The 240,954-nt window shown below is 43.7% G+C and overlaps 5 protein-coding genes across 10 annotated transcripts; 2 read left to right on the forward strand and 3 right to left on the reverse strand.

Annotated features, from left to right (window-relative positions):
* Positions 1 to 11,515: 11,515 nt before the first annotated feature.
* LOC109872269 (SPRY domain-containing SOCS box protein 4-like) lies at positions 11,516 to 131,271 on the reverse strand. Of its 2 annotated transcripts, XM_020463448.2 has the most exons (4): positions 131,097 to 131,271; positions 96,414 to 96,500; positions 65,099 to 66,025; positions 11,516 to 12,856 (listed from the first exon to the last, which is right to left on the reverse strand). In XM_020463448.2, the coding sequence occupies exons 3-4, from the start codon at positions 65,829 to 65,831 to the stop codon at positions 12,729 to 12,731; spliced, it is 861 nt and encodes a 286-aa protein (XP_020319037.1). In that variant the 5' UTR covers positions 65,832 to 66,025; positions 96,414 to 96,500; positions 131,097 to 131,271; the 3' UTR covers positions 11,516 to 12,728. The 2 variants fall into 2 exon arrangements, with proteins under 2 accessions (XP_020319037.1, XP_031662998.1); XM_031807138.1 differs by lacking the exons at positions 96,414 to 96,500; positions 131,097 to 131,271 and adding an exon at positions 88,477 to 88,957.
* Positions 131,272 to 136,393: 5,122 nt separating this feature from the next.
* On the reverse strand, positions 136,394 to 173,055 carry slc25a36a (solute carrier family 25 member 36a). 3 transcript variants are annotated; one of them, XR_004205719.1, is made up of 7 exons: positions 172,614 to 173,027; positions 165,049 to 165,213; positions 160,107 to 160,184; positions 143,662 to 147,974; positions 141,951 to 142,017; positions 141,127 to 141,419; positions 136,394 to 140,378 (listed from the first exon to the last, which is right to left on the reverse strand). XR_004205719.1 is itself a non-coding variant. In XM_020462960.2 (7 exons), exons 1-7 carry the CDS (start codon positions 172,652 to 172,654, stop codon positions 140,185 to 140,187), a joined length of 939 nt encoding a protein of 312 aa, XP_020318549.1. In that variant the 5' UTR covers positions 172,655 to 173,055; the 3' UTR covers positions 136,394 to 140,184. The 3 variants fall into 3 exon arrangements, 2 of the variants coding, with proteins under 2 accessions (XP_020318549.1, XP_031662282.1); XM_020462960.2 differs by having other exon boundaries at positions 147,874 to 147,974; positions 172,614 to 173,055; XM_031806422.1 differs by having other exon boundaries at positions 147,874 to 147,974; positions 165,049 to 165,357; positions 172,614 to 173,030.
* Positions 173,056 to 185,962: 12,907 nt separating this feature from the next.
* On the forward strand, positions 185,963 to 192,018 carry LOC109871976 (E3 ubiquitin-protein ligase MARCH2). Of its 2 annotated transcripts, none has more exons than XM_031806800.1 (5): positions 185,963 to 186,321; positions 189,770 to 190,005; positions 190,301 to 190,496; positions 190,622 to 190,831; positions 191,280 to 192,018. In XM_031806800.1, exons 2-5 carry the CDS (start codon positions 189,827 to 189,829, stop codon positions 191,433 to 191,435), a joined length of 741 nt encoding a protein of 246 aa, XP_031662660.1. In that variant the 5' UTR covers positions 185,963 to 186,321; positions 189,770 to 189,826; the 3' UTR covers positions 191,436 to 192,018. The 2 variants fall into 2 exon arrangements, with proteins under 2 accessions (XP_031662660.1, XP_020318616.1); XM_020463027.2 differs by lacking the exon at positions 185,963 to 186,321 and adding an exon at positions 188,935 to 189,220.
* LOC109871977 (ras-related protein Rab-11B-like) lies at positions 190,857 to 204,289 on the reverse strand. Of its 2 annotated transcripts, XR_004205773.1 has the most exons (6): positions 204,049 to 204,270; positions 202,331 to 202,526; positions 193,336 to 193,529; positions 192,619 to 192,699; positions 192,280 to 192,490; positions 190,857 to 191,633 (listed from the first exon to the last, which is right to left on the reverse strand). XR_004205773.1 is itself a non-coding variant. In XM_020463030.2 (5 exons), the coding sequence occupies exons 1-5, from the start codon at positions 204,086 to 204,088 to the stop codon at positions 192,348 to 192,350; spliced, it is 654 nt and encodes a 217-aa protein (XP_020318619.1). In that variant the 5' UTR covers positions 204,089 to 204,289; the 3' UTR covers positions 192,203 to 192,347. The 2 variants fall into 2 exon arrangements, 1 of the variants encoding a protein (XP_020318619.1); XM_020463030.2 differs by lacking the exon at positions 190,857 to 191,633 and having other exon boundaries at positions 192,203 to 192,490; positions 204,049 to 204,289.
* Positions 204,290 to 208,849: 4,560 nt separating this feature from the next.
* On the forward strand, positions 208,850 to 214,113 carry LOC109872159 (mitochondrial import inner membrane translocase subunit TIM44). The gene is made up of 13 exons (XM_020463279.2): positions 208,850 to 209,160; positions 209,486 to 209,590; positions 209,727 to 209,900; positions 210,151 to 210,231; positions 210,575 to 210,724; positions 211,057 to 211,190; positions 211,334 to 211,419; positions 211,738 to 211,830; positions 212,042 to 212,166; positions 212,375 to 212,425; positions 212,638 to 212,727; positions 212,915 to 213,025; positions 213,874 to 214,113. Exons 1-13 carry the CDS (start codon positions 209,131 to 209,133, stop codon positions 213,991 to 213,993), a joined length of 1,350 nt encoding a protein of 449 aa, XP_020318868.1. The 5' UTR covers positions 208,850 to 209,130; the 3' UTR covers positions 213,994 to 214,113.
* Positions 214,114 to 240,954: the final 26,841 nt, after the last annotated feature.

The raw sequence follows: 240,954 nt of genomic DNA on the forward strand, positions 1-240,954 counted from the left end.
TATTTCACTGGTCACCCCCCAAAGCCAACTCCACTTTTGCACCCCAGTATCTCTACTTGCACATTCATCTTCTGCACATCTATCACTCCAGTGTTTTGTTGCTAAATTGTAATTATGTTGCCACTATGGTCTATTTATTGCCTTACCTCCCTAATCTTACTACATTTGCACACACTGTATATAGATTTTTCTATTGTGTTATTGACTGTACGTTTGCTTATCCCATGTGTAACTCTGTGTTGTTGATTGTGTCGCACTGCTTTGCTCTATCTTGGCCAGGTTGCAGTCATAAGTGAGTACTTGTTCTCAACTGGCCTGCCTGGTTAAATAAAGTTGAAATAAGAAATTATTAATGAATTAATATCATAGTTCTAAGAGTACTGTAGAGCTCTTTTTACTTGCACACAATATAGCAGGGTCACCCCAACCTCTCTGTGGCGTCCGCATGGTCCTAAAGCACACCGGGGCCATGTTTTGTATCACACTGCAGTTATAAAACTGGGGGGGGGGGGGGGGTCAAGTCCCTCTGTCCCAGTAAAAGTTGCACCCCTGCAATTCCCATCCTCCCCAAGGAAAGTCACAATCTCCAGAAGAGATACGCATCTTGACCCTTTTCACGCCTTGTCTGCCAAGGTCCCTCAACAGCAGCTAAATGCTGCTTCATCACCTTTTTACCACTTAAGAGAAAATAGATGCTGGATGATGTCCACAAAGCATATGGGAGGAGAGATGAAGTCTGTTTCCAAGGTTATTCTCCCGTTTTATTCTGTTGGTAACAATTTGGCTTTATAGGCTTTACAGTTATATACATCCATTAGTAATGTACGTACCCGAGAGCCTTGCAGAGATGCGAGCAACCATTGAATTAGTTCTAGGCCGACTGCCAGAGTTGATTCATATCTGTGAAAGCTAAAGCAATAGTCCATAGACATAATTCTGAATAGCCCTATTTCGATCCTTCCTATTAAAGGTCCCGCACAATCATCCTATTTCTCAAGTAAAAATAGTTATTGAATGGTCAAAACATCACCCATAATATTTGTACACTATAAAAATGCTCAGAATTTAAGAAATTATACCTTTTCCTCATCTCTAACTATTAGGAAGTCTGAGCTCTCCTTGACTGACAGCTCTTAAAAAACCCTTGTGATCATTGCCAGATAACAAGGTAAACAATGGATCACACTACAGGCAAAAGAGGACCGAGCACGCCCCCATTCTCATCGACGTGGCTGCAGTGGAGCAGCTTGAGAGCTTTAAGTTCCTTGGTGTCCACATCTCCAACAATCTAACATAGTCCAAGCACACCATGACAGTCGTGAAGCGGGAACGACAAAACCCTATTCCCTCAGGAGACTGAAAAGTTTTGACATGGTTCCTCAGATCCTCAAAAGGCATCATCGAGAGCATCCTGGTTGCATCACTGCCTGGTATGGCAACTGCTCAGCCTCTGACCGCAAGGCACTACAGAGGGTAGTGTGAACGGCCCAGTACATCACTGGGGCCAAGCTTCCTGCCATCCAGGACCTCTATACCAGGCGGTGTTAGAGGAAGGCCCTAAGAATTGGACCTAAAATTGGCCCTGCACGGCAAGCGGTACAGGAGCGCCAAGTCTAGGTCCAAGAGGCTTCAAAACAGCTTCTACCCCCAATCCATAAGACTCCTGAGCACCTATTCAAATGTCTACCCAGACTATTTGCGTTGCTCCCCCCTTTTATTCCCCTGCTACTCGCTGTTGTTACCATCTATGCATAGTCACTTTAATAACTCTACCTACATGTACATATCATCAAATCAAATGTATTTATATAGCCCTTCGTACATCAGCTGATATCTCAAAGTGCTGTACAGAAACCCAGCCTAAAACCCCAAACAGCAAGCAATGCAGGTGTAGAAGCACGGTGGCTAGGAAAAACTCCCTAGAAAGGCCAAAACCTAGGAAGAAACCTAGAGAGGAACCAGGCTATGTGGGGTGGCCAGTCCTCTTCTGGCTGTGCCGGGTGGAGATTTTAACAGAACATGGTCAAGATGTTCAAATGTTCATAAATGACCAGCATGGTCGAATAATAATAAGGCAGAACAGTTGAAACTGGAGCAGCAGCACGGCCAGGTGGACTGGGGACAGCAAGGAGTCATCATGTCAGGTAGTCCTGGGGCATGGTCCTAGGGCTCAGGTCCTCCGAGAGAGAGAAAGAAAGAGAGAAGGAGAGAATTAGAGAGTTCACACAGGACACCGAATAGGACAGGAGAAGTACTCCAGATATAACAAACTGACCCTAGCCCCCCGACACAAACTACTGCAGCATAAATACTGAAGGCTGAGACAGGAGGGGTCAGGAGACACTGTGGCCCCATCCGAGGACACCCCCGGACAGAGCCAAACAGGAAGGATATAACCCCACCCACTTTGCCAAAGCACAGCCCCCACACCACTAGAGGGATATCTTCAACCACCAACTTACCATCCTGAGACAAGGCTGAGTATAGCCCACAAAGATCTCTGCCATGGCACAACCCAATGGGGGGCGCCAACCCAGACAGGATGACCACATCAGTGAATCAACCCACTCAGGTGATGCACCCCTTCCAGGGACGGCATGAGAGAGCCCCAGTAAGCCAGTGACCCAGCCCCTGTAATAGGGTTAGAGGCAGAGAATCCCAGTGGAAAGAGGGGAACCGGCCAGGCAGAGACAGCAAGGGCGGTTCGTTGCTCCAGAGCTTTTCCGTTCACCTTCCCACTCCTGGGCCAGACTACACTCAATCATATGACCCGCTGAAGAGATGAGTCTTCAGTAAAGACTTAAAGGTTGAGACCGAGTTTGCGTCTCTGACATGGGTAGGCAGACCGTTCCATAAAAATGGAGCTCTATAGGAGAAAGCCCTGCCTCCAGCTGTTTGCTTAGAAATTCTAGGGACAATTAGGAGGCCTGCGTCTTGTGACCGTAGCGTACGTGTAGGTATGTACGGCAAGACCAAATCAGAGAGATAGGTAGGAGCAAGCCCATGTAATGCTTTGTAGGTTATCAGTAAAACCTTGAAATCAGCCGTTTGCTTTGCCAGGAGGCCAGTGTATAGAGGCTAGCAGTGGAGTAATATGATCAAATTTTTTGGTTCTAGTCAGGATTCTAGCAGCCGTATTTAGCACCAACTGAAGTTTATTTAGTGCTTTATCCGGGTAGCCGGAAAGTAGAGCATTGCAGTAGTCTAACCTAGAAGTGACAAAAGCATGGATGAATTTTTCTGCATCATTTTTGGACAGAAAGTTTCAGATTTTTGCAATGTTACGTAGATGGAAAAAATATGTCCTTGAAATGGGCTTGATATGTTCTTCAAAAGAGAGATCAGGGTCCAGAGTAACGCCGAGGTCCTTTACAGTTTTATTTGAGACGACTGTACAACCATTAAGATTAATTGTCAGATTCAACAGAAGATATCTTTGTTTCTTGGGACCTAGAACAAGCATCTCTGTTTTGTCTGAGTTTAAAAGTTATTAAAAACATATTACCTCAACTAACCCGTGCCCCCGCACATTGACGGTACACGGTCGTATATAGTCTCGCTATTGTTATTTTACTGCTTCTCTTTAGTTACTTGTTACTTTTATTTCTTATTCTTATCTGTATTTTTTGTAACTGCATTGTTGGTTCGGGGCTCGTAAGTAATCATTTCACTGTAAGGTCTACACCTGTTGTGTTCGGCACGTGTGACTAGTACATTTTTTGTATGATTTGACGTCCTTGAAGACAAGGTAAACAATTGACCACATCATTCCAAGCCTAAATATACTGCACAAAAATATAAACACAACATGTAAAATGTTGGTTCCATGTTAAATGCACTGAAATAAAAAGATCCCAGAATTGTTCCTTACGCACAAAAGGTGTATTTCTCTCATATTTTGTGTAGAAATGTGTTTACATCCCCGTTAGTGAGCATTTCTCCTTTGCCAAGATAATCCATCCACCTGGCGGTGTGTCATATCAAGAAGCTGATTAAACAGCATGATCATTACACAGGTGCACCTTGTGTCGGGACAATAAATGGCCACTCTACAATGTGCAGTTTTGTCACTCAACACAATGCCACAGATGTCTCAAGTTTTGAGGGAGTGTGCAATTGGCATGCTGACTGCAGGAATGTCCAGCAGAGCTGTTGCCATAGAATTTCATGTTCATCTCTCTACCAATGACATTTTACAGATTTTGGCAGTACATCCAATCGGCCTCACAACTACAGATCACGTGTAACCACGCCAGCCCAGGACCTCCAAATCAAGTATTTTCTCCTGGGGACAGCTGATTAAACTTTGGGTTTGCACAACCAAAGAATTTCTGCACAAACTGTCAGAAACCGTCTCAGGGAAGCTCATCTGCTCGTTGTCCTCACCAGGGTCTTGACCTGACTTGTAGTTCTGTGTTGTAACAAACTTCAGTGAGTAAATGCTCACCGGACGCTGGAGAAGTGTTCTCTTCACGGATGAATCCCGATTTCAACTGTACCGGGCAGATGGCATTGTGTGGGTGAGTGGTTTGCTGATGTCAACGTTGTGAACAAAGTGCCCCATGGTGGTAGTGGGGTTATGGTTCGGCAGGCATAAGCTACGGACAATGAACACAATTCGATTTTATTGATGGCAATTTGAATGCACAGAGATACCGTGATTCTGGGGCCCATTGTTGTGTCATTCATCTGCCGCCATCACCTCATGTTTCAGCATGATAATCATGCACGGCCCCATGTCGCAAGGATCTGCACACAATTCCTGGAAGCCGATACAGCCTGATCAACTCTATGCGAAGGAGATGTGTCGTGCTGCATGAGGCAAATGGTTGTCATACCAGGCACTGACTGGTTTTCTGATCCCCACCCTTACATTTTTTTAGGCATAAGGGAATATACATGAAAACAGCATACAATAAGCGTACTGGACACTTTATTGGTGCCTCTGCACTAGCATCACCAATGACAATATGTTCAGCATTGTATGGATCAGACATGCATTTGATCATTTAGCATTTAGCGCATAGCATTATTAGCATAGCCATTGTATGGATCAGACACGCATTTGATCATTTAGCACATAGCATAGCATTATTAGCATGGCCAATGTATTGATCAACATGAACACTCATGAGAAATAAAAGGTGGGAACAAATTTGACAGGATTTTTTTTTTTATTGGAGCCAAAAACCACATATAGGCACCTGGCCACCCTACAGTGTACAGGACCCCATTGATTCGTACAATTTGTAACACTCATCTCCCGTCCGAAGGCAAAGTAACAAAGTATAATGTCATATCACGTAAGAGTGAATTACTTAGACTTTAGGTAAAGCAGCCAACTACAGAGATTGATGGGGAGCAGGAGAGGAAGGAGACTTCAGTCACCCACTCACTTGGCTTTAGTCACCCACTTGGCTTCCCCAAGATGAAAGCAGGAGACAAATCCAGCTGTTGGCCTCCTCCTTGTCAGGCCTCTCACACTGGGCAGACAGGGGTCCTGTGATGGGCAGCTCGCACAGCTTCCCCACATACGTTGCTGGATCAAGGGTGACCTTGCTGGGGAGGAGATCCAGGAGCCTTTCTACGTAGCCTGTAATGTTTTTGAAAAGTGAAATGTTTGTTAAATGGGGGGTGAATTTAATTTCCTTTTATTTACTGTTCTGAGTTATGATGCTATCAATTTATTGATGTAGTGATCTACTCATTCTACAATGTGTTTTCTGGTGTTTTTGAAATATGCAATATTTGGTTGTGCACTTTTTGGTTAAACTTTTCAATGTTTGTATTTGGAATATGCCTGAAATGAATAATACTATATTACATTTCTATACTTCTTTTCATGGAATCTCAAAGCTCTTCAAGAGCAAAAAACAAACAAGCAATATGTCGTGATAGTGGCCTGGGAAGCTGACAGGTCCACTAATATGACAGTATGCTGGGTCTGTCTTCACAGCATATCCCGTCTTCTTTGCCTTGGGAAAACTGATTTTGTATCACAGCATTCCTGCTGGTGTGTTTGCCTGGGAAGCTGTGCAGACAGAGTAGATGTTGAATTTTCTACAGCTTGATGATAGTGGAAAGACAATGACACAAGCTACAGTGCATTCGGAAAGTATTCAGACCCCTTGACGACTTCCACATTTTGTTATGATAGACTTATTCTAAAATTAATGAAATAAAACATTTTCCTCTTCAATCTACACAAAATACCCCATAACAACAAAGCAAAAAACGGATTTTAGAAAAAAAAGTAAAACAGGAACACCCTAATTATTCAGACCCTCTGCTATGAGACTCTAAATTGAGCTCAGGCCTCCCGGGTGGCGCAGTGGTCTAGTGCACTGTGCCACCAGTGACTCTGGATTTGGGCCCAGGCTCTGTCCCAGCCGGCCGCGACCGGGAGGTCCATGGGGCGACGCACAATTGGCCAAGCGTCGTCCGGGTTTGGTCGGGTTTGGTCGGTAGGGATATCCTTGTCACATCGCACACTAGTGACTCTTGTGGCGGGCCGGGCGCAGTGCACGCTAACCAGGTCGCCAGGTGCACGGTGTTTCCTCCGACACATTGGTGCGGCTGGCTTCCGGGCTGGATGCACGCTGTGTTAAGAAGCAGTGCGGCTTGGTTGGGTTGTGTTTCAGAGGACGCATAGCATTCGACCTTCGTCTCTCCCGAACCCGTACGGGAGTTGTAGCGATGAGACAAGATAGTAATTACTAACAATTGGATACAACGAAATTGGGGAGAAAAAATAATAATAAATGCATCCAGTTTCCATTGATCATCCTTGATGTTTCTACAACTCGATTGGAGTCCACCTGTGGCAAATTCAATTGATTGGACATGATTTGAAGAGACACCCACTTGTCTATATAAGGTCCCACAGTTGACAGCCCTCTCCCTCTTCCCTCCTCTCAGAACAAAAACCAAGCCATGAGGTCTAAGGAATTGTCCATAAAGCGGCAAGACAGTATTTTGTCAAAGCACAAATCTGGGGAAGGGTACGAAAAAACGTCTGCAGCATTGAAGGTCTCCAAGAACACAGTGGCCTCCATGGAAGGAGTTTGGAACTACCAAGACTCCCCTAGACCTGGCCGCCCAGCCAAACTGAGCAATCAGAGGAGCACGGCCTTGGTCAGGGAGGTTGCCAAAGAACCCGATGGTCACTCTGACAGAGCTCCAGAGTACCTCTGTGGAGATGGGTGAACCTTCCAAAATGAGAACCATCTCTGCAGTACTCCACCAATCAGGCCTTTATGTCAGAGTGGCCAGACGTAAGCCACTCCTCAGTAAAAAGTCACACAGCCTGCTTGGAGTTTGCCAATAGGCACCTAAAGGACTCTCAGACCATGAAACAAGATTCTCTGATCAGATGAAGCCAAGACGGAACTCTTTGGCCTGAATGCCAAGCGTCACATCTGTAGGAAACCTGACACCATCCCTATGGTGAAGCATGGACCTCAGACTGGGGCGAAGGTTCACCTCCCAACAGAACAACGACCCAAAGCACGCAGCCAAGACCACGCAGGAGTGGCTTCAGGACAAGTCTCTTTATGTCCTTGAGTGGCCCAGCCAAAGTCTGGACTTGATCCCGATCGAAGATCTGTGGAGAGACCTGAAAATAGATGTGAAGCAACCCTCCCCATCCAACCTGACAGAGCTTGAGAGGATCTGCAGAGAAGAACGGGAGAAACTCCCCAAATACAGGTGTGCCAAGCTTGTAGCGTCATACCCAAGAAGACTCAAGGCTGTAATCGCTGCAAAAGGTGCTTCAACAAAGTACTGAGTAAAGGGTCTGAATACTGATATAAATGTGATACGTTTTTTTTTATATACATTTGCAAAAGTATTATTTTTAAACTGTTTTTGTAAATGATGGGGTGTGTAGATTGATGAGGGGAAAAACTATACATCTTATTTTAAAATGAATTGAAACGGGGTTTGAATAGTTTCTGAAGTCACAACAGATGAAAAGGGGTTAGTTACCAGTATCGTTCTGCTTCAGCTATCTTACGTTTTTTAAACAAAGTCGTATGATGCGCACGTGATGACGGTTTTTAAGGCGTTGTACCATTGGTGTATAAAATGTCCGAAAATACATGAAGTTTCATAATGCAGGAAGTAAGGTCTGCCTCCTAAATCCAAGTATTGTACCATCTACCGTAATTTTTCATACTTGGATCAACCTACTCTGAACTGGTTTCATCCAAATTGATGTTCAGGATCTTTAACAATACCCCTTCACAAGAAGTTCCTAGAAGTTCCTGTAAGTTCCTATACCCACTTGTGAATTCTGCGGATCCACAGGACCAGGATTAAAGAACACTGTTTTAAAGAAAGAGAAGAGTAAATGAGAATTTGGAGGTGATCAAACATATATATCCTCCACGTGTCCTTGCACTCAAACAGAATGATGTCGACAGACCTTTGATCAAACCCCATGTAGTCTTGTTTTTCAATTACATTTGAGCTGCTTCCAAAACACGAGTTGGGGAGAGAAAAAAGAAACTCGAGTCCATTTCAAGGCCGGCACGGAAGAGTAGTATCACGCTGTCTGGCATTGATTTCCAATACAGCAATCCCTTACATATCGAGATAGGGAGACTGGAGACTTGAGCGGATGTGAAACCCTGATATCACATTGTACAACAGAGATATAAGCCCCAGTCTGGCAGATGTCTGCTCCATTATCCCGACTGCCACATTTGGGATGTGCACTTAGTGCTCCCTTTGAAGATCTATCATTTTCACTTACGCACAAGCCCATGTATTAGCTTAGCATGGGTCCATGTATCCGTGCTAAGCTATGGGCTGAACCAGCTATATTTATAGTTAGCTGTCTGTTCAACGCATAAAAATGCCCTTTTCTTAAAATGTAAAATAAAACTGCAGGCTTTGAGATTCAATGGCTGAGCTTAGTGGAGCGGAAGCCAATTTGCTGGCCTCTGCCATTCTCAGGAGGGTAAATCCTCTTCAAACTTATTGAAGATGTTCCAAGGAAGTGTCCACTTAAATTCAGCACTGATCATCCACTTAATATCTCTAATAATTTCGAGGGATCTTCGAAAATTATCACTAGGGGGAAAACTCCTCCGCTTGTAACTGCAGATTTCTCTGCGTAATGGACAAGATGTGAGGCTGAGAAAGATGGCGAGTGGGAGGCATGTAGAGATGGAAAGAGAGAGCGAGGTAGGTAGAGATGGAAAGAGAGAGCGAGGTAGGTAGAGATGGAAAGAGAGAGCGAGGTAGGTAGAGATGGAAAGAGAGAGGTCGGTAGTGATGGAAAGAGAGAGGTAGGTAGTGATGGAAAGAGAGAGGTAGGTAGTGATGGAAAGAGAGAGGTAGGTAGTGATGGAAAGAGAGAGGTAGGTAGTGATGGAAAGAGAGAGGTAGGTATTGATGGAAAGAGACAGGTAGGTAGAGATGGAAAGAGAGAGAGGTAGGTAGAGATGGAAAGAGAGAGAGGTAGGTAGAGATGGAAAGAGAGAGGTAGGTAGAGATGGAAAGAGAGAGGTAGGTAGAGATGGAAAGAGAGACAGGTAGGTAGAGATGGAAAGAGAGACAGGTAGGTAGAGATGGAAAGAGAGACAGGTAGGTAGAGATGGAAAGAGAGACAGGTAGGTAGAGATGGAGAAAGGTACATTTGAAGTTGGAAGTTTACATACACTTAGGTTGGAGTCATTAAAACTCGTTCTCAACCACTCCACTAATTTATTGTTAACCAACTAAAGTTTTGGCAAGTCGGTTAATTTTTCCAACAATTGTTTACAGACAGATTATTTCACTTATAACTCACTGTGTCACAATTACAGTGGGTCAGAAGTTTACATACACTAAGTTGACTGTGCCTTTGAAGAGCTTGGAAAAGTCCAGAAAATGATGTCATGGCGTTAGAAGCTTCTGATAGGCTAATTGACATCATTTGAGTCAATTGGAGGTATACCTGTGGAACTCAGTGCCTCTTTGCTTGACATCATTGGAAAATCAAAAGAAATCAGCCAATACCGCCGGAAAAAAAAATTGTAGACCTCCACAAGTCTGGTTCATCCTTGGAAGCAATTTCCAAATGCCTGAAGGTATCACTTTCATCTGTACAAACAATAGTACGCAAGTATAAACACCATGGGACCACGCAGCCGTCATACCGCTCAGGAAGGAGACGCGTTCTGTCTCCTAGAGATGAACGTACTTTGGTGCGAGAAGTGAAAATCAATCCCAGAACAACAGCAAAGAACCTTGTGAAGATGCTGGAGGAAACAGGTACAAAAGTATCTATATCCACAGTAAAACAAGTCCTATATCAACAAAACATGAAAGGATGCTCAGCAAGGAAGAAGCCACTGCTCCAAAACCGCCATAAAAAATCCAGACTATGGTTTTCAACTGCAAATGGAGACAAAGATTTTAATTTTTGGAGAAATGTCCTCTGGTCTGATGAAACGAAAATAGAACTGTTTGGCCAGAATGACCATTGTTATGTTTGGAGGAAAAAGGGGGAGGCTTGCAAGCCGAAGAACACCATCCCATCCGTGAAGCATGGGGGTGGCAGCATCATGTTGTGGGGGTGCTTTGCTGCAGGAGGGACTGGTGCACTTCACAAAATAGATGGCATCATGAGGCAGTAAAATTATGTGGATATATTGAAGCAACATCTCAAGACATCAGTCTTAAAGCTTGGTCGCAAATGCGTCTTCCAAATGGACAATGACCCCAAGCATACTTCCAAAGATGTGGCAAAATGGCTTAAGGACAACAAAGTCAAGGTATTGGAGTGGCCATCACAAAGCCCTGACCTCAATCCCATAGAAAATGTGTGGGCAGAACTGAAGAAGCGTGTGTGAGCAAGGAAGCCTATAAACCTGACTCAGTTACAACAGCTCTGTCAGGAGGAATGGGCCAAAATTCACCCAACTTATTGTGGGAAGCTTGTGGACGGCTACCCGAAACGTTTGATCCAAGTTAAACAATTTAAAGGCAACGCTACCAAATACTAATTGAGTGTACGTAAACTTCTGACCCACTGGGAATGTGATGAAAGAAATAAAAGCTGAAATAAATCACTTTACTATTATTCTGACATTTCACATTCTCCAAATAAAGCGGTGATCCAAACTGACCTAAGACAGGGAATTGTTACTGCGATTAAATGTCAGGAATTGTGAAAAAACTGAGTTTAAATGTATTTGGCTAAGGTATATGCAAACTTCAACTATAGGTAGATAAAGAGAGAGGTAGGTAGAGAAGAGAGATCTGGGTGCAGATATAAACGGGGGTAAGGAGTTAAGTCAGCTGAGGTCGAGGGTCGATGAGGTTACACAAACTGTCACAGCTGGATTTGAGGATGACCTGGTTCCTCTGAGCGTGACTGACAGTGTAAACATACAGAGAAAAAAAACACAGCAAAAAAATCTGCCTCCCTGGAAAGGCAAGCACGCACACGCACCTTCCCCAGCCTCCCTAAACAAACACACAGCTGGCAGCCCAACCTTGTGCCACAGAGATCTCCGTCCCAGAAAACGTTTTTCATTCACTTTGCTTTTATTCACATTTCAGATCTGCTAATGACATCACTGTCCATACATTCCACTGTGTGCCCCAGTATGACCCGGGTGTCTCATCCCAGCAGGCAGATATAGATTAAAACCATCAGCGATCATAATAATAAAAGCAGCATCCTGTTAAGAAAAGCCTTAGGGTGACAGAGCTGATCATCATCTCCCATATTGGTGTAGTATATTTACCTGAACGTAACCATCATGATCAATTTTAAAAAGGAACTACCTCATGATAAATAAATAACATCATCATCATATCATCATCGTCATCAAAATTATAATCCACACTCACTATAAAATATAGGGTACAAACTTAGAAGTAACAAAAGTGACTCAAGCTTTTTGAGAAAATAAACGGATTGCTAGGTGTGTGTGTGGTCATCCATAACCATCCTTGAACCCACCCCCCTCCCCAAATGGCTGCTGTGCCATTGTTCATGTAGTTGTGTACTACAGTTTCCCCTTGCATTACTTGATGTAGATCCAGAAAAACTAGGTTTGCCTAGACTGGCATTGTCCTTTAATGGGTCCTTTAAACACAGCAGGGAAGATATTGTATGGTACCAGTGGACTCCAGGCCCATGGAACTCTAAATGGACACATTTGAGCCCTGTAGAAATGTCCTGTGTCTGTCTGCTGATTGGACTGACATGGTAGGAGACCTTGAGTATAGTGTACCCAGTAGCAGTGATCTGAGTTCAAAAGCCTCCTGGGATAGTTTGTGTGCTTTCTAGGCGCAATTCTCACTCCAACCAGCAGGTAGCCTCCTAAAACCACCACTTATTGCCATACTTAAAAGTGACTGTGGACCATACCATTCTGTCAAATAGGGTCTTCATTGGAGGAGAGCTACAGCCATCAATCATTAAAAAAGTCCAAAATGGGTCAAAACCCCGATACTCCAGTATCCATCCTCTCGTCTAAAATCTGAACTCAAGTGTCCATCCATTAATCGCAGAGCTACAGCCCACAGTGTAAACATTCTGCTTCCGTTGTCTGCCCGCATTCATTCAACCCCCCTCTCGTTCTTCCATTACACTTAGTTCATCATGGTTTCTGTCCGGATGGTCCCAGTTGGTGGTGTGCGGTACTGGTCTGGTCATTGGTACGGGTCTGGTCAGGCGGTACTGGTGTGGGCATTGGTACGGGTCTGGTCAGGCGGTACGGTTCTGGTCATTGGTACTGAAGGTAATTTTTGAGAGACTGTGGTAAGGGCAGGGTCTCTATCTCCTGGAGGCGCTCTCGACCCAACGCGACCCGGGCGGCCCGACGACACAGGTCCATCAGGGGGAGGGGCTCCGCTGTAACCAGGAAGAGAAGAGGAAAGGTTAGTTGCTGGTTTTTACAAGGTAAAAAGTTAGCAAAATACAGATGTAACTTTTCAATGTGTGTGACAAGGGAAGAGGATCTCCGACAGTGAGTGTGTGGTTGGTTTTGTGTTCCCTTGCACATGTGGATCACAACAGTGCATGCGACTGCATCTGTGTTAATGTGTACGTGTTTGAATATGCACAAAAGAGAGCGTGCTAGCGTTGTTGTAATTCCCCTCCTCTCCCACCCACTCCACAGCTGATGCTCCCCTCTAAATATTTAATATCACCTTTAGTGCTCCGTTTCACAGCCTGGTAGAGTGACACTATCGTCTCCCATCTGCCTATACCCGTTTCCCATAAAGACATGACCAACATCTACAGTAGAAACAAGTCTCTCCGACCACGTTCAAATGAAATCAAATTGTATTTGTCACATGCGCCGAATACAACAGGTGTATGTATACCTTACAGTGAAGTACTTACTTACAAGCCCTTAACCAACAATGCAGTTTTTAAAAAATACCAAAAAAAAGATTCAGAGATAAGAATAACAAATAATTAAAGAACAGCAGCAAATCACAATAGCGGGGCTTTATACAGGGGTACCGGTACAGAGTCAATGTTAGGGGGCTTTATACAGGGGTACCGGTAGAGAGTCAATGTTAGGGGGCTTTATACAGGGGTACCGGTAGAGAGTCAATGTTAGGGGGCTTTATACAGGGGTACCGGTAGAGAGTCAATGTTAGGGGGCTTTATACAGGGGTACCGGTACAGAGTCAATGTTAGGGGGCTTTATACAGGGGTACCGGTAGAGAGTCAATGTTAGGGGGCTTTATACAGGGGTACCGGTAGAGAGTCAATGGTAGGGGGCTTTATACAGGGGTACCGGTACAGAGTCAATGTTAGGGGGCTTTATACAGGGGTACCGGTACAGAGTCAATGTTAGGGGGCTTTATACAGGGGGTACCGGTAGAGAGTCAATGTTAGGGGGCTTTATACAGGGGTACCGGTACAGAGTCAATGTTAGGGGGCTTTATACAGGGGTACCGGTACAGAGTCAATGTTAGGGGGCACCGGTTAGTCCAGGTAACTGAGATAAAATGTACATGTAGGCAGAGTTATTAAGGTGACTATGCATAGATAATAACAGAGAGTAGCAGCAGCGTGAGAGGGGTGCGGGTGCAATAGTCTGGGTAGGCATTTGATTAGGTGTTCAGGAGTCTTATGGCTTGAGGGTAGAAGCTGTTTAGAAGCCTCTTAGACCTAGACTTGGCGCTCTGGTACCGCTTGCCGTGCGGTAGCAGAGAGAACAGTCTATGACTAGCGTGGCTGGAGTCTTTGACCATTTTTAAGACCTTCCTCTGACACCGCCTGGTATAGAGGTCCTGGATGGCAGGAAGCTTGGCCCCGGTGACGTACTGGGACTACCCTCTGTTGTGCTTTACGCTCGGAGGCCGAGCAGTTGCCATACCAGGCAGTGATGCAACCCGTCAGGATGCTCTCGATGGTGCAGCTGTAAAACCTTTTGAGGATCTGAGGACCCATGCCAAAAAATGCCAGTCTCCTGAGGGGGAATAGGTTTTGTTGTGCCCTCTCCATGACTGCTTGGACCATGGTTGTTTGTTGGTGATGTAGACGCCAAGGTACTTGATGCTCTCAACCTGCTCCCCTACAGCCCCGTCGATGAGAATGGGGGGCGTGCTCAGTACTCCTTTCCTGTAGTCCACAACCATCTCCTTTTTCTTGATCACGTTGAGGGAGAGATTGTTGTCCTTATACCACACAGTCAGGTCTCTGACCTCCTCCCTATAGGCTGTCTCATCGTTATCGGTGATCAGGCCTACCACTGTTGTGTCATCAGAAAACTTAATGATGGTGTTGGAGTCGTGCCTGGCAATGCAATCATGAGTGAACAGGGAGTACAGGAGGGGACTGAGCATGCACCCCTGAGGGGCTCCCGTGTTGACGATTAGCATGGAGAATGTGTTGTTACCTACCCTTACCACCTGGGAGCGGACCGTCAGGAAGTCCAGGATCCAGTTGCAGAGGGAGGTGTTTAGTCCCAGGGTCCTTAGCTTAGTGATGAGCTTTGATGGCACTACGGTGTTGAACACTGGGCTGAGGTCAATGAACAGCATTCTCACATGTGTTCCTTTTGTCCAGGTGGGAAAGGGCAGTGTGGTGTGCAATATAGATTGCATCATCTGTGGATCTGTTGGTGCGGTATGCAAATTGGAGTGGGTTTAGGGTTTCTAGGATAATGGTGTTGATGTGAGCCATGACCAGCCTTTCAAAGCATTTCATGGCTACAGACGTGAGTGCTATGGGTTGGTAGTTATTTAGGCAGGTTACCTTAGTGTTGTTGGCACAGGGACTATGGTGGTCTGCTTGAAACATGTTGGTATCACAGAAAAAGTCAGCGCATGCTCGGAGTACACGTCCTGGTAATCAGTCTGGCCCTGCGGCCTTGTGAATGTTGACCTGTTTAAAGGTCTTACTCACATCGGTTGCGTAGTGTGTGATCACACAGTCTTCTGGAACAGCTGATGCTCTCATGCATGTTTCAGGTGTTACTTGTCTCGAAGCGAGCATAGAAGTTACTTAGCTCGTCTGGTAGGCTCATGTAACTGGGCAGCTCTCGGCTGTGCATCCCTTCATAGTCTGTAATAGTTTGCAAGCCCTGCCACATCCGACGAGTGTCAGAGCCGGTATAGTACGATTCGATCTTGGTCCTGTATTGACACTTTGCCTGTTTGATGGTTTGTTGGAGGGCATAGAGGAATTTCTTATAAGCTTCCGGGTTAGAGTCCCGCTCCTTGAAAGCGGAAGCTCTACCCTTTAGCTCAGTGTGGATGTTGCCTGTAATCCATGGCTTCTGGTTGGGGTATGTACATACAGTCACTGTGGGGACGACATAGTCGATGCACTTATTGATAAAGCCCGTGACTGATGTGGTGTATTCCTCAATGTCATCGGAAGAATCCCGGAACATACTCCAGTCTGTGATAGCAAAGCAGTCCTGTAGCTTAGCATCTGCTTCATCTGACCTCTTTTATAGACCCGAGTCACTTGTGCTTCTTGCTTACATTTTTGCTTGTAAGCAGGAATCAGGAGGATAGAATTATGGTCAGATTTGCCAAATGGAGGGTGAGGAAGAGCTTTTTTTAATTAATTTTTTATTTCACCTTTATTTAACCAGGTAGGCTAGTTGAGAACACCTTTATTTAACCAGGTAGGCTAGTTGAGAACAAGTTATCATTTGCAACTGCGACCTGGCCAAGATAAAGCATAGCAGTGCAAGATAAAGCACTGCTATGCTTTATCTTGGCCAGGTCGCAGTTGCAAATGAGAACTTGTTCTCAACTAGCCTACCTGGTTAAATAAAGGTGTTCTCAACTAGCCTACCTGGTTAAATAAACACAGAGTTACACATGGAGTAAACAATTAACAAGTCAATAACACAGTAGAAAATAAGGGGAGTCTATATACATTGTGTGCAAAAGGCATGAGGAGATAGGCGAATAATTAAAATTTTGCAGATTAACACAGGAGTGATAAATGATCAGATGGTCATGTACAGGTAGAGATATTGGTGTGCAAAAGAGCAGAAAAGTAAATAAATAAAAACAGTATGGGGATGAGGTAGGTAAAAATGGGTGGGCTATTTACCGATAGACTATGTACAGCTGCAGCGATCGGTTAGCTGCTCAGATAGCAGATGTTTGAAGTTGGTGAGGGAGATAAAAGTCTTCAACTTCAGCGATTTTTGCAATTCGTTCCAGTCACAGGCAGCAGAGAACTGGAACGAAAGGCGGCCAAATGAGGTGTTGGCTTTAGGGATGATCAGTGAGATACACCTGCTGGAGCGCGTGCTACGGATGGGTGTTGCCATCGTGACCAGTGAACTGAGATAAGGCGGAGCTTTACCTAGCATGGACTTGTAGATGACCTGGAGCCATTGGGTCTGGCGACGAATATGTAGCGAGGGCCAGCCGACTAGAGCATATATGTCGCAGTGGTGGGTGGTATAAGGTGCTTTAGTGACAAAACGGATCGCACTGTGATAAACTGCATCCAGTTTGCTGAGTAGAGTGTTGGAAGCAATTTTGTAGATGACATCGCCGAAGTCGAGGATCGGTAGGATAGTCCGTTTTACTAGGGTAAGTTTGGCGGCATGAGTGAAGGAGGCTTTGTTGCGGAATGGAAAGCCGACTCTTGACTTGATTTTCGATTGGAGATGTTTGATATGAGTCTGGAAGGAGAGTTTACAGTCTAGCCAAACACCTAGGTACTTATAGATGTCCACATATTCAAGGTCGGAACCATCCAGGGTGGTGATGCTGGTCAGGCGTGCGGGTGCAGGCAGCGAACGGTTGAAAAGCATGCATTTGGTTTTACTAGCGTTTAAGAGCAGTTGGAGGCCACAGAAGGAGTGTTGTATGGCATTGAAGCTCGTTTGGAGGTTAGATAGCACAGTGTCCAAGGACGGGACGGAAGTATATAGAATGGTGTCGTCTGCGTAGAGGTGGATCAGGGAATCGCCCGCAGCAAGAGCAACATCATTGATATATACAGAGAAAAGAGTCGGCCCGAGGATTCAACCCTGTGGCACCCCCAAAGAGACTGCCTGAGGACCGGACAGCATGCCCTCCGCTTAGTACACGTCTCTGTGTATGGAGTAAAGGTGGTCTAGAAATCCCCCCCTCTGGCTGCACATTTAACATGCTGATAGAATTTAGGTAAAACTGATTTAAGTTTCCCTGCATTAAAGTCGCCGGTCACTAGGAGCGCCGCCTCGATGTGCGTTTTCCTGTTTGCTTATGACAGTATACAGCTCATTCAGTGCGGTCTTAGTGCCAGCATCGGTGTGTGGTGGTATGTAAAGACAGCTACAAAAAATACAAATGAAAACTCTCTAGGTAGATAGAGTATTTCATAATAAGCTGTAGACCACACTACCTCAGGCAGGCAAAACCTCTTGACTTCCTTAGACATCGAGCAACAGCTTTTGTTTACATATATACTTAGGCCCCGCCCCGTGTCTTACCAGAGGCTGCCGTTCTATCCTGCTGATAGAGTGTATAAACCACCAGCTGTTGTTTACATATATACATAGGCCCCGCCCCGTGTCTTACCAGAGGCTGCCGTTCTATCCTGCTGATAGAGTGTATAAACCACCAGCTGTTGTTTACATATATACATAGGCCCCGCCCCATGTCTTACCAGAGGCTGCCGTTCTATCCTGCTGATAGAGTGTATAAACCACCAGCTGTATGTTCTGAATGTCGTCGTTCAGCCACGACTTGGTGAATCATAAGATATTATAGTTTTTAATGGCCCGTTGGTAGGATATACATGCTTTCAGTTTGTCCCATTTATTTTCCAGCTATTGAACGTTAGCTAGCAAGACGGAAGGCAAAGGCAGATTAGCCACTCGTCGACTGATCCGCCATCTTAGAACTTTACTGGTGTCCTTTCACTCTTGGCTATCATTATAGGAGAAAAGTTGGGTGGCATCCCAATACTCTTCAATGTCTTTACCAGTCTTCTTTCCCTCTGGAGTCTGGAAAACTAGTATGTGAAAATAATGGATGTTATCATACCGGTAGGGTGAAGGAGGAGACAAGGGCAGGTAGCTATTACCTAATGAAAATGTATATTTGTTGACATCTTATTAGTAGAGTGGAGCCACCTTTGGAGAAACTAATTGCAAATGCCAATCTAAAAAGGACAGAGTTAATTTTCGCAGTTCTGTTTGGCTCGTCTCCTGCAGGTCTTGTTGAAAGGTAGTGGTGCTAGTGAATTATGAGACCCTTTCATATAGGGCTGCCAACTTGGACTGAAATCAAAATCAGGGAGATTGCGGGAGTCGATTAACATTGATCACATTGCATGTATTCATATTAGTCATGCATTAGAAAAATATCCCAGAATAGCTTTACTGTTTGTACTCATCCTGCTCTAGTTTAGGCTAATTATTCGGGACTCTATGCCAAACCAGAAGGGCTGGTAATGGCTACACTGCTTTTGCTGGGTATTGTATTGGGACAGCAACCTTGTAATCTAACTAACAGAAATGACATGTTTTATTTCACCCTTGCCATGAGCTTGTTAGCTCATACTGCTCTCTGATTCACCCATTAGCTCATATTCTAAACCTTTGATTGGCTTAATTGCATCACACGGCTGGGTGGATGGGAGGGGCATGTCCTTGCCCACAAAACTCTGTGACCCTCGCCATCACTGAGAGAGAGAGAGAGAGAGAGAACGAACTCATGAGGAGTCTATTGCAGTGATGCCCGCAGTAAGATTACATCCCACTGTTGCAAATATTTCCACAAATATTTGTATATATATTTTATAGCTATTTTCAAATATAATCTAATTTTGGGCTTGGTTGTGATCAATTTGCAGTGTACTAATTATTATAATTATGTTCAGCCCCCCGTGACAAAAATCATCCCGCAGCTGAATCTAGTTGCCTACCCCTGTACTAAGTGAATGCAACAAATTTCACGTCTGTCTCAGAGTTGACCAAAATGATGAATTCCCAAATTGACTCAAGTCAAGGGAAATGTCAGTTATAACATTGACGTAACCTTTCCTAACATTAGCGCCCATCACAACAGAGTGCCCATCACAACAACACACAGAGCACCCAAGACAACAGAGCGCCCATCACAACAGAGCGCTCATTGGAACTCTATTGGGGGGATGCGACACCATTCTTCCACAAGCAGTCTCCCATAAGTGTTCAATTGGTTTTAAATCTGGTGACTGAGACACACGAACACACCCTTTAACCCCTATGCTCCTTTGAGAACCCTGTTTCAAAGTTCTCACTCAATTAGTATTTGGTAGCATTGCCTTAAAATTGTTTAACTTGGGTCAAACGCTTCAGGTAGCCTTCCACAAGCTTCCCACAATAAGTTGGGTGAATTTTGGCCCATTCCTCCTCACAGAGCTGGTATAACTGAGTCAGGTTTGTAGGCCTCCTTGCTCGCACACGCTTTTTCAGTTCTGCCCACAAATTTTCTATGGGATTGAAGTCAGGGCTTTGTGATACCTTGACTGTGATGTCCTTAAGCCTTTTTGCCACAACTTTGGTAGTATGCTTGGGGTCATTGTTCATTTGCAAGACTCATTTGCGACCAAGCTTTAACTTCCTGACTGATGTCTTGAGATGTTGCTTCAATATATTCACCAAATTTTCCCTCCTCATGATGCCATCTATTTTGTGAAGTGCACCAGTCCCTCGTGCAGCAAAGCACCCCCACAACATGATGCTGCCACCCCCATGCTTCACGGTAGGGATGGTGTTCTTCGGCTTGCAAGCATCCCCCTTTTCCTCCAAACATAACAATGGTCATTATGGCCATACAGTTCTATTTTTGTTTCATCAGACCAGAGGACATTTCTCCAAAAAGTAAAATCGTTGTCCCCATGTGCAGTTGCAAACCGTAGTCTGGCTTTTTTATGGAGGTTTTGGAGCAGTGGCTTCTTCCTTGCTGAGCGGCCTTTCAGGTTAGGTCAATATAGGACTCATTTTACTGTGGATGTAGATACTTTGTACCTGTTTCCTCCAGAATCTTCACAAGGTCCTTTGCTGTTGTTCTGGGTTTGATTTGCACTTTTCGCACCAAAGTACGTCCATCTCTAGGAGACAGAACGCGTCTCCTTCCAGTATGATGGCTGCGTGGTGTTTATACTTGCGTACTATTGTTTGTACAGATGAGCGTGGTACATTCAGGCATTTGGAAATTGCTCCCAAGGATGAACCAGACTTGTGGAGGTCTACAAATGTTTTTGTGAGGGCTTGCCTGATTTCTTTAGATTTTCCCATGATGTCAAGCAAAGGGGCAATGAGTTTGAAGGTAGGCCTTGAAATACATCCACAGGTACACTTCCAATTGACTCAAATTATGTAAATTAGCCTATTAGAAGCTTCTAAAGATATGACATCATTTTCTGTAATTTTTCAAGCTGTTTAAACTGACCCACTGGAATTGTGATACAGTGAAATAATGACTTGTGTCATGCACACAGTAGATGTCCTAACCGACTTGGCAAAACTATAGTTTGTTAACAAGACATTTGTGGAGTGGTTGAAAAATGAGTTTTAATGACTCCAACCTAAGTGTATGTAAACTTCTCACTTCAACTGTACATGACCCTAAGCATGATGATGTTAACTGCTTAACTCTGGAACCACACCTGTGTGGAAGCACCTGCTTTCAATATACCTTGTATCCCTCATTTACTCAAGTGTTTCTTTGATTTTGTCTGTTAACTATCAAATAATAGAAAGCAAATGCATGACATTATAGTGGACTAGATGGGTTCAACCAACATGAATATTCTAGTGATTAGAGGACACACAATATCAATTACAATGGGTGAGTAAAGCACCACATTACACACGGTCACACGCACACCAAGGTTATTATAGTTGACCAAAACTGAAACTAAATTAAAAACTAAAATTGGTGAAAAACTATTTAGTAAGATAAACTTTGGAAAAGCAAAAATGAGGGAATGGGGGTTACCTAGTCAATTGTACAACTGAATGCATTCAACTGAAATGTGTCCACATTCCACATTTAACCCAACCCCTCTGAATCAGAGAGGTGCAGGGGGCTGTGTTAATCGACATCTGCGCCCGGAGAACAGTGGGTTAACTGCCCTGCTCAGGGTCAGAACGACAGCTTGGGGATTTGATCCAGTGGCCCAACGCTCTAACCAACAGGCTACCTGCCGCTGTAGTAAAACTGCTGTCTTTAACAGCAAAACTAACAACAACAAAATAAAAACCATCATAAATGTTGTTTAGTTTAACTTTTTTCCCCACTGTAAACTTGGGCAAAAATCTAATGGGGTTTTCAAGGTTTTTTTTCTAATGGGGTTTTCGAGCTTCTGAATCTGGAAGTGTTTCATATAGGCCTAGCTTGTGCATCACTATAACTAGCTATCAGTTGCCAAAAGGGAAGAAATCTAAGGGCGAGCGTGGAGCATGACGGTGAACCAAAGGTGTGAACAATGGCGTCATCAAACCCAACATCAGCAGTGGTTGGTCGCAAATGGCAAAGCCCCATATGGGATTCTTTTAAGTACATCGCTGAAAAGGACAAAAGCAATTGTCAGAAGATGCGTGGAACAGAGATCAATACCAAAAAACAAAAACACAACCTCAAAGTTCATCTAACAGCACCTACAAAGAATGTCAGGATGAAAGCCTGTAAAGCCTGTAAAGCCTGTAAAGCCTGTAAAGCCTGTAAAGCCTGTAAAGCCTGTAAAGCCTGTAAAAAGCCTGTAAAGCCTGTAAAGCCTGTAAAGCCTGTAAAGCCTGTAAAGCCTGTAAAGCCTGTAAAGCCTGTAAAGCCTGTAAAAAGCCTATAAAGCCTGTAAAGCCTGTAAAGCCTGTAAAGCCTGTAAAGCCTGTAAAAAGCCTATAAAAAGCCTATAAAAAACCAAGGTCCTCATTATCTTGGCTAGATTTAGACAACAGAATAACGTCGGATGCTAAAGTGGCTTTGCTGCTGCCCCCAGGTACTGAGTGTTGTGTGTCTACACGTTTTACTATACTTGTGAGTACCTCACAACAATAGTAAACCAACATTTTGCCATTCTTCTCTATTTTAGGCTTAGGGGTTAGGTTTAGGTGCAGAATTAGGGTTAGAATTAGGGATTAGGTTAAGGAGTTAAGGTTAGGTTGTTGGTCCCCAAAAAGTCATCAAGTATAGTAAGACATAGCTCTGTGTGTGTGTGTGTGTGTGTGTGTGTGTGTGTGTGTGTGTGTGTGTGTGTGTGTGTGTGTGTGTGTGTGTGTGTGTGTGTGTGTGTGTGTGTGTGTGTCTCTTGGAGAGAATTAAAGTGAGAGCAGAAAGTTGAATGTGCTTGTGAAAGCACACCAGCAGCCTTACTCAGCTAAGACAAAAAGATAGACAAAGAAACGTTTGACTCGACACTCATTGAACGCCTTTTTTAAGGAACACTGAGGCACTTTCTAAAACCTGCCTACTAAGTCTATACAGTATACCACTAGTCAAAAACACTGGCCATGAAAATATAGTGTGTGCGGGCTTCTGCTCAAGAACAGCACTTCCACTCCAGATTCAGCTGAAAAAGGTGTTTGAATGGTGTATTGGAACACAGTTTCTCGATGTTGTCCTCAGGGTAGCACTGTAGAGAGCAATCAGTTTTCAAATGGTACAGTAGACCTAACATTTGTCAAGACCCTAGACAATGGAGGCTACTCTGTAGGCTACTCTGTAGGGTATAAAGACTGGTATTTTCCTACATCTTCCAAACCTTAAAAGCATTTCAGACGCACTGCAACAGTGTGGGCAAGACCATTCTATTTTCGTTAGAGGATCTGAATAGTTCTCCATGTCCTTGGTTTGGCACTTTGATCTTATTGTCTTTCAGCTGTAATTTCTTCTGAAAATTGAACACAAATTGGACCAGTGTGAAAATCAGGATCTATACATCCTAAGATGTTCCATATTGTTCCCTTGCAAAAGTATTCAGACCGCTTAGATTTCTTCACATTTGATTGTGTTACAAAGTGGGATAGAAATGGATTTGGATGTGACTTTTTTGTCAACAATCTATACAAAATATTCTCATGTCAAAGTAGACAAAAATATTGATAAATAAAACACTCATAACTAAAATATAGTCGTTGCATAAGTATTCTGCCTCTTTTCTTTAGGCAAGCCTAAATGAGTTCAGGAGTAAAATTGGCTTGACACTCACTCTGTGTAAATAATAGGGCATGACGTGATTGTTTAAGGACTCTGTCCCCCATACATACAACATCTGTAAGGTGTTTCTTACATGTATTGACTCAGATAGCTGAATACTTATGCAACAACTATATTTTAGTTATATATACTACCTTAAGCGCCTATTGACAGTAGTAAGGCCTATCTTCTAGCTGGGAGTCTTACTCTAAAAGTCAAAACACAAAAATATATATCATTTTTCTTCCCATTTGACATAGGAGTATTGTGTGTAGATCACAAACAAATTCCATCAATAATAATCCCACTTTGTAACACAATAACAGTTGGATATATCCAAGGGGTCTGAATACCATTGCAAGGCACTGTATCCTTATCACGTACACAAGGCTTGGTGTCAGGGGTGGTCGGTGTTCCCCTTCCTCCTCTGAGGGGCCTCCATTGCTTGGTGTGTGGTTTAAGCCCTGGTCTTACCTGAAGCGATGAGGTTTAGCAAAGGACAGATTAACATGCTACAATGTCACTGTACCCTAGAACTTGGTTGACAGTCTGCTTCCTTGTCTTGTTAAGGCAGCAGTGCACAACTCTTCCATGGGCCACAGTCCTGCTGGTTTCATTTCTCCCTGGAACGTATATGACTGTTATTGTTTGGCTAGAGCGTCTACCGACTTGGTCACTCAGGTATAACAGAAAAGGATAAAAACTAGCAGACACTGCGGCCCTTGAGGACCGTCCGGAGCCGTGGACCACCATTCCACAGTCAACAATGGAGCATTGTTAAAGGAAGTCTTCAGCCAGTTATTGAGGCTAATTGTTCTCCAGAGTAAAGTCTTCCAAACTTCCAAATACTCCGGGCAGACTGTTCAGAGAGAGTGCAGACCTTTAGACAGTAGACTTCACTCCATCTGTTTGAGGGATGCACTCGTTCCTGCGTCTGACAGACTTCATCTATGACATCCACTGTCTGGCCCATTAGCTGGGGAAAAAAATATAATTTGTTCTTCTGCAGTTCTTCTGCAAAATAACTATTTGAGGGAGGGGGAAGGATTGGATTGTTTGGCTTCATCATTATAATTATTGCTTGAGCAATTCCTGGAGCCTGATTGACAAACCGAGGGACTGAACATATCAAAGTGGTCCCTTTCGGAGTGAATCCAATTAATTGGAGCTCTTTAGTGCTCTGTAACCTGGAGACTTTTCTAAAGCAGCACCCATCTCGGGAGCTTAGGGAAGACAGAGTCACCAGTAGAACTAAGAACTCTCCTTGGTGTAGCACTGGATGGTTCTAGAACTCTCCTTGGTGTAGCACTGGATGGTTCTAGAACTCTCCTTGGTGTAGCACTGGATGGTTCTAGAACTCTCCTTGGTGTAGCACTGGATGGTTCTAGAACTCTCCTTGTTGGAGCACTGGATGATTCTAGAATGCTCCTTGGTGGAGCACTGGATGGTTCTAGAACGCTCCTTGGTGGAGCACTGGATGGTTCTAGAACGCTCCTTGGTGGAGCACTGGATGGTTCTAGAACGCTCCTTGGTGGAGCACTGGATAGTTCTAGAACAATCCTTGGTGGAGCACTGGATGGTTCTAGAACGCTCCTTGGTGGAGCACTGGATGGTTCTAGAACGCTCCTTGGTGGAGCACTGGATAGTTCTAGAACAATCCTTGGTGGAGCACTGGATGGTTCTAGAACGCTCCTTGGTGGAGCACTGGATGGTTCTAGAACGCTCCTTGGTGGAGCACTGGATGGTTCTAGAACGCTCCTTGGTGGAGCACTGGATGGTTCTAGAACGCTCCTTGGTGGAGCACTGGATGTTATAGAACAGCTATGAGAGAGAAGGTTCCAGAATAATAATTTTTTAAAGGGAGATACTCTAAACTAAGAATTTGAGATCAAATCAATCAAAGTATTTCTTAAAACTCCCTGAGTTTTGTAATCTGAGTGATGAAGTCCTGAGTGATTATTAGTGTAGCTAGTCTTTGATTAATGAAAGGATGGATCATAGAATTCATCAAAAGGACAAACTCATTAGACAACTTAAGATCAAATTAAGGGGTGGGAGAACTGCACAAGTGCTGGGCGGATTCAAAGTTGTAGAAACTAACTTTCTATCTGTGCCCCCAAATGTTTGGATATACACTGAGTGTACAAAACAATAGGAACACCTTCCTAATATTGAGCTGTACCCCCCCCCCCCCCCACACACACACACACTTTGTCGGGGCATGGACACTTCAAGGTGTCCTTAGCGTTCCACAGGGATGCTGGCCCATGTTGACTCCAACAAACTCCCGCAGTTGTGTCAAATTGGCTGGACGTCCTTTGGGTGGTGGACCATTCTTGATACACAAAAAACCCAGCAGCGTTGCAGCTCTTGACACTCTCAAACCGGTGCACCTGGCACCTACTACCATACCCCGTTCAAAGGCACTTAAATCTTTTTTCTAGCCCATTGACCCTCTGATTGGCACACAAACAATCCATCTCAATTGTTTCAAGGTTTAAAAATCCTTCTTTAACCGTCTCCTCCCCTTAATCTACACTGATTAAAGTGGATTTAAGAAGTGACATCAATAAGGGATCATAGCTTTCACCTGGTCAGTCTGTCATAGAAAGAGCAGGTGTTCCTAATGTTTTGTACACTCAGTGTACTGGTAAAGGTACCAGGTTGTTAGCTGGTAGGGCTGAGCGATTAACCAACTTTTCTGTTATTTTTAAAAAATTTTCAGGGCCCAATGGGCAGTTTCTCTAGAGATAAATCAGGACAAGTCTGAACTGTACAATGTAGTAGGGGGGTTGTAGTTTCCAACAGGCCAATATTCTACAAACAATACATGACCAAAAGTATGTGGATACCTGCTTTTCGAACATCTCCTTCCAAAATCATGGGCATTAATATGGAGTTGGTCCCCCCTTTGCTGCTATAACAGCCTCCACTCTTCTGAGAAGGCTTTCCACTAGATGTTGGAACATTGCTGCAGGAACTTGCTTCCATTCAGCTACAAGAACATTTGTGAGGGCGGGAACTGATGTTGGGCGAAAAGGCCTGGCCCGCATCAATGGTGTTTGATGGGGTTGAGGTCAGGGCTCTATGCAGGCCAGTCAAGTTCTTCCACACAGATTTTGACAAGCCATTTCTGTATGGACATCGCTTTGTACACGTGGGCATTGTATTGCTGAAACAGGAAAGGGCTTTCTCCAAACTGTTGCCACAAGGTTGGAAGCACAGAATCGTCTAGAATGTAATTGTATGCTCTAGTATTAAGATTTCCCTTCACTGGAACTAAGGGGCCTAGTCCGAACCATTAAAAACAACCCCAGACCAGTATTCCTCCTCCACCAAACTTTACAGTTGGTACTATGCATTCGGGCAGGTAGCATTCTCCTGGCATTTACCAAACCCAGATTAGTCCATCGGACTGCCAGATTGTGAAACGTGATTCATCCCTCCAGAGAACGTGTTTCCACTGCTCCAGATTCCAATAACAGCAAGCTTTACACCACTCCAGCCGACGCTTGGCATTGCTCATGGCGATCTTAGGCTTATGTGCGGCTGCTCGGCCATGGAAACCCATTTCATGAAGCTCCCAACGAACAGTTCTTGTGTGGAGGTTGCTTCCAGAGGCAGTTTGGAACTCTGTAGTGAGTGTTGCAACTGAGGACAGATGATTTTTACAAGCTCAGCACTTGGTGGTCCTGTTCTGTGAGCTTGTGTGGCCTACCACTTCGCGGTTGAGCCGTTGTTGCTCCTAGACACTTCCACTTCACCATAACAACACAGAAACAGAAATTTGACGAACTGACTTATTGGAAATCACTGAGCTCTTCAGTAAGGCCATTCTATTGCCAATATTTGTCTATGGAGATTGCATGGCTGTGTGCTCGAGTTAACACACCTGTGAGCAGCTGGTGTGGCTGAAATAGCCAAATCCACAAATTTGAAGGGGAGGGGGGGGTCCATAAACCTTTGTTGTGTATATAGAGTTGTTTAGCGCAGAAAATGTGGTAATTAACTACAATGACCATAATTAATTGTGCGCCTACTGTCCGGCCTGGAAACAGAGAGAATAAAGTGGGATAGAGAAGGATGGAGAGGAATGGAGAGGAATGGAGAGGGATCGAAAGGGATGGAACTACTAAAATAGTAATTTTGTCAGACAGTATAGGCAGCAGGTCTATAGAGATGGGAGGTTTTCCACTGTGTGTATCGGGTGTTAAGTGAGTGTATCGGGTGTGTGTGCGTTGAACAAACTGGCACAAAGACAGATAGCAGCAGTCTGGTAGCAGCAGTTGTGATGTGTGTGTGTAGCATGAATGTGTGTGCGTGTGTGTGTGAGAGAGTGCATGTGTGTTAAGATGTGGAGAGTGCAGGAGGTCAGTCCAGTTTAAGTGTTCAGCAGTCTGATAGCTTGTAGATAGGCTCAGAGACAGTAACGGAGTGAACAGCTCGTGGCTGGTGTGTGTGGGGGGTCCTTTACGATGCTGCGGGACTTCCTCAGGCACCGTTTCAAGTAGATCTCCTGGATGGGTGGGAACATGGTCCCAGTGACGTAGTGGGCCGTCTTCACCACCCGCTGGAGGGCCTTGCGGTCGTGGACGGAGCAATTGCGTACCAGGCTGTGATGCAACCGGTGAGGATGCTCTCGGTGGTGCAACGGTAGTATTTGGAGAGGACCCACGAAGGCATGCCAAATTTCTTCAGCCGCCTTAGGAAGGAGAGGCGCTGTTAACAAGAGTGAAGTCCTCTTAGTCTCTTCCTCCTTTCCAAGGTCACAGAACTGCCTCACAGTCTGCTAATACTGCACCAATGGCAGTCACGGTGGCTTTTCTACATACACAGTACTGTGAAGAGGCACACACATGTTTTCCCCCGAGGCTACCATTAGTGATTAGCGTGGAAAAGCACCCAAGCGTCACGTTATTCCAAAGCATCCAACAGCATCCAATTCCATGCCTTTTGCATTCAATGCACATACAGTAAACACATATATCATGATCTACAGGGTCCTGCAGCTACAGAATGATAATACCAAATTGGCCGCATCGGGGCAATGAATGGGGCGGCAGGTAGCCTGGCGGTTAGAGCGTTAGGCCAGTAACTGATGGGTCGCTGGTTTGAATACCCGAGCTGACAAGGTGAAAAATCTGACGATATGCCCTTGAGCAAGGCACTTAACCCCATTTTGTCCCAGGGGCACCGTACTACTACGGCTGACTTTGTAAAACAACACATTTCCTATACAGTGTATGTGACAATATAAAAATGATAATGGAGTTGATCGTCCTCCTCTGGGTCTAATTTAGCTGGGTCACCTTGGAGGCAGTTGGTTATGGATTTAATGTCTCGGGAATGATTTATGAGAAGACATGTCTACAAACACACACACACACACACACACATATAGACACTTGCTGATAAACACACACAAGTGCAAATAAAACTGTAAACAGGCACACACACTACCACCCATTACCACAAGACCAAATGACTTGCTGAGTTGATATTTGACCAGCTTCCCAGTTTGGCCATTGGGATATTTACAGAGGCAAGCCGAGGCGGCTTTGAGGCGCTCTTCAAGGACAAATGAGAACTGATCCCCAGTATGGACAGAAAGTCTCTCCTCTCATCCCCAGTATAGACAGAAAGTCTCTCCCCTCATCCCCAGTATAGACAGAAAGTCTCTCCTCATCTCCAGTATAGACAGAAAGTCTCTCCCCTCATCCCCAGTATAGACAGAAAGTCTCCCCTCATCCCCAATATAGACAGAAAGTCTCTCCCCTCATCCCCAGTATAGACAGAAAGTCTCTCCTCATCCCCAGTATAGACAGAAAGTCTCTCATCCCCAGTATAGACAGAAAGTCTCCCCTCATCCCCAGTATAGACAGAAAGTCTCTCCTCATCCCCAGTATAGACAGAAAGTCTCTCCTCATCCCCAGTATAGACAGAAAGTCTCTCCCCTCATCCCCAGTATAGACAGAAAGTCTCCCCTCATCCCCAGTATAGACAGAAAGTCTCCCCTCATCCCCAGTATAGACAGAAAGTCTCTCCTCATCCCCAGTATAGACAGAAAGTCTATCCTCATCTCCAGTATAGACAGAAAGTCTCTCCCCTCATCCCCAGTATAGACAGAAAGTCTCCCCTCATCCCCAATATAGACAGAAAGTCTCTCCCCTCATCCCCAGTATAGACAGAAAGTCTCTCCTCATCCCCAGTATAGACAGAAAGTCTCTCATCCCCAGTATAGACAGAAAGTCTCCCCTCATCCCCAGTATAGACAGAAAGTCTCTCCTCATCCCCAGTATAGACAGAAAGTCTCTCCTCATCCCCAGTATAGACAGAAAGTCTCTCCCCTCATCCCCAGTATAGACAGAAAGTCTCCCCTCATCCCCAGTATAGACAGAAAGTCTCCCCTCATCCCCAGTATAGACAGAAAGTCTCTCCTCATCCCCAGTATAGACAGAAAGTCTCTCCTCATCCCCAGTATAGACAGAAAGTCTTCCCTCATCCCCAGTATAGACAGAAAGTCTCCCCTCATCCCCAGTAGACAGAAAGTCTCTCCTCATCCCCAGTATAGACAGAAAGTCTATCCTCATCCCCAGTATAGACAGAAAGTCTCCCCTCATCCCCAGTATAGAGAGAAAGTCTCTCCTCATCCCCAGTATAGACAGAAAGTCTCTCCTCATCCCCAGTATAGACAGAAAGTCTCTCCTCATCCCCAGTATAGACAGAAAGTCTCTCCTCATCCCCAGTATAGACAGAAAGTCTCCCCTCATCCCCAGTATAGACAGAAAGTCTCCCCTCATCCCCAGTATAGACAGAAAGTCTCTCCTCTCATCCCCAGTATAGACAGAAAGTCTCCCCTCATCCCCAGTATGGACAGTCTCCTCATCCCCAGTATAGACAGAAAGTCTCCTCTCATCCCCAGTATAGACAGAAAGTCTCCTCTCATCCCCAGTATAGACAGAAAGTCTCTCCCCTCATCCCCAGTATAGACAGAAAGTCTCTCCTCATCTCCAGTATAGACAGAAAGTCTCTCCCCTCATCCCCAGTATAGACAGAAAGTCTCCCCTCATCCCCAGTATAGACAGAAAGTCTCTCCCCTCATCCCCAGTATGGACAGAAAGTCTCTCCTCTCATCCCCAGTATAGACAGAAAGTCTCTCCCCTCATCCCCAGTATAGACAGAAAGTCTCTCCTCATCTCCAGTATAGACAGAAAGTCTCTCCCCTCATCCCCAGTATAGACAGAAAGTCTCCCCTCATCCCCAGTATAGACAGAAAGTCTCTCCCCTCATCCCCAGTATAGACAGAAAGTCTCTCCTCATCCCCAGTATAGACAGAAAGTATCTCATCCCCAGTATAGACAGAAAGTCTCCCCTCATCCCCAGTATAGACAGAAAGTCTCTCCTCATCCCCAGTATAGACAGAAAGTCTCTCCTCATCCCCAGTATAGACAGAAAGTCTCTCCCCTCATCCCCAGTATAGACAGAAAGTCTCCCCTCATCCCCAGTATAGACAGAAAGTCTCCCCTCATCCCCAGTATAGACAGAAAGTCTCTCCTCATCCCCAGTATAGACAGAAAGTCTCTCCGCATCCCCAGTATAGACAGAAAGTCTCCCCTCATCCCCAGTATAGACAGAAAGTCTCCCCTCATCCCCAGTAGACAGAAAGTCTCTCCTCATCCCCAGTATAGACAGAAAGTCTATCCTCATCCCCAGTATAGACAGAAAGTCTCCCCTCATCCCCAGTATAGAGAGAAAGTCTCTCCTCATCCCCAGTATAGACAGAAAGTCTCTCCTCATCCCCAGTATAGACAGAAAGTCTCTCCTCATCCCCAGTATAGACAGAAAGTCTCCCCTCATCCCCAGTATAGACAGAAAGTCTCCCCTCATCCCCAGTATAGACAGAAAGTCTCTCCTCTCATCCCCAGTATAGACAGAAAGTCTCCCCTCATCCCCAGTATGGACAGTCTCCTCATCCCCAGTATAGACAGAAAGTCTCCTCTCATCCCCAGTATAGACAGAAAGTCTCCTCTCATCCCCAGTATAGACAGAAAGTCTCCCCTCATCCCCAGTATAGACAGAAAGTCTCTCCTCATCCCCAGTATAGACAGTCTCCTCATCCCCAGTATAGACAGAAAGTCTCCTCTCATCCCCAGTATAGACAGAAAGTCTCCTTTCATCCCCAGTATAGACAGAAAGTCTCCTCTCATCCCCAGTATAGACAGAAAGTCTCCTCTCATCCCCAGTATAGACAGAAAGTCTCTCCTCATCCCCAGTATAGACAGAAAGTCTCTCCTCATCCCCAGTATAGACAGAAAGTCTCCCCTCATCCCCAGTATAGACAGAAAGTCTCCCCTCATCCCCAGTATAGACAGTCTCCTCATCCCCAGTATAGACAGTCTCCTCATCCCCAGTATAGACAGTCTCCTCATCCCCAGTATAGACATAAAGTATCTCCTCATCCCTAGTATAGACAGAAAGTCTCTCCTCATCCCCAGTATAGACAGTCTCCTCATCCCCAGTATAGACAGTCTCCTCATCCCCAGTATAGACAGTCTCCTCATCCCCAGTATAGACAGTCTCCTCATCCCCAGTATAGACAGAAAGTCTCTCCTCATCCCAGGTATAGACAGAAAGTCTCTATTCTGATCCCTGTACATCACAGTGGTAGATACTAGTTACAGTGTAGGTGAGAGAGGAATAGCTGGGGATGATTACAGATTCATCAGGACTCATGTGGTTTAACAGGACCAAGGCACTTTCCATTGGCCAGGAATACAGTAGCAATCACATGCTCATTTGCTGGCTAACATTTCCTGCAGACCCTGAGGGAAATTCACATACAGTAGCGTTATGCAAACAATTATAGAATTTTCTGGGAAAACTTGCATAGACATACAAGCATAGTTTAAACAGTGCTGGAGTCCTTCCGCAGCATGGTAAACAGTGCTGGAGTCCTTACTCAGTATGGTAAACAGTGCTGGAGTCCTTCCGCAGCATGGTAAACAGTGCTGGAGTCCTTCCGCAGCATGGTAAACAGTGATTGAGTCCTTACTCAGTATGGTAAACAGTGCTGGAGTCCTTCCGCAGCATGGTAAACAGTGATTGAGTCCTTACGCAGCATGGTAAACAGTGATTGAGTCCTTCCGCAGCATGGTAAACAGCTCTGTCACACCGACAGAGAGCTGGAGAGAGGCTGGCACACTTGCGGATGCTGTGTCACAGTGGCCTCGCTGGAAATGGATGTGTCTCGTGTGGAAGTATCCATCAACCGGGGTCCGCTATGTGTGTGTGTGTGTGTACAGTATCAATGTGTGTGTGTGTGTGTGTGTGTGTGTGTGTGTGTGTGTGTGTACAGTATCCATGTGTGTGTGTGTACAGTATCAATGTGTGTGTGTGTGTGTGTGTACAGTATCAATGTGTGTGTACAGTATCAATGTGTGTGTGTGTGTACAGTATCAATGTGTGTGCGTTTTTGTAGAGACAGATAGTCCTTTTTCCTCGACACAGTGCAATATAATGCTAATGGAGGTCTCTCCCTCTCCAACGGGAGTCACACAAACACAGACACAGCCAGTAAATAGGAAGGCATCCAATAAGGTTAAGGACATAAACAAAGGTTATGGAATTGAAGCAACTAAGGCTAACTGGAAGTATGGGACAAGGCCTTGGCATCACCATTTATGAGTAAGATTGGGCTGAAAGATTTTCACATTCAGTCAGAACTACTCATTTGATTTTGCTCATGTAAACTCATAGGCATGGCAAGGCTGGGGGCTACTCCAAGATTACATAAAGCATTTGGAATCCATGTTTGTAATTCCTTTGTGATACTATCAGAGGTTGGCAATATAAAACAGCTTTTATAGCCTACTGTTCCCCAATAATAACAAACAATAACAAATTAGGGAGAAACTGTCATAAACACAAAGAGGATACAGAAGCGCTCTCTCACACACACACACGCATAAATGTCCTCAATAAAACAATACACAGGTGATGGAACACACTGTAATGAAGACATCTCAGAACACCAGCTTCCTGCTCTACCAACAACACCAGCTTCCTGCTCTACCAACAACACCAGCTTCCTGCTCTACCAACAACACCAGCTTCCTGCTCTACCAACAACACCAGCTTCCTCCTCTACCAACAACACCAGCTTCCTCTTCTACCAACAACACCAGCTTCCTCCTCTACCAACAACACCAGCTTCCTCCTCTACCAACAACACCAGCTTCCTCCTCTACCAACAACACCAGCTTCCTCCTCTACCAACAACACCAGCTTCCTCCTCTACCAACAACACCAGCTTCCTCCTCTACCAACAACACCAGCTTCCTCCTCTACCAACAACACCAGCTTCCTCCTCTACCAACAACACCAGCTTCCTCCTTTACCAACAACACCAGCTTCCTCCTCTACCAACAACACCAGCTTCGTGCTCTTCCTGCCAGCCGTGTCATCAAACATCCAGTGCCCAGCACCCCTCAGAGACAGAGCAGGAACAGTGAGAGGGGTAATATAAACCTTTGTCACATTATTTTTAAAGCCCTCGCTGGCCATAGGTTTCCCCCCTCCCTCCCTAATTACAGCAAATCTGTTAACAGTTACAATTTCCTGTAGGAGGAGTGAAGTTGTTGGTTCTGTAAAGGTAGCCTGTCCCTGGGATGCCCTTCACCAAGCAGGACTGAAGTAGCCTGGTCCCAGACAAAGTTGTTCATGTTTTATGAGTCATATGTACGGGATACGCATGGTACCATCCAACAAAATCCTTACTAGATCCGTTTGTGCTAGTGTCTTGCCCTTGGCGTTACATTGACCATAAGAGTTGGTAAGACAGCGCAAACAGGTTTGAGACTGGGCTAAGGGCTGAAGTCGGCATATATCTTATTCCATCCGATTATTCAGCTTGTTTTTTGTTTCAGGTCTTTATTCTAGTTACTTATTCTATAATGTATTCTAGGTTGAATGCTTTAGGCTGCTAATGATGTCTGACAGGGGCTATGAAGTAGGGGGGATGGGTGAGTAACAGTGGTATTGTTCTCATCATTAGGCTTATGGGGGGAGGGGCGAGTAACAGTGGTATTGTTCTCATCATTAGGCTTATGGGGGGGAGGGGGGAGTAACAGTGGTATTGTTCTCATCATTAGGCCTATGGGGGTGAGTAACAGTGGTATTGTTTTCATCATTAGGCCTATGGGGGTGAGGGGTGAGTAACAGTGGTATTGTTCTCATCATTAGGCCTATGGGGGTGAGGGGTGAGTAACTGTCATGCCCTGGTCTTAGTATTTTGTGTTTTCTTTATTTATTTGGTCAGGCCAGGGTGTGACATGGGTTTATTTTGTGGTGTGTTTTTGTATTGGGGTTTTAGTAGGTATTGGGATTGTGGCTTAGTAGGGTTGTCTTGAAAAGTCTATGGTTGCCTGAGGCGGTTCTCAATCAGAGCCAGGTGATTATCGTTGTCTCTGATTGGGAACCATATTTAGGCAGCCATATTCTTTAAGTGTTTGGTGGGTGATTGTTCCTGTCTCTGTGTTTATTGTCACCAGATAGGCTGTATAGGTATTCACGTTCCGTTTCGTGTTTTTGTATTACCGTGTTTATTCGTTTATTAAACATGTATGAAAATTACCACGCTGCATTTGGGTCCGACTCTCTTTCACCCGAAGAAAACCGTAACAGAATCACCCACCACAACAGGACCAAGCGGCGTGGTGACAGGCAGCGGCAGGAGGAGCAGCGATCACAGGACTTCTGGACTTGGGAGGAGATATTGGAACGAAAGGGACCCTGGGCACAGCCTGGAGAATATCGCCGCCCCAAAGAAGAACTGGAGGCGGCGAAAGCGGAGAGGCGCTGGTATGAGGAGGCAGCACGGCGACGCGGATGGAAGCCCGAGAGTCAGCCCCAAAAATGTATTGGGGGGGGGGGGCTCACAGGGAGTATGGCTACGCCAGGTAGGAGACCTGCGCAAATTTCCTGTGCTTACCGGGGGGCTAGAGAGACCGGGCAGGCACCGTGTTATGCTGTGGTGTGCACGCTGTCTCCAGTGCGGGTGCATAGCCCGGTGCGGTACATACCAGCTCCTCGTATCGGCCGGGCTAGAGTGGGCATCGAGCCAGGTAAGGTTGGGCAGGCTCGGTGCTCAAGAGCTCCAGTGCGCCTGGTCCGGTCTATCCAGTGCCACCTCCACACACCAGTCCTCCGGTGGCAGCTCCCCGCACCAGGCTTCCTGTGCGTCTTCTCGGCCCAGTACCACCAGTGCCAGCACCACGCATCAGGCCTACAGTGCGCTTTGCCTGTCTAGCGCTGTCAGAGCCTTCCTCCTCTCCAGCGCTGCCGGAGTCTCCCGCCTGTTTAGCGCTGCCAGAGCCTTCCTCCTCTCCAGCGCTGCCGGAGTCTCCCGCTTGTTTAGCGCTGTCAGAGCCTTCCTCCTCTCCAGCGCTGCCGGAGTCTCCCGCCTGTTTAGCGCTGCCGGAGTCTCCCGCCTGTTTAGCGCTGTCAGAGCCTTCCTCCTCTCCAGCGCTGCCGGAGTATCCCGCCTGTTTAGCGCTGCCAGAGCCTTCCTCCTCTACAGCGCTGCCGGAGTCTCCCGCCTGTTTAGCGCTGCCGGAGTCTCCCGCCTGTTCAGCGCAGCCAGAGCTGCCAGTCTGCATGGAGCAGCCAGAGCTGCCAGTCTGCATGGAGCAGCCAGAGCTGCCAGTCTGCATGGAGCAGCCAGAGCTGCCAGTCTGCATGGAGCAGCCAGAGCTGCCAGTCTGCATGGAGCAGCCAGAGCTGCCAGTCTGCATAGAGCAGCTAGAGCCGCCAGTCTGCCAGGATCCGCCAGTCAGCCAGGATCTGCCGGAACCGCCAGTCAGCCAGGATCTGCCAGAACCACCAGCTAGCCAGGATCTGCCAGAGCCAACTACCTGCCTGAGCTTCCTCTCAGTACTGGGCTTCCTCTCAGTACTGGGCTTCCTCTCAGTACCGGGCTTCCCCTCAGTCCCGAGCTGCCCCTCAGTCCCGAGCTGCCCCTCAGTCCCGAGCTGCCCCTCAGTCCCGAGCTGCCCCTCAGTCCTGTGGGGTCCTTGGTGAGGGTTATTAGGCCAAGGTCGGCGGCGAGGGTCGCCATTCAAAGGACGCATTACAAGGGGACTAAGACTTGGTTGGAGTGGGGTCCACGTCCCGAGCCGGAGCCGCCACCGTGGACAGACGCCCACCCGGACCCTCCCCTATGGGTTTAGGTGTGCGGCCGGGAATCCGCACCTTGGGGGGGGGGGGGGGGGGGGGGGTTCTGTCACGCCCTGGTCTTAGTATTTTGTGTTTTCTTTATTTATTTGGTCAGGCCAGGGCGTGACATGGGTTTATTTTGTGGTGTGTTTTTGTATTGGGGTTTTAGTAGGTATTGGGATTGTGGCTTAGTAGGGTTGTCTTGAAAAGTCTATGGTTGCCTGAGGCGGTTCTCAATCAGAGCCAGGTGATTATCGTTGTCTCTGATTGGGAACCATATTTAGGCAGCCATATTCTTTAAGTGTTTGGTGGGTGATTGTTCCTGTCTCTGTGTTTATTGTCACCAGATAGGCTGTATAGGTATTCACGTTCCGTTTCTTGTTTTTGTATTACCGTGTTTATTCGTTTATTAAACATGTATGAAAATTACCACGCTGCATTTGGGTCCGACTCTCTTTCACCCGAAGAAAACCGTAACAGTAACAGTGGTATTGTTCTCATCATTAGGCCTATGGGGGTGAGGGGTGAGTAACAGTGGTTTGATAGGGAATTAAAGCACTTCACAAAAACAGAGGGAAGTCAGACACCCTGTGGAGAATAAAATAAAATAAATTGACCAAATTTAAGACACAGCATGCACAGGATTGATGTTTGAGTGAGAGAGTGAGGGGGACAGAGAGAGGGGGACAGAGAGACAGCACAAGAGTGAGAGAAAAATGTACGTGGGAAAGATGAAGAGGGGAGAATGGGGGAGCCAGATGTGAGAACTAACCGGATCAGAGTCCGGGTCACCTTCGTATTCAGGAGATGACAGCTTCCCTCCATCTTCCTCTTTCACGCTCTCTTGCTCATAAATGAAGTGTGTGTGCAAACAGAGTCTGTGTGTGTGTGTGTGTGTGTCCAATCCACCCCCTACCAACTTGAGTCCTCATTACCAGAGAACACACTGACTGTGCAGTTTCTGACCTAACAGGGTAGAGCGAGGGCAGGTCAGAGCAGAGTGAGACAGAAAGTGTAGAGAGACAGAAAGGGGATAAAGAGAGACCGAGAAGGTAGAGAGACAGAAGGTACAGAGAGACAGAGAAGTTAGAGAGAGACAGAGAAGTTAGAGAGAGACAGAGAAGGTAGAGAGAGACAGAGAAGGTAGAGAGAGACCGAGAAGGTAGAGAGAGACAGAGAAGTTAGAGAGAGACAGAGAAGGTAGAGAGAGACCGAGAAGGTAGAGAGACAGAAGGTACAGAGAGACCGAGAAGGTAGAGTGACAGAAGGTAGAGAGAGACCGAGAAGGAGACCGAGAAGGAGACAGAGAAGGTAGAGAGAGACAGAGAAGGCACAGAGAGACCGAGAAGGCACAGAGAGACCGAGAAGGCACAGAGAGACCGAGAAGGCACAGAGAGACCGAGAAGGCACAGAGAGACCGAGAAGGCACAGAGAGACAGAAGGTAGAGAGACAGAAGGTAGAGAGACACAGAGAAGGTAGAGAGACACAGAGAAGGTACAGAGAGACCGAGAAGGTAGAGAGACAGAAGGTAGAGAGACACAGAGAAGGTAGAGAGACACAGAGAAGGTACAGAGAGACCGAGAAGGTAGAGAGACAGAAGGTAGAGAGACAGAAGGTAGAGAGACAGAGAGTAGAGAGACAGAGAGAAGGTAGAGAGAGAAGAGAAAGAGAGAGATTAGATAAGAGGATACGAGGGGGTGAGTGGTGAGAAAGTTAGGTGAAGAGAGGTGGGACAAAACAGAGAGAGAGAGATACAACAGAAAAAGTGAGGGTTTAAAACTCTAAAAAGCTGACTTGTGTAAAACATGCTGAGAGGGAAAGCTTGTAATGTAAACACAGACTAGAAGTGTACACACTTTACTTGTCAGCTGTAAAATGAGCTGAAGACAAATGTATTTATAGTCTAAATTCGGGGAGGGTCACACCTCTCTTGTAACCATGGCTGTAAAACGTAATAGGGGGGGGGGGGGGCGGCAAGTGTACACACACAAACACACTTCTGCTGTAATGAAGGCTGTAAAATGTATGAAAAGGGTGTGTGACTGGAGTGTAAACAGAGTGGAACACGAGGCTGAAGTGTAGAGCCACCTGCACGAAGGTGAGGAGCAGGGTTGGGCAATATCAACCTTTGTCCTATTGTGATCCTGTATTCAGAAAACAATAGTGATTTGATGTTATCGCCCCCTATTGACCAACCCCCTCTTTACTTACCTACACACACACACACACACACACACACACCTTTTTTCCCCCACACCATTGGTTAAAGCATTTCACTGTAAGGTCTACACCTGTTGTATTCGGCGCACATGATAAATAAACTTTGATTTGATTTGAATCGCATGCTACAACTGGACCAATCTTGACAAAAAATTATGTTGTTGAAAGCCTGGGTAGAGGCTAAGTCAAGGTTTCCCAAGGTCTAAGGTCTTTGAAAGCCAAGTTAACAAACAGATTACTGAACATTTCGAATCTCACCGTACCTTCTCCGCTATGCAATCTGGTTTCAGAGCTGGTCATGGGTGCACCTCAGCCACGCTCAAGGTCCTAAACGATATCATAACCGCCATCTATAAGAGACATTCCTGTGGAGCCGTATTCATCGACCTGGCTAAGGCTTTCGACACTGTCAATCACAACATTCTTATTGGCAGACTCATCAGTCTTGCCCACACCTGCCCGCAGCATCACTACTCTGGACGGTTCTGACTTAGAATATGTGGACAACTACAAATACGTAGGTGTCTGGTTAGACTGTAAACTCTCCTTACAGACTCACATTAAACATCTCCAATCCAAAATTAAATCTAGAATTGGCTTCCTATTTTGCAACAAAGCATTCTTCACTCATGCTGCCAAACATACCCTCATAAAACTGACTATCCTACCGATCCTCGACTTAGGCGATGTCATTTACAAAATAGCCTCCAACACTCTACTCAACAAATTGGATGTAGTCTATCACATTGCCATCTGTTTTGTCACCAAAGCCCCATATACTACCCAGCACTGCGACCTGTATGCTCTCATCGGCTGGCCCTCGCTTCATACTCGTCGCCAAACCCACTGGCTCCAGGTCATTTACAAGTCTCTGCTAGGTAAAGCCCCGCCTTATCTCAGCTCACTGGTCACCATAGCAGCACCCAGCAGTAGCACGCTCTCCAGCAGGTATATTTCACTGGTCACACCCAAAGCCAATTCTTCCAGTTCTCTGCTGCCAATGACTGGAACGAACAGCAAAAATCTCGGAAGCTGGAGACTCTTACTTCCCTCACTAGCTTTAAGCACCAGCTGTCAGAGCAACTCACAGATCACTGCACCTGTACATAGCTCATCCCCATACTGTATTTATTTATTTATCTGGCTCCTTTGCACCCCAGCATTTCTACTTGCACATCCTACCATTCCAGTGTTCAATTGCTATATTGTAATTACTTCGCCACCATGGCCTATTTATTGCCTTACCTCTCTTATCCTACCTCAATTGCAAATGCTCTATATAGATTTTTCTACTGTATTATGGATTGTATGTTTATTCCATGTGTAACTCTGTGTTGTTGTATGTGTCGAACAGCTTTGCTTTATCTTGGCCAGGTCGCAGTTGCAAATGAGAACTTGTTCTCAACTAGCCTACCTGGTTAAATAAAGGTGTTCTCAACTAGCCTACCTGGTTAAATAAAGGTGTTCTCAACTAGCCTACCTGGTTAAATAAAGGTGTTCTCAACTAGCCTACCTGGTTAAATAAAGGTGAAATACATAAATAAAAAACATACACCTTAGCCAAATACATTTAAACTCAGTTTTTCACAATTCCTGAAACTTAATCCTAGTTAAAAATTCCCTGTCTTAGGTCAGTTTGGATCACCAATTTATCTTAAGAATGGGAAATGTCAGAATGATAGTAGAGAGAATGATTTATTTCAGCTTTAATTTCTTCATCACATTCCCAGTGGGTCAGAAGTTTACATACACTCAATTAGTATTTGGTAACGTTGCCTTTAAATTGTTTAACTTGGATCAAACGTTTCAGGTAGCCTTCCACAAGCTTCCCACAATAAGTTGGGTGAATTTTGGCCCATTCCTCCTGACAGAGCTGGTGTAACTGAGTCAGGTTTGTAGGCCACCTTGCTCGCATACACTTTTTCAGTTCTGCCCACACATTTATAGGATTGAGGTCAGGGCTTCGTGATGGCCACTCCAATACCTTGACTTTGTTGTCCTTAAGCCATTTTGCCACAATTTTGGAAGTATGCTCGTCATTGTCCATTTGGAAGACCCATTTGCGACCAAGCTTTAATTTCCTGACTGATGTCTTGAGATGTTGCTTCAATATAACCACATTATTTTCCCTCCTCCTGATGCCATCTATTTTGTGAAGTGCACCAGTCCCTCCTGCAGCAAAGCACCCCCACAACATGATACTGCCACCTCCGTGCTTCACGGTTGGGATGATGTTCTTCGGCTTGCAAGCCTCCGCCTTTTCCTCCAAACATAACGATGGTCATTATGGCCAAACAGTTCTATTGTTGTTTCATCAGACCAGAGGACATTTCTCCAAAAAGTACAATCTTTGTCCATATGTGCAGTTGCAAACCGTAGTGTCTTTTTTATGGAGGTTTTAGAGTAGTGGCTTCTTCCTTGCTGAGCAGCCTTTCCGATTATGTCGAAACAGGACTCGTTTTACTCTGGATATAGATACTTTTGTACCCGTTTCCTCCAGCATCTTCACAAGGTCCTTTGCTGCTATTCTGGGATTGATTTGCACTTTTCACACCAAAGTACGTTCATCTCTAGGAGACCGAACGTGTCTCCTTACTGAGCGGTATGATGGCTGCGTGGTCCCATGGTGTTAATACTTGCGTACTATTGCTTGTACAGCTGAACATGGTACCTTCAGGCGTTTGGAAATTGCTCCCAAGGATGAACCAGACTTGTGGAGGTCTACAATTTTTTTCTGAGGTCTTGGATGATTTATTTTGATTTTCCCATGATGTTTGAAATTTGAGTTTGAAGGTAGGCCTTGAAATACAAACACAGGTACACCTCGAATTGACTCAAATTATTAGCCAATCAGAATCTTCTAAAGCCATGACATACTTTTCTGGAATTTTCCAAGCTGTTTAAAGGCACAGTCAACTTAGTGCATGTAAACTTCTGACCCACTGGAATTGTGATACAGTGAATTATAAGTAAAATAATCTGTCTGTAAACAGTTGTTGGAAAAATTACTTACCGACTTGCCAAAACTATAGTTTGTTAACAGGAAATGTGTGGAGTGGTTGAAAAACCACAAATGATTTAATGACTCCAACCTAAGTGTATGTAAACCTCCGACTTCAACTGTGTGTGTGTAGGTAGGTAGGTAGGTAGGTAGGTAGGTAGGTAGAAGGATAGGTGGATAGGTAGGTAGATCGGTGGATAGATAGAAAAGCCAAGCCTGCAGAGGTTACTCCAAGCTAAACCGATCCAGGGCCTACAGAGGCAAAAACCTGCTGGATACTCTGCTAGCAAAGGTCACATCATGTGGGGCAAAATGGTTTATAAATCTGCACTAACATTATCTACCCCTGTGGCTATAGCGCAACCCGGCACATGCTGATTAGCATTAGCGATAAGGATGATGGGGAATGAATAAATCTGTTCCCTCAGGCTGTGTGGGCTGAAATGCGATACAACTATCTTGGAGATGATAAGGTAGATTACTCTATATCTCAACTCAAACCAGACTGAAGCAGCCCAGTTGTGTGTTCCAATCCTTGACATACCATCATTTCATCTCTCCTTTTGAAAAAGGTTTGGATCTGTGAGCTGGAGTTCCACCAACTTATTTTTCACTTCGCAGAGGTGACCCCGATTGGAAGACAAATGCCGTGACCTAGTTGTCGGCTGTAACAGTACACGGCTAGAGGCTTGGGGGGGGGGGGGGGGGGGGGGGCGACAGAGAAGCTGTCTAGTAGCACTGGCTGGGCCCTGTGGCATTTGGTTGTGGTTGTGCCCTTACCTCCTGCTCTCATCCACTCCCCTTGACACAGACATGAGGCTACTGGGTAGGTGTGTAAGCAATGTCCACCATATTTCCGTCGCCTCTTCAGTCCCGTCAAGTAAAGGGGAGTTTCTTTGGATCATCTAATAAGTAACATCATCACTACCGCCTGTGCCTCTCGGTAAGAGACCATTTCTGGCCACGTTCTGTGCAGTGACACCATATTTTGAAGGTCACCCTATTCTCTGGCTGTCCGGGCACACTACAGCGTAGTTGTCCTATAGGAATTACCATACATCACACCTGCCCAGAGTCAAATACATTCTGATAATGCTTTGAAAGGCTAAAGCCATATTCACATTACTTGGAGAGGTCAATATATTGATTAATTGTTCAGCAGTCTTACGGCTTGGGTGTAGAAGCTGTTAGACTTAACACTCCGATCCCGCTGTCCAGTAGCAGAGAGAACAGTCTGACTTGGGTGACTGGGTATTCCTCTGACACTGCCTAGTATATAGGTCCTGGATGGCAGGAAGCTTGGCCCTAGTGCTGTACGCACTACCCAACTGCCGAACAGTTGCCGTACCAGGCAGTGATGCAACCGGTCAGGATGCTCTCGATGCAGCTGTAAAATGTTTTGAGGATCTGGGGACACATGCCAAATCTTTTCAGTCTCCTGAGGGGGAAAATGTGTTGTCGTGCCCTCTTCACAACTGTCTTGGTGGGTTTGGAGGTCGACCGATTATGATTTTTGAACGCCGATTAACCGGCCAATTTTTATTTTATTTGTAATAATGACAATTACAACAATACTGAATGAACACTTATTTTAACTTAATATAATACAAACAATCTATTTAGCCTCAAGTAAATAATGAAACATGTTCAATTTGGTTTAAATAATTCAAAAACAAAGTGTTGGAGAAGAAAGTAAAAGTGCAATATGTGCCATGTAAGAAAGCTAACGTTTTCAGTTCCTTGCTCAGAACATGAGAACATATGAAAGTTGGTGGTTCCTTTTAACATGAGTCTTCAATATTCCCAGGTAAAAAAGTTTTAGGTTGTAGTTATTATAGGAATTATAGGACTATTTCCCTCTATACCATTTGTATTTCATTAACCTTTGACTATTGGATGTTCTTATAGGCACTTTAGTATTGCCAGTGTAACAGTATAGCTTCCGTCCCTCTCCTCGCTCGAACCAGCAACACAACGACAACAGCCACCATCGAAGCAGCGTTACCCATTCAGAGCAAGGGGAACAACTACTAGAAGGATCAGAGCAAGTGACGTTTGAAACGCTATTAGCGCGCGCTAAATAGCTAGCCATTTCACTTCGGTTACACCAGCCTCATCTCGGGAGTTGATAGGCTTGAAGTCATAAACAGCGCAATGCTTCTGGCAAAACGCACAAAAGTGCTGTTTGAATGAATGTTTACGCGCCTGCTTCTGCCTACCACCGCTCAGTCAGATACTTGTATACTTGTATGCTCAGTCAGATTAAATGCAATGCAGGACACGCTAGATAATATCTAGCAATATCATCAACCATGTGTAGTTAACTTGTGATTATGATTGATTGTTTTTTATTTTTTATAAGATAAGTTTAATGCTAGCTAGCAACTTACCTTGGCTTACTGCATTCGCGTAACAGGCAGTCTCCTTGTGGAGTGCAACGAGAGAGAGGCAGGTCGTTATTGCGTTGGACTCGTTAACTGTAAGGTTGCAAGATTGGATCCCCCGAGCTGATCCTGGTGGAAAATACTTATTTTCCACCATAATTTGCAAATAAATTCATTAAAAATCCTACAATGTGATTTTCTGGATTTTTTTTCTCATTTTGTCTGTCATAGTTGAAGTGTACCTATGATGAAAATTACAGGCCTCTCTCATATTTTTAAGTGGGAGAACTTGCACAATTGGTGGCTGACTAAATACTTTTTTGCCCCACTGTACATAGAGAGACAGGGGGGAGCGGTTTCATTGACTTGGATGCTTTCTCCGGTGAGATACATTCAGCCTCTTGCAAATTGAAGAAAATGTATGAAACACAGTGAGAAGAGTTTTTTTTCCTTGCCTGGATTATCTTGTCATGCATGAATACACACCGCTGACGATGCTAGCTCATGTAGCAGGAGAGGACAGAAAAGGCCATGGCGCCGCATAATGCAATCTCCTCAAATCTCCTTGGGGCGGCAGGTAGCCTAGTGGTTAGAGTGTTGGACTTGTTAGGTTATACTCTTTTTGTATAACTTGAAAGGTTGCAAGATTGAATCCCCAAATTGACATGGTAAAAATCTGTCGTTCTGCCCCTGAACAAGGCAGTTAACCCACTGTTCCTAGGCCATCACTGAAAATAAGAATTTGTTCTTAACCGACTTGCCTAGTTAAATAAAGGTTCAATTAAAAAATAAATTAAAAAGCGTCTATAAACACCTAGAGCATATAGGACATGAGTTCTTACACTGTCAGCCAGAGCATGTTGTTTCAGAACAGTCTGGATCTGGTCAAACACTTCCTGCCCGAGTCTATTCATTGAAGAGCTAAGTCAGAGTAGGTTTGGTGTTGAGTCCAGATGACTGGATAATATGAGGCAAATTTGGTCAAGAAGCATACTGGCCCATCTTCTTTATTGCCAACATGGGTTTGGCTTGATACATCACACAACAGTGTTCTTCAACCTTGATACATCACACAACAGTGTTCTTCAATCTTGATCCTGGAGACCCACAGGGTGTGCATGTTTTTGTTCAATGCGAAAACATCTGATTAAACCAATCAAGTGCTTGATGAGCAGTGAGATTAGTTTAATCACACCCTGCACACCCTCCAGGTTCAAGATGAAAGAACACAATAGCCTACCGATGGAATGGGGAGAATGTATATATTTAACAACAGAAATATAGAGTGAAATAAATGCATCAAGCCATATCCTCTGCTGGAGTGGTGAGTGTGTGCAGATGGATAGAGCGGAGGTAAAGTAGTAGAGCAACTGTGACATCAGCCCAAGTAGAAATCTATAGAGAAACTGCAACCATGGTTACCGTTTACTTTCACACCAAAATACTTGAGTGAGACTACTCAGAGAATTTATAAACTATGGTTTCCTCCACATTTTTCTTAGAAACGAAGGTCCCTAAAGCAACATTCATAGCTGTAACTAACTACCAAAACATTAAATTCAAACTCCATGGACTGATTCATTCAGTTTGTGAGTGACGGCTGTCTGTTTCCATGAGAAATCTATTATATGGCGAAACGGATTGGGGGAAATGGAACACTCGGGAAGAAAGAAATGGAGGGAAAATCATGTATGAAATCACATAGGTGTTCCATCACATACTGTCTCCCCCACTGTCTTTCAATACGTTAGAAGCTCTTTTTAATTCTCTATAAACTGCTCAAGCAGGGAAGAAGTGTTCTTGGGCACACAATGACTACTGTTAAAGGCACCAGCGCAATCAAAAACATGAATAGCCTGTATTTTATATATATTTCCACACTATGAGATTGGAATCGTACTGTGAAATTGTGAAAATTATGATAATGCCGTTTTACTTTAAGAACTATTTGAAAAGACCGCCAGAAATTTCAGCCTGACGTCACCAGGCAGTAAATTAGTTGATAGACCAATAAGAAAGAGAGTTTCAAAACTCTGCCAATAACAGCTAGTTTTCAGTTTTAATCTCCCCACCCAGACCACTCCCAGACAGTCCTAGCAAAATTCTTGCTTGAGAAAATGCTCTTAGCTTAGAAGCTATTTTTGTTTCTTTTTGACCATTTTAATTTAAAACAATCACAGTAAGGTAGTTAACTGTTACCCAGAAAGGATTTGATATGGAGATAAAAATGGCTGCATTGGGCCTTTAAGACACCATTGTCTGCCTCAGGCACTGAGCACAGTCTTGAGCTAAACATAGTAAAACGAGTGACCTCTTTCCTGTACACAAAGCAGCTAGACGTGTTCCCACAAAGCAGTGTGGTCTGGAGACTCTCTGTATAGTTGACAGGTTTCTGTGACACAACAGCCCACAGGCAGAGAGAGTGAAACTGTAGTGGCAGGTGGGATCTACTCTAGTCTTTCTGAACTAAGGCAAGCTGGTGGCACAGAGAGCACAGAATCTCCCAGTGAGGATGCCTTTATTGTCATGTATAGTCACGGTCAAGTGTGGCTTATCTGTCGTATAACAGAAGAGGAGAAGTGTTTTTATTGAGCCTCCTGGCTTTCCGTAGCAAGTCTCTCACCTGAGCCCCGCGTTGCTTCCAAAGGGGTGGGGGCTGCCCCCATCATTATAACTAAACAGCTGTGGAGCCAGATGATGCTTCCATTACATACACACACCTGCTACCTAGCTCATTGTCGGACCTCAGGAAGACTAGCTGTCGCCATTGGCGTTGGACAATTGGGGATCCAAATAAAATAGAAATAAACATTTCTACAATGAAGCAAATAAACAGTGAATGTATAATTGAATATCACAACATATGCCGTGTGTGTGTGTGTGTGTGTGTGTGTGTGTGTGTGTGTGTGTGTGTGTGTGTGTTCCGGTGTTCTGTGCATAGTGTATTTATTCAGGTCCACATGTCCCATCATCGCCTCTCTCCCTCTCTCTCTCTCTTTTTTCCTCTTTATGAATGTACCAATTGGCTTTGCTTGGATTCCATGTTGCTGCTTCAGACGTTGACTACTTAATTAACTCTGTCTGAGGATGGGCGGCAGAGAGCAAGAGAGAAATGAGTAAGGATTAGATGAGTGTGTGGGTTGAGGTGAGAATGTATCTGAGTGAAGGAAGGGAAAGAGGGAGGTGGAGGATAGATACAGAAAGGGGGAGACGCAGACCAAGACACCTTAACTTCTTCCTTAAGTATTCCATATTCATTACCTACGCTAATGCAATGTCGGAAACGCCATAGAAACCATTTGGTCTCTCCACATGTTGGCTCTCTCTTCTGGCAGTTGACGCCATTGGCTTTGCTATCCCTCCTATTTACTCTTTTTTTTCCTGAGCTAGAAGTGGAATCTCTATACAATAAGGATCCATTTATGCCCAGTTGCGGTTTAGATGATTTATAGATCACTGAACATAACAGGCAGTGTGTGTCTGTGCCCCAGACTGGCCCAAGCTGTGACCCGCCAGTCAGGCCGTAGGCGAGTTAGCATGGAGGGATGAGTACACACCAACAGTGTGCTACTAAACAGTATGTAGGTCAATGGGTTAGCGCTTAGCGCTGGGCTATGCTGGGACTAGCCTCAGGCACTAGCTCTCCCTGTAGCCAAGTTTTCTGAGAAAAAAATACAGGTTTATTTTTATTGTATTTTTCATTTTTATTGTTGGACATAAGACTGTAAAAACACCAGCAAATCAGCTCCAAGTTACTGACATTTTGGAATTCCATTCCAAAGTATTTCCACACATAATTTAAATATATGTGATCGTATAAAAATGTAGCAAGGGTTGAAATTATTATGTTTTAGTCAAATATTATATATTTTGGGGCTTCTTGCAGTCAATTTGCAGTAATTATTTTACAGCCCAAACTATCCGCTCAAGAAAAAAATCAGCCCGCGGACAAATCTAGTTGATGATCTCTGGTTTAGAGTATCAGTGTAAATGAGGGTCAGTGTAAATTGTCCGGTGCCGATTTGATTAATTGTTTAGCAGTCTTCTGGCTTAGCAGTCTTCTGGCTTAGCAGTCTTCTGGCTTAGCAGTCGTCTGGCTTAGCAGTCGTCTGGCTTAGCAGTCGTCTGGCTTAGCAGTCGTCTGGCTTAGCAGTCGTCTGGCTTAGCAGTCTTCTGGCTTAGCAGTCGTCTGGCTTAGCAGTCGTCCGGCTTTGATTAATTGTTTAGCAGTCTTCTGGCTTAGCAGTCTTCTGGCTTAGCAGTCTTCTGGCTTAGCAGTCTTCTGGCTTAGCAGTCTTCTGGCTTAGCAGTCTTCTGGCTTAGCAGTCGTCTGGCTTAGCAGTCGTCTGGCTTTGATTAATTGTTTAGCAGTCTTCTGGCTTAGCAGTCTTCTGGCTTAGCAGTCTTCTGGCTTAGCAGTCGTCCGGCTTTGATTAATTGTTTAGCAGTCTTCTGGCTTAGCAGTCTTCTGGCTTAGCAGTCTTCTGGCTTAGCAGTCTTCTGGCTTAGCAGTCTTCTGGCTTAGCAGTCTTCTGGCTTAGCAGTCGTCTGGCTTAGCAGTCGTCTGGCTTTGATTAATTGTTTAGCAGTCTTCTGGCTTAGCAGTCTTCTGGCTTAGCAGTCTTCTGGCTTAGCAGTCTTCTGGCTTAGCAGTCTTCTGGCTTAGCAGTCGTCTGGCTTTGATTAATTGTTTAGCAGTCTTCTGGCTTAGCAGTCTTCTGGCTTAGCAGTCTTCTGGCTTAGCAGGCGTCTGGCTTAGCAGTCTTCTGGCTTAGCAGTCTTCTGGCTTAGCAGTCTTCTGGCTTAGCAGTCTTCTGGCTTAGCAGTCTTCTGGCTTAGCAGTCGTCTGGCTTTGATTAATTGTTTAGCAGTCTTCTGGCTGTTGAGGAGCCTTTTGGTCCTAGAATTGGCGCTCCGGTACTGCTTGCTGTGCGGTAGCAGAGAGAACAGTTTATGATTTGGGTGACTGAAGTCTCTGACAATTTTATGGGCTTTCCTCTGACACCGCCTATTATATAGGTCCTGGATGGCAGGAAACATGGCCCCAGTGATGAACTGGGCCATTCGCACTACCCTCTGTAGCGCCTTACGGTCAGATGCCGAGCAGTAGCCATACCAGGCAGTGATGCAACCGGTCAGGATGCTCTCGATGGTGCAGCTGTAGAACCTTTTGAGGATCTGGGGACCCATGCCAAATATTTTCAGCCTCCTGAGGGGAAAAAGGTTTTGTTGTGCCCTCTTCACGACTGTCTTGGTATGTTTGGACCATGATAGTTCGTTGGTGATGTGGACACCAAGGAACTTGAAACTCTCGACACACTCCACTACAGCCCCGTCGATGTTAATGGGGGCCTGTTCGGTCCACCTTTTCCTGTAGTCCATGATCAGCTCCTTTGTCTTGCTCACATTGAGGGAGAGGTTGTTGTCCTGGCACCACACCGCCAGTTCTCTGACCTCCTCTCTATATGCCTTCTCATTGTTGTCGGTGATCAGGCCTACCACTGTCGCGTCGTCAGAAAACTTAATGTGTTGGAGTCGTGTTTGGCCATGCAGTCGTGGGTGATCAGGGAATGCAGGAGGGGACGTAGTACACACCCCTGAGGGGCTCCAGTGTTAAGGATTAGCGTGGCAGACGTGTTGTTGCCTACTCTTACCACCTGGGGCGGCCGGTCAGGAAGTCCAGGATCCAGTTGCAGAGGGAGGTATTTAGTCCCAGAGTCCTTAGCTTAGTGATGAGCTTCGTGGGCACTAGGGTGTTGAACACTGAGGTTTCATATCATATAGGATGTTTTACACTGATTCTCCTCTCTGTCTTTTGTGTGATAATTTAAATGGTGTTTGCATGTTGGCACAACCATAAATATTTAGAGTGAGAAATGTATTTCTCTCATATTTATTTTGAGAGAGAGAGAGAGAGATCCCTTATGTTTGTGTGTGTTTGGCCACAAACTATCCCATAGACTGGGGAAGGCTGCCACATCTATGCCCTCTGTCCCTCTCCAAAAAGGACTGCCAACTCCAATGTTCCACTCGGATTCACACATTCCTCTCTACCTCCTGTCTTCTCTCCCTGTCTTTTCTCCCTCCGTCTCTTTCCCACCTGCCTGCCTCGCTCTCCAAATCTCTCTCTCCCTCATTATCCCTCTTGCATTTCTTTCCCTCCCTGACGCTCCCTATTTCCATCTCCTATCAGTAGATCAGAGAAGCTGTAACTCCAACATGCTAATCAATCAATCAATGAATCAAATGTATTTCTAGAGCCCTTTTTACATCAGCAGATGTCACAAAGTGCTTATACAGAAACCCTTCCTATAACCCCAAACTGCAAGCAATGCAGATGTAAAAGCATGGTGGATAGGAAAAACTCCCTAGAAAGACAGAAACTTAGGAAGAAACCTAGAGAGGAACCAGGCTGTGAGGGGTACAATGGCCATTAAGGCCAGATCGTTCTTCAAGATGTTCAAACGTTCATAGATGACCAGCAGGGTCAAATAATATTCACAGTGGCACCTCAGGAGTAAATGTCAGTTGACTTTTCATAGTGGAGCATTCAGAGGTCAAGACAGCAGGTGTGGTAGAGAGAGTGAGAGAGATGGTCGAACAGCAGGTCCAGGATAAGTTAGCACGTCTGGTGAATAGGTCTGGGTTCCATAGCCACAGGCAAAACAGCAAAAACTGCATCAGCAGCACGACCAGGTGGATTGGGGATGGGGACAGCCAGGAGTCATCAGGCCAGGTAGTCCTGAAGAATGATCCTAAGGCTCAGGTCCTCCGGGAGGGGGGAGGGAGCGAGATCCTTCGAAGCTTCAGGGTAATAAGTGGCTCAGGGGCGAGCTGTGAGCGTGGTGGCTAGCATGGGCCTCTCCCCTCTCCAGCATTTTAAATTGCTGCTGATCCTGCATTTGTTAAATCACACAAGGGACTTTATTTTTGGCTGGCATTAAGATGGCGCTAGTGTCAAACGCACGTTAGTTTGACAGTGTAGAAACTGCCGCACTGGCATTTTCCAGCCCTAACGCCAGGTTTGACAATTTACCTGTCTTATATCAGCATGCTTGCGCTCAGATGGGAGGGGTGGAGATATTTTAGGCGTGGTTTTAATGGTAACACAGTTGGTTAGGGCATGTATTTTGACAGCAGAAACGCAGCCTATCCAGCTGTGACACACACTGCGAATATGTGCATGGAACAAGAGTAGCCTAAAGTGAATTTGTTGCCTGTATACTTATACTTATACGTATTTAGAAACATAAACTAATGTTTTTTCCACATTTCATTTTATTTGGTTAAAAACCAAGCGTAGAAGTCGAGACTGTAGTAGTCAAGACTGGTGATAAAGGGTTTGGCACCTGATTAAATCTTAATCACCAAAGCTTTATTCAAATATAAAGTTTGTAAAACAAACTGACATTCCCTTTTTATCTAAACATTTTTTAGCCACGCAGGACCCGTTTTGGATGCCTCCATGATGTAGGATACTTTCCATGCCCATCATGAAATGAGAGATGAGAACTTCTCGCTTTAATCTCCAAACAATCCAAGATGGCAGCCAATCAGTCTGTCCCTTGAGATCAGAGTTTTAAGACATACTTTTGATGTGAAGGTGGATGCTGTATATAACAACAATTTTTTTTTAACGAAATTTGCTTGTACAAAGATATCTGATTGATTTCTGATTGAGAAGCCCTACACCTTTTTGGAGTTAGAGTGCGCAGAGTCAGGAGCGCCTGTCTGCGCGCAAGGCCTGCTACGTGAGCGCAGGTGCGCACTGATGGCTAGGAGCGGAGAAGCGATTGCCAGATTGGAAAACCTGATGCGCCGTGTGAAAATCTATGTCATTCTACACAACGTCTACTGGTCGTTGCACACCTGTGCAGAAAGACCTCCTAAAACCGGCATTATGTATCTGTTAGTGTGCCTGCTCTTTACTCAATGCCATCCTGGATTAAATAGGCTGTATGATCAATGGGTGAGTGAATTATCTTCGCTTTATGCCCTACAATTTGCAAAAACTCAGACGGGACCATCATGTCAATACGGAACTTGGTCTCTCTCTGCAGCTGCATTTGTTCCACTCTCAAACAAGTGGGACTACACTTGATGGCATCCTTCCAAAATCTCAAACTCTTGAATAACTTTTTTTCTGTGTCGAAAGGCTTGTTTTATTGACAATGGTGCTGGCTCCACCAAGTCCTCAAGCATTGGACAACTGAGATGTTTGTTGATCTCTGGTAATATGGGACCAACCCCTGGTCAGGTAGACACCATACAATCTATACCGACTCCCTAGGATTTTAAAAACAGCACAGGTTTCAGCCTCTTGCATGTCAGAATGTCAGAAGTTTCCAAAAATAGACATGATTAGAATACGGGCCAAAACGACAAATGCAGATATAATGGTTTTATCAGAAACTTTGCGAAAGAACTCTGTGTTAAATAACTTGATTTCTATTGATGGATACACGGTTTTTAGAACGGATCGGATGAGTAGAGGAGGACGGGTTGCAATTTATGTGAAATCCAAGTTTAACACATCTGAAATTCTCTCAATTACCAACGCTAAACATTTTGAATTGCTTGCGGTTAAAGTGAACGTATATAAGGACTCCCACATCACTGTAGTCGGCCGCTACAGACCGCCCTCGGCCGCTACAGACCGTCCTCGGCCGCTACAGACCGGCCGCTTCAGACCGCCCTCGACCGCTACAGACCGCCCTCGGCCGCTACAGACCGCCCTCGGCCGCTACAGACCGCCCTCGGCCGCTACAGACCGCCCTCGGCCGCTACAGACCGCCCTCGGCCGCTACAGACCGCCCTCGGCCGCTACAGACCGCCCTCGGCCGCTACAGACCGCCCTCGGCTTCGGGAGACGCACTAAACTCTCTTTCTGGTGTCCTGCACAAGCTAAAAGACTCGGAATTCATTATTGTAGGAGATTTGAACTGGGACATGCTTACATCTGTATCGGAGATTTGAACTGGGACATGCTTACATCTGTATCGGACTCTTTTAAAGAACTGTGTGACTCTGAATCTCGTGCAATTAATTATTTCACCTACAAGACCGAATCCCGGAGCACCTAACAAATCAACGCTATTGGACGTTATTCTAACGAATCCCAGAGCACCTAACAAATCAACGCTATTGGACGTTATTCTAACGAATCCCCCTCACAAATAGACATCGACTGGGATATTATGTAATGATGTCAGTGATCACTGTGCAATTGCTTGTGTTAGAAATACAAAAATGAACAAAGCCAAACCCCGTTATATTTTTTAAAAGACATTTTAGACAATTTTATGAGCAAGCGTTCTTACCATAATATTGCCTTGGACTACTTTATATTAAATGTGTGTCCATTTGCAATAAGCATGCCCCTGTGAAGAAATGTAGAATGAGTAGAAGGGACAATCCCTGGTTTTCACATAACTTGGCAGAATTAATTAGAAAGAGAAATGTCTCTTGGGCTCAAGCTAGACATACACATGCTCCTGTTGACTGGGCCTCAAGATTGATCAGGAAGTCCAAATCAGATTTCTATCTAAATACAGTCACAGAGAACCTAAACAACCCTACCAAGTTCTGGAAGCTAATCAGATCAGTGTCAGGTTCTAATTTATCCTCTGGCCTTCCTGACCATTTAATGATGGATTCTAATGAAGTGAAGGATAAAGCTGATAAAGCTGATTTTTAACAAGCCCTTGATATCTGCTAGTTCAGTTTTTGATAATGGTGGGGCCCAGGCCTCTGCTAGTTCAGTTTTTGATAATGGTGGGGCCCAGGCCTCTAATGTAAGCTCTGCTAAAGTAAACTATGATATAGGCCCTCATGAACCATTTTAACTTTGAGCCTGTTTCTTATGCTGAGGTCTATAAAGAACTAAAGGCAATAGACACTAAAAAGTCTGCAGGTCCAGACAACCTGGATCCCTACCCCTTAAAATGTAGGAGCTGGTATTATTACTGAACCTGTGGCTCAGTCTCTTGACCAATTCCATACCCAGCATTTGGAAATCAGCTTATGTCCTCCCGCTGCTAAAGGGTGGAGATCCCTCAGATGCTAATAACTATGGTCCTATCTCCAAACTCCCTATCCTGGCCAAAGTCTATGAATCCCTAGTGAACTTGCAGTTAAAAAACATCTTAATTGAAAAGAATTGAGACTGTTCTGAGGGCAAAATGGGGTGCAACTCAATATTAGGAAGGTGTATGTTTGCATGAAGGTGTATGTTTGCATGAAGGTGTAGACTACCAGGAGTTTAACCATACTGTATATTGCTACCTTATCCCTGTTGTTCACCATAGCCCTCCTATATGGGTGAGTGAGGAGGAAGTACAGCACAGTATCAGCTTATTACCAACTCGCCTGCTGTGAGATAACGACCACATAGAGACAAACACCATTGTAAGTACAACCCATATTTATATTCCCATTTGTACTTTAACCATTTGTACATCGTTACAACACTGTATATATACATAATATGACATTTGGAATGTCTTTATTCTTTTGACACTTCTGTGAGTGTAATGTTTACTGTTCATTTTTATTGTTTATTTCACTTTTGCATAGTATCTACCTCACTTGCTTTGGCAATGTTAACATGTGTTTCCCATGCCAAGAAAGCCCCTTTAATTGAATGAGAGAGGGAGAGAGAGAGAAAGAGAGACTAACTTATGATGTTTGGGTACTTCATTTAAAATGCATGGATGTTAATGGGATATTTACACTAAATCCAGTAAGGATTGATCCCTTAGTAAATAAGGTCATAACTCAGGTTGCATACCAGCCATGCATCCGGAGTACCAGGAGTTCTATGTCTATGTGAAACCGTGTGAATTACAGTAGCATACTGTGATTAACTACTCTGGGGAAATGGGCCATAGCAGAAAAGATGAGAAAAGCCAAACAGCTTTTTAGAAGATACAATGGTGATCAATCTCTTATTATTTGATGTTCTATATTGTCCAACAATAACTCATAAATAATCCAATAAACTCCATTCCATTCAATGCCGCGAAAATACCTATTAACGTAAAGTCATTACTGTACTGCCAAGCACCCCTCCCTCCCACACACACACACACACACACACACACACACACACACAGAGAGAGAGCGTCAGTGTGTGTGAGAGGTGGAGGAGACCCCATCAGTAGTAACGGCTGAAACACGAGACATGTGGCAGGGTCTACAGTCAATCACGGATTACAAAAAGAAAACCAGCCCCGTCGTGGACATCGACATCTTGCTCCCAGACAAATTAAAACAACTTATTTGCTCGCTTTGAGGACAATACAGTACCACTGACACAGCCTGGTGCCAAAGTCTGTGGGCTCTCCTTCACCGTGGCCAACGGTTAACCCTCGCAAGGCTGCCCGCCCAGACGGAATCCCAAGCCACGTCCTCAGAGCAAGCGCAGACCAGCTGGCTGGTGTGTTTACGGACATATTCAATCAATCCCTATCCCAGTCTGCTGTTCCCACATGCTTCAAGATGGCCACCATTGTTCCTGTTCCCAAGAAAGCTAAGGTAACTGAACTAAATGACTATCGTCTCATAGCACTCACTTTTGTCATCATGAAGTGCTTTGAGAAACTAGTCAAGGATCATATCAACTGATACTCTAGAACCACTCCAATTTGCTTACCTCCCCAATAGGTCCACAGATGATGCAATCACCATCACACTGCCTTATCCCATCTGGACAAGAGGAATACCTATGTAAGAATGCTGTTCATTGACTACAACTCAGCATTCAACACCATAGTACCCTCCAAACTGGACATTACGCTCGAGACCCTTGGTCTCGACCCCGCCCTGTGCAACTGGGTCGCGGACTTTGAAGGGCCGCCCCCAGGTGGGTAGGAAACAACATCTCCACCCCGCTGGTGGTAAGTTCTTCGGCGCACACATCACAGACAAACTGAAATGGTCCACCCACACAGACAGCGTGGTGAAGAAGGCGCAATAGCGCCTCTTCAACCTTAGGAGGCTATAGAAATTTGGCTTGTCACCTAAAACATTCACAAACGGTTACAGATGCACAATCGAGAGCATCCTGTTAGGCTGTATCACCGCCCGGTACAGCAACTGCTCAGCCCACAACCGCAAGGCTCTCCAGAGGGTATTGCGGCCTGCACAACGCATCACCATCACTGGGGGCAAACTACCTGCCCTCCGGGACACCTCGAGCACCCGATGTCACAGGAAGGCCAAAAAGATCAAAGACATCAACCACCCGAGCCAGTGCCTGTTCACCCCGCTATCATCCAGAAGGCGAGGTCAGTACAGGAGCATCAAAGCTGGGACCAATTTGAGACTGAAAAACAGCTCTCAAGGCCATCAGACTGTTAAACAGCCATCACTAGCATAGAGTGGCTGCTGCCAACAGACTCAAATCTCTGGCCACTTTAATACATTAAATAAATGGATTTAATAAAGGTTTCACTAGACACTTTAAATAACGCCACTTTAATAATATCTACATATCCTACATTACTCATCTCATATATATATTGTGCTGCCATCCTGTTAGAAAGTAACAGATGGTTTTATTACAGTGGTTAAGATGGATTTTCATTGTGTTCCATAGTGTTTATCGCCCCCTATCGGAGCTTTCTGGTCCTTTACGGAAACAGGAAGTAGAGTAGTCGTTCTGCACGCAGAGAAGCAGCTAAAAACCAAGCTACGGTGCAGGGCTTTCAGTGCAGTTATTTCTTGTCACGCTTCAGCCTCGGAAAAGATTTGTTTGTAAGTTCGATTCAAGCATATTGCTTGTGATGATAATCTTGTTATTGATAGAATTGTTATCTTATCAATGTTAGTGGGTTGCATTTACTCACACATATTACCTTGCCTTTCATGTATGTCGTTAGCTGTATTACTTTGCTCGTGCGTCATGTAAACGAATTGTAAAACATACAATACTGTAGTTTTGTTACTGTTTCTAGTGTAATATGCTTTGTTATTGTACAGAGGTGGTTGCACATTATTAGAGTAATGAAAGGAGTTAGCCAATTACCATATGAGTAATAATTAGCTATATGGTTTGGCATCATGCCAGATACATGGTACCTTGGCACGTGCTTTGTATTTATGCAACTTCAACTTGAAATGTATAATGTACAGCTGCAGTATGTTGGTGTGAATTGAATACTAAATGTATAATGTACAGCTGCAGTATGTTGGTGTGAATTTAATACTAAATGTATAATGTACAGCTGCAGTATGTTGGTGTGAATTGAATACTAAATGTATAATGTACAGCTGCAGTATGTTGGTGTGAATTGAATACTAAATGTATAATGTACAGCTGCAGTATGTTGGTGTGAATTGAATACTAAATGTATAATGTACAGCTGCAGTATGTTGGTGTGAATTGAATACTAAATGTATAATGTACAGCTGCAGTATGTTGGTGTGAATTGAATACTAAATGTTTAATGTACAGCTGCAGTATGTCGGTGTGAATTGAATACTAAATGTATAATGTACAGCTGCAGTATGTTGGTGTGAATTGAATACTAAATGTTTAATGTACAGCTGCAGTATGTCGGTGTGAATTGAATACTAAATGTATAATGTACAGCTGCAGTATGTCGGTGTGAATTGAATACTAAATGTATAATGTACAGCTGCAGTATGTTGGTGTGAATTGAATACTAAATGTATAATGTACAGCTGCAGTATGTTGGTGTGAATTTAATACTAAATGTATAATGTACAGCTGCAGTATGTTGGTGTGAATTGAATACTAAATGTATAATGTACAGCTGCAGTATGTTGGTGTGAATTGAATACTAAATGTATAATGTACAGCTGCAGTATGTCGGTGTGAATTGAATACTAAAGTATATTATTTTCTGTATTTTGCAACTTCACAACATAAATGTTTTCAATATATTCATTCAAGAAAAGTCACGCCTTGGGAGATTTATTGAAGGCTTAGTTGTTAGCTATCTGTCTAGTTTTGCATGGGAACGCAATTCCAGGTCAGAATATATATACTGTATTCTATACCATCTACTGGATCTTGCCTATGCCACACGGCCGTCGCTCATCCATATATTTATATGTACATATTCTTATTCATCCCTTTACATTATTTGTATAAGGTAGTCGTTGTGAATTTGTTAGATTACTTGTTAGATATTACTGCACTGTTGGAACTAGAAGCACAAGCATTTCGCTACACTCGCATTAACATCTGCTAACCATGTGTACAGTTGAAGTCGGAAGTTTACATACACCTTAGCCATATACATTGAAACTCAGGTTTTCGCAATTCCTGACATTGAATCCGAGCCACTTTATTTTAAGAATGTGATATGTCAATAATAGTAGAGAGAATTATTTATTTCAGCTTTTATTTATTTCATCAGGTTCTCAGGGGGTCAGAAGTTTACATACACTCAATTAGTATTTGATAGCTTGCCTTTAAATTGTTTGACTTGGGTCAAACGTTTCAGGTAGCCTTCCACAAGCTCCCACAATAAGTTGGTTGAATTTTGTGGCCATCACAGAGCTGGTGTAACTGAGTCAGGTTTGTAGGCCTCCTTGCTCGCACATGCTTTTTCAGTTCTGCCCACACATTTTCTATACGATTGAGGTCAGGGCTTTGTGATGGCCACTTCAATACCTTGATTTTGTTGTCCATAAGCCAATTTGACACAACTTTGGATGTATGCTTGGGGTCATTGTCCATTTGGAAGACCCATTTGCGACCAAGCTTTAACTTCCTGACAGATGTCTTGAGATGTTGCTTCAATATATCCACGAAATTTTACTTCCTCATGATGCCATCTATTTTGTGAGGTGCACCAGTCCCTCCTGCAGCAAAGCACCCCCACAACATTCTTTTACCACCCCCGTGCTTCACGGTTGGGATGATGTTCTTCGGCTTGCAAGCCTCCCCCTTTTTCCTCCAAACATAACGATGGTCATTATGGCCAAAGAGTTCTATTTTTGTTTAATCAGAAGAGAGGACATTTCTCCAAAAAGTACAATCTTTGTCCCCATGTGCAGTTGCAAACCGTAGTCTTGGCTTTTTTTAATGGCAATTTTGGAGCAGTGGCTCCTTCCTTGCTGAGCAGCCTCTCAGGTTCGGTCGATATAGGACTCATTTTACTGTGGATATAGATACTTTTGTACCTGTTTCCTCCAGCATCTTCACAAGGTCCTTTGCTGCTGTTCTGGGATTGATTTGGACTTTTCGCACCAAAGTACGTTCATCTCTAGGAGACAGAATGCGTATCCTTCCTGAGCGGTATGATGACTGCGTGGTCCCATGGTGTTTACACTTGCGTGCTATTGTTTGTACAGATGAACGTGATACCTTCAGGCATTTGGAAATTGCTCCCAATGATGAACCAGACTTGAGGAGGTCTACAATTTTTTTTCTGAGGTCTTGGCTGATTTTTTTATATTTTCCCATGATGTCAAGCAAAGAGGCACTGAGTTTGAAGGTAGGCCTTGAAATACATCCACAGGTACACCTTCAATTGACTCAAATGAGGTCAATTAGCCTATCAGAAGCTTCTAGAGCCATGACATAATTTTCCAAGCTGTTCAAAGCCACAGTCAACTTTGTGTATGTTAACTTCTGAACCACTGGATTTGTGATACAGTGGATTATAAGTGAAATAATCTGTCTGTAAACAATTGTTGGAAAAATGTGTTGTGACATGCACAAAGTAGATATCCTAACCGACTTGCCAAAACTATAGTTAGTTAACAAGAAATGTGTGGAGTGGTTGAAAAACAAGTTTTAATGACTTCAACCTAAGTGTACGTAAACTTCCGACTTCAACTGTATGTGACCAATAAAATGTGATTGGATTTGTGCGCAGGCATTTTTATTGCAGGCTGTATGTGTGTGTGTGTCTACCAGCTTCCTGACACACGTTCCTGGGCACCAGAGAGGAGACCCCATCAGTAGCAAAGCGCCTAACAGATTCAGCCCACCGATCACACACATACACACACTGGGGTTCTGTGGACACACACGGCTCCCTGTTTGACAGACGCTCTCACCTTTACCTCATACACACACACAAGACATATGCCAGTCACATCTCGCTGGTCATGACACTGGGGCTCTGTGAGCATCCCTGGACGGGACAAAGGCACATGATAAAATGATGCACATTGAGTACATAGACAGTGCCTGCCTGTGTCTCAGCCAAAGCCCAGTGTGTGTAACATTCAATACAGACACTGGACAGCAGAGTCCCTCTATCCCTCCTCCAGCCTCCCTCCTTTACCCTCCTCTGCCTGCTCTGAAAGCTCAACACAATCAGTACTTTCAGACCTTTCACTCACGCACATCAATTCAACACACTCTGTCCACACTCACACGGTCTACAGATTCCCAAGGGGACAAGAAAACATACTGTGTACCAAGACACACATACACGAACAAGCACAAAATCACACAAAGGACATGCACCCACAGAGACAAATTAACGCGCACGCACACACACACACACACACACACACGTCATCCCAGCGGCAGACAGACAACCATGATGACTTCATAACAGTGAGTCATGCGTGCTAAACAGCAGCTGCAGCTAGCTTTATTCAAACTTCATCTCAATTCCAACATTTTAATCATCAGTTGTTGGCAGTGTTCAAAATGTGCATCTATTTTTTGATTCATTTCTATTCCTGAAAAGAAAAAAACTGTAGTACGACAAACACACAACACAAACCTCTGGAGGGCAACTGGATTTCCCATCTCCACATTTGCATTTATTAATTTATCTCCCCAAAAATTGCATCTGACACACGGGATCTACCTTCCGCATTGTTTAGCAGTAAATTGAAAGCATTCTTATCACACGCTGCGCATCTGCACACAAAACCTGCATAAACATATCAGGCTGCAGTTCCATGCAGACACACATATTCACACACACCATGTCTCACCCTTAAAGTGAAACGTCATACATCTTCTCTTTAGCGGAGGCTTTCAACCTCCGACTGTACACCATCAAACCGATTCTTTAGAACGACTACCTTTCAAGGACAAGAGCTTTCAACATTCATTCCACTTTTTCCACACTAAGCTTGGAAGTACACAACTGCCGTAACCATTTCCAAGCATAGAAAATACTTTTAAATTGGTGCTTTGAACAGGTTTAGAGATTCTCAGACCTTTGCTGTTCCTATCCGTGAAATTCCACAGCAGGACCGGTAAATGTGAACGGTTAAGTTAAACCACTTTGGATTATAAATGGGCTGCTTTAAACAGGGCCTAACCCAGGAAAAGACCAACATAAACCAATGTCCACTGTGGCACAAAAAGGGACAAGGGCAAAAAGATGCACAACACCAGATTTGTAACACGGGGTCTCATGTAATGTGCTCAGGTGGTGTGAAAACAATAGGTTTCACTACCTAAAAAGCTGAGAACTTCAAAAAAAGGTCAGTGTGTTAGCAGCAGAGATGTGATTCGTCTAGCATGAAAAGACGCAACAAACCTCAGACACACAGGTAGGATTGTCAAAGGCACGCCTGCTGGCAGTACTTAGCAGCTATGAACAGCGTCGGCAGTAAATCTATTTTGTGTTCACACAGCAAAGACCTTGGACGTCTTCATCCACTTAGCCTTGTTAAAATACTCCAAACCAGAAGGTGGCAGTAGTGTTGTTTAGCAATGAATATCCATGTGTATTGCTTATGGTCTAGATTCCAAGTTATCTGTACTAATCTTGCTATTTTGTAGAAAGCCCATGTTGAGACAAGCTATATGACCACATCTAGATGACTAACTAGCAAGATGATTTAGAAACTATTTAATTCACTCTACATAATCCCACACTGCCAGTGCCAGCCCATAGCCAAATGATTAGCTAGCTAATGTTAGCATATTCGCTAGCTAGCACAATATAGCAAGCTAATGTGGTTAGCTAGCTAATGTAGCTTGCTAGCAAAGGACACTGCACTAACTTGACTGCTAACACAGGCAGCTGTTTCATGGAAACTAGCAAATCCATAGACTGAGGAGAAAGAGGAGGAGTCTACCAATTCCGGAAGTGACTTCCCCATTCATTTTCCGGATTCATGTTCACTCAAACATTGTTTAAGCTTTGTTTTACTATTGATAGTTACAGCTAATTTCGGGATTGTATATCAATTCGGTCTCCTTTAATATTTGTCATCTAATGTTTCAGTCTCTGAATCATTTATCATACTTTGCACCATCAGCTCCTGATATCAGGGCATATAAACTACAATCGGTGTCCTGAATTAGCCTAATGTGCATCCAGCTATATCCTGTCCCGAGTTTGTCTTCCCTGGTTTTCCCTGATTAAACTAGCTGAACTACGCTTGTTTTCGTCAAACTTGCCAAAATGCATAAATACTGCATTTTTTAAACTCCTTTGCTAGTTATACAATCATGGAACTAAGAAATTTGCTGGAAAGAAACTTGAAAATGAGATTGTTTGTTGAATAGTCATGACTGTTTCACGCTATCTGTGGTGTCGTATGACAAAGGTGGCAAAGGATATCATGGCTACTTAATGTGGATCCAAGTTAGTTTTGAACCCTAAACACCGCAGACCCAAAAGTCAGATCAAAAGTGTGTGTTCTAAAACCACTCTTTGCAGGTGTGTGGGGAGAGGGAGTTTAAACATGTTCTTCAAAGAAAGTGTTTAGACTGAGACCAGAGGCCATATGATCATTTAATTTAATCTGCAAAATTGTAATTATTCGCCTACCTCCTCATGCCTTTTGCACACAATGTATATAGACTCTCTTTTTTTTCTACTTGTGTTATTGACTTGTTAATTTTTTACTCCATGTGTAACTCTGTGTTGTCTGTTCACACTGCTATGCTTTATCTTGGCCAGGTCGCAGTTGCAAATGAGAACTTGTTCTCAACTAGTCTACCTGGTTAAATAAAGGTTAAATAAAATTAATTAATAAATACACTTATTTATTTTTTTACCCGGTGATTCTCGCCACACACATGCACTATGGGATGAGAATTAGATTCTATGGAGGGAGAGTGGTTAAAGAGCGAATGAACACGCCAATTGGAAAAACAGATTTCAGTCTTGGAGGTGTGTTTCCTGACCGATTCTGCTTTTGGTTAATGATGTTTTCCCCAATGAGACACTGCAGACACGGAAACCTTTTTTCACTTCCTCAAAACTCCCAGAATGAATCTAAAGATATCTGTAATAAATGTTAATGTTTTTTGCCAAGAATGGTTTCATTGTGCAGTTATACATCTAACTAAATAGTTTGGTGAAGTATTCCTCAAGTAAAAAAAAAAAAGTGTGACGTGTTGTCTTATGTAACCAGAAACAACACGGAGCTGCTGGGCCTCGGAGTATGTTGGTGTTCTCAACGACTCAGCACTTCAACATCGACAGCATTGCTCATTACGTAAAGGGGCCATTGGTCAAGCCACCTAGCTTAACCAGGTCAATATCTGGTCAATATAAGACCATCAAGGAAGTCTTAAGTGTTTTCTTTTATATCCTTAATCATTTGGAATGGATATAATGCTTCTACACTATCTTATGTAATATCTCAAAGTGATATGACTAGGTGTTGTTAGCAAAGCATCTAAATAAAATGTTAACAGTGCAGGAAACAAAGAACCCTGTTCATTGCCAAGCTAAATGACTTCAGTGTCTCCACTATCTCTACATCGGTCTATAACGACCGAATCAGATACTGTAGCTTCTGCTTTGCTTCGGGATCTGCCCTCTCGTGTTCTGAACAGTCATTGTATCTTTTCCAGGAAAGCATCCAACAATGACTGAAGGTAAAGTTCCATGTTCTATGTTGCCTTCAAAGGGCTTTGCTTTCCTCATCGGTTCCCCTTCATGATCACTTTGGTTAAAAATACCTCCCACCATGCTTCTCAGATCAGTGGTAATGAAGAGGTGTAGAGGAAGCTAATTTAGCAATTTTTCTACTATTACTGTACCCCCAGGTATTATTGTATTACTATTGTATTACCATCTTACAGTCGGAAGTTTACATACACTTAGGTTGGAGTCGTTAAAACTAGTTTTTCAACCACTCCACAAATTTCTTGTTAACAAGCTATAGTTTTGGCAAGTTGTTAGGACATCTACTTTGTGCATGACACAACACATTTTTCCAACAATTGTTTACAGATAGACTATTTCACTGTATCCCAAATCCAGTGGGTCAGAAGTTAACATACACAAAGTTGACTGTGCCTTTAAACAGCTTGGAAAATTCCATCTTGGCTCTAGAAGCTTATGTTAGGCTAATTGACATAATTTGAGTCAATTGGAGGTGTACCTGTGGATGTATTTCAAGGCCTACCTTCAAACTCAGTGCCTCTTTGCTTGACATCATGGGAAAATCAAAATAAATCAGCCAAGACCTCATTGTAGACCTCCACAAGTCTGGTTCATCCTTGGGAGCAATTATTCATTTCACATTCTTAAAATAAAGTGGTGATCCTAACTGAACTAAAACAGGGAATTGTTACTAGGATTAAATGTCAGGAATTGTGAAAAACTGAGTTTAAATGTATTTGGCTAAGGTGTATGTAAACTTCCAACTTCAACTGTATATAATGATGCAAAATACAAGGCACGTCTAGACCTCTACTTATTCATTCCTGTGAGAGACAGTAGAACGAGAGATTAAAGAGGAGAGGACACTTACGATCCAGTCCGTTGACGTATCTCATGCTGATCTCGCAGTGGCCCCACACGGCGCTGACGATGGGGTACAGCTTCTTCCCCTTCAGGCCTCTGAACGCCACTCCCAGGTACTGTCCGTCCACCGTGAAACTCAACGTGCCCTCGTCCATATCCAACACCACTAGAAGAGCGTCCGGCAATACGAAAGCCTCCTCGGGCTCTAAGAAACACGGATATGAAGGTAGGGAAGCCTGGGCCCGGTTCTTACTGTCATGGTACAGTCGGTTCCTGCCCAAGTCCCACCCCCAGGACTCTGAGTCACTGCCCACTAGCGCCATGTAGCCGACCGAGTGTAAGGGGGCGTCAGCGGTGGCAACTCCCACCACGGCGTGTGTTCCTCGCTGTCTCACTGGCCAGTGGATCCGCCAGACGTGAAGGCCCCGCGTGTAGCCCACTTGACCGCGGATGCAGTCGGTGCTCTGGGCTACAGGGTGGCGGTGGAAGGTCAGTTTGTCCTCCTCCTTGATGAAGACGTTGAGCGAGCGATCCTCTGGGTTCCAGGCGTGGCAGAGCTGTAGGTCTGGAGGCGCGGCGGGCATGTCTAGAAGTAGGTCCAACCGTGGTGGCTTGTGGAAGTCGGGGCCCCGCAGCTCGGGGTGGAGGAGCCGGCGGTGGGCCGAGGGACGGAACGAGGGTGAGCCGCCCTCGCCGCGACTGTCCACTGACTTGATGCCGCCAGAGATTTTCTGGCCCATGGTGGCGGTGAGAAAGGGGGAGAGGAGGAAGCTGTTAGTTTGGGTCGGTTTGGTCCTCCGTCGCCCCGGCGTTACCTCATCAAAGCGGATTTTCAGTGCAGTAACCAGGGGAACCACAGGGAGTGGTGATGATGCACTCCTGTTGCAGGCTCACGCCACAAAGCCGCCTTCAAAAGGGGCCAACGAAGACACGCCTGCGAGGAGAGCGCAGAGAGAGGAGAATGTGAGTACATGTAAGGTTACAGATTGTTATGACTACTCTGTTCTGGCCGAAATCACTGCCTCCCTGAAAAACAGTCATACAAAGTACTAGAGAGAGAGACAGCCAGACAGGGAGAGAGAGAGAGAGACAGCCAGACAAGACAGACCGGGAGAGAGAGAGAGAGAGAGAGACAGCCAGACAAGGAGAGAGAGAGAGAGAGACAGCCAGACAAGACAGACAGGGAGAGAGAGAGAGACAGACAGAGACAAAAAGTGTGAACGACAGAGAAAAAGATGGAGAGAGGTGGAAGGGCAGCGACAGAGGGAGCGAGAGAGAGAACAGAATAGATCAGGGGGTAGTATGAAGGCTACTCCACAGCTCTTTATGCAAAACACAAACATGTGTGGGTGTTAACAGGAACAAATAAACGAAAGGGACGGGTGTACTGCAAACAAACACTTCCTGACTAACCTACCCCCTTTCCAGACTAACACACCCACACACATACACACTGATGGAAGGTAGGCCTACTCTTTCAACTTCTGCATCAAAGAGTACAGATGCCCACACACATACTGTTAACCCTCTACATTCGTACCCATATACAGGTTGAAAATGGCAGATTTGGACACTGGTTTTTCTTTCTTTCTCCTTGCATTTTGTATTTATATTGTGTGTATTTTCTGTAATTTGTGTAATTCAGGGTTCATCTGTAAAAGAGACCTTGGTCTCAGTATGACTCCCTGATAAAATAAAGGTTAAATAAATACAAATAAGTGCCTAAATTGGAACGCAGAGGCTGTACATGAACATTCTCTAAATGATGTCAGCGCTCAGGCTCTGCGCTTCACAGCGCTGTAGGAGTTGACTGACAGCCGTTCAGAACTTCAGCACCGCACAAGACAAGAAGTTACCCCCGTCACTCCCGCTAAATAGGCAACTTTTGAAAAAATGTATCGTCTGAAGGAAATGCAGTAAATTAAGAGGACTATTCTATTATGAAAGATGAGACATTGAAGACTATAATAAATACCGCTTTGATGTCATACGAGCAAGCCAAACATCCAAATGTGCACTTCACATTTCCATATCATAAAACTCATGTAATATAAAGTGTCAATGTTTATGATCAATGTTTTTTCTATTGTGAGAAAATTCAGAGGAACAGGCACCTGAATGCACACGACTCCTTTCTATGCGTACCGAGATTCCAATCTGTTTCTCTGAATTGCCCTGTGAAAGTTTAACACCGTCAGATCATAGCTATTCATGTTGGCAATAGAACAAGATTTCAAATGATGCCCACCTGACCCAGATTACGATTTATAATGGCCCATTTTTGGATTGCGTAAACAACTAATTGTGTGATGCGGAGGTGCAGGGCTGAGCTCCAAGCAAAACAACTACAAGTGTGCTTGTTCTAGTTTCTCAACGGAACAACTAGGAGAGTTCAAAAAGGACTCTTCTTTGAGTCATAAAAGTGCATTGAATATGCTTTTCATATCTATTCTGTGAGAAATATATTTTGTGATGGGGAGGGGGTGGGGTCGTATCGCTTTGACAATATCATAATATTTTTGTGCTAGTTGGCTGTACCTGCACAAAAACTCAAACTTTTTTCTCCCCCATGACTGATCAAAACGTATTTTCTCATGGCTCTCTCTTGTCCCTCTGCAGCAGACATATATTTATTTTACCTTTATTTAACTAGGAAAGTCAGTTAAGAACAAATTCTTATTTTCAATGATGGCCTAGGAACAGTGGGTTAACTGCCTTGTTCAGGGGCAGAACGACAGATTTGTACCTTGTCAGCTCGGGGATTTGAACTTTCGGTTACTAGCCCAACACTCTAACCACTAGGCTACCCTGCCACCCCATATATATGGTGAGTATTTATGTTTGGAACATCAAATCGCCATACATAGAGAATTGCAGTACATATCATATCGGCACCGAAGTATCATGGTAATATCGTGAAGTCCCTGGCAATCCCCAGCCCTTACCCATATTGGCCAATCCCCAGCCCTTATCCATATTGGCCAATCCCCAGCCCTTATCCATATTGGCCAATCCCCAGCCCTTATCCATATTGGCCAATCCCCAGCCCTCATCCATATTGGCCAATCCCCAGCCCTCATCCATATTGGCCAATCCCCAGCCCTTATCCATATTGGCCAATCCCCAGCCCTTATCCATATTGGCCAATCCCCAGCCCTTATCCATATTGGCCAATCCCCAGCCCTCATCCATATTGGCCAATCCCCAGCCCTCATCCATATTGGCCCATCCCCAGCCCTCATCCATATTGGCCCATCCCCAGCCCTCATCCATATTGGCCCATTCCCAGCCCTCATCCATATTGGCCCATTCCCAGCCCTCATCCATATTGGCCCATTCCCAGCCCTCATCCATTTTAGCCCATTCCCAGCCCTCATCCATTTTAGCCCATTCCCAGCCCTCATCCATTTTAGCCCATTCCCAGCCCTCATCCATTTTAGCCCATTCCCAGCCCTCATCCATTTTAGCCCATTCCCAGCCCTCATCCATTTTAGCCCATTCCCAGCCCTCATCCATTTTAGCCCATTCCCAGCCCTCATCCATTTTAGCCCATTCCCAGCCCTCATCCATTTTAGCTCATTCCCAGCCCTCATCCATTTTAGCCCATTCCCAGCCCTCATCCATTTTAGCCCATTCCCAGCCCTCATCCATTTTAGCCCATTCCCAGCCCTCATCCATATTGGCCAATTCCCAGGAGTGTAAAAGGGTTAAAGCATCCTGAGTGGTGTTCCTCTACAGCCAAGACTACAACTCAGAGGCGGCTAGCGTTCATTTAGATAATGCATTTTTAATGAGCGCCTTTTAGAAAAGGAGCAGAGTTGGCAAAAACAGGAAGGGAAAAAAAGGTAATAATTTATTGCCCCAATTCCTTGAGCTTCCCAGGCCTAAAAGAAAACTCTTCAAACAGGGTCCCTGTTTGCCACAGCCAAAACATCATTAATCAGAGGTGATGTGAAAAAGAACACTGAACTAGGAGATCATATAAGATTGGCTGATAATAAGTTAAAAACACTAGGGCTCTACATAACGCTAGCAGGCAGTTCCTGTTCCGACAAACACACACACAAACTCACACAGGTCCCACTTGGCTGCACGCATGCACACAAACAGACAGACAGACACACACACACAGTTCCTGCTCAGCTGAAGTGATGTATACGTAACTTCCTGAACACAGGGAAAGGTACACTCATACCTCAGACTGGGAAGTGGCACTGACGCACCTCTTGGGGGTAAAGACACACAAAAGTATACACAGCTGACAGTTACATTAAATACGGAACGGTACTGTACTGGACACACAGATGTCAGACTGTGAAAGAGAGGTCTACTGTTGCTATGTAAGCTAAGGTAAGCACAGACAGTAAAACAGTCAACACTCCGAAACAGGGAGGGAAGACAGTCTGAAAGAGAGAGGTCTGTCTATGTAAGTTAACAGGAAGGAGGGTGACCAGACAGCCCTGGCTCACCCCTCTATCTCTCTCTCTCTCTCTCACCAGAGTTCATTTTGTGTCTGTGTGTGTGTGGCACCAGAGTTCAGTTTGTGTCTGTGTCTGTGTGTGGCACCAGAGTTCAGTTTGTGTCGGTGTCTGGCACCAGAGTTCAGTTTGTGTCGGTGTCTGGCACCAGAGTTCAGTTTGTGTCTGTGTGTGTCACCAGAGTTCAGTTTGTGTCTGTGTGTGTGTGTGTCACCAGAGTTCAGTTTGTGTCTGTGTGTGTGTGTGGCACCAGAGTTCAGTTTGTGTCTGTGTGTGTGTGTGTCACCAGAGTTCAGTTTGTGTCTGTGTGTGTGTGTGTCACCAGAGTTCAGTTTGTGTCTGTGTGTGTGTGTGTCACCAGAGTTCAGTTTGTGTCTGTGTGTGTGTGTGTCACCAGAGTTCAGTTTGTGTCTGTGTGTGTGGCACCAGAGTTCAGTTTGTGTCTGTGTGTGTGTGTGACTGGCACCAGAGTTCAGTTTGTGTCTGTGTCTGTGTGGCACCACAGTTCAGTTTGTGTCTGGCACCAGAGTTTAGTTTGTGTCTGTGTGTGTGTGTGGCACCAGAGTTCAGTTTGTGTCTGTGTGTGTGTGTGTCACCAGAGTTCAGTTTGTGTCTGTGTGTGTCTGGCACCACAGTTCAGTTTGTGTCTGGCACCAGAGTTTAGTTTGTGTCTGTGTGTGTGTGTGGCACCAGAGTTCAGTTTGTGTCTGTGTGTGTGTGTGGCACCACAGTTCAGTTTGTGTCTGGCACCAGAGTTTAGTTTGTGTCTGTGTGTGTGTGTGGCACCAGAGTTCAGTTTGTGTCTGTGTGTGTGTGTGTGTCACCAGAGTTCAGTTTGTGTCTGTGTCTGGCACCAGAGTTTAGTTTGTGTCTGTGTTTGTGTCTGGCACCAGAGTTCAGTTTGTGTCTGTGTGTGTGGCACCAGAGTTCAGTTTGTGTCTGTGTGTGTGTGTCTGGCACCAGAGTTCAGTTTGTGTCTGTGTCTGGCACCAGAGTTCAGTTTGTGTCTGTGTCTGGCACCAGAGTTCAGTTTGTGTCTGTGTCTGGCACCAGAGTTCAGTTTGTGTCTGTGTCTGGCACCAGAGTTCAGTTTGTGTCTGTGTGTGGCACCAGAGTTCAGTTTGTGTCTGTGTGTGGCACCAGAGTTCAGTTTGTGTCTGTGTGTGTGTGTGGCACCAGAGTTCAGTTTGTGTCTGTGTGTGTGTGTGGCACCAGAGTTCAGTTTGTGTCTGTGTCTGTCTGTGGCACCAGAGTTCAGTTTGTGTCTGTCTGTGGCACCAGAGTTCAGTTTGTGTCTGTGTCTGGCACCAGAGTTCAGTTTGTGTCTGTGTCTGGCACCAGAGTTCAGTTTGTGTCTGTGTTTGTGTCTGGCACCAGAGTTCAGTTTGTGTCTGTGTTTGTGTCTGGCACCAGAGTTCAGTTTGTGTCTGTGTGTGTGTGTGGCACCAGAGTTCAGTTTGTGTCTGTGTGTGGCACCAGAGTTCAGTTTGTGTCTGTGTGTGTGTGTGGCACCAGAGTTCACTTTGTGTCTGTGTCTGTCACCAGAGTTCAGTTTGTGTCTGGCACCAGAGTTCAGTTTGTGTCTGTGTCTGGCACCAGAGTTTAGTTTGTGTCTGTGTGTGTGTCTGGCACCAGAGTTCAGTTTGTGTCTGTGTGTGTGTGTGGCACCAGAGTTCAGTTTGTGTCTGTGTGTGTGTGTGTGTGGCACCAGAGTTCAGTTTGTGTCTGGCACCAGAGTTCAGTTTGTGTCTGTGTCTGGCACCAGAGTTTAGTTTGTGTCTGGCACCAGAGTTCAGTTTGTGTCTGTGTGTGTGGCACCAGAGTTCAGTTTGTGTCTGTGTGTGTGTGTGTGTGGCACCAGAGTTCAGTTTGTGTCTGTGTCTGGCACCAGAGTTTAGTTTGTGTCTGTGTGGCACCAGAGTTCAGTTTGTGTCTGTGTGTGTGTGTGTGGCACCAGAGTTCAGTTTGTGTCTGTGTGTGTGTGTGTGTGTGGCACCAGAGTTCAGTTTGTGTCTGTGTGTGTGTGTGGCACCAGAGTTCAGTTTGTGTCTGTGTGTGTGTCTGGCACCAGAGTTCAGTTTGTGTCTGTATGTGTGTCTGGCACCAGAGTTCAGTTTGTGTCTGTGTCTGGCACCAGAGTTCAGTTTGTGTCTGTGTTTGTGTCTGGCACCAGAGTTCAGTTTGTGTCTGTGTGTGTGTGTGGCACCAGAGTTCAGTTTGTGTCTGTCACCAGAGTTCAGTTTGTGTCTGTGTCTGTCACCAGAGTTCAGTTTGTGTCTGGCACCAGAGTTCAGTTTGTGTCTGTGTTTGTGTCTGGCACCAGAGTTCAGTTTGTGTCTGTGTGTGTGTGTGGCAACAGAGTTCAGTTTGTGTCTGTGTGTGTGTGTGGCACCAGAGTTCAGTTTGTGTCTGTGTGTGTGTGTGTGTGTCACCAGAGTTCAGTTTGTGTCTGGCACCAGAGTTTAGTCTGTGTCTGTGTCTGTCACCAGAGTTCAGTTTGTGTCTGTGTCTGGCACCAGAGTTCAGTTTGTGTCTGTGTTTGTGTCTGGCACCAGAGTTCAGTTTGTGTCTGTGTGTGTGTGTGGCACCAGAGTTCAGTTTGTGTCTGTCACCAGAGTTCAGTTTGTGTCTGTCACCAGAGTTCAGTTTGTGTCTGTCACCAGAGTTCAGTTTGTGTCTGTGTCTGTCACCAGAGTTCAGTTTGTGTCTGGCACCAGAGTTCAGTTTGTGTCTGTGTTTGTGTCTGGCACCAGAGTTCAGTTTGTGTCTGTGTGTGTGTGTGGCACCAGAGTTCAGTTTGTGTCTGTGTGTGTGTGTGGCACCAGAGTTCAGTTTGTGTCTGTGTGTGTGTGTGGCACCAGAGTTCAGTTTGTGTCTGTGTGTGTGTGTGGCACCAGAGTTCAGTTTGTGTCTGTGTGTGTGTGTGTGGCACCAGAGTTCAGTTTGTGTCTGTGTGTGTGTGTGGCACCAGAGTTCAGTTTGTGTCTGTGTGTGTGTGTGGCACCAGAGTTCAGTTTGTGTCTGTGTGTGTGTGTGGCACCAGAGTTCAGTTTGTGTCTGTGTGTGTGTGTGGCACCAGAGTTCAGTTTGTGTCTGTGTGTGTGTGTGGCACCAGAGTTCAGTTTGTGTCTGTGTGTGTGTGTGGCACCAGAGTTCAGTTTGTGTCTGTGTGTGTGTGTGGCACCAGAGTTCAGTTTGTGTCTGTGTGTGTGTGTGGCACCAGAGTTCAGTTTGTGTCTGTGTGTGTGTGTGGCACCAGAGTTCAGTTTGTGTCTGTGTGTGTGTGTGGCACCAGAGTTCAGTTTGTGTCTGTGTGTGTGTGTGGCACCAGAGTTCAGTTTGTGTCTGTGTGTGTGTGTGGCACCAGAGTTCAGTTTGTGTCTGTGTGTGTGTGTGGCACCAGAGTTCAGTTTGTGTCTGTGTGTGTGTATGGCACCAGAGTTCAGTTTGTGTCTGTGTGTGTGTGTGGCACCAGAGTTCAGTTTGTGTCTGTGTGTGTGTGTGGCACCAGAGTTCAGTTTGTGTCTGTGTGTGTGTGTGTGTGTGTGGCACCAGAGTTCAGTTTGTGTCTGTGTGTGTGTGTGGCACCAGAGTTCAGTTTGTGTCTGTGTGTGTGTGTGGCACCAGAGTTCAGTTTGTGTCTGTGTGTGTGTGTGGCACCAGAGTTCAGTTTGTGTCTGTGTGTGTGTGTGGCACCAGAGTTCAGTTTGTGTCTGTGTGTGTGTGTGTGGCACCAGAGTTCAGTTTGTGTCTGTGTGTGTGTGTGGCACCAGAGTTCAGTTTGTGTCTGTGTGTGTGTGTGGCACCAGAGTTCAGTTTGTGTCTGTCACCAGAGTTCAGTTTGTGTCTGTGTCTGTCACCAGAGTTCAGTTTGTGTCTGGCACCAGAGTTCAGTTTGTGTCTGTGTTTGTGTCTGGCACCAGAGTTCAGTTTGTGTCTGTGTGTGTGTGTGGCACCAGAGTTCAGTTTGTGTCTGTCACCAGAGTTCAGTTTGTGTCTGTGTCTGTCACCAGAGTTCAGTTTGTGTCTGGCACCAGAGTTCAGTTTGTGTCTGTGTGTGTGTGTGGCACCAGAGTTCAGTTTGTGTCTGTGTGTGTGTGTGGCACCAGAGTTCAGTTTGTGTCTGTGTGTGTGTGTGTGGCACCAGAGTTCAGTTTGTGTCTGTGTGTGTGTGTGGCACCAGAGTTCAGTTTGTGTCTGTGTGTGTGTGTGGCACCAGAGTTCAGTTTGTGTCTGTGTGTGTGTGTGGCACCAGAGTTCAGTTTGTGTCTGTGTGTGTGTGTGGCACCAGAGTTCAGTTTGTGTCTGTGTGTGTGTGTGGCACCAGAGTTCAGTTTGTGTCTGTGTGTGTGTGTGGCACCAGAGTTCAGTTTGTGTCTGTGTGTGTGTGTGGCACCAGAGTTCAGTTTGTGTCTGTGTGTGTGTGTGGCACCAGAGTTCAGTTTGTGTCTGTGTGTGTGTGTGTGGCACCAGAGTTCAGTTTGTGTCTGTGTGTGTGTGTGGCACCAGAGTTCAGTTTGTGTCTGTGTGTGTGTGTGGCACCAGAGTTCAGTTTGTGTCTGTGTGTGTGTGTGGCACCAGAGTTCAGTTTGTGTCTGTGTGTGGCACCAGAGTTCAGTTTGTGTCTGTGTGTGTGTGTGGCACCAGAGTTCAGTTTGTGTCTGTGTGTGTGTGTGGCACCAGAGTTCAGTTTGTGTCTGTGTCTGTGTGTGGCACCAGAGTTCAGTTTGTCTGTGTGTGTGTGGCACCAGAGTTCAGTTTGTGTCTGTGTGTGTGTGGCACCAGAGTTCAGTTTGTGTCTGTGTGTGTGTGCGCGCTCATGTCCACTTATCCCCTCTCCCCCCAGATGGCTCCTCTACTCAGCTGGCCCAGAACCAGTTTGGGAGGACATGTGGCTGGCAACCTATGCGTTACACTCGTTGTCAAGGGGTTGCTTCACCACTGACCTCCTTCGCCACGGTCATCATTACCACGGTTACCCCTCTGAAGGGACCTGGACACGGTGTTTGGCGTGAAGAGCTGCAACAGCAGCTGCTGTTTACACATGCCCTCTCTTTCCCTATTTTTCTCATGTCTCTGGCACACTTCATGGTTCCCCCAGACTTCTGCTGAGTCATTTAGGAGAGTGCTCTTCTGTCATCATCCCTTCGTTTAGCTGGGTTAGACAGGTGTGGCAGTTAGGGGAGCAGACAGCAGAGGTGTCAGGCACACACACTCACGGCAATTGAGAATATGTTTAGTTGTTACACTGACATGAGCATGGCCATCTCCTTTGTCATGACGTTGGCCTGTGGGTACGGTTTATGACCGCCCATAAATACCTTTCTCCCTTTCATCTCTTGACTCTACTGAAGGACTCTTGAAAAGCCTAGAGAGTGGGGGAACATCAAAAGATGGGGAGAAAGGAACCATATTTCGGTAATCCAACCAGTTGAAAATATGCGTTAGTACTTAAAGAATATGATGTCAGTTCATTTGTCATCTGAGACATTCTTATAAACTGTATCGGGGAAAGTCTACACATTATAGTTGCCCTCTGCCTCATAGACAGGCTTTTATGCATATCTCTCAGACAAGCCCTGACTCGGTAGACAGGCTTTGATGTGACACACACATTTACATTGCCATCAGAAAGTGTTCACACACACCTTGACTTTCCCCCCCCCCCCAACTTTTTTTGGTATATCCTACATTTTAAATGGATTTGTCACTGGCCTACACACAATACCCCATAATGTCATAATGGAATCGTTTTAGAATTTTTTACTAATTCATTTTTAAAAAATGAAAAGCTGAAAGTCAATAAAGTATTCAACATGTTTTATGGCAAGCCTAATAAGTTCAGAAGGAAACATTTGCTTAACGAGTGATATAATAAGATGCATGGACTCAATAATAGTGCTTAACATGATTTTTGAATGAACACATCTCTGTACCCCACACATACAGATAATTGTAAGGTCCCTCAGTCGAGCAGTGAATTTCAAACAGATTCAACCACAAAGACTTGGGAGGTTTTCCAATGCCTCACAAAGGGTACCTATTGGTGAGGTGAGCGCCCTCGGAGTGTGGTGTCAGGAAAATAACCTCACACTCAACGTCAACAAAACTAAGGAGATGATTGTGGACTTCAGGAAACAGCAGAGTGAACACCCCCCTATCCACATCGATGGAACAGTAGTGGAGAGGGTAGCAAGTTTTAAGTTCCTCGGCATACACATCACAGACAAACTGAATTGGTCCACTCACACAGACAGCATCGTGAAGAAGGCACAGCAGCGCCTCTTCAACCTCAGGAGGCTGAAGAAATTCGGCTTGTCACCAAAAGCACTCACAAACTTCTACAGATGCACAATCGAGAGCATCCTGGCGGGCTATATCACCGCCTGGTATGGCAACTGCACCGCCCTCAACCGTAAGGCTCTCCAGAGGGTAGTGAGGTCTGCACAACGCATCACCGGGGGCAAACTACCTGCCCTCCAGGACACCTACACCACCCGATGCTACAGGAAGGCCATAAAGATCATCAAGGACATCAACCACCCGAGCCACTGCCTGTTCACCCCGCTATCATCCAGAAGGCGAGGTCAGTACAGGTGCATCAAAGCTGGGACAGAGAGACTGAAAAACAGCTTCTATCTCAAGGCCATCAGACTGTTAAACAGCCACCACTAACATTGAGTGGCTGCTGCCAACACACTGTCAATGACACTGACTCAACTCCAGCCACTTTAATAATGGGAATTGATGGGAAATGTAAATATATCACTAGCCACTTTAAAACAATGCTACCTTATATAATGTTACTTACCCTACATTATTCATCTCATATGCATACGTATATACTGTACTCTATATCATCGACTGCATCCTTATGTAATACATGTATCACTAGCCACTTTAACTATGCCACTTTGTTTACATACTCATCTCATATGTATATACTGTACTCGATATCATCTACTGTATCTTGCCTATGCTGCTCTGTACCATCACTCATTCATATATCCTTATGTACATATTCTTTATCCCCTTACACTGTGTATAAGACAATAGTTTTTTGGAATTGTTAGTTAGATTACTTGTTCGTTATTACTGCATTGTCGGAACTAGAAGCACAAGCATTTCGCTACACTCGCATTAACATCTGCTAACCATGTGTATGTGACAAATAAAATTTGATTTGATTTGGTAGATAAAAACATTAGTACAAAAAAACAGACATTGAACATCCCTTTGAGCATGGTGAAGTTACCAAATACACTTTGGAGGGTGTATCAATACACCCAGTCACTACAAACATACAGGCGTCCTTCCTAACTCAGTTGCCTAGGGGAAGGAAATCGCTCAGGGATTTCACCATGGCGACAATGGTGACTTTAAAACAGTTAGAGTTTAATGGCTGTGATGGGGGAAAAAACTGAGAATGGATCAACAATATTGTAGTTACTCCACAATACTAACTTAATTGACAGAATGAAAAGGAAGCCTGTACAGAATAAAAAATATTCCAAAACATACATCCTGTTCACAAAAAGGCACTAAAGTAATACTGTAAAAAATGTGGCAACGCAATTCACTTTTTTTCCCTGAATACAAAGTGATACATATATGTTTGGGGCAAATCCAATACAACACATTACCGAATACCACACTCTATATTTTCAAGCATAGTGGTGGCTGTATCATGTTATAGGTATGCTTGTAATCGTTAAGGAGTGGGGAGTTTTTCAGGATGAAAAAGAAACAGAATGGGGCTAAGCACAAAATCCTAGAGGAAAACCTGGTTGCCTGCTTTCCACCAGACACTGGGAGATGAATTCACCTCTCAGTAAGACAATAACCTAAAACACAAGGCCAAATCTACACTGGAATTGCTTTCCAAGACAGTGAATGTTCCAGAGTGGCTGAGGTACAGCTTTGACTGAAATCTACTTGAGAATCTAAGACCTGAAAATGGTTGTCTAGCAATGATCAACAACCAATTTGACAGAGATTTTAACAAGAATAATGGGTAAATGTTGCACAATCCAGGTGTGGAAAGCTCTTAGAGATTTACCCCAAAAAGACTCACAGCTGTAATCACTGACAAAGGAGCTTCTACAAAGTACTGACTCAGGGGTGTGAATACTTATGTAAATATATATAAGATGTCTGTATTTCATTTTTAATACATTAGCAAAAATGTCTGAAAACATGTTTTCACTTTGTCATCGTAGGCATTGTAGTAGATGGATAAAAACAAAACAAACAAATCGCAACCATTTTGAATTCAGGCTGTAACACAACAAAATATGAAATAAGTCAAAGTGTATGAAGGCACTGTACACACACACACAGTTCATCAGGCTGACATTCTTCTCACAGTCATTACCTAGGAATAGCCACACATGCACAGTCCTAGGGAAAACTCCTCACTCCCCATAATAATGTCTGGAACATGAACAAATGATCAAACAAAGTCGGTCAGCTTTACAGGAGGAAGAACCTAGACCAGTCTGTTAATGGGAATCCAAAGCAATGCGTTTACACAGACAAACACAGGCTTGTAGCAACCCTGGTTCCAATTAGAGGTGTGTGTGTGTGTGTGTGTGTGTGTGTGTGTGTGTGTGTGTGTGTGTGTGTGTTGCTAGGGGTGAACTGCAGTGAAGACTGAAGACTATACAAACTATTCCAAACAACCTTTAGTGTCTACATAGTTGAGATTCATTCCATGTGAGGATATGCCAGGGGTAGGTAGATTGTATGCAGTATGTCATTATTTAGTGTTATGTCAAAATATAGACTGAATTCCACAGAATGATTGGTCTTTAAGAGAGAAGAAGTTATACTCCGTCTGAAAGCGGCCTGTTACTCCCATTGGACCATATAAAGAGAACAAGAAATGTGGGAAATCTCCCTCTTCCATTTATTTCAATCCATCATTCCCTCTCTCCTGTTAGGCTAAAGAAACTCTTCCTTACTCTGTCCCTCCTCCCACCCACCTCTTTCCCCTCCATCCCCCTCTCTGTAGCAGCAGTAAACCATCAGCGAAAGGTAAAAACAGCACTAACACCCTGTAAATTGGTACAAATTACATCACGCTGCCAACAAAATGGGCCAGTCGATTTGCAGTGCTGCAATCAATGAAAGCCTGACAGGCAGCGACGTCTGCTTTACACACACACACACACACACACACACAACCACACACACACACACAAAAAAAAACTGATAGGCCTGCGTGTTTTGGAAGGTTAGCCTTTATGGCGATTTTAATGGTCAGGAGCACTTGGTTAATTTAAAAAAATAATAATAATTAAATCGCACCAATGTATCAGTTTGAACTCAGTTTTAAATGGCCTGATATATTGCAGCCACAAACACACAGCAGGCATTATTAAACATGGACATTAAAACCATAGGCACGCAGTCATTGACACACACACACACAATAGATTTTTCTTGCAATTCTTACATATAAACGTCAATGGGAGAAAGGATGTTTGACAGTTCTATTTTTTTCTTTTTATGATAAATGTCGTTTTAGAAGCCAGCAGCACCAATGTGTCGGCGGAAGCACCACTTAACTGACGACCGAAGTCAGCCTGCACAAGGAGTCGTAAGAGCGCAATGAGCCAAGTAAAGCCCACCCAGCCAAACCCTCCCGTAACCTCCCCCAACGCTGGGCCAATTGTGCACCACTCTATGGGACTCCCGGTCACGGCCGGTTGTGAGACTGCCTGGGATCAAACCCAGGTCTGTAGTGACACCACTCTGGAGAGCATCTTATAATCTTAACTCATTTAAATATGTAACGCCTCAAAACCGTCATCACGTGCGCATTATACGGCTTTGTTTACAAACTGTAAGATTGCTCAAGCAAACTAAACCCTTTTCATGTGTGTTGTGCCTTTTAGCTAGCTAGCTAGCTACTGTACTTACCAGCATGGCAGAAAAAGCACAATGTTGTGACTGGATGCCATAGCATTCATTTAAAAAGTTACACTATTTTCCGAAGAAGTAACATTTGACAGCAGTGGCTGCTTTTCATTTCAGGCTCCACTGAAAATTACAATCATGTAAGTGCAGTGTACATTTAGAGCGAAGTTGCTTTATCAACTGGTGAGGACATTCGATAGGTCTTGCCAGGAAGCTAAACCTGAAGACTGATGCTGTGCCATTATTGACAGTGGATCTTGCAAGGGCTGACCATAACGTAAGTATCAGAGTTTGATGAGTCTGACTTGGTGGCTGTGGCTGGAACTGTGGCTGTTTTGACTTGTGAACGATATATTTTGTGTAACACACCTGTTAAGTCACTACGACGCCAGCATTGGCAGTGCAGCAATTAGGGTGAGACGGCCTCCGCAGAAGTAAGGGCATTCATACTTCTTGAGCTTCACAGAGCAGCACAGAGCTGTTGTGAGGAAAGTTGTCAAAGAAGTGAGTGTGTGCTTATACTGGACCTCCCACCCCCACCTACCATCAACCAATCACGTCAATGCGAAGCTATACGGAGCCTCCGCATGGTTACAACATTTGCGGTTCAGAGCTCAATTTGGCGTCCGCGTGCCTCTGGAGGATCCGCAATTGCGTCAGACAATCCATATGGAGCCGCCGACCACATATTCAGATTAAACATAAAATTGGCTTTCAGCCCCCTACGTTGCGTCTGAGTAGTGCCAGCACACAGCCGACACGCAGGAATGTTGACCATAAAAAGAGTTTTTTGGGTATTATTATCACACTTTCCATCTCCTTTTGTCTTTCCCACTATCATCAAGCTATAATGATAGACATTTTAGAAAATTCAACATCTACTCTGTCTGCACAGCTTCCCAGGCAAACACACCAGCAGGAATGCTGTGATACAAAATCAGTTTTCCCAAGGCAAAGAAGACAGGATATGCTGAGAAGCCTGTGACAACAGACCCAGACAACAGAAGTCATATTGGTTGACCTGTCATATATTGCTGGTCTGTTTTTTGCTCTTGGAGCGCGTTGAGAATCTATGGAAAGCGCTATATAAATGTGATCAATTATTATTTTTAGTTATTCACTTCAAATCAATTGAGCATTTCAGGCACAACAAATTTCCAAATACAAACATTGAAAAGTTTCACAAAAAAGTGCACGACCAAATATTGAATATTTCAAATTGAGTACTTCAAAAATACCAGAAAACACATTGTAGAATGAGTAGATCACTACATCAATAAATTGATAGCATCATAACTCAGAACAGTAAATAAAAGGAAATTAAATTCACTCCCCATTTAACAAACATTTCACTTTTCAAAAACACAGGCTACGTAGAAAGGCTCCTGGATCTCCTCCCCAGCGAGGTCACCCTTGATCCAGCACCTTATGTGGGAAAGCTGTGCGAGCTGCCCATCACAGGACCCCTGTCTGCCCAGTGTGAGAGGCCTGACAAGGAGGAGGCCAACAGCTGGATTTGTCTCCCGCTTTCATCTTGGGGAAGCCAAGTGGGTGACTAAAGGCAAGTAAGTGACTGAAGGCAAGTAAGTGACTGAAGGCAAGTAAGTGACTGAAGGCAAGTGGGTGACTGAAGGCAAGTGGGTGACTGAAGTCAAGTAAGTGACTGAAGGCAAGTGGGTGACTGAAGTCTGCTTGATTGATGCGGGGTACCTGGGTCTCCCTCCTCTGCTTCTCCTCTCACCATCAATCTCTGTAGTTGGCTGCAATACCTAAAGTCTGAGTAATTCACTTTTACATGATATCAAATGTTGTTACTTTGTATTGTTATTTTCAAGCATTCTGATGGGAGATGAGTGGCTCAAAATTGCTTTTTTTTGTCATATGATGTCTCACCATTATTTCTCATGAGTGTTCATGTTGATAAAGATTTTGCTATGCTGACCTAATGTAGACGATCAAATAAATGTCCCATAAATACATCATTCTGAACATATTGGTCATTGATGATGCTAATGCAGAGGCACCAATACATTTTCTAGTACACTTATGTTCTGCTGTTTTCATGTATATTCCCTTGTCTGTCTAAGCTGACTCAGAGTTGATTCATTATGGTGAAGAATCAGTGAACTGTATTCTGTAATTAGTTACAAAACAATAAAAATGTAAATTGTGTATTGCTGTGGTTTGTCTCATATCCAACAGTCTTTGATCAGCTCTGTTGACCATGAGAGCATTTTGCAGAGAAAAAGGGTTGAGGTATACTATTTAGGCTCGGAATGACATGTAACCCATTGTTTACCTGGATATCAATGATGTGGCTCATTGTTTACCTTGTTAACTGGCAACGACCACAAGGGTGTTTCAAAGAGCCGTCAGTCAAGGTGAGCTCATGAATATAAGCTCCCTGCCCATTCAGCCTGTTTTGTCAGGTTTCCTGATAGAGATGATAGAAAATGTACAAGTTATTCAATTCTGAGAATTTTAATAGCGTAAAAATATGGGTGATTTCTTTAGTCATTCAAAGGCTATTTTTACTTGGGCAATGACTGGTGCAAAACCTCTAATACTTAATAAATTAATGTGAAAACCTTCACAATATTGAGTTGCACCACCTTTTTCCCTCAGAACAGACTATATGCATTGGGGCATGGACTCTACAAGGTGGCAAAAGCATTCCACAGGGATGCTGGTGGCCCATGTTGACTCCAATGCTTCCCAGAACTGTGTCAAGTTGGCTGGATGTCCTTTGGGCGGTGGACCATTCTTGATACACACGGAAAACTGTAGAAAAACCCAGCAGGGTTGCAGTTCTTGACACAAAACGGTGCGCCTGGCATCCTTCAAAGGGCACTTAAGTTTTTGTTGTCTTGCCCATTCACGCTTTGAATGGCACACATACACAATCCATGTCTCAATTGTCTCAAGGGAAAACAATCATTCTTTAACCAGTCTTCTCCCCTTCATATTTTTTTTAATCTCTTTTTTCTTATTTTTCTTAAAACTGCATTGTTGGTTCAGGAATACCTGCTGTATTCGGCGCATGTGCCAAATAACATTTGATTTGATCTACACTGATTGAAGTGGATTTAACAAGTGACATCAATAAAAGATCATCGCTTTCACCTGGATTCACCTGGTCAGTCTATGTCAATGTTTTGTACACTCAGTGTATATTTCAGTATTGAGATGTACTCCATGTGTTAAGAGGATTCTATAAAGGCGGCCGCATGCTTTCCAGACTAAACCGTTTGTGCATACAGAACATTCAGAAAGTATACAGAGCCCTTAACTTATTCTAAAATTTATTCAATTGTTTTCCCCCCTCATTAATCTACACACAATACCCCATAACGACATAGCAAAAACAGGTTTTTAGACATTTTTGTAAATGTATTTACATAAGGATTCAGAGCCTTTACTCAGTACTTTGTTGAAGCTCCTTTGCAGCGATTACAGCCTCAAATCTTCTTGGGTATGATGCTACCGGCTTGGCACACCTGTATTTGGGGAGTTTCTTCCATTCTTCTCTGCAGTTCCTCTCAAGCTCGGTAAGGTTGGATGGGGAGTGTCGCTGCACAGCTTTTTACAGGTCTCTCCAGAGATGTTTGACAGGGTTTGGCTAGGCCACTAAAGCATATTCAGAGACTATTTTTGAAATATTTTTTATTTTATTTTTTTACCTTTATTTTACCTTTATTTAACTAGGCAAGTCAGTTAAGAACAAATTCTTATTTTCAATGACGGCCTAGGAACAGTGGGTTAACTGCCTGTTCAGGGGCAGAACAACAGATTTTGTACCTTGTCAGCTCGGGGATTTGAACTTGCAACCTTTCGGTTACTAGTCCAATGCTCTAACCACTAGGCTACACTGCCGCCCCAGTGTAGCATAGGGTCGTTGTCCTGTTGGAAGGTAAACCTTCGTCCCCAGTCTGAGGTCCTGAGCGCTCCGTTTATATCAAGGCTCTCTCAGCATCCTAAATGAGATGCTCAAACTCACTAGTGCAAAATGTCAATTGGCTATATTAAAACCGTTTAATTTGATCCTGAGTGTAGGTTATTTCCCTGACATCTGGAATCAAGGACTCATAACCCCAATCTTTAAGAACGGAGGCAAATTTGACCCAAACAATTAGAGGCATTTGTGTGAACAGTAACCTGGGGAAGTTTTTCTGTAGTATTATAAATGTAAGAGTTCTAAACTTCTAAGCACAATGTCTTGAGTAAAAGCCAAATTGGATTTATACCAAAACATTGCACGACTGATCATATTTACACCCTGATGGATAAACATTTTCACCAAAATATACGCTTGCTTTATCGACTTCCAAAAAGCATTTGATTCTATTTGGCATACAGGACTGTTCTACAAAGTCATTGAAAGTGTTGTAGGGGGTAAAACATGACTAATTAAAATCAATGGAAATATGTGCATCATTAAAATTGTCAAAAAAATTACAGAATTCTTCAAGCAGGGATGGGGCATTCGCCAGGGTTGCAATCTGAGCCAACCTGATGCTCTGTATTTTTGCTCCGTTCGTCTTTCCCTCCGTTACACAACTTCCGGCGCCGACAGAGATGGCCGCCTCGCTTCGCGTTCCTAGGAAACTATGCAGTTTGTTTTTTTACGTGTTATTTCTTACATTAGTACCCCAGGTCATCTTAGGTTTCATTACATTCAGTCGAGAAGAACTACTGAACATAAGAGCAGCGTCAACTCACCATCAGTACGACCAAGAATATGACTTTCACGAAGCGGATCCTGTGTTCTGCCTTTCACCCAGGACAACGGAATGGATCCCAGCCGGTGACCCAAAAAAACGACTTCGTAAAAGGGGGAAACGGAGCGGTCTTCTGGTCAGACTCCGGAGACGGGCACATCGTGCACCACTCCCTAGCATTCTTCTCGCTAATGTCCAGTCTCTTGACAACAAGGTTGATGAAATCCGAGCAAGGGTAGCATTCCAGAGGGACATCAGAGACTAACGTTCTTTGCTTCACGGAAACATGGCACACTGGAGAGACGCTATCGGAGTCGGTGCAGCCAACTGGTTTCTCCACGCATCGCGCAGACAGAAACAAACATTTTTCTGGTAAGAAGAGGGGCGGGGGCGTATGCTTCATGGTTAACGTGACGTGACGTGGTGTGATCATAACAACATACAGGTACTCAAGTCCTTCTGTTCACCTGATTTAGAATTCCTCACAATCAAATGTCGACCGCATTATCTACCAAGGGAATACTCTTCGATTATAATCACAGCCGTATATATTCCCCCCCAAGCAGACACATCGATGGCTCTGAACAAACTTTATTTGACTCTTTGCAAACTGGAATCCATTTATTCGGAGGCTGCATTCATTGTAGCTGGGGATTTTAACAAGGCTAATCTGAAAACAAGACTCCCTAAATTTTAAATCAGCATATCGATTGCGCAACCAGAGCTGAAAAAACCTTGGATCACTGCTATTCTAACTTCCGCGACGCATATAAGGCCCTGCCCCGCCCTCCTTTCGGAAAAGCTGACCACGACTCCATTTTGTTGATCCCTGCCTACAGACAGAAACTAAAACAAGAAGCTCCCGCGCTGAGGTCTGTTCAACGCTGGTCCGACCAATCTGATTCCACACTCCAAGACTGCTTCCATCAAGTGGACTGGGATATGTTTCGTATTGCGTCAGATAACAATATTGACGAATACGCTGATTCGGTGAGCGAGTTCATTAGAACGTGCGTTGAAGATGTCGTTCCCATAGTAACGATTAAAACATTCCCAAACCAGAAACCGTGGATTGATGGCAGCATTCGCGTGAAACTGAAAGCCCGAACGACTGCTTTTAATCAGGGCAAGGTGACCGGAAACATGACCGAATACAAACAGTGTAACTATTCCCTCCGCAAGGCAATCAAACAAGCTAAGCGTCAGTATAGAGACAAAGTAGAATCTCAATTCAACGGCTCAGACACAAGAGGTATGTGGCAGGGTCTACAGTCAATCACGGATTACAAAAAGAAAACCAGCCCAGTCACGGACCAGGATGTCTTGCTCCCAGGCAGACTAAATAACTTTTTTGCCCGCTTTGAGGACAATACAGTGCCACTGACACGGCCCGCAACTAAAACATGCGGACTCTCCTTCACTGCAGCCGACTTGAGGAAAACATTTAAATGCGTCAACCCTCGCAAGGCTGCAGGCCCAGACGGCATCCCCAGCCGCGCCCTCAGAGCATGCGCAGACCAGCTGGCTGGTGTGTTACGGACATATTCAATCAATCCCTATCCCAGTCTGTTGTTCCCACATGCTTCAAGAGGGCCACCATTGTTCCTGTTCATGAAGTGCTGAGCCCTCTCCTGTACTCCCTGTTCACCCACGAATGGAGGCCACTGTGTTCTTGAGGACCTTCAATGCTGAAGAAATGTTTTCGTATGCCTCCCCAGATCTGTGACGTGACACAATTCTGTCTCAGAGCTCTACGGACAATTCCTTCAACCTCATGGCTTGGTTTTTGCTCTAACATATATACAGAGTTGACAGTGTATATAGACAGGTGTGTGCCTTTCCAAATCCTGTCCAATCAATTTAATTTAACACAGGTGGACTCCAATCACATATCAAGGATGATGAACGGAAACAGGGACCTTCAATGCTGCAGAATTGTTTTAGTACCCTTCCCCCAGATCTGTGACTCAACATAATCCTGTCTCAGAGCTCTATGACAATTCCTTTGACCTCATGGCTTGGTTTTTGCTGACATGCACTGTCAACTGTAGGACCTTATATAGACAGGTGTGTGCCTTTCCAAATCATGTCAAATAAATTGAATTTACAACAGGTGAACTCCAATCAAGTTGTAGAAACATCAAGGATGATCAATGGAAACAGGATGCACCCGAGCTCAATTTCGAGTCTCATAGCAAAGGTTCTGAATACTTATGTAAGGTACATATTTTTTTTTTTGGGGGGGGGGGGGGCAAAAATGTATAAAAACCTGTTTTCGCTTTGGGATTATGGGGTATTGTGTGTAGATTGATGAGGATATTATTAATTACAATTTTAGAATAAGGCTGTAAAGCAACAAATTGTGGAAAAGGTGAAGGGGTCTGAATACTTCCCGAATACACTGTACAGGTCTAAAAATGGCCAATTTCATCATGATTTCCTCAACAATTGTTTGTGATACAAATGTAAAAGCACGTCAAACATCCTTCCTCCCAAGAAAGTTAGTATGTGAGAATTACCAGAACAAATCAGAGAATCCTTGAATATTTATGGCATGGAATCGCCAATTTCTGATAATCACTATAATGCTTTAAAGGTCTATCGCACTAAGGGGAATGTTATTAACGTTAGTGATGAGATATCTCTTCGCCGACACCCACACAAAGTACATTCGTTTATTTTTCACAAACATACCCCTGTGGCCACATCCATAAACCTCTCAAGGAGCACGAAAGATTTAGATGGCAGATTCACAGCTCGGGCTGCAGCCAGTAATGACATTTAATATATGGTAGCTTAACATGACACGCTGCTGCGCACCTTACATGCTCCTGTTCCTGTTCAAGCACAGACTGAATGTCTTCTGTGTTCTGAAAGGAGGAAGAAATGGTTTGAATGCTAAAAAAAATATATTTTAAAAAATACAAATGTAAATCACAGACACACATTCATACATGAATAAACTCATAAAAGGGTACAACACACACGTCTGCATGCTAGGGTTGAACACTCACACATGCCTATGTTAGGGACGTCACATTGCTTGCTTTGCCCAAACCACTTCCCAACCAATTCGGCCAACACCTGGCTGGAACTGGGGACCTCTGATTTGCTAACACATGTGACCGCCCTCCTTGACAATGTTCCAACCATTTGAGCCACCTGAAAAGGTACCAGTTTGATGTCTCTCCATCTGCGACATTTCAAGCTAGCTGTGGAGTGAGCTTACAGTACGCTCTTAACTCTGTTACACACATACACAGGCCTGCCAAACCAAAACGCAGATGGGACACTTGACTCCATAAAAAGCTCTCTTCTCCCAAACATAATGTTAGCCAACGGTCAGGGACTTCTCAGATAAAAAGAAAAACACAGATAAACAATAGAGACTAACAATGCATGTGCCAGAGAATCCCCCACAACCTCTCTACTGCTCTCTAATCACCTTCTCACCCTGAAAGAGAAGGGGAGAGAGTGACACAGAGGAGGAGGAGAGGGAGGGATAACAAGCCAAGCGAGAGGTCAGCAGCTGACAAAATAAAAGGGATGAAGTCAGAATGAAGCCCTGCTGTCTAACCCATGGGAGAACGACTGCACGTCTCCATGAGACGCCATCATAACGGACTTCATTTGGCTTCAATGCGCTATTGGGTTGTCATATAGGAATTAATGGGGTCACGTGATTGATGGCTTTGTCCATTCATATATACAGTCATTGGTCTAACCATCCCAGCAGCACAGCTCAGAGTTCACCCCCTGCCCCTCCAATCTAAACATTGTAGGACAACAGCGAAAATGGGGGGGGGGGGACAAATTAGTCCCAAGAAAATCTGGTTTAAAAATAGATATCAGGATTAGCTATACTTTTAATGTAAGTAATCGGGGGGAAAACCCAGGATGGCTAATGGGAGAATTCCCGACACACATTGAGCGGAAGAGAGTCGTATCCTGTCCAGCTGGGGCCTCTGGGCCATTAAAGACGACAGGAAAAGACAGGAGAGAGATGAGAGGAAACACAGTGTCTGGGAGAAAGCTGGCCAGCCGTGAGAGATCTGCATGGAGGATGCCAAAACACACACACACACACACACTAACACAGAGGTTTTAATTATAGAGTATATAGAGTGTAACAAACAGTAAACCGTGTCACGCGGTATCATCCACTCTCAGGGATACATAAATAAAGTCACTTTCACACAACCCAGCAACTTCCTCTTTACCGTGCTCTCCCTCGTGCACACACACGCACTCTTAAACAAGCCACTTACAGAGGTAACAGTAGCGTAGCTCCCCTCTGTGCAACTCCACTGCGTCTCGTTCCTGTTCCGCCTCAAAGCCGATATAAAACAAACCAAAAGAGAAGAGCGGTGACAAAAGCTCTTCCTCTCTCCTTTGTGGAAAGAACTGAAGGAGAAAAAGAAGAGGAGAACAGAAGCAGGTCGAGTCCTGCTGAGGGAAAGCCTCTCCCCAGAGAGGTAAACCCCCTCTCTTCCCTCCCTGGCAGAAGCTAAGCCATTCGAAATCGCTACTGCTCCTGCCCTCGGCGACTCTTCCTCGCTGCTGTGACGTCCTTCGCTACGGTGTCCGTCACTATCGAGCACTCCTCTTCTTCGAGACCGAGTAAGTTTCAGTTCAGCACACACACACACACACACAGAGAGAGAGCGAGAGACAGAGAGAGAAAAGAGGATAAGAGGGAGGGCTGGCTGCCTCATGCTGAAAGCAGATCCCCTCTGATCTCATCAAGCAGGGTTACCGACGGCAACCAGACAGACGGGCAGCTGCGGGGACACGCCCATTTAATTTCCCCCACCCTCATCTGAGCCCAACCAACCCCCTCTGCCAAACAGATAGACAGATGACACACACACATACAAAATATAAGTACAAACTGATTGGATACCACACATCTTACAAGCATATAGCCTAAGCTATACTATATTAATACATAATGCACAATATTTTTTTTAAACATACTAATATGGCAAAAATCTAAACACACATTTGCACATACAATGTAACACCAACATACATTGCATACACACATACAGCGGTCTACAGTATAAAAGACACTTTAATTATTTTACTTTTACCGTTTTTTCCTGTCATATCAGACAGATCCAATGAGAAGGAGGTGATAGTACACAATTGCCCCCTTTCATTCTAACCATCCCACCTCGGCCTACTACCATGTAGCGAGGTAAATGGGAAATGCATAGCACTGGGAAGGTCTCCCACTCAGAAGTACGAGATAGGGAAGTGGGCGGGTGTAGGTTGACCTCAGGTCTCCCCACTGGAAGCCTGAGGTCAGGGGAGAGGGTGAATCAAATAGCACACTTTAACTTTGTACAGTACTAATGCAATTAGTTGTGCAATTTAGTTTGTGTGTTTCTTGTTTGAAGTGCAATAGTGTAATAATCAGGTTCTGTGTTATTCTATTTGTGTATTTGTGTGATTATAGGATTTGTGCAATTTAGTTTTATTTGTGTTTTTTGTTAGCAATAGGGTAATCGTGTAATAATTCCATTCTCTTTTTTATTTGTATTTATATACTACAATTTGTTTCTATTTGTCTTTGTTACTTCTTTTTGATATTTATGAGTGGGGGGTGGGCTGAAGAGGGGTTCTCCCAGGGAGCCATACAAGCTAGAACCACCCCTGGATACGATATATACTACGATTCTCAGGATTCTATATGAATGGTGATTCGATTGCTATTTCACTGCGATTTGATGTTCCAAACATGGTCGCTCACTTTAAGTCTGCTGCAAAGACAAGAGAGGGGATGAGAAAATTAGTTTTGATCATTCACGGAAATAAAAGTTCTGAAAAACATGTTGGCTCATTATTAAAAGAAGGAGAACAAGCTATAGGATGAAAAATACCACCTTCGCATAATATACATAATCAACGCTTATGTTTGTTTCAGGTCTCTGTTTTCCTCTCCTCCCTCCTGAGCCATGGCATAAATTGCCTCCTCGTTTTCCGCTCCAGAGCTTTTTAACACTTGGGAAGCCACATGAGGTCCAGGGACTTGGTGTGTGTGTGTGTGTGTGTGTGTGGGGTTATCTGCAGGACAAAGGGCCCCTCCCTCTCTCCCCATAGAGAGAATAGGGGCCAAGGGCCCCCCATCTGAGCAGCTTCTGACAATAGAGGGGCCAGAGGGCAAAAGTGTGTGTGTTTGTATGTGTGTGAACCACCTCCTGCCAACAAATGAGTCGTAGACAAAGCCTCCCAACTGTCCACACAAGGCACAAGGGAGTGAGAAAGTGAGGAGGGGAAGGGGGATGGACGACTGAGACAAAGAACTAAACCTTGGTACTTGAGCCCTACGGGTTAGGCTAGAGGAAGATGGAGAGAAAGAACTAAACCTTGGTACTTGAGCCCTACGGGTTAGGCTAGAGGAAGATGGAGAGAAAGAACTAAACCTTGGTACTTGAGCCCTACAGGTTAGGCTAGAGGAAGATGGAGAGAAAGAACTAAACCTTGGTACTTGAGGAAGATGGAGAGAAAGCGAGGGAAGAGGGGGCAGTGGAGAAAAGAGCTGTGCTCATTTGGCAGTCGTCAAAGTGACCGTGGACGGATGGCAAACAAACAAAAAAAGGAAAGGATCAGTTTGCAGAAGGGGATGGGGAGGAGAGGGGGAGGAGTAGCAGATATCCACTGCTTTTCTGCTGAACAGTCAGACCTCATTCCACACGTGTGGACATAAATAATAGCCAGAATTGACATGGGGGTGGGGGGGAGGGACAACTTTGGACATGAAACAGTCCAACTCCACCTCTTTCTCAATTTTCAAACAGAAATAGGGTGCGTCTTTGGTGGTTCATCGATGTGTCCTTCGAATTAGCTAAGTTTGTTAGGTAAGCGAGCCAGCCACTTGCTAAGCGAGCCACTTGCTACTCCTCCAGTATGTGTTCATGCCATTTCACCAGATTTGTTTTTGGATGGAAGATGTAGAAATTGTTAAGAAATTACACATCTGTAGCCAAATATCTTATTCATCCATTTGTTTTTAAGAATTAAATGACGATGTATTGATCAGTTACAGTGTTTAAAAAGGTGGATTTCTGGTAAGGATAAAATATTTATGCTCATTCTCACATTTGTGACATTCAAATGGGTGTTGTAAAGTTTTCCACTACACATACAATTGAAAAACTAATTATAAGTTATCAAATTAGAGTGCTTGAACCTCAATCTCCATGGCACCCACACATTCCTGCAACCTTCATTCTGGCGTAGAAGTTACAACCTCCTACACACACTGCCTGTCTTTATTTCCTAACTCTATTGTCTCAGCAAACTTTTCTTTTCACATTTAGCAGCTGACATTCTCTCGTGAGTGAGTCAATTATTTCTCACTGAGATTGAATCCTTTTAAACATTGCTGGGCAAAGAGAGGACAGCAGGTGACTTTTTCTCTGACCATCTTAAACTGACAGATTTATTTGGGGATATTTGTATTATGCTAATTAGATTTCAGCGGGTGTGTGGACATTGACTCTAGGGGGTTAAAGTCGTTACTTTTGCATACGGTTTAACCGGAAGTGCACACAAGACGCTATTTACCTACATTTTTAAAAATTAATATTCTTATTTTACTTACACAAAAAACGAATGTGGTATATTGGTTAATAAAAACAATGTGTGATCGGAGTCTTATAACCACAATATTACTGATGAGATGATTTCCACCTTCCCCTTTAAGGGCGGTAGATTACCGTAGTAGCGCGACTAGTCATTTTTGTGCCTGTGAGATTGAGTCTGTCTAGACGTCTTCTCTTCCCTAGCAGTAGAAACTCAAAACATAGAAAAACAACCTAGCCTGTGAACAAAACAATGTAAATAACCAAGAAACACAAGGACAAAGACTCACTTCAGTAGACCTTCGTTTCCAGTACAGTACCAGTCAAAACGCGACACCTACTCATTCGAGGGTTTTACATTTTTGTCTACATTGTAGAGTAATAGTGAAGACATCAAAACTATGAACTTACTTATTTGTCCGTTTCTCTTGACAGCTTTGCACACTTTTGGCATTCTCTCAACCAGCTTCATGAGACAGTCACCAGGAAGGCTTAATTTGTGGAATTTCTTTCCTTAATGCGTTTGAGCCAATCAGTTGTTTTGTGACAAGGTAGGGGTGGTATACAGAAGATTGCCCTATTTGGTAAAAAAACAAGTCCATTCAAAAGGCCAGAATAGCTCAAATAAGCAAATAGAAACGACAGTCCATCATTACTTTAAGACATGAAGGTCAGTCAATGCCGAAAATGTCAAGAAGTTTCTTCAAGTGCAGTCGCAAAAACCATCAAGAGCTATGATGAAACTGGCTCTCATGAGGAACGCCACAGGAAAGGAAGACCCAGAGTAACCTCTGCTGCAGAGGACAAGTTCATTAGAGTTAACTGCACCTCAGATTGCAGCCCAAATAAATGCTTCACAGAGTTCAAGTAACAGATACAGCTCACCATCAACTGTTCAGAGGAGACTGTAAATCAGGCCTTCATGGTCGAATTACTGCAAAGAAACCACTACTAATAGGACACCAATAAAGAGAGACTTGCTTGGGCCAAGAAACACGAGCAACGGACATTAGACTGATGGAAATCTGTCCTTTGGTCTGATGAATTCAAATTTGAGATTTTTGGTTCCAACCGCCATGTCCTTGTGAGAAGCAGAGTAGGTGAACGGATGATCTCCGCATGTGTGGTTCCCACCGTGAAGCATGGAGGAGGTGGCGTGATCGTGTAGGGGTGCTTTGCTCATGACAGCATCTGATTTATTTAGAATTCATGGCACACTTAACCAGCATGGCTACCAAAGCATATTGCAGCGAGACGCCATCCCATCTGGTTTGCGCTTAGTGGGACTATCATTTGTTTTTCAACAGGACAATGATCAAACACACCTCCATGCTGGATATGGGCTTTTTGACCAAAAAGGAGAGCGATTGAGTGCTGCATCAGATGACCTAGCCACCCCAATCACCCGATCTCAACCCAATTGAAATGGGTTGGGATGAGATGAGATGGACTGCAGAGTGAAAGAAAAGCAGCCAACAAGTACTCCGCATATGTGGGAACTCTTTCAAGACTGTTGGAAAATCATTCCAGGTGAAGCTGGTTGAGAGAATGCCAAGAATGTGCAATATTGTCATCAAAGCAAAAAGGGTGGCTACTTTGAAGAATTTAAAATATATTTAGATTTGATCAACACTTTTTAGGTTACTACATGATTCCATATGTGTTATTTCATAGTTTTGATGTCATCACTATTATTCTACAATGTAGACAATAGTCAAAATAAAGAAAAACCCTAGAATGAGTAGGTATGTCCTAACTTTTGACTGGTACTGTATGTATTATATTAGTGCCTTCGGAAAGTATTCAAACTCCTAGATTTTTTCCACACTTTGTTCCATCCTCATTCTAAATTCACCCAAATGTATATTTCTCTCGTGGATTTTCTCTTTCTCTCTTTGAAATCCCCATTTTGGGTAACACGCACCATAGTGTGTTGGCCCGTTATACTAAGTTCTAATCAATAGCCTATAATGTGTTGTCTATGTGTATCTTTTATCATCATTTTAGCTTTTTAGTAAATTAATATTCAACTAAGATTGGTGTGGTACGAACTCATTGGTGAGACCCGGGTCCGTGCAGATTCACGGACTATACGACGTTCAGAACGAGATTGTAGAGGTAACTGGTTAATTAGCGGCTGTTGTAAAAAAACGATATTCTGATATTATTTGAGTTAATTTGGGAAATGGAAACTCAATAAAAACAAGTTTTCCCATGGTGCCCCAGGTTAATGAGTTAATAATTGCTTGATTCAGTTAATCACGCAATTAGAAACTTTTAATCATTCGATGAACAACAGTTGTCACATTAACTAATACAACGTGACGACAACTGTCAACTGTGGGACCTTTTATTGACAGTTGTGTTCCTTTCCAAATCATGTCCAATCAATTGAATTTACCACAGATGGACTCCAAATCAAGTTGTAGAAACATCAAGGATGATCAATGGAAACAGGATGCACCTGAGCTCAATTGCAAGTATCATAGTAAAGGTCTGAATACTTAAGTAAATAAGGTTTCTGTTTATGTTTGAAACATTTAGTAACATTTCTGAAAACCTGTTTTCCCTGTGTCATTATGGGGTATTGTGTGTAGATTTAAATCCATTTTTTAATAAGTCTGTATCGTAACATTTGGAAAAAGTCAAGGGGTCTGAATACTTTCCGAAGGCTGTGTATATATAGTGCAATTGGAAATTATTTAGACCCCTTGACTTTGAGATTTTGTTACGTAGATTATTCTAAAATGGATTAAATTGATGAAGGGGGAAAAACAATCTACACACAAAACACCCCATAATGACGAACCAGAAACAGTTTAGAAATATTTGCAAATCGATTTAACAAAAAAAATGAATTATGATGATATACTATGTGTGTGACATCAGTTTTCAGGTGAATAGGATTGGTCGTTAAGTGACCGACTGAAAGGGAACTCCTTGTTCCAGTTTTAATTGTAGAATGTCTACCAGGCAAGAGTTGTTCCTTGATCAATTCAATCAATTAAGTCTAATTTACAAAGTGCTTTTTTACAGATGTGTTTGTGGCACATCAATGTTTACAAGCTTGTGTGTTTCGACAAACGCATCTGTAAAAGACCTTAAGCAAATACGATTTAATTGAGTCAATGAGGAAAATCTTCTTTGGTGTTGAAATCTGTTTTAACAAACACTGGTTCCGAGAAGGCAGCACACATACAGACAATACCAAGCCACTACTACAGCAGCCACTGCGAACAGACTACATAGACAAGCACAATAGGGAGTGACAATATTATTGGGTACCAAAAGGGCGGCAGGTAGCATACTGGTTAGAGCGCTAGGCCAGTAACCGAAAGGTAAAAAATCTGTCGTTCTGCCCACTGGATGTCGATTACGGCAGCCTCCCGAACCTCTCTGATTCAGAGTTATTGGGTTAAATGCCAAAGACACATTTCAGTTGAATGCATACAGTTGTACCCCCTTTCCCTAATATGTTGAGTCATCAAAGTAATCCTATCTATTCTACAGTATACGTATCTATCTGTAAAGTGAGTGTCTATGAGAGTGACTATCTGTGTGGATGTTTGCTGCCAAGGGAGAACAGGGCAGGTAACTCAAGTCCAAAGCCTGGGATGGTGGCGAATGAATGAGAGAGAGAGAAGGGAGTGAGAGAGGAAGAATGGCAGGGGACAGCATTGCTGCCTAGCCTCTCTGAAATATTCAGGGCAGAGTCACTGGACAGGGGCACGGTGCTATCAGGTTTCACCCTACATTCACCAGGTTTAGGAGGCTTACAGTGAGCAGGCACTGTGGCACTGTGTGTGTTTTATCCACTCAAGTGTGTATATGCCCACTAAGCACTGTCCCAGTTACATTATTTACCTGGCTTATCGGGGTCAATGCAAATAATCAATGGGCAGCTGACAACACCATACCAGTGGAGAGCTTGTGTCATACATGCTGCTATTGACCTAGTTTCACTGTGTGTGCATTTCTATAAGCCAACCTATTGAAAGAGAAGACTATTGAAACCCTTGGGGATCTATGAAATAATCTAAAGGGCTGTTTACACTACTGATCAGGACTGAGGTGAGCCATACTGTACTGAGCTGGCCTGATTATACATCCATCCATCCACATGCTTATTGACCTTACCATGATGCTTATTGTGGGCAGTGTAAAAATATACTATCTGAACCAGCCAGCAGTTAGGTTTGGAGCGACACAATAAGCAGGTAGCCTAGTGGTTAGAGTGTTGGGCCAGTAACCAAAAGGTTGCTGGATCGAATCCCCAAGCTGACAAGGTAAAAATCTGTTGTTCTACCCCTGAACAAGGTAGTTAACCCACTGTGCCCCGGTAGGCCGTCATTGTAAATAAGAATGGGTTCTTAACTGACTTGCCTAGTTAAATAAATGTTAAATAAAAACACTTTTTTTTTTTAAGTGTGAAAAGATTGAGGACTGGAGATGCCTACCCCTGAATCAGGTCATTAGAGTAGTCTGCTATACACTTATAATAATAACCAATTAGTTACAGTCGCCCAAACCATGGGACAGCAACATTCACATACTAACAATACACTTCCGAATCAATTGGTCAGGCAAGAATCAAACAAGATAGAGGAATGTGTTACCTGTTGGTTCTTAGGAAAGCCACATCTACAGTCTGAAGGTGAGACTCATGGTTCAAAGTTGAAAGAGCAGTCCAATGTGTGGCGAGTCTGCAACAGAAACAAGAGGGAGAGAGTTAACAAGGAAAATACACAGAAAAAAAAGGAAATATTTAAGCAATAAGGCACGAGGGGGTGTGGTATACACTACCAGTCAAAAGTTTAACCTCTCTAGGGTATGTTAGGTCAGTACCTAGTCACAGAAAAACAGCCATTTTTCAAGCCAAAGAGAAGAGTAACAAAAAGCAGAAAGAGATCAAATTAATCACTAACCTTTGATGATCTTCATCAGATGACACTCATAGGACTTCATGTTACACAATACATGTATGTTTTGTTCGCTAAAGTTCATATTTATATCCAAAAATCTCAGTTTACATTGGCACGTTATTTTCAGTAGTTCCAAAACAGCCGGTGATTTTGCAGAGAGCAACATCAATTTACAAAAATACTCATAATAAACATTGCTAAAAGATACAACTGTTAAGCATTGAATTTTAGATCCATTTCTCCTTAATGCAACCGCTGTGTCAGATTTTTTTTAAAGCCAACCATGCAATAATCTGAGTACAGCGCTCAGACAACAAATCAAGCAAAACAGATAACCGCCATGTTGGAGTCAACAGAAGTCAGAAATAGCATTATAAATATTCACTTACTGATGATCTTCATCAGAATGCACTCCCAGGAATCCCAGTTCCACAATGTTTGTTTTGTTCGATAATGTTCATCATTTATGTCCAAATACCTAATTTTTCTTTGCACGTTTAGCCCAGTAATCCAAATTCATGACACGCGATCACTAGGAGCAGACAAAAAGTCAAAAAGTTCCGTTACAGTCCGTAGAAACATGTTAAACGATGTATAGAATCAATCTTTAGGATGTTTTTAACATACATCTTCAATAATGTTCCAACCGGAGAATTCCTTTGTCTTCAGAAATGCAATGGAACTCAAGCTAAGTCTCACGTGAATGAGCGTGGCCAGCTCGTGGCTCTATTGTAGAATAAAAGTGAATACAACAAAACTATGAAATAACACATGGAATCATGTAGTAATCAAAAAAGTGTTAAATAAATCAAAATATATTTTATATCTGAGATTCAAATAGCCACCCTTTGCCTTGATGATAGCTTTACACACTAGGCATTTTCTCAACCAAGCTTCATGACGTAGTCACCTGGAATGCAATTCAATTAACAGGTGTGCCTCAAAAGTTTATTTGTGGAATTTCTTTCCTCAATGCTTTTGAGCCAATCAGTTGTGTTGTGACAAGGTAGGGTTGGTATACAGAAGATAGCCCTATTTGGTAAAAGACCAAGTCCATATTTGGTAAAAGACCAAGTCCATATTATGGCAAGAACAGCTCAAATAAGCAAAAATAAATGACAGTCCATCATAACTTTAAGACATGAAGGTCAGTCAATATGGAACATTTCAAGAACTTCGAAAGTTTCTTCAAGTGCAGTCGCAAAAATCATCAAGCGCTATGAAACTGCTCTCATGAGGAACGCCCAGGAATGGAAGACCCAAAGTCACCTCTGCTGCAGAGGATAAGTTCATTAGAGTTACCAGCCTCAGAAATTTGTCCTTTGGTTCAAATTGGAGATTTTTGGTTCAAGTCATTGTGAGACGCTGTGGGTGAGTGGATGATCTCTGCATGTGTATTTCCCACTGTAAAGCATGGAGGAGGTGGTGTTATGGTGTGGAGGTGCTTTGCTGGTGACACGGTCTGTGATTTATTTAGAATTCAAGGCACAATTAACCAGCATGGCTACCACAGCATTCTGCAGCGATATGACATCCCATCTGGTTTTGGCTTAGTGGGACTATCATTTGTTTTGACCAAGAAGGAGCGTGATGGAGTGCTGCATTAGATGACCTGGCCTCCACAATCCCCCGACCTCAACTTAATTGAGATGGTTTGGGATGAGTCGGAACACAGAGTTAAGGAAAAGCAGCTACCAAGTGCTCAGCATGTGGGAACTCCTTCAAGACTGTTGGAAAAGCATTCCAGGTGAAGCTGGTTGAGAGAATGCCAAGGTTGTGCAAAGCTGTCATCAAGGCAAAGGGTGGCTATTTGAAGAAGCTCAAATATAAAATATATTTTGATTTGTTTAACACTTTTTTGGTTACTACAAGATTCCATGTGTATTATGTCATAGTTGATGTCTTCACTATTATTCTACAATGTAGAAAATAGTGAAAATGAAGAAAAACCCTTGAATGAGCAGGTGTTCTAAAACTGTTGACCGGTAGTGTATAGCCAATATACCACGGCTAAGGGCTGTTATTATGCACAACGCAACGCGGAGTACCTGCATACAGCCCATAGCCGTGGAACATTGGCCATATACCACAAACCCCAGAGGTGCCTTATTGCTATTATAAACTGGTTACCAACGTTATTAGAGCAGTAAAAATACACATTCTCATACCCATGGTATACCCCGATATACCACAGTTGTCAGCCAATCAGCATTCAGGGCTCGAACCACCCAGTATAATGTAAGTTAAGTGTGTGTAGAAAACAGGGCCAACGTGAACTTCAGAAGGTATTGCTCTTGGTGGAGGTTTCCCTTAGGCACATATCTAGGATCAGCTTACCTGAATCCTAATCTTATCCTTTAAGGCAAACTCACTGACCTAGGTACAGTGTCTAGGGGAAACTATCTAAAAAGGGCAAGGCTTACTCAAGTCATTTTGTTCACCTGACCTAGAATTCCTTACAATCAAATGCTGACCACATTATCTACCAAAAGATTTCTCTTTGATTATAATCACAGCCGTGTATACACCACCCCCCCCTCTCTCTTTGATTATAATCCCCCCCCCCCCCGAGCAGACACCTCGACAGCCCTGAAAGAACTTCATTGGCCTCTATGTAAACTGGAAACCACATATCCTGAGGCTACATTCATTGTAGCTGGGGATTTTAACCAAGCTACATTTGAAAACAAGGCACCCTAAATTTTATCAGAATATCGAATGCGCTGCAGCATTCTGGATCATTGCTACTCTAACTACTGCCAACGCATACAAAGCCCTCCCTCGCCCTCCTTTCGGCAAATCTGACCACGACTCCATTTTGTTGCTCCCAGCATATAGACAGAAACTAAAACAGGAAACGCCCGTGCTCAGGTCTGTTCAACGCTGGTCTGACCAATCTGATTCCACTCTTCAAGATTGCTTCGATCACGTGGACTGGGATATGTTCCGGATAGCCTCAGACAACAACATTGATGTATACGCTGATTGGGTGAGCAAGTTTATTAGCAAGTGCATCGGTGATGTTGTACCCACGGTGACTATTAAAACCTTCCCCAACCAGAAACCGTGGATTGATGGCCGCATTTGCGCAAAATTGAAAGCGCGAACCACTGCTTTTAATCATGGCAAGGTGACCGGAAACATGACCGAATACAAACAGTGTAGCTATTCCCTCTGCAAGGCAAACAAACAAGCTAAGCGTCAGTATAAAGACAAAGTAAAAGTCGCAATTCAACGGCTCAGACACGAGACGTATGTGGCAGGGTCTACAGTCAATCACGGATTACAAAAAGAAAACCAGCCCCGTCGCGGACACCGACGTCTTGCTTTGAGGACAATGCAGTGCCACTTACACGACCCGCTACCAAAACCTGCGGGCTCTCCTTCACCGCAACCAACGTGAGTAAAACATTTAAATGTGTTAACCCTCGCAAGGCTGCCCGCCCAGACGCCATCCCTAGCTGCGTCCTCAGAGCATGAGCAGACCAGCTGGCTGGTGTGTTTACGGACATATTCAATCAATCCCTATCCCACATGCTTCCCACATGTAGCTGAGCTAAACGGCTCTCGCCCCGTAGCACTCACTTCCGTCATCATGAAGTGCTTTGAGAGACTAGTCAAGGATCATATCACCTCTACCTGACATTCTAGACCCACTCTGCTTACCGCCCCAATAGGTCCACAGACGACGCAATTGCCATCACACCGCCATAACCCATCTGGACAGGAGGAATAACTATGTAAGAATACTGTTCATCGATTACAGCTCAGCATTTAACACCATAATACCCTCCAAACTCGTCATTAAGCTCGAGACCCTGGGTCTCGACCCCACCCTGTGCAACTGGGTCCTGACCTTTCTGATACACTGCCCCCAGGTGGTGAGGGTAGGAAACACCTTTTCCCCGCTGATCCTCAACACTGGGGCCCCAAGGGTGCGTTCTCAGCCCTCTCCTGTACACCCTGTTCACCCATGACTGCGTGGCCATGCACGCCGCCAACTCAATCATCAAGTTTGCAGACGACACTACAGTGGTAGGCTTGATTACTAACAACGATGAGGAGACGGCCTACAGAGAGGAGGCAAGGGCCCTTGGAGTGTGGTGTCAGGAAAATAACCTCACACTCGATGTCAACAAAACAAAGGAGATGATCGTGGACTTCAGGAAACAGCAGAGGGAGCAGCCTCCTATCCACATAGACGGGACAGTAGTGGAGAAGATGGAAAGTTGCTCGGCGTACACACGGACAAACTGAAATTGGATGTAATAATGTATCAATAGTCACTTTTAAACGATGCCACTTTATATAATGTTTACATACCCTACATTACTCATCTCATATGTATATACTGTACTCTATACCATCTACTGCATCTTGCCTATGCCGTTCGGCCATCGCTCATCCATATATTTATATGTACATATTCATATTCATTCCTTTACACTTGTGTGTATAAGGTAGTTGTAGTGAAATTGTTAGATTACTTGTTAGATATTACTGCACAGTTGGAACTGGAAGCACAAGCATTTCGCTACACTCGCATTAACATCCGCTAACCATGTGTATGTGACAAATAAAATTTGACTTGATGTCCAAGACAGAATCAGGTCCCATTCAATAGAAGCAATTTTTCAGATTATGTATCCATTGATTCGACTGTTGTGTGCCCAACATATTGGGAGAAAGGTGTGGTTTTGGGTTATGGTTTGGGATGTGGAATACATAAAACAATGTCATCCAGATATGAATGTGGGCACCAATCCCAGTGCCTGACAGATGGTTCAGTCCCTGTGGCTGACAGAGGTCGTTGGCTGAAGTGCATGCGAATGGGGCCGAGAGCAAGTGGACAGTAAAGAATCACGAGGAGAGAAATTCATGGGCACTAAAATATTAATGACTTAATCTTGCTCAAAATTTGTGAGGCGGTGGCGTATCTACATTAGGGAGAATAAACACTGGCCTGAGACAGGATGCTGTTCAATTAGATTCTCAATAGATAACTTCACAGGCAGAAGACGTGTGTGTGTGTGTGTGTGTGTGTGTGTGTGTGTGTGTGTGTGTGTGTGTGTGTGTGTGTGTGTGAGATGTTTGGCAAATATGGAACGGTAGGTTAATCTCATTCGCATACATAAACAGATGTTTTTGTAAAGTGTCTTTTCATAAGAGTTTCCACATAAACACAGATCTGTCTGTCAAGGAGGCTTTTCAGATGGGGGCTCTTTGCACATCACACACACACAGAGAGAGAGAGAAAACGCTGACAAAACTCAGCACTTTGCTGTGCAGGCCAGGCCTAGGTAAAGCCCTGGAGGACAGACAGGAGCTTTGTACCAGCAGGGCTGCTCTCTACCACAGGCTGGCTGGCTGGCTTACTTACTTATGGTTTTTCCATTTCCTCAAGACTGAGTTGGGCTGGGGAGCTAAGTAAACCACTTTAACCTGGGAATGGGGGAAAGGAGGAGTTCTCTCACACACACACACACAGATCGATAACTTCTAGAAAACGCTAATTTGCTAGAAACCGCTAACTTCCTAGAAACAAAACATTCATTTGCTGACTATCTCTGAAACTCACTTAGATAATACCTTTGATGTTACAATGGTAGCAATACACGGTTACACCATTTACAAATGAGATAGGAATGTCAATGGCTGTGGTGTTGCTGATTATATTCAGTTATATTTCTGTAAAGCATAGAGAGGATCTCATGTCAAATGCTGTTGAAGTAATATGGCTACAGGATCACCTACCTTACCTAAAGCCTATTCTTTTGGGAAATTTCTATAGGACCACCAAGTTCTAACAGTCAGTATCTGGATAACGTCTGTGAAATACTTGATAATGTATGTGATATCAACAGAGGTATATTTTCTGGGCAACCAAAATATTGACTGGCTTTCATCAAGCTTTCCACTCAAGAAAAAGCTTCAAAGTGTAACCAGTGCCTGCAACCTGGTTCAGGTTATCAGTGAATCAAATCAGGGTATTAACAAACAGCACAGGCATGAAGTCATCCACATATATTCATCACATCTTTACTAATGCTGCAAAAATCTGCTCTAAAGCAGTATCCACATCCATCAGACTTAGTGATCAAAATATAGTATCCATATTTAGGAAAACCAACATTCCAAAGACTGGGCCTAATATAGTGTATAGGAGGTCATACAAGAGGTGTTGTAGTGATTCCTATGTTGAAGAATATTTGCTGGTGTGCGGTGTGTAATGAGGAGCAACCAAAAGCTGCACTTGACGCATTTATGAAATTGCTTATTCCAGTTTCTAATAAGCACGCACTCATTAAGACAATACCTGTACAAACTATTAAATCCCTGTGGATTGATGTAGAATTGAAAAATTGTATGGTTGAGAGGGATGAGGCAAAAGGAATGGCAAATAAGTCTGGCTACACAGCTGATTGGCAGACATATATTGTCTATTAACAATGAAAAGTCACCTGGGTGTGACAACATGGGTGGAAAATGACTGAGAATGATGGCGAACTATTGTCATCCCTAATTTCCATCTCTTCAATATAAGCCTACAAGAAAGCATGTGCTCGCAGGTCTGGAGGGAAGCAAAATTCATTCCGTTACCCAAGAGTAGCAAAGCACCCTTCACTGACTCAAACAGCCGACTTATCAGTCCATTACCAACCCTTGGTAAATATTTGTTTGACCAGAATATAGGTCGACCGATTAATCGGAATGTCTGATTAATTAGGGCCGATTTCAAGTTTTCATAACAATCAGAAATCGGTATTTTTGGACACCAATTTGGCCAATTCATTTTTTTATGCCTTTATTGACTCTTTATTTAACTAGGCAAGTCAGTTAAGAACACATTCTTATTTTCAATGACAGCCTAGGAACGGTGGGTTAACTGCCTTGTTCAGGGGCAGAACAACAGAATTTTTACCTTGTCAGCTCGGGGATTCAATCTAGCAAACCTTACAGTTAAACTAGTACAACGCTCTAACCACCTGCCTCTCATTGCACTCCACGAGGAGCCTGCCTGTTACACGAATGCAGTAAGCCACGGTAAGTTGCTAGCTAGCATTAAACTTATCTTAAAAAAACAAAATCAATCAATCATAAATCACTAGTTAAACTAGTAATATCATCAACCATGTGTAGTTATCTAGCATGTCCTACGTAGCATATAATAGATTCGGTGCGTATTCGCGAAAAAGGACTGTCCTTGCTCCAATGTGTACCTAACCATAAATATCACTGCCTTTCTTAAAATCAATAGACAGAAGTATATATTTTTAAACCTGCATATTTAGCGAAAAGAAATTCAGTTTAGCAGGTAATATTAACCAGGTGAAATGGTCACTTCTCTTGCGTTCATTGCACGCAGAGTCAGGGTATATGCAACAGTTTGAGACGTCTAATTTGCCAGATTTTTACGTAATTATGACATAACATTGAATGTTGTGCAATGTAACAGCAATATTTAGATTTATGGACGCCACCCGTTAGATAAAATACGGAACGGTTCCGTATTTCACTGAAAGAATAAACGTCCTGTTTTCGAGATGATAGTATCCGGATTCAATCATATTAATTCATTAAGGCTCGTATTTCTGTGTGTTATTATGTTATAATTAATAATCAGCTGCTGGAAAAAAAAGCTTTACATCCCCTGCTATATCAAGGATTGAGAGTTACCTGGGGCAGCAGGTAGCCTAGTGGTTAGAGCATTGGGCCAGTAACTGAAAGGTTGCTAGATCGAATCCTCGAGCTGACAAGGTAAAAATCTGTCATTATGCCCCTGAACAAGGCAGTTGACCCACTGTTCCTAGGCCGTCATTGTAAATAAGAATTTGTTCTTAATTAACTGACTTTCCTAGTTAAATAAAAGGTTAAATAAAAAAATACCTGTAACAGAATACAGAGGGTGTTCTTTAATGGAAGCCTCTTCAAGAACATCCAGGTGGAGTCAGGCATTCCCCAGGGGAGCGGTCTAGGCCTCTTATCTTTTAAAAACTTGACTAATGACCGACCACTGGCACTGAGTAAAGACTGTCTATGTATGCTATTGACTCAAGACTATACACATCAGCTACCACTCCAAACTACCACAGCAGGTGAAATCACTGCAACACAACACAAAGCTGCAGTCAGTTTTAGAATGGGTGGCAAAAAATAAGCAACATTTTTTTTAAATAAAATAAAAGCATTATATTTGGTACAAATCATTCACTAAACCCCAATCCTCAACTAAATCTTGAAATGAATAATGTGAATATTGAGCAAGTTTAAGAGACTAAACCTCATGCTAGCAGATAGCACAATGACTGGAAGTGTATGGGTAATGCTAGTTAGTATTGGCTCACGATACTACCTCTAACTTCCATCATACTGGACACCGACATACAAATGGTATCCACAAGGTCATCCGACTCAGGGGAAGTAGAAAAATGTCCTCATTGCCAAAAATTCTTGAAGTATCCCTTTAAAAATGTACATGGAGAGCTAACATCAATAACAGGAGATTGACTGCATCACTACTTGTCTTTGTGCGAGGTGTTGAAAGCACCGAGCTGTCTGTTCAAACGACTAGCACACAGCTCAGACACCTATGCATGCTCCACAAGACATACCACCAGAGGTCTCTTCACAGAGCCAAAGTCCAGAACCGACTAAATGGAACACCATTCCACATAGGAGACATGACTAAATGGGACACCATTCCACATCAAGTAACTTATGCAAGCAGTAAAATCTGATTGGAAAAAAAGCAGTTAAAACTACACCTTATGGAACAGCACCGACTGTGAGGAGACTCAAACACAGACTAACACGCACTCTACACACACACAGTACCAGTTAAAAGTTTGGACACCTACTCATTCAAGGGTTTTAATTTGTATGATTTTCTACATTGTAGAACGAGTGAAATTATCAACACTATAAAATAAAACATGGAATCATAGTAACCAAAAAAAAAAAAGTGGTTAAACAAATGAAAATATATTTTAATATTTTGGCTTCAAAGTAGCCATCACTTGCCTTGATGACAGCTTTTCACACTCTTGGCATTCTCTCAAATCCAAACTTTTGACTGGTACTGTACATTGTAATATTATTATATTGCTGTATTATGGATTGTGTGTAGTACATCATGTGTTGTGCAATGTTTTGTATGTAATCACCTTAAATCGTGTTTGCACCCCAGGAAGAGTAGCTGCTGCTTTGGGGATCCATAACAAATAACTACAAATACATATGAGTACAGAAACACGACCGCACAATCTCTACAAAACAGATGCTATCAAATATCTCAGATCACTGTTGTCTATAATGTTCAGGTAGCCAGTAGAAATACAATCAATAACCGTAATAGATCACGATTTTTGTGACAATGCATACAAGGCTCCTCATTTCAATTAGTGGCATACATGAATCCATACATCCATCTTAAAGCTACAGTATGAAACTCTGCTGAATATCCTGAAGGGAGAAACAAAGGCGTATACTGTTTGTTATCCATCCCATCTAACGACCCCCTAACCCTATATGAGGAGGATGCTCTTCTAATGTTTCTATGACAACCATGGAGGAAGGGATGGCACACGCGCGTAATGTCGGGGATTGATGCGCGCTGAAGACGACTTCTCTCATGAAGGCAGGAAAGAGAGAGGGGGAGGGATGAGGGGATGAAAAGAGGGAAAGCAGAGGGAGGGTGAGGAAGTAGGCCAAATATAGGAACAGTATAATGAGCTGGGTTCTTATCATCTCTCCATCACATCCATGTCCTCCTCCACACTATCTTCTCTCCCACCTTTCACTTAATCCACATGCCCAACCAATTGACGGCAGCAACCATCATCCCACTCACTGCTACATTTCCCAGAGGCCCCCTGCGGCAGAAAGAGGTATAGGCACATTGTCATTTTTTAAATGTTTACATTTTAGTCATTTAACAGACTGTCTTATCCAGAGAGTCTTACACTTAGTGTGACACAACCACATATCACAGTCGAAGTCAGTGCTACATATCAGTCGAAGTCAGTGCATATCTCCTCAAAAAGAAGTTATCAGCAAAGCCAGTTTGAGGAAGCGAAGAGAGGGAAAGAGGACGAAAATGCACGTGTACATTACATTTTATAGATAAAATAAGTAGCACATTGTTTAACGTGTTCATATTTTTTTTCTCCGACAACACAACAGCTGATTTAAAAAGGGAGTGTGGCAGATTTTAAAAACTCTTGTGTGAAGGACTGACGATACTCAATGAAAGGTGGCTATCGAGGAGGGAAAGGGGGATACCTAGTCAGTTGAAGGCCACTCTTCCGTTCCCCTACTAATGAATTGACACTCTCCTTGACCACTTATTGGTTTCTGGGTCACGGAGGTGAGAGGAGAGACTTTTGCACAAATTACAAAAAAGGCCCTTGACAGTGTAGGTAGGCTAGGTTTAAAAATCCTTAGTACCTCCTCTAACAGCTGAGGATATCACTATCTACTGGATCCTTTCTTTCATCTATCCAATAGTGTGAGGTCAGTGATTACCTCAGGGAAGGAAGCATTTAAAAAAGTATCATAACAGGGCCATAGCATTTTCCTATGCTTAAATGAAAAGAGCTGTGAATGTTTTGGGGGTTGCCTTATCACAGTGTTTATCATGGACACGATTGAAGCGGAGCTGAAGCAAAAGTGACTAGGTCACAACCGCAGAGCTGATGGCTTCAGAGAGCAAGTTGATGAGCCTCAATCTAGTTTACTAAACTGGAGGCTAGTCAACAGGCTACATACAGTGGGGCAAAAAAGTATTTAGTCAGCCACCAATTGTGCAAGTTCTCCCACTTAAAAATATGAGAGAGGCCTGTAATTTTCATCATAGGTACACTTCAACTATGACAGACAAATGGGAATAAAAATAAAATCACATTGTATGATTTTTAATGAATTTATTTGCAAATTATGGTGGAAAATAAGTATTTGGACACCTACAAACAAGCAAGATTTCTGGCTCCCACAGACCTGTAACTACTTATTTAAAGAGGCTCCTCTGTCCTCCACTCGTTACCTGTATTAATGGCACCTGTTTGAACTTGTTATCATTATAAAAAGACACCTGTCCACAACATCAAACAAACAGTCACACTCCAAACTCCACTATGGCCAAGACCAAAGAGCTGTCAAAGGACACCAGAAACAAAATTATAGACCTGCACCAGGCTGGGAAGACTGAATCTGCAATAGGTAAGCAGCTTGGTTTGAAGAAAGCAACTGTGGGAGCAATTATTAGGAAATGGAAGACATACAAGACCACTGATAATCTCCCTTGATCTGGGGCTCCACGCAAGATCTCACCCCGTGGGGTCAAAATTATCACAAGAGCGGTGAGCAAAAATCCCAGAACCACACAGGGGACCTAGTGAATGACCTGCAGAGAGCTGGGACCAAAGTCACAAAGCCTACCATGAGTAACACACTACGCCGCCAGGGACTCAAATCCTGCAGTGCCAGACGTGTCCCCCTGCTTAAGCCAGTACATGTCCAGGTCCGTCTGAAGTTTTCTAGAGAGCATTTGGATGATCCAGAAGAAGATTGGGAGAATGTCATATGGTCAGATGAAACCAAAATATAACTTTTTGGTAAAAACTCATTGTGTTTGGAGGACAAAGAATGCAGAGTTGCATCCAAAGAACACCATACCTACTGTGAAGCATGGGGGTGGAAACATCATGCTTTGGGGCTGTTTTTCTGCAAAGGGACCAGGACGACTGATCCGTGTAAAGGAAAGAATGGGGCCATGTATAGTGAGATTTTGAGTGAAAACCTCCTTCCATCAGCAAGGGCATTGAAGATGAAGTGGCTGGGTCTTTCAGCATGACAATGATCCCAAACACACCGCCCGGGCAACGAAGCAGTGGCTTCGTAAGAAGCATTTCAAGGTCCTGGAGTGGCCTAGCCAGTCTCCAGATCTCAACCCCATAGAAAATCTTTGGAGGGAGTTGAAAGTCTGTTGCCCAGCAACAGCCCCAAAACATCACTGCTCTAGAAGAGATCTGCATGGAGGAATGGGCCAAAATACCAGTGACAGTGTGTGAAAACCTTGTGAAGACTTACAGAAAATGTTTTACCTCTGTTATATACCCTTTGTTGGTAATGACAAAGTATTGAGATAAACTTTTGTTATTGACTAAATACTTATTTTCCACCATAATTTGGAAATAAATTCATTAAAAATCCTACAATGTGATTTTCTGGAGAAAAAAATTATCCTCATTTTGTCTGTCATAGTTGAAGTGTACCTATGATGAAAATTACAGGCCTCTCATCTTTTTAAGTGGGAGAGCTTGCACAATTGGTGGCTAACTAAATACTTTTTTGCCCCACTGTACATCTGGGTCGAGGTTCAGGCTAGAGACTTCCACTAAAGTACAGATGTGGAACCATAAAATAGAATGAATACATCCAAATGAAATGGATATACAGTATGTTCTTTTTTTCTACTCTCCTTCCTCCTTTTGAGAAAACACCACATTTATTTGAGACTTAGAATGTTCTAATGTTCTAAGGCAATTACATCAAGATTTTATTCCGAACGTAAACTACAGTAGAATGTTTGCCATGGGAGATGTTAGGAGCCAAGATGGAGGATTGAGTTACTCTGTTTTGTATATACGGCCCTGCACCACCAAGCTTCCAGTGTTTTTTCTTCAAACTCTCCGGCTCCCTGGGGATTAAGTGGCTTTGTTAATCCCAGAGGGATTAGGGAGATTTGGGGATCTGGGGCAGTGGCCCAATCTGAACAGCCTCACAGCTCAATGAGACTCAGATTTTACTAAATGAAATGGGAGCAGTTAGTAGATATAGAGGTGAGAGGGTAAGAGGTTAGAAAGTTTATTTTTATTTTATTTTATAAACCATACAAAACATACCCATTACAAACATCATTACCTCACACCTCCCCAGAACCACTATGTGATATTTAATTGTTTTTTGGGGAATATTTTTTACGAACCTGTTTTTGCTTTGTCATTATGGGCTATTGTGTGTAGACTGATGAGGGGAAAAAACTATTTAATAAACTTTACAAGAAGGCTGTAAAGTCAAGGGATCTGAATACTTTCCCAATGCACCGTATCTCCTCCAATGCACCGTATCTCCTCCAATGCACCGTATCTCCTCCAATGCACCGTATCTCCTCCAATGCACCGTATCTCCTCCAATGCACCGTATCTCCTCCAATGCACCGTATCTCCTCCAATGCACCGTATCTCCTCCAATGCACCGTATCTCCTCCAATGCACCGTATCTCCTCCAATGCTTTCACTCTATAAATGTTGCTGACTGTCCATCTATTTCTACTCGCTCTTCCCATACAGTGCATTTGCAAAGTATTCAGACCCCTTCACTTATTCCACAGTTAACGTTAACAATTTAGTTAATTGTTGTTTTCTCAATCTACACACAATACCCCATAATGACGTAGCAAAAAACGAGTTGAGACATTTGTGCAAATGTATAAAACATTTTTTTAACTGAAATATCACATTTACATGAGTATTCAGAGCCTGTACTCAGTACTTTGTTGAAGCACCTTTGGCAGTGATTACAGCCTCGAGTCTTCTTGGGTATGATGCTACAAGCGTGGCACACCTGTATTTGGGGAGTTTCTCCCATTCCGCTCTGCAGATCCTCTCAAGCTCTGTCAGGTTGGATGGAGAGCATCGCTTTACTATTTTCAGGTCTCTCCAGAGATGTTCGATCAGGTTCAAGTCCGGGCCACTCAAGGACATTGAGACTTTTTTCCGAAGCCACTCCTGCGTTGTCATGGCTGTGTGCTTGGGGTCGTTGTCCTGTCTCCCAGTCCCTGCCGCTGAAAAACATTCCCACAGCATGATGCTGCCACCACCATTCTTCACCGTAGGGATGGTGCCAGTCTTGGGTTCATCAGACCAGAGAATCTTGTTTATTAAGGTCTGGGAGTCCTTTAAGTGCCATTTGGCAAACTCAAAGCGGGCTGTCATGTGCCTTTTACTGAGGAGTGGCTTCCGTCTGGCCACTAACATAAAGGCCTAATTGGTAGAGTGCTGCAGAAATTGTTGTCCTTCTGGAAGGTTCTCCCATCTCCACAGAGAAACTCTGTCAGAGTGACCATCGGGTTCTTGGTCACGTCTCTGACCCAGGCCCTTCTCCCCCAATTGCTCAGTTTGGCTGGGCGGCCAACTCTATGAAGAGTCTTGGTGGTTCCAAACTTCTTCCATTTAAGAATGATGGAGGCCACTGGGTTCTTGGGGACCTTCAATGTTGCAGACATTTTTTGTCCTCTTCCCCAGATTTGTGCCTCGACACAATCCTGTCTCGGAACTCTACGGACAATTCCTTCGACCTCATGGCTTGTTTTTTGCTCTGACATGCACGGTCAACTATGGGACAGTATATAGACAGGTGTGTGCCTTTCCAAATCTTGTCCAAATTTTTGGTCCAAATTTACCACAGGTGGACTCCAATCAAGTTGTAGAAACATCAAGGATGCTCAATGGAAACAGGATGCACCTGAGCTCAATTTCGAGTCTCATAGTAAAGGGTCTGAATACTTAAGTAAATAAGGTATTTATTTTATGTATTTTTAATCAATTTGAAAACATTTCTAAAAACCTGTTTTCGCTTTGTCATTATGGGGTATTGTGTGTAGATTGATGAGGACATTTTTTTTGATCAATTTTAGAATAAGGCGGTAACCTAACAAAAACGTAGAAACGGGAAGGGGTCTGAATACTTTCCGAATGCACTCTACACCTTATTCAATGCTCTCTCCCCCTCTCTGCTGCCCCCCCCCTCCCATCCCCATCTCCCCAGGCCAGCAGCAGTGTCCTCTGCTCTCCTGCAGGTAAAGGTAACCCTGCAAGGGTGAAATCCATTGACAATTTTCGAAATGGAATTAATGTGAGACTAACAAGGTGCCAGTGTAAGGTGAGATTCTACACTCACATGGTCTAAAAACAAGAGTTTGCAGGATGTGTATGCTTTTAGAGTATATAGTCGCCTAAAAAAAAAGCCATAGTAATGTATTTGAGCAGAACCAGGTCTACAGATTTTGCTTTTAAAATTTGTACAGCATCACTATTTGGGAAAACACTGTTTTAAGCAGTGGAGGCTGCTGAGGGGAAGATGGCTCATAATAATGGCTGGAACGGCGTAAACGGAATGGCATCAAACACATGGAAGCCATTCCACCGATTCCGCTCCAGTCATTACCATGAGCCCATTCTCCCCAATTAAGGTGCCAACATCCTCCTGCGGTTTTACGTGACCCAGGAGACCTAGAGAAAAGCTATCCAGATGGGTTGTCTAGCGTGGAACTGACTCTGTGCGAGTGAGGGTTTTTGACTTGCTAAATTTCCTTTCACGGAAATGAGGTAATCTAACACCATCCAACACAACAATCAGCTTTCCGCACCCCAAAAACACATCCAACCTGACACACATTGTAACCTGCCAGGTGGGAAGCTAATAACATTGTTTCACCATTTACCCTTCATTAAATTGTTCAAGTACCAGCAGATGGATTGTCACGTCTGGCACTTAGCTGCCAGGGACTTTAATAGATTGATAGATTTTTTTATTCTTTCCCTCCCTCTCACTTTCCTCTGTATCACACTATAGGGTCTGACCTAGATCCCTTTCCCAAAGGAAATGAATGAATAAATCACGAGTGCGGGATGTGCTCCATATTCTCTGAACCTGGTGCCCTCGCACAGCGCCTTGCTACTACACTGTCTGGGTGGATGGATACAACCTACCTCAACATACCTGGGTGGCTCAATAGCAGGGCAGGGGTCAATTCCATTTAAATTCAGGAAGTATAATGACATTTCAATTCCATTTCGGAAATGAAATTTGAAAACGCCATATTTAATTCCATTTCAAATATTCCATTCCCAGCTGGGTGGGGTAAGCTTAAACCAGCTCAATGTATTACAAAGCAAGGACATCATTAATTGCATATTAAAGTTATATAAAATAAAAGCATACTACACAAGTATATGGTTTAGGTAAATGTTCCATCATTTGTAGATTCTCCCGGTGAAGCAGTTGACATTTGCCCACGTGATGTAGCTAGCTAACTGGCTAGAATAATGTTTGCAAGCTAACAAGAAACAGAAATAGGTTTACTTTCTGGATTGACCACAACACTAATCTACAGTACCATCTCCAGCTAATGGAGACAACAGAAGGCAGTGGTGGTTTATCACACACACATAGACATAGAAATATATGGACACACACTACAATTTTACATGTGCATACCCACCCACACACTTTCCAGCAGAGCTCATCTCCAATCAACGGTGGGTTCTCACTCTCTCACACAAACGCTCAAACTAGGGATTTGACAAATGGAAATTTAAATGTAAAAAAAAAAAAAAAAGGCCATTTTTTAAAAACTGGTTTTCCGCTAAAACATTTTTTTATTTTTTTTACATAAAATTCCACATCAATTCACAATGGATTACATATGTATGACCGCTAGGGCTGGGCATTGAAATTATATAATCCGTGACCCTTTACGGACATAGAATGCAGCTACAGTAACATGTCCATAATTGATCACTTCAAATATTTTTTTTCAAAAGTGCCACATCAGAAGCGCCTATACCTTTTCAGACAGTAGAATTCTGCTCTGGCATACAATGTTCTATTGTTTCCCTGACAACAATAAACGTTGCTGATTGATGTGCTGCTGTGTTGTTTTTATGCTGTTTTTTTACATTAGGGTAGCTAGATGTGTTTTCTTTCTACTAATGAACCAAGATGACGTAGCAGTGCAGATGTGGTTTGTCGTCCTCTCGTTTACTTTGTATTTTTTGTATAAAACAATATGTGTCAAATAACACAGTTTGACGTGCCAAATAAGCTTGTTGACCAATCAGGACCTGAATACGACTGTGCGTCACAATCATTTAACGAGTTCATTAGCAAAAACGACATCTGTTTCAGTAGCTATAGTTAGCTAACTAAATAGCTAGGTGTCATCTAAAATAAATTTATAAAAAGACCGTTCTTATTTGATTAATGGTGGTCGGACACATCTATGTGAAGCTAGCCAGAATAAGGATTAGCCACAATAGTGGGCATTGTGGTTAGCCTTCAAAATAAAAAAGGTATGGCATAATTCTACTATTTGTATTAATTTGCATCACTGTCAATTACACACTTTTATTTAAGGCAAACCGCAAATTCCACTATTGTGCCAAATCCTTATCGTGGCTAGCTTCACAACACATAACCCAGTCTGGTCAAGCCTCACTAGCCAGATCAAATCAAATTTTATTTGTCACATACACATGGTTAGCAGATGTTAATGCGAGTGTAGCGAAATGCTTGTGCTTCTAGTTCTGACCATGTAGTAATATCTAACAATTTCACAACAACTGCCTTAATAACAAGTGTAAAGGAATGAATAACAATATGTACATAAAAATATATGAATGAAGCTAGCTGGCTGCTTATAACATTAACCCTGTTGCCCAAAGCTAAGTAGCTGGCGAGCCATTTATTTTCTTTAACTGAAGTAAAATAGGCGTACAACAAGTGGCAACACTTAAAAGGATTCCTAAATCATTGCCAAGAATAAAGAAAATAACTGCAGTTTCTACTGGATGTTTTCAGGCTGGTTGTATTGGTGCTAGCTAGGTACCAAGCTAAAGCTAGCTACCCCAGAAGTCGCGGTCGAAACAAATGATGCTTTATTACCAACGTGGTATTGTAAACACATCGTTCGTGGCCAGTGTTTGCTGACTTCTTTGTACAGCACTAGTGTATCTTTTTTGACATGCAAAAGAGACAAACGGTGTTCCATAGTATCGTTTGTCGTGAAGCTAATAGCAGTGACGCTATTACTGTGTATCTCCGGTAGGGCAACATCTGAAAAATAGCGCCCTTGGTAATGTGTACCGGTGCTCGACCAGTCAGTGAAACCCAACATCACCCACGACAGAGAACAGTTGATTGTCAAGGGCAATGAATTCCATTATCTTGGCTTTAATGGATTTAGTCTTTGAGTTATCTCGCTGAAATGTTGTTACTCTTTCAAATGACTGCTCAATCCACACAGCAGACATTATGGGCTAGGTTAGGAATGCTGTGTTGCACGTGTAGCCCAAAAGTTTACGTGGCGTCATTACGTCATGTACCTACGTTATATAGGTATGTACGTCAGCTTTGACATTGGTTTTGCACATCGGCGTTAAACTAGACATCGGTCGATACCGATGGTGGCATTTTTAGCTAATATCGTACGATTCCGATATGTTCACTGACATATGTCTTGGTAATCTGCATGTCATAATGTCTTAATTGTCTTGCATGGTCCGCAAATTTCAACAAGTAGTCTAAAGTTTGCCTTATGCTCTAGTTATGAAAACTTTCCCCAGACCTTCATAGCCTATCATCTAGTTAGGCTATAACACAGAAAATAATAGTTTTGTGATAATGGCACTGATTTTAATGTGGGGGGGACAAAGTTTTTCAGTTAGTGATTTTTCTTAACGATAAGGATCCCAACTTTGTCTAAACATTTTAACGTTTAAAAATGAATTCCCCTAGCTCAAACCACACAGTTACACATGCCCAGTTACGCCACACAAGTCTTCCTCGTAAAGAGAATATTCAGTGCTAATTGGGATTACATAATACCTTGGAGTCCTCAGTCTTTTTTAACACTATGTGAGTATGCCCCACAGTGAGAGGAGAGAGAATGTGTGTTTATGTTAATCTCTGGAACATTATAGGCCCATTTCATCAAAAATTAAGATTATAGCCAAGATCCCAAGATCGTCATCATATCGAAATCAGATCATTCTGTAAGATCGAGTCCATGGAGTGAGATGCCTTCAATGACAACGTCAGGGTGGAAATAGCAGTTCATTCTTTATCATTCACTTACAGACACAAGTCGACTGAATTTATTGCATTCTTACTGTGAACATTGAGTCTGCATCTCTTCCCTTCCCTCTCTGAAAAATCTTAGACAGAGCTGCTGGTCCTAGACTAATCAAAGGCACTCTCCCATGACGGCTTCCACCCCAACATACTCTTTAACAGGACGTCACAACACATCTGGTCTGCATGTGTGTTACGCAAGGTGTGTGTGTATATACGTACGTGCGTGGTAGACTAATGTAGGCTGACATATGGGAAGATTATTAATGGGTTATTATCATCATCATCCCAACTATGAGAAGTCTTATATGCTGGTCTCCGTCTCATTCACTCTCCAGACAAACACCCTCCTCTGTCATCTCCTCATTGTCTAACAGTAGGGAACCAGCTGCTGCCCTAAACCAGGTGCATCATTCATTGCCTACTACTGACTGGTGGCAAGGTGTGTGTGTGTGGCAGGGAGTGTGTGTACGTCCACCCCTGCAGTCCAGCCACGAGTCTCCACCATCATCTTCTCTTTAGATCTAAATATTCATGACTATAAACACTTTCATGATACAGCCAGGGTTAAAAAGATGGACATTAGGATATATACGGTACTGCTGGATCATGTGTCCTGTTAATCTCAAATCACACAGTGCTAAGAGAACATCAACACGGTCATATGGTGTTACTGTCAAAGACACCTGTATTTGGGGAGTTTATCCAAATCTTCTCTGCAGATCCTCTTAAGCTCTGTCAGGTTGGATGGGGAGCGTTGCTGCACAGCCATTTTCAGGTCTCTCCAGAGATGTTCGATCGGGTTCAAGTCCGGGCTCTGGCTGGGCTACTCGAGGACATTCAGAGACTTGTCCCAAAGCCACTCGGCGTTGTCTTGGCTGTGTGCTTAGAGTCGTTGACCTGTTGAAAGGTGAACCTTGGGACCTCAGACTGGCACTGAGTGCTCTGGAGCAGGTTTTCATCAAGGATGTCGCTGTACTTTGCTCCTTTCATCTTTCCCTCAATCCTGACGAGTCTCCCAGTCCCTGCCACTGAAAAGCATCCCCACAGCATGATGCTGCTACTTCCATGCTTCACCGTAAGGATGGTGCCAGGTTTCCTCCAGATGTGATAATTGGCATTCAGGCCAAAATGTTCAATCTTGGTTTCACCAGACCAGAGAATCTTGTTTCTCATGGTCTGAGTATTTAGGTGCCTTTTGCCAAACTACCATAAAGGCCTGATTTGTGCTGCAGAGATGGTTGTCCTTCTGGAAGTTTCCTCCATCTCCACAGAGGAACTGTAGAGCTCTATCAGAGTGATCATCAGGTTCTTGGTCTCCTCCCTGACCATGGCCCTTCTCCCCAATTGCTCAGTTTGGTCTTGGTGGTTCCAAACATCTTCCATTTAAGAATGATGGAGGCCACTGGGTTCTTGGGGAACTTCAATGCTGCAGATGTTTTTGTACTCTTCCCCAGATGTGTGCCTGAACACAATCCTGTCTTGGAGCTCTACGGACAATTCCTTCGACCTCATTGCTTGGTTTTTGCTCTGACATGCACGGTCAACTGTGGGACATCATATAGATGTATGCCTTTCCAAATCATGGTCCTCTACTCTTTTCACCAATGACATTAAACAAAGCATGTGTGTCCATGTATGCTGATGAGTCAACCATATATGCATCAGCAACCACAGCTAATGAAGTCACTGAAACCCTTAAAAGAGTTGCAGTCTGTTTTGGAATGGGTGGCCAGTAATAAACTGGTCCTGAACAGCTCTAAAACTAAGAACATTTGTATTTGTTAAAAATCATTCCCTAAATTTTATACCTCAGCTGAATCTGGTAATGAATGGTGTGGCTGTTGAACAAGTTGAGGAGACTAAATTACTTGGTGTTACCTTAGATTGGAAAATGTCATGGTCAAAACATATAGATTCAATGGTTGCAAAGATGGGGAGGTCTAGCCGTAATAAAGAGATGACACCACATTCCAAAAAGCAAGTCCTGCAGGCTCTAGTTTAGTCTAATCTGGATTATTGTTTAGTCGTGTGGTCCAATGGTGCAAGGAAAGACCTAGTTAAGCTGCAGCTGGCCCAGAACAGAGCGACACGTTTTGCTCTTAATTGTAATCAGAGGGTTGATATAAATACTATGATGCCAGTCTCTCTTGGCTAAGAGTTGAGGAGAGACTGACTGTTTCTTATAAAAAGTGATGCAATGTGTTGAAAATCCCAAATTGTTTGCATTGTCAATTTACACACAGCTCTGACACACACTTACCCCACCAGACATGCCACCAGGGGTCTTTTTACAGTCCCCAAATCCAGAACAAATTCAAGAAAACATACAGTATTATATAGAGCCCTTATTGCATGGAACTTCCTTCCATCTCATATTGCTCAAATAAACAGCAAACCTGGTTTCAAAAAACAGATAAAGCAACACCTCGCGGCACAACGCCTCTCCCATATTTGACCTAGATAGTTTGTGTGTATTGATATGTAGGCTATGTAGTTCTGTCCTTGAACGGTTCTTGTCTAATGGTGTTCTGTATTATGTTTCATGTTTTGTGTGGACCCCAAGAAGAGTAGCTGCTGCTTTTGCAACAATGGGGATCCTAATAAAATACCAAATGTCCAATCAATTTAATTGACCACAGGTGGAGTCTAATTAAGTTGTAGAAACTAGAGGTCGACCGATGATGATTTTTCAACGCCGATACCGATTATTGGAGGACCAAAAAAGCCTATACCGATTTAAAAATCGGTCGATTTTTTAAAATGTATTTGTAATAATGACAATTACAACAATACTGAATGAACACTTAATTTAATATAATAGATCAATAAAATAAATTTAGCCTCAAGTAAATAATGAAACATGTTCAATTTGTTAAATAATGCAAAAACTAAGTGTTGGAGAAGAAAGTAAAAGTGCAATATGTGCTATGTAAGAAAGCTAACGTTTCAGTTCCTTGCTCAGAACATGAAAACATATGAAAGCTGGTGGTTCCTTTTAACATGAGTCTTCAATATTCCCAGGTAAGAAGTTTTAGGTTGTAGTTATTATAGGAATTACAGGACTATTTCTCTCTATACCATTTGTATTTCATTAACCTTTGATATTAGATGTTCTTATAGTATTGCCAGTGTAACAGTATAGCTTCCGTCACTCTCCTCGCTCCTCCCTGGGCTCGAACCAGCAACACAACAGCCACCATCGAAGCAGCGTTACCCATGCAGAGCAAAGGGAACAACTACTAGAAGGCAAAGAGCGAGTGACGTTTGAAACGCTATTAGCACGTGCTAACTAGCTAGCCATTTCACTTCGGTTACACCAGCCTCATCTCGGGAGTTGATAGGCTTGAAGTCATAAACAGCGCAATGCTTGACGCCCAACGAAGAGCTGCTGGCAAAACGCACGAAAGTGCTGTTTGAATGAATGTTTACGCGCCTGCTTCTGCCTACCACCACTCAGTAAGATACTTGTATGCTCAGTCAGACTATATGCAACACAGGACACGCTAGATAATATCTAGTAATATCCTCAACCATGTGTAGTTAACTAGTGATTATGATTGACTGTTTTTTATAAGATAAGTTTAATGCTAGCTAGCAACTTACCTTGGCTTACTGCATTCGCGTAACAGGCAGTCTCCTTGTGGAGTGCAACGAGAGAGAGGCAGGTCGTTATTGCGTTGGACTAGTTAAGGTTGCAAGCTCGGGTCCCTCGAGCTGACAAGGTGAAAATCTGTCGTTCTGCCCCTGAACGAGGCAGTTAACCCACCGTTCCTAGGCCGTCATTGAAAATAAGAATGTGTTAACTGACTTGCCTAGTTAAATAAAAAAGGTCCAAAAAATAAATATATATAATAAATAAATAAAATATGGGCAAATCGCTGCCCAAAAATACCAATTTCCGATTGTTATGAAAACAGATTAATCGGTTGACCTCTAGTAGAAACATCAAGGATGATCAATGGAAACAGGATGCACCTGAGCTCAATTTTGAGTCACTTAGCAAAAGGTCTGAATACTTATGTAAATAGGGTATCGGTTTTTATATTTAATATATTTGCAAAAATGTATAAAAACCTGTTTTCACTTTGTCATTATTTATTTATTTTATTTTATTTTACCTTTATTTAACCAGGTAGGCAAGTTGAGAACAAGTTCTCATTTACAATTGCGACCTGGCCAAGATAAAGCAAAGCAGTTCGACAGATAAAACGACACAGAGTTACACATGGAGTAAAAACAAACATACAGTCAATAATGTAGTATAAACAAGTCTATATACAATGTGAGGTGAGAAGGGAGGTAAAGGCAAAAAAGGCCATGATGGCAAAGTAAATACAATATAGCAAGTAAAATACTGGAATGGTAGTTTTGCAATGGAAGAATGTGCAAAGTAGAAATAAAAAATAATGGGGTGCAAAGGAGCAAAATAAATAAATAAATTAAAATTAAATACAGTTGGGAAAGAGGTAGTTGTTTGGGCTAAATTATAGGTGGGCTATGTACAGGTGCAGTAATCTGTGAGCTGCTCTGACAGTTGGTGCTTAAAGCTAGTGAGGGAGATAAGTGTTTCCAGTTTCAGAGATTTTTGTAGTTCGTTCCAGTCATTGGCAGCAGAGAACTGGAAGGAGAGGCGGCCAAAGAAAGAATTGGTTTTGGGGGTGACTAGAGAGATATACCTGCTGGAGCGTGTGCTACAGGTGGGAGATGCTATGGTGACCAGCGAGCTGAGATAAGGGGGGACTTTACCTAGCAGGGTCTTGTAGATGACATGGAGCCAGTGGGTTTGGCGACGAGTATGAAGCGAGGGCCAGCCAACGAGAGCGTACAGGTCGCAATGGTGGGTAGTATATGGGGCTTTGGTGATAAAACGGATTGCACTGTGATAGACTGCATCCAATTTGTTGAGTAGGGTATTGGAGGCTATTTTGTAAATGACATCGCCAAAGTCGAGGATTGGTAGGATGGTCAGTTTTACAAGGGTATGTTTGGCAGCATGAGTGAAGGATGCTTTGTTGCGAAATAGGAAGCCAATTCTAGATTTAACTTTGGATTGGAGATGTTTGATATGGGTCTGGAAGGAGAGTTTACAGTCTAACCAGACACCTAAGTATTTGTAGTTGTCCACGTATTCTAAGTCAGAGCCGTCCAGAGTAGTGATGTTGGACAGGCGGGTAGGTGCAGGTAGCGATCGGTTGAAGAGCATGCATTTAGTTTTACTTGTATTTAAGAGCAATTGGAGGCCACGGAAGGAGAGTTGTATGGCATTGAAGCTTGCCTGGAGGGTTGTTAACACAGTGTCCAAAGAAGGGCCGGAAGTATACAGAATGGTGTCGTCTGCGTAGAGGTGGATCAGGGACTCACCAGCAGCAAGAGCGACCTCATTGATGTATACAGAGAAGAGAGTCGGTCCAAGAATTGAACCCTGTGGCACCCCCATAGAGACTGCCAGAGGTCCGGACAGCAGACCCTCCGATTTGACACACTGAACTCTATCAGAGAAGTAGTTGGTGAACCAGGCGAGGCAATCATTTGAGAAACCAAGGCTGTCGAGTCTGCCGATGAGGATATGGTGATTGACAGAGTCGAAAGCCTTGGCCAGATCAATGAATACGGCTGCACATTATCAGGTATTGTGTGTATATATATATTACTGAGGATTTTTTATATTTAAACAATTTAAGAATAAGGCTGTAACATAAGAAAATGTAAAACAAGTCAAGGAGTCTGAATACTTTCTGAAGGCACTGTAAGTCTGTGTGTTAGAAGAACACAAAGACATTATGAAACCACACTGTACATAATGAATACATACACCCCAGACATGGCAAACCATAGTCATTCACATACATGAGGTATAGCCTACTTACAGAGTACACACACTGGTATTGGATCACACAGTAAATCATTTTGCAGCATTACACACATTCCATATCACACTGCAAGACGCACATTTATTTAACTAGGCAAGTTATGAACAAATTCCTATTTTCAATGACGGCCTAGGAACAATGGGTTAACTGCCTTGTTCAGGGGCAGAACGACAGATTTTTACCTTGTCAGCTCGGGGATTCAAGCAACCTTTTGATTACTAGTCACACACACACACACACACACACACACACACACACACACATATATAGTACAAGTCAAAAGTTAGAACACACCTACTCATTCAAGGGTTTCTTTATCTTTACCATTTCTACATTGTAGAATAATAGTGAAGACATCAAAACTATGAATTAACACATTGGGAAGCATGTTATTTCAAAATATATTTTAAATATTAGATTATTCAAAGTGGCCAAACCTTTGCATTGATGACAGCTTTACACACTCTTGGCATTCTCTCAACCAGCTTCACCTGGTATGCTTTTCCAACAGTCTTGAAGGAGTTCCCACATATGCTGAGCACTTGTTGGCTGCTTTTCCTTCACTATGCGGTCCAACTCATCCCAAACCATCTCAATTGGGTTGAGGTTGAGTGATTGTGGAGGCCAGGTCATCTGATACAGCACTCCATCACTCTCCTTCTTGGTCAAATAGTCCTTACACAGCCTGGAGGTGTTGGGTCATTGTCCTGTTGAAAACAAATGATAGTCCCACTAAGCCCAAACCAGATGGGATGGTGTATCGCTGCAGATTGCTGTGGTAGCCATGCTGTTTTTTTAAGAGTAGCTTGAGGTGGGGGTCGCCTCAGTCATCGAAATGCAAATGAGAACTGACGTCACTAAATATTTTTTTTATTCTCTGTGTATGAGAATAAATTAGTGTTGCAACTGAGGACAGATGTGTACGCGCTTCGTGCTTCAGCATTCCGTTCTGTAAGCTTGTGTGGCCTACCACTTTGCGGTTGAGCCGCTGTTGCTCCTAGACGTTTCACTTCACAATAACAACACTTACAGTTGACCGGGGCAGCTCTAGCAGGGCAGAATGTTTACAAACTGACTTGTTGGAAAGGTGGCATCCTATGACGGTGCCACATTGAAAGTCGCTTTTCAGTAAGGTCATTCTACTGTCAATGTTTGTCTATGGAGATTGCATGTCGGTGTGCTCGATTTTATACACCTGTCAGCAACGGGTTTGGCCGAAATAGCCGAATCCACTCATTTGAAGGGGTGTCCACATACATCTGGTCATGTAGTATAGTCTTGCAGGCAGCCGTAACTCTGTCATAGGTGCAACATTTCATGCCAGGTGATTTTGTGCACTCAATCATTGTTCAGCACTTAGTAAAGAGAGACAGAAACACAGACAGACGAAAGAGAGAGAGAAAGAGAGAAAAAGAGCAAGAGAGTTGGTTTGAACACCTACAATGGCTGTGTGTTTGTGCGCCACTGTATAGAAAAGCAACACCAGATATAAGCATGAGTCTTCGAGGAGGAAAAACAATAATACACCCGTTGACATCTTGACATACACTGTACATTCTGCCCTCCTGCTGTGCTAACATACAGCCCTGGTGGAAAAGCTATGCAAGTATGTCAACTAAAACAACAAACTAGCTAGAACTGGTACCATCTGCCAAGTCTCACATGAAAAGACAGTACTCATCTCATGACTTCAGGGACCACATCGGAAATACTGTACGTCACTGACCATTGTTCTGTCCCTGTCATGAAAATATATGTACTTTGTGTATACACATTTTTTTTGACTAACTAATCAATTAAATTAATCAAATCTGACAGGACCTTTATGCTAAATTTAAGCAGACACCTGAAAGATAAAATGTTATATCATTTATACAATTTCATTGTTGTAACATAGATATGCCCATGTTTATTGGGCTTCAGTCTTGTAATAGGAGGGATAGTAGCTGGTCCATTGGGCTATTAACTAAACCCTGTCTGTTAACTAAACATCTCTCCTTAATACATTCTCATAACTTTAGCTGAGAGACAGAAAATAAGAGAGAGTGTGGATAAGAGAGAGATAATCTGAGATTGAGAGAGTATGAAAGAGGGAAGAAAATACAAGAGAGAGATGACAAGACAAATGAAAGAAGTAAAAGAGATGACAAGACAAATTAATGAAGTAAAAAAGAGAATATATGCTACAGGGAAGTGAGTTGGATAGCATGAGAATGAGATGAAGGGAGGAAATGTAGTTGTGCACCGATATGGTGGCAAAGACAGAAGAGGGTGGATGGGAGGAAAGAACAAGAAAGAAAGTTGTGGTATGATAGATTGGCTGAGAGGAAGGACAGTGATGAAAACAAAGAGAGCGCTGCGGGGTGTTGGGGCAGGGAGAGCGCTGCGGGGGTGGATGGGGCAGGGAGAGCGCTGCGGGGGTGGATGGGGCAGGGAGAGCGCTGCGGGGGTTCGGGCAGGGAGAGCGCTGCAGGGGTGTTGGGGCAGGGAGAGCGCTGCAGGGGTGTTGGGGCAGGGAGAGCGCTGCGGGGGTTTAAGACAGTAAATGAGGCAGACAGAATGAAAGAAGAGAGAAAGACAGGAGAAACAAAGTCAATCTCGGTCTGACTCTTTTTTTAATGAGACATGCTCATGTGTTTAAAAACACCACAGAGAAAGTCAGACAGAGAGAATAAGAGATGGAAGAGAGAATGAGAGATGAAGGCACAGAAGAGAGAGAGAGAGAGCGCTGCTAAAACAGACAGACTGTCCTGAGGTGCCTCTGGTCTCCCGTAGTGACTGGCTGGGCAGATCCAGCACACAGATAAATGACTCCATGTCACCATATCCCTCTTCCTCCCTCTTCCTATCCGTCATTCTTGCCGCTCCTCTCCAATACCCTTGACAAGGCATCAATCACCCCCCCCCCCACCCCCCAAAAAATGGTATCCTTATTTTACCAGGTAAGTTGACTGAGAACACATTCTCATTTACAGCAATGACCTGTGGAATAGTTACAGGGGAGAGGAGGGGGGGGATGAATGAGACAGTTGGAAGCTGGGGATGATTAGGTGGCCATGATGGTTTGAGGACCCACACAGGGCTCCAGACTAACATTTTCCCAAGTTTTTCCGTTTGTGGCACCAGCCCATGATTTGGTCGCACCCAAAAAATATATATAATCTGCTGTCACGCAATAGAAAATATGAGTATCATTCTCAGTGCTTTATTAGAAAGTATAATATACGGAGATGGTATTGAATAAATACTTTGTTTCATCATCTTTATGTTGTGATTCAAAGTATTTTAATGTGCAACCTATTCCAGTGATTGAAATGCATCGTGGGTAGACAATTATGCCATTGTTGTTATATTTTAGAAAATAAGGCTCCAGAATTATATATTTTGGGTTAAATAGAGATGAATTTGACTACATCTTTATGTGATATAATATCATAGGCACATTTATTTGGGGCTAATTCATCACCTGAGTTGGCCTAAGTGGAAACTCAAAACCCATTACCTAGATCAAACTCCAAAGATAATAGCCACTGCTAGTAGCCATGTATTAATAACCCTCTACAGACTAAGCCCTGACATTTGACACTACAGTGAAAATGGTTAACTTTTTTAAAGCATGGCTCCTGAACTCGTGTATTTTCTACACTATGCAATGATATGGGCAGGGACCATGTAAGACTTTTATAACATACAGAAGTGCGCTGGTTATCAAGGGGCAATGTATTGACATATTTTGGGGAATTTAGAGACAAGCTTAAAAGTTCTTGACTGGCCATTATTTCCACTTGTCTGACCACTTGACTGATGATAAGTTTCTCACAGGACTGGCCTATCTGGGTGATGTTTTTTCCCCTCGCCTGAATGATCTGAATCTAGGATTACAGTGACTCTCCACAACTATATTCAATGTGCGGGATAAAATTGAAGCTATTAATAAGAAGTTGGAGCTCTTCTCTGTCTGCATTAACAAGGATAACACACAGGTCTTTCCAACATTGTATGATTTGTCTGCAAATGAACTCAAGCTTACGGACAAATGTCAAATGTGACATAGCGAAGCACCTGAGTGAGTTGGGTGCACAATTACAGGTACTTTCCCCAACCGGATGACCCAAACAACTGGATTCGTTATCCCTTTCATGCCATGCCTCCAGTCCACTTATAGATATCTGAACAAGAGTGCCTCATCAAAATTGCAACAAGCGGTTCTGTGAAAATTGAATTTAAATCAGAAGCCACTGCCAGATTTCTGGATTGGGCTGCACTCAGAGTATCCTGCCTTGGAATATTGCACTGTTAAGACTTTGATGCCCTTTGCAGCCATGTACCTATGCAAGAGAGTGGACTCTTGGCCCTCACTAGCATGAAAACTAAATACAGGAACAGACTGTGTGTGGAAAATGATTTAAGACTGAGACTCACTCCAATACAACATTGTGTGTGTGTGGGGCAGGCTTACAATGATGGCAAAAAACATTTGAGAGTGCACTGACCCTCGTGCTAGAGGGGGTACGCAGCTGGAGGTTGAATGTTTGAAGGGGTACGGGACTATAAAAAGTTTGGGAACCACTGTACTAAGCTACAATGGCAAGAAAAAAAATGTGAACCCTTTGGAAATACCTGGATATCTACATAAATTGGTCATAAAATTTGATCTGATCTTCATCTAGGTCACAACAATAGACAAACAGTCTGCTTAAACTAATAACACAAAGTATATGTTTTCATGTCTTTATTGAACAATGTAAACATTCACAGTGCAGGGTGGAAAAAGTATGTGAATCCTTGGATTTAATAACTGGTTGACCCTCCTTTGGCAGCAATAACCTCAACCAAACGTTTTTTGTAGTTGCAGATCAGACCTGCACAACGGTCAGGAGGAATTTGACCAATCCTCTTTACAAAACTGTTTCAGTTCAGCAATATTCTTGGTAGGTCTGGTGTGAACTACTCTCGAGGTCATGCCACAGCATCTCAATCAGGTTGAGGTCAGGACTCTGACTGGGCCACTCCAGAAGGTGTATTTTCTTATGTTGAAGCCATTCTGTTGATAATTTACCTCTGTGTTTCGGGTGGTTGTCTGGTTGCATCACCCAACTTCTGTTGAGCTTCAAATTGGCGGACTGATAGCCTAACATTCTTCTACAAAACGTCTTGATAAACTTGGGAAATATTTTTTTCCGTCGATGATAGCAAGCTGTCCAGGCCCTGAGGAAGCCCCAAACCATGATGCTCCCTCCACCATGAGGTTGAGATGAGGTTTTGATGTTGGTGTGCTGTGGCTTTTTTTCTCCACACCTAGTGTTATGTGTTCCTTCCAAACAACTCAACTGTAGTTTCATCTGTCCACAGAATATTTTGCCAGTAGCACTGTGGAACATCCAGTTGCACTTTTGCAAACTTCAGACGTGCAGCAATGTTTTTTTTTTGACAGCAGTGGCTTCTTCCGTGGTGTCCTCCCATGAACACCATTCTTGTTTAGTGTTTTAGGTAACGTATACTCGTCAACAGAGATGTTAGCATGTTTCAGAGTCTCTCTAGGACTCTAGGATTCTTTTTAACCTCACTTTGCAAGAGCACAGCACAGAATGCTGTCATCTTTGCAGGACGGCCACTCCTAGGGAGAGTAGCAACAGAGCTGAACTTTCTCCATTTATAGACAATTTGTCTTACTGTGGAGTGATGAACATCAAGGCTTATAGAGATACTTTTGTAACCCTTTCCAGCAAGTCAACAATTCTTAATCTTAGGTCTTCTGAGATCCCTTTGTTCAAGGCATGGTTCACATCAGGCAATGCTTCTTGTGATTAAAAAAAAACTCTAAATGTGAGTTTGCTATAGGCCAAAGCAACTCCAATCTCGTCTCATTGATTGGATTCCAGGTTTGCTGACTACAATTAGCTTTTGGAGAAGTCATTAGCCTAGGGGTTCACATACTTTTTCCCACCTACACTGAATATTTAAATGATGTATTCAATATAGGCAAGAAAAATACACTAATAACACAAATTATTGTAAGCACACCGTTTATCTATTGTTGTGACTTAGATGATCAGATCAAATTTGATGACCAATTTATGCAGAAATCCAGGTAATTGCAAAGGACTCACATACTTTTTCTTGCCACTATATATGCAATTGTTTTAAGGTCATACCAAGGATCATTTAGACATTTTCATTTTGAATTGTAAAACCCCTTGAATTATAAAAAATAAAATGTAATTTGGCCTTACTGCTATTAGCCCATACAAATGCATTGAACAACATATTCAATACATAGAACAGATAAGCCCCCCCCGCAAAAAAAGTTGTCAGAACAGCTGTAAAAACTTCAGACAAGTCCCAATATGCTTGTTGGGGGTCATAGAGCAAAACTGAGAGTGACATCTTTCCATAGGGGGTCATAATAGTTTGTAGGCAAAACCGTTTGGACGCTGCAGACGATTTTGTGAGAAGACGGATTTTCTGGATGTCGCATGGTCTGTCAAACACTGCTTTAGCTCCGTCAAACACTGCTTTAGCTCCGTCAAACACTGCGTCAGCTCCGTCAAACACTGCGTCAGCTCCGTCAAACACTGCGTCAGCTCCGTCAAACACTGCGTCAGCTCCGTCAAACACTGCGTCAGCTCCGTCAAACACTGCGTCAGCTCCGTCAAACACTGCGTCAGCTCCGTCAAACACTGCGTCACACACTGCTTTAGCTCCGTCACACACTGCTTTAGCTCCGTCACACACTGCTTTAGCTCCGTCACACACTGCTTTAGCTCCGTCACACACTGCTTTAGCTCCGTCACACACTGCTTTAGCTCCGTCACCTTTCACCACAGATGTGGAAGTGCAACATCGGCGGATGGAGTGGATTAAGACAACTACAAAACATCTCTAGCTTAAAAATACAGATTTGGGGATTTTATTATGCTAATTAGATTTCCATGTGGGAGCGGACATCAACTCCAGGGTTTTTTAGTCAAACAGTACATTTTATGTCAATTTCATTTGCAGTTGTAGCCTACCGTCAAATGAGGCTATGCACTCGCAATGACCAATGTGCATTTCGCAAAGCCATATCAAATATCTTGTTTGTAAAGCACAGTGTTTTCGGAAAGTATTCAGACACCTTGACTTTTTCCACATTTTGTTACGTTACCTTATAAAATAAATTAAATACATTTTTACTCAATCGACACCCCATAATGACAAAGTGAAAACAGGTTATTAGAAATGTTTGCAAATGTATTAAAAATTTTAAAAAAACAGAAATACCTTATTTACATCAGTATTCAGACCGTTTGATGAGACTCAAAATTGAGCTCAGGTGCATCTTGTTTCCATTGATCATTCTTGAGATGTTTCTACAACTTGATTGGAGTCCACCTGTGGTAAAGTCAATTGACTGGACATGATTTGGAAAGGCACACACCTGTCTATATAAGGTCCCACAGTTGACAGTGCATGTCAGAGCAAAAACCAAGTCATGAGGGTCAAATGAATTGTCCAAGACAGGATTGTGTCGAGGCACACATCTGGAAAAAGAGTACAAAAAAAACTGTCTGCAAGTATTGAAGGTCCCCAAGAACACATTGGCCTCCATCATTCTTAAATGGAAGAAGTTTGGAGCCACCAAGAGTCTTCCTAGAGCTAGTCTCCCAGCCAAACTGAGCAATCGAGGGAGAAGGGCCTTGATCAGAGAGGTGACCAAGAACCCAATGGTCACTCTGACAGAGCTCCTCTGTTGAGATGGGAGAAACTTCCAGAAGGACAACCATCTCTGCAGCACTCCACCAGTCAGGTCTTTATGGTAGAGTGGCCAGACGGTAGCCACATGAGAACCCGCTTGGAGTTTGCCAAAAGGCACCTAAGGACTCTCAGACCAAGAGAAACAAGATTCTCTGGTCTGATGAAACCAAGATTGAATCTTTGGCCTGAATGCCAAGCATCACCTCTGGAGGAAATCTGGCACTATCCTTAAGGTGAAGCATGGTGGCAGCATCATGCTGTGGGGATGTTTTTCAGCGGTAGGAACTGGGAGACTAGTCCGGATCGAGGGAAAGATGAAAGGAGCAAAGTACAGAGAGATACTTGACGAAAACCTGCTTCAGAATGCACAGGACCTCAGACTGTAGCGCCGAGTTCACCTTCCAACACAACAACGACCCTAATCACACAGCCATGACAAAGCAGGAGTGGCTTCGAGACAAGTGTTCGAATGTCCTCGATTGGCCAAGCCAGAGCCCGGACTTGAACCCGATCGCACATTTCTGAAAAAAACTGAAAATATCTGTGCAGCGACGCTCCCCATCTAACCTGACAAAGCTTGAGAGGATCTGCAGAGAATAATGGGGTGTGCCAAGCTTGTAGAGTTATACCCAAGAAGACTCGAGGCTGTAATCACTGCCATAGGTTTCAACAAAGTACTGAGTAAAGGGTCTGAATACTTATGTAAATGTAATATTTCAGTTTATTTCAAACAAATTGGCAAAAATGTCTAAATCTGTTTTTGCTGTCATTATGGGGTATTGTATGTAGATTGAGGGGGAAAAAATTAACATCAATTTTAGAATAAGGCTGTAACATAAAATGTGGAAAAAGTAAAGGGGTCTGAACACTTTCCAAATGCACTGTAGTTGCTATTGAGTTGAGAATTGAGAAGTAAAAAGTATACCTACAGAAAGCTGACGCTCCTCTCCAAGCATGACAAGAGGATAGTGGTATTTTCCCCGCAATTGGATTTTACGATGTTATACAATCAGAACTCATTGTTATATAATCAGAAATGGGAGAGAGTGGCTCACTCAACACAGCAGCAGGCCCCAGCAAAACAGGTAACATTATCCTACAGGGGAAGGCAGGCAGACCCTTTCATTACATTAATCATGATGATAATATACTTTACCGTTTGACCAAATCAGGGCTTTAGCCTCCGATAAAAATCGAGGATGTTGAGTGCACCAAGGCGACCAATACATTTTAAAACTTGCACAGCCAAGTCAAAGGGTTGCAAAATGCTGGCCGCCCACCATACACACAGACTTAGTCAAATTAAAGTAGTGTACATGTTGCACCTGGTCCCCTCCCTGTGGACCCCCCCCCCAGTACCCAGCTGTTCAGTGCCTAAACCCTCCCTGGTCAATGACTGCCTGGCAGCCAGCTGCGCCAGCCTCTGAACCCAACCCGGGGCAGAGGGCTTTGACAATTGCCAATTCCATGTAACAGAGTGATGCTGAGACTCTTGATTCTTTTACTTGTCAAACAAAAACCACTCATTGCAAAGTTAAACAACCCATATCGCTATGCACAAGGACTACCTGTAACAATGTCCACTAAAATACAGTGCAGATGCAAAGTTTGGTCACATAATTACGTTTTTTGCTGTTTAGGCAGTCAATCTGTTAAAATTACGGAATGTATCGCTGAAGCCAAGACGCTCGCACTTTCTATGTTGAAGCTATGTAAACATTAGAACACCGCCGAGAAGTCAACTTCAAATCGACAATTATGTAGAATGTCAACGCCACAGGAAACTCGCAAAGTTGTTAAGCATTAAAAAAAAACGGTTGATATGAATACAATTTTAACAAACGTAGCAACTCACCGTCTTCGATTGTAACTTCAGAACCGCTCCAGCTGTCGATGCATTGTGAATATCCATTCACCTCGTCTAGAACGCTTCAACGAGGTAGGTTATCGACCACAACTCACAAGTCAAGAGTGACGCGATTGGCTGGGTTATTTGTGTGTCCTAGTGTCTGCCCGTTTCACGCTTCAATGGGCGTTTCTAAACCGGGTACTTTTGGTTCATGGATGCTGATTCATGTGTATCAAACAATTTACCACGGGTATAACGCAAAAATACTTGTTTACTGTTGTATTTATGTTTAACTAGTTAAAATGGCAATAAGGCACCTCGGGGTTTGTGATATATGGCTAATATAGGCTACCACGGCTAACGCCTTGATCACACCGACAGGTTTTTGCATTTTAGTACAACATAAGTACATTAATTTCCAATGGAAAGCTGCATTTGCCCTACAGCGTTGCACTGCTTTCTGTTCTGTGTGGTGCATACCTAGGAATTATCTAACTGTATGCAACAAACTGTGTGTAGACCGCTTGACAGAAATGGTAGCAGAAGGTGAATGTTGAACTTTGTTGTACACATATCCAGATGATGCTGCATACCATTTTGCTCATTACACTACCGGTGTGATCGAGGCGTAATGGCTTTATCCATGCACCCTAAGCAGAGAACTGACTCAATCACACCGACAGCATCATTGCATTTTGGTACACCAGAAGTACATTCATTTCCAATGCAACGCTGCATTTGCCTTGCAGCATTGCGTTGCAGAGTCAGTAGCAGTGCATTCTGTGTGGTGCATATGTTGTATTTATTGAATGTATGCATCAAATTGTATGTGTAGACAGCTTGACAGAAATAGTTGCAGAAGGTGGACTCCTCGATCACACCTACAGCATCATTGGAAAAATTGTATGCAGCATCATCTGGATATGTGTGCAACAAAAATTAAACATTGACCTTCTGCTACCATTTCTGTCAAGCTGTCTACACATACAATTGAATGCATACATTTGATAAATCTAACATATTAGTGACACAGAATGCACTGCAATTAACCGTGCAAGTCAAACACAGTGTTCCATTGGAAGGGAATGTACTTCTGGTGTACCAAAATGCAATGACGCTGTCGGGGTGAATGTTGAACTTTTGTTGGACACTAATCCATAGCATTTTGTGCATAAACACTGTAGGTGTGATTGAGGTGTTAAAGAACAGCCCTTAGCCGTGGTATATTTAATGCTGCTTTCATAACCAAGTGAGAGGTGGTAATTAAAGGTTGTGAAGAAGTGAATAGGACTTTGGTGCATTCATGTTTTGAACTGGGAAATACCATCAAACATGGAGGTCATTTAAGGCCTGTGATTGTGAACAAGAAGCGTCCCTTTTTCAAGACCCTGTCTTTCAAAGATCATTTATACAAATCCAAAATAACTTCACAGATCTTCATTGTAAAGGGCTTAAACACTGTTTCCCATGCTTGTTCAATGAACCATAAACAATTAATGAACACGCACCTGTGGAATGGTCGTTAAGACACGGTAGGCAATTAAAGAGGTCTTTCTACTGACTCTGAAAAACACCAAAAGATAGATGCCCAGGGTCCCTGCTCATCTGCGTGAACGTGCCTTAGGCATGCTGCAAGGAGGCATGAGCACTGCAGATGTGGCCAGGGCAATAAATTGCAATGTCCGTACTGTGAGACGCCTAAGACAGCGCTACTGGGAGACAAGACGGACAGCTGATCATCCTCGTAGTCGCAGACCACGTGTAACAACACCTGCACAGGATTGGTACATCCAAACATCACACCTGCGGGACAAGTACAGGATGGCAACAACAACTGCCCGAGTTACACCAGGAATGCAGAAATCCTCCATCAGTGCAGAGACTGTCCGCAATAGGCTGAGAAAGGCTTGACTGAGGGCTTGTAGGCCTGTTGTAAGGCAGGTCTTCACCAGACATCACCGGCAACAACGTCGCATATGGGCACAAACCCACCATCGCTGGACTAGACAGGACTGGCAAAAAGTGCTCTTCACTGACGAGTTGCGGTTTTGTCTCACCAGGGGTGATGGTTGTATTCGCGTTTATCGTCGAAGGAATGAGCGTAACACCGAGGCCTGTACTCTGGAGCGGGATCGATTTGGAGGTGGAGGGTCCGTCTGGGGTGGTGTGTCACAACATCATCGGACTGAGCAATCTTAACGCTGTGCGTTACAGGGAAGACATCATCCTCCCTCATGTAGTACACTTCCTGCAGGCTCATCCTGGCATGACAATGCCACCAGCCATACTGCTCGGTCTGTGCGTGATTTCCTGCAAGACAGGAATGTCAGTGTTCTGCCATGGCCAGCGAAGAGCCCGGATCTCAATCCCATTGAGCATGTCTGGGACCTGTTGGATCGGAGGGTGAGGGCTAGAGCCATTCCCCCAAGAAATGTCCGGGAACTTGCAGGTGCCTTGGTGGAAGAGTGGGGTAACATCTCACAGCAAGAACTGGCAAATCTGGTACAGTCCATGAGGAGGAGATGCACTGCAGTACTTAATGCAGCTGGTGGCGCCATCAGATACTGAATGTAACTTTTGATTTTGACTCCTTTGTTTACAATTACAGAGATCATACGTTTCCTGTAGTTATTGACCAGGTTTGCACACACTGCAGCAGGGATTTTGGCCCACTCCTCCATACAGACCTTATCCAGATCCTTCAGGTTTCGGGGCTGTCGCTGGGCAATGCGGACTTTCAGCTCCCTCCAAAGACTTTCTATTGGGTTCAGGTCTGGAGACTGGCTAGGCCACTCCAGGACCTTGAGATGCTTCTTACGGAGCCACTCCTTAGTTGCCCTGGCTGTGTGTTTCGGGTCGTTGTCATGCTGGAAGACCCAGCCACAACACATCTTCAATGCTCTTACTGAGGGAAGGAGGTTGTTGGCCAAGATCTCGCGATACATGGCCCCATCCATCCTCCCCTCAATACGGTGCAGTCGTCCTGTCCCCTTTGTAAAAATGCATCCCCAAAGAATGATGTTTCCACCTCCATGCTTCACAGTTGGGATGGTGTTCTTGGGGTTGTACTCATCCTTCTTTCTCCAAACATGGCGAGTGGAGTTTAGACCAAAAAGCTCTATTTTTGTCTCATCAGACCACATGATCTTCTCCCATTCCTCCTCTGGATCATCCAGATGGTCATTGGCAAACTTCAGATGGGCCTGGACATACGCTGGCTTGAGCAGGGGGACCTTGCGTGCGCTGCAGGATTTTAATCCATGACGGCGTAGTGTGTTACTAATGGTTTTCTTTGAGACTGTGGTCCCAGCTCTCTTCAGGTCATTGACCAGGTACCGCCGTGTAGTTCTGGGCTGATTCCTCACCTTCCTCATGATCATTGATGCCCCATGAGGTGAGATCTTGCATGGAGCCCCAGACCGAAGGGTGATTGACCATCATCTTGAACTTCTTTCATTTTCTAATAATTGCGCCAACAGTTGTTGCCTTCTCACCAAGCTGCTTGCCTATTGTCCTCTAGCCCATCCCAGCCTTGTGCAGGTCTACAATTTTATCCCTGATGTCCTTACACAGCTCTCTGGTCTTGGCCATTGTGGAGAGGTTGGAGTCTGTTTGATTGAGTGTGTGGACGGGTGTCTTTTATACAGGTAATGAGTTCAAACAGGTGCAGTTAATACAGGTAATGAGTGGAGAACAGGAGGGATTCTTAAAGAAAAACTAACAGGTCTGTGAGAGCTGGAATTCTTACTAGTTGGTAGGTGATCAAATACTTATGTCATGCAATAAAATGCAAATGAATTACTTAAAAATCATACAATGTGATTTTATGGATTTTTGTTTTAGATTCCGTCTCTCACAGTTGAAGTGTACCTATGATTTAAAAAATTCCAGACCTCTACATGCTTTGTCTGATACCCACGGCTGTCAGCCAATCAGCATTCAGGGCTCGAACCACCCAGTTTATAATAGACAGTATACCACGTGTATGACAAAGCTTTTATTTTTACTGCTCTAATTACGTTGGTAACAAAGCAGTTTATAATAGCAATAAGGCACCCTGGGGGTTTGTGGTATATGACCAATATACCACAGCTAAGGGCTGTATCCAAGCATACCACACCCACTCAGGCCTGATTAAATATACAATCAGACTGTAGATTTTTTGTTGTTGTATAGAATATAGGTAGGCTACTCAATGTTTGATGGGATTTTATACAATAGAATTTCCACATACCATCAACTCTAATGACAAAGGCTATGGAATCGCTTTCTATTAACCTACCTCGCGAGGTAAGATTGGTGAAAGCGTCCATATTAGAGCCTCTGTAACTGTCATGTTTATTATAAAGCTACCTACGTATACATTTAACCCACAACGTTGCAAGGTAATTACTGTTATTACTCCGATTTATTGTTGGCTACATGGTCTAACTACCCAAGTTACTTATGGTCACAATTGTGAGTGCTACAAATATTCTCGCAAAGACCAAAAACAGGACATCAATGCCTTTATATTGTTTTGAGGAGACTAAAATTGTAGCTCGACTAATCCTTAGAATTTCAGGACCTCATGTTGTTTGGATGACACTTCCCATCGGTCAGGTTGGAAACGTACCTCCTTGCATCTAGTTATGGCGACAGAGCGCCACTGGAGTTTATGGTTTAATGGGATGTAGGCAGTACTGTCACGTTGGCTTTGCCTTTGCTGACACCTTGTGGTACAATGTCCTACAGTGTAAAACAGGCTCAGCATAAAATAGCCAACACAACAGCAGTCAAGAAAGTCCATAGTAAAATTGCCTGAACAAACATGGCCTTTGCTTTGCAAGCAATGAGTTACAATTTGGGTTTTATCGACTTTTGTACAAAAAGGAGGGATGATGATATAGGCGGCAAAGTAAAGACCACGTTAACCAACAGCAAACAGGTGAGATCGAAAGGCATTTCAGATACAGGCTGATGGCAGAGTCAAAACAAAATATTTGAAATAAATGAGATCACTAGTAATCCATTTTTCTAATTCACACATTTTGAAAGATTTGACCTCAAGTTACCGTATTTCTCCTTTAAATATTGAGTCATCAAGCATCTGAGAAAAATATATGTTTCAGGCAAAAACATGGATACAACAAATCGCTTGAAACCGTCACCCAACTCAAACTTGGGCCTCTTTCTAGGGTTCTGAATTTCCGACCTGAAGATCACCGATGTCATGATACATTTTTTCCCCCGAGATCCCAGTTGTCTTTGTATACACCATCACCCAAGACTCTGTGGAGAAAGACAGCTCATGATACTGCAGATCTGATGACCTGTATAGTGTGTTTTATTTCCAATACAACAGAGTCTTGAATTGAAAGCAGAACAGGACAGTCATTTATATGCAAGCCTATGCTCTACAACAAAATACATCACAGTTGATTGTTCATGGAACTGTTGTTGGTTTGTGAAAATGATATTCCTTTGTACACTAGTTATTCAAGTCAGTATGACTATCAGGGCACTGACAGTAACGATTACACCTACGCTGTAGTCTGTGGGAAAAGGACTCCAGTATGTTCCTTCACATTGCAGTTTTAATACAGTATTTCAGTGGAAAGGAAACTAGTTGAAATTGGCATGAGAAAATGAGCAACTATTGTAGATAAAGACACTGTGCTTGAAAGCTTCCATGTACAGAAGGATATTTATATCCATCTAAATTATACGCATCATAATCCCATGTAGCCTCTGCACTGCCGAAAAGTATTTAAATCAGGAATCCAGAATCAGTTTAAAACTACTTCAGGGCAACTTGAACGCCAAAACAATCTTGTCATATTGACACTACAATTGAAATGCCAGATTGAGAATTTGGAACAAAGGCACTTAACCCTCATTGCTCCTGTAAAACCGCTCTGGATAAGAGTGTCTACTAAATGACTATAATGTTAAGAGCTGATAGGATGTTGTAGCAGTCTACACACTTAGATATGGAGGTTACTATGGATAGCAAACGGGGTAAAAACAAAACAAAAAATTAAGTATTTTACACCAAATCCAATTATTTTATGAATGCCATAAAATTAAAGACCATCTTTCAGCATCAAGCCTTACATGATGTAAAATTAAATACAATATTATAATATACAACTTTAACAAAATAAAAATGTCAACACACCATGTTGCAACAGGTTAAAATATATTGATAATAGTACACAAACAAAATAAATCATTTGCAACAGAACTGCAGTATAATACATGGATCGAAGCAAAATATACACAAAAGTTGCTATGCATAAACATGTACTATATCAACACACACAAATGAAAATCCTTTGCAAGATTAAGTACTCAACTGTACAATATCTGCAATGGGAACTGTTGAGCAAAATACAGTTTTTGCATAAACAGTAACACTATTCTTATAATACAAGATTAAAATGTCCCACACACACACAAGAATGTTAAGCACAAGACCCAAAAGGTCATAAATGTTGAGTTGGAAGCCACTGGTAAGGCAGGGCTCGGGTGTAGGAGCTGGGATGGACCACAAATGTACAGTAGCTCGGCCTTGCTCCTAACCTTAATGATCTACACTGAACAAAAATATAACTTGTAAAGTGTTGGTCCCATGTTTCATTAGGTGAAATAAAAGATCACAGAAATTTTACATACAGAAAAAGCTTATTTCTCTAGAATGTTGTGCACAAATGTGTTTACATCCCTGTTAATGAGCATTTCTCCTTAGCCAAGATAATCTATCCACCTGACAGGTGTGGCATATCTAGAAGCTGATTAAACAGCATGATCATTACACAGGTGCATCTTTTGCTGGGGACAATAAAAGGCCTCTCTAAAATATGCAGTTTTGTCAAACACAATGCCACAGATGTCTCAGATTTTGAGGGAGTGTCCAATTGGCCTTTTGCCAGATAATTGAATGTTAATTTCTCTACCATAAACCACCTCCATCAGAGAATTTAGCAGCATGTCCAATCAGCCTGACAACCGCAGACCACGTGTGTGGGTGAGCGGTTTGCTGATGTCAACGAACACAATTGCATTTGATCAATGAACATTTGAATGCACAGAAATAATGTGACAAGATTCTGAGGCCCATTGCGAGGACCACTTCTTTTAATAAGGTATGTGTATTTCCAGTCATGTGAAATCCATAGATTAGGGCCTCATACATTTTTTTCAATTGACTGATTTCCTTATATGAATTGTAACTCAGTAAAATCAGTTGCATTTATATTTTTGTTCAGTATACATGATTCACTTTTAGTGGGGGGAACTCTACCAGATATCAGGGATGTTCGCTCTCAACCCACAAACATACACAAACGGAGTCAAATGCACATCAACACACACACTTTCTCTCGCACGCACTTATGGTCACAGTCAGAGTCTTGCAAACACTCAGGTTGGGAGTAGTGATGAAATAAACATTGACACAACCTGGCTTCAACACCTAAATTATCATCAAGTAGCGGCATCACACCGATAGATAGATCTCTAACCTGCTAAATGTTGGTACCCTTCTAGGGCAGTGAAGTCTAGTTTATTCATGAGACAACTAGGTCCTTCACAATGACTAGTATCAGAGAAACAATACCATTATACAAAAACACTGAAATGATAGTCAGCTTTCAAAACAAATAAACCACTGGTTAAGTGTGAGGCATGTGTTGTGATCGGCGATCACTAGTCTTGTGCAGCAGTGCACCATATGCATTGCTTCAGACTATAACGGGAAACTGGGACCTTCAGGGGAATGCTTGAAGACCAACTCCTTGTAGTGCATGTATGGTTTGCTTGCTATTTTCTTTTGATATACAGGCAACTGCCAAAATAAAGAAAACACTTGCGTAAATGATGGATACAAAGTATATTGAAAGCAGGTGCATCCACACAGGTGTGGTTCTTGAGTTAATTAAGCAATTAACATCCCATCATGCTTAGGGTCATGTATAAAAATGCCCCGTTTTTTCTCAGGGACTTCAAAAGAGGGGTTTCATAGGAAAATAGAGGGGTTAGTCACCAGATCTCAACCTGATTGAAGACTTGGAACGACGCCCGAGACCACATTTTCCACCACTATCAACAAAACACCAAATTATGGAATTTCTCCTGAAAGAATGGTGTCGCATCCCTTCAATAGAGTTCCAGACACTTGTTGAATCTATGCCAAAGCACATTGAAGCAGTTTTGGTTGCTTGTAGTGGCCCAACGCCCTATTAAGACACTAGGTTGGTGTTTGCTTTATTGTTACAAGGTTTTAAAGGCCCAGTGCAGTCAAACATTATTTTACTGTGTTTTATACACAATGGAGGTTGGAATATTGTGAAGTTGTAAAAATGATAATGCCCTTTTAGTGTAAGAGCTGTTTGAAGAGACCTGAAATTTCGGCCTGTTTAGGTGGGATGGAGCTTTGAAATCAGTTAATAGACCAATAAGAAAGAGTTCCAAACCTCTCTTCCAATAGTAGCTAGCTTTCCCCTCCCCACTCAAACAGTCCTAGCAAAATTCTTGCTTGAGAAATTGATCTGTTGAAAATAAAGATATCCACCAAACTTGGTTTCAAGTTACTGAAACAGAGCATGCTTAGCTTGTTTCAAATATTAGCTTACATGCTAAATCCTAGTGAAAAAGCGCTAATTTAATCAAATGCATCTACTGGAGAATTTTATGTAATGTTCAGTGTTATGACACCAGTTTTTGATCGATTGTTTTCAAGCATTCCCGTTCAGATTGTAATTTCCAATACAGGCTAAAGCAGTTTGGTTTCATTCTACAAAAGACACAGCGACAAACTTAAAACTCTTTAAAGGCCACAACATGATATCCGTCTTTCCTTCAGAGACATCTCCTGTTTGACAGGCTCTATAAAAAGACTGACCCAACTGTTTCTCTCTGTCCCCAGACCACAGAGCCCCCTTGAGGGTCAGCCTGTAGGATTAGGGTGTGAGGTTGTTGGATGGAGAGTAGGGGGGCTCCTGTGCTTTCTTCTTGGTTCTGGTCCATATCAGTTTTCCTTTGGTCTCCATCTTAGACATGCCCAACCAAGTCAGTCACTTCCTACTTTCTCTCCAGACAGGAAGGGGAGGGGCTAGCGTTGTAGCATGTAGACCACCATCTCGTAGGTGGACATCATGATGGCGGTGTTGGGGATCTGGCGGACCAGATGGGTGGTGAGACCACGGTACAGGGCGCGGTAGCCCTCCTCCTTAGGTACTGTCAGTAATGTCTGGAAGAAGGAGCGGTACTTGCTGCCCTCCTCTCGTAGCCGGGTGCGGATCACCTCTACAAAGGGAAGAGAGGACAGGAGAGAAAAGGGAAGAGAGGACAGGAGAGAAAGGGAAGAGAGGACAGGAGAGAAAAGGGAAGAGAGGACAGGAGAGAAAAGGGAAGAGAGGACAGGAGAGAAAAGGGAAGAGAGGACAGGAGAGAAAAGGGAAGAGAGGACAGGAGAGAAAAGGGAAGAGAGGACAGGAGAGAAAAGGGAAGAGAGGACAGGAGAGAAAAGGGAAGAGAGGACAGGAGAGAAAAGGGAAGAGAGGACAGGAGAGAAAAGGGAAGAGAGGACAGGAGAGAAAAGGGAAGAGAGGACAGGAGAGAAAAGGGAAGAGAGGACAGGAGAGAAAAGGGAAGAGAGGACAGGAGAGAAAAGGGAAGAGAGGACAGGAGAGAAAAGGGAAGAGAGGACAGGAGAGAAAAGGGAAGAGAGGACAGGAGAGAAAAGGGAAGAGAGGACAGGAGAGAAAAGGGGGAGGACAGAAGAGAAAAGGGGGAGGACAGGAGAGAAAAGGGGGAGGACAGGAGAGAAAAGGGGGAGGACAGGAGAGAAAAGGGGGAGGACAGGAGAGAAGGGGGAGGACAGGAGAGAGGTGAGGAAAGGGGGAGGGCAGGCGAGGAAAGGGCAGGGGGAGAGGAGAGAAGGGGGGGGGGGGTAGACTGACTTATTAACCCCGATTCAGTTAAAAAATATGTATCATTGGCGATACAAATATCATATCAAACAATAACCATAAGGGTGATACAACATGCATACCGTGGGGGTAGGCGAGAGAGGTGGCACAGGTCTTGGAGGTGGCGGCGGCCAGCATCATGCCCACAAAGTCTGAGGCATCCCTCACCGACTCGTCCTCGTCCTGATCCATGCTGGCCTGGGCCCTGGACTCCATCAACTTGCGCTTGATACTCTCATAGATGACAAAATGGATGACCGTCTCGGAGATGCCGGCATACGAGGCAGACATACCCCGATAGAAGCCCCGCCAGCCCTCCGCCTGGTAGACCCGCCGCACACACTCAAACGCATTCATGCGCCTCTCGCCACGGTTCCTGTGGTAAAAACACGTTTGGGGGGAGGGGGGGGGGGGGGGTCATTATAGCTAAACGGGATACATTTGGCAATTAAGTAACATGTTAAGGGATTCGCAACATCCAATAACGTAATATGCTCTACTAGTAATCAGAAGAACACCTTTTCCCTTAGCACAATGAATCAAAACAATATTTTATTTGACCTCTATTTAACCAGGCAAGTCAGTTAAGAACAAATTCTTATTTACAATGATGGCCTACTGTTGAACAGTGGGTTTACTGCCTTGTTCAGGGGCAGAACGACAGATTTGTCAGCTCGGGGATTCGATCATGCAACCTTTCGGTTAATAGTCCAATGCTCTAACTACTAGGCTACAATAAGCATGACAATGCATAACATACAGTATTTAGAGAACCAACCAAATATGAAACAGCTGTGGATTAACGTAAAAGCTTAGGGAATTTAAAATGGGCTGCATTCTGACTTTGGGGACTCAAAAGACTTTTACAGCATGTGGCCTAGATACAGCCTCCCTCCTCAGTGCTTACCTGGCATCCAGCTGCAACCGGGTCTTGATCAACCAGATGGGATTGGTCGCCGTGATAGCAGTGAACCCTGGGAAGAAGAGTTCAGAGGTTCAGACAGGGGGAGTGACTGTGTGAGAAGGACTCAGCCTATCCAAGGACAGAGATATATACAATGGGGGGTGTATTTCACAAAGCACCACCAATGAGTGAACCAGCCATCTAACAACTGTACTTCCTGGATGATAAAGGAAGATCAACTTGAATATAGGGAAGGATATTACAGATTCAATACTTGCAGTAGTAACCCAACGACATTCAACTTCAGCTGGCTTTATGAACTAGAAAAGTAAGAGTTAGAACTGACTGCTGGCCTATCTATGGATCCTGCGTTTTGTGAAATACAACCCCGGTGCACTCTAAACATTTCCTTCTCAACTGGCAGCAGTGTGTGTAAGCTTTGTTGACATCTTTAAGCTGTGTTTATTGGCCTTTTACGAGCGGTTTATTTACCTCTATTTAACCAGGCAATCTTGTAAAATATTTCCTTTTATCGCTGGTGCTTTGGTACCAGAGATTATAAAACATTTAAACTTGATTACCTTTGTTAAGGGCAGACTGTCCCTCACAGGAATGGTATTATATGGACTGATTAGATTCCTCAAGGTTATTACAGTACAGGCAACAACTCAGCTTAAAGATACAGTCCACATTCTTCATATTTACAAGTTGCAACAAATATAACCAAGATAAAGCCTATAATTACTATAAATACTATTCCTTAGTGTTAATAAACAAGGTGGGCCTGAATCTCATGTACACGGAAGGCACTACAGAATGATATAGCATAGTGCTATGCTATTGTTCAGCCCCCTCAATGATCATTATTATACTTCACTCTGATTAAGTGTGCCTGATAAAATACTACCATTTAAATTAGTCAATGAATTGAGTAAATGTAATTTGAACAATAGTAGCTCCCAGATAAGGTGAGCTCAGCCCTACAGTAGGCCTACATCTTAAGAGAAAGTCCTTGTATAGACGACGTCATGGTGTGAGCCTCAGCTGAAGGCCTCATTGGCTGCCATGAGGAAACTAAATGGAGTCTGGCCTTCTTGAATTATTCAAGAGGACCAAAGAAGGGAAAAAAAATCACAAAGTGGACAAGTAGGCAGATGTTATTTCCCGGGGAAACTAGGTGTATTTATGAATACCAAAACATTTACTAGTTTAATAGTGTTAATAATAAGTTGCTTGTACTAAATTTGGGTTAGATTTTTTTTTTTTTTTTTTTTTAAATAACAGAGACCAATGAGTCCCCTGACAATGCAACAAGTCAGTTTGTTAATTCACACAGGAGTGTTATGTCATATACATTACAAGGTATATGACAAATGTGTAAGGTGCAGGTCATTCTAGTGTGATCATAATGTGTGCATTTTTAAAAGACAGACAGTAAATCCTGCACATCACTTGTGCTCTGTACCGATGTGGTTAAGATACTAAACCTCCAAACAGGAACATAATTTAAAACATGACCATTTGAAAATCAACATACATTTAGATCACTACATAGCATCTTCTCTAAACAAGAAACCAGGGGACGTCTACAGTACAGTACGCACGACTAGAGCTTCTACTGTATCAAGGGACACAGTCCTAAGGAAACTGCATGAAGAGGATGACAAGTCTGTTGAAGAAGAAGAAGGAGATAGCGTCTATGGCGTGTACTCACAGAGTAGGGGCAAAGCTACTCCGCCTCACAGCTGCAGCTAGAAGCCTGCAGATATGGGGGGGCTGAGGTGGCGGGGGCTCTCCCCCCTCACGCAGGGGTGAAAGCTACAGTAAATCCCTAAAATGACCACAGTCACACACAGGCAGCAGTCAACCAACCAACCCACCCACAAACTCCCTTTATTTACATAGATGAAGAGGAAACCTACCGATCCTACCCAATCCCTGTATTTTTAACAGGTCAAATAGGATGACAGGTATCACCCCCATCTTCCCCAATCTGATAAACAGGTAAGATCCCCCTAAGCCTCCCCAAATCCCCCTTTTTATATATAAACTTATGAATCCTCCCCACTCCCACATTTTTACCCACCCTTTTTTAAACCAACCAAGGTGAGAGTGTGTGTGTGTGGGGGGGGGGGGGGGGGGGAGAGAATCTCTTCCTCCCCACTCTAACCCTCAAACTCTTGACCTTACCCGACCCACACCTGTTTTAAAATGCAAGAGGCCGTCTCGTGTCGTTTCCCTCCCCTACGTTTTGTCAGGTACTGTATGTTGTTCTTGGTAAGGGAAGAAACATGCAAATCTGTCGTAAATGAACATCACCCCACCGGTATATTCATTATGTGCAGGACAAAACAAATAAACATGTGTGGTACACAATAATAAAATATATTTCAACGATGCTACAGGTGCCAATCATTGTCAACCAATGGCATCATTACCACAGTCACCTTTATTGATTCTTAACAGTAACGATGGGGTCAAATAAAATGGGGGACAAAGTCAACAATGAAATAGTCACAATAAAAAAAAAAAGGTCAAATAATGCCAGAGGGTTGAAATGCTAACCTTGTCAAGCAGACTTAAGTCTATAAAATGACGAGCTTTGTTAAGTGTGCCATATTAAATTCTACCCTATAAATTAGTCAATGAATTGAGTAAATGTAATTTGAACAATAGTAGCTCCCAGATAAGGTGAGCTCAGCCCTACAGTAGGCCTACATCTTAAGAGAAAGTCATTGTATGAACGACGTCATGGTGTGAGCCTCAGCTGAAGGCCTCATTGGCTGCCATGAGGAAACTAAATGGACTGGCCTTCTTGAATTATTCAAGAGGACCAAAGCGGAATCAGTGTTGTGATACGCCAATTCAACAAGACCCACCCATCGGTTTCTGATCGCCTGAACAACTTCTAAAAGTTAAGCATTAATGCCATTTTTATGTTGGACAAAGGACTGTGTGGAGGCCAGATGTCTCAAATACATAGAACCTTTCCCCCAAATGAAACATATTACTGGAGTGTCAGCCGTTTCATATCTAAACTAATTCAATGGCGTGACCTAGTTCCAGTGTTATTACAGCACAGCACTACATTCATCTGCTATAATGCAGTGTGCTTTAGGCTGAATGGGGCCCTCTATTAAAATATATGATAGATGTGATATCTGTGCACACACAAAGAGGATCACATATTATGCGAGGGTGTCAGAGTCCACAACGTAGTTCAAGGCTCTTGACATACTATGGGTTCCTGATCCAGCGTAAATTAACCACATGAACTAGCAAGTCTATACAGGAGGTCTATCGACAGGAATAGACACTAGGCCCTGAGCAAACTGTGGTTGTGTTGAATTCAAGAGAAGGCATGAGTATGTGTGGCAACTCATACTCATGTGTTACATTTACTAGGGAAAATGGTTTAGATGTGCAGCTGGAGAACATTTCTTAGCTCCACTCCTCAACTCCTAGAGAGAGGGTTCAGGGAGTTGAATGACTATGCAAAATGGGCATGATTATAGGCCAGTAGTGGGTATGATTATGAATCAACACCAAGTATACCAAACACTAGGAACACCTTCCTAATATCGAGTTGCACTCCCCCCTTTTGCCCTCAGAACAGCCTCAATTCGTCAGGGCATGGACTTTACAAGATGTCGAAAGCATTGCACAGTTGTTCCAAGTTGGCTGGATGTCCTTTGGTGATGGACCATTCTTGATACACACGGGAAACTGTTGAGCGTGAAAAACCCAGCAGTGTTGCAGCCTGGCACCTACCACCATAACCCGTCCAAAGGCACTTCAATCCTTTGTCTTGCCCATTCTCCCTCTGAATGGCACACATACACAATCAATGTCTTTGTCTGGAGGCTTAAAAATCCTTCTTTAACCTGTCTCCTCCCTTCATCTACACTGACTGAAGTGGATTTAACAAGTGACATAATTAAGGGATCAAAGCTTTCACCTGGAATCACCTGGTCAGTCGGTCATTGAAAGAGCAGGTGTTCCTAATGTTTTGAATACTCAATGTATGTTGTCTAAATTAAAATGGTCTATTCATTCTACATCTGTAATTGAAAAAGTCAGTAAGCATGTTTCTATAATTTGTACTTGGAGAACTGGCACTATATCAAATTTAAATTTAAAAAATGCTGACTAAAAAGCATCTTTGGGTAATTATTCTATATCTGCATGTGTAACTGAGGGAAAGGATTCAGGTGTTTCACATCATTTTGGGAGTGCCATAATCCGATAGGGATTTTCTAGTGTCTGGAACTAGGTTGTCACCGATAGCCTATATCCTGTATATAGACATACGTATGTTACATGAGTGATATCTACAGCACAGTATTGTCATCAGATGAGGGCAGACGTACATCGCTGAACTTAAATAACCTACATCTGTGGTGTCAGCGGTTCAAGAGTAAATGACGATGAACCAAATAAGGACCCTCAAACCTAATAGTGACAAGGTTAGCATTTCACTTCATATGCCGACTAAGAAACATCTAAAAATGCATATTGTTCATGTACCTTCAGTGGGGGTGGGTGGGGGGGTAAACAGGCTGGTAAAAAAAGGGGGAAGGGGTACAGTGTATCAAGACTGTGCAATCATGTAGAAGTTAAAGGAGATGAAAGAGCTGCAAACCAGCTAGTGACTTATAACCAGCATCATCATTATTAGCATCAATAGCATCATCATCATCATGGTCATACCAGTGAAAGGAAATGGAGTGCTACCTGAGGCGTCCGGCCGGTGTGTCGCCGCGAGGCGGGGGCTCCCGCAGTGAGGGCCCTGACATGTTAGCACCCTGGGGCCTTTACTACTGTACACACACAGCATAGACAGCGCTTGAAGGGCCAAACTCACTGTTTAGCAACAAACTGGTACGTTAACACAATTTAGGGTCCTTCAAGAGAGTCGAAGAGCCTCAAGAGAAAAAAGTGGGGAAAGTGGGAGTGGGATGGAAAGCACAACCCAAACTTTGAGGATGTTTTTTATTGTATTGCTGGAACAGACAGCTAGCTAGTGGTAAGTCTTGTAGTTGTATGTAGTAAAGCGTTGGGCCTCTGCCAAGTTGGCTGTATATAATTGTAGGACAGAGGCAGTAATGTGGGTCAGTGGGGCTATTTGCCGTGTGAAATCACAAGAGCAGTTCACTATATGAGTGGAAGTAGTAGAAAATGTAACTGACAGTGTTAACTCTGTGCTTTGTCTTTTTCACACTTCTTTACATCTTTTCTTACTAAGTGCTTTGACAGAGAACACAGATTATTTTTTTCACATACAACTTAAGAACTACAATATTGAAGGGCAGAATAACCTCTTCACTTTCACTATAGATATAAAGTAGGGTTTATACTAGAGACTGATCCTGAAAGACTTCAATTGTGCTTTCACTATAGATATAAAGTAGGGTTTATACTAGAGACTGATCCTGAAAGACTTCAATTGTGCTTTCACTATAGATATAAAGTAGGGTTTATACTAGAGACTGATCCTGAAAGTCTTCAATTGTGCTTTCGGGCAAACCATCTGTGGTTGATATTCAAAACACTGGAAAACGTCCACAAGGCAACCCATATAGTGGCAATGTCTAACACCTAGCTGGATAGAGGCTAGAGCAATGTTAATCAAATATTGAATTATCTTCAAATTAACAGGAAACCCCATAACGCAAGATACAAATGTACAAAACAAACATTTAATCAAATAAACAAATATGGCCAGTTACTTTAAAAAACAAAAACTAAATATCTTTGAATAAATACTTAACATATCCCCTTTTCTATGTAAACAGTCAAAATAAAATAAGTAGCTGGAAATGAATTGTCTAAACAAGTCAACTTTGAATGTAGCAACAAGCAGTAGAAACTGCAATGACAAGCAGGCTATAGACAGCAGAGGAGGAGTTTGTGGAACAACTGTTACCTGCTAGGCCTGCAGACACCATATGGACCTGCGTCGAGTCGGGCTCAAACACGCCGTTCAGCTTCTCTTTGGCAGTGGAGTAGGATGCAAAGTAGATGGCTCTGTTGATACAGGAGGGAATGGATGTGAGCTAATAGAGCGAATCAATCAATAACGATATCGTAACTGAGCCGTTAAACTATATTTTTGGGGGTCATGACGGTCGATACCAATATGGCAAACAGAAAATATGTTTCATTTTTGTGAGATTGGGGCAAAATTGCACAGTATAAAGCACAGGCAAATGCCCTCTGTCCAAATTGACCCACTTCAACTTGCTTACCCCCCAATAGATCCACAGATGATGCAATTGCCATCGCACTGCCCTATCCCATCTGGACAAGAAGAATACCTATGAAAGAATGCTGTTCATTGACTATAGCTCAGCATTGAACACCATAGTACCCTCCAAGCTCATCATTAAGCTTGGGGCCCTGGGTCTGAACTCCGCCCTGTGCAACTGGGTCCTGGACATCCTGACGGGGTGCCCCCAAGTGGTGAAGGTAGGAAACACCTCCACTTCGCTGATCCTCAACACAGGGGCCCCACAAGGGTGGGTGCTCAGCCCCCTCCTGTACTCGCTGTTCACCCATGAATGCATAGTCACACACGACTCCAACGCAATCATCAAGTTTGCAGACAACAGTAGTAGGCTTGATTACCAACAATGACGAGACAGCCTACAGAGAGGAGGTGAGGGCCCTGGGAGAGTGGTGCCAGGAAAATAACCTCTCACTCAACGTCAACAAAACAAAGGAGCTGATCATGGACTTCAGGAAACAGCAGAGAGAGCACAAGCCTATCCACATCGACGGGACCACAGTGGAGAAGGTGGAAAGCTTCCACATCAATTATAATCTGAATTGGTCCACCCATACAGAGTGTGGTGAAAAGGGTGCAACAGCTCCTCTTCAACCTCAGGAGGCTGAAGATATTTGACTTGGCCACTAAAACTGTTACAGATGCACAATTGAGAGCATCCTGTCGGGCTGTATCACCGCCTGGTATGGCAACTGCACCGTCCGCAACCGCAGGGCTCTCCAGAGGGTGGTGCGGCCTGCCCAACACATCACCGGGGGCAAACTACCTGCCCTCCAGGACACCTATGTCACAGGAAGGCCATAAAGATCATTGGAGCCACAGCCTGTTCACCCCGCTATCATCCCATCAAAGCTGGGACAGAGAGACTGAAAAACAGCTTCTCTCTCAAGGCCACCAGACTGTTAAATAGCCTTCACCAGCCGGCTTCTGCCCAGTTACGAAACCCTGCACCTTAGAGGCTGCTGCCCTATCTACATAGACTTGGAATCAATGGCCACTTTAATAAATGGAACACTAGTCATTTTAATACATGTTTACATACTGCTTTACTCATCTCATATGTATATACTGTATTCTATTCTCCTGTATTTTTATTTTTACAGATCTTACATTACTCATATCACGTGTACATGTACATATTCTCATTCACCCCTTTAGATGTGTGTGTATTAGGTCGTTGTTGGGGATTGTTAGATTAGTTGTTAGATAAACTCAGCAAAAAAAGACATGGCCCTTTTGCAGGAGCCAGTCTTTCAAAGATAATACATAAAAATCCAAATAACTTCCCAGATTGTAAAGGGTTTAAACAATGTTTCCCATGCTTATTCAATGAGCCATAAACAATTAATCAACATGCACCTGTGGAACGGTCGTTAAGACACTAATAGCTAACAGATGGTAGGCAATTAAGGTCACAGTTATGAAAACTTAGGACACTAAAGAGGCCTTTCTAGTGATGCGTGAACGTGCCTTAGGCTGCAAGGAGGCAGGAGGACTGCAGATGTGGCCAGGGCAATACATTGCAATGTCCGACAGGATTGGTACATCCGAACATCACACCTGCGGGACAGGTACAGGATGGCAACGACAACTGCCCGAGTTACACCAGGAATGCACAAACCCTCCATCAGTGATCAGACTGTCCACAATAGGCTGAGAGAGGCTGGACTGAGGGCTTGTAGGCCTGTTGTAAGGCAGGTCCTCACCAGACATCACCGGCAACAGCTTCGCTTATGGGCACAAACCCACAGTCACTGGCAAAAAGTGCTCTTCACTGACGAGTCTCGGTTTTGTCTCACCAGGGATGATGGTCGGATTCGCGTTTATCATCGAAGGAATGAGCGTTATGCCGAGGCCTGTACTCTGGAGCAGGATCGATTTGGAGGTGGAAGGGCCATCATAGTCTGGGGCAGTGTGTCACAGCATCATCAGACTGAGCTTGTTGTGAATGCAAGCAATCTCAACGCTGTTCATTACAGGGAAGACATCCTCCTCCCTCATGTGGTACACTTCCTGCAGGCTCATCCTGACATGACCCTCCAGCATGACAATGCCACCAGCCATACTGCGCGGTCTGTGCGTGATTTCCTGCAAGACAGGAATGTCAGTGTTCTGCCATGGCTAGCAGAAAGCCCTGATCTCAATCCCATTGAGAATGTCTGGGACCTGTTTGATCAGAAGGTGAGGGCTAGGGCCATTCCCCCCAGAAATGTCCGGGAACTTGCAGGTGCCTTGGTGGAAGAGTGGGGTAACATCTCACAGCATGAACTAGTAAATCTGGTGCAGTCCATGAGGAGGATGCACTGCAGTACTTAATACAGCTGGTGGCCACACCAGATACTGACTGTTACTGTTACTTTTGACCCTCCCCCCTTTATTCAGGGACACATTATCCCATTTCTGTTAGTCACATGGGGCGGCAGCGTAGCCTAGTGGTTAGAGCGTTGGACTAGTAACCGTTGGACTAGTAACCGTAAGGTTGCGAGTTCAAACCCCCGAGCTGACAAGGTACAAATCTGTCCCTGAACAGGCAGTTAACCCACTGTTCCCAGGCCGTCATTGAAAATAAGAATGTGTTCTTAACTGACTTGCCTGGTTAAATAAAGGTAAAAAATATATATAATAATAAATAAACATGTCTGTGGAACTTGTTCAGTTTATGTCTCAGTTGTTGAATCTTATGTTCATACAAATATTTACACGTGTTAAGTTTACAGTGAGAGGACGTTTCTTTTTATCGCGCTAAGTTTATTACTGCACTGTCGGAACTAGAAGCACAAGCATTTCGCTACATTAACATCTGCTAACCATGTGTATGTGACATAACATTTGATTTTAGTCAATGCCACTCCGACATTGCTCGATCTAATACTTATCTTTTTTATTCCATTCTTTCACCTTTAGATTTGTGAAAGACATTGAAACCCAACGACCTGCAGCAGTATATACACAAATCTAAAGGTGAAAGAATGGAATAAAAAAGATAAGTATTAGATCGAGCAATGTCGGAGTGGCATTGACTAAAATCAAATGTTATGTCACATACACATGGTTAGCAGATGTTAATGTAGCGAAATGCTGGAGCTAGGAACACAAGCATTTTGCTACACCCGCATCTGCTAAATATGTGTATGTGACCAACACAATTTGATATGGATCGTTTGTGTGTTACCAACCTACATAAAAATAAACATCTACAGCACCTATAGAAAGTCCACAACCCTTTGGATTTCTTCACATTTTGTGTTACAAAGTAAGACAAAAACGGACTGAATTGTTATTTTTGTCAACGATCTACACAAAAATTATAAATTGTATTATTAAAAAGTACAATTCATCCCCAACCAGGCACCCAAATCACATTTCCTGCTTTAGCTGGAGATTCATCTCCCATGCAACTCCTACGCTTCCTCTACTAAACTCATATTCCAGAGGATTAACGCAAGTAAACATATCCGCTGTGGGGATTGAAACCCAACGACCCGCCAGCGCTTGGCTCGCTCACCCTGCCCTTAGTGTGCAAGTGTATGTTTGTGAGAGTGAGATTATGTACACTGTGCATGTGAGAGACTGGGTGCATATTCATGTGTGTTTTGTTAAGTGATGGCCGATGTTAGTAGTGGTGACACGGACTCATCTAAAGCTTGTGATGTGGAGTGTGCTGTAGATGAACAGCTGACTGCCCAGCCAACCATGCTCTAATGGCAAACAATATGCTCTGCTGGGCAGCAGGCTGCAAAGGCCAAGGGGGAGACCAATCAGCCAGGACCTTTCCACAGCCATGGCACGCAGCAGTGTTAAAGTCACTTCACTGTCTGGTTGGATAAGGCTCGTTGCGGTGTTAATGTTGGTAAAGCCTGGTGAGCGTCTACTCGCTGGCAGGGCTTATTGAGGAAATGGCATTGGTGTTTTTGCTCTGTTCCAGTGCAAAATTTTTATGGCAGTGTGCGCTCAGGTCAGTCTGTCTCCTTACCCTCTCCCTCCCTGCCGTTCTACCTCGCTCCTTCCCGGTTTCTCCGACCCCTCTCCCCCCCAGACTCTCCAGAACCCCTGCTCTCCCTGTCCTCAGCTACCGCTCCACTTCACTGTCCTCCCACCTCGCTCTCCCGTCCTCCTCGCCGTCCTCCCACCTCTCCATCCCTACCTCTCCCCACGTCCTCCTCGCTTTCCTCCCTACCTCTCCCCGCCCTCCTCGCTTTCCCCCCTCCCTCCTCGTTATCCCCCCTCTCCCTACCAGTCCTCTCTCCTCATTCCCCTCCCCCACCCTCCTCAACTCTCCTCCCTACCTCTCCCACCCTCCTCGTTATCACCCATCTCCTTAACTCTCCTCCCTACCTCTCCCATCCCTCCTCGTGTTCCTCCCTACCTCTCCCCGCCCTCCTCGTTTTCCTTCCTCTCCCCATCCCTACCTCTCCCCCTCCTCGCTTTCCTCCCACCTCTCCATCCCTACCTCTCCCCGCCCTCCTCCCCCCTCCTTGTTATCCCCCCCTCTCTTCGTCCACCTCTCCCACCCTACCTCTCCCCCCTCATTTTCGTCCCACCCTACCTCTCCCCCCTCGTTTTCGTCCCACCCTACCTCTCCCCGACCTCGTTTTCCCCTCTCCTCGCCCTCCCCCCCTTCTGTCCTCATTTTCCTCGCCCGCCCTCCCCCTCTGTCCTCTTTTTACTCGCCCGCCCTCCCTCCCCCCCTCTGTCCTCATTTTCCTCGCCCGCCCTCCCTCCCCCCCTCTGTCCTCGTTTTCCTCGCCCGCCCTCCCTCCCCCCTCTGTCCTCGTTTTCCTCGCCCGCCCTCCCTCCCCCCCTCTGTCCTCGTTTTCCTCGCCCGCCCTCCCCCTGTCCTCATTTTCCTCGCCCGCCCTCCCCCTGTCCTCATTTTCCTCGCCCGCCCTCCCTCCCCCTGTCCTCATTTTCCTCGCCCGCCCTCCCTCCCCCCTCTGTCCTCATTTTCCTCGCCCGCCCTCCCTCCCCCCTCTGTCCTCATTTTCCTCGCCCGCCCTCCCTCCCCCCCTCTGTCCTCATTTTCCTCGCCCGCCCTCCCTCCCCCCCTCTGTCCTCATTTTCCTCGCCCGCCCTCCCTCCCCCCCTCTGTCCTCGTTTTCCTTGCCCGCCCTCCCTCCCTCCCCCCCTCTGTCCTCGTATTCCTCGCCCGCCCTCCCTCCCCCCCCCCTGTCCTCGTTTTCCTCGCCCGCCCTCCCTCCCCCCCTCTGTCCTCGTTTTCCTCGCCCGCCCCCCCTCTGTCCTCATTTTCCACGCCCGCCCTCCCTCCCCCCCTCTGTCCACATTTCCTCGCCCGCCCTCCCTCCCCCCCTCTGTCCTCGTTTTCCTCGCCCGCCCCCCCTCTGTCCTCGTTTTCCTCGCCCGCCCTCGTTTTCCTCGCCCGCCCTCCCTCCCCCCTCTGTCCTCGTTTTCCTCGCCCGCCCTCCCTCCTCGTTTTCCTCGCCCGCCCTCCCTCCCCCCCCCTCTGTCCTCGTTTTCCTCGCCCGCCCGCCCGACCTCCCTCCCTCCCTCTGTCCTCGTTTTCCTCGCCCGCCCCCCCTCTGTCCTCATTTTCCTCGCCCGCCCTCCCTCCCCCCCCTCTGTCCTCGTTTTCCTCGCCCGCCCTCCCTCCTCGTTTTCCTCGCCCGCCCTCCCTCCCCCCTCTGTCCTCGTTTTCCTCGCCCGCCCTCCCTCCCCCCCCTCTGTCCTCGTTTTCCTTTCCTTGCCCGCCCTCCCTCCCCCCCCCCTCTGTCCTCGTTTTCCTTGCCCGCCCTCCCTCCCCCCCTCTGTCCTCGTTTTCCTTGCCCGCCCTCCCTCCTCGTTTTCCTCGCCCGCCCTCCCTCCCCCCCCTCTGTCCTCGTTTTCCTCGCCCGCCCTCCCTCCCCCCTCTGTCCTCGTTTTCCTCGCCCGCCCTCCCTCCCCCCTCTGTCCTCGTTTCTCGCCCGCCCTCCCTCCTCGTTTTCCTCGCCCGCCCCCCCCCCCTCTGTCCTCGTTTTCCTCGCCCGCCCTCCCTCCCCCCTCTGTCCTCGTTTTCCTCGCCCGCCCTCCCTCCCCCCTCTGTCCTCGTTTTCCTCGCCCGCCCTCCCTCCTCGTTTTCCTCGCCCGCCCTCCCTCCTCGTTTTCCTCGCCCGCCCTCCCTCCTCGTTTTCCTCGCCCGCCCTCCCTCCCCCCCCTCTGTCCTCGTTTTCCTCGCCCGCCCTCCCTCCTCGTTTTCCTCGCCCGCCCTCCCTCCCCCCCTCTGTCCTCGTTTTCCTCGCCCGCCCCCCCCCCCCTCTGTCCTCGTTTTCCTCGCCCGCCCTCCCTCCCCCCTCTGTCCTCGTTTTCCTCGCCCGCCCTCCCTCCCCCCTCTGTCCTCGTTTTCCTCGCCCGCCCTCCCTCCTCGTTTTCCTCGCCCGCCCTCCCTCCTCGTTTTCCTCGCCCGCCCTCCCTCCCCCCCCCTCTGTCCTCGTTTTCCTCGCCCGCCCTCCCTCCTCGTTTTCCTCGCCCGCCCTCCCTCCCCCCCTCTGTCCTCGTTTTCCTCGCCCGCCCCCCCCCCTCTGTCCTCGTTTTCCTCGCCCGCCCTCCCTCCCCCCTCTGTCCTCGTTTTCCTCGCCCGCCCTCCCTCCTCGTTTTCCTCGCCCGCCCTCCCTCCCCCCCTCTGTCCTCGTTTCCCTCGCCCGCCCTCCCTCCTCGTTTTCCTCGCCCGCCCTCTCTCCCCCCCCTCTGTCCTCGTATTCCTCGCCCGCCCTCCCTCCCCCCCCCCCCCCCCTGTCCTCGTTTTCCTCGCCCGCCCCCCCTGTCCTCGTTTTCCTCGCCCCCCCCCCCCCCCCTGTCCTCGTTTTCCTTGCCCGCCCGCCCTCCCTCCCCCCCCCCCCCCCCCCCCCCCCCCCCCCCCCCTCTGTCCTCGTATTCCTCGCCCGCCCTCCCCCCCGTCCTCGTTTTCCTCACCCGCCCTCCCTCCCCCCCTCTGTCCTCGTTTTTCCCTCGCCCGCCCCCCCCTCTGTCCTCATTTTCCTCGCCCGCCCTCCCTCCCCCCCTCTGTCCTCATTTCCTCGCCCGCCCTCCCTCCCCCCCTCTGTCCTCGTTTTCCTCGCCCGCCCCCCCTCTGTCCTCGTTTTCCTCCCCCCCCCTCTGTCCTCGTTTTCCTTGCCCGCCCTCCCTCCTCGTTTTCCTCGCCCGCCCTCCCTCCCCCCCCTCTGTCCTCGTTTTCCTCGCCCGCCCCCCCCCCCTCTGTCCTCGTTTTCCTCGCCCGCCCTCCCTCCCCCCTCTGTCCTCGTTTTCCTCGCCCGCCCTCCCTCCTCGTTTTCCTCGCCCGCCCTCCCTCCTCGTTTTCCTCGCCCGCCCTCCCTCCCCCCCTCTGTCCTCGTTTTCCTCGCCCGCCCTCCCTCCCCCCTCTGTCCTCGTTTTCCTCGCCCGCCCTCCCTCCCCCCTCTGTCCTCGTTTTCCTCGCCCGCCCTCCCTCCTCGTTTTCCTCGCCCGCCCTCCCTCCCCCCCCTCTGTCCTCGTTTTCCTCGCCCGCCCTCCCTCCTCGTTTTCCTCGCCCGCCCGCCCGCCCTCCCTCCCCCCCTCTGTCCTCGTTTTCCTCGCCCGCCCGCCCCCCCCCCCCCCCCTCTGTCCTCGTTTTCCTCGCCCGCCCTCCCTCCCCCCTCTGTCCTCGTTTTCCTCGCCCGCCCTCCCTCCCCCCTCTGTCCTCGTTTTCCTCGCCCGCCCTCCCTCCTCGTTTTCCTCGCCCGCCCTCCCTCCCCCCCCTCTGTCCTCGTTTTCCTCGCCCGCCCTCCCTCCCCCCTCTGTCCTCGTTTTCCTCGCCCGCCCCCCCCCCCCTCTGTCCTCGTTTTCCTCGCCCGCCCTCCCTCCCCCCTCTGTCCTCGTTTTCCTCGCCCGCCCTCCCTCCCCCCTCTGTCCTCGTTTTCCTCGCCCGCCCTCCCTCCCCCCTCTGTCCTCGTTTTCCTCGCCCGCCCTCCCTCCTCGTTTACCTCGCCCGCCCTCCCTCCTCGTTTTCCTAGCCCGCACTCCCTCCCCCCCCTCTGTCCTCGTTTTCCTCGCCCGCCCTCCCTCCTCGTTTTCCTCGCCCGCCCTCCCTCCCCCCCTCTGTCCTCGTTTTCCTCGCCCGCCCCCCCCCCTCTGTCCTCGTTTTCCTCGCCCGCCCCCCCCCCTCTGTCCTCGTTTTCCTCGCCCGCCCTCCCCCCTCTGTCCTCGTTTTCCTCGCCCGCCCTCCCTCCCCCCCTCTGTCCTCGTTTTCCTCGCCCGCCCTCCCTCCTCGTTTTCCTCGCCCGCCCTCCCCCCCCCCCCCCTCTGTCCTCGTTTTCCTCGCCCGCCCTCCCTCCTCGTTTTCCTCGCCCGCCCTCCCTCCCCCCCCCCCCCTCTGTCCTCGTTTTCCTCGCCCGCCCTCCCTCCCCCCCCTCTGTCCTCGTTTTCCTCGCCCGCCCCCCCTCTGTCCTCGTTTTCCTCGCCCGCCCTCCCTCCTCGTTTTCCTCGCCCGCCCTCCCTCCCCCCCCTCTGTCCTCGTTTTCCTCGCCCGCCCTCCCTCCTCGTTTTCCTCGCCCGCCCTCCCTCCCCCCCTCTGTCCTCGTTTTCCTCGCCCGCCCTCCCTCCCCCCTCTGTCCTCGTTTTCCTCGTCCGCCCTCCCTCCCCCCTCTGTCCTCGTTTTCCTCGTCCGCCCTCCCTCCCCCCTCTGTCCTCGTTTTCCTCGCCCGCCCTCCCTCCTCGTTTTCCTCGCCCGCCCTCCCTCCCCCCCCTCTGTCCTCGTTTTCCTCGCCCGCCCGCCCTCCCTCCCTCCCTCCCTGTCCTCGTTTTCCTCGCCCGCCCTCCCTCCCCCCCCCTCTGTCCTCGTTTTCCTCGCCCGCCCGGCGCATAGGCGCTTTGTTGCAATTTGTGGGAATGTAAAATAAAGTTAACGGTTCTGTTCCGGGAAGAGTATAGATCACCCTCGTTTTAGGTTAGGGTTCTTTTCTTCAAAACAATTTCATTATTTTCCAGTTTTTGGTTCTGTCCTTGAACCGGTTCCAACCCTTGGTTAAAAGTAAATTACTGCGACATCAGCCTATGCCATATGGTCACATTGATACACTGTGATCCATTGGCGGCTAAAGAAATGAGCGTATGGAACACAGCAGTAGGCCTATAACTTCCATTGCTCTTTCACAGAGAGGATTGGTGATTATCAAGAGGGAGATTGTTGTAAAGATTTTTCAAATAGCTTAGTGTGAGGAACAATTCCTATATATTATCATTTGCAATAAATAGAAAAAATAGAAAAGGATGTAAAAAAAATAATAATAATAAAAAAAAAACACTTTCCTATATTTCCAGGCAGCGTATTAGCGGATTCGGCTATTTCAGCCACATCCATTGCTGACAGGTGTATAAAATTGAGCACACTGCCATGCAATCTCCATAGACAAACATTGGTATTAGAATGGCCTTACTTACGTTGCCCCGTTAAGCTCAGTGACTTTCAACGTGGCACCGTCATAGAATAGCACGTTTCCAACAAGTCAGTTCGTCACATTTCTGCCTTGCTAGAGCTTCCTCGGTAAACTGTAAGTTCTGTTATTGTGAATTAGAAACGTTTCGAAGCAACAACGGCTCAGCCGCGAAGTGGTGGGCTACACAAGCTCACAGAACTGGACCGCCGAGTGCTGAAGTGCATAGTGCACCATGCGCAATGCCAAGCGTCGGCTGGAGTGGTGTAATGCTCGCCGCCATTGGACTCTGGAGCAGTGGAAACACGTTCTCTGGACTGATACATCACTTTACCATCTGGCAGTCCGACAAGATGAATCTGGGTTTGGCGGATGCCAGGAGAACACAACCTGCCCCAATGTATAGTGCCAACTATAAAGTTAGGTTCAGGCTAGGCCCCTTAGTTTCAGTGAAGGGAAATCTTAACGCTACAGCATACAATGATGGTCTAGGTGATTCTGTGCTTCCAACTTTGTGGCAGGCCAGGCCATTTCCTGTTTCAGCATGACAATGCCCCTGTGCACAAAGCGAGGTCCATGCAGAAATGGTTTGTCGAGATTGGTGTGTTAGAACTTGACTGGCCTGCACAGAGCCCTGACCTCAACAAACACCTTTGGGATGAATTGGAACGCCGATTGCGAGCCAGGTCTAATCGCCCAACATCAGTGGCCGATCTCACGAATGCTCTTGTAGCTGAATAGAAGCAAGTCCCCGCAGCAATGTTCCAACATTTAGTGGAAAGCCTTCTCAGAAGAGTAGAAACTGTTATAGCAGCAAAGTAGGGGGGGACCAACTCCATGTTAATGTCCAGGATTTTGGAATGAGACGTTCGACGAGCAGATGCCCACGTATGTTTGTATGTAATAGTGAATTGATAAAACCAAAAAAGGGCAAACAATTCACACAACGAATGCAAAATAAATTACAGGGAGACCGCTGAACCATTCTGGAGAGACTTTCCTATATAGTCACCACACACACACACACCACTCTCCTTCCTCGTCTCAACATATTAAATTATACCCAAGACACATTATAGTCATATTTTTTAGATTATTGCTTTCAGTGAAAATCATCAACTAGGCCTGTTGCCTCACGCACTGGCCAAATTGTCAGCTTCTCAAATAAGCATAGCTTGTAACTTGAAACAATCCACAACAACATAATATTAAGAAACAAATGATCCTCGATTCCTCTGTGGCGAAGTCATTCTTTCTGGTGAAGTATTTTGAATTATTCTATTTCTGTATAGACAGGAGTAATTATATCATTTTGGCAAATGCATTTCCATTTACTTCCCTATTGGACCCACCACTATGCCATTTCTCTCCTGTTCGATTGGTTTTCATATCAACATTATTTCATTGTCCAGAAGCTGAAGGCACAACCCTCGTCACTAACAACCCATCCTAATTGTTGGATCTTTAGATTCCCCCTCTTTCTAAGTTATGGAACCTCTGCAGGTGCACTGTTTGAATCGTGTTTTTCCAAGTGAGCTGTTTAGAATGGCATTTTTGGCAAATGTTTGAAAATTAAGTTTTATTGTCTGCTTCATCACAGTAGTTGCATGTTCTGTTCAGATGTATTACCACAGTGTAAATGTGATGTCTGTTATTCTGAGCACCGTGGGTTATGCACGCAACGCAGACAGCTCCGGTACATTTCTCAAATGGCTGGTAAATTTAAATCTTTCCGGGCATGTTGTTCGGCTTCACATTTTCCTAACGGAAATCCTGTCATACACACACACAGACGGAAACAGGGAAGACCGTCAAGGGCATTTAACGCCCCACAGAGGACCAGACTAGCAGAACGAGAGAGATGATCTACATACAGAGAAGGAAAGAGAAATTCAGATACTCAAAGAAAATTGACAAAGCGCATTTTTTGCATTTTAGCTAACCCCAACCCTTTTCCTAACAACCTAATTTGAATAACCTGCTACGCAAAGTCAAATCTGTCGTTAATTTGACAAAAGCTGTTTCCCTTCTAGCCATGACCCGGTGGACAGCCGATACTCTGCCCACAGTGACTGTGATTAACAGACTGGACCAGGAGGCTACTGCTGCGTAATAGGGCTAACACTCAGAAATGTCATTTCAGTCTGGGTTCTACCACTAGGGAGTGTGAATAATGCCCCTGTGGAGATGGAAGATGGGGAGGGAGTGGAATTTTACTGGCAATTAAACTGCAGAAATTCATTTTGGAGGGGGGGGGGGTTACCTGGAAGAAGATTATGTATAATTGTGTCGTCCTCCTCTTACAAAAAGGAATTGCTATCATCAAGGTCAAATAATGGAATACCAAATACAAAATAAATCTAGGTTTCCTAGCCACACCCCTTTACATCTGAAGCCAGAAAAAAAACCTCCATAAAATAGCCTACACAGAAAGACAAGAAAATGCTAGCAGAAGCCACAACAGGACAAATTACTGCACAGGAAGGGAGGTCATACCTGGAAGGAGCCACACCCACCAGGTTGGGCCCAAGGCCTCTGAACAGCGAGCGCGGTCCCTCTTTCTCCAGTATCAACCTGTTGAGGGAGAGAGGAAGAGGTGTATGAATAGCGAGCATAGCGCAAAGTGTTGATTACTGATATGCTGAAACATAAGAAAAGATGGCTATCAAGATAGTGGGCTAGTGCCAACGTGGATAATCAGTCTGCCATGACCATAGCACATCGGCCATTACCTAAATTTGTCCATTGGCGACTAATACAGTAATAAACAGATGCATTTATGGTACATTTCCTGATACTATGTGTTTTTGCAAGATGGATGAAAGGAACCAAAAGTGTCAAAACAGATCAATATAGCTAGCTGATGACACATTACATTAGATGATGGATTTCAGCATTTGTGTATGTGACCTTCTGTTTAACACAGTGTGTTGTTTGAATGCTGAATGTTTGGTTAAAACCGCTTTTCCATACAACGATCTGGCTCAGTCAGCTAGGGTTAGGTGGCCTCCCGACCAGTTAGCCCCAGGTAAGACAGCAGGCCTCGAATGGAGACAAGACGTTATTAGGGCGGCTGGTAGCCTAGCGATTAAGAACATTGGGCCAGAAAACGAACAGTCTCTGGTTCAAATCCCTGAGTACACGAGGTGAAAATCTGTCGTGTCTTTGAGCAAGGCACGTAACCCTAATTGCTGCTGTAAGTCACTCTGGATAAGAGCGTCTGCTAAATGACTAACATGTAAATGTGAATTATAAAAAGGTCAGCAATGCAATAAGCTGCTCTACGTAACATGGTAATGGCTGATGGGGTTCATGTTGTTTAGTGTCACCCAAGGTTATTCCACCATTAACTTCATTCATGGAGATATTCAAAGCAGTGACAGAGCTAAGCTTCAATTCAAGGATTAAGGCCTCTAAATTCAACTGCGAATTCAGTCTACTACGCAGTCAGGACTGCTCATACAGAGCTACTCTGTTCTAAATGCGATTTGGCCTACGCTGCAGTCGGTGGTGACCCACTTCTGCAAGTTGTTTTCCTCTCCCTGTGCTGCTTAGTGGTGGTGTTGGGTTTCAGTTAGTGCTTCCAGGGCAAAAGCATGGTGATTGACTGATGGAGAAAAGAGGGGGGGTGGGGGGGAGCAGGCCCAAGAACACTGCAGCAGAGCGGTGATCCAACAGAACGAAGCCTTCAGCCAAAACCTGACTTTAGCTATCTTAATAAAAAAATCTAAGGTTTTTTTACAAGTAGCTTCATCGATATTTCACTAGAAGGGAAATCTTTGTATCTAATCAATGAACTGGCTTTTATGGTGATGAGGCAATTGATGATACATTTGAAGTCAGAAGTTTACATAAACCAGTTTTAATGACTCAAACCTAAGTGTTTCAAATGACTCCACAAATTTCCTGTTAACAAACTATAGTTTTGGCAAGTTGGTTAGGACATCTACTTTCTACTTTTTTCCAACAATAGTTAACAGACAAATTATTTCACTGTATCACAATTCCAGTGGGTCAGAAGTTTACATACACTAAGTTGACTGTGCCTTTAAACAGCTTGGAAAATTCCAGAAAATTATGTCATTGCTTTAGAAGCTTCTGATAGGCTAATTGACATCATTTGAGTCAATTGGAGGTGTATCTGTGGATGTATTTCAAGGCCTACCTTCAAACTCAGTGCCTCTTTGCTTGACATCATGGGAAAATCAAAAGAAATCAGCCAAGACCTCAACAACAAAAAAATGTGGAGGTCTACAAGTGTGGTTCATCGTTGGGAGAAATTTCCAAATGCCTGAAGGTACAACAGTCATCTGTACAAACAATACGCAAGTATAAACACCATGGGACCACGCAGCCATCTTACCTCTCAGGAAGGAGACACGTTCTGTCTCCTAGAGATGAACGTACTTTGGTGCAAATCAATCACAGAACAACAGCAAAGGACCTTGTTTCCTCCAGCGTTTTCACAGGTACAAAAGTATCTATATCCACAGTAAAATGGGTCCTATATCGACATAACCTGAAAGGCCGCTCAGCAAGGAAGAAGCCACTGCTTCAAAACCGCAATAAAAAAGCCAGACTACGGTTTGCAACTGCACATGGGGACAAAGATCGTACTTTTGAGAAATGTTCTCTGGTCTGATGAAACAAAAATAGAACTGTTTGGCCATAATGACCAAATCAAACCTTATTTGTCACATACACATGGTTAGCAAATGTTAATGCGAGTGTAGCGAAATGCTTGTACTTCTAGTTCCGACAATGCAGTAATAACCAACACGTAATCTAACCTAACCTTCACAACAACTACCTTATACACACAAGTGTATGCACACCATCATTATGTTTGGAGGAAAAAGGGGGAGGCTTGCAAGTCGAAGAACATCATCCCAACCGTGAAGCACGGGGGTGGGAGCATCATGTTGTGGGGGTGCTTTGATGTAGGAGGGACTGGTGCACTTCACAAAATAGATGGCATCATGAGGCAGTAAAATTATGTGGATATATTGAAGAAGCAACATCTCAAGACATCAGTCAGGAAGTTAAAGCTTGGCCGCAAATGGGTCTTCCAAATGGACAATGACCCCAAGCATACTTCCGACATCGTGGCAAAATGGTTTAAGGACAACAAAGTCAATGCATTGGAGTGACCATCACAAAGCCTGACCTCAATCCTATAGAAAAAGTGTGTGAAGCAAGGAGGCCTACAAACCTGACTCAGTTACACCAGCTCTGTCAGGAGGAATGGGCCAAAATACACTAAACTTATTGTGGGAAGCTTGTGGAAGGCTACATTTGATCCAAGTTATACAATTTAAACAAGGCAATGCTACGAAATACTAGTTGAGTGTATGTGAACTTCTGACCCACTGGGAATGTGATGAAAGAAATAAAAGCTGAAATAAATCATTCTACACTATTATTCTGACATTTCACATAGTTCAAATAAAGTGGTGATCCGAACTGACCTAAGACAGGGAATTGTTACAAGGATTAAATGTCAGGAATTGTGAAAAACTGAGTTTAAATGTATGTAAACTTCCAACTTCAACTGTACATAACTAGTTGAATTCAAGGTTAATATATTAACTGAAAATTTGAGACACCTAATTTAGTCTAAAAAGAGTATGTTTGGTTGGATGGTCAAGATTTGTTGAACAGACCTTGTGAAGAATGTGATATGCCCATACAACTACAAGGTCAATGGCCCAATGTATTTGGTATTACCCCTCAAACTGTATGTAAGGGCTGTGAGTCAAGGAACTTTGCATGACGGTTATTTGTCAGCCAAATGACCATGGTCATCGTTATATGACCATGGTCATCAGTCAAATAGCCCCAAAATATGCATATTTTCTCCTCTCCTTCGCTCCAGACTGTATGTGCTTGCAGGGGGAGGTGTTCTGTGTTTACTGTTTAGCTAAGCTGACAGCTAGTAGAGGGGACGGCTTGAAGATATGTCTGTCAGATTGGGCCCTGTTCTTGGTAAGCCATTGGGTGCATGTATTTCATGATACAGTGCATTCAGAAAGTATTCCACCCTTCACTTTCTCCACATTGTTACTTTGCAGCCTTATTATAAAATGAATTGGGGAAAAATATACAAAAAACTCAACCTACAATGCACACACACACATTTGCCACAACACCTTGCTAAAACAAGAAGCAACAATTTCATCACGTCATAAAGAGTCCATGTTACCGCGGAAATGGAGTCAACCGCATGTCTGGCCGTCTTCAGTCAGCTGTTCATTCCACACACAAAATTCTAAAACTGGATATTCATGTCTCTCCTCTTGCCTTATTCAAAAAAATAAACAATGGCTATTAGATGTGAACCAGGCTTACTTTTACTTTACTGCTGTTGGGTAGTTTGTCGACTTGAATATATTGTTTTGTATTAAAACAGGTATTTTAAAAGTCCATAATCGTTGGTTACCAGATTACCGTGCCAGCCCTAGCTTTTTGCTCCCTTTACTACGCCAGTTATGAAACTGGCTGTGCCTCCTGGCCCCGTGGTGTGGAAAATGTTTAAGGTGAGGGCATCTAAACAGCTGTTGGTATGAGGGACATTCATTCACTGTGCCACTGTCCACATTACAATAACAGCTGCAAAGAACAACGTGTCTATTTCCTTGTCTTCTCTATGTATTTCAGCCTCTATTCTAGTCCGATCAGCAGAGAGCTTTTACAGAGCAATACGAAAGGAAAAGATTAAGGGGTTAATGTTTCCCCTTAGCAATATGGAGGATAGGAAGGAGTTGGAATAGTCACAGTGCAGTGGTATAGACTAAATGTTTAAAAAAACTAAGGCAAAGGAGAAAGTTGCCCTCTACGATACTTACGTGGGTAGTTCCACAGCAAATCAAAACAGAACCACAGTAAGCCCTGTTCTCATTCTATTTTTACAAGTGAGTGATGCAGATTTAAGTATGCTATAGAACAACTTGTACTTATCCAATATGATAAGGGATATTTCAGCCTTAGCAATGATGACCGCTAAACTACATCCCCAATCTGAGAATATAGAACCCCACTGTGGTTCAATATGTGCTGAAAAGCAAAGCAAGATTCCCAGACTGTAGTCTATTATGAGTCTTGCTTTAGCTATGACAAACTGTCGTTGCCTTTTGGGGGGGTTGGGGGGGGGGGGGGGGGATGGAAGAGTAAACTTTAACCTTAGAGGACAATAAAAAGACTTCATGACCATTAAAAAGGAAAAGTCAAGATGTTTGTCTGACAACACTCTTCTACAGAAACTCATCATTGAATCATTGGGTGTTAAGTGTCAAAAGGACATGTGAGATACTGGAGGTGGCCTTGAGTGAAATGTGGCGAGAAACTTCTAGTCTTCCTGAAACGGTGACCCAACAAACCCTGTCCAAACAATGGAATGTGTAGGCTATTCTCTATGACCCCTGTGTGTTCGTGAACTTACTTGAGGCAGTGGAGGGGTCCCGGGGGGGCCATGCGGGCCACACTGGCCCCATTGACGGTGCTGAGCTGCACCTCAGAGATGTAGAAGGTGACATGAGAGGACTGTAGTCTGGTCTTTACCACTTCCAGTGGACAAGTCAGAATAGCACCCACTGTTCCCCCACACCTAGATGGGTTGAGAGAAAGAGGATGGGAGGAAGACAAGCAGGTCAGAATAGCACCCACTGTTCCCCCACACCTAGATGGGTTGAGAGAAAGAGGATGGGAGGAAGACAAGCAGGTCAGAATAGCACCCACTGTTCCCCCACACCTAGATGGGTTGAGAGAAAGAGGATGGGAGGAAGACAAGCAGGTCAGAATAGCCAGAGTACACAAGGCTGTTTATTATTATTTTTTACAAAAACAAGAAACCCCATAATTGCTCTCGGATCACTAAGATTAGGATCTGTATTTATCCATTTCATAATTGTTTATTGACCAGATATTATTGCTTTTTACCAATTTCCAACACAAATATTCTCATTACAGCAACAGTTTTCAAAGTCCCAAAAATAAACTAAATCTATGTAATATTATTTTTACATTGCTCACCTGATGAAATGGCCTAAATAAGACACTGAAAGCAAATATATTTTAAGTTAAATTATTATAAATTATATTATTACAATTATTGTATTTTGTCATTTCACTCTTTACCGCAACACTGAATCTTGTTTTTTTTGGTTTTAATGACTTGTGTGTAATATATATATAAAACTAAATGAAACTGGGTGATAATGGTACAATTGTAAATCAACAATGTTTGACCGTCATCGTTATTTGACAGACGATAGTTTAGCCTATTTGAACTTGACTGGCACCGCTGGAATAGGGCAGCGCACAGCTGGGCGACATACCAAATGACTACCCATTCCCATAGCCTATTTCAATAAACATGTCGTTGGTAGGTAGCCTGTTATTAACATAAATGCAAGAGTACAAATAATCTAGGAGGCCAGTAACCGAGTTCTCGGAAAGTTGTGTGTTGTTTGTGAATAGCCAAAATAAAAACATTGTATGGTAATGGGAGAACATTTTTGCAAGAGAATAATCCATTTGGAAGTTTCTGCCATCCACCTGACCAAAGCCTTAGTTTTTTCCTAAGTGTGCTGCCGGAAAATCCCTCCTTGCAAACCAAACAGCCAATAATATTGGCCTATACTAGGCTACGGTCAATTAACGTGGCAGTAAACGTTACCTGTGTAAATTAAACTTATCACCTAACATTTATTTTATTGTCGAAGTGTTTATTCATATCCTTGAATTGCACACTTTGCATTAGCCTAAATAAGCTCCCACAGCAGTGCTTTTGATAAACGGGAACAAAACAAATGTATTTTGAATAGCTATTATGAACAGTGCATTTATTTCAAAGCCATCAATCACATTAAACAAATAATTTTTTATACAAAGCGAACACCAAAAACGCCAAAGGGGATGATGTATTTACACTTTCTGATGCTTTTTTGATACTAAACTGGCCATAACACCTCTTAAGTTAATGGTGGATCATTCACCGTTGACTTCATTGAGGAAAGGTCCAACAATGCTGTTGAGAAGTAGGGAAAGACCCACCCACATCTAGACCTGATATTTCTGGAAACTAGGTTGATTTTCATTGAGTTCCCTGCTAGCAGCAGCTGGATCTGGGCCAGATAAATACAGACTACGCAACTGGAGGTGAACATAAAACGTGCAAAAGTAAATACAGACAAACAGTGGTAACCTGGGGAGACACTCAACTGGATTTACTCGTCTGTGACAGTGTAAACTGAGGTGGTGGCCCTAATGCCTATAATGAACGCCTTGGCATGTTATGTCTGTTGGTGTAGGCTGGCGTCTGTGGTTGCTAGGCTACAGGCTTTCCCACCTCTGCTTTCAAATAATATTTGTCAATGAACCTCAACATGGGCTGTGTAGAACGCATACTCTTTGGGCGCAATCACACTGCTCCTTAGCCCGGGGCTAAGAGTGTGTTCGTACTTGCACATTCTAATGTGAGCTAGCATCAACTTTAGCCCAGGGATAGCTGGCCCTGCAGCAGAGTTAGCACTGCCTTTTTGGCGCTATCCCCAGAAACATTGTGCCAAAATATCCCGTGTGAAACAGGGTCAAAAACAACGCATACATTTTTTTACTGTCTAATCGATTGGTCAACATTTTAAAACGTGTATTTTTCCATATATAGAAACACTGAATAAAATCAACTAAATGTAGGCTACTGAGCTTGTCTGTTGCTTTAAGCACTGCGATTAAAACTGAAGACAAATTACTAAAGAGAGCTCCAGAGATCAGTATAGCCTAACATGCTGACCACACCGCTCACGTCGCAAAATACATTTAAACATACGTTATTCAATTATTTCGCTCACGTGCACCAACGAGTGTCTGCGTTACGCTAAAATAGAAGTCAGTTCTCTGACACTGAACGCGGTGCAAGTACTGCCTCGCCCATCTCCTCATTGGTTTATAGAAGCAGATACCCATGTGCCATCTCATGTGTTATACCCACGTGGGTGATTGAAAGATGAACTGAGTTCGGTCGGTCGTCGTGGTAACTATGAAAGTTAAATGCCAATCGCCAAAAAATGTCCAAAGAAGAAAAAGCCTGGAAGGAGTAGAGATTAGAGGTCGACCGATTATGATTTTTCAACGCCGATACCGATTATTGGAGGACCAAAAATGCCGATTAAATGGCCTATTTTTAAAAAAATGTATTTGTAATAATGACAATTACAACAATACTGAATGAACACTTATTTTAATAAATCAATAGAATAAATTTAGCCTCAAGTAAATAATGAAACATGTTAAATTTGGTTTAAATAATGCAAAAACAAAGTGTTGGAGAAGAAAGTAAAAGTGCAATATGTGCTATGTAAGAAAGCTAACGTTTCAGTTCCTTGCTCAGAACATGAGAACATATTAAAGCTGGTGGTTCCTTTTAACATGTCTTCAATATTCCCAGGTAAGAAGTTTTAAATTGTAGTTATTATAGGAATTGGGACAATTTCCCTTTATACCATTTGTATTTCATTAACCTTTGACTATTGGATGTTCTTATAAGCACTTTAGCATTGCCAGTGTAACAGTATAGCTTCCGTCCCTCTCCTCGCTCCTCCCTGGGCTCGAACCAGCAACACAACGACAACAGCCACCATCGAAGGAGCGTTACTCATGCTAGCTAGCAACTTACCTTGGCTTACTGCATCCGCTTAACAGGCAGTCAGTCTCCTTGTGGAGTGCAACAAGAGAGAGGCAGGTCGTTATTGCGTTGGACAGGTTAACTGTAAGGGTGCAAGATTGGATCACCCGAGCTGACAAGGTGAAAATCTGTCGTTCTGCCCCTGAACGAGGCAGTTAACCCACCGTTCCTAGGCCGTCATTGAAAATTAGAATGTGTATTTAATTGACTTGCCTAGTTAAATAAAAGGTATAAAAATAATAATAATCAAATTAAAAAAATTACAAATTCAATTTTTTTTAAACGGCAAATCGGCCCCCAAAAATACAGATTTCCGATTGTTATGAAAACTTGAAATCGGCCCTAATTCATCGGTCGACCTCTAGTAGAGATGACAAGAAACGATTCAGTTGACCGTTTTGTGTGTGGATTAATTGTCGGAGTAGAGGACCTTGTGCATTTCAGGTAAAATAACTCAATATCCCAGGACAAATTAGCTAGCAACTGCAAGCTAGCTAGCTAAACTCCCATTAATGTTTAATGCTTTTCGACCTGTCCCCAAATTAATATAAATGGTTGAGAGTTTGATTTTATATTTTAACCTGCGTGTCATGATCGCGTTTGGTGTAGGGGGGACGAAATCAATTTGCCTGCGGACAGTTTGGGTATGGTGTGACCAGAAGGGATTTCACTGATTTAAAAAAATAATAATAAATAAATAAAACATCAAATTGTTCCCGACTCTCCTTCTGCTACCTGAAGTTACCAGTAATAAGCTACACCAACCTTTTCCCATTTGGAGTGTCAAGTTATCGTACCATTTCTACTGATCTGTGTGCCAGTTCTGATTTTCATACATACATTTTTGTGGAACAGTTTAATTTATAATAAGTCTTCATCGCTCAAAATCAATGTCGTGTGGTAAATCTAAATTATATCTAAAATTATTATACAAATCTAAAAGGAACTTCTATTGCCAATATGTAAAAATAGACTACATAAAGCCAACAAATAAAAATATTGCAGCCCGCAGGTAGAAAATGTCCTGATAAAAATAAATATCCCATTAATCACATTGGCTACGCATGGCCTGTCTGCAAGGAACTTGACACGTGCAACACAGCATTCCTAAACTAGCCAACAATGTCTGCTATGTGGATCAAGCAGTCATTTGAAAGAGTAACAAAATTTCAGCAAGACAACTCAAAAGGCAAAATACATTAAAGCCAAGATAATAGAATTCATTGCCCTTGACAATCAACCATTCTCTGTTGTGGGTGATGATCAAGCACCGGTACACACTACCAAGTGCGCTATTATTCAGATGTTTCCATACTGGAGTTGCACAGTAACGGAGTCTTTGCGTGTCAAAAAAGATACAGTAGCACTGTCAAAGCTGTACAAAAAAAGTCTGCAAACAAGCAAACACCAGCCGCGAACAATGTGCTTACAATACCACGTTGTTAATAAAGCATCATTTGTTCATCTGTCTAGTGAGGCTCGACCGCACCGGGTTGTGAATCTAGCCACAATAAGGATTAGGCACAATAGTGGAATTTGCGGTTTGCCTTCAAAATAAAAGTATGCAATTGAAAGTAATGCAAATTAATACATATAATTATGCCATACTTTTATTTTGAAGGCTAACCGCAAAGTCTACAATTGTAGCTCATCTTTATCGTGGCTAGCTTCACAGATGGGTCCGACCACCATTAATCAAATAAGAAATGTCTTATAAATTAGGGTTATTTCAGATGACACATAGGTATATAGTTAGCTAGCTAACTATAGCTACTGAAACAGATGTCGTGTTATTTGACACGTATCTTTTTTGACACGCAAAGACCCAAACGGCGTTCCATAGAAATCCTGGTTGAGAATGAAACTGAACAAATAAACAACGAAACAGCACTGCAAGTAAGTGAAAGAAATTGTTTTCGATTATGTTTTACTGCTAATGTGGACATATGTAAATACCAACAAAATAACGATTTGGTCAGTGTATGTGTAACCTTTATTATCTACAATGACGACGCTGGGCAAATTGTGTGCCGCCCTATGGGACTCCCAATCAACGCCGGATGTGATACAGCCTGGATTCGATCCAGGGACTGTAGTGACGCCTCTTGCACTGAGATGCAGTGCCTTAGACCACTGCGTCCATGTGTGTGTTAACTATTTAACTGTACTAGAATGCTTAAAAGGCCGCTAAAGTTGTAAATATACTGGTAAATATCGGTATCGGGCAAAAATGTCACAACGGTGCATCGCTAGAATAATCCTTTGGCTGCTTCTGCTGTGCACGAGTGACATAGTGATGTCCCATTACCTAGGGTTATTTCTCTCCCTAACACTAGTAGCTCCATTTGAGAGTCACTCCCCCACCAAGGGACACTCGAAAACGAGGGGGAGGGCTAAGGGGGTTATTGGGATTGAGGCCGTTTACCGCTGCTGCCTTTCAAAAGACCGAACCAAATACAGGCAAGAGCGACCTTCGGCCCAGATTCAGGGGGCTGTTCCAGGTTGCTGCTGCTGCCTGCGCCTGAGTGTACAACCAGCAGACAGTGAGAGGAAACAAGACACACAGGCCTTGAGACCTGTCGTGAGGAACATCAAGGGGATTTAGAGATCATTATTTGTTTCTCGCTGAAGTAACTCAATTTGTGCCCCTAACATTGCGTTTTCAGAACTCAATTAATAAAAAATAAAACATCAGGCTCGACAAGATGGGCCTTACTTGTTGACATTTTTAAAGTTTGCCCAGAAGCTGATGGAAAACAAGACAAAGGGGAAAATATGCTGGTACTGCAATGGAATCAATCTAGCCTTTCTCTGAGGTAAAAAAAATATATTAAAAAAGACTGGCATACAAAACAGGCTATCTAGTGTTAGGCTATCCTAAGACTTGAGCCAAAACCATACTTGAATTCGATTTCCATGACAAGTAGGCATATTCTTGTCCAATTGTGAAAATGGCTCCAATAACCAACAGGTTGCTTTTCAATGACACTTAACTTATTGATTAAAATCTACGATCTCAATTTACTTGGAGCAGTCAGACATTGATAAAAAAAAGAAAAGTAGTAAATTCAGCAATCTAGTCTTCAGACAGGTGCCCTTCAACCCTTCCAATGTCCTCATGGTCAACATAATGTATTGAATGTGAAAGTCTACAATGTAGCAAAGGTAGAACATGACATCAGTATCACATTGACACAGAAGATGCCAATGATGTACAGGAACGGAAACTCCGGTAGTGTGGTCAAAGTCGCAACAGATGTTCTTTTTGTGTTTTTCCTACAATGAGAATGAAAAATAAGCTAGCTACTGTACATTGACAATTGACGATATCACCGGGAGACCTGTGTAAACTGTGTAAACACAATATTTCCACTGACATGCAGATCAAGCCAACTGACATTTACTCTTGAGGTGCTGACCTGGTGCACCCTCTACAACCACTGTGACCCTGCTGGTCATCTATGAACTTTTGAACATCTTGGCCACGTACAGTTATAAGCTCCACCCGGCACAACTAGAAGACAACTGGCCACCCCTCAGAGTCTGGTTCCTCTCTAGGTTTTTTCCTAGGTTCCTGCCTTTCTAGGGAGTTTTTCCTAGCCACCGTGCTTTTACATCTGCCTTACTTGCTGTTTGGGGTTTTAGGCTGGGTTTATGTATAGCACTTTGTGACATCGGCTGATGTAAGAAGGGCTTTATAAACACAATTGATTGATTGATGTAGCTAGCTATATTGAATCCAAACCTGTGTTTTGCCCTGAACTTTTCATCCAGTCCATTGAACACCTCGGAAGGCAAATAAGGTAGATATTGCTGTAGGTTAGTGGTTGATACAGAGGATGCATTGCATAGGCCAAGACATGTTCTCCATCTTCCAATGGTGTGTTTTATAAGGCTTGTCGGAGTATGCCAAAGCACAAAGTGTCAAGAACTGTAATCATAATATTCGACGATATAGCTACTCGGTCAACCGCTGCTCGAGGACAACAAAGGCTCGTGCGTCACTGTCGTGGACTTCATTCACGAGCATACTCATCTGTCGTAAGGCAAACCACGAACCCTGTGGAGTGTGATGTGTACTAATTTAATAATGCGATGTGTAATGGCTACCTAGCTAAACCGTGGTTGCCTATTTTGATGCTGCAAAACAGAGCTAATTTGCTAACTAGCTGCTGAGGATGGCATAGGTAGTGACAGCTGCTAATGTTACATGCACGCGCGTCTGGAAAAATCTCGTTTTCTCCATGCAAGCTTATTTTGACTCTATAAAAGACAGTCAGGTCATGTTAACTAGCTAACATTATTCCTAACAAATAACTCACCCTCCGGCAAACAAATGAACCAGGGTATCCCTTTGACTCATTCTTTAGCATTCTCCGAACCAGTACACTCTTCGGACTGCGTCAATGAGGAAGACCGGGTTGGATGACGATATGCGCACTTCGTACTATCGGCGACGTCGGTTAGAAAATCAGTAAAACTGATTTGATTAACGTTGCCCAACGTTAGCTAGTCATCTAACGTCACACAAACCCTTCTGTTTCGTACAATCCCCTCGTTGAACGGACAGGTTTTATTTTAATTCCTATGTACGTTAAACTACAAAACATGAGGAATTCTAAATTAAGATGTTCTGTATATTCTCAGTTCTATCCATCGGTATTTGCTACAGTCACCCTCGCTCGCATCTCTTATCTGTTCATCGCTGCAATGAGGGAGGATAGGTCACAGTATGTACTGTAGAAAAGGCTGCAAGACAGAGCCGGCTATTGGACAGTTAGCGTAACTACGTCACTTTGTCTCCGCCCGATCACGCATCTTTCACATGATCACGCCGCGATCAATCAGCCACAGGGCAATAAACAGGGTGCAGTTTAGGCTTTATAGGAATAAATAACTGATTAACTTTTTTTTAACAGTATTGTTGTGAGAATATGGCTGGTGGTCATACCTGACTATTCAAAATGCTTTGCTGATGAACCTACTGTATGGACATGTCATGCACACGGCATGAATGCATACTGCATGAATGCATAAGGACCCTACAAAATTGACTTTGATTAACCTCATATTTGATAAACACTCCAGAGAAATATTGAGTATTGCTTTGGATATTAGTGACCACTGTCCCATTGTATGTGTCAGGGATATATGGATGCCCAGAGCCATACCTCGTTTTATCAACAATATTAATCTTAAACATTTCAATGAACAGGCTTTTTTTGTGACCTTTATTTTGGTGACTTTGATTGTATTGCATCTATACAGTACCCAGAGTTGGCTCTGAACAAGTTTGCAAATGTTTTCAATTGTATTGTAGATAAACATGATCCCTTTAAAAAACGGAGAATTAAAAATAGGTCTTGTCCTTGGTTCAGTCCAGAGCTATCTGAAGTCATACACAGATGCCTGCCTGGGCTAAAGCTGGATTCACAGACTCGGACCCAGATTGGCAGTCTTTCAGGCAATTGAGAAATATTTGTTAAATTAGTTTAAAAAAGCAAAATCTGATTCTTATGTTAATACACTATCTGAATGTACAGGGAACTCAGCTACATTTTGGAAGGCTGTTACATCACTGAAGGTTTGTGTCTCCTCTTCTCTCCCCCCAGAAATTAATTTAGCTTCTGCCTATTACTGACAGAATTTATATAATTAATGCATTTAATCACAATTCTATCTTGGTGGGCTATATATTTGAATGCATTTCAAAGCCATCTTTGAAAATAGTAGTTGATGGGGTTGATGGGGAAAATCTATTGAATGATACTGAAAATGCTGGTCAGGAGTTTTCTTTTCGGGAAATTCACTGATAAAGAAGTCCTGTATGCTTTGCTAACATTAGACAGGCAAAAAAACATCCACAGGGCCTGGTCATTTGGAGCCTGGTCTGTTTACGTGTGCAGCTCCCCTTATTGCTGGCTCAGTAGCCCACATTTTTTATTTAACATTGTTATCAGGAAGTATTCCAAAAGCATGGAAATCTGCATACCACTCCATAAGGGTGGGAATATAATTGATATCGACAATTATTGCCCTATTTCAAGACTACCTTGTTTAGTTAAGATTCATAAATCCTTGGTAAATGTACAACTTCTTTCCTTTTAATCTGATAATTGATTCTTAATATAAACCAATCATGGTTTAGGCCTGGGCATAGTACTACCACAACCACGCTAGTTGTTAATGATATTGTCAATGCCTTGGATGCTAAAATGAGCTGTGTTGCCTTGTTTATTGACCTGTCAAAGGCTTTCGACACTGTTGATCATTCTGTTTTGCTGAAGAAGTTATCAGGAATAGCCCTGGGATATACAGCCTGTTTATGGTTTCAGACTTATCTTGGCGACATAACTCAGGCCATCTTGACAGGTTAAATCTGAATTTTTTAAGATTCAAAAAGGTGTTCCTCAGGGTTCGATTTTGGGTCCATTATTATTCCCCTTGTATATTGATGACATAGGAAACACTGTTAATACTTGTAACATTAATCTCTATGCAGATGACACAGTTTTGTATTCCTGTGCCACCTCAGTGCAGCAGGCCATTCGTGAATTTCAGCATGACTTTGATTCAATTCAGAAATCACTTACAGATCTTAAATTAGTGTTAAATACAAGTAAAACCAAACTCATGCTGTTCTGTAGGTCACTAAATGTTCACCCTGAGAACCTGCATATTTGCACTATAAATTGAGGCCTAATTTGGCTTGTTTCTCAATATACAGTGGCAGTGAACAGTATGGGAACCCCTTGGAATTACCTGGATTTCTGCATCAATTTGATCTGATCTTCATCTAAGTCACAACAATAGACAAACAGTGTGCTAAAACTAATAACACACAAATTATTGTATTTTTCTTATCTGTATTGAATACATCATATAAATATTCACAGTGTAGGGTTGGAAAAAGTATGTGAACCCCTAGACTTCTCCAAAAGCTGATTGGAGTCAGCTAACCTGAAGTCCAATCAATGAGATGAGATTGGAGATGTTGCCCTATTTTTTTACCTTTATTTAACTAGGTAAGTCAGTTAAGAACAAATTCTTATTTTCAATGACGGCCTAGGAACAGTGGGTAACAGAACGACAGATTTTGTACCTTGTCAGCTCGGGGATTTGAACTTGCAACCTTTCAGTTACTAGTCCAATGCTCTAACCACTAGGCTACCCTACCTTGCCCTATAAAAAAACACTCACAAAATTTGAGTTTTTTTTATCACAATAAGCATTGCCTGATGTGAACCATGCCTCAAACAAAATAGATCTCAGAAGACCTAAGATTAAGAATAGTTGACTTGCATAAAGCTGGAAAGGGTTACAAAAGTATCTCTAAAAACCTTGATATTCATCAGTCCACGGTAACACAAATTGTCTATAAATGGATCAAGTTCAGCACTGTTGCTACTCTCCCTAGGAGTGGCCGTCCTGCAAAGATGACTGCAAGAGCACAGCATGCTCAATGAGGTAAAAAAAAAAAATGTAACCAGGTAAGTCAGTTAAGAACAACTTCTTATTTACAATGACAGCCTAGGAAAAGTGGGTTAACTGCCTTGTTCAGGGGCAGAATGACCGATTTTTACATTGCTAGCTCGGGGATTCGACAACGACCCAAAACACAAAGTAAATCAACAACAGAATGGCTTCAACAGAAGAGAATATGCCTTCTGGAGAGGCCCAGTCAGAGTCCTGACCTCAACCCGATTTAAATACTGTGGCATGACCTCGAGAGCAGTTCACACCAGACATCCCAAGAATATTGCTGAACTGAAACAGTTTTGTAAAGAGGAATAGTCCAAAATTCTCCTGATCAATGTGCAGGTCTGATCCGTAACCACAGAAAACATTTGGTTGAGGTTATTGCTGCCAAAGGAGGGTCAACCAGTTATTAAATCCAAGGGTTCACATACTTTCCCCACCCTGCACTGTGAATGTTTACACTGTTCAATAAAGACAAACGTATAATTGTTTGTGTTATTAGTTAAGCATACTGTTTGTCTATTGTTGTGACCCTAGATGAAGATCAGATACAATTTTATGACCAATTTATACAGAAATCCAGGTATTTCCAAAGGGTTCACATGCTTTTTCTTGCCACTGTAAATACCTTGGTGTCTGGATTGATGACAAGTTGTCCTTGATATAGAAAATCTGACTAAGAAGCTAAGATCCAAGAGTTTTTTTATATCAAAATAAATCATGCCTCTGTATTGACAATAGGAGAAAGATTGTTCAAACAACACTTCTCCCTGTATTGGTTATTGTGATATTGTTTACATGCATGCGGCACAAACTCTGTTTTAAAACCCTTGGACGCAGTCTACCATTCCGCAATCCGTTTTATCACATGGGACCATGTTAGGACTCTTTGTAGTCTGGAATGGACCTCTGTCGGTGAGTCTATTTTATTTATTTACAAAGCAATCTTACAGAAACTCCCTCCATATGTTACTTCATTAATTAAGTTAAGATCATAAATTACCAAACCCGTTCTTAGAACTAGATAACACTAGAGATCCCTTAAGTCTCCACAGATTTGGGAAAATCTGTGTTTTTGCCCCTAATTTGGAGTTCACTGCAGTTAGATGCGTCTCTCAAGCGGTTTAACTTATTGAGGACCTCTATGTAGTTGAGCGTAATTGCTTTTATTAAATATTTGTAATGAATTAGTTGAATTATTCAATTATTGTAATGTATACAGGTCTCTTGTAAAATATTTGTAATCTCAATGTGGCTGCGTTTAAATAAAAATACATTGTCATTCTTAGTCATATTCTCATAGGCTGCGTTTACACAGGCAGCCCAATTCATTCTTTAGCCCAAATGATTGGCAAAAGATCAGAATTAGACTGCGTGTGTAAATGGAGCCCTAGTGGCCTATTGCACATTTATAACAAATACACAATCTTTAGGTTTACCTACACTGCATTTAACATTTGTATGCAAATTGTGTGCTTTATGGGATGCCAAAAACGACTGTTATTGAAAATATATGGGGGAAAACATTTATGCCTGGAAGTGGTAATAAAGAGGAGAATTGGGGCATGGGAGCCAAAGCTATAGCCCTATAAAGCATGCTTCCTGCTATAGCCCTATAAAGCATGCTTCCTGCTATAGCCCTATAAAGCATGCTTCCTGCTATAGCCCTATAAAGCATGCTTCCTGCTATAGCCCTATAAAGCATGCTTCCTGCTATAGCCCCATAAAGCATGCTTCCTGCTATAGCCCCATAAAGCATGCTTCCTGCTATAGCCCTATAAAGCATGCTTCCTGCTATAGCCCCATAAAGCATGCTTCCTGCTATAGCCCCATAAAGCATGCTTCCTGCTATAGCCCTATAAAGCATGCTTCCTGCTATAGCCCTATAAAGCATGCTTCCTGCTATAGCCCTATAAAGCATGCTTCCTGCTATAGCCCTATAAAGCATGCTTCCTGCTATAGCCCTATAAAGCATGCTTCCTGCTATAGCCCTATAAAGCATGCTTGCTGCAGACTGGCACTGATGTGAAACTCTGTGAGTAGAGAAATGTATTTAGAGAGATGGGCCAATGTGGTTTCTGCATTGATGCATTTATATGACACTAACATTCTATGGCAGCCATGTGAGCTCCCCATTAATATTACATTGGGAATATTTAAACAATGCTATGTAACTGAATGTATAAATTTAAAACAATTTTCTAAATTCTCAAAGTTGGCCTTACTCTAGAAGTCTCTGCCTCTGTGAGAGCAACCCGATCAGCTGAGAGAGGTTGTAACAGGAGGCTAAACCCCTGACCGCTGAACCCCTCACGCTACAGCAAAATGCAGTGGAGGCTGCTGAGGGGAGAACGGCTCATAATAAATGGCGAGAATTGAGCAAATGGAACGGCATCAAACACCTGGAAACCATGGAAACCATGTGTTTGATGTACAGTTTGATACCATTCCACTGATTATGTTCCAGTCATTACCACGAGCCTGTTAGCCCCAATTAAGGTGCCACCAACCTCCTGTGTGTTGTAACATCCATTATGGGAATATCTGGTAGGCTGAACTCATATGGAATGAATGGATCTCGTGGTTTCTTAATTGGAGGCACAGTTTTACAAGTTGAAGTCACATGCATGGAGGCTAACGTTATTTATAAAACAAGATTGGCTCATCTGCATAGATTATATAGCGTATGCTCCCACCATGTACAATCGTCTTGAAAGACTGAAACAATGAAAATAGCCAACACTTAATTCATATCACTTTTCCTTCCAGAGTTAGTAAAACATTAATATTCAAAGAGGACCCATGTGATCAGGTCTGCAATGTGTGAGGAGAAGAAGCCTATAGTTTTCCTGGACACCAATCTCTTAAGGGTTATTGCTATCTGGGATCCTTGGGATGTCACTACCCTAAACCCCTAACCATAACCCTTACCCACCCTAATCGTAACTGTTTTAAATGTACACTTCCAGAGTTGGACATCCCAGGGAACCAGTTTACACTTTTCCTTTAAACAATATCCAGCTCCCTTTGTTGTTATCTCGCACAAGTCAGCAACAATGGACACTACAGTACAGTGATAGTGGAGAAGGCAGTCTGGTGACAAGCTGGCAAACACGATACAGAGCATGAATAAGGGGTTATGGGTTCCCATTGACAGTTGAGATGAATAGTGATGGTACCAGACTGGCAACCCAGATAGATAAATCTGGGCTGACAGATCAAAACCTTGATCATAATTATACATTTACCCACCCAAGTGAGGTTCTTGGCAAGAGTAAATATATGGCTAAAATAATCACCTTGCTGTGAGGACGATTGCACAGTAAATGAATTAAATGTAATGACATTTTTTACCACTACGAAGTTGTCTGCAGTCGCTCACACTAACAGTTTAGGAGAATCACGAGATTGCAGCAGTGGAATTATGTGATTAAAAGAACATTTTACTGCATTGTTAGGTAAACATTATCTCCACAATTTTGTGTGGAAGATATAGAAACACAAGAAAGTGGTTGTGTGTATGAGCTTTTGTGTGTGTGAAAGAGATACTATACTTAGGATATACTTCATCCACTGTGTGTAATGCAGACAGCAGCTTTGTAGTACTTCTATAAATAGGGAGATAAAGTCACTGGGTTATGTTTACTTCTGATTCATGTATACATTGAGTCATTGCTGAACAAATTGCAGACTGACCCCAAACATCTTGATATACAACAAATTGCTCATGGGAACATTTTGACACAATGAATCCATTCATAACCTAATAATCACAAATTAAATGACTTTGAAGATAATTTAAGAGGGAACACCATAAGTGGATTGATTATCTACTGTATGTTACAATTGAGACATATTAGAGCATTCAATGGAAAGACACAGAATGCCATTTGACATAGCTATGTTATTATCACGAGTGGCTTCACTCGTTAGACATACAATATACAGCTTGATTCCGGGGAACCGACTACCTACCAGGGCCCAGATTGGATGAACTTAACCTTAAGATGCTTTAGGGAAAGCGGGAACTGGGCTATTCGATCAACTCTTGGTTGTTGATCAAGTGTATTACACATGAAAGAAAGTGAGATGGGTGTGTTACACTCTAAGTGCTAACACACTTCTCATTAATATCCTCACACACACTGAAACTTCATGCTCTAGTCCCTTGACTCGCACTGGACTCTAAGGAGACACCATCTAATGGGTAGCTTGCTCTTGAGAACCCAAGGTGGCGTTCTGCCTTATTCCTAGGTTGGATACAGGATACCACGATGGCCCTCAAGGAACTACACCGGAATTTACGCAAACTGGAAACCACATATCCTGAGGCTGCTTTTATTGTAGCTGGGGATTTTAACAAAGCAAATTTGAGGAAAGCACTACCGAAGTTCTACCAACACATTGACTGTAGTACTTGCTCTGGGAAAACACTCAACCGCTGCTGTTCTCTCTTCCGGGATGCCTACAAGGCCCTCCCCCGTCCTCCCTCTGGGAAATCAGATCGCGACTCCATTTTTCTCCTCCCTTCCTATAGACTCAAACAGGAAGTACTCATACTAAGGTCTATTCAATGCTGGTCTGACCAATCGTAATCCATGCTTCAAGATTGTTTTGATCACGCGGACTGGGATATGTTCCGGTTAGTCTCTGAGAATAACATTGATGAATGCACTGATATGGTGACTGAGTTCATCAGGAAGTGTATAAGGGATGTTGTTCCCACTGTGACTACTAAAACCTACCCAAACCAGAAACTGTGGATGGATGGCAGCATTCGCGCAAAACTGAAAGCGCGAACCACCGCATTTAACCATGGCAAGGTGACTGATAATATGGTCGTATACAAACAGTGTAGTTATTCCCTCAAAGGCAAGCAAAACGTCAGTACAGTGTGGTATCCCAAGACGTCTACCCCGGGGGGTGGTAATACAGGGGAGGTACGTGATGCAACGTTGGAGGCCTCTGCTGGGAGTACACGAGCTGGGCACCCCGACACGGATAGCTCCAAGAGGAAGTAATTATGGGAAACGTCCCAACCAGCCGTGGAGGCCACATAAAAGTAGCACTGTGGCACACTGCGAGAGAGAACTGGGAGAGACACAGAACCAAAGCTGAGAAGAAGGACCGAGCCAAACCTACGTGATTTTCTTTGTTTATTTTATGGTCTAGTAAAGTTGTGTTTGCGGACTAAAACCTCCTTGTCTCTGTGTTAATCTCTGCACGCTCAACCCAACACCCCACAGTTTACCACAGAGACAAAGTGGAGTCGCAATTCAACAGCTCAGACACGAATTCAATGGCCCAGACAAGCTAAACACCTTCTTCGTACGCTTTAAAGATAACACAGTGCCATCGACATGGCCCACTCTCAAGGACTGTGGGCTCTCCTTCTACGTGGCCAACGTGAGTAAGACATTTATGCGTGTTAACCCTCGCAAAGCTGCCGGGCCAGACGGCATCCCTAGCCGCATCCGCAGACCAGCTGGCTGGAGTGTTTACGGACATATTCAATCTCTCCCTATCCCAGTCTGCTGTCCCCACTTGTCTCAGCCTCCAGTATTTATGCTGCAGTAGTTTATGTGTCGGGGGCTAGGGTCAGTTTGTTATATCTGGAGTACTTCTCCTGTCCTATTCGGTGTCCTATGTGAATCTAAGTGTGCGTTCTCTAATTCTCTCCTTCTCTTTCTTTCTTTCTCTCGGAGGACCTGAGCCCTAGGACCATGCCCCAGGACTATCTGACATGATGACTCCTTGCTGTCCCCAGTCCACCTGGCCGTGCTGCTGCTCCAGTTTCAACTGTTCTGCCTTATTATTATTCGACCATGCTGGTCATTTATGAACATTTGAACATCTTGGCCATGTTCTGTTATAATCTCCACCCGGCACAGCCAGAAGAGGACTGGCCACCCCACATATGCTCTCTCTAATTCTCTCTTTCTTTCTCTCTCTCGGAGGACCTGAGCCCTAGGACCATGCCCCAGGACTACCTGACATGATGACTCCTTGCTGTCTTTTCTAGGGAGTTTTTCCTAGCCACCGTGCTTCTACACCTGCATTGCTTGATTTTGGGGGTTTTAGGCTGGGTTTCTGTACAGCACTTTGAGATCAGCTGATGTAAGAAGGGCAATATAAATGTTGTTCAAATGATCAAAGCTTGATGATTAGTTAATTATTTTAAATAATCCATGTAGAGCTAGGGTAAAAACCAAAACACTCACCCCTTGGGGTCCCTAGGACCAAGTTTAGGAAACCCTGAATTACAGTGAAGGCCGCTACTTCACATAACTTCTGTTACAACCAAATGTTTGATTGAGCATATTATGGACAGCATTTTAAACAGTAACAATGTTGACGGACATCTTATTTAGTGGAGATTGTCAGCTTGCATCAAGGTTTGCTGTGGTGTTCTACTCAGCCAATATTCTTGTCAGTCCATTCGTGTCACACGTGAACCCGATTGCCAGGGTCTTTCTCAATATTTGAGTCCAAAGGGGTGACTAGACTAGAATAGAATGTACAGGCTTGGCAGCAAGGCTTACATTCTGTTTTGAACCGGGCCGCTGGAGTCTCATTAATTGTCATAGAATGTCATGTAGGACTTCTTTGAACACCTATCAATTTTCTTGTTTTGTTCATCTCTTTGACTACTTTTTTACATTTCACTAAAGCACTTATAAATGCATGAAGTGGCAGGTTATTATTGAAGTGAAAGGACGCTTCATGGGCATCTCCTTCCTCATTGGAGAGAAGTAGGCAAGTTCCTCCTCTGGTGGTGGTGTAGACAATATTAACAAGAGGAAGTGGCTTTTAAAAAAAAACAGATTATAGCAAATACCGATCATGCACAGAACTACCTGTGTTTTACGTCTCACTCTGGATGATCAAAAGGGCATGCGGAGGATCCTTGGTGGTCTCACCCGGAATTGCCTAAAATCCACTTCCAGTTTTGTTGATAAAGATCTTCGGAAGCTTCGTAATGGAAACTAATAGATAAAGGAGAGTTTTGGAATGACAGTTTTGAAAGAGTTGAAAGGACTGGTTGACAAATTAAAACATTATTGTGTCTCTCCTCCCTCATTGAGTAGGAGGGAAGATCCTCTGAGTTGCCAAATCAGTGTAGAAGACTGACAACAGCAAATAACAGTAGGACTGAGTTGAAATGATTGGTTATGGCGGTGAAAAAGGACTGCGCCTTGAGCCTCTACTTCCTCGTTGTGGAGTAGGTGACGAGATGGTCCTCTGGTTGTGTTGCGAAATAACCAAAAGGACATTTCTACTGACGCTAGCTGTTGTCATGCCTAGACATAGCAGAGTATACCCTGATTAAAAATAATGGGTTATTTGGCCTCTCCTTCCTCTGAGGAGCAGGAGGCAAGATCTTGCTCTTGTCATTGTGCATTCTCAGTGTTGGAGTAGTGCAGAATATTGTGAACAAAGGATGTGGCTTTTGAAAGCAAAGATAGTAATCTATTAGATACATACTATTATAGTCAACATCAGCAGGATCCTTGGTGGTCTCAACGGGAGCGATATCCCCTTTGTTGACTTTCTTTCTCTGTTAAATGTGAGGAAATGAGAATTCAAAGGAGAATGTCAAACAAGCTTGATTGCAGTCAAATACCAATACATTTACTGTACAAGTTGATCTCAATGCCTTGCCCAAAATAATGAACACCTTCCAGCTCAAAAAGCAGAAGAAAGAGGATTTCAACTCCCACCATCCCACATTTTTCTGAAATAGTTTGTTAGAAACAGATAAGATTAGCATTCCTTTAACACTATTTTGTTTAATTATCTCTGAGAAATTAAGCTAATTGATTGCACCAAAATCATCTCTAGCTGACATCTTTGCTAACAGGTAGTGTGTCAATTTAAAACTTGCACAAGACAGTTGCCATAATTGTCATCTTACAGAAATGTAGCCAATTTATTCATTACTACACTTAGTTAATCCAGAGACTCTTACCTTTGCCTCAATTCGTCAGTCTAGTCCAGATCATCGTGACATTTGTAGTTCTTTATGATAGCCACATTAGCAGCTAATTAGCATTTCATTTTTTTGGGGGGGGGGGGGGGGAATACAGGCAACTATATAGATTTTTTTTAAATCACCTTGTCATAGAGATTTACATGGTTATCAAAACATCACGCAAGAGATGCCACAAAACGCAGCCCTTATTTTAAGTGTTTATAAAATCCCCTATGGGAAAACTAATGGTGGGAATACGATTGGAATCTTTTCCTTGTGTGACTGCTAGGTTTTATGGGTATTATGACTCATACTGTGGTACTCTATGCTGAAATGTCAATGAACGGGTGAGTCAGTGCCACATTTTCATTTGTCCCGAAATGAAAGTTATCTTGCAAATTCAGCAGGCTATGTGGTGTGAAATAGGCTTTTAGAAGCGTCGTCTTTATTTTATTACTTATCATTAATACTGTCTTTGGAGTGCTTATCAATGCACCATCACCTTTTCCCCCACTCCTATCGCTTCTTTTATCTGTGGAACAGCTTGTTGCATTGTGGCCATAGACACAATCCATAGAAGGGATTTGGAACCTCTAACTCTGGCAATATGACTGTTAAACTCATGGATACGCTAGCAATGGCTGTCAGTCTTGACTTGAATGGGAATTACCATCTATGGATTATATGTCTATGGTTGGGTGCGTTGTCAGTTTGCCTTAACCTCAAAACCGCAAAATACAATTGGGCGAAAAACATTCCGTTTGGAAAGTAAATGCTGTCATTGCTAAATATGTCATGTGAAATGTAATTTAACATGACTTTTTTTTACACAAAAACACATTTAATAAAATATTTAAATCAGTTGCCTTCCTGAAATAAAGGGGATGATGACAATCTTTGTGAGAGGGAGGGTATTTGATTTCATTGGTCCTTAACTTGTGGTAGACACTTCATTTAGGATCAAATATGAGTTATTCCCGAGTTAGCCTGCCCCAGAGCAGGTTAGTTCAAGGATTCGTTACCAAAGAAAATATACCTGGCTAAAAAGGTGAGCCACCTCGCTAACTCCTCAAACCTGATTCGTAGTATAGGGCTCTGGTCCATAGACTTCAAGGCTAAGAAAACCAATATGTAATTTTAGAATTTGGGTGAACTCTTTAACCATGGGGGGTAAAAAAATATATATATTTAAAATGTTTATATCACCTAATAGCACCATCTAGTGGTCAGAACCTGGTAACAGGCTGTAGGATGGGACAAAAACCCAATAACTGTTGGGGTGAGATTGACATTGGTGTGGGGAGTCCGTGGATGGCTTTTGAACACGTCTTTGGATTCATCATGTCTTACTCATTGTTAGAAAAATGTCCAAATTGGATGTTCGGTTGCCTAGCTACCCAGACTCCTTGCTCTGGCCAAATGCTATGCCACGCCCACAGATGTTAGTTTCTTCTCCGCAATGAGTCTGGATCTGAGTACTGCCCTAACAATTTCTAGAACGCAAACACAATCTAACCGTTCTGATTGGTCCCAGAAACCGATGGGTTGTGCCAGAGCCAGAACACACGAGGGTATGCAGCATTTAGAAAATTGTCATTGACTTTAATACTCTGATTGGTTAGAGATGATCCAATCGCTAATTACTTTGTTTTGACGTCACCACAAATGACTTCAGCGATGGCACTCAGACTTAAGTATGTCGCAAACATTGAGCAGCAGAAGAATTCAGTTTGAGTCGTAAGGCAAGATTTTACGTACTGTAATTATTGAATATTATAGAACCCTATCAATTAAAATGGCCAATTCGGGTGTAATCAATTAGCTTTATTTCTCAGATCAAATTATATTTTTACAAAATATAGTTTCCTTCCTCATTGCCATCCCCGTCTCCATCTGCTGAGGGGGTGATCAAAGGAACTCATTGGCCCTCAACCACTTGGTAGGAAGGATCGGAATACAGACGCAGGAATGCGTAATAGTTTTTTTTATTAAACCCAAATTACAGCGTGACATGTAAAGGCACAGGAACGAAGACCAAACAGACACGTAACAAAAACACAGGGTTGAAACCCAAACAAAAGAGTGAGGAGTACCTAGAATAAATAACACGCGCACAATGATTAACACAAGGGACGAGACCTGTAATCATCTGCGCAATCCACAAGGGCACGACACCCCAAAACACACAGCACAGGTACTCACACACGCACATTGGTTTCCATTGGGTGGTCCATTATTGTTACAAAGGGCACACTTATACAAGTACTAATCAGTGGGAATAGGGGGCAGGTGTGCATAATGAAAGTTCCGGAGGGATCTGTGACAACCGCTGCCAGCCCATCTTTGCAGATCCCACTATAACAAGTAATTGGGTTTGTTGGAGAGCCCTGGACAGGGAGGCATTGATCTGCTGCACTACCGCCTTTACAATGGCTCTAGCTTGCCTGTCAGAGACACTCTGGAATAGCTGTTGCTCTAGCTGGTTAGCCGCCAAGTAGATGTCCTGCAGCACTTCAATCACTCTATCCTGGACATCTGTGTATATATCACATCCTGAGTGATACCAAAAAGCTCCTCCGGTGAGTCAATCAGGATTCGGAGGCTCACTTTTTTGCCTGAGCTGTGTGCAAAATGATCATGTGCCTCAGTGGAGATAAGGAATATGCAAAAGACTATGAAGAACATTGTTGGGAACATACAAATAGTTTCATTCCAAAAAGCCATATTAATCAGTAATATAATACAGTCACAAAACTGGGAGGGTGGTAAAATCTCCTCTTACAATTTGCACCAATTTTCTTAATTTCAGGCTTTTATTTACTTTGTACAAGCTTTCAGTCGTCACTGTATATTTGACAGTTTAGTGTGACATTTATGTTGACAGCAGGTTTTTTGCCATCTGTTTTACGCGCAAATGGTATATGGGAAACGGGCGCGAGAGAAAAAGGAAAATAACTTAACGTTGTTCAAGCGTCCAAGAAACAACGTTAATCTTAGCATCTAGTTGGAAAGAGAACAATGAATTTACTGTGTTTCAATATTGGTCTTGTTTCAGAAATCTTTCTAATTCTTTTGAACATGTACTGAACGGATATTTGTATACTTGCGCCACATTAGCATGTAATCAACTATTTGGGTAGAAATTCTCACGCATATGGATGCATTTGATGTATGAATCACGCTAATGTAAAGTTGCGTACACAAGTATTGTTTGTGGACTGTATTGTTCATATTGTAAGAGCATTTTGGTATGTTACTCCCCAGCTCTAACGGTGTGTATGGAAATGGTACCGCATTAAACTCATGAACCATCAGTATGAGAGGTGACCATTCAGCTGGGTATGCTACACTTATATGGTGTATGTATTTGTTAAACATTGGATATATACCGCTTTGCAACTAAACACGTTTTAAAGCTAAAATCTCATAAAAAATCTGAGAATAATATAGTAATATTTTACACACAAAGGCGATAAAACACATGAGTGTGTGGATAGTGCGTTTTGAAACAAAACCCTGACTATCAGATAAGTGACTGTCATTGATCTGTTTAGGGCCTGTTTTCAAGAATGGAATGAATAACGTAATCAAACCAAATTAACTTACAATCTTGACTGGCGACCGTACACTACTGCAATACGTATTTGCGCTTCCATCCCTCTCGGGAATTGGTCTGGTTTCAAGGTGAATTGTTCTCGACATTAGGCCGGTGCACAATTGGCCCAGCGTCGTTAGAGTTTGGCCAGTGTAGGCCGTCATTGTAAATAAGAATTTGTTCTTAACTGACATGCCGAGTTTAATAAAATAAAAATGTAAAAACAGGGAGCGACAATTCACCTTGTCCATGTCCAGCACTCTGTCGTTCTCCTGAAGAGTACTGGAGAAGGAAATCCGGTTCAGGGTGAATGAAGCGAAGTCGATATCGAGCACCTTGACCTCCACCTTATTTTCAGCCCCGTGTTGCGTCAATAGATGTAAGGGATCTACACTAGACAACAACATTTCGTTTATTCAGATAACTTATATAAATATAGGACTTGTTTTCAACTTTCACATTTCAAATTAAAAAGTAAGAATGAGAAAAGCATAGGCATGTCACAGGATGGGTAAAAAAAACAAATACTTATGGTTTTGAAGGGGGTGGCCGTGCGTACACCACTGCAATATATCTGTGCGCTTCCACTCCTCTCCTGAATTAGGCTGCGTTCAAAGCGAATTGTTCTCGAGAGACAATCCAAAGTGTCCATGTCCAGCAGTCTGTTCATCTCCTCCTGAAGATTCCTCAAGGAGGCTATCTGGTCCAGCGCTGTCGAGGAGTCACAGTCAATGTCTACTGGCACCTTGACCTCCACCTCATCACATATATCCACCCTCAGGACCCCTTAATACTGCAGCTCCTCTAGACTCTACCCTGAGTTGTTACCCGTGTTTCCGTAGACAGTGGTGGAAAAAGTACCCAATTGTCATACCTGAGTAAAAGTAAAGCTAGAAAATGTCTCAGGTGAAAGAAAACACAGCGGCCTCAACCGCAGGTTTCTATGTTAAAAGGATACTTCATTTTGGCAATGAGGCCCTTTCTCTACATCCCCAGAGTCAGATGAACTTATGGATACATCTTTATGTCTCTGTGTCCAAAATAAAGGAAGTTGGAGGTAGTTTCGCGAGTCAATGCTGGAAGTCTATTGGTATCTACTAGCATGCATTGGTGGAAAAAGTACTCAATTGTCATACTTGAGTAAAAGTATAGATACCTTAATAGAAAGTTACTCAAGTAAAAGTAAAAGTCATCCAGTAAAATACTACTTGAGTAAAAGTCTAAAAGTATTTGATTTTAAATATACTTAAGCATCAAAAGTAAATGTAATTGAGTATTAAAGTCAAACCTTTTCTGCTTCAACGTATGAATCTCAACCTAAGAACCTCATAGACACTTAGCAGTATTCCTACAATGTCCAAATATAAAACTGAGATATGAAATATTTGACAATAGTGGTGTCACCTAGCGGTAATATATATAAAAAACACACTTTTTGTATACCATCTTGTCTTGCATTGTTTTATCTTGACAACATTGTCTTAAGACAGTGGCTACTGCCACTTCAGGGTGTTCACATATTAGCCTAATTTGTATAATAATTGGTACCATATGAATAATCATGCTACCCTTGTATGGTGGTAATAGTGATGCATCACCAGACACGGTGATCACGTGACCATAACGATACAGTCACTGCACAGCGAGAGAGATGCGAGCAAGTCAGCTGACTGTCATAAATCCGTGAATAATACACCGTTTCTGCAAGAAGACGGGGAGATGGTTACGAACGAATAAATTATCCAGCCAATGCAGCAGATACACGACTTGCCATCATATATTGTATTCCTCCCAAAGCATCGTTTTCTGTCTAAATGTCAATGTCATTCTCGTCTCTAGCTAGCCAAATAGCTAGCTAAGGCCAGGGGGAGCTGGTGTCGACGGTACGTTATCCCTTGTTTAGAAACGCTATCTAGATAACTGTTCATCATGCAGAGCTTTTCATTGCATTGTATTGATTTATTTAGATAGCGTGTTAACTAGTGGAAATGTCGTAGCTAGCTAATGTTAACGTAGAGAGGATGTGAAAACATGTATACGTAGTTAGTTAGCTACAGTAACTAGACAGCCAACCATTTATCCTGTCTGGCTGTGTCTGTTGGTCATTTTTTGATTCACTGGAGCCGAGCTTTGTCTATAGTTGCCGACAGTCCGTTTTTATCTTTGATGTTGATGACATGTTGAGCACCACCACATAAGCTTGTCAAAATGAAGTATGCACCTGGCCTTTAATTCGAATCCTCTTTATTACATAGTTCCCCGTGTCAAATCCTGTTTTGACATTGTCAGCAAAGCCTTTGCCAAAGGTTTTTGTCATGATAAAAGGATGATCAATAGAATATGGATTCTATTTCTATGGACTGATCAGCTCACATGTCATGAACCATCACAAGTAACTTGTAACAATATTACATTCTTACATTGTCACTTAGTCCAAACAGTTGCCCACAGCAGTGGGAGGAGAGGTGTGTCACCCACACCAGGGCGCCATGACTACACCAGGCTGCTGCCACCTGCCTGGATCCCTGTGTGACTACTCAGGCAGCGCTGCCGACCTGCCCAAGGAGGTAGAGGAGCCAGATGCCAGCCAGGCCCAGTACGTCGCTAAGGTTACGGCCAAAGATGGCCGCCCACTCTCCACTGTTGTCAAGGCTATGGGCTCACAGAGGTAAGGAGGTTCTTCGAGAGGGTTCTTATCTTTCTTTGTAAATATGGATGACTGGGAATGTGACCCTTGGCTTCGATCTGATAAATAAACAATTCCTTGAATGGAGATAAACGATGGACAAATAGATCTCAAAGCTTATAGGAGAGGGCAACATACTCATTTTCAGATTCAGCATATCTGATAAAAAAATTTTTGTATATTGATGAAAATAATGTCTTGATTATAGTGCATTTAATGTGTCATTTGTTTTGAAACGAGTGGTCACCAGGCACAATTTCTTCCCCTATTTGTCTAGTAATGAAGGCATGTGTCGGATCTGTCACGAGGGGGCCGGTGGTGAGATGCTGCTCTCCCCTTGCAGTTGCACAGGGACCCTGGGTAAGGTGCACAAGAGCTGCCTGGAGAAGTGGCTGTCCTCCTCCAACACCAGCTACTGTGAGCTCTGCCACACCGAGTTCACCGTCGAACGGCGACCCCAGCCCCTCACACAGGTAAAATGGCAGTGTGTGTGAGTGAGTGACAGGTTGATGGGTAATCCTGTTTAAGTCCTCCATCACCATAGTAATGACAGAATAATTAGCATATTAATAATTAACCTTTCCTTGCATCCTCCCAGTGGTTGCGGGACCCAGGCCCGCGCAGTGAGAAGCGCACGCTTCTGTGCGACATGGCCTGCTTCATGCTCATCACGCCACTAGCGGCCATATCTGGCTGGCTGTGTCTGAGGGGAGCCCAGGACCACCTGTTCCTCAACAGCCGGCTGGAGGCTGTGGGCCTCATCGCCCTCACCATTGCTCTCTTTACCATCTACGTCCTCTGGACACTGGTAAATAACACACACACACCCCTTATCACCATTACCATGGATTACTTTACTCCACCTTTGTTAATTGACAGCATATTTTTGCAGTGTAAATGTGTGCTTTACAATTGCGATTATTACAATTGTGAGACAAATTAGACATTTGTGGCGCATCGTTTGTTTTGTTTTCTTGTCTATGGTATTTTGTGCCCTTCCCATTTTATATTCAGGGGAGACAAGTAATGTGCCAACAAATATTTTTTGTCTGCAACAAGAATTGTTTGTTTGTACTCTGAAAAAAAGCTTACAATAGTTACACAATCATCAAATGCAGACCAAATACAAATTTGTCATGCAATCTGTCTAACTTTGTATTTTGCGTGCCTGCGATAGCAACGGTATATTTAATGAATCTGCAGTGCATATGAAACCGTCTGATGGTTTTGTTGACATCTGTCTCCGTACACCTCAGGTATCGTTCCGCTATCACTGTCAGTTATACTCGGAGTGGAGGAGGACCAATCAGAAAGTGCGCCTGCTCATGCCTGAAATTAAAGGAGCGCACTCTACTCAACATTCCGTCCCGACCAAGTCGACCAAGAAAATAACTGACGAGACCATCGTATGAGCGCTGTGGTCTCACTTAAAAAAGTGTAATATATCTTGAACTTCTGCACTTGTGGACCATTCTGGGGATTATTTCTCCATAATCTCTATTATTTGAAACACTTGAGCCCAGATATTAACTATAACCAGTGGTTTTGGGACGTGTTGGACTCGTGGAATGAAGTGTCACTGATGTCATCGCTGGATTATGAACACTGGCCTAGAAAATCAGGACACAAATGGAAGGACACAGTTAATGTAGCAGGATGTAACTGATGCAGCATGTTAATACAGTATATCTGAAACATACTACCCCCCTTCACAATGTATTTAGCTGTTTTTGGAAAACTGGCATCCAATAGCCCTATGAATTTACTCTCTCAGAACAATGACCATGTGAACAACCAAGTCTAAATATGATGTTTTCTGTTGTTAACTCTTTGCCCTTTGGAAGTTGGTAGAAGTGGGAGAGAGAAATGTTTTGGAGTTTTGGCTTTGGAGTGTCAGTCAATGTATGCTAAATCATTTTATGTTGCACTCCCTTGAGTAAGCTGGGTCATTGTGCAATAAAACATAAGAGACTCTTGGTCTTTGCAGTCGGCACATCTGGAATGCATGTGTGCTGAATCTGAGTTACTGATACAGGAGTATTAGATGGGTAATGATCACTTGATGCAGTTGACTGCACCAAACATACCACCATCTAGTGGACATTTAAGGGACTACACTCCTTGCAAGTGGTCCAGAATGTAGGAGCATACAAGTAACATGAGAGATCCACTCAACTACTGTAATATTTAAAATTTTTATTTTATGGCATTAATATAATGTGAGTTGACAAGCTATCAAAAACAAAAGTATATTACACAAAATGAAGAATGTTTGCGCCACAACATTGAGATGACAGAAAGGGGAAGGTAAGCGTCATCATGGGTTACAGGTTCTGACAGCACTGCAGTTTGTTCCCTTTCTGGTCCGTGGTGGGCGGAACACTTATGTCCACCACATTGTTTCCAGGGGACTCGTCATGGGCGGACCGCTCAGCGATTTGCTTCTGCGATACGATGCGATAGATTTCTGTGGAGAGTAGACTAGACTGTTGTGGTGCATCTCAATACTTCAAAAGAGGATTTTCTAGTTTACTTCATCTTCACTATGTCAAAGCAATTGGCTTTCCAGACAGTCATTTTGCTGTTATACTGTACCTGTAAGGATATTCTTGAAAGCTTCCTCTACATTTGTTGAATCTAAAGCTGAAGTTTCAATAAAGGATAGAGTGTTCTTCTCTGCAGGTTTAGAGAAAGGGGGAAAGTGAGTCAGACAATCATTATTAAACAGTTCCTGGGAGGAAAGAAACACCTCTATTTACATTTTAGTGATTTAGCAGACACTGTTTTCCAGAACCAATTAGGGTTAAGTGTCTTGATCAAGGGCACAGACAGGTTTTTCACCCAGTCACCTAGGGGATTCGAACCAGCAACCTTTCAGTTACTGGCCCATCGCTCTTAACTGCTAGGCTACCTGCTGCCAAATTTCACATTAAAGCTGCCTCAATACCATTTGCATTACACATTTAGGCTGTTAAATATAGCAATACTGTCCCAATACAATACCCTCCTCCCATTCCCTTGTAATGATCACTGATATAAAAGTTCCAGATAGGTGAAAGCAACTATATGCAGTTGCTCTCATATTACTGTCCTCCTTTCCATCTCTTCAAAATCAGTGTTCCCTTAGGACCACTTAATTAAGACAAGAAGGCTGTTCCAAGATTATGTACCCCTTAGCCTGGTCCTTTATTAGTTTGTGCTGTCTTGCCAACTCCTATGGTCATTGTCATGGCAATGACCATAGGAGTTGGCAAGACAGCACAAATAAATCTGGGACCAGGCCATGTTCCCCATGCCAAAAGACCAGAGTACCTGCAAAAGCCCGGGCCTCATCCATGGGCACGGCCCTGAGGTGGCGCAGGTCGCTCTTGTTGCCCACCAGCATGATGACGATGTTGTTGTCTGCATGATCCCTCAGTTCCTTCAACCAGCGCTCCACGTTTTCATAGGTCAGGTGCTTGGCGATGTCATACACTAGGAGAGCACCCACTGCCCCTCTGTAATAGCTGTAGGAAAGACTGCTTTATCAATCTCAATGCACCAACAGACAATGTATGGGGCTCCAGTGAGGCTCCAAGTCAGACACTCTGATTGGTGATGAGGCTCGTGATCGGCTAGTGCTCGGCAAACCTGATCCTGGAGAGATATATTTATTGTCATGATTCTTGCCCTGGCGGCATTATGGAGTGATTTCCAATAGATTGGGTATATTGGGCCTCCCGGGTGGCGCAGTGGTTAAGGTCGCTGTACTGCAGCACCAGCTGTGCCATCAGAGTCCCTGGGTTCGCGCCCAGGCTCTGTCGTAACCGGCCGCGACCGGGAGGTCCGTGGGGCGACGCACAATTGGCCTAGCGTCGTCCGGGTTAGGGAGGGCTTGGTCGGTAGGGATGTCCTTGTCTCATCGCGCACCAGCGACTCCTGTGGCGGGCCGGGCGCAGTGCGCGCTAACCAAGGTTGCCAGGTGCACGTGTACCCTCCGACACATTGGTGCGGCTGGCTTCCGGGGTGGATGCGCGCTGTGTTAAGAAGCAGTACGGCTGGTTGGGTTGTGTATCGGAGGACGCATGACTTTCAACCTTCGTCTCTCCCGAGCCCGTACGGGAGTTGTAGCGATGAGACAAGATAGTAGCTACTACAACAATTGGATACCACGAAATGGGCTATATTGTAAAAATTCATGAAAAAAAAATTGTCTTAATTTAGGGCTGGGCATTAGGGTTAGCAGTGGGGTTAGGCAGTGTGGTTAAGGTTAGGCATTAGGGTTAGCAATGAGGTTAGGGTTAGCAGTGTGGTTAGGCATTAGTGTTAGCAGTGTGGTTAGGGTTAGGTATTACGCTTAGGGTTAGCAGTGAGGTAAGGGTTAAGCAGTGAGGTTAGGGTTATACATTAGGGTTTGAAGTGAGGTTAGGGTTAAGCATTAGGGTTAGCAGTGTGGTTTAGGTTAGGCATTAGGGTTAGCAGTGTGGTTAGGTTAGGCATTAAGGTTAGCAGTGAGGTTAGGGTTAGGCATTAGGGTTAGCAGTGAGATTAGGTTAGGGTTAGGCATTAGGGTTAGCGGTTAGGTTAGGTTAGGCATTAAGGTTAGCAGTGAGGTTAGGTTAGGCATTAAGGTTAGCAGTGAGGTTAGGTTAGGCATTAAGGTTAGCAGTGAGGTTAGGTTAGGCATTAAGGTTAGCAGTGAGGTTAGGGTTAGGCATTAGGGTTAGCAGTGAGGTTAAGGTTAGGCATTAGGGTTAGCAGTGAGGTTAGGGTTAGGCAATAGATTTAGCAGTGAGGTTAGGGTTAGGCATTAGAGTTAGCAGTGAGGTTAAGGTTAGGCATTAGGTTTAGCAGTGAGGTTAGGCATTAGGGTTAGCAGTGAGGTTAGGGTTAGGCATTAGGGTTAGCAGTGAGGTTAAGGTTAGGCATTAGGTTTAGCAGTGTGGTTAGGCATTAGGTTTAGCAGTGAGGTTAGGGTTGGGCATTAGGGTTAGCAGTGAGGTTAGGGTTAGGCATTAGGGTTAGCAGTGAGGTTAGGCATTAGGGTTAGCAGTGTGGTTAAGGTTAGGTTGGGCATTAGGGTTAGCAGTGAGGTTAGGGTTAAGCATTAGGGTTAGCAGTGAGGTTAGAGTTAGGCATTAGGGTTAGCAGTGAGGTTAGGGTTATGCATTAAGGTTAGCAGTGAGGTTAAAGCTTAGGCATTAGGGTTAGCAGTGAGGTTAGGGTTAGATTAGGCATTAGGTTTAGCAGTGAGGTTAGGGTTGGCAGTGAGGTTAGGCATTAGGGTTTGCAGTGAGGTTAGGGTTAGGCATTAGGGTTTGCAGTGAGGTTAGGCATTAGGGTTAGCAGTGTGGTTAAGGTTAGGTTAGGCATTAAGGTTAGCAGTGAGGTAAGGGTTAAGCATTAGGGTTAGCAGTGAGGTTAGGGTTAAGCATTAGGGTTAGCAGTGAGGGTTAGGTTAGGCATTAGGGTTAGCAGTGCGGTTAAGGTTAGGCATTAGGGTTAGCAGTGAGGTTAAAGGGCAGGCATTAGGGTTAGCAGTGAGGTTAAGGTTAGGCATTAAGGTTAGCAGATGAGGTTAAGGTTAGGCATTAGGGTTAGCAGTGAGGTTTGGTTAGGCATTAAGGTTAGCAGTGAGGTTAAGGTTAGGCATTAGGGTTAGCAGTGAGGTTAGGGTTAGGCATTAGGGTTAGCAGTGTGGTTAGGTTAGGCATTAGGGTTGGCAGTGAGGTTAGGGTTAGGCATTAGGGTTATCAGTGTGGTTAGGGTTAGGCATTAGGGTTAGCAGTGTGGTTAGGCATTAGGTTTAGCAGTGAGGTTAGGGTTAGGCATTGGGGTTAGCAGTGTGGTTAGGCATTAGGCTTAGCGGTGAGGTTAGGGTTAGGCATTGGGGTTAGCAGTGAGGTTAAAGGTTAGGCATTAGGGTTAGCAGTAAGGTTAGGCATTAGGGTTAGCAGTGAGGTTAGGGTTAGGCATTAGGGTTATCAGTGTGGTTAGGGTTAGGCATTAGGGTTAGCAGTGAGGTTAGGCATTAGGGTTAGCAGTGTGGTTAAGGTTAGGCATTAGGGTTAGCAGTGAGATTAGGCATTAGGGTTAGCAGTGTGGTTAAGGTTAGGCATTAGGGTTAGCAGTGAGGTTAGGGTTAGGCATTAGGTTTAGCAGTGAGGTTAAGGTTAGGCATTAGGTTTATCAGTGAGGTTAAGGTTAGGCATTAGGGTTAGCAGTGAGGTTAAGGTTAGTCATTAGGGTTAGCAGTGAGGTTAAGGTTAGGCATTAGGGTTAGCAGTGTGGTTAAGGTTAGGCATTAGGGTTAGCAGTGAGGTTAAGGTTAGGCATTAGGGTTAGCAGTGTGGTTAGGCATTAGGGTTAGCAGTGAGGTTAAGGTTAGGCATTAGGGTTAGCAGTGAGGTTAGGGTTAGGCATTAGGGTTAGCAGTGTGGTTAGGTTAGGCATTAAGGTTAGCAGTGAGGTTAAAGGCTAGGCATTAGGTTTAGCAGTGAGGTTAAGGTTAGGCATTAGGGTTAGCAGTGAGGTTAAGGTTAGGCATTAGGGTTAGCAGTGTGGTTAAGGTTAGGCATTAGGGTTAGCAGTGTGGTTAGGTTAGGCATTACGGTTAGCAGTGAGGTTAAATGCTAGGCATTAGGTTTAGCAGTGAGGTTAAGGTTAGGCATTAGGGTTAGCAGTGAGGTTAAGGTTAGGCATTAGGGTTAGCAGTGAGGTAAGGGTTAAGCATTAGGGTTAGCAGTGAGGTTAAAGGTTAGGCATTAGGTTTAGCAGTGAGGGTTAGGTTAGGCATTAGGGTTAGCAGTGCGGTTAGGGTTAGGCATTAAGGTTAGCAGTGAGGTTAAAGGTTAGGCATTAGGGTTAGCAGTGAGGTTAAGGTTAGGCATTAGGGTTAGCAGTGAGGTTAAGGTTAGGCATTAAGGTTAGCAGTGAGGTTAAGGTTAGGCATTAAGGTTAGCAGTGAGGTTAAGGTTAGGCATTAGGGTTAGCAGTGAGGTTAGGGTTAGGCATTAGGGTTATCAGTGTGGTTAGGGTTAGGCATTAGGGTTAGCAGTGTGGTTAGGCATTGGGGTTACCAGTGTGGTTAGGGTTAGGCATTAGGTTTAGCGGTGAGGTTAGGGTTAGGCATTGGGGTTAGCAGTGAGGTTAAAGGTTAGGCATTAGGGTTAGCAGTAAGGTTAGGCATTAGGGTTAGCAGTGAGGTTAAGGTTAGGCATTAGGGTTAGCAGTGCGGTTAGGGTTAGGCATTAAGGTTAAGCATTAGGGTTAGCAGTGTGGTTAAGGTTAGGCATTAGGGTTAGCAGTGTGGTTAAGGTTAGGCATTAGGGTTAGCAGTGAGGTTAAGGTTAGGCATTAGGGTTAGCAGTGAGGTTAGGGTTAGGCATTAGGTTGAGCAGTGTGGTTAGGTTAGGCATTAAGGTTAGCAGTGAGGTTAAAGGCTAGGCATTAGGTTTAGCAGTGAGGTTAAGGTTAGGCATTAGGGTTAGCACTGAGGTTAGGGTTAGGCATTAGGGTTAGCAGTGTGGTTAGGTTAGGCATTAGGGTTAGCAGTGAGGTTAAGGTTAGGCATTAGGGTTAGCAGTGAGGTTAGGGTTAGGCATTAGGTTGAGCAGTGGGGTTAGGTTAGGCATTAAGGTTAGCAGTGAGGTTAAAGGCTAGGCATTAGGTTTAGCAGTGAGGTTAAGGTTAGGCATTAGGGTTAGCACTGAGGTTAGGGTTAGGCATTAGGGTTAGCAGTGTGGTTAGGTTAGGCATTAAGGTTAGCAGTGAGGTTAAAGGTTAGGCATTAGGTTTAGCAGTGAGGTTAAGGTTAGGCATTAGGGTTAGCAGTGAGGTTAGGGTTAGGCAATAGATTTAGCAGTGAGGTTAGGGTTAGGCATTAGAGTTAGCAGTGAGGTTAAGGTTAGGCATTAGGTTTAGCAGTGAGGTTAGGCATTAGGGTTAGCAGTGAGGTTAGGGTTAGGCATTAGGGTTAGCAGTGAGGTTAAGGTTAGGCATTAGGTTTAGCAGTGTGGTTAGGCATTAGGTTTAGCAGTGAGGTTAGGGTTGGGCATTAGGGTTAGCAGTGAGGTTAGGGTTAGGCATTAGGGTTAGCAGTGAGGTTAGGCATTAGGGTTAGCAGTGTGGTTAAGGTTAGGTTGGGCATTAGGGTTAGCAGTGAGGTTAGGGTTAAGCATTAGGGTTAGCAGTGAGGTTAGAGTTAGGCATTAGGGTTAGCAGTGAGGTTAGGGTTATGCATTAAGGTTAGCAGTGAGGTTAAAGCTTAGGCATTAGGGTTAGCAGTGAGGTTAGGGTTAGATTAGGCATTAGGTTTAGCAGTGAGGTTAGGGTTGGCAGTGAGGTTAGGCATTAGGGTTTGCAGTGAGGTTAGGGTTAGGCATTAGGGTTTGCAGTGAGGTTAGGCATTAGGGTTAGCAGTGTGGTTAAGGTTAGGTTAGGCATTAAGGTTAGCAGTGAGGTAAGGGTTAAGCATTAGGGTTAGCAGTGAGGTTAGGGTTAAGCATTAGGGTTAGCAGTGAGGGTTAGGTTAGGCATTAGGGTTAGCAGTGCGGTTAAGGTTAGGCATTAGGGTTAGCAGTGAGGTTAAAGGGCAGGCATTAGGGTTAGCAGTGAGGTTAAGGTTAGGCATTAAGGTTAGCAGATGAGGTTAAGGTTAGGCATTAGGGTTAGCAGTGAGGTTTGGTTAGGCATTAAGGTTAGCAGTGAGGTTAAGGTTAGGCATTAGGGTTAGCAGTGAGGTTAGGGTTAGGCATTAGGGTTAGCAGTGTGGTTAGGTTAGGCATTAGGGTTGGCAGTGAGGTTAGGGTTAGGCATTAGGGTTATCAGTGTGGTTAGGGTTAGGCATTAGGGTTAGCAGTGTGGTTAGGCATTAGGTTTAGCAGTGAGGTTAGGGTTAGGCATTGGGGTTAGCAGTGTGGTTAGGCATTAGGCTTAGCGGTGAGGTTAGGGTTAGGCATTGGGGTTAGCAGTGAGGTTAAAGGTTAGGCATTAGGGTTAGCAGTAAGGTTAGGCATTAGGGTTAGCAGTGAGGTTAGGGTTAGGCATTAGGGTTATCAGTGTGGTTAGGGTTAGGCATTAGGGTTAGCAGTGAGGTTAGGCATTAGGGTTAGCAGTGTGGTTAAGGTTAGGCATTAGGGTTAGCAGTGAGATTAGGCATTAGGGTTAGCAGTGTGGTTAAGGTTAGGCATTAGGGTTAGCAGTGAGGTTAGGGTTAGGCATTAGGTTTAGCAGTGAGGTTAAGGTTAGGCATTAGGTTTATCAGTGAGGTTAAGGTTAGGCATTAGGGTTAGCAGTGAGGTTAAGGTTAGTCATTAGGGTTAGCAGTGAGGTTAAGGTTAGGCATTAGGGTTAGCAGTGTGGTTAAGGTTAGGCATTAGGGTTAGCAGTGAGGTTAAGGTTAGGCATTAGGGTTAGCAGTGTGGTTAGGCATTAGGGTTAGCAGTGAGGTTAAGGTTAGGCATTAGGGTTAGCAGTGAGGTTAGGGTTAGGCATTAGGGTTAGCAGTGTGGTTAGGTTAGGCATTAAGGTTAGCAGTGAGGTTAAAGGCTAGGCATTAGGTTTAGCAGTGAGGTTAAGGTTAGGCATTAGGGTTAGCAGTGAGGTTAAGGTTAGGCATTAGGGTTAGCAGTGTGGTTAAGGTTAGGCATTAGGGTTAGCAGTGTGGTTAGGTTAGGCATTACGGTTAGCAGTGAGGTTAAATGCTAGGCATTAGGTTTAGCAGTGAGGTTAAGGTTAGGCATTAGGGTTAGCAGTGAGGTTAAGGTTAGGCATTAGGGTTAGCAGTGAGGTAAGGGTTAAGCATTAGGGTTAGCAGTGAGGTTAAAGGTTAGGCATTAGGTTTAGCAGTGAGGGTTAGGTTAGGCATTAGGGTTAGCAGTGCGGTTAGGGTTAGGCATTAAGGTTAGCAGTGAGGTTAAAGGTTAGGCATTAGGGTTAGCAGTGAGGTTAAGGTTAGGCATTAGGGTTAGCAGTGAGGTTAAGGTTAGGCATTAAGGTTAGCAGTGAGGTTAAGGTTAGGCATTAAGGTTAGCAGTGAGGTTAAGGTTAGGCATTAGGGTTAGCAGTGAGGTTAGGGTTAGGCATTAGGGTTATCAGTGTGGTTAGGGTTAGGCATTAGGGTTAGCAGTGTGGTTAGGCATTGGGGTTACCAGTGTGGTTAGGGTTAGGCATTAGGTTTAGCGGTGAGGTTAGGGTTAGGCATTGGGGTTAGCAGTGAGGTTAAAGGTTAGGCATTAGGGTTAGCAGTAAGGTTAGGCATTAGGGTTAGCAGTGAGGTTAAGGTTAGGCATTAGGGTTAGCAGTGCGGTTAGGGTTAGGCATTAAGGTTAAGCATTAGGGTTAGCAGTGTGGTTAAGGTTAGGCATTAGGGTTAGCAGTGTGGTTAAGGTTAGGCATTAGGGTTAGCAGTGAGGTTAAGGTTAGGCATTAGGGTTAGCAGTGAGGTTAGGGTTAGGCATTAGGTTGAGCAGTGTGGTTAGGTTAGGCATTAAGGTTAGCAGTGAGGTTAAAGGCTAGGCATTAGGTTTAGCAGTGAGGTTAAGGTTAGGCATTAGGGTTAGCACTGAGGTTAGGGTTAGGCATTAGGGTTAGCAGTGTGGTTAGGTTAGGCATTAGGGTTAGCAGTGAGGTTAAGGTTAGGCATTAGGGTTAGCAGTGAGGTTAGGGTTAGGCATTAGGTTGAGCAGTGGGGTTAGGTTAGGCATTAAGGTTAGCAGTGAGGTTAAAGGCTAGGCATTAGGTTTAGCAGTGAGGTTAAGGTTAGGCATTAGGGTTAGCACTGAGGTTAGGGTTAGGCATTAGGGTTAGCAGTGTGGTTAGGTTAGGCATTAAGGTTAGCAGTGAGGTTAAAGGTTAGGCATTAGGTTTAGCAGTGAGGTTAAGGTTAGGCATTAGGGTTAGCAGTGAGGTTAAGGTTAGGCATTAGGGTTAGCAGTGAGGTTAAGGTTAGGCATTAGGGTTAGCAGTGTGGTTAAGGTTAGGCATTAGGGTTAGCAGTGAGGTTAAGGTTAGGCATTAGGGTTATCAGTGTGGTTAGGGTTAGGCATTAGGGTTATCAGTGTGGTTAGGGTTAGGCATTAGGGTTATCAGTGTGGTTAGGGTTAGGCATTAGGGTTATCAGTGTGGTTAGGGTTAGGCATTAGGGTTAGCAGTGTGGTTAGGCATTAGGTTTAGCAGTGTGGTTAGGCATTAGGTTTAGCAGTGAGGTTAGGTTAGGCATTGGGGTTAGCAGTGTGGTTAGGGTTAGGCATTAGTGTTAGCAGTGAGGCTAAGGTTAGGCATTAGGGATAGCAGTGAGGTTAGGCATTAGGGTTAGCAGTGTGGTTAGGTTAGGCATTAAGGATAGCAGTGAGGTTAAAGGTTAGGCATTAGGTTTAGCAGTGAGGTTAAAGGTTAGGCATTAGGTTTAGCAGTGAGGTTAAGGTTAGGGTTAGGCATTAGGTTTAGCAGTGAGGTTAGGGTTAGGCATTAAGGTTAGCAGTGAGGTTAAAGGTTAAGCATTAGGGTTAGCAGTGTGGTTAAGGTTAGGCATTAGGGTTAGCAGTGAGGTTAAGGTTAGGCATTAAGGTTAGCAGTGAGGTTAGGGTTAGGCATTAGGTTGAGCAGTGTGGTTAGGTTAGGCATTAGGGTTAGCAGTAAGGTTAGGCATTAGGGTTAGCAGTGAGGTTAGGGTTAGGCATTAGGGTTAGCAGTGTGGTTAGGTTAGGCATTAAGGTTAGCAGTGAGGTTAAAGGTTAGGCATTAGGTTTAGCAGTAAGGTTAGGCATTAGGGTTAGCAGTGAGGTTAGGCATTAGGGTTAGAAGTGTGGTTAGGTTAGGCATTAGGTTTAGCAGTGAGGTTAAAGGTTAGGCATTAGGTTTAGCAGTGAGGTTAAGGTTAGGGTTAGGCATTAGGTTTAGCAGTGAGGTTAGGGTTAGGCATTAGGGTTAGCAGTGTGGTTAAGGGTTAGACATTAGGGTTAGCAGTGTGGTTAAGGGTTAGGCATTAGGTTTAGCAGTGAGGTTAGGGTTAAGTTTCAAATCAGATTGTATGACTTAGTAGCTGTACCAGCTAGTGACCACTCTGCAGAGCTACTTCCAGAACAAGATTCATGACGAAAACGCTAACCTGCTATAGGATGTGTAGGTTTATGTTCCACACTTCAACCCAGCACTAAAACACCTGATTTCAGTCAACAAGGAAATGAGCAGTTAATTGATTAGTTGAGTCACCAATGTACCTCTCTGGGACTAAGATCTGAGGCCACTAGATTATTGTTTTCTGTTATCCTTGTTGACAATCATTTACTTTTCAATAGGCAGCCATGAGGAATCCCACCCGACTTACGCGGAGGTGATGGCTCTGTAACGTTCCTGTCCAGCCGTGTCCCATATCTGGGCCTTTATCGTCTTCCCATCCACCTGGATGCTGCGGGTGGCAAACTCCACCCCGATGGTGCTCTTACTCTCAAGGTTGAACTCATTCCGTGTGAACCGAGAGAGCAAGTTACTCTTCCCGACACCAGAGTCCCCAATTAGCACAACTTGATAATGAGACAGAAAGAGATGGAGAGAATGAGAAAGACAGAAATGCTGAAATTCTTACAGCCGAACTGTCAGACGAGCTAGCCTAGTCAACAAGTCTAACCCAGGATCCTGGGTTAGACCTTGGCTCAATGCCTGCATTCCTCATCATTATGTGACTTGGCCCTCCCACCTACAACTGTTACATAATGCGGGTTGTCATTTCCAATCACATCCATTGACAATATTTGTTATTTATTTGACCTTTATTTAACTAGGCATGTCAGTTAAGAACAAATTGAAATCAACCTATTTGAAGTGGTATATGTCTTTAAATACTTCTGTAAATATTTCTCAGAGCTTATGGGTCTTTTGTTTAATTGGTTACCCCTTAACCAAGGAGACAAAGTAGTTGGTGTCTAATTGATGCTCATTTTGAGTGAAATTCTAGCATGTACAAAGTTGGGCCCCTTAAGAGCACTGTTGAGAAACACTGAACTCAATGATACAGTTTTACTATTAATAATATTACTATTATTACTTTTACTACAATAACAGGCTGACAAACGGCCTATTCTACTGTATTTAGCCGACAATAAAACATTGAGGTGACAGGAGTAGGCCTGGCAGTCACAACGGGGCTGTCGAGGTGGAGCCCTTTTGTATTCTCACAGTACAGTAAATACAGCTGAACCTTGTCCCTGTGGCATCACTGCTGCTGCAGGAAGCTGATAACATGCTCCGTCAAACCTAAATCGACAGTTTTGGGCCACTTTTGGCTTTCCTGTTTCAACGGGGTTTCTCAATGATGGTGAGGGAGGAAGAGGAGAAACCTTTATCGGCTGATGTCTACTCCACAGAAGATACTCTGTATCACTTCATAAATAGACCTCTATACAGGGTGTCGCTGGCGAGCTCAATGGAAATCAAAGGATGACATTCTAGAATAGATCAAAGGGGGATTTCTTGAGATTGAACATAGTAGTCACAGTGTTATATGGTCCTTGGACACGGGTCTACATTGCCAAGTTTTACATTTCCTTTCACTAATTCTACCAAAAATCTACATGAATTCAACATTTGTATAATCAATAGTCCCACATTAAATAAAATCTGAAATAATATATCTATGGGATATGGGAGGCTACAATTCACAATAAAAAATAAAACTTAATATAGCTCTTTTAACCATAAATTGGGAAACAGCATTCTTGTCAGTAACCTAGTGATAAACAGTTCCTCTTTTATGGTTTCATCAGTGTTGATAAAGTCAAAGAAGCAACCGCAGATAGGGTGTTGCACCTTACCTAAAAATATAGCTGTGGGCGTTGTTACAGTGTTACAATGACAGCATTTATGTAGCCATAGTTGCAAACGTTTTCCACCAAAGAGACGCATACAATGTTTATTTCTAAAACATTTATCCAGACTATTTGTTATTATTCGTTCACACTGATGTCTGATTTGTCATAGGACAGAACGCAACAATGATAGAATTATTGAAGGTCCTATGAACGGGCGAATGCAGTCATCAAAATTTACCTTTGAACAAGAAATCGTATTCATCGTCTCTGTTCCCCATTCTAGACGATGCCTCTCCAGCGCTTGTTCCCGAAAATAATGTGCAAAATTGTATGCCTCTGAATGATCGGTATCTACGGGATAATTGTCTTTATAAATGTGTGAAACAATGCGCCAATGTTGTCTGTCAAACAAGGCTGACCGCAGGAAGAGAGATCTCAGAACTCTGCACTGGGGAGGAGTCCCTGTTTCCATACCTTCCACACGGTGGCGCTGCTGGCTGTCATACTAATAGGAAACAAACAGCACAACCTATCCCTGCTGAGGGCCATTGAAAGAGTGTTAGATGCTCAGTTTGTTTATCACACAACTCTTCATCCTTGTAGTTCATGTCCTAAATTAGTAGTGGGCCCTTGTGCATATGGTTGATCAATATTTACATCACTCTAAAACAAATCAATATTAATTGCATACTAATAATATTCAGGTATAGTCTCTCTCCTCATCAAGTTGAGAAAGTCAGGTTGAGAGGTGAGGTCTTGAACAGACGGCTATTATGTCATTCAGTCGACCTTTTTACATTTTATTCATTTAGCAGACGCTCTTATCCAGAGCGACTTACAGTAGTGAGTGGATACATTTTCATACTTCTTGATTATGGTGATATTATTTATCAAAGTGCAGCTGCTACTACTCTTACACCTTGGGACTCAGTTTACCATAGTGTCCTTGGTTTTGTAACAGGGGACAGTTTTGATACTCATCACTGCATCCTGTATCAAAAGGTAGGCTGGACTTCGCTAATGACCTTATAGATCTCAACATTACTCCCTTTTTGTTTACAACGAGCTACTTCATAAATGCCGTTTTATCTAACTTTGTTGTTGAAGTATAGACACTGTAGTTGCCTAACCCGTTCACAGGATTGGTTAACTTTTGAGGTTCCTAGGGTCTCCGCCGAGCTAGGTAAATCTTATTTTAGTTTTAATGCACCGTATTGCAGGAACAACATTCTGAATACATTTAATCTTGATGTCCTAGTGCCGTTCGGGCAATTTAAAGTATTGATTGGGGACTTATTTGTGGAAGACTGTAATGGTATTTCTGAGTGATTTGTCATGTTTTATTTGTGCTTATATATATATTTTTTTGAACAGTAGTTTATATATATATATATATATATATATATATATATATATATAAACTACTGTTCAAAATTTTGGGGTCACTTAGAAATGTCCTTGTTTTTGAAAGAAAAGCACTTTTTTGTTCATTAAAATAACATCAAATTGATCAGAAATACAGTGTAGACATTGTTAATGTTGTAAATGACAATTGTAGCTGGAAACAGCTGATTTTTTTATGGAATATCTACATAGGCATACAGAGGCCCATTATCAGCAACCATCACTACTGTGTTCCAATGGCAAGTTGTGTTAGCTAATCCAAGTTTATCATTTTTAAAAGGCTAATTGATCATTAGAAAGCCTTTTTGTAATTATGTTAGCACACCTGGAAACTGTTGTTCTGATTAAAGAAGCAATACAACTGGGCTTCTTTAGACTAGTTGAATATCTGGAGCATCAGCATTTGTGGGTTCGATTACAGGATCAAAATGGCCAGAAACAAAGACCTTTCTTCTGAAACTCGTCAGTCTATTCTTGTTCTGACAAATGAAGGCTATTCCATGCGAGAAATTGCCAAGAAACGCAAGATCTCGTACAACGCTGTGTACTACTCCCTTCACAGAACACCGCAAACTGGCTCTAACCAGAATAGAAATAGGAGTACATTAGTGTCCAGTTTCAGAAACAGATGCCTCACAAGTCTTCAACTGCCAGTTTCATTAAATAGTACCCTCAAAACAGTAGTCTCAACGTCAACAGTGAAGAGGTGACTCTGGGATTCTGGCCTTCTAGCCAGAGTTCCTCTGTCCAGTGTCTGTTCTTTTGCAAATCTGAACCTTTTAATCAGCCAGTCCGAGATATGGCTTTTTCTTTGCAACTCTGCCTAGAAGGCCAGCATCCCAGAGTCGTGTCTTCACTGTTGACGTTGAGACTTGTGTTTTGCAGGTGCTATTTAATGAAGCTGCCAGTTGAGGACTTGAGAGCTTCATTAAATAGTACCCTCAAAACACCAGTCTCAACTCAACAGTGAAGAGTTGGAAAGAAAAAGCCATGTGATATATTCAATGCCCATAATATGAACATGTAAATAGTTTTTAGCATAGACGTCAATGCCAAAGATATCTAGATTTTTTAATCAAACTTCTGTCTAGAAATGGCAGACTGGTCTCATAGTATGACATAACATAGTAAATTTCATTCCGGGACACTGAAATTAGTATGATAAGTTACGTTTGGTTACATAAAATAGTTACTTCAGTTAAGGCAAAAACTAAAGGAGGGTATAACGCGAACTAGTGGTGCGCAGGTTAGCTGTTTCTTCACCCGCACCCGCCCGAAATTGTAAATAACTCATACGCCATGCACAACCGGCAGACTATATGTGATAAAGTGAAAATCTGAGGCCCGCAACCAACCCTAACCCGCGAATATATAAAATGCGCTTTAGGCTACAGTCAAATATGACAGAACGATTTTTGACAGAGATATGTTTCTGCTTATAATTTCCGACATTTTGGTAGGCTATTTGTTTGTCTTCTTTCTCTTTTGTCATCATACGTTGCCCTAGAAGACTAAATAAACCTTTGCTCAACAGAATAATGTAATAGATCGATAGAATGAATCTTCAGTCTAGTTGACATTGATTACATTTTCTGTCATCTTTCGCGGAGCAAAGACGTTTAGGGACCGGGGAGAAAATACAATAACGCACAAACAAAGGGAAAGATTTTCTGTGCAAAATGTCCAAATTACATCAGTTTGACCGGTTGTAAGGAAAAAGAAAGCTATGAAAACAATGCGATGTGTTTCTGATAAGATTTCAGTTAGGCTTCGATGCATATTTTATGTGGTTGAAAAAGCCTACTATCAGCTTTTATGATGAAGACAATACCTTTACATATTGTATCTAACTGAGCATTGCATTCTCTCAAGATGCAGAAATAAATAAATCATATTTCTCCACTCCTGTTGCCAAGTCCAAATTTTGCCTACATTTGGTAAATAATTTTACTACAATAAATGCTTAATTCTGCAGGAGTTATTGTTAAGGCTGTGTGAGAGGTTATAGACCTACAGCCAGTGTCCAGATTTCAGATTCCATTTACCCCATCTAAACAGCAAGCTACAGTTCCCTTGACATGCCATAGGCCTATTTGAAGTCCCGTTTTGTGACTGTCGAATTTGTATATTGCCTCACAATTACCACACATACCACTGCTATCATCCTCTTTTACCACTTCCCCAAATCTTTCCCAAACTTTACTTGTCTGGCACTTGCTCACCTTTATTTTCAACTCTCCTTTCACAGCTTTTGTCTTATAGAATTTAACTTTGACAATGTCCTTGCCTCCGTGGATTTTTTTGCCCATTCCCAAAGCATTATTTGGAGATTGGCTTTGCAGGCTTTTTGGCGTGCGTACAGTTAAGCCCTAAAGTTTAGGCTTATGCACTAATACCAGATAGCCTAAAATAATGAAAGAGAAACCTCAATGTATCCTATATAAATTGCCCAAGAATGATCCATTCATGGATTTTCAACCTGCCCGCCACCAACCCGCCCTTCAGCCACACAATATTTAATTACCCTAAACCCCTCCTCCCGCTGATATAATCATTAGCAACCCAAAGGTTGTGTGTTTGAATCTCATCACAGACAACTTTAGCATTTTGCAACTACTTTGCAACTATTTCGTACTTTTTAGCTACTTTGTAAATATGTTAGCTAACCCTTCCCCTAACCTTAACCCTTGAACCTAACTCCTAACCCCTAGAGCTAGCTAACATTAGCCACAACAAATTGGAATTCAAACATAATACATTTTGCAAATTCGTAACATACCACAGCATACCACCCTGCATCCCATGGCTGGCTTGCTAAGCAGGGTTGGTCTTGGTCAGTCCCTGGATGGGAGACCAGATGCTGCTGGAAGTGGTGTTGGAGGGCCAGTAGGAGGAACCCTTTCCTTTGGTCTAAAAAAAATATCCCAATGCCCCAGGGCAGTGATTGGGGACATTGCCCTGTGTAGGGTGCTGTCTTTCGGATGAGACCTTAAACAGGTGTCCTGGCTCTCTGTGGTCACTAAAGATCCCATGGCACTTATCTTAAGAGTAGTGGTGTTAACCCTGGTGTCTGGCTAAATTCCCAATCTGGCCTTCATACCATCATGGCCACCAAATCATCCCCAGTTTACAATGGTCTCATTCATCCCTTCTCTCCCCTGTAACTATTCCCCATTCTGTTGCTGTAAATGTGTTCTCAGTCAACTTACCTGTTTAAATAAATAAAAAAACATTGAATATTTGGCAAATTCATAACATATTGTACAAATTGCAATTTGTAACATATCATACGAAATGGATGATGGACATCCACAGATTAATACAAAACGTAACATATCATACAGAAATACGAAATGCTCAGAGACCAGGTTGCAGACCTTCCTTACTGATGCTAGGGAAGGCACTTGACAGCAGGACACACACTCACCTCCTCAAGTTAGTCTCCACCCATTGGATCCGTCAGGAGGTCAGCTGCAGCGGAGTCGCACGTGCTCCATCAGAGACACTATTTTAAGGAGATGGGAAACTCCATTGGAATCGTATTAACGCCCATTGTGTTAGTTGCCCCAGCTCCTTCAAGGAGTGAATGGGAGTCAATTGGGCGCCAGCTCAAAAACACAACATTAGCTTGAATTTCGTCAACAAGAAGTACAACATTACAAATATTTTCCGTGATGTGATATAATTAACTTGCTATCTGTAATATTGTATAGCTTTTGAATCGTGACATTACATACTTTCGAGGAAAATAGGCACGTTTCCTGATTCATACCCTGACTTTAAAAAGGGATTGGGTGACGATTAGTTTTAGCAACCGCGTGACGCAGCATAACAACCTGAGCACGATTGGTCGACAGTCTGCGGGGTGGGGCGTTAGACGTTCCTCCATTCATTGCCCAATGCATTCAAGATCAAGATGGCAGCCTCCGTGTGTCGGTGCTATGAGGTGAGATTTGTTTTAGTATAACTCCCCCTTGCTTGCACTGGCAATCGATGGATATTGACTGATTTGTTTTACAGCTCAGTATTTAACATTCGACGATATTTCTTGAATAACGTGACATTTTATTATGTCATTATGACAGTTATGAAATGGGCCATAGCCCCCCCCCCCGGTCGGTGTTCATGAACATTCTAGCTAGCTGAACATATCAGGCATTCTTCATAGCCTATTATTTCTATATTTTACACCATAACGCTAGAATAGGTAGATATGTATTGTTATAGCTTCAATAGGAATGTTTGGTTATAGCCCATGTAATTCTCTTCAGCTGATCGGAAGACGTCTTCTACTCCTGCCATCCCGTGCTGTCGTCTCCTCATTCAGTAGAGGAGATGCCTACAGGATATGTTGGTCTCCGGCTGTCCCTGTGCAGGTAGCTATGCATTATCCAACGCATTATCCTTGTTGACTTTCAAATAGTGATGGATCTGGTGGTAGCTAACTAGCCAATACACCAACTGTTAATATTCTGTCATTCACTTATATTTTAAGTGCCCTCTTTCTCTCAGGTGCGGTATGCGTCAGAACGACCTAGTCGTAAAGGCTTCTTCGGGGAGTTTGTGGAGAACCTGAGGCAGGAGTTTGGGAAGGACAAGGAGATGAAGGAGAATATCAAGAAGTTTAGAGAGGAGGCCAAGAGGCTGGAGGAGTCGGATGCCCTGCAACAGGCTCGGAGGAAATTTGTAAGCTCTAATTTTGTTTTGGAGTGTAATGTCCCTTTAAGCCCATGGTCACTCACCTTGGTTGTGCAGACTTGTTTCAGCCCAGTACTAACCTTCAACTAGTGAAGGTCTTGATGACATGCTGCCCAGAACTAGGGTTGGTGACAAGTTGACTTTCATCTGCGTTCCGAACAAACACTTGTGATGTCATGCACACTTGATGCTTGACTAATGTGACGTCTCATCCATGTCATCCGTTTCTTTCTGCCAGAAAACAATTGAATCAGAGACGGTAAAGACCTCTGAGGTGTTCAAGAAGACCCTGGGGACTCTGTCTGAGACTGTGAAGGAGGTGAGTCATTGTAACACTCTTGAAAATGATGCATGGAACAAAGGTCATTGACATTTATCAGTTGAAGTAAACCCTCAGAATGAATCCTAAATGCAAATGTTTAACCCTTGTTGTGTACTCCTTTTAGCGCATCAGTGGTGTAAATATGTTTTTATATTCCTCTTATAAAATGTTTATTTCATCTGAGGTATTGGACAGCTTATGAGTTAAACTTCACTTCTATATCAGTGCTAACTCAAAGATGACATTCATGTGGAACTGTTATTTATAGTAGCTTGCCGCTAATCTGCCTGAAGTAAATTCATTATAACTTGTTGTGGTTCATGTCTGTCTGTCTGTCCAGGGCTTTGAGGAAGTGACCCGTACAGACCTGGGGAAGAAGATCAAGGAGGGGGTGGAGGAGGCAGCCAAGACGGCCAGGCACTCTGCTGAGTCTGTGTCCAAGGGAGGAGAGAAGCTGGGAGCGACCAGCGCCTTCAGGGCCATCTCACAGGTCAGAGACTGACATTTCAAATAAGTAACACAACTCTCCATTGAAGGACATTGGTTACGCTTTATTATGTTATTATTTTGTCTGCTATTTACCCAGTTCCTGCTTAAAAATGGCTTTACTTATCATTAATTGTGTTGAATGATTTTAAATAAGCGTAAGAATGTAGCAGTTGTAACCAGTTGTTTTGGGGTAAATAGCAGCTGGTGAGGGACTTTTTAAGAAACATTGAAGCATCAAATGGAGGCTGAAAATGAGTCAAACTTCATGAATTCTATGGAATAATTTGACTGATATACTGATCTCCTTTTCCCCTTCCCTCTGTGTGTGTACAGGGGATGGAGTCAGTGAAGAGAGAGATTGATGTGGTAGACGATGGTACCTATAGGGCTCCTTCTCAACTCAGGAAAAGAAGTGAATTCTCCTTCAAGGGAGGGGAGAGTGACAACCGTGTCTTTGAGGCCAATGAGTATGTCCCCTTTTTACTTGTTCATAACCATGGCATGGTACGTTTTCCCATTTGCCAACAATGCTATGTGTGTCCATTCAGCCATGCTTGAAACTATTAGGAAATGCAACCAATTGATATAAATGGTCTATTTTGATTTACAGAGAGGACATGGGTGTTGTTCTGCACAAGGATTCTAAGTGGTACGCACAGTGGAAGGACTTCAAGGACAACAATATGGTTTTCAACAGTAAGAGAATGTTACTGTATTTCATCAGATAACATGGGAGTGATGTAATCATAGGTCACATTCATGGTTGTGTGCACTTCACTGACCAGTCAACAGGTGGCACTATATTCATTATATGGGCAAAGTGGAGGTAAAATTTTCAGTGTTGTACCTAATTCTCGATGTCAAGACTTTCAGATATGGGATTTTTCCTGATCAAGAAACACTTTCTCTTACATTGTATCTTATTTGATTTTCTGTGGAGGGTCCCAGAGTCTTAGAAGTCTTTGTGATATTTGCAGTTCAGCATTTCCTATATTACCTCTTCTCACTCCTCAGGGTTCTTTGAAATGAAAATGAAATATGATGAGAGTGACAACGCCCTTGTCAGAGCATCTCGAGCCGTGACCGACAGAGTCACCGATCTACTAGGTAAACAACCTCTCTCTCTGATGTCCCGGTTTAATCATTCTATCACTCTGAGGGGATTACTGGGTGTGCACAATAGTTTCTCTGTTATATTGTCTGGTGTGTCAATAGCCACAAAGTGACTACCCTCTTTTCCTTCAGATGTTCTGATGGATGGTTGGACTACATGGGTTTCCACTACTTTTACATCAAGTCCTTGTTATTTGGTTGGCAGGTGGTCTCTTCTCGAAGACTGAGATGTCTCAGGTGCTGACCGAGATCTTAAAGGCAGACCCCAGCTTTGACAAGGACTCCTTTCTCAAACAGTGTGAGAAGGACATCATCCCCAACATCCTAGAGGTAAGGGCACTTTTTTTTGTTGTTAAATCAATGTTTTTGTTGTTTTGAATCATTAGTCATGAGCACTTGGAGCTTTTGAAATGCTCACCAGAAGTGTAATCCATATCACTGGAATTGAATATATGTTGGTTAGCTTTGTTATAAGAGAACTGTACAGCTCTGCAGTAACTAATGTTTAGGAATGCACCTATGTGGCTCTGTTGTGCAGGCTATGATCCGTGGAGAGCTGGAGGTCCTGAAGGACTGGTGTTATGAAGCTGTAAGTAGTTTTATACAGGCTGCACTCTATTCCTCTTTTCTATGTTTACTGATGTCTGTAACAACTAATGTCTGTACAAAAGCGTTTACTTGGCATGCTTTCTTTTCTCAGAAATATAGTTTTTATTCGATTTTCTTATCACTATCGGGGTGAAAAATACTTTCAAATAGCGTTCTTCCTTCCTTTTGACCCTCGTCTCTCTCTGTCCTCAGACATACAGTCAGCTGGCCCACCCTATCCAACAGGCCAGGGCCCTGGGTCTAATGTTCCAGTCCAAGGTCCTAGATATAGACAACATAGATGTAAGTACATGAATGTGTCTGTCAGGCCCAACCAGGCCATGTCATTACTCTGTTTGAGCTACATATACAAGTCGGTCACCAACATTTTGGTAGCCAGCTGATTGTCATTATTTCAGATTTAACATAATTTCCTTCCCCAGCTCCCTCTCTGCCATTTCTTCATTCCTTCTATTATTCTCTCTCTCAGTTGGCGATGGGGAAGCTCATGGATCAAGGCCCTGTGCTGATCATCACGTTCCAGGCCCAGGTGGTCATGGTGATTCGTAGTCCCAAGGGAGACCTGGTGGAAGGGGATCCAGTGAGTTACCATGGTTACAACCTCTGATATCTATTCTACCCATCTCTCTCTATCATGGGTCATTTTGCTCCTAAACCTGTCCATCTCTCTAGCCTTTGATGGTAATATGCGGTCTGATACTCTCTAATGTGTGGTTAGCCACTGGGAGTAGACGGATACCGGACTGCACTCTGGTCAAAGACTATTACAGTAAACAGTCATGTCAGCAGTCTCTATACACAATTTACAATAAGAGAAAAATAACACTAATTCCTCTCAGGAGAATGAACATTACAGTTACACCAACTGGTAAGCTAATCACATATTACAACATGGTAAAAACAAACTGGTGAAGAAAGCTACCTCTCTACATACACATTACTTGTATTTACATATAACAATAGGAAACTTATAGCATTTTAATAAGTATTTGTTACCAGTTACATTTGGTCAAAAACGCACAAATATCCCTGGTCTCCACAAAAGCCAACTGAAAACTGAGAAATAACTTTTAATTCGTTTATCAATAGGTTGCCATGGAGAATAATCAAATAATAATAATTGTTAGGACACATGAAATGAAACAGTTTACCAGAATCTCAAATTAAATTTCACAGGATTTTAAATCTAAATCTAACAGGCTTTTATATAGATGGTATCTTTTGTCCTACTTCCCTAGACCTCTTTCTTCTAGCCCTGTTTCTTCTAGCCCTGTTTCTTCTAGCCCATTCCTGCTTCCCATTCATTAACCTTTATATATTTTCCTCATTCTTCTAACCATTGCCCTGTCTTCTTTCTCCTCTCGCCTACACTTGGTGATATCTCTTGTTCTTCCAACCTTTCCTTCTCTCTCCTAACCCCCCTCCCAGGAGAAGGTGTTGAGGATGATGTACGTGTGGGCTCTGTGTCGGGACCAGGAAGAGCTCAACCCCAACGCAGCCTGGAGACTACTGGACATCTCTGCCTCCAGCACTGAGCAGGCTCTCTGAGAGACCAGGGAAGGGGAGACAGAGGGACACTCTTAGGACACACACACACTCAACCCAGTATACATACACACACATACTTAACCCAGTATACACACACACACACACACATACTTAACCCAGTATACACACACACACACACATACTTAACCCAGTATACACACACACACACATACTTAACCCAGTATACATACACACACACACTTAACCCAGTATATACACACACTCAACCCAGTATACATACACACACATACTTAACCCAGTATACACACACACACACACACTCAACCCAGTATACATACACACACACACTCAACCCAGTATACATACACACACACACTCAACCCAGTATACATACACACACACGCACACAACCCAGTATACATACATACATACATACACACACACACACACACACACACACACACACACACACACTCAACCCAGTATACATACACACACACACTCAACCCTGTATACATACACACACACAACTGAGTGTATATACATACATGCACACAACCCGGTACACACGCATACGCACACAACCCAGTATACACACACACACACTCACTGACACAACCCAGTACAAACACACACACACTCACTGACACAACCCAGTACAAACACACACACACTCACTGACACAACCCAGTACAAACACACACTCACTGACACAACCCAGTACAAACACACACTCACTGACACAACCCAGTACAAACACACACTCACTGACACAACCCAGTACAAACACACACTCACTGACACAACCCAGTACAAACACACACTCACTGACACAACCCAGTACAAACACACACTCACTGACACAACCCAGTACAAACACACACTCACTGACACAACCCAGTACAAACACACACTCACTGACACAACCCAGTACAAACACACACTCACTGACACAACCCAGTACAAACACACACTCACTGACACAACCCAGTACAAACACACACTCACTGACACAACCCAGTACAAACACACACTCAGACACAACCCAGTACACACACACACACTCACTGACACAACCCAGTACACACACACACACACTCACTGACACAACCCAGTACACACACACACTTACTGACACAAGCCAGTACACACACACACACTCACTGACACAACCCAGTACACACACACACACTCACTGACACAACCCAGTACACACACACACACTCACTGACACAACCCAGTACACACACACACACTCACTGACACAACCCAGTACACACACACACACTCACTGACACAACCCAGTACATAAACACACACACACAATCCAGTATACACGCGCGCACACACACACAACCTAGTATACACTGCAACATCACACAGCCCGTCAGGAGGACACACACAGGATGTGGCAGCATGCCACTCTAAAGAAGCACACTGGAGAACAGAACAGTGTGTATTACGGACAGAGGAGGAGGTCTCGATGTAAAAGGACAGTTTGTTTTCACCAAGTGACTAAAAACAAAGCGCCTGTGCCCCTCTCTCTCTCTCTCTCTCTCTTTCTCTTTTTTCCTCTCCATCTCTCCCAGTGGAAGAGTCCATGCTCTTTCATGCTGGTTGCCTGTTTTGGAGCAGAGAGATCCTTCGAATAGTCATATTTCAGCCTATTTATGGTTAAAGCTCCATCCTGTCATGTGTCTTCAACAAGAAGAAACTTAGCGTATTTTAAATGAATATGTCAAACACCGCTTCTTAGCAAGCTAGGCTGGGACCACAGTCAGGCTTGTCATAAGGCCACTACTACTTCAGCTGAATAATTGCCATTTCACCTTTTGCACTTATGTTGTCAATACCTCCACATGTACGTATAGGGTACAGTACAGAAGATGGCTGCCAGCTACATTCCTACTTTTTATGTTTGTTTTTGAGATTTTTTTATTTATTACATAAGTTTGTCTGACTGTATTACAAGGTTTTCACATCGGGAAACCAGAATACTGGTAATTGAAATGATTATTTTTGTTATCCATAATTCTAACTCGGATATTTCTGAAGTGGTGGTTGGTTGTAGCTAACTGATTTCAGTGTTTCATTCATTGCGTTTAACGTTGCAGAACAATGACCATTATGATGTGAAGAGTTGGTTGGTTCTAGCATGAAGAAAGCATTTAGAAATGGACAATCGTATTTCAGCCATCTATATAACACGTACATGTAATACTCTGAGATGGACTATTCTACAAAATGATGACCACATTGTATGAAGTAAGGTTAAATATGGCTTGTAAAGGAAAGGATATAGGGCCTGGAGTTTTTATGGAACAACTTGGACCATGAATGTGTTGACACAAGGTCAGTTTCTAACTGAATATAGTTCTGTTTCTAACTATATTAACCAGATTTTTCAGGTTTAGTTGTTGACAGATAAGGTCAATTTGAAGGCCTAGAATCAGATTTCCCTATGCCCAATCCTATATGTAACATTTATGTGGTATAAATATATCTGATCTTGGAACAGGGGTTGGGGCAACTCCTCGAAGCTCACAGGAAGTTGAAGTGTTCAGCCCTTGTAGTGGCAGAAACCTCATACTATACAGTATATCTAAGAAGAGGGTTTTTTAGTGTAAAATCACCTGATTCCACTCTTGGTTGAATCTTAACTTGAGACACTCATGCTCAACTCTGGCTCATGCAAACATTAATTCATGTTGATGGGAGATTTGTGGAAATTGAGGTACACGTGTGGATCTCAAGTTAGGATTCAACTGCGAGAGGATCACATTTGTTTACATCCATCCACTTAATTTGAGTCGACCAAAATAAATGTTTGTATTTTTCCCATTTTTTTGTTGTTGGTTTTTAACAATGACATAAAACAATGTTTTACTTCTGCCATGAATAAAGAATGCTGTATGATGCTAAAGCTTTGCCCCTGTTTTTCATTACCCGTCATTCACAAAGTTCAGTCTTTAGGGGTATATTAATAGTCTATTGATGTAATGCATCACACACAAACTCAGCAATAAAAAAGAAAGTCCTTTCACTGTCAACTGCGTTTATTTTCAGCAAACTCAATATCTGTATATACATAAGTATTTGTATGAACATAAGAGGGGGGGGGGGGGGTCAGTCAGTATCTGGTGGCCACCAGCTGCATTAAGTACTGCAGTGCATCCTCCTCATGGACTGCACCAGATTTGCCAGTTCTTGCTGTGAGATGTTACCCCACTCTTCCACCAAGGCACCTGCAAGTTACCAGACATTTCTGGGGGGAATGGCCCTAGCCTTCAACCTCCGATCCAACAGGTCCCAGACGTACTCAATGGGATTGAGATCCGGGCTCTCCACTGGCCATGGCAAAACACTGACATTCCTGTCTTGCAGGAAATCACACACAGGATGAGCAGAATGGCTGGTGGCATTGTCATGCTGGAGGGTCATGTCAGGATGAGCCTGCAGGAAGTGTACCACATGAGGGAGGAGGATGTCTTCCCTGTAATGCACAGCGTTGAGATTTCTTGCAATGACAACAAGCTCAGTCAATGATGCTGTGACACACCGCCCCAGACCATGACGGACTCTCCACCTCCAAATCGATCCCGCTCTAGAGTACAGGCCTCGGTGTAACACTCATTCCTTCGACGATAAACGCGAATCCGACCATCACCCCTGGTGAGACAAAACCGCGACTCGTCAGTGAAGAGCACTTTTTGCCAGTCCTGTCTTGTCCAGCGATGATGGGATTGTGCCTATAGGCAACGTTGTTGCCAGTGATGTCTGGTGAGGACCTGCCTTACAACAGACCTACAAGCCCTCAGTCAAGCCTCCCTCAGCCTATTGCAGACAGTCTGAGCACTGATGGAGGGATTGTGCATTCCTGGTGTAACTCGGGCAGTTGTTGTTGCCATCCTGTACCTGTCCCGCAGGTGTGATGTTCGGATGTACCGATCCTGTGCAGGTGTTGTTACACGTGGTCTGCCACTGCGAGGATTTAGGCGTCTGACAGTACGTACATTGCAATGTATTGCCCTGGCCACATCTGCAGTCCTCATGCCTCCTTGCAGCATGCCTAAGACACATTCACGCAGATGAGCAGGAACCTGGGCATCTTTTGGTGTTTTTCAGAGTCAGTAGAAATGCCTCTTTAGTGTCCAAAGTTTTCATAACTGTGACCTTAATTGCCTACCGTTTGTAAGCTTTTAGTGTCTTAACGACCGTTCCACAGGTGCATGTTCATTAATTGTTTATGGTTCATTGAACAAGCATGTGAACCAGTGTTTTAACCCTTTACAATGAAGATCTGTGAAGTTATTTGGATTTTTACTAATTATCTTTGAAATACAGGGTCCTGCAAAATAGTTTATTATGTCTAAGCACATTCAGCATGTTGTCTTTGTTTTTCATAAACTGTCAACTGACACGCTTTGATAGCCGGTAATGGATTTGGCCGTTGAGGCTCATACGGTTTTAAATAAAAACCTGCTTTTATATTCACACACATAGTCAATAACAGGGGAGCCTGTTTCACTGCTGTCTCCTGTGATGAGGCCATCAGCCCTATTCTTCTGTCCGTCTTTCTCTTTAATATGTGTACCACATCGGGGTTATGCACAAAACTTCACCTTTGAGTGTAGTTCACTCTGACCCTTTTAGACTGTGATCCTTTGAAGCCCTGATGTTCACTCTGACCCTTTTAGACTGTGATCCTTTGAAGCCCTGATGTTCACTCTGACCCTTTTAGACTGTGATCCTTTGAAGCCCTGATCCAGTATTTGCAACGGCACACTGAACCGAAGTGGAGTTGAAAGGAGTTTCATTCAGCAACCCCAAAGCCTTGCAGCTCAACGTTGGTTTTCACCCGCTACTGGAGGGTGACTTTACTATTGGTGACGACACACTACTGGCTGCATTCTGTGCTTTGCAGTAGGACATGTCATTCACTATAGGCCAAAGGGAGAACAGATGGAATCAATAGGGATGTTTTCTGTTTGGCAAGCACTGTCTAGCTCTCTCACTATTTAGCTGCTGTTAATGGTCCTGATTGGTTATGGTTAGGTTCTGCCCATTGACCCGATGGCTTGGTCCTAATTAGGTGGGCGCTGTCTACTTTCTTCAATGGTTAGATGGTTAGGTGCTTGCTGTCCATGGTCCTGACTGCTATCCCTCATAGCCTTTTGTCACATTCCTCTGCTCAGATGTTGCTGACACATGCCAGATCTTAAACACCTCAATAGGTATTTTACACATCAGCTAACCACATCATTATGTTGTAGCACATTCGATGACGTGTCACACAACCATTGGTTGATACATGCAACATCTGAGCAGGGGAACACAACCTCTGTTTGACAGTGTTGAATCTACAGTAAGTCAGTACTGGTGTTGACAGGGTAACAGGTGAGAACAGACCCTCTCCAAGCTCAAGTTCTTCCTCCCAGCGCACCATCAATAATCACAATAATACTGATATCGACGCATAGTGAATAACCTTTCTGCAAGCTGCAGGGTTCCTATCAATTATTATCCTCCATGGTGGAATACCTGGTGGAGCTGCTTGGCGTGAGATTATCTCCCATCATTAAACTGTCTGTAATGAACCAGTGACCATTAATTAAACCTATAGGGAGACCCTATAGAGATCTGAGACACAACTTTTAAGGACCCATAGTGTTTTTGAATCAATAATAGGCTGTTATTGTTAAGTAGTAATTCATTTAACTGAGGATTCATTCATTAATTGGAAGCGAGAGCACCCTGAGATCCTTGTGCTGTACAATCTTTCTTCCAATTATGAGTTCTTCATAGGTCGTACAGAAAGTATTCAGACCCCTGGACTTTTCCACATTTTGTTACAATACAGCCTCGTTCTAAAATTGATTAAATCGTTTTTTTCTCTCTCATCAATCTACATACAATACCCCATAATTACAAAGCAAAAATACGTTTGTAGAAATGTTCGCTAATTTATAAAAAAAATAACTGAAAAAATTAAATGTCATATTTACATAAGTATTCAGACCCTTTAATCATTGCTTTGTTGAAGCACCTTTGGCAGTGATTACAGCATTGAGTCTTCTCGGGTATGATGCTACAAGCCTGGCACACCTGTATTTGGCTAGTTTCTCCCATTCTTCTCTGCAGAACCTCTGCTCTGTCAGGTTGGATGGGGAGCGTCGCTGCACAGCTTTTTTCAGGTCTCTCCAGAGATGTTCAATCGGGTTCAAGTCCGGACTCTGGCTGGGCCACTCAAGGACATTCAAAGACTTGTCCCGAAGCCACTCCTGTGTTGTTTTAGCTGTGTACTTAGGGTCTTTGTCCTGTTGGAAGGTGAACCTTTGCCGCAGTCTGAGATCCGGTGCACTCTGGAGCAGGTTTTTAACTAGGACCTCTCTGTACTTTGCTCCGTTCATCTTTCCCTTGATCCTGACTAGTCTCCCAGTCCCTGCTGCTGGAAAACATCCCCACAGCATGATAATGCCACCACCATGCTTCACCATAGGGATGGTTCCAGGTTTCCTCCAGACGTGATGCTTGGGATTCAGGCCAAAGAGTACGATCTTGGTTTCATCAGACCAGATAATCTTGTTTCTCATGGTCTGAGAGTCCTTTAGGGTGTCATGTGCCTTTACTGAAGAGTGGCTTCCATCTGGCCACTCTACCATAAAGGCCTGATTGGTGGAGCGCTGCAGAGATGGTTGTCCTTCTGGAAGGTTCTCCCATCCCCACAGAGGAACTCTGGAGCTCTGTCAGAGTGACCATCGGGTTCTTGGTCACCTCCCGGGTGGCCAGATAAAGGAAGATTCTTGATGGTTCTTCCACTCAAGAATGATGGATGCCACTGTATTCTTGGGGACCTTCAATGCTGCAGAAATGCTTTGATACCCTTCCCCAGATCTGTGCCTTCAACACAATCCTGTCTCTGAGCTCTACGGACAATTCCTTCAACCTCATTGCTTGGTTTTCGCCAAGGTCAGTTGACCTTATATATACAGGTGTGTACCTTTCCAAATCATGTTCAATCAATTGAGTTGACCACAGGTGGACTCCAATCAAGTTGTAGAAACATTGCAAGGATGATCAATGGAAACAGGATGCACCTGAGCCCAATTTCGAGTCTCAAAGCAAAGGGTCTGAATGAATAGTTATGTAAATAATTATTACATTTTTTATACATTTGCAAAAAAAAAAATGTTTTCACTTCGTCATTATGGGGTATTGTGTGTAGATTGATGGGTATTTTTGTTTATTTAATCAATTTTAGAATAAGGCTGTAACTTAACAAGATATATACTTTCTGATCAACCAAGTTGTCCCTCAAATATCAAATAGGCTTAACAGAAGTTTGAAAGGTGAGGGAATAATAAGGGCAATATTTAGTCCATATACTAAAAGGGACAGTTGAGCTTTTGAATGTTTCTAGATCTTTAAAATCAAAATCATGGGGATTTGGCATCTTTCATTATGCTACATTTCAAGTAAAGCGCTTCATTGTGCTACATGCCAAGTAAAGAGCTTATGTAAGTGCTTCCTGAATTGTAACTTCTCGTGTGGTAGGCTATACTGGCAAGCATTGGTGCGAGAGGGGCCCTGCTGGCGGTTGAGTGTCACTCATAGGTCTGGTCATTCATGTTACATAAGAGATGGCCTTCTAGCCCGAGGCACTTTATGCAATCCTATGAACAATGATCTCCACCAACCCTTTGATCTCAACCCCTACAAAAATGTCCACTAATTATAATCCACACAATAATTAACATGTCCTGTTGCTGCAGGATTATTTTCCTGCTGTGAGAATCAAGGTCATATTAAATTAAGCGCATCATAAGAGTCTACCTTCACTTATGTACCTATGTACTAGCTGTTGAGAAAGTGGATGAGATGGGAGGGAATGAGTGGGGTAGGGGTTGAACGCTTGGAGAGGCTGGCCCTTGGATAGACTGCGCGCATACATATAGGACACCGCGAACAAGAGCGGTGATAAAAGGAGCGCTGACCGTGGTGCTGAATACACGACTTCACAAGGGATTCCAGTCAAGTGCACCAGAAGACTTGCGCATCCGCAGCGACCAAGAGACTTCACCAAACCGAAGTAAGTCAATCAATTCAACAGTTCAATTGTCGTCAGTTATTCAGGGTTCTGAGAGACTTTGTCCACTTTATAGACGTTTAATAAAATACAGATGCCGACGATATAGGGAAGAAATTGTATTGAATACTTTGATTCGTTTTGCATGCAAATAACGGGTGTCTATGGCTGAAAACACTTTTTTCAAGGTGTAAATGTCTACCTGTTTTCGGGCCAACTAATCTTTTATAAGTTATATTTCGTTTAGGCTACTATTTAATTTAGGTCAAAATTCTGTAAACTACCATACAATATAAACATTTTGGTTCAGAAAAAAAAAACATATAGCTGCCACTGCCAATGGAATTTCAATTTGAGGAAATGTAAAGCCGAGGCCAAAGCCACTGACGTCAAGTGTTTTTACAGTATGTGATGCACATCAGCACATGTAATAACTTAGAGATCAGAGCTCAGGGGCAGACTGGTCATCTGGCATTTCGGGCAAATGTTAGATGGGCTGGTCCATTTTTAGCACAGCGATCCCAACTAACTTGTTTGTTTTTTGGGGGGCTATATTATCAAAATTGGGCTAATAATGGGGGGCTCAGGGGAAAAATTGGGCCTGTGTGTTAGAAATGCCAGGGCCGATTTCTGGTCCTAGTCTGGCCCAGGATCAGTTTAGTGAATTTGTAGCCTTTTGTCATCTGTATTCATGACCATGGCTCTGTAATGCTGCTGTAACCATGGCTCTGTGATGCTGCTGTAACCATGGCTCTGTAATGCTGCTGTGACCATGGCTCTGTGATGCTGCTGTAACCATGGCTCTGTAATGCTGCTGTGACCATGGCTCTGTGATGCTGCTGTGATTGACTGTAGTGTTTTGTTTGACTTGGTTGCTTTTTCTTTCAGGTTGTCCGCTGAAGAGTCCCAAATGGAGACACACAGCATCGTTGGAGCGAATGATGAATGACCATGGCATCCCCAACAGAGAGGAGCAATTATTCAGCCCAACAGTGAAGAGATGTCTCTGACTACTCTATTCCTGTTCAAGCTGACCTGTCAATTAGACCTTGCAATCACTCTTCAATCATCTATCTGGCAATAACCCACCAGGCGTTTTAACTACTGACCCAAGGATAAGAATTCATAGCAATCCAATACAGACATTTCCTGTGTTACAGTACTTCTAACTTATTGGTGAGCCCAGTCAGAAATATCAATGGACTTTATGAGTCGGTTATAATGTTATTATTAGTTTGGGGATAAGAAATACTCTCTCTTGTCATATTGGCCCACAGAGCCAAGCTTCTTATGAAAATCTCTCACTCCACTTACCCTGACCTGAAGCTTATTAAGCTGTGAACCTTTGAACATACAAGCACTATATACTAGGTCATTGATCCACAATTCCTCGTCAACCACTCGGTTAGATGTATCCCCCTCGCCCCTGTATCCCCCTCCTGTTTCTAATTATTCACAAGGCCCCCGGCATAGTTGGACCATTGCTTAAAGAAGTCGATTTGACAGGTTAGAGAATCTACAGTTGCCAGTGCAAGTGGTACGCGGGCAGGACTTTGGTACAACTGTCACATTCAGCTTGTATGTACTGTACAGGTCTGTGTCCCTTGGCTGTTACAATCCAACATGGACACCAGAACACGACAAGTCCTTGAATATGAATTAAGCCCCAGTGAGCCTGTTCCAACTTGTCTGTTATTGGTTTACTGAAGTGTTCATGAATCCATAGGACTGGTTATCATCATGTCATCCCTGTTTGGCTTCTATCACTGTTGTTGCCTATGCGGCCAAAGGGTGAACTGAATTGACCCCCAAATACCCCCATCCACTCCACACAAAGGCACCTTTTAGATGATGACTGATAGCCAAACTGTTTTTCATGCCCAAACTCTGTTTTCTACCTTAATTTGAAAACAAAACAAAAGAATCTTAACAGCAAATTACATTTTTCAGTGTAGGTCACATTTCTGACACTCCAACTCCAAGATGAGTGATGTGCCCTCCTGGCTGGACTATGAACACTATGAACTGTTGTCCCCGACCCCAGCAAGTTTCCCCAGGGGCCCCTCAGGCATGGGGCTGCTGCCCGTAGCAGGCCACGTGGAACAGGGTACGGCCCTGTGCTTCGTGGGCCTCCTGCTTCTCCTCCTGCTCTTCCTAATAGTACGCTGCATCCGCATCCTGCTGGACCCCTACAACAGTATGACTGCCACCTCCTGGACCAACGACCCCAGGGACCCGTTGGAGAGGGGTCAGTTTGACTATGCCCTGGTGTAGGAGGGTTTGGGAGAAGAAGAGGGATGTGGAGAGTTTTGGGACCCTGAACCAGGTTCAAGGGGGATGTTGCCCTAACCTTCGGACGGATGAGACCAAAAAAAGTAGCTAAAAAGTAGCTGATATGTAGGATCTTAATTTGATCACCCTGTTGCATGATAACTTGTAGTGTATTTGAGGTTTAAAAAGGCTTCTGAAGTTTCCCTTACGAAAAATGTATCAACCCCTACAAAAATATTAATTGTAATCCACATAATAATTCACATTTTCTGTTGCTGCAGGATTATTTTCCTGCTGCAGCAAACTGGGCCAAATTAAGATCCTACATCTGTAGCTAGAGAAGGAGAACACGTGGATGGAATTTGATGTCCCTGTCTCATTGAAAACAATTACATCCGGTTTGGTCCTGTCATCATGAGTAGCCTATTTGAATGCAGTATTAGATAGTCTGCTTCATAATAATAATAATATAATAATAACTTTATTTGTATAGCGCTTTTCAATACAGGTCACAAATAATACAATTTAATAAAAGTACTAACAAAGAAACAAAGACAGGAGGAAGGAGAATGACTTAGACAGCTCAATAAAATCATACATTGTAATCCTACATTAAAAACATCTTTATGAACGTGTTTTTTCAGCAGCCATTTTATCAGCAAGCACAGAATCTGCAAGCCTGCACTCCTCTGGCAGACCATTCCAAGGTCTAGGGGCTCTCTGGCTCAGATGGTTTGGGAAGAAGAAGTGGACTTTCGTGAAGCAGCTTGTGGGAAGGACTGAGTCTCAAATCAATGCAATCCGATTTCCAATATAGGCGACAACAGTGACTAGGGTCTGGTAGATATGACCCTAGGTGACAACAGTACCTAGGGTCTGGTAGATATGACCCTAGGTGACAACAGTGACTAGGGTCTGGTAGATATGACCCTAGGTGACAACAGTGACTAGGGTCTGGTAGATGTGACCCTAGGCGACAACAGTACCTAGGATCTGGTAGATGTGACCCTAGGTGACAACAGTGCCTAGGGTCTGGTAGATGTGACCCTAGGTGACAACAGTGACTAGGGTCTGGTAGACGTGACCCTAGGTGAAGACAGTAACTAGGGTCTGGAATATGTAACCCTAGGTGACAACAGTAGCTAGGGTCTGATAGATGTAACCCTAGGTGACAACAGTGACTAGGGTTTGGTAGATGTGACCCTAGGTGACAACAGTACCTAGGGTCTGGTAGATATGACCCTAGGTGACAACAGTGACTAGGGTCTGGTAGATGTGACCCTAGGCGACAACAGTACCTAGGGTCTGGTAGATGTGACCCTAGGCAACAACAGTACCTAGGGTCTGGTAGATGTGAACCTAGGTGACAACAGTGACTAGGGTCTGGTAGATGTGACCCTAGGCGACAACAGTACCTAGGATCTGGTAGATGTGACCCTAGGTGACAACAGTACCTAGGGTCTGGTAGATATGACCCTAGGTGACAACAGTACCTAGGGTCTGGTAGATGTGACCCTAGGTGAAGACAGTAACTAGGGTCTGGAAAATGTAACCCTAGGTGAAGACAGTAACTAGGGTCTGGAATATGTAACCCTAGGTGACAACAGTAGCTAGGGTCTGGTAGATGTGATCCTAGGTGACAACAGTGACTATGGTCTGGTAGATGTAACCCTAGGTGACAACAGTAACTAGGGTCTGGTAGATTTGACTCTCTTGGTAACTTTGATAAGGGATGGGTCATCTTCAGACAGACAACTCTCCCAACAAATCACTCAAAACCAAAGTTTGCAGGCAAAACCTTTGCAGTGTTTTTTAAAGGGTGTGATCTGCACTCTTTCAAAATAACCTCCAATCTCCATCTTGCTAGCTACTTATTATGCCAGGGGATGTGGCCAAGAAGCAGGTGAGACAGTAATGTAGGCAGTGATGTACTGTAGGCAGTGATGTAGGCAGTGATGTAGGCAGTGACGTAGGCAGTGATGTAGGCAGAGATGCAGTCAGTGATGTAGGCAGTGACGTAGGCAGTGATGCAACCAGAGATGTAGGCAGTGACGTAGGCAGTGATGTAGGCAGTGATGCAACCAGAGATGTAGGCAGTGATGCAGTCAGTGATGTAGGCAGTGATGCAACCAGAGATGTAGGCAGTGACGTAACCAGAGATGCAGGCAGTGATGTAGGCAGTGATGCAACCAGAGATGTAGGCAGTGATGCAGGCAGTGATGTAGGCAGTGATGCAACCAGAGATGTAGGCAGTGATGCAGGCAGTGATGTAGGCAGTGATGCAACCAGAGATGTAGGCAGTGATGCAGGCAGTGATGTAGGCAGTGATGCAACCAGAGATGTAGGCAGTGATGTAACCAGAGATGCAGGCAGTGATGTAGGCAGTGATGCAACCAGAGATGTAGGCAGTGATGTAGGCAGTGATGTAGGCAATGATGCAACCAGAGATGTAGGCAGTGATGCAGGCAGTGATGTAGGCAGTGATGCAACCAGAGATGTAGGCAGTGATGTAGGCAATGACGTAGGCAGTGATGTAGGCAGTGATGCAACCAGAGATGTAGGCAGTGATGCAGGCATTGATGCAACCAGAGATGCAGGCAGTGATGCAACCAGAGATGCAGGCAGTGATGTAGGCAGTGATGCAACCAGAGATGTAGGCAGTGATGCAACCAGAGATGTAGGCAGTGACGTAGGCAGTGATGTAGGCAGTGATGCAACCAGAGATGTAGGCAGTGATGCAGGCAGTGATGCAACCAGAGATGTAGGCAGTGACGTAACCAGAGATGCAGGCAGTGATGTAGGCAGTGATGCAACCAGAGATGTAGGCAGTGATGTAGGCAGTGACGTAGGCAGTGATGCAACCAGAGATGTAGGCAGTGATGCAGGCATTGATGCAACCAGAGATGCAGGCAGTGATGCAACCAGAGATGCAGGCAGTGATGTAAGCAGTGATGCAACCAGAGATGTAGGCAGTGATGCAACCAGAGATGTAGGCAGTGATGCAACCAGAGATGCAGGCAGTGATGTAGACAGTGATGTAGGCAGTGATGTAGGCAGTGATGCAACCAGAGATGTAGGCAGTGACGTAGGCAGTGATGTAGGCAGTGATGCAACCAGAGATGTAGGCAGTGATGCAGGCAGTGATGCAACCAGAGATGTAGGCAGTGACGTAACCAGAGATGCAGGCAGTGATGTAGGCAGTGATGCAACCAGAGATGTAGGCAGTGATGTAGGCAGTGACGTAGGCAGTGATGCAACCAGAGATGTAGGCAGTGATGTAGGCAATGACGTAGGCAGTGATGTAGGCAGTGATGCAACCAGAGATGTAGGCAGTGATGCAGGCAGTGATGCAACCAGAGATGCAGGCAGTGATGCAACCAGAGATGCAGGCAGTGATGCAACCAGAGATGTAGGCATTGATGCAACCAGAGATGTAGGCAGTGATGCAACCAGAGATGCAGGCAGTGATGCAACCAGAGATGTAGACAGTGATGTAGGCAGTGATGTAGGCAGTGATGCAACCAGAGATGCAGGCAGGGATGTAGTTCCTCTATGCTATACCTTATTTCATACAGATGTGTTAAGCGTATATCATAGTCCAAAACATGAATGCGCAGGCACAGCAGTGTTGTACAGTATTGGACCTTTGGCTTTCATACTTTTCAAATTCTCAAGCAATTTCTCCAACTGTCAACACATTGAAATGAATAGAGGATACATATGCGGAGCCGCATTGGTCGGAAATTGTAGGGAGGAACTGTGCGTCTCCCGTGGATGATGCAGAGCTGTGTAGCTATGTCATAATGGGGCGCTGGACTATCGAGTCTCAGCGTCTGTGGACTATGATTTAGGCTTTAAAGCCCAATGTCCGCCAGATGCATATTCGTTTTGTTTTACTGGCTGTGTAGCCCGCATTTTCTGTACTTGACGCAAATGTACTTCGCTTTTCAACTAGCTTAAAGCTACTGTAGTTAGTTGCAGTCTGTGTGTGTACTTCAGTTTGTACCACCGCATGGTAACGCACAAGTGGAAAATATTGAACATGTGCAGCTTAGTGCAGAACCCTCAACGCAGTGTTGCGGACTGATCCTTTGACAATGAATGACTTCCTCCGGAATGTAAATAGTTAGATGCATGTGGTGGACGTGAGGCGCAAGATGGAACATTGAAACATTAAGTGAGACAACCTGTCTGGTTCCCAACCGTTTCCCGGTTACTGTACCACCAAGTGAATTCTGCTCTGCCCGGAGTATCCCCTCACGTGCATTTTACCAGTAGGCCTATGGTCTCATGAGTCTTCTCAAGTACCCCCTTGAGTCCTGGTAGCCCCGGTTGGGAACCACTGGTCTAGAGCGACAACACTATACCGTGAATAGGGTGCCATTTGGGATGTTACCTGGGACAGGAAAGAGCAGAACATCTGTCCACTCCTTGATCCATGTAATTGTGACCCCTGGCATCAGTAATTTATGGATTGCAGGACTCCGAGAAACAGTGACCCTTATTTCTGAGAGGGAAATATTTGATGAAATAAAATTCAGTGAAATGTAATAAGTTTAGTCTGCTAATGGACAAAGGTAGTCTGTAGCCATGTTGGACATGAAAGTCACTCAGAGAGAGGATACTAAGAAAAAAGCAGAGATTTCACTGCTTGTTACTCATTTGTTAAACCCCTGGCTTTTAAGGGAAGTGTTACCGCATTTGTGGAGATCCCATAAATGTTGCAGATGTCGGTTTAATTGGAATTACCTTTAAATGTGAAGCGTGCTTTAGCGCGGTTTCGTATTTAATCTAGGCCCTTGTGGTGTATGGCCTGTCTATCTCCTTGGATATCAAGAAAATAGATGCAACTATTCCATTTCCATTCCGCAAACATTCGCTGTTCTTCCGGTTAATACATGGTTCACAGGAACACGGACTACTATTGATGTCATCAAATGTGTTGTTACCGTGGCAATCTGTGAACATTGGGATTCGTTTTTTTTATTTCCCCTGTACCGTTAAACCACAGGTTATACTGTCTGTAAGTGGGGGCTTTATGACAGCATGTTCTGTATGTCTATTGGTTATTGTGTTCATGAAATGTCATGTCTATCAACTCTTTGTTTAGCCTAGCCTTGGTGAACTATATAGTGACCAGCATTGTCTTTCAGAACACTAGAGGCTTTTTATGTAGTATTTTTTCCAATACACTGTTGTCATCTAAGTTGCCAGATAGTTGGAAGGTAGATCATCTTGATACTGATTGTCATATAGACTTGGCATTATGTACCATTTATGTTTGCTTGAAGAGTAGATGTTGTTCCTACTGTTGTTTTCTCAATAAACATTCCTATAATTATATAAAACCTGTCATTTTACAGTCATTTTTATTGAATCCTCTTTGCACACACACACACACACACACACACACACACACACACCAAGCCTCCATGACATTTCTGATTTCCTTTTAGAACAGGTTGTCCCCTCTGTTGTTGTTCTCTATCAGTAGCAGTGAGATTTAAAGCAAACGTAATCTATTGAATAATCTATAGGTGCCTCATAAAGCTAATTCCAGAGGATCAGCACTCCCAGAGAGACAGATCACCCTCAGATAAGATACTGTATGGGACTGATGCTTGTAAGCAGCCTCTACCTCCACCTATTTTATTTATTTTTATTTTACCTTTATTTAACCAGGTAGGCAAGTTGAGAACAAGTTCTCATTTACAATTGCGACCTGGCCAAGATAAAGCAAAGCAGTTCGACAGATAAAACGACACAGAGTTACACATGGAGTAAAAACAAACATACAGTCAATAATGCAGTATAAACAAGTCTATATACAATGTGAGCAAATGAGGTGAGAAGGGAGGTAAAGGCAAAAAAGGCCATGATGGCAAAGTAAATACAATATAGCAAGTAAAATACTGGAATGGTAGTTTTGCAATGGAAGAATGTGCAAAGTAGAAATAAAAAAATAAATAATGGGGTGCAAAGGAGCAAAATAAATAAATAAATTAAAATTAAATACAGTTGGGAAAGAGGTAGTTGTTTGGGCTAAATTATAGGTGGGCTATGTACAGGTGCAGTAATCTGTGAGCTGCTCTGACAGTTGGTGCTTAAAGCTAGTGAGGGAGATAAGTGTTTCCAGTTTCAGAGATTTTTGTAGTTCGTTCCAGTCATTGGCAGCAGAGAACTGGAAGGAGAGGCGGCCAAAGAAAGAATTGGTTTTGGGGGTGACTAGAGAGATATACCTGCTGGAGCGTGTGCTACAGGTGGGAGATGCTATGGTGACCAGCGAGCTGAGATAAGGGGGGACTTTACCTAGCAGGGTCTTGTAGATGACATGGAGCCAGTGGGTTTGGCGACGAGTATGAAGCGAGGGCCAGCCAACGAGAGCGTACAGGTCGCAATGGTGGGTAGTATATGGGGCTTTGGTGATAAAACGGATTGCACTGTGATAGACTGCATCCAATTTGTTGAGTAGGGTATTGGAGGCTATTTTGTAAATGACATCGCCAAAGTCGAGGATTGGTAGGATGGTCAGTTTTACAAGGGTATGTTTGGCAGCATGAGTGAAGGATGCTTTGTTGCGAAATAGGAAGCCAATTCTAGATTTAACTTTGGATTGGAGATGTTTGATATGGGTCTGGAAGGAGAGTTTACAGTCTAACCAGACACCTAAGTATTTGTAGTTGTCCACGTATTCTAAGTCAGAGCCGTCCAGAGTAGTGATGTTGGACAGGCGGGTAGGTGCAGGTAGCGATCGGTTGAAGAGCATGCATTTAGTTTTACTTGTATTTAAGAGCAATTGGAGGCCACGGAAGGAGAGTTGTATGGCATTGAAGCTTGCCTGGAGGGTTGTTAACACAGTGTCCAAAGAAGGGCCGGAAGTATACAGAATGGTGTCGTCTGCGTAGAGGTGGATCAGGGACTCACCAGCAGCAAGAGCGACCTCATTGATGTATACAGAGAAGAGAGTCGGTCCAAGAATAGAACCCTGTGGCACCCCCATAGAGACTGCCAGAGGTCCGGACAGCAGACCCTCCGATTTGACACACTGAACTCTATCAGAGAAGTAGTTGGTGAACCAGGCGAGGCAATCATTTGAGAAACCAAGGCTGTCGAGTCTGCCGATGAGGATATGGTGATTGACAGAGTCGAAAGCCTTGGCCAGATCAATGAATACGGCTGCACAGTAATGTTTCTTATCGATGGCGGTTAAGATATCGTTTAGGACCTTGAGCGTGGCTGAGGTGCACCCATGACCAGCTCTGAAACCGGATTGCATAGCAGAGAAGGTATGGTGAGATTCTAAATGGTCGGTAATCTGTTTGTTGACTTGGCTTTCGAAGACCTTAGAAAGGCACGGTAGGATAGATATAGGTCTGTAGCAGTTTGGGTCAAGAGTGTCCCCCCCTTTGAAGAGGGGGATGACCGCAGCTGCTTTCCAATCTTTGGGAATCTCAGACGACACGAAAGAGAGGTTGAACAGGCTAGTAATAGGGGTGGCAACAATTTCGGCAGATAATTTTAGAAAGAAAGGGTCCAGATTGTCTAGCCCGGCTGATTTGTAGGGGTCCAGATTTTGCAGCTCTTTCAGAACATCAGCTGAATGGATTTGGGAGAAGGAGAAATGGGGAAGGCTTGGGCGAGTTGCTGTTGGGGGTGCAGTGCTGTTGTCCGGGGTAGGAGTAGCCAGGTGGAAAGCATGGCCAGCCGTAGAAAAATGCTTATTGAAATTCTCAATTATGGTGGATTTATCAGTGGTGACAGTGTTTCCTATCTTCAGTGCAGTGGGCAGCTGGGAGGAGGTGTTCTTATTCTCCATGGACTTTACAGTGTCCCAGAACTTTTTTGAGTTAGTGTTGCAGGAAGCAAATTTCTGCTTGAAAAAGCTAGCCTTGGCTTTTCTAACTGCCTGTGTATAATGATTTCTAGCTTCCCTGAACAGCTGCATATCACGGGGGCTGTTCGATGCTAATGCAGAACGCCATAGGATGTTTTTGTGTTGGTTAAGGGCAGTCAGGTCTGGGGAGAACCAAGGGCTATATCTGTTCCTGGTTCTAAATTTCTTAAATGGGGCATGTTTATTTAAGATGGTTAGGATGGCATTTTTAAAAAATATCCAGGCATCCTCTACTGACGGGATGAGATCAATATCCTTCCAGGATACCCCGGCCAGGTCGATTAGAAAGGCCTGCTCGCAGAAGTGTTTCAGGGAGCGTTTTACAGTGATGAGTGGAGGTCGTTTGACCGCTGACCCATTACGGATGCAGGCAATGAGGCAGTGATCGCTGAGATCTTGGTTGAAGACAGCAGAGGTGTATTTAAAGGGGAAGTTGGTTAGGATGATATCTATGAGGGTGCCCGTGTTTAAGGTTTTGGGGAGGTACCTGGTAGGTTCATTGATTATTTGTGTGAGATTGAGGGCATCAAGTTTAGATTGTAGGATGGCTGGGGTGTTAAGCATGTTCCAGTTTAGGTCGCCTAGCAGCACGAACTCTGAAGATAGATGGGGGGCAATCAGTTCACATATGGTGTCCAGAGCACAGCTGGGGGCAGAGGGTGGTCTATAGCAGGCGGCAACGGTGAGAGACTTGTTTTTAGAGAGGTGGATTTTTAAAAGTAGAAGTTCAAATTGTTTGGGTACAGACCTGGATAGTAGGACAGAACTCTGCAGGCTATCTTTGCAGTAGATTGCAACACCGCCCCCTTTGGCAGTTCTATCTTGTCTGAAAATGTTGTAGTTTGGAATTAAAATGTCTGAGTTTTTGGTAGTCTTCCTAAGCCAGGATTCAGACACAGCTAGAACATCCGGGTTGGCAGAGTGTGCTAAAGCAGTGAATAGAACAAACTTAGGGAGGAGGCTTCTAATGTTAACATGCATGAAACCAAGGCTATTACGGTTACAGAAGTCGTCAAAAGAGAGCGCCTGGGGAATAGGAGTGGAGCTAGGCATATGGTATCATGATTTGTGAACAGCTTGATTGTTAGATTTTATGTATTTGATCTTAATAAATTGGTCCCAATATGAATGATTTATCTTGCTTAGTAGCAAGCATTAGTCTTGTCTTATCCTCTTGTGTCAAGTCAGGACAATTTCTAGAGGTGGCCAATGAGTTCTATTTCTGCTAACCGAGGACCTCTTCTGGTAATCTGGGTTACTTACAGCTCCATTCTGTGCCAGTCCTTCGTAGTTTGTGGCATCTCCAGCATTGTTTTGTGGGAATGCAAACAGACAAACAGAAACCCATGAACTCATTACATGTGATGATGACGTTGGCATATAAACACCATGTGACGTGACCAGGAAAAACTCTGCCCTGACTCATGACATTTCCAGTACAATTATCAGGTAAATTGGTGTACACACTGCAAACTCCAGGAACGTAATTCGAATATCTATCCTGCAATTCCACCTCCTAGTGAGTGACTGACCTACAACAATCAACAATGGGCCTCTGTGAAGGTATATCCATTGGCCCTTTGTAATTACACCTTAAACAATGTAAATGAATGGCGTGTTACCAGTGACACATGCTGCTATTGTAATATGAAAAATAGTTATAACCAAATTAAAATTGCATGCTAATTGCTTCCAGTTGAAGGGAGCCCAATGGGATGCTCTGAATAACAGCCACACCTCTCATCTCATTAGGCAAGCAATTACCGATGCAGATTGTGCCACAGTGGGTTCAAACAATGTAGTAACCTGGTAGGCACAACGCCAATGGGGCTCTTCATTCACTAGCGCAGACCAAAGCATTGACACACTGTATAAAATAATACAGAAGTCTTGAAACATTTTGCATGGCTGACATGCTTAGAAAATACATATTTCAGTATGTATTCCCTATAAAAAATAAGTGAAAATATGTGCATAACTACTATTTAATCAACACAACATTGACATTATCCCACCCCATGACCACCCCACACTATTAGTTTAAAATGCTAAATCTAAATACAATAAATGCCAATTAATTTCTAGCAATACTGCTCCTGTGTGCCTGTGTGGTGCGCGTGTTTGTCTATCACTTTGTGGTGATGTTGATGGGATAACTGTCATGGGTTGACAGAAATACTTTCCCTAAAACCTTATCAATGACATTTTAACTACCAAGTAGTCTTACCTGGCAGAAGTATATTATAAGTACATAATTTGTATCTATTATTTGTTGTTTGCTAACTTTGCCATGAAATGTGCAGCATCAGACAGAACCATCGGGCACATTCCTCCCTCAATAGATGCACAATTAAAGGCCAGATGCGCAATTAAAGGGGAATTACACAAAGAAATCTCAATTTTTATTCGTTTTCTACCAGACCTCAAAAAATTTTATCTTCGGATGTGATTTAAGCATTGACATGATCTCAGAACATCCCATTTCGTTGTTTCTCTTAGAACAATTGTAATTTTGAGAGTGGAAAACAAAACAAATCTAAAACCAGGAAAAATAAAACTGAGAAAAGAGAATATGGGAAACTATAAAACAGTATTCTGGGGGGGGGAAATCACAGATGTATAGGGCCCCCCTTAGAGTAGTTTATTAACCATTCTTTTTGCAAGGTATATTGACAGAAAACATAGTGCAAAATGGCTAGCGCCGGCCCTGCGTGCCTGGTGGATATTCGACCGTACTACAAAAGGCTAGCGCTGGCCTTGCGTGCCTGGAGGATATTCGACCATACTACAAAAGGCTAGCGCCGGCCCTGCGTGCCTGGAGGATATTCGACCATACTACAAAAGGCTAGCGCCGGCCCTGCGTGCCTGGAGGATATTCGACCATACTACAAAAGGCTAGCGCCGGCCCTGCGTGCCTGGTGGATATTCAACCATACTACAAAAGGCTAGCGCCGGCCCTGCGTGCCTGGTTGATATTCGACCATACTACAAAAGGCTAGCGCCGGCCCTGCGTGCCTGGTGGATATTCGACCATACTACAAAAGGCTAGCGCCGGCCCTGCGTGCCGTGTGGATATTCGACCATACTACAAAAGGCTAGCGCCGGCCCTGCGTGCCTGGTGGATATTCGACCATACTACAAAAGGCTAGCGCCGGCCCTGCGTGCCTGGTGGATATTCGACCATACTACAAAAGGCTAGCGCCGGCCCACTTGACATAACCTTCGGCCTGGTTTCAAGGTTGGACAGTGTTATCCTCAAACAAGTTGTTGTGGATAACCCAATAACAATCAATATTCTATTATTGCAAATTTCATTCACATTTTGCAATTACTGACAGATAGACTCATTTTTCCTCGCTGATTAAGAGTTCTTACAACGATTACTGTTTTGTCCCCTTTTCCCCCTCTTGTCCTCATTCCTAAGTAGGCTTCATTAACTGAACACGCCCCTTTTGTTGCCGCTTGGGCATCAGTGGAATCAAACGTTCACAGCACAGTTGTTCATCTGCTATTGATCACCAGAGAGGAAAAACGTCCAGTTATATTGATTCATCGGTGATTCGTCTTTCTCTTTGGCAACGCAATCCTCAATTACTGCATCAAATCTCTGACAGGTAGGTCGTCGTAATAACTGTTCTTGTTGCAACTTTTTTCACCTGAAATATTAGTTTTCAATATAAATATAGTTATTCATAGAATCACCAGTCAACAAATTTAACAAACATGAATAACATATCTTTCATATAGGCCAACCAGGACAGATACAGTTGCATATTTGACTCAACTATAATAACAACATGGATTGATCTCGTTAATTACCTTTGTTTTAACAAAAATGATTGCTTCTCATGATCGCATGATTTCTTTTTAAAATGATGTCAAACTGTAGCCTGAAGTTAACTTTTCAGCAGTACTGATGGGTTTTTAATTGTTAAATCAATGACCCCTGCAAACCATAGCATAGTCACATGATTCAGTATTTGATTACATGTCAAAGTACTGAGCATCAAGCTAAATTCTTGCATAGCTTAAAATAATCACAAAGCCATGAATACAGGTACGCACACACACACACACACACACACACACACACACACACAAAGAAAATGGCCCTGGGATACTGAAGTTTATTCTGCTCCAACTCAGTCAGCAGTAATCAATTATATATCATTAAGCCACTTATCCCTCTTCCTGTCTCCATCCAGCATGGACCTCTTGCCTGATCTGTGGAAGCATGAGTACTGGCTGCCTCCTGGGGTCACCTGGAGAGACATGGAGCAGATGGAGGAGTATCCGCCACCCTGTGACCTGCTGTTTGCCTTGCCTCTGGCTCTGGGGTTCATTGCCCTCCACTATGCCCTCCACAGGTAACTTTTTAAAAACGACAGTATGGACTCCCATCTTGGATACCTTCATGTGGGTTTGCAACAATACTTTGGCTGTGGTCTTATATGGGTCAGTTGGTAGAGCATGGCACTTGTAAATGCCAGGGTTGTGGGTTTGATTCCCATGAGGGACCAGTATGAAAGTGTATGCACTCACTACTATGGTTATTTAAAAAAAAAAAATGTAATGAACAAAGGAATGTGTCTGAAATATGAGTCAGTGATTTTAAAAAGGGGAAGATTCAGTCAAACTTTATTTGGATAATCCTGATAGTAGATGCTCTGGAGATCGTCATACTATAAACAAACTATCTGTTGATAAGCAACTGCTTGCTAAGTTTACGGTTAGGGTCAGCGTTAGGTTTAGAATAAGGGTTATGGTTAGGGTTAGGGTTAAATTAAGGGTTAGGATAAGGATTAAGGTTAGGGTTAGCGTTAGGTTTAGAATAAGGGTTAGGATAAGGATTAAGGTTAGGGTTAGGGTTAAATTAAGGGTTAGGATAAGGATTAAGGTTAGCGTTAGGTTTAGAATAAGGGTTAGGATAAGGATTAAGGTTAGGGTTAAATTAAGGGTTAGGATAAGGATTATGGTTAGGGTTAGCATTAGGTTTAGAATAAGGATTATGGTTAGGGTTAAATTAAGGGTTAGGATAAGGATTAAGGCTAGGGTTAGGGTTAAATTAAGGGTTAGGATAAGGATTAAGGTTAGGGTTAGGGTTAAATTAAGGGTTAGGATAAGGATTAAGGTTAGGGTTAGGTTTAGAATAAGGATTAGGGTTAGGGTTAGGGTTAAATTAAGGGTTAGGATAAGGATTAAGGTTAGGGTTAGGGTTAGGGTTAAATTAAGGGTTAGGATAAGGATTAAGGTTAGGGTTAGGGTTAAATTAAGGGTTAGGATAAGGATTAAGGTTAGGGTTAGGGTTAAATTAAGGGTTAGGATAAGGATTAAGGTTAGGGTTAGGGTTAAATTAAGGGTTAGGATAAGGATTAAGGTTAGGGCCAGAGTCAGTAGATAGTTAGTTGAAATGTTACTAAGCATCTACAGATGGACTAACCAAAAAAGTGTTACCTATTCAACTCACACAGAGGAGCAATCTGATTGTACACTGCAAAACTGCACCCTTCATTGACATCAAGATTACTCTCATTTTGTTTACTTTCACCCAGTGAATATGTTTGAGTAATGGCACACCGGTATCTAGCATTTTTATAGTTGAATAATAGCATGATTTTTCCTCAGTGTGACTGTCAATCAAAGGATTGATTGAATTCTTGTCATGCCCCTTCATGAGCTCTACATCCTCATTGGAGTCTCTGGTGGCACAGCTGGCACTGCAGTACAGCGCCCTTAACCACTGCGCCACCCGGGAGGCCGAAATATGAATTATTATGTGGATTATAATTAATGGATATTTTTGTATTGGTTGATACATTTTTTGTAAGGGAAAATCAAGTCTGAAATGTGAAAGTGCATTGAAATATCAAACTTCAGGAGCCTCTTTAAACCTAAAACACACTACACTGTTCTCTGCAACAGGGGCATCAAATTAAGATCCTACATCTGTAATGCCTACAGGTGCTCTGGAGGGTATTGTTATTGGTAGCTCAGGTCAGTTGGCAATAGTAGAGAGAACAGGTGTGAGCGGTTTGCTAAATGAGAGAACAGAAGCAGGAAGAGTGGAGAGAGGATGGGCTCTGTTGCTACAGTAGCTGTTTCCTACGGTAACCTGAGAAGCTTTCTCTGGCCTAATAAATGGCTTAAAGAGGGTATTACAGCAACACAGACACAAGCACATATTTTCTGTATACAGACACATGGTTTGAGCGCACACATGAACACACCGGTACACACATACACACACACACAAACACGTCATGTATAGATTAACAAAGAGCTATAGAGACACACACCTATTGTCATATTGTAATATTTCACCTCTTGTCAAGGAGATCAATAACTGTGTTTATGTTTTCCTCACTGCCAGGGTTGTGGCTCCCCCCTTGGGCAGATATGTGGGGTTGCAGAACAGATTTCACATGGCTGCCACTCCTTCTCCAAAGCTTGAGTCCTTCTACACCCAACAAAATCGACAACCATCTCAGGTTAGTGTCAGAAACATCAAACTCTGATAATGATATATGCCATCTCTTACATCAACATAACTACTGTAAGTGTTGCCGCTGTGGGAATGGAACGGTGATGGGGGCATGCCTGCTAAGGTGGTGAAATAGATGCTGCATAAGCATCCTGGTCTACGAGTTCCTGGAAAATATTGGTGCAGGTGATATCACTTTGAATAAAGTTACTGTGTACCTACACTGGAATAGCGATTACATAGGAAAACTAATAGGTTTGGACATATTGGACTAATATATAATATCTTTTAGCGGGAGCTGTGCACTGTAAAATCCTGTTGTTTTTACAGTAACTTACTGTCAGTTTAACAGTACTTTGGTTAACAGTACATTACTGGAATTTACAGTTACATACTATAGTTGATTTTTTTTTTACAGTAACTTACCGTAAAACAACCGTTTTTTTTACCGTGATTTATTACATTTATAGCTGTAATAATGTTCTCTCTATATCCCTTCATATTTAGAGTGAGATGGTCAGTCTAATGGCACAATGTGACAAAACTCAGAGACAAATTGAGACCTGGTTCCGTCACTGCAGAAATCAAGACAGGCCTAGCCACACCAAGAGGTTCTGCGAGGCTTCGTAAGTCCTTTCCTTTAGCTTCAATCACTTGTGTAACCACTTTTAAAAAATTAAAATATTTAACCTTTGTTTAACCAGGCAAGTCAGTTAAAGATATGCAGAAATCGCTCCACCATTTCCTAGTTGCTGAAATTAGAATATTTTGCCAAATTTCAGTTTATGTGGCTAAACAAGCAAGTATAGTGTAGAGAATCAATGTACCATCTAAACCGCTTTGAAATGTATTTTCCATTACCAAAAATATTGTTAACTACACTATGATGTCTATCTATAATAAGCCCTTACTTATTGCTCATCTTTAGGTCACGTGATTAATTTGCAACTTGTTTATTCCATCTCCTTGCCCTACAGAAGTCCTGGTTTTGGGACCAGAGGGAATGCTGGATAGGATATCCACAACAAGTGAGCTCACATGATCTGTTTTCCCTTCAATTTAACTTACAGAGCACAAATATGTACTTTTCTGTACTGTTTTTGTGACGTCATGGTATAATTTACTACAGTGTGGAATTATTCTCTATTAGATCATACTGTATCTCTGGCAATCAATAACCAGGCGTTGATATTTTGTGAAGAATCATGATGGAACAAGACATCACTGACCAGGAAAAAACTCATGGCCCTACCTAAGTATGGGAAAGGGAAATCAGATACATAGTCAGTTACACAACTGAATGAATTCAACCGAAATGTGTCTTCCGCATTTAACTCAACCCCTCTGAATCAGAGAGGTGCGGGGGGCTGTGTTAATCGACGTCCACGTCATCGCCGCCTGGGGAGCCGTTGTTGTTGAAGTAGTACAGTACAGTCAGGTTGGGAATTCCCACTCATTCATTTCCACATGAATTCAGAGGTGGATAAAGACATTCCACTCAAAAGACTCCGCTCTCATAGCTATGGATTGTCAGCAAGAAAAGGCACACTTTTGCTGTAGGATCCCAAGTGTGCTTATAAACCTACTACACTCTACATACAAAAGTATGTGGACACCCCGTCAAATTAGTGGACTCGACTATTTCAGCCACACCCGTTGCTGACAGGTGTATAAAATTGAGCACACAGCCATGCAATCGCCATAGACAAACATTGGCAGTAGAATGGCGTTATTGAAGTACTCAGTGACTTTCAATGTGTCACCGTCATAGCATGCCACCTGTCCAACAAGTCAGTTTGTCAAATTTTTGCCCTGCTAGAGCTGCCCCGGTCAACTGTAAGTGCTGTTATTGTGAAGTGGAAATGTCTAGGAGTAACAACGGCTCAGCTGCGAAGTAGTAGGCCACACAAGCTCACAGAAAGGGATTGCTGTATGCTGAAGCACGTAGCGCATAAAAATCGTCTGTCTTCGGTTGCAACACTCACTAGCTGCCCCAAAGCATAGTGCCAACTGTAGTTTGGTGGAGGGGGTTAATGGTCTGGGGCTGGTGGCATGGTTCGCACTAGGCCCCTTAGTTCCAGTGAAGGGATATCTTAACACTAAAATCAAATCTAATTTTATTTGTCACATGTGCTGAATACAACAGGTGTTGTAGACATTACAGTGATATGCTGAATACAACAGGTGCTTCTACACCTGCATTGCTTGCTGTTTGGGGTTTTAGGCTGGGTTTCTGTACAGCACATTGAGATATCAGCTGATGTACGA

The sequence above is a fragment of the Oncorhynchus kisutch genome, linkage group LG27, assembly GCF_002021735.2.
Source record: "Oncorhynchus kisutch isolate 150728-3 linkage group LG27, Okis_V2, whole genome shotgun sequence".
In the NCBI taxonomy this organism is placed as follows: domain Eukaryota; kingdom Metazoa; phylum Chordata; class Actinopteri; order Salmoniformes; family Salmonidae; genus Oncorhynchus; species Oncorhynchus kisutch.

Excerpts from the sequence above, each read along its gene's own strand:
- LOC109872269 (XM_020463448.2), bottom strand. The coding sequence starts at position 65,831 with ATGGGCCAGAAAATCTCTGGCGGCATCAAGTCAGTGGACAGTCGCGGC. Across the intron at positions 12,857-65,098 it reads ATACGTCAACGGACTGGATC|CGGAGCCCCTCCCCCTGATG; the intron begins GTAAGTGTCCTC and ends TCCTGGTTACAG.
- slc25a36a (XM_031806422.1), bottom strand. The coding sequence starts at position 172,654 with ATGAGTCAAAGGGATACCCTGGTTCATTTGTTTGCCGGAGG. Across the intron at positions 165,358-172,613 it reads GTTCATTTGTTTGCCGGAGG|GTGTGGGGGAACAGTGGGTG; the intron begins GTGAGTTATTTG and ends CAACCCATCTAG. Across the intron at positions 147,975-160,106 it reads GTGGGTGTGGCTCCTTCCAG|AGCCATCTACTTTGCATCCT; the intron begins GTATGACCTCCC and ends CTGTATCAACAG.
- LOC109871976 (XM_031806800.1), top strand. The coding sequence starts at position 189,827 with ATGACTACACCAGGCTGCTGCCACCTGCCTGGATCCCTGTGTGACTAC. Across the intron at positions 190,497-190,621 it reads GACCCCAGCCCCTCACACAG|TGGTTGCGGGACCCAGGCCC; the intron begins GTAAAATGGCAG and ends GCATCCTCCCAG. Across the intron at positions 190,832-191,279 it reads TCTACGTCCTCTGGACACTG|GTATCGTTCCGCTATCACTG; the intron begins GTAAATAACACA and ends CGTACACCTCAG.
- LOC109871977 (XM_020463030.2), bottom strand. The coding sequence starts at position 204,088 with ATGGGGAACAGAGACGATGAATACGATTTCTTGTTCAAAG. Across the intron at positions 202,527-204,048 it reads ATACGATTTCTTGTTCAAAG|TTGTGCTAATTGGGGACTCT; the intron begins GTAAATTTTGAT and ends CTCATTATCAAG. Across the intron at positions 192,700-193,335 it reads TGAGGCCCGGGCTTTTGCAG|AGAAGAACACTCTATCCTTT; the intron begins GTACTCTGGTCT and ends CTAAACCTGCAG.
- LOC109872159 (XM_020463279.2), top strand. The coding sequence starts at position 209,131 with ATGGCAGCCTCCGTGTGTCGGTGCTATGAG. Across the intron at positions 209,591-209,726 it reads CTCCGGCTGTCCCTGTGCAG|GTGCGGTATGCGTCAGAACG; the intron begins GTAGCTATGCAT and ends TCTTTCTCTCAG. Across the intron at positions 210,725-211,056 it reads CCTTCAGGGCCATCTCACAG|GGGATGGAGTCAGTGAAGAG; the intron begins GTCAGAGACTGA and ends GTGTGTGTACAG.